The sequence below is a fragment of the Cetorhinus maximus genome, unplaced genomic scaffold, assembly GCF_964194155.1.
Source record: "Cetorhinus maximus unplaced genomic scaffold, sCetMax3.hap1.1 HAP1_SCAFFOLD_271, whole genome shotgun sequence".
NCBI classification, from domain to species: Eukaryota; Metazoa; Chordata; class Chondrichthyes; order Lamniformes; family Cetorhinidae; genus Cetorhinus; species Cetorhinus maximus.
This window is the reverse complement of record NW_027596231.1, coordinates 1-254,754: the sequence shown is the minus strand read 5'-3', so window position 1 is coordinate 254,754 and position 254,754 is coordinate 1. Positions and strand designations below refer to the sequence as shown.

General features: G+C 43.6%; 1 protein-coding gene and 1 long non-coding RNA gene across 2 annotated transcripts; both read left to right on the top strand.

The window, feature by feature from the left end:
• The first annotated feature begins 32,578 nt into the window (after positions 1-32,578).
• LOC144673104 (uncharacterized) lies at positions 32,579-191,553 on the top strand. Its single transcript, XM_078535093.1, has 119 exons — positions 32,579-32,627; positions 38,184-38,255; positions 39,743-39,968; positions 44,749-44,866; positions 45,612-45,690; positions 45,846-45,937; positions 50,210-50,411; positions 50,597-50,722; positions 52,460-52,580; positions 52,681-52,819; positions 52,946-53,038; positions 53,123-53,195; positions 53,572-53,709; positions 58,468-58,623; positions 59,508-59,602; positions 60,001-60,127; positions 63,556-63,802; positions 63,886-63,941; positions 64,052-64,137; positions 64,507-64,658; positions 65,608-65,746; positions 70,119-70,223; positions 70,352-70,543; positions 71,505-71,744; positions 71,841-71,997; positions 73,361-73,486; positions 73,903-74,044; positions 78,961-79,043; positions 79,104-79,151; positions 79,787-79,846; positions 80,223-80,279; positions 81,212-81,553; positions 85,990-86,049; positions 86,291-86,347; positions 87,027-87,086; positions 87,753-87,809; positions 88,940-89,281; positions 89,509-89,571; positions 89,857-89,904; positions 90,478-90,537; positions 91,211-91,267; positions 92,398-92,739; positions 92,970-93,029; positions 93,318-93,374; positions 93,936-93,995; positions 94,669-94,725; positions 95,856-96,197; positions 96,428-96,487; positions 96,776-96,832; positions 97,394-97,453; positions 98,127-98,183; positions 99,314-99,655; positions 99,883-99,945; positions 100,234-100,290; positions 100,852-100,911; positions 101,585-101,641; positions 103,341-103,403; positions 103,692-103,748; positions 104,310-104,369; positions 105,044-105,100; positions 106,231-106,572; positions 106,800-106,862; positions 107,151-107,207; positions 107,769-107,828; positions 108,503-108,559; positions 110,259-110,321; positions 110,610-110,666; positions 111,228-111,287; positions 111,961-112,017; positions 113,148-113,489; positions 113,717-113,779; positions 114,068-114,124; positions 114,686-114,745; positions 115,419-115,475; positions 117,175-117,237; positions 117,526-117,582; positions 118,144-118,203; positions 118,877-118,933; positions 120,633-120,695; positions 120,984-121,040; positions 121,602-121,661; positions 122,336-122,392; positions 123,523-123,864; positions 124,092-124,154; positions 124,443-124,499; positions 125,061-125,120; positions 125,794-125,850; positions 126,981-127,322; positions 127,550-127,612; positions 127,898-127,957; positions 128,519-128,578; positions 129,253-129,309; positions 131,357-131,416; positions 131,978-132,037; positions 132,712-132,768; positions 133,899-134,240; positions 134,471-134,530; positions 134,815-134,874; positions 136,355-136,414; positions 137,089-137,145; positions 138,152-138,211; positions 138,497-138,556; positions 140,038-140,097; positions 145,905-145,958; positions 149,806-149,838; positions 150,117-150,170; positions 157,544-157,600; positions 168,700-168,759; positions 169,435-169,491; positions 170,231-170,625; positions 173,028-173,202; positions 173,311-173,543; positions 182,218-182,401; positions 182,512-182,722; positions 186,333-186,508; positions 188,525-188,594; positions 188,720-188,826; positions 190,505-190,604; positions 191,114-191,553. Exons 1-119 carry the CDS (start codon positions 32,579-32,581, stop codon positions 191,292-191,294), a joined length of 13,023 nt encoding a protein of 4,340 aa, XP_078391219.1. The 3' UTR covers positions 191,295-191,553.
• On the top strand, positions 157,877-168,129 carry LOC144673107 (uncharacterized). Its single transcript, XR_013574259.1, has 4 exons — positions 157,877-157,939; positions 158,791-158,850; positions 167,734-167,796; positions 168,080-168,129. It is a non-coding gene; the product is annotated as an uncharacterized LOC144673107 (long non-coding RNA).
• Positions 191,554-254,754: the final 63,201 nt, after the last annotated feature.

The following is a 254,754-nucleotide window of genomic DNA, read 5'->3' as shown; positions in this document are numbered from 1 at the left end:
TTGGAATCCTGATATCTGCAGGCATGACTGCCAATGATAAGAATGAAGTAAGTGGGATTGGGCAAGAGAAGAGAGTTGGAGGAACACTGAGTTATTGAAAGGTTATAAGATTACAGGAGATGGAGAAGGATGAGATCATGAAAGGATTTGATCACAAGGATGAGAATTTTAAAATCAAGGTGTTTGAAGACCAGGATGAACTTAAGTCAGCGAGCACAGAAATGATGGGTGAATGGGTCTTGATGCGAGTCAGGATAATGGCAGCAGAGCTTCGGATGAGCTTAGGTTTCTGGAGACTGGAAGATGGGAGGCTGACCAGGAAAGGATTGAAAGAGTTGATTCAGCAGGTAGCAAAGGCAATATTTAGGTGAGGGTAAAGTTTTCTTATTGCCTTTGTCAGCTGGGTAGTGAAGCAGAAATTCAGTCATTAATTTAGCTATTAAATAAACATAAACTCTCTATGAAAAAAACTATTTAAAGAGTGTAACACAAACATTCTTGAACAAGAAACTCTTTAATATAAAAAACAAAAAATCCAATTTCACTTCTGTTATTTTATTAGATTTGTCTTTCATGATGCCTCTGGGTCATTTTTCTATTTAACATATGAATATATAAAAAATGAGTGGAAATGACCGAGTAACCCATCAAGTCTGCCCCAACATGGTTCAGTTTACACCGACCATTAAGCTCATCCAAAATCGCTCCTCACACAGTCACACAACTTCCTGGGAGAAGCAGAACAAAATGGCAAAATAATAACTAGATAAATGCAAGTCATTGTAACATAGTGAAAGAATCTATCTTAATCTTGATTAAATGGCACCAAATTATCAGGAATTTTTTCTTTTTGGTTATCAGGTTTGCTTTGTCTGGCGAACGCTTGGCTGTGCCCTTGATATTAACACATTATTTGGTGCTTGAAACAATATAAGCAGAGAGATCGATTAACTGGACACACACTGGTAGTTTATTGGAACTAAGAACAGAGCACTAAAACCATGTTGAGGCTTCTTCAATCATCTCCAGCTCTAGACTTACAGTTACCCAAGAAGACCACGTTGTGTAGCGATTGTTCAATGCAGTCACTTGGTCAACTAACTACATTCCCTTAAATGTACATAGCACTCCACTTAGCCACAAGGAATCTACCCGGTCTTGGAGCGGTCTGTAGCAATCCTTTAAAGGACTGCTGGTTAGGGCACTCAATGCCTGTACCAATTGGCAGGCCAAGCTCTGCCCATGGGTACCTCAACATTTCATCAGGGTTTTATCAATGCCATAGGACTTCAATTAGCATATTAAAATGAAAGCACAGTGGGAGCTCACAGGGAGGCTAGGAAATACCAGTAAAACATGGAAATGGCTGGTACTGGCCTGAAGTGGAGTTCCATTTAAGGCACTCAAGGCCAGTTTGGACCAGTACCAATCATTTCCAAGTTTTACTGTTTTTTGTTTCCACATTCATCTTTATTACTCTGTGCTGATAACTGGAGAATATACTCAGATTGAGAGGTTAAAAAGCTCAATTTAACAATTTAGTACTCCTGGCACAGAAATGAGGAAGAAGTGCCAGCAACATTACTCAGTATTTATTTATATATATATGGGCAAAGTGTACAGTGGTGCATGACCATCTCAACAAAATACAATCAGGCATGAAGCATGCAGAAACAGAGGCCTTCTCATTCCAATGAAAGAGTTCCTGGGTAAGAAATTGAGTTAGCTAGTGCCCATTGTTTGGGAGCAACAAGTGACCTTGGAATTCCAAAATGGTACCAATGATGCATGCACACACTTGTTGGTGCAGTTGTTAGCTTGTGCACAGTGAATGATCACCAGAAGTGTGTAGAGCAGGTAGATCATGAGGGCATCAGCATACAACATTGACTTGACACCAGGGGTGCCATTTTGGAGCTCAGTGCTCCTGCTATACCTCATGCAGATGAGCACGAGTTCAGCAACAGAAAGGAACCTCCACCAGCACCATTTAAAGAGAATTTTATGTCTTGGGTAAATTAGTTCATTGGCTAACCGAACTCTAACTGCATGACTTCCTATGCTGCTTGCAATTAATAACAGGGAGAGGCTGATGTAAGAATAAACAGTGATGAGACATAGGTTTATTGAGACATAGGGCAGAGCACCAGAGCATACGTGCTCACTCTGAAACCTCCCGACCTAGACTTACAGTTCCCATTTGTCCGCGCTGTACAGTAATTTGTCAGTGCTGTCACATGATCAGTACACTTGCATTCACTTAAAGGGACAGGTGCCTCAGGTTACCACATCCATTCCCCTCTACTTAAAAGTACAGCTAACAAGCCTAAAACACATTAACTATTTACACAATAACTATTTACATGTCAAGTCTCTCAGGAGGCCTCCTTCGATGGGTTGAGCGCACTAGCCCATCAACCTCGGTTGGGGTGTTTCCGAGGCCTCCTTTTCAGGGGCAGTTGCCCACGATGTCCCTCAGTGGATGATTTCACCATCTTCTGGGTGCAGTCACGTTCACTCCTGCTGCCCCTCCCCGCCAAGCTGAAACAGATAAAGAGCAACAAGCACAAAGTAATACAACGATGAGCTACATGACGTGTGAAAAGAGAGAGGAAAAGGAAAAATAATTATTTTTGTTTTTCTTTCCGAGGGCTGTCAATAATTTCTTGTTTTCTTCCTACGTGTCTGTTTCTTGGGAGCACTGACCCGTCTCCTCTTTAATTTCGCTGTTGGCTGGACTAGACTCAGGTGCGAGCTGAACGGGAATGAGTTCAGTAGTTGGGTTTTCCGGCAGCTCTTCTGATCCAGCTGTAGATCTTCAGAGCTTTTGTGCAGCTGCTGCTTCAGCTCCTCCAATTCTTTCCTATTCTCATTAATAGTTTCCTGGAGAATTGCATATCATTGCCCCTTCTCAGCTAATTCGTTCCTTAATTTGGCCAGAGACACGCTTAACTCTTACTGTTCTTCTTCATATCTTTTTCATGGCACAAATTGTGGGTTCATTGAATTTTGTAGCGCACGAAAGTCCTTTAATAGATTTGCCATTTCCTTTCAAAGGATGCTGACTTCAGTTTGAATTCTGTCCTGGTGTAAAGCTTCTACAGGTTTCTCCTGTTGGGTCTTTGAATATTCATTTTTCTTGCAGCAACTCTTTTGGTTTTCAATTGAGAACTTAGCGGGCCCTCAAGATTTATCTCTCCCAGCCAGTTCCTTCTGAGGAGGCTTGCTCCCCTACCTGACATTACAAATAGGGGTGATTTTTCACACTGTTCCTCATACTGCACCTTGACTTGACATACCCCTTTCACATTTATTTCTTCACCCGTGTATGTTCTCAGCTTTGTGTCCGAAACTTCTAACTTCAAAGGATGGGTTCCTTTACTCAGATATCTAAATGTGTGCTCTCCAATGACGGACATCGACGTTCCCATATCAACTTCCATCTTAATGGGTTGTCCGTTAACTGTAATGACTACTTGGTTAGGCTCGGTTCTACCCACTTTCAGGTTATGTAATGAATGGATGTCTGATTCTATTCCTTCAGGCTCTTCCATGAGGCATATTTCATGATTTTTCCTTCTGCCTTTATGGTGTTGTTTTAGCCTTTCTCTGCAATGCAGAGAAATTATTAACTCGTTGAATGTTTTTGAGTCTGGGGTGCTAGGTGATGTAAGGCTGCGGATCACCCGTACATTTTGCTCCTGCATGAGGACAAAAGAACCATCCTCTACTTCTCCTGCTCCACAATGTCGTTAGCGGTAAATAAGAACGCTAGGTGTTCGACACACTGAGGCCAGTCATCTGAAATGGGGTCGAATAGATTGACACGCCCAAACTGCACCATAGTTAATGACTGCAATAAGCTTTCCAGGTAATGAGGAATTTAGGTATTTGGCTTACCGCAGAGTCAGCCTCTCTGTGGGGACCCTTATAACTTTCTGTCCATTGCCATTTTTCATGTATTTACCATTTTAAATCTATTGTCACTTTAAGAGCGGTCACCTTTTTTTTACTCTGTCTCTGCAGCTGCTTTTCTCTGCTGGGTCTCGCGCTCCTTTCAAGTTTTAGCGGGATCCAAGCAATCGCGATTCTACAGGGTTTTTTTCTTTTCTGTCCCGATTGCCAGCTGTGGCCTATTTTATAAGCTAAGTACAGATGCTTTTTCCAATGCTTTGCTCACTCGTCTTGAAATTTATTTTCTTTTGTCTTTATCCTCATCGCCACTTTTATGTCTTGAGTAAATGAGTTTGTTAGCCAACCGAACTCTAACTGCGCACCTTCCTATGTTCTCATCAGTTGCTGCTTGCAATCAATAATGGGGAGAGACTGACATAAGAATAAATAGTGATGGTTTATTGAGACATAGGGCAGAGCACCAGATCATACGCGCTCACTCAGAAACCTCCAGAACTAGACTAACAGTTCCCAGTTGCCCACGCTGTATAGTGATTTGACAGGGCTGTCACATGATCAGTACACTTGCATTCTCTTAAAGGGACAGGGCACTTTACTTTACCACAGAGAACATCAACTGCATACATCTTAGTTGCTTGTTGATTTTTACAGGCTGTTGTTATGATTCTACACGTGTATGGTGATTTCCAGAGTTCTTTAAAACAGCTAAAATCTCCAGGGAGTGACGTGACAGGTGCTGAAGGACTATTTGCTGATTTCTACATAAATCAGTTGCTAAGCAAAATTTTTTCACCAGAAGGCACTCCCGTTGGAATCCAGAATGGCTAGGAGAATGAGCAGAGGGCACTTGGAACATGATAAGGGAGGAGGATGAGGGAAAGGCAGGCTCACAGCAGGAGACCATATCTTCCCACTATGTTCAAGGAACAATTTTCCTAATTCAAGCTCAGCAAAGTGCACTGTGTGAGATGCCTGCACTTCACTGAGGATGTTCGCACTGAAACCTGCCAAGGGCTGCAGCCATAACTATAACCTCAGAGCAAGGCAAAGATCACACTGCTAGTGGCTGTGAAGGTGATTGTAGTCATGAACTTTTATGTGTCTGGCTCCGTCTAGGCTAGAGTTTGGGATATTTGCAGTATCTTATAATTTGCCATCATATGTTGTGTAAGGAATCTCACTGAGGCTCTCTACTCAAAGGGAACTAATAACATTTCATTTTCTCTGAGACTGGCAGAAAGCAGGAAGCACACTATTGATTGTCATAATAGATTCAGATAATGGGCTGTCATGGTTGAATAGCACACAGTGTGAACCAGCTCTGAGACATGGGTGTGAGGCTGGCAGCAATGTGTGAGGTTGAGGTATGAATGTCCGATGTGTGTCCTGATTGATAGAGACTGTTGGTAAGTGAGTGATGGAGGTGAGATGAATCGGGTAGTGAGTGATTATAATCACCCAGTTTGTAGGGTTTACCATTTGAAGATACATTCACTGATGTTGACCATCAGGTAAAGTCATCAAATGTCTTGCTTCACTGCATTCAGGTCCTCAGGGCATTAACCTCCACAGCTATCTGCTCCTATTGATTCCAGAGCATGTGTCTAGAGGGCCTCCTGCCCCACCCCACCCCCACATTTCTCCTACTTTCCACCTCTTCCACCTAGGCCCCCAGTACAGAAAACTGCTTTCTCCCAGGTAGCACCATTCTTCACTGTTTTCTGGGTCAGGTTAACCTTCTGCATGACTGCCAGCACCTGCTCCCATCACAATGCACCTCCCCTTCAGGAAGTGTAGGCTAGATTTACGCAGCACAGGCTAGCTCTAACTGGTGCTGGTAATAATTATTATTTTTGGCCCCCTGATGATGCTGCCAATCAACAGTGCCATTAGTGTTGGCTGCAGACAGAAATCATTCGAATGAGAGGTGGCTCAGTCTTGGTGTGTTGCCTGCATGACAATTAATGGATGCAGGTTAATCACATATCGTGATTCCATGCATGTTTTTGGGCATATCCAATTTAACTCCCCCTATCCTTACTTAAAACTTGTTTTATGAATGAGCAGTCTGTCGCTATAAGGTGTTGGGCCTTGATAAAGAGTCTCTTGTCCAGTTTTAATAAGCTGGGGAATCAGATTGAGGGAACCTTGATACAGGGCTTCACGGGCCTCTTTGAAGGCTATGGTTTACTGCCACCCAGGAGCCTGGAAATGCAGACAGCATCTAGCAGGGATATGCCAGCACTAGCTATGGATGAGGGACCTTTCTATCACATTCATCCCATCAGCCATCACTCAAACAATGGAAGATACACCAGAACATGAGCAAACCAGGCATCCACCACAATATCAGGTGTAGTACAAGCAGTTGCAATGCCAATTCATAGCATCAGTAGGTATAAGGTCACCACCATCCTAAGAGACACATACTTTAACACTCAGAGGCCAGCCTCTACTCCTTTTACGAGGATTGTTAATGGAGTTATAGACTCATACAATAAACTGCTGGGGAACAACTGGGAAATAATGGTAAATTTACTGATCACTTATAGGGAAATAAATTCCCTATTTTTCATCTCAGCTCCATCCAGATTATTCCCATCCAGTGGAGCAGAATAAGTCTTCAAGGATTAGAGGCTGGGGTCTGAATTTTGCCGTTGGCGAGCAGGGGGCGGGGCCCACTCGCCAACACGCAAAATGACGTGGGATGACGTCGGGTGGAACCCCCGACATCATCCCGCCCCATTTAAATTTTCAGGAAGGCGGGGGCGCTGCCAAATCAGCTGTGCGCCCGTCGACCTGTCAATGGCCAATTGAGGCCATTGACAGGATAATTAAAACAATTAAAGGACCTGCCCGTCCAACCTTAAGGTTGGACGGGTCGGCCAGGAGCCCCTGCGGGCTTCTGATAATACATGAAACCTCATCCACCGGCGGGATGAGGTTTCATGCAGGGTTTAAAAAAATTTAATAAAGTTTTTGTGTAATTTATGAACATGTCCCATCTCGTGTGACATTGTCACATGAGGGGGACATGTTAAGGATTGTTTTATTTTTCTATTTTTAATGTTGGAACAACTGTCAGCGATCTCCCTGAGGCAGCACTTAGCCTCAGGGAGATGTGCGCTCTTTCGTGCGCATGTGCGAAAGAGCGCACACTTGCATTTGGGGAATCAACCCCCACCCCCCACCCCCCCCCCGCACAGGAAGCGCATAGCGCTTCCCGCCGGGCGTCACGCTGGGCGGGCCTTAATTGGCCCACCCACTTAAAATGGCGGCGAGGCCTACTTCTCCGGCGGGGCCTGTTTCTCCGCCGGGGATCGGCTACCCGCCCGCTGGAGATTGGGTCGGGCCTGTCTGCCCAGTAGGTAGAAAATTCACTGTACCTGTACCTATATGTTGCAAGGGAAGACCTCTTGATAGGATAAAATGTGTAATGGGGAATACTATGATCTTTGACATTCGGCAGGATCATACTGCAAAACATGTCCAAACACCTGAACCTCTGTTTCAATATGCTGCTGCTGTGTGTTTCATCATAATCCAGGGGAAAATTTTTGCTCAATTTTATTGCCATTGACCTTTTGTTCATAAATGTCTCAATCAGTTTATAGACCAATTCTGAAGTGGGTGTCCTTGTTACTTTGGGAATCACCCATTTAGTCTATGTGCTCCTTCAAATAATGCTGCTAAGTTGAATTCTTACAAAATTAAAAATATCATGCCTTGCATTTTGTGCACAGATGAATCTGCACATTGATCACCAGTATCTTTTACAGCTCATGAAGACGTGAGATATAAAAGACCATATGCGTGCTGTCTATAATATCCTGCACTTTGGAGAAACCTATCACATGGAAAATGAGCAGCACCCTCTCTTGTAGCTGGTCATTTTCGACAGGGAAAGAAATGAAAGAATTTACACTGGCAAACAGCTGATGCATTACTGATCGACTGATTGGGCATTCCTCTCCTAAGTCGGAAAATTTACAGTTGTGGTCAATTTTACAGCCACCAGCCAAGCTATCTCTGTCTTCAATTTGGTTTGATGATCAGCCTGGATTATAAGGAAGGAGTCATGAGCGCTGCCTTGCAAAGTGAAGCCAGCAAAGGGAGTTCTCCTCAGGCATAATCAGGTAGAAATATTTTGGTCTACAATTATGCTGATTCTAGTTACAGCAGCATTATCCTATATAACATGATGTCTATGAAAGATTATTTCATAAGTACTTTTCTTATGTTTCAATCAGCACTTAAATGCCAACCACCTTAAAACTCAAAAAAGTGCCAAAACAATAATGAGCGTATTTCATTCTTCAAACATAAGCTCAGCTATTGATGCAACGCACTAAAGTTATCTTATCTCAACCAAAAAATAAGAGCACATAGATGGAAGAAAATCAACCTCTGGGGCAGAATTTTCCCCTCCAGCTGATGGCTGGTTTCATTGTGGGCAGGGCCGGAAAACTCGGAGAGAGGCCAAAAATCGGATTTCTGCCGGTGGGAAAACAGTTTGGAATTTTCCCCTCACCACTTTCACGGCGGCTGATGGCAGGTCGGGTTTTCCGCTGATCCATGGCGGGAACCACGTTTGCATGCATTACCAAGTCATGAATGCTCATTAAAAACACTGCTCACCGGAATCACGTAGCCCCTCCCAATCTAGCGCCATGTCAGCTGGAAATTAGACCAGTCTAAAACACATTTGGAAATAAGTGACATGCAGCTATCAGCCCTCACTTCACTCCTGACTATGAGGTGAGTGCAACATTCAGAGCCCACCTGCAACACTGCCGCTCTGGGTTCTCACCAAAGCCAGTGAGAGGCTACACTGCGTGGGGTTCCCCTAGCTGGCTCCCTCTGTTGTCCGGGAGGGTGTTATCTGGGGAGTTCAGGTAGCGCTGCGATCCAGAGACCAGCATTGTGACCGTGGTGGAGGGGATGGGGAAGGAGGAAAGAGACATGGGGGACAATGGGCAAAGGTAGGGTTGGGTGGGGTGGGGTATGGGGGAGAAGGAGGAAAGAGACACAGGGGAATATGGGCACAGGTGGGATTGGGGGAAGGGGTGGGTAAACAATAGCGGACACTGAGATGCAAGCATGGCTGAAGGTTTATGCTTTGGTACTAACAACGAAGGCAGCCTTATCATTTGGAAAGACAATTACAGCTACCCCTTCAAGGCTAGTTAGGATACCTAACGCCTTGCTGTCTTACAAGGAGTATAAGGAGCACAGTTTGCAGACTCTTCACTAAAAGAGTTTGACACATCTCCCTGACGTAACACAAGGGTAGAGAAACTATCACGAGTCATCGACACATCACATGAATGTAAGGCTCACAAAGGGAGGCAAACACTGAGTGGAGCATGGATCACCTTTGCAATAAGAGGGGACATAGATGCATATGCATGTCACTTTCAAATGAATACACCATTCTAATTAACATCAAATGTATTTGCAATGGTGCATGGTATATACAGTGATTGAACACCCTTGACCCAGAAGTGAGGTCAAAGCTTCTTAATTGATCTAACCCTACCGTTCTATCTTGGTGCATCCTTGACACCCACAGCAGAGCTAAAGACAGCCTGTTGACTGCTATCTCGTGTGACTTTGGCGGCCATCCTCGAGAGGGTTGGGAGCCCGGGTATCCTGGCCTGCTTTGGGTATCCTGCTGTGAGGCAGGTGCACCCTCCTCAGCCTGTACAGCTGGAAGTGACGGGGTCACAGGCGGAGGGGATTGGGATCAGCTAGACTTTCTCACATTCACCTGGATGGTTGGCCCCGGGGTGTCCAGCTGCTGGTCTTCCTCGCTGTGAGGGCCTCTTCCTGACTCCCTGAGGAAAAGGAGCACCTGGAGGGAGGTCAAGTTGCCCCAGCCCCATCTCTTGCCTAGCCACTGATGGATCCTGCCAATGCCTATAGCGATGGAGTGCAGGTCTGAGCGCAATTCCGGCAGGATCTTTGGGACCAAGGTCTCCAAGGCAGCCATCGCCCTTCCCATGGAGACCTCAAGGTGCTTGCATGGTGGAGTCACAACATCAGATGGAATGCAGACGGACTCCTCAACCGTTTGCTCCAGTCTGCTGACAGCTTCTTACAACTCTATCTGATTTTCTGCTGCTTGCCGTTGCATGTCCATCATGTGAAGGTCAGCAGTTTCCAGAGGCTTATCACCTGACTCAGGCTCAGGTTCAGCAGGTGGCTGTTCGCCAGCAGTTCTCCGAGTGCCAGAGAGCTGGGCTGTCACTGCTTCCGACTGCTCCGGACACAATGAGGTGTTCCGCAGAAAGTGACCCTGAGCCTACTCTACAACTCAGACTCATCGAGGCGTGTGCCTCTGAGCTGGTGGAGGGTGCAGGTTAATGCAGTGATGGATCTCCCTTGAATGGATCCTCAGCTTCCATGTCTGAGGTGGCCTGGGGGCTGGGGCTTATGGGTTTTTTTTATTCATTCATGGGATGTGGGCTTCGCTGACTGGGCCAGCGTTTATTGCCCATCCCTAATTGCCCTTGAGAAGGTGGTGGTGAGCTGCTTCCTTGAATTGTGGCAGTTCATGTGATGTAGGTACATCCACAGTGCTGTTAGGAAGGGAGTTCCAGGATTTTGACAGTGAAGCAACGGCAATATATTTCCAAGTCAGGATGGTGAGTGACTTGGAGGGGAACTTCCAGGTGGTGGTTTTCCCATCTATCTGCTGCCCTTGTCCTTCTAGACGGTAGTGGTCGTGGGTTTGGAAGGTGCTGTCTAAGGAACCTTCGTAAATTCCTGCAGTGCACCTCATACATGGTACACACTGCTGCTACTGTGCGTTGGTGGTGGAGGAAGTGAATGTTTTTGGATGTGGTGCCAATTAAATGGGCTGCTTTGTCCTGGATGGTGTCACGTTTCTTGAGTGTTGTGGGAGCTGCACTCATCCAAGCAAGTGGTGGGTATTCCATCACACTGCTGACTTGTGCCTTGTAGATGGTGGACAGGCTTTGGGAAGTCAGGAGGCAAGTTACTCGACGCAGGATTCCTAGCCTCTGACTTGCTCTTGTAGCCACAGTATTTATATGACTGGTCCAGTTCAGTCTCTGGTCAATGGTAACCCCAAGGGTGTTGATAGTCAGGATTCAGTGATGGTAATGCCATTGAATGTCAAGGGGCGATGGTTGGATTCTCTCTTGTTGGAGATGGACATTGTCTGGCACTTGTGTGGCATGAATGTTACTTGCCACTTATCAGCCCAAGCCTGGATATCCAGGTCCTGCTGCATTTGGACATGGACTGCTTCAGTATCTGAGGGGTCGTGAGTGGTGCTAAATATTGTGTAATCATCAGCGAACATCCCCACTTCTGACCTTATGATGGAAGGAAGGTCATTGGTGAAGCAACTGAAGATGGTTGGGCCGAGGACACTGCCCTAAGGAACTCCTGCAGTGATGTCCAGGAGCTGAGATGACTGACCTCAACAATTACAACTACCTTCCTTTCTGCTAGGTACAATTAGAACCAGTGGAGAGGTTTCCCCCGATTCCCATTGACTCATTTTGCTAGGGTTTCTTAATGCCACACTCTGTTAGATGCAGCCTTGATGTCAAGGGCAGTCACTCTCACCTCACCGCAGGAGTTCAACTCTGTTGTCCATGTTTAAACCAAGGCTGTAATGAGGTCAGGGGCTGAGTGGCCCTGGCAGAACCCAAACTGGACATCAGTGAGCAGGTTATTGCTAAGCAAGTGTTTCTTGACAGCACTGTTGATGACCCCTTCCATTCCCTCATTGATAATCGAGAGTAGACTGATGGGGCGCGAATTGGCTGGGATGGATTTGTCCTAATACCTGGGCAATTTTCCACATAGCCGGGTAGATGCCAGAATTGTAGCTGCACTGGAACAGCTTGGCTAGGGGCGTGGCAAGTTCTGGAGCATAAGTCTTAAGTAATATTGCTGGAATATTGTCAGGGCCCATAGTCTTTGCAATATCCAGTGCCTTCAGCCGTTTCATGATATCACGTGGAGTGAATTGAATTGGCTGAAGACTGGCATATGTGATGCTGGGGACCTCTGGAGGAGGCTGAGATGGATCATCCACTCGGCACTTCTGGCTGAAGATTGTAGCAAATGTTTCAGCCTTGTCTTTTGCACTGAGGTGCTGGGCTCCCCCATCATTGAGGATGGGGATATTTCTGGAGCCTCCTCCTCCAGTGAGTTGTTTAATTGTCCACCACCATTCATGACTGGATGTGATAGGACTGCACAGCTTAGATCTGATCTGTTGGTTGTGGGATCGCTTAGCTCTCTCTATCGCTTGCTGCTTATGCTGTTTGGCAAGCAGTTAGTCCTATGTTATAGCTTCACCAGGTTGACACCTCATTTTTAGGTATACCTGGTGCTGCTCCTGGCATGCACTCCTGCACTCTTCATTGAACCAGGATTGATCCCCTGGCTTGGCTAGAGTGGGCGATATGCCAGGCCATGAGGTTATGTTCGAGTACATGTCTGCTGCTGATGGCCCGCAGCGTCTCATGGATGCCTAGTCTTAAGTTGCTAGATCTGTTCAAAATCTATCCCATTTAGCACGGTGATAGTGCCGCACAACACAATGGAGGGTATCCTCAATATGGAGGCAGGACTACGTCCCCACAACGACTGCGCAGTCGTCATTCCTAACAATACTGTCATGGACAGGTGCATCTGCAGCCGGCAGGTTGGGAAGGATGAGGTCAAGTATGTTTTTTCCTCTTGTTGGTTCCCTCACCACCTGCCACAGACCCAATGTAACAGCTACATCCTTTGGGACTTGGCCAGTAGTGGTGCTACTGAGCCACTCTTGGTGATGGACTTTGGAGCCCCCCACCCAGAGTATATTCTGTGCCCTTTCCACCCTCGATGCTTTCTCCAAGTGATGCTGAACATGGTGGGGCATTGATTCATCAGCTGAGGGAGGGCGGTATGTGGTAATCAGCAGGAGGTTTCCTTGCCCATGTTTGGCCTGACACCATGAGACTTCAAGGGGTCCAGAGTCGATGTTGAGGACTCCCAGGGCACCTCCCTCTCAACTGTGTACCGCTGTGCCACTACCTCTGCTGGGTCTGTCCTGCTATTGGGACAGGACATACACAGCGATGGTGATGGTGGTGTCTGGGACATTTCTGTAAGGTATGATTCCATAAGGATGACTATGTCAGGCTTGGCTAGCCTGTGAGACAGCCTTCCCAATTTTGGCACTAGCCCCCAGATGTTAGTAAGGAGGACTTTGCAGGGTAACCATTTCAGAGGGCATTAGGAGTCAACCACTTTGCTGTGGGTCTGGAATCACATGTAGGCCAGACCAGGTAAGGGCAGCAGATTATCTTCCCGCAAGGTCATTAGTGAACCAGATGGATTTTTACAACAATCGACAATAGTTTCATGGTCGTACAGATTTTTATTGAATTCAAATTTCACCATCTGCCATAGTGGGATTTGAACCCTCGTCCCCAGAGTATTACCCCGGGTCTCTGAGTTACCAGTCCAGTGTCGATACCACTACACCATCGCCTCCCCTTACGTTGGCTTTCGCAGTGTGTGTGAACTTGATGGCGCGTGTATGTGAGAGCAGATAGATTTGGATCAGGAGCAGACTGACTACAACATTGTAAGTCACTCCCTGAGAATGTCAGGATGTGATGGACTCGTGGAGGACCCATCCGTACTGGCTTACTGGGAGAAGCCAATCTCGCCTCCTACACAGGAGAGGTCACTGTCCTTCCCTGCCAACTCGGCGGCTTCCCCCTCAAGCTTAGTGAGGTCCACAATATCTGCCCTCCCTCTTCCAGTCTTATATCTCTACCTCTCATTGTAGGTGAGCATGGCCTGGATGAAGACAAATAGATGGAATATGATAAGAAGAGATGTGGGAGAGGTTGGGAAGCATACATGCTGCTGTGTGTGTGCTGAGCCCTCCCCAGTAAGGGCTGAGAATGGAGTATGTGCAGCACGATAGATGAGATGCTGGTGATGCTGAAATGTCCATGAGACAATCAGTGGTGATGTGTTCCCCACTAATATTGTGTGAGATCCCTGAGCAGTGTAACTCTTTGAGTGCATGATGCCGTTATGAGATTGTGAGTGAGTGAGGAGAAGGTTGATTCACCCCTGTGGAGCAAATGAGTTCATTCGTCCTCTTCCTGCACTGGATTGCACTGCAAAGTTGATTGCCTGATGCACTCACCGCCCTCACAATGGCCTCCCAGGCTGGCAAAGTGAGGCTGGTGGGCTTCCTGGAGCCATCCCTATGTTGCCACACACCATCTATGAGAGCCTCCAGGGAGCCATTGCAAAACCTAGGAACGGCTTTCTTCTTTGCAGCAGCCATTTCCACACATCTCCTTCTGAAAGCTGGGCTGGAGAGAGTGAGGGTGGCGTTTAAATATGGTGCCCGGACACCCAAGCTCATTCGATGATGGCGGGATGGATGAATCAGTTCCTGTCCCATCACATGATTTGGAGAGAAAATTGCCTATGCATAATTAATAAGCAAACGAGCAAGAAATCGGGCGTGTGTTAATGCCATGCCGCCCAGCAGGTAATACACCACAGGACCTGCCCGCCACCGCAATTGGTTTCAAAAATGGGAAATTCTGCCCTCAGTATTTTGTAAGATAATTGCACATTCTTAAAAGTATTTCCAAATGAACCATTAAATCCAATAACCAGCAAGTGGCGATTTTTTACTTTTAACTTAATGAAGATGCCAGTCAATTTTACAAGGCATACAAATCTAAATAGATTGCTTCAGATGCAATGATAAGAAGCCATTTGGAGTTTGTAACAAACTACTTCGCTCCACTTTTGGTTTTTCTATTATTTTATGCATCACCTGTTTTAAATCATTGGTTATGCATCACCACTTCATCACACAGTTTCAATCCACATTATTGACACATTGTATTAAAAAATAAGGTATTTAGTAAACAAGAACAAGGATACTTTCCAGGAAAGTAAATATTTCAAAAGTCTCTGCACAGTCATTTCTCATGGTAATCTTGCACCTTCAGTTGTGATCTGTGCGTATAGGCTTTCAGACTTTGTTTGAATGATAGAGCTGCATTGTTTTCTTAGTTCAGCTTTTATTTAGAATAACAGGTGTCTTGAATGTCATAAAGGTGACAAGGGAGAAACTGGAAATGAGCAAGCCTTGGGAAGATGCAGAACGTTTCATGACGGCAGGAAAGGCCTAATTTTGTACTCGTGGCGCAATATTCCTGTCAAAAGTAATATCCTGTGGAAGTTCCATCCACCTGGAATCACAAATACTACAGGTTGCAGGGTCAGCTAATTTTAACTGCTGACCACACGCGTCAAGCATTGGTAAAGCTTCACATTGGGAGGGTGCAGATTTTTATCATCAGTTTAGGAATTTGTACATGTTTGAAGGTTTTAAATATGTGCAGCAGCTTTAAGGTGTCAGGCGTCACAACGGGAATATTTTGCAGCAAGTTAGGGAGGTTTTGGCGGAATGTGTCAAACAGGTCACACCCGCAGCAACTCCAAAGAAGAATCATATTGGACTCGAAACATTAAATCTGTTTCTCTCTCCACAGACACTGCCAAAACTGCTGAGCTTTTCCAGCACTTTCTGTTTTTACATCTGCTGCAGCCCCCCCACTTCACAGGTACAAACATCAATTGCTTTAAGAGTTTGGGGAGAGGTGAGAGGCCCTGCTTAGCCTCAAGGAGCATTACTGATCACCAGTGGAGGGAGGTGCCCAAAGCAATTAATGCATTTTCCCAGCACACTGCCACTTACTGCAAGATATGCAGGTTAGAATATAATGATATCATCAGGTCAGGCAAGTTAAAACGACTCAGGGAAGGCAAGTTAAAAAGACTCAGGGATACATTACCAGATTAGGATCGTACCACCTGCCTCCCCCCCGCCACCTCAGCTGATGAGTCAGTGCTCCTCCATGTTGAGCATCACTTGGGGGAAGCACTGAGAGTAGCAATGGCGCAGAATGTACACTGGGTGAGGGATTTTAATGTCGATCGCCAAGGGTGGCTCAGTAGAACCAGTACAAACCGAACTGGCCGGGTCCTAAATTATATGGCTGCTAGACTGGGTCTGCAGCAGTTGGTGAGGGAACCAACAAGAGGGAAAAATGTCTCATTCTCACCAACCTGCCTACTGCAGATGCATCTGTCCATGCCTTATCGGTAGGAGTGACCACCACACAGACTTTGTGGAGACCAAGTCTTGTCTTCACATTGAGGATACCCTCCATCATGTTGTGTGGCACTACCATCATGCTAAATGGGATAGATTTCGAACTGATCTAGCAACTCAAGATTGGGCAACCAAAAAGCGCAATGGGCCATCAGCAGCAGCAGAGCAGTATACAACCACAATCTGTAACCTCATGGCCCGGCATATCCCCTACTCTACCATTACCACAGACCCAGGGGATCAACCCTGGTTCAATTCAGGAGGGCATGCCAGGAGCAGCACCAGGCATACCTAAAAATGAGGTGTCAACCTGGTGAAGCTACAACACAGGACTACTTGCAAACAGCATAAGTAGCATGTGATAGACAGAGCTAAACACTTCCATAACCAATGGATCAGATTTAAGCTCTGCAGTCCTGTCACATCCATTTGTGAATGGTGGTGGATAATTAAACAATTCACAGAAGGAGGAGGCTCCACAAATATCCCCATCCTTGATGATGGGGTAGTCCCGCACATCAGTGCAAAAGACAAGGCTGAAGCATTTGCAACAATCTTCAGCCAAAAGTGCCAAGTGGATGATCCAACTCTGCCTCCTTCTAATGATCAAGAAACAGCTGAAGGCACTGGATACTGCAAAGGTCATGGACCATGACAATATTCCAGCAATAGTACTGAAGACCTGTGCTCCAGAACTTGCCGTGCCCCTAGCCAAGCTGTTCCAATACAGCTACAACACTGGCATCTACCGGGTTATGTGGAAAATTGCCCAGGTATGTCCTGTACACAAAAAGCAGGACAAATCCAACATGCACAATTATCACCCCATCAGTCTACTCTTGATCATTAGTAAAGTGATGGAAGGGGTCATCAACAGTGCTATCAAGTGGCACTTGCTTAGCAATAATCTGCTTACTGATGCCCAGTTTGTGTTCCGCCAGGTTCACTCACTTGCTGACCCCATTACAGCCTTGATTCAAACATGGACAAAAGGCTCATAGCCTTTGCAGTATCCAGTGCCTTCAGCGTTTCATGATATCACATGGAGTGAATCAAATTGGCTGAAGATTGGCATCTGTGGTGCTGGGGACTTTAGGAGGAGGCTGAGATGGATCATCCACTTGGCACTTCTAGCTGAAGATTGTTGCAAATGCTTCAGCCTTACCTTTTGCACAGATATGCTGGATTCCCCCATCATTGAGGATGGGGATATTTGTGGAGCCTCCTCCTCCTGTGAATTGTTTAATTGCCCACCACCATTCACAACCGGATTTGGCAGGATTGCAGAGCTTAGATCTGATCTGTTGGCTGTGAGATCACTTAGCCCTGTCTATCACTTGCTGCTTCTGCTGTTTGGCATGCAAGTAGCCCTGTGCTGTAGCTTCACTAGGTTCAGGTGAGGTGAGAGTGACGCCCTTGACATTAAGGCTGAGTGTGGCATCAAGGAGCCCTAGCAAAACTGGAGTCAATGGGGATCGGGGGAAAACTCTCCATTGGTTGGAGTCATACCTAGCACAAAGGAAGATGGTTCTGGTTGTTGGAGGTCAATCATCTCAGCTGCTGGCTGTATTGTAAATAAACCTAATGTTTCCACTTTGAAAGTTGTCTGCAGATCAACTCTATTACAAATAGGTGACTCGGCCGCGCTACAACAGCTGCATTGCAATTGAAAACTGTAGATTTTGTTTTTTGACTCGCGAGCCAAAAATTCTGCCCCGAATGTGTCAACATTTATTGAACTGCGCAGCGAAATTTTATTGTAACTGTTCTACACTAATGCAGAAATCAACCATAATTTTAATGTTGCTGAGAAGAGATAAGCACCAAGTGCAAGCACAGATGCAAATGACTCTACCAGCCTTGGAAAGTCGTGCACAGGTTTCCTCTCCATTTTACAAAACACATTTGGAGGCACTGAAGAAAATGCAAAAACATATTACAAGTTTGATAACAGAACTGAGCAGTTGTAATCAACATTTCCTCTAAGCTACATTGGAGTGCAGCAATCAGAGATGTGTCATACAGCTCCACAGGTTTATGTACAATAATGTAAGAGACAGAACACAGATCAATGCCAAATTTGTGCACTAAGTTGGTTCACGATATCCATAGGTCTGCCATTTCTTTTTCCTGCTTTTGGAAACCTATATTTTGTTCACAATTCTTCCTTTTCACTGTGCTATTTACAATCCACAACCAAAGGGGGTTTAGAGCTGCCCCTAAAGCCATTTTGAAACCCAATGACCAAGAGGGGTATGAAGGTACTCAGGAGTAACTCTCCATTTGATGAACCCCAAAGTTCCTCCAAATGGCATCCAACCAATCCCTAATCAACTCCGAATTTTGACTCCACTACCCAAAATTTTCCAACACATTTTTGAGTGAAAGATAACTTACATTCTTTCAACACTTCCACAGTCTCCAAATTATTAGCCTGCTTCTGTGCCATTCAATGGCGTTCCCATCACTGAATGCCTCACTATCAACATCCTGGAGGTTATCATGACCAGAACCTGAACTGGACTAGCCATATAAATACAGTGGCTACAAGAGCAGGTCAGAGGCTGGGAATCCTGTGGCATTTAACTCACCTCCTGACTCCCAAAGTCTGTCCACTATCCAAAAGGCACAAGTCAGGAGTGTGATGGGATACCCTCCACTTGCCTGGATGAGTGCAGCTCCAACAACACTTAAGAAGCCCGACACCACCCAGGTCAAAGCAGTCCACTTGATTAGCACCACATCCACAAATATTCACTCCCCCCACCACCAATGCACAGTGGCAGTAGTGTGAATCATCAACAAGATGCACTGCAGGAACTCACCAAGCCTCCTTAGATAGCACCTTCCAAACTCACAGCCACTATCTAAAAGGACAAGGGCAACAGAAATATGGGAACACCACCACCTGGGTGTTCCCCTCCAAGTCACTCACCATCCTGACTTGCAAATATATCGCCGTTCCTTCACTGTCGCTGGGTCAAAATCCTGGAACTCCCTCCCTAACAGCACTGTGGGTGTACCCACACTATATGGACTGCAGCAGTTGAGGAAGACAGCTCATGAAGGGTAATTAGGGATGGGCAATAAATGCTGGCTTAGCCAGCGATGCCGACATCCAATGAAAGAATTTAAAAAAAACATCCAGCAATGTATGAATAGAAATTTCCCTCAGCTATATTTTGGGAAAGTCAAAGCCATTGCCTTCCATCCCCATCCCTCCATCCCTCTTCTGGGCAACACTTTGAGGCTGAATCAAGCAGTTTGCAACCTTGGTGTCATGTTTGACCTGAAATAAGCTTCTGACTACATATTCATGCCATCATTAAGACTGTCTATTTCCACCTCCATAACATAGCCCAACTTCACCCCATCTCAGCTCATCTTCTGCTGAAATCCTCATTTATGCTTTTGTTCCCTTTGGACTTGACTATTCCAATGCACTTCCGACCAGCCTCCAGCATTTCACTCTCTGTAAACTTGAGATCATCCAAAACGCCACAGCCCATTACCTAACTCACATCAAGTCCCTTTCACCCAACACCCTGGCCAGGATATTGCCGTCAGCGTGCGGAGGCAAGCCCGACATGCCAACGTGCTAAACTATGCATGATGACGTCGGGCGTGTGTCCCGATGTCATCGCGCGTCATTTAGATATTTTGTTCGGCGGGCGCATGCCAGAGGCAGCTGCACGCCCGCCAAACTGTCAACTGCCTATTAAGGCCATTAAAAAAGTTATTCAGCTAATTAACAGTGCTGCCTGTCCAACCTTAAGGTTGGCGGGCAGGCGAAGAGCCCAAGTGGCCATCACATTTTTCAGGAAACCTCATCCGCGGGCAGGATGAGGTTTCCTGAAGGTTTAATAAAATAAATAAATACATTTTGCTAAACTGACAAACATGTCCCAGCTCATGTGACACTGTCACATGAGGGGACGTGTGTAAATAATTTTCCTCTTTCTTTATTAAAAAATTACAATATGTACTTAATCTCCCTGAGGCAGCTCTGTGTCTCAGGGAGATTGCTACGCTCTCTCGCATGCATGCGAGTATGACTATGTCAGACTGTTGCTTGACTAGTCTGTGAGACAGTTTCCATACTTTCAACCAACTACCCATGCTCCAGAGGTTCGTCCCTAAATTCGTCTGCCTCATCACCTCTCTTCCTTTAATTTCCCCAACAAATCTCCCTATTTGATCAATTGCTATTGCTCACTCCTCCAAATTGTTCCTGCTTTGGCTTGGCATCTGTTTTATCCCCTTCTGTGAAGTTTTATGGAATGCTTTTCTATATTAAGGATAATGGCAAACTAAATATACAATGAGATGATAAAGAAGGGGAAAGAAATTGTAGAGAGAAGACGGGAGGAGGAGAGAATGTGAAAGGCAGGCAGGAGGCATGGGGAGGGAGGGCACAAGAGCATAATGACAGCAAAGGAAGACAACAGAATGTATGACAGGGCAGGGACAGGCAATAGTTGGGTTTTCGTTCAGGCTTCTTAATCCTCTGCTTCAAGTGAAGGGCTATTGTATCAACCCATCATTAATGGTACAAAGAAACTGTAACTATTTGTTTTCACATCTCCGGGACATTCTTGAGTTGGTCTTTTTGGGAACTTTTTGTTTGAAGCTGTCAGTCAACTTCGCCACAATGAGGAACTGTCGTTCCTGAAGTTTCAATCATTATTAGTCACCTATCCAACATCTCCCAGTCCACCCCAAAAACTAATCGGAACCTTTGTGCCTGAAGCTCTGTAGGTTCAAGTATACCTGATACTTGATTAACCTGATTATCCACTGTTAGATCTCAGTTTATCATCTTGAACAATGACATGTGTCTCTCCTCAAGGCCAAATCCTTCTAGTATGCTGGAAGCATTCGGACTAAAGAAAATTCCTTTCAAAGAATTATCATCTCCTCTGACCTGTTTCCTTGCTCCTGCCAACAAGACTTCTGATATTTTTTCATTTCAAAGATTGTGCCTATCTGTACATCCGCATCATGCACTGCCTCCTCCCTCATCCTGATTCCCAGAGCCCCCCCCTTTGTAGCTTCTCCCCATATTTTCTCTCACCAGGCTAATCTCTTCTGGGATCCACCTCCTCATTCCTCATTTTTGTCCCAACCAATTCCTGATCTATCAACTACCTTCCTTGCCCTTGTGCTTACTGGCATCATTAATAATTGGCACAGGAATATTTATCCCATCCATTAACATTGTTGTTACCAGCCCCTGTCCTTCAAGAAGATATCTATGCTTGACTCCTTTCACTTTTCTACCAATTGCCACTTCAAAACTATTTTTCCTCTCAAGGTTCATGCATGTGATATTTTCCTCCAGCTCATAGTCACCACTTTGATCACTTGAATGATTTCAGTTGAGTTACTGTCCTGCCCATGGGGACTAATGATATCCTATATGGTTGTGACCATGGTATATTACCCTTGCTTCTCTTCCTTGGGCTCCCTGTACTTTTGAAATAGCCAACCACCCCATCCTGTTTCATGCACCAAATCTGTCCTTGAGCGGTTACACTCTTGTCTGATTACAGTCACCCATGCCCAACAATGGCTTCTCCTCCCACCCCACCCTGGTCTTCTCCAGATTATCCCAAGCCAAATCCTTGACCTCTTCCTTTTCCTCAATTATCTGGTGTACTCAGTGACATGGATATAACTGCTGATAACTCCTAGTGCTCCCTCTCCACCATCGTTAGCAATTCTGTATCACCGTGCTGACATATGATATCAAGATGTGCATGAGCCAAAACTTCTTCCAATCGAACATTGGAGAAACCAAAGCCTATTCACCTGCAGTCTAAAACTTCAGACCAACCTTCACGGCTGCTCACTCAGGCTGAATTGGCCAGTGAACAATCTTGATGTCCTGTTTGATACTGAGGTAAGTGTTAAACCTTGGAATCTAGCCACCACCAAAACTGATTATACTTCCATCTCTGTAATATCATAGACATTTACCTAGCCTCAGCCCAACTATCGCTTGTCTTATCGAACCATCTATTATTTTGAAACATGATTGCGCCAATGCCTTCCCCACTGGTTTTGTGAACTCCAACTCTACCTGTATCCTGTCTCATATAGATCTCGCTCATCACTCCCACTCCCACCAGCCTTCACAGGAGCCCTGAGATGGAGTGAGTGAGGCCTGGCACCAGTAGGCTGTAGATCCAGCAACTGCTGCAGCACCTAAGATTCAAATGCCACATAGATTGTAACTGGAAATTGCTGTCTGAGGAAGGCTATCTTGGAAAATATGGATAGATTAAGGGAGAGATAAATTGAAGAATGGATGGGTAGACAGACAATCAACTGACTTTATTTTGGCGAACTATCCACTACGTGAAATATTTGAGTAACAAACCTAGGCTGACACTTAATGGCAATACTGAGGGAGTGCTGCACTATCAGATGTGCCATCTTTCAGTTGAGACATTAAACTGAGGGCCCATCAGTCATCTCAGGTTGACTATTCCATGGTAATGTTTCAAGAGCAGGGGAGTTCTTCCCAGTGTCCTACACAATATTTATCCCTCAATTAACAGCACTGAAACAAATGATCTGATAATATATTTCATTGCTTGTGGGACTTACAAATTGGTTGCCACTTCTCCTACATTGCAAAATTTCAAAAACACTTAATAGGCTTGACCTGAGGTGGTGAAAGACACTACTTCAATGCAAGTCTTTATTTTGTTTCTGCCAACACCAATACCAAATGTGAAGGAAGAGAAAGATTTTTAAGTAAAGCTAGCATGCTCATTTAATATGTAAGCACACATATTCACCATTCTTTTGTAAGACTGAATAAATTATCTGAAGTCCTGTAAATGAAAAGATTCTCAAAACTAATGACAAATCTTCTGAAAAACAATATTCTATGTGCTCAGGGTGTAATGAGGACTGTTTGGTTAAACAATCAATTCAAATAAGCAAATGAAGCACCCACCTTGTTAACAGGAAAATATAACTAGGTTTGAAACCTCCTATTTGTTTTATGCCCTTTGTATTACAAAACGTTTATTATAATGTTAATGACTTTCTTCTAAGAAATCTGACTCACTTGAATGACAGTCTGTCAACGTGCGAGCATAATTCCACACAGTTCATTAATCATTTGACTAGTGTTAAAATTGTCCTACTTGGAGATTTTATTCCATTGTTAGATTGCTTGTTTTAATTCCTTAACTCATTCACATGCTAATTAGTGGTAAATGCATTTTTGCATGAAACATCTATTCAGTCTGTGACTGACTTGTGCTTGCTGCACTTTGATATATCTAATGGGAACACAGGTGATGAGAAGCAGTGAGGGTAACACTGTCCTTCATTGCAGGCGATAACAGAATGAATCACCTGCCTGTGAAAGAACCCACCTGCTTTTTATTTGCCTTTTTTGAGAGATGCGCTGAATTCCAGAGCCTCAACATCTTTTTGGTGCTGAGAATTGGGCGCATTAGCTTGTGTACCTGCTTTTGATACCCAGGAAGACTTGCTGCTGCCAGCAGAACCTAGAAACATTAGGGCTTTAGTGCAATTTCTTCTTGTGTTGGAAATATTGAGGTAAATTTAACGCACCCCCAACTAGTTCCAGGACAGGTAGGGAGTTAATAGTAAAAGAGAAAGGAAAATCCAAGAGTCAACTTGCCCACTCCCATTTTGTAAAGGTGATGGGTCAGGTGAGCGATCCATTCTCCGGGTCTGTCTGACCTCCCAGCAATATGTCCAGTCCCCTCCTATGACCTGTCCAAGCTCCGCCCCAGAGTCTCTGACTCTCCCTGCTGCAATTTGCCAAACTCCACACCCAGCGACTGCTTCCCACCTGTTGACCTACCCGTATTGATGACAGGTCCCCGGCTGCAACCTGGAATCACACATGCTATAGCTAAAGGTCAGCCAGCATTCAATCTGACTGACTGCTGCTGGGAAGTAGTGTTATTTATAATCAGGCCCTGCTCTTAAAACTAGGCGGACCTCTGAGAAACCCATGTTTCCGGGTTCTGTTTCCCCCTTATCGTTTCCGCCTCCCCACTATCATCAGGATCATTGTTTGTTTAATTGAGTGTCTGTATTATAAAACAACCACTGTTCTTGCATCTAACAGAGGTTTTGGCTTGTGAGATTATAATCCTCCTCCTGCCCTGGGATGGCCATCTGATAATTCATAATTCATGCTTTGTCTTTTCTCTTGCTTACTTTTACTCTGTACTGACAGTAACCAACGCAATGCTCTGCACTTGGGTTAGCCCTGCAGTCTGAGCATTAGAGTAGGACTAGTAGGTTTGTTGGAGTGGCTGCAATTAACCAGCTGTGAAGGGAAAACAAGAAGGCAAAGAAAAGGGGGAATTCAGAAGGAAAATCCTATTCATGACACTTTTGAGCCACAATGAAGAATAGTGCACGAACTCAGTTTGTAGCTGGTGTAAGTGGGGAGCACATTTTCATCGCCTACATTCTTTTTTGCAGTACGTTTGTATGGTTCTCAGATACACGGGCAATGCTCAGCAGTTTCCCACCACCCACATGACCTTTCATTATTTAAAACACGATAACAATCATTGACAATCATACAAAGGCTCATTCAAATCTAGAACTCTCTTTCTCCAAAAGACTGTGGCTGATGGGCCAATTGAAACTTTCGAGACTGAGACGGATAGATTTTTGTTTGGGTAAAGGTATCAAGTGAAAAATCAAAGGCAGGTAAATGAGGTTGAGGTAGAGATCAGCCATGTTCTAACTGAATGGTGGAACAGGCTTAAAGGAATGTTCCTTTTTTTTTTATTTGTTTATGGGACGTGGGTGTCACTGGCTAGGCCAGCATTTATTGCCCATCCCTAATTGCCCTTAAGAAGTTGGTGGTGAGCTGCTTTCTTAAACCGCTGCAGTCCATATGTGCTCCCACAGTGCTGTTAGGGAGGGAGCTCCAGGATTTTGACCCAGCGACAGTGAAGGAACGGTGATATAGTTCCGAGTCAGGATGACTTGGAGGGAAACTTGCAAGTGGTGGTGTTCCCATTCCCTTTGTCTTACTAGGTGGAAGAGGTCACGGGTTTGGAAAGTGCTGGTGGAGAAGTTTTGGTGAGTTGCTGCAGTGCATCTTGTAGATGGTACACACTGCTGAAATGTGTGTCAGTGGTGGAGGGGCTGAATGTTTATTGTGGTGGATGGGGTGCCAATCAAGTGGGTTGCTTTGCCCTGGATGGTGTTGAGCTTCTTGATTATTGTTGGACTTGCACTCATCCAGGCAAGTGGAGAGCATTCCACCACACTCCTGACTTGTGCCTTTTAGATGATGGACAGACTTTGGGGAGTCAGGAGGTGAGTTACTCTCCACAGAATTCTCAGCTTCTGATCTGCTCTTGTAGCCACAGTATTTCTATGGTTGGTCCAGTTCAGTTTCTGGTCAATGCTACCTCCCAGGATGTTGAAAGTGGGGAATTCAGTGGTAATACCATTGAATGTCAAGGGGAGAAGGTTAAATTCTCTCTTGTGGAGATAGTTATTAACTGGTATTTGTGTGGCACAAATATTACTTGCCACTTATCAGCCCAGGCCTGGATATTGCTGCATATGGACACGGACTGCTTCGGTATCTGAGGAGTCACAAATGGTACTGAACATTGTGCAGCCATCAGTGAATATCCCCAATTCTGACCTTATGATGGAAGGAAGGTCATTAACGAAACAGCTGAAGATGGTTGGGCCTAGGATATTACCCTGAGAGACTCCTGCAGCGATGTCCCAGCATTGAGATGATTGATCTCCAACAACCATATCCCTCTTCTTTCTGCCAAGACTCCAACCAGCGGGGAGTTTTCCCCCTGATTCTCATTGACTCCAGTTTTGCTTGGGCTCCTTTGATGCCACACTCAAATGAATAGCTTTACAATGAGATACTAGAGGTAGCTGTAACTTTAGAAACTCATTTTTTTTACCTACAGTATAAGGCATCTGCAAGTTTCTCCATCTCTTACTGGTGACTTTTTATAGCTATATGACTGAAAGCCTTATTGATATAATTAACAGGATGTACAACTACTTGGTCAATGATAGCTAAAATCAATTGAAATGGTTCTATCAGTGATAAGAAGAAAACACGTTTGAACGAATGGGCTCCCCCACATAGTGAATGCAGGTTGTTGTTTCAACCTTGCTTTTCATTTAAGGGAATTTCTTGGATATGTTGTTTTCTAGTTAACTAATATCACAGAGTAACGATCTGACCAATGTTGATATTCTGAAACCTACCCTACTAATCACAAATTACTTCAACAACAGTAGAGTATTGGCCCTATAGATTGGGCACGAAAGGCACTTGGGTAGGAGAAAAAAAGCCAGATGTAACCACTGAGGGGAAGGCTGGGGTGATAGTGAAGAGTAGTTTGGCTCCTATTCAGTTTGGAGTTCTTTATATTAAAGAAACAGGTCACAGTTCATTAGTCATAAAGATTTTAGTCATTTGAAAAAGGGTTAAGATTTGCATAGTCATGTTGGAACAAAAAGATTTGATTTAATATGTTGCTCTAGAATGCATTTTAAAACTTTGTCCTATATTTGAAATATTGTGACAAAGGTACTGTATTAAACAGGTGAGAAAACTTCATTGATCAGTTCTGTGCAGATTCCCTTTGGAGTAGAAATTAAGGAGTTTCCTGAATGACAACTATCCTGATGCTCTCCTCCATGTAATTCTGCTGCTAAAGCAACTCAGACCATATCTACCTAGGAATCCCAAAGGGGGAATATATTACAGAAACTTCCAGCAAAACTCATATTAGAGTGAAGGCTTCTTAGGAACATTCATTGAGTGGCAACCATTTCGGTTGAAGAATTTGAAGGGGTTGGCCAGGGAGAAAAGAAACATTGATTATTTTCTATCACACCTTGAAACTTGGGCAAGCCAACTGTTAAAGAGTTGATTTTCCAGGCAACTTTTCTTGGTGGAAACATTGAACTTGATTTGCGAGACAGCAGCGGCAGCTACATGAGTGCATCTAATTCTATAGCTAAAGAAGAACTCTCCCCCCGAGGTTCCCTGCGTTGTTAACTCATTGGTTTCCACAGATCGTGTGATCTTACAACACAGGATTATTCTTAAAGCTACTGTCCTCCTTATCAAAACTATAATTACTACACCAAGAACGCCATCAAACTGGATCGGTCTTATCCATGATTCTCATGGAACCCACCCCCACCACCAGCTCCCACTCTGCAACAATTTACTATGGTTCTGATAACCATTTATTCCATCAGGCCCCTAATTGCAGCCTCCAGGCACCAGATGGTTCACTTCTACCCCATTCCCATGGGAAAAAGTCATCTTTATGCCATTTGAGTGAGGCCTGGGAGTTAAAGTGGTCCAGGCATCGCCCTAGCACTATCAGAGTTGCTTCCCTCCCAAAAAGCTCCTTGATTGTATTGTATCTTTATATCTACATTTTGTTCCCCTTTAGGGACGAGTAGGGAAGGCTTGGAATGATTAACAGGCTGATTATTATACGTGTCACAAAAGCTCCTTCAGTGGCTTTTATGTCTTGGGTAAATGAGCTCGTTGGCCAACCGAACTCCAACTGCACGCCTTCCTATGTTCTCATCAATTGCTGCTTATAATCAATAACGGGGAGAAACTGATATAAGAATAAACAGTGATGGTTTATTGAGACATAGGGCAGAGCACCAGATCATACGTGCTCACTCTGAAACCTCCAGAATTAGACTTACTATTACCAAGTTGCCCGCGCTGTACAGCGATTCGTCAGTGCTGTCACATGTACACTTGCATTCTCTGAAAGGGACAGGGTACCTCAGGTTAGCACATCCCTCCCCCTCTACTTAAAAGTACAGCTAACAAGCCTAAAACACATTAACTATTTACACAATAACTATTTACAGGTCAAGTCTCTCAGGAGGCCTCCTTTGACGGGTTGAGCGCCCTAGCCCAACAACCTCGGCTGGGGTGTTTCCGGGGCCTCCTTTTCAGGGGCAGTTGCCCACGATGTCCCTCAGTGGATGATTTCACCATCTTCCGGGTGCAGTCACGTTCACCCCTGCTGCCCCTCCCCGCCAAGCTGAAACAGATAAAGAGCAACAAGCACAAAGTAATACAATGATGAGCTACATGACGTGTGAGGAGAAAGAGGAAAAGGAAAAAAATATATTTTTGTTTTTCTTTCCGAGGACTGTGAATAATTTCTCATTTTCTTCCTGCGTGTCCTTTTCTTGGGAGCACTGACCCGTCTTTGCTTTAATTTCGCTGTTGGCTGGACTAGACTCAGGTGTGAGCTGAACGGGAATGAGTTCAGTAGTTGGGTTTTCCGGCAGCTCTTCTGATCCAGCTGTAGATCTTCAGAGCTTTTGTGCAACTGCTGCTTCAGCTCCTCCAATTCTTTCCTATTCTCATTAATAGTTTCCTGGAGAATTGCATATCATTGCCCCTTCTCAACTAATTCGTTCCTTAATTCGCCAGAGGTAGGCTTAACTCTTCCTTTTCTTCTTCATATCTTTATCGTGGTGCAAATTGGGAGCTGATTGAATTTTGTAGCGCATGAAAGTCCTTTAATAGATTTTCCATTTCCTTTCAAAGGATGCTGACTTCAGCTTGAACTCTGTCCTGGTGTAACGCTTCTACGGGCTTCTATCCTGCTGCCAGGGTTTACAGGCGGCGATGCAGCAACCTCAATATGTTTGAGGTGTAATGCCGAAGGAGGCTCCATCTCTCAAGGGAGACAGTGACCTCCATTTGTCAAAGGATCGGGCCTGAGATCAGCTCTGACTGTGTGGTGGACATCCCATGCCGGTGGCCCTCAACCTCTATGCCTCTGCTTCTTTCCAGGGCTCAGTGGGGGATCTGTGTGGAGCCTCCCAATCAGCTGTCCACGGTTGCATCAAGCTGGTGACAGAAGCTCTCTTTACGTGTGCATTGACTGTCATTCATTACCGGACGGATGAGGCCAGCCAGACACAGCGAAGCAGAGGCTTTGCAGAAATTGCTGGGTTCCCCTACACCCCAGGGTGCAATAGACTGTGCACATGTGGCCATCAAGGCGCCAGCGGGTGAGCCGGGCGCCTTCGTCAACAGGAAGGGATTCCACTCCATGAACGTGCAGATAGTGTGTGATCACAAGATGCAGGTTCTACAAGTCTGTGCAAGGTATCCAGGCAGTTCCCATGATGCTTATATCCTGAGGTGCCGAGGCTCTTCAGTGCTCCAGCCCGATTGGATGGATGGCTGCTGGGTGACAAGGGCAAATCCCTCAAAAGGTGGCTCATGACATGCCCCGCCACTCAAGAGCAGAAGCTGAGCAGCAGTGCAATAGGAGTCACACCTCTACAAGGGCCGTGGTAAAGAGAGCCATAGGCCTTCTGAAGATGCGTTTCCGATGCCTGGACCATTCGGGGGCGCACTGCAGTACCCCCCAGATCATGTGTCACTGATAGTGGTTGCATGCTGCGCTCTCCACGATCTGGCCCTGGAAAGTGGGGACGCAGTGGAGAAAGAAGATCTTGACATAGTTGCACAGGCAACAGATGATGAGCCCAGTCGTGAGTCCGAGGATGAGCACAGTGAGGAGAATGCTGAGGGCATGGATGCTGACCATGACGCTGGGTAACCTCCAAGGAGGCAGGGATACCCAGGATGCTTTGATCCAATGCTCCTTCAGCTAGCCTACCAAATAAGAACCACCATCACATGCCAGGGCTGTGGGCTCCATACTCGATTCCTGACAAGACCATTTCCTTAACAATATACACTCTGTACCTTTTCAATAAAATTTCAGGAGACACACGTCCGTCATTACATAATGGCCTTCCCTGCACCTACAGAACAAATGAAGCATTCAGAGGCCAATAGCACAAAATAACATCTCATTTAATTGTGAATGTGAAACATAGCTGAAATGAATGTTAACTGGTGTTTTTAAACACACCATGAAAAAATTTAAACCAAAATGGGGAAACAAAATATTTTGTGATAAGTCCGTCTTGTTCTTAAGGTGCTTTACATTTATGTTTGCGGGTGCTACGTCTCGGTGCTCCCCCATCGCTGGCACTGGCATTGGGGACAGCCTGCTGACTCTGCTGTCCTGTTGGCCTTGATGATCTTGGCGAGTGTCCTCTGGCCCGTGGAGCCTGCGCTGGCCCTGCCTGGGAGGGAGCGGCCAGTGGCACAGCTGGCAGCTCCCCAGTCGCCACAGCCTCATCAGATGCCACGGTCACTGGTGAAGGGGTGGAGGAGCTGCTGCTGTCATCCACAGCGCCCTGAGGGAAGCCCTCAGAGATGACAGGCAGCTCATGCGCCAACGTCAGGTCGCATTGAACCTCCCTGCTCACCATTGATGGATGGTCACCTAGCTGGGATACTAGGTGCCCAATCCATCTCCCACAATGACAATGACCAGTTGAGGTCATTGCCGGTATGTGGGCTTGCAGGTCCGAGCGCATCCCCAGGAATCCCTGACTGAGTCCCTGGAGCAGCCTCTCCATGAAGGTCACCACTCTCTCCATGGAGGAGACAGTGTGTTCAGCCATGAGGGTCAACGCAGTGATCATGCTCAGCAGGGACTCCGCCACAGCGGACACCATGGCTCGTATTCCCTCATGTATCTCCACCAGACCCTCCCGCACACCCCGCTGGACTTCCAGCATCTGCTGCCTAATGGCCAGAGGCCCATCATCAACCATTGACTGAGCATCGTCCTGATCCCTCGCAGTCCTCCGACTGCCGGCGCCCTGGCCCCTCTCTGCCTCCGCCTGCACCTAAGGTGAGTGTGAAGTGCCCTCAGCAATGAGATACTAGACGGCGATCTAATGCCCTCCGAGGTGCTGGTATCTGCTGCTGCCTGCTTGACAGAGAGGGTGTGACGCAGGCAAGTGCTGAGCATGATGGTCCTCTGCGGTCAGGGGTGGGCCTTCAGGCTCCTCATAGTGACCGCCTGCTGGTGAGCCTAAAACAGATAAGAAGGACATGTCATTAGTTTAAGTTATGACACTGTCACTGTGCATGCCTGGCACCCTGCTGAAACAGAGACACACATCACGGTGCCCTCGTCTTTCGATTATCAATAGGGACTCCAGTTTCGAGGCTCACATCAATATAGAGACTACACTAAATGGTTGCAACAGCTGACATTTTCACCTCAATGCCCTGCACTCCCACCTTCGTCTGGCACCCCAACCTCACCGCGGCCGCTTGGCCGGCCGAGGTGCATGGCGCCTCTTGAGCTCCAGGGCCTCCTGCTCGTACCACGTGAGGATTAGGAGGTGTGGGGGTCCTCCACCAGTCCGTGACCTCTCAGCATTATGGGATGTCTTCTCCTGAAAGGATAGAGGAGCATTGATTAGTCCACTCTCTACCTGCAGCGCCATTGCAGCTTGGCCAACCCCACCTGAGGAAAACCTCACAGGGCTCAGCCGATTCATGACCCTAGAGCCGCAAGACACCCAGTCCAAGCAGCCAGGGCTCACCCCCATGGCCAGCTCCTGCCCCATTGACATTTCCCACTCACATTCTAATACCCCTGAGGTCCACAAGGGGATGGGCAGCTCTTAATTGTTCTGCAAAGTGACCCATGCCAACACGGCACTCACCCTTCCCAATCGCAGCAGATCGTTGAAGCGTTTCCGGCACTGCACCCATGTGCGCCTCACCATGTCGTGGCTGCTGACCCTGGATGCCACCTCCTCCCAGGACTTTTTGGTGAGATGTGGGGGCCTCCTCTTTCTGTCTCTGGGGACAAGGGTTTCCCTCCAGGAGGGAAATCCTTGGCACTCATCCCAGAAACGCGGGGCTGACTGCCCCGCCGACCTGCCCTCCCGCCTGCCATGCCCAACCACAACGGGATCCACGGAGAGACTTCAGCGCCGTTCCGTGGCAGCCTTCCAGGGGCTGCCTGGGCCGGTTTCGAATCGGCCGCCGGGTCGCCATTGGACCCGGTGGACATCGTGCCCCTGCCCCCCTGCCTGCCCCTTCTCACTGATTCTCCAGCTGCCTTTCAGCTTTCAGGTGGGCTTTAGTTGGCCTGCCAGCATGAAATCGCGGTGCGCTGCCGTTCGCAGTCGGCAGTCAGCTTCCCAACCGCCGCCACCCGTCCCTGCCAAGCCCGCATGCCAAGGGTAAAATTCTGCCCCCGAACTCTGAACCTGTTGCAATAAAAACCTGTCACATAAAATGTGCTTAATTACATGTAAAGAAAATGAAACTTCATGACAAATGGGATGCTCGATGTAACATTGAATACCAAAATGTGTGCAGATCTAAGAGGCTGAAATGATGTTTCAGTACCCAAAGGGTTAAACACCTCAAAACGTTTAGCAAACAATTGCTTTCAACTTCCTTATTCTATTCAAATGAGAGTGAAGGGAAGAGCTATATAAGTGGATCCAATGAATAAACTCTCTACTGGAGAGAATAATTCACTGGAATGACAGTGTCTACTCCAGTCCCAAACTAATACAATGGGGAAGCTTGTATTAGTTGTTCTCTGGGCTCTGTCCCTCTGTGAAGGTAAGTAAAGTTCAAACATTTTAAAATTGTTGTGGTATATACATGGATAGGAGCATGCTGGTATTATATACAATGTTATTTTTGCCAAGATCAGCGCACATGAATTAATTTTCCATGCATTAAAATTTGGGTAAACATCTCAGGTAAAACAGCATAACAAGTGCATTATTGTAAAAAGCAATTTTGTCTATTTTCCAATGTTAATCACATGCTTACATCTAGGAATAGCATATTTTTGCCCAGAGTCTGATTGAAAATACAGAGTCTGCAAATGTTTCTTTTGTAACATTTTAAGTTTCATTTTGCTTAAATAGCAAAATCAGCAAAGAACGCAGCTACACTGCAAAGCAATCTCTGGTCATCCTTCTTCCACTCTCCTCTAAGAGAATTTGCACATGATCTCCTTCTCGATCTTTGTCAATACTGTCTGCAAATTAAACTGCAAAGGACTGGGCACAAGTATCTGGCAAGACTCAGCCTTTAAGTTTCTCCCTCTGAAGTGCAGGTGTGGACTTACACAGACCCAGTTGCTACCTCTGCCAGCATTTCCTTTAGCTCCGCGACACAACATACTGTAACACCAAGGTACTAAAGCAATGTTTTGCTCCATGCTTTCAGAAACTTCTTCATTAATGACACAATAGCTGACATTGAAATAACAGTGTGCAGAATAATTAAAACTTTGGAAGAATTTTACAAAATTAATGACATATTTAAGCATTTGTGTTTTAATATTAAATAACCATTGTTAATCAATTTCCAGGTGATGTCTCAGCCACACAATTTGCAGGAATATATTCCAATCATAATCATGGTAGGCTGACATTTAAACATAATATGATCATTTTGCAACTACTAATAAAGTAAAGCACAGTTACCCTGTTATTGTTACCCTGTTGATAGCGCAAAAGTTATGTTTAATTTCAAGCAAGATTTTCAGTTCTGAAAGGCCTTTTACTATGATGAAAATGTCTTGTTTATTTTCTAGGGTCAATTTTTAGCCATTTTACCACAGCATGTTGTCCAGATTTTTTTGAAACTTGTATTTATGACCCTGAAATATGTTGTAATTACATTCGGCCAACCTTAATCATATCCGTGTGACATCACTTGGTGGCTTATTCACACCACAAACCTTTCAAATCGCATTGCTGGTTTAGCCATTTGTTTGGTGTTTAACCCATTTCTTTAGGGGACTGGACATCTCTGCAAAATGCAAAAAGCCTGTTAGCTGCACACATTGCTGCCCATTTAAAATAGCTACTGACATTCAGCAGCACTTGCAGCTATTGGAAAAGGTCAGTCTTGAGGAGGAAAAGGAGAATACCATACATCAAAAGAAACAGGAACGCAAAAGACCAGATTTCAATAAATAATTTCATGTTGCATTGTGATTTGCTTAAGTCAGTGGTAGGCAGTAGTACTAGCTGAGATTCATCCAAGGAAGTCTCTGGCAACCCCTAACCACTCAGATCCCAAACTCAATAAATTCCCACATTGCATCCTGCTGGAGCTCTTTGGAGTTATATTAAAGGAACCTAGGAATGGAAGTTGGCAAATCAGCCCCTCGAGCTTGTTCTGTCATTTAATGAGATCATAGCTGATCGGCAACATAACTCCATATACCGACCTTTGCCCCATATCCCTTAATATCTTTGGTTAGCAAAAATCTATTAATCTCAGATTTAAAATTTATAATTAATCTAGCATAAATTGCCATTTGTGGAAGTGAGTTCCAAACTTCTACCACCCTTTGTATGTAGAAGTGTTTTCTAATTTCGCTGCAGTATTACCTCTTTCCCTAATTTTTAGACTATGCCCCAGTCCTAGATACCCCAACAGAAGCAGAAATAGCTTTTCTCTATCTACCCATCTGTTCCGCTTAATAACATTAAAACTAGTCAAATCGCCTCTTAACCTATTAAATTCTAGGGAATAGGACCCTAGTTTGAATAATCGTTCCTTTTTAAATAATTTAACCCTTGGACTTTTTCTGGTAAACCGATTCTGCACTCCCTCAGAGGCCAATATGTTCACCCTAAGGTTGGTGCTCAGTACAATCTATTATCAATGGTTTGGACGAAGGGACCAAAGGTACGGTAGCTAAATTTGCCAATGACACAAAGGTAGGTAGGAAAGTAATTTGTCAAGAGGAGGCAGAGAGTCCACAAAGGGATATGGATAGGTTAAGTGGGTTGACAAAAATTTGGCAGATGGAGTATAATGTGTGAAAATGTGAACTTGTCTACTTTGGCAGAAGGAATGCAAAAGCAGCATACTATTTAAATAGGGAGAGATTGTAGAGCTCTGTGGTACGGGGTGGGGTATGATGTCCTGGTACATGAATCACAAAAAGTTAGCATGCAGGTACAGCAAGTGGTTAGGAAGACAAATGGAATGTTGGCATGTATGGCGAGGGGAATGGAGTGTAAAAGTGGGACTGCAGCTGTACAGGGCCTTGGTGGAACCACATCTGTACAGTTTGGGTCTCCTTATTTGAAAAAAATGATTTAATTGCATTAGAAGCAGTTCAGAGAAAGTTCACTTGACTCATTCCTGGGATGAGGGGCTTATCTTATGAAGAAAGTTTGAACAAGTTGGGCCTAGATGGAGTTTAGAAGAAGAGGTAATCTTCGAATCCTAAAATGTTCGCGGCACAGAAAGAGGCCACTTATCCCATTGTGCCTGCGCCGGCCAAAAAATAACCCATCCAGCCTAAACTCGCTTTCCAGCATTTGATCTGTAGCCCTGCAGGTTACAGCACTTCAGGTGCTTCTAAATGAGTTGAGGGTTTCTGTTTTAACTACTCTTTCAGGCAGTCAGTTTCAGACCCCTGCAACTCTCTGGATGAAAAGATTTTTCCTCATCTCCCCTCTTATCATTCTACTAATCACTTTAAATCTATGCCCCCTAGTCACTGACTTCTCTGCTAAAGTAAATGTGCCCTTCCCACCCATTCTATCCAGGCCCCTCACAATTTTGTAGATCTCAATCAAATCTCTCCTCAGCCTACACTGTTCTAAGGAGAACAGTCCCAGCTTATCCAATCTTTCCTAATAGCTGCAATTTTCCAGTCCTGGCAACACCCTCGTAAATCTCCTCTGTACCCTCCCTAGTGCAATGACACCCTTTCTGTAATGAAGTGACCAAAACTGCACATAGTACTCAAGTTGCACCCTAACTAATGTTTAATATAGTTCCAACATAACCTCTCTTATATTCTTTGCTTCGGCCAATAAATGAAAGATGAATGAAACATAAGATCCTGAGGGCACTTGATAGGGTGGACAATGGGAGGATGTTTCCTCTTGTCGAGGACATCGTTTAAGAATAAGGGAAGAATTTTTTTTCCCTCAGGGGGTCATTAGTATGTGGAATCCTCTTCCCCAGGATGCAATGGCGGCCGGATCATTGAATTCATTCAAGGATGAGTTAGATTTTTGATAGACAAGGGAGTCAGGATTATGGGCCGGGAGAGACAGGAAGGTGGAGTTGCGAGCACAACCAGATCAGCTATGATCTTAACGGATGGTGAAGCAGGCTTGAAGGGACGAATGGCCTACTCCTGTTCCTAAGTTCTATGATCTTAATACTCCAGCTATGATCTAACCAGCACTTTGCAAAGCTGAAGTATAACTTCCACCGCAAACACCCCCTCCACCCCGGTAGTTTATCTCTTTAGATATAAAGGCCTGAATTCCATCAGTCTTCTTGATTATTTTCAGTACCTGATCACTACATTTTTGCCAATTCACTTAATCTATCAATATCGCTTTGTAATTTTATTCTTCAATTAAAAATAATCTCTGATTTAATTGTCATACTTTAGTGGCTGGGCATTGAAAATTAGAAACAGTAAGGAGGCAATTGTAATTGATTTTACATGGCCCGTCCCTTTTTACGGTTGAAGGTCCAATCGGCCAGCCGGCCTTCACATTTTCACTGAAACCGCAATCCAGGGTAGGATGAAATATCTGGGGTGAAATATAATTTAAAAAGATACCTGGAGACTGACATATTTTTGAGTTCTGTTATCAGGTGCTTAAATGCTCTGCAAAGACACAGTTCTCTGCACTTTTTTCTTGTCAGTTATCTGTCTAGGTCTGCAGCTCCGCAGCAGCTCTCTGCCTTCAGGGAGCTTGCTAGAAGCGCCCACCCGCACCCTCACTTTTCTCGGCGCCCGCCCTCTTCCCGACTTTCTCAGCACGCGTTTCACACTGGCTGACCTTTAGTTGGCTAGCCAATGTGAAATTGTGTTCAGGGGCCGATCGCAGCCAGAAGCACATTTCACATCTGCTTCCTGACCTGCTGATTACGCGCTTGCAAAGAACGTAAGATTCAGGCCAGTGGCTTTTATTGAATTAGAAGGCCAAAGTAGAAAGGTCAAACTGGAATAATAGTGCAACATGTGAGATTCTTAGATTAGTATAAAATATGCTGCGATGAGGAGAAACATTGAACGTTCTTCAATATTATTCATTCAAAAGGTCCCCCTCATGCCCTCCCCCCATGCCAAAGCATGTCCCCCACCCACCCCTATAACCCCTCATGTTCCCCATGCCAAGCAATAGCTCCTCCGTGCCCATTTACCCACAAACACGCTGTATAGAACTAATGAGCCCTATAGTGACAGTAGGATATGTGAAAAAAAATTTTAAATGTTCATTCATTGATAACTTGCCAATTTCTTTTTAAAAAAAGCCCTCCTTTTTAACTCCAGGCCAATGTAGTAATGAAATCCTTCAAAGTATCAATCGCATAACATTCAAGTACTTGAAACCTCTTTATTTTGTGTAAATAGACATTGTGCAGTTGACAGCATAGATCACAGAGCCAGGGCTGTCAATCATGCGGTCTTTTCCCTGGGCTCAGGTGCTTTAGTGCTCTAAGAGATGTATGGACTCTCAGCCAAGGATACAAAATGAGGCTTGGCTGAGAACCAAGAAATCGATTAACCTGAGGGGCATACCTTGGCATGGGGAGGCATGAAGGGCCATGGGAGGTGGTGAAGGGGCATAGGGTGGCATGGATAAGGCATGAGGAGTGTGTGAGGAGGTTGAGGGGGTGTGAGAGCTGAGGGCTAGAGGGCCTTACTTTTATCATTATAACAGGGGCAAAGTTTCACAGTACCAAGGCGGGCTTTTTCAACAGCCTGTGTTGGCACCTCGCAGCCCCTATGGTCCCCCCTGAACATTCTCTTACCCAGGTTGGCTGGCCCAACTGCAGCCTGCATCCGTGACCACCCCCATGCCCCCCCGCTGACCCCCCCCTGCCCCAACAATGAAAATCCCCTCTTTGCAGACACTTTCGCCTGAGGTGGGTGGACTGAGATAGAACATTTCCCAACTCCTGCTACCCACCTCAAGGATGAAACTCCAGCCCATAGTCTTGGTTTCTTCTTTAATTATTTGTATCTAACATAAGTATTGTAACCACTAGAACAAGACATTACATTTACTTTTTATAACCTACCAATGTAGATAATTGATCTAGAAAGTAAAAGTAAACAGTGTCTGAAAGAACTAACTTTGGTATAAATGTTTCATTCTAAACCAGGTATGGAGTATCACAGTCATTGGTTTGTGCCCAGATCTCTGCAAGAAATAACAAGAACAGTAAACGATGGCAGTAAGTTCCACATTATTTCCTTTGTTGAGATATTAGCCCAGATTTGAACTCCTGGTGGGTTTGGGTTGCATGAAATTGAGTTGGAACCTCACCACCTCCTGCAGAAATCAGGCCCAGGCTATTTTGATGGCCTCGGCCTCAAATAAATCGCAGGTTTCTGACTTCTCATTTATTCCACATGAAAACGAGTGGAAAATTTCATACTCCAATGTCCTATCCACTACCAAAAGGTAGACGTCAGGATCGGGTGCTGGGAATGTCTCATGAAGGTCCCGCGTTCTGGACATCACGGGATGCCGGGGGGAAGGGGTAGTTGGGTATGTGGCAGGGAGGGCCTAAGCACTCCTTGTGAGGCCAAGAGGAGCACTCCCACAAAAAAGAAGCAAAAGATTTCTCTGTCCCTTCTGGGGCTTGATCTTCTTCAGCCATGATTAAACCTGGCGGGAAAGTCATAGCAGGTTCCTTGTTCAGGCCTGAGCTGGGCCCTAACAACATCACTGGGTCCCTATATGCATATGTAAAGAAGGCTTTCACCAGGTTGGTGCCCTTGCGGATTAAAATCACAGGTAGTACAATAAGTAAATTGCCTGAGCGACTGTAATTCTCTATACACCCGGTTTTCCCAGGCAGATGAAGTTAAAATCAATCCCCGTTGTATTTGACATTATAAAGTACAATGATAAATGGGACTAAACAAAGCCACCCCATCTATCATACTGCAGTATTCATCTATTATGATAAAAGAGGATGACATTATAACTGTATTTCAGACCTTTGCAGCACTTGGGGCCATGGAGCATTCAGGACCTTTGATGACACGTTTTACCATTTTACATCAAATTGCAACTACATTCTGAGTCGCCATTGCACAAGTGGCTCAGAGGATTTCAACATCCAAATCCGCCGAGGGTCAAATGGTAATCTGGAACACATTTACATCAAGATAGAAGAGGCCATAATCCTGGTGGTGAATGGGACAATTTCAGTTCAAGATGTGATGTAAGTTTTATTTGTATTGGTTTCCTAAATACAAACTCATGAATTGCAAACTGTTATCTGTACGGGGAATAACCTTTTTACTGTTCGATCTAAGCACCTAACATTTTGGCATGACGAGCTTTTGCATTCAATATTAAAATGGCATTGGTAGGTTTTTCTTTACGTAGGAGGATATGCAAGAAACTTAATCATAAAATAACACCTTACTTCTATTGAATGGACATGACCAAGACACAAATCACATATGAGAAATTTAAAATAAAACCAGATAAGGCAAAGGTGTTATGGAATCAATGGAAAAGAAAATAGGCCAAATTCTATAGTGGGCTGCCAAGCCGTAATGCTAGTTTTATGCTCTGGCATCAGTTTGAAAATTTACCCAGTATCTTTCCAATAAGTGTACACTGTCTATTCTATTTCACAAAATATATGACCTGATCTTTATTCAAATCTTACATTGACCACCTGCATTATCTTTCCTGGCCCAGATTTTGCAATCAGAAGTGAAGAGGTGGCGTATGCCACTGACTCTACTGAGAAATCTGAACGTACCTGGTCCACGGGTTGCAGCAAGAATTTCAACTTCTTGCTGCAGCCTGGCCCAATGGCAAAACGATCTGCTCCACCTCGCAGTGAGGTGCAAAACCACGCGCTCCTAATGCCGTCACAAACTGAAGACACTCACCTTGAGGCCAGTCTTGAGCTCAAAGGCAGGTGAATGTTTTATTATGAATTTAAATACTTTTAAACCCTTTTCTGAATTTTTATCAATTTTTAAACACTTCAACAAACTTTGAACACCCAGTGATCGTGCCAAGGGAACATCTTGGACCAATTGCCTTTATTTAAACAGGAGATGCAAAGTCCATGGTGGACCTTAGAACTTGAAATACTTAAGGATATCAGAGAAAAGAGCAAACCGTGTTTCCATAAAATAAATTCAGACACCATCTCATGCTAGTAGCATACAAATTCCCCTCGCTCTCTCTTTGGAACTGCACTGAGTTTTTCTGGAATAATTCAGAAGAAGCTTCTTCTCTCACCCCATCCCCCATACTTCAAACATGTGTAGGGAAAAGATGAGCAAAAACTAGGACTTATAATCCTCATCACATCAGTAATACAAAGTGCTTTCAGAAAATACATATTAAATTTGTAATCCTTCGATTTGGAATTTCCTGAGACATCATTGTCCAAATCGGATGCCTTCTCAAATAAAAGTGAATCAAGTGACCATGCATTCTGACATAATGCAACCTCTACACACATTTACATAACTATTTGTACTTTTCATAGTTATTTGTTGAACTGAGCAAGGAGTTTCCATAGTTATAAATCCAGTGCAGCACTAACCAATAATCCTCTTTTCCTGACTGAAAATATAAAATAGTTTCTGACAAGGCAACTCTCCTGCCTTAGGATGAATACCATTTCCACATTCGTTATGATTGCTTTATCACTTGAATACCAAACATTTGAGGCTTTAATACTCATGCGTGTTTTAAAATACATTATTCTGTCAAAACTATTCAATTTTTATCTAATCTCTAATTAGGGATGAATAATATGCTGAATATTAATGCTTTATTTGCCTGTGATTTTAAGGTTCATATTTCATGCAATTATTTTCAGAATTCACCCTTAAAATCAACATAATTGAATAAGTGTAAAAACTAAGCTTATTTCAGTATTGTGGTAAAAGAAAGCAGTGGAAAAGCACCAATGTTTGTTTACTTATTGAAATGTCTTTAAGTACACAGAAAACAGCCTTTTTGGGCCACTTCTTGGTTTCAATTAAACTTGTTGCTATCAAGGAGGGTGAATGACCATAGTCCCATTCTCCATTTTTAATTCAAGCTTCAATGGCATAACACCAAATTAATGCTGTAATATTAACCTTGTTTCACCGTTTTAATAAAATGCAGCAATTTTTAAAGATTTTTAAATGTCAAGTTAGTAGTCCAGCAATTACAATATCAAAGAAAGTGTAAATGTTTATTTTCCTACAACAAAATACTATGTCCACATTTAAAAATGAACAAGTATCTTCAACACTTTATAGTTGCCAAGGGCCCCTGTCCATTGTCCTGTAAATACCCATTCCACTTGATGTTACTCTGTTATTTTTAAAACAATTTAAATCCCCTGTTGGATGAGCTGCTTATGATTTTTAAATGCTGCTGTCTCTCTGTACCTTTCTAGCCATGATTTTGATTAGTCTCACAGCAGTTACATGACACTGAGAGATCAGTGTAGGATTCTTTTTCACGATTCTGAATGCCCATGGGGTTGGGGGTGGGGGGGGGCGGTGTGGGGGTGGGGTTGGTGAGGGCTTTTTTGAAGCCCACAAGAGAGCAAAATATGGCGTGCGGTGACTTCATTAGGTGAGATGCGAAATCTCCATTGCCGAATAGCAGACTGAGATGCAGAGATAAATCAGTGGTGTGTCGAACCTTACACTGGCCTGGTGGTAGTTTCATACTTGTAATACATTTGTATGCCATGAATTTTCATATAGCAGTCTGACTAAGCTAATCTCAACAAATAAGGATGACATATATATGAATTAAGTGAGATCAATGCAATGTGAAATATTTACAAGCGAAATTTTAATTTCAAAAGCACCCATGCCACCTTTGTGCTCTCAAGTCTTATGTTAATGGAAATGGAGTTGAGCAGGAAAGCTATGGCCATGATGCAGAGCCTCCCTGTTTCACCAGGAGGCTCCTTTATAGCCCATCTGTAGCTGCAGTATCGTCAGCTGGCAGTGGGTTTCACCAACCAACAACATTATCGCTGCCTGATTGAGCATGTTTCCCCTGCATGCTACCAACACTTTAAATTTTCATTGAAATCATGTGGGAAACAGCAAAAAGAAAACAGAGTTGAAGTAGCGCATACTTAGGGTTAGGCCATCAGGAGTGACGCGCTGTTGACAAAATTTCCCTTCCCCCGTATCCCCCCACCACCGCCCCCCAGCTTAGTGACATTGACTGGGACAATTAATGACAACTCTTGTTTCCAATAATAAATGAAACAAATTACCACTGTACTTAGTTGTTGGAGCCATCAAACAGACGCCTGGAATTAGCATAGCTTACGACTGATAAATTCCTTAGGAGAGGTAGAGAAACTGGATCAGAGAAACAGAGACTCAGAAAACCTAAACACACAGAGACAGATGGAAGAGGGGAGAGAGACTGAGAGAGGAATGTAGGCATGCAGAGGGAGAGAGAGAGACAGACAGACAGAAGGAGAGACACAGAAGCTGAGAGAGAGGAGAGACACTGAGGCAGATAAACTGGGGCAGAGATGCTAGGCAGAGAGAAAGAAACAAAGAGAAGCTGACAGATAAAAACAAACTGAGAGGGAAACATAATAAGAGAGTAAATTGAGACTAACAGAGACACATGCACATTAAGGAGAGAGGGAAAGAGACTCAAACACCAGAGAGAGAGAGAGAGAAACCTTAGACACACACTGAGACAGAAGGAGGGTGAACCAGATCCTGAGAGACTGAGATGCAGGGAAAGACCCACAAAGACCATAGACATTGGGAGGGAGAGACCCAGAGACAGACAGGAGAGAGCAGCTGCTTTTTGTTAACATTTCTTTCTATGAAGTAGAGAAAGGAGAGTGATACATTTCTTCAGTCTCTTCCTCTCCTCCTCCGCCTTCAGCATGTATCTGTGTTTTACAGTAGAGAGTTTGCTCCATTTAAAAAGACCCCACTGTTTGCAAGTTGAGATATACTTGTGGAGAGATGCTTTAGGTTAAAGGGATTGTTAATTTATAGTGCAGAATCTCCCAAGCAGACTCTGCACCTACTATTATTAGCTGAAAAAATGTGAAAATCAGCATAATATATGGACAATCAGCATAAATTTCAAGTTACTGGTCCCTGTTATTCACCACTACTGGAACTACAAAATCCAAGCTCTTTTCTTAGGATTAGTAAAGTAACACAATATTATTGCCCAGAAGTTCTCACAGATATTGTTAAAATTATGAGGTTTTTAAGATTGTTATATTTTGGGACCCTGAACTGTTGTGCTTTAAACTATCCATTTACTTCCAAAATAAAAGAGAGCTGGATTCTCAAGGATAGCTAATCAGTATCGCCGCCTGGATACAAAGCCCATGTGATTCATATTGCCATGATGTTGGGCTTTGAGATGGGAAGGGTTTAGAGGAAGTGATTATTATATTGACTTATAGACTTTTCTAAAATGTCACTGAATACCACAGAGAGATTAGTCTGCCAGGGTGCGGGAAAGAGACAACAGCAAGAGGCCGTAAGTTTCTATGGTTCACTGCGTAGGAATGCGGGTGGGAGCTCTTGCTTGGATTGGAAAGACCAAATTAATGGGGAGTTAAAATGAGGCTAGAAGATTTGCTTAGCTTTAGCTAGAGGGTGAAGTCTCCAGGAAAAGTCGCACCATGATAAACAGTTCTAGAGTTAAAACCTTCCAGGCTGGGAAAGCAAAGAATCGGAAGTAAACCCTTGGGAGCTAAGAATCATTTTGGACTGATTCTGGGAAAATGTCTACATAAAGGACAGTGTAATGTATATTTGATAGTGGTTTTTTTTCAGTGTGTTAACAGTTCTGTTCTGTAGTTTAAACTGTAAACGGCCTACAAAAATAGTGCTCAATTATTTGTTACAGTAAATGTCATAAAACATGAAATCCTTTTGTGTCATCCATTCATCCACTTGGTTGACGGAGCCATCAAACAGGCTCCTGGAATTAGCATAGCTTACCACTGATAAATTCCTTAGGAGAGGTAGAGAAACTGGATCAGAGAGACAGAGACTCAGAAGACCTAAACATACAGAACCAGATGGAAGAGGGGAGAGAGACTGAGATAGGAATGTAGGCATGCAGAGGGAGAGAGAGAGAGACAAACAGACAGAAGGAATTTGAATGGAGTTTGAATTTCTTTCAAAAGTGACCAGTCTCTACAGATATCATAACATGTGTTTGTGCAGTTTGTACATCTGCCTCCCTATCTCATCTCCACTGTTTCTTGACCTGTAACACCCACCAAGAATTGTACCAATTCCCTACATATTTCTCCACTCTATCTTTCAGGTTTGTGTCTCACCACAATCTACTAAGGCATTCATGTGCCCTAACGGTATGGTAGAACCTTTCCCAAACACTCTAGAAGTAACTATTTTCCATTTTGTTCCTCATTCAGAATTTATCATGCATTGAAAATTTTTTTGGGATGCTTTTTCATCCTTATATCTATTCTCTTGGAAACTTGTAAAACTACCCAAGCATAGGAAAGAAATCAACCAGGGAGAAAATAAATGAGTATTCATAAATGTGAAAACAAAATCTTTGCAAATATTGGGTCTTATCAGTCCACGACAATCATTATCTATAATTTTTCAGTATCTCAGTTCCATTGGATCATATGGAAGCATTCATTATTGCATTAGTAATACTGTTCTCGCTACATTTTTCACTGAATATTTATCTTACAGAGTAACAGTGCCATTTGATGACAAGGTGATAAGTATTCATCCATATGGAATTTATACACGGATTTTAAACAGGAAACACACCATATCCTTGACCTGGAACCATCAAGATGCATTATTGGTAAATTTATTATGGAAGATATCTTCACATTGTTTTTTGTGAACAGCAGCTTGTACATACACTGCAAATGAAGTGGATAAATGGGAAACTGCACAATTTATTTACACGTATTTATCTTGAGGATAGAACACGTGCTTTGTTTGAAAAGCTTAGAGTCCAAGCAGGAAAATTGCTAATCATTGGAAGCTTGCCCACAGAGGGTATAAAAGGAAACTTGAAAGCTGCTGCAGGATTTAAATGCATGCAACAGATTAAAGAGGCAGCCATCCACCAAAGTGGCTGGGGAGCAGAGGATGAAGGGTTCTTCAATTAGAAATGTCTAGTAAGGTCTATACGTTCTCTGAGGCAAAGGAGGAAGTGTTGCTGGAGCAAATCTGCAGACAACCAATGGAGCCCCCGTTTGAGAGGGAGCAGCAAAGACCCCTTTGAATTCAGGAGCAGCAGAATGAAAAGGGAACAGTCGTCAGTGTGAACTGCAAAACCCTATGCATGACCGCTCAGAGTTTGAAACTTTAATGATGTTACTAGTTGGGCAAAGTAAAATATTTAAAATATACCTTCCAGGAATGTGCAATTTCATGCAAACTAGTTGCAGTAAGAGGGAAAAATGTTTTAAAAAAACACTTCCTTACATAATAATAACGAACTGCAATTCGTATTGTTCCCCATAAGAATTAGAACTGTCACTCTAGGTATCTTTTAGATATAGCTACTTCTAAAATGTTACATTTACTTTTGTTTGCAGCTAACTCTAGACAGTAGCTATAAAGGGCAACTCTGTGGCCTATGTGGAAAATTTGAAGACGGCACCAAAACCATTTATGGTAAGAAGAAGAAATGTTAAAAGAATAACTGGCCTTCCTCTTGCTAGAATGAGTCAAGCTTATTGTTTTGTAGTTGTAATGTGTCAGCTGAAATGTCATTGCTAACATGTTTTGTACCATTTGCTGAGCTTATTTGTCACACCTTTGTTTTACAGGTCAAGATTTTCTTGATGCAAATAAGCTGGATATTTTGGGAAACACTTGTTATAGCAAACCCACTAAAGAGTCATCATGTCCAATAAACCCTGTAAGTTTATAACAGAGACAAACTGCAAAAAGACAGCAGAGCAACTTTGATCTTTTGGTAGCACATTTAACAAGTTATCTTATTTTGTGTTCACTCTGCTTATTGAGGTGAGAGGATGTCAGTTATGAAAAAGACGCATGCCCTCATATCTAACTCAGACTCACAAATGTTGAAGAGGGTTGTGCTGCTTTCCTGTTGCAAACTCTATGGAAGACCAGTGGAGCCCCCATAGAAATGGGGAAGACCTGGTTAAGTCAACTGTCAGCCATTTCTGCCAACATTTGTATTGATTTGTAAGAGGCAGAAAGTTTGCCCAGTCCTTGCAAGGTAAATGATAGGCCAGTGCAAAGACTTCCTAGTTCAGCAGTTCCCAATACTGAGCTGACCATGTTACACTGTCGCCAATAATGCCTAGAGGATTGAGACAGACTGACCTTCACAAGGCTGAAGATGGGCTTCACAGTTGAGATCTAGGTCTGGAAAGCGGCCTGCTTGGTGGCTAACCAAAGCCAAATTAGGGTCAAGGGAGGATGAGGTGGGGTGAAGCCACAGAGGTATGTTAACACAACTATGAGAATTTCAAACTTGAGGCAATGGGATACTGGAAACCATTGTAGATCAGTTAACACAGAGATGATGGGCGAAAGTCAGTGAGTTTTTGTGTCAGATAGGATACAGGCTGCAGGGTTTTGGATGAGCAGAATGAGAGACTATCCAGGAAGGCATTGGGGAAGTTAAGTCTTACAATGACAAAGGCATAGATGAGGGTTTCAGCAGCAAATGTGTTTAGGTAGTGAAGAAAGGTTGGCAGTATTGCAGTGATGGAAGTAGACAATGCTAAGGATAGTTGGAATTTGTGCTCAGCTTTCAATCCATTTACATGTCAAAGTTGTGAACAGTCTTCATCAGTCTAACAGTAGTTGTTTAAGAGGATGAGAAGGTATGGGGGCTGAATTTTTCAGGGTGTGGGAGCAAACTCTTCAGCTCACTGGAAGAAAAGTCAGCTGGTTTGCGACTGACTTAAAAAATGTCACCCCGCAGCTATCATACAGTGAATGACCTTAACAAGCTGAGGGCCAGACTTCCACCCCTCAGTCAAAGGAAGTCCCACCCTCAAGAGCTGCCGGCCAAGCTGATTGGCTGGCAGCTCTTGTAATCCCAGCAATGCAGGAAGAGAATAGTGGGCAGTGCTGGGACTGCAGAGAGCCCCATGATGAAGAGTCATGGACACTGAACAAGGTGAGCCTGGGGTTTCTTGGACGGGAAGCAATTAGGCACCTTAGGGAGGGGGCAAAGCACAGGGGGGTTACGATTTTAGGGAGGGTGCGCTCGACGCACACAGGGTACCTGATGAAGAAGGTAACCCCATCCTTCTTCCTGCCCTTTCACCAACTTTGGTGAAATAATGGCCTTCCCATTCTCACCCACCTTCCACTGCCCTGTGTATTATGGCAGTGGAGGCGGATTGAGTCCCTTAATTGCCACCTAATTGAGCAGTTAATGGCTTCAATAGACCCATGGGCGTGAGGGCTAGTGGGAACCTTGCCCACCTCCCATATTATGGGGAATGGGTCAGGGTGGCTGGGAAGGTGGTAGGCTACCCATCCATTCATATTTTACATGCCCCTTCCTCCTCCAGCTCAGTATTAGGTGGGGTGGGCAGCTGTAAATTCCAGCCCATGGAATTTGTGGGAAAATATGATGGTTTTGGGCTTCAAATTTTTAGCTGGTGGAAATAATCACACATCCAAGACTAGATTTTGGACAAGTAGTTTGACATTGCAGAGGCATTGGAGTGGTCAATTGAACTGGTAGAGGTATAGAGATGGGTATCATAAGGGTACATGTGGAACTTGTCTCCAATGTTCAGATATTTTTGGCAAGGATGAACTTGTATATAAGGAAAAGGAGGGGGAGGCGAAAGATGGATTCATGTTCCACTGCTGGTAGCACAGGGATGAGAAGCGAAACAATCAGTAGAGATGCTGTAGTTACAACCAGATAGGTAAAATTAAAACAAGTGAGGGCAGCCCCAATGAGCAAGACAATGAAGGAGAGGCATTGGAGAAGGATGTTGTTATCAACCATTTCAAAGGCTACAGAGATGTCATGGATAACAAGAAGGAAAGTTAAACCAATGCCACAGACTTAAGGAATATTGTTGACGATCATGGTGCTACACGAGAGGCAGAATCCCAATTGGCAGAATTAAAACAGGAAGTAATGCAAAAGTGGGGCACAGATCTGGAAAGCAACATGTTAAAGAACCTTAAAAAAGATGGAAGGTTGGAAATGGGACAGTTCGTAGGGAGGACAAAGGTTTTTTTGAGGAGGTGGTTGATGATAAGTGGTTTTGTTGGGGGAATAGGTCCTGATGTGAGGAAACCCTTTACAACATGAGCTGAAATAAGAATCAGCAAGTTAGATGATCAAGATTTTAGTGGGAATGGAGTCAAGGGAGTAGGAGGTGTGTCTCATGGATGAGATGATCTTTGAGAAGCCAGAGGGATGTGGGAGAAACCTGGAGGCAGGGGCATATTCAGGACTAAGATGCCGATGGGACAGGGGGTAGATTTGGCTTACTGGTCAAGAGAGCAGAAGCAGAACCAATTGAATGAATGGTATCACTCTTAATGACAAAGAAATCCATGAACTCCTTGTTCTTGTAAGAAATGCAGATGAATTCTGCAGGGAGAGTATCGTTGAGAAGAAAGTTGGTAGTAGAGAGAAAGGAATTATCTTTTCTCTCTAAGATGATCGCAGAGTACTGGATGCTTTTGACAGAGTAGACTGAGGTGCAGTAGAGCTCGATATAGTGAAGCCAAATCCGGTGATGGCTCGCTAAGTCAGTTGAGCACAAGGCATACTCAAGTTTATGCATCTTGGACATGAGCGAAATGAACAGGATTGAAGTGGATAAAGGTTTTAACGGTGGAGGTCATAGTGTCACAGGGCAGAATATTGCGCTCGTCAGGCAGCCGTGCACCCAACCCAAGCGAGCATAAAATGACGCACGATGACGTCGGGCGAGCATCCCAAGGTCATCGTGCACTCGTGCGATATTTCGGTCGGCAGGCGCACGTGGGAGTCGTCAGCGCGCCCGCCGACAATTAACAAGCCTATTAAGACCATTAAAGCTCTAATTAAATGAAATTTTTCGCTGCCTGTCCAAACTTTTGGTTAGCAGGCAGGTGAAAAGGCCAAAGGGCCTTTGGGTTTTTTGCGAAACCTAATCCATGGGCGGGATGAGGCTTTGATCAGTGATTTAAAAAATCATTTAAAGCTTTCAAAGTAACTTGTAACATGTCCCCGCTCGGGGACATGTTATTAACATTTTGAAATCCTTTATTTTTTATGTTCAAAAAGCTTCAGCTCCCTGAGGCAGCTCTGTGCCTCAGGGAACTTTTACTGTGCGCACACCTGCGCGAATTTAATTGGCCAGCCAGTGTGAAATGGTGATCGCAGCCCGATCGCGGGCGGTGGTCCAATTCATGGCTGCTCCCACTCGCCCCCACCGAGCCCACCTGACGACCAGAAAATCCTGCCCATAGAGTCAGTAAGATACAGAAGGAAGCCATTTGGTCCATTGAGTCCATACCAGCCCTCTGTAAAGCAATCCAGTCAATCTCATTCCCCTGCTCTATCCCTATAGCCTTGGAAGTTTATTCCCCTCAAGTGCCTATCAAATCTCCTTTTAAAATCATTGATTGTCTCTGCTTCCACCACCTTCATTGACAGTGAGTTCAAGTCATTGCCATTTGATGCTTAAAAAAGCTCATTCTCAAATGAGGTGAGAGAGTGGCTGGGCAAATCAAAAGTGGCAGATGTATCATGCCAAAGAGAGCATAAAGGGTAGAGAGTTCAAAGTTCACCTGCAGTCATGAGAATTGGTAGTGAATTTTTCTCCAGAGGTGATTGAGAAGAAAATGGGTTTGAAGTAGGGTCGGGGGTGAGGAAGGTAATCAGAGGCATCCTTATTGGGGATTCACACCACAGGAGTGAGGAGGCCATATTTAGAACTCTGCAATATTATTTTAATCTCCACATAAATACTTTGATTATCAAACATGATGAGACAAAATTACAGAATATTTCGATATTGTCACGATTCTTTTTTCTCTATTCTGGATGGCCACCTTTCATAGCTAACCTCCTCTTTAGCCCTATCACCACAGAAATGTCTTTGTACTGTAAACAACACAGTTACTTGAGATTGGAGCAGTGGGATTTTTCTGTGCATAACTTTTATTGTGTTTCTATTTTCATTTTTAGAAATGTAAAGTGCCAATCTCTTACTCCTTCTCCTCCTGTTTTGAGAACCAAATTGCAGAAGAGTACGTGAAAATGTGTTCTGCAGACCTTTGCACTTGTAAAGAATTAAAGTGTGAATGTGCTACTCTTGAAGAGCTGGCACGGCAATGTAGTAAAGAACTTTTTCGATACTACAAGGATTGGAGGACACAAACTGAATGCGGTAAGTTATCTGTGGAAATCAGGGCAATTAAACACTCAGTTAAGACACATGCCTTGAAATTAATGCTCAATGAAAATTTTCACTCGGGTCAAGCAAACAAGATTATTTGTACCTGCGTTTCATCACATATTAGTATCATCAGTAATCAAAATGGGAAAAAAAACAAAAATGCTTTTCTGTTTCAGAAAAGCCCAAGTGTTCTGCAACTCAGATTTACAAGCAGTGTGGCCCAGTGTGTATTCCAACCTGCTCTAATCCAAAACCTCAGCTACAGTGCGATCTGTGTGTGGATACCTGCGATTGTCCAGAGGGTAATCATATTAATTGAAAACAATGTCATCTTTTACTTGCACCTTGACATTATTTTAACATAAAACATTTATGTGAGTGATCTACCATGTATTTTAAGCATTGCATCCTTCTCATTGACACACTCAATCTGGCTTTCATGCCGCAATATAATTTCCAAATAGATTTCTTTGAATGTTTGCTAAAATATAAGATCAAGCAAGAAGTTTAGTGATGCTATGGCAGGAGCGAGGAGGTGGAAATTCCTTGAGATGGAGAGGCATGGGGGATCCACTGGTCCCTTTCCCGTAAATTCATTGGAAAATAAGAAAGAACGCCTCCCTCCTTCCCTCATCCGCCAAATGGGCCAGGAGTCAGTTCCATGTTGTCTCAGTTTTTTCTCAGAGTTGCCAGCTTTCCTTCTGAATGTCGGGAGCCCCACCTCACATACAAGGCAAATATTGTCAGGGGAAGAAGCAAGAGTGGAGATCTCTAGTGCTGATTGCTCCTTCTCCATTGGCTCATTCTAGACTTGGTGTATATGTGAACATTGCACAAAGTGAGATGAGGGGTTTTCACCTTCAGAAACAGAGGAGGCTGAGGGGTGACCTCATTGAGGTGTACAAAATTACGAGGGGCCTAGATAGGGTAGCAGGATAGAGCTGTTTCCCCTAGCTGAGGGGTGAATTACCAGCGGGCATAGATTCAAGGTGATTGGTAGGAAGATGAGAGGGGACATGAAGAAAATATTTTTCACCCATAGGGTGGCGGGCATCTGGAATTCACTGCCTAAAATGGTGGTTGAGGCTGAAATGTTCAACTCATTTAAAAGGTGCTGGGATCTGTATCTGAAGTGCTGTAACCTGCAAGGCGACAGACCAGGTGCTGGAAAGTGGGATGAAAATGAGCGGCTAGTTTCTTTATTTTCTCTTTTTTATCCAGCGCAGACACAATGGGCTGAATAGCCTCTTTCTGTGCTGAACTTTTCTATGGTTCTATAGATCTAAAGGTGATTGTAGGTCCTATGGGTGGGCTCCAAGCCAGGGAAGTGCCCAGGCCCCCAAAGAAAAGAAAGGTTGGTATTTTTTTGAAATGCTATTGATCAGGCCCCTTACACAGAGGGTTAAAGAGGGTCATAGCCAGTGTTAATAAAAAAACATACTGCTGGCAGATATTTCACTCACATGGGCAAGTGGTGATGGATATTCCTCCACAGTGAGGAGTGACCTCTCTATGCTAATTAAGTACCCAGCAAACTCAAACAGCATGGATGATACTGGGGGGGCCCGATTGGGCATGAACCCGCATTCCAAGGGATTTTGACCACATAGACGTGTCCACATCTTTAACTCTGAACCCTTTGACAATCACCTTTATCTTATTAAATGTTGCATGAGGGAGCGTTGCAAAGGGATAAAACATTCTTCCAAAGGGAAGGAGAGAAAATCAGTGACTGAGTCAACTCTTAAGCATGTAACTCTCCTGCATGGATCAGCAATTGATTCCATAGCAGGGTGCCAGTACCTTCCCACTTTTACTCACAAGGTACAAATAACGAACAAATGATTTTAGAATGGTGATTTGAGAGAATTTCTTATTTTCCTGATTGACCCAACAGTGAAGAAAAACAACATTCAGTGAAATAATGCTAGGAATGTCACCAAAGAATAATTTACACTTACAAATCCCATTAAAGCAAAGTTGAGAGTTTTAGTGTGAATAGGAGAAAGTACTTAGACATGTATTTTAATGTATCTCAGGCACTGTCCTTGATAACATCAGAGGAAGAAACACATGCATCAAGAAAGCAGAATGCCCTTGTGAACATGACGGAGAGATTTATGAATCGGGACAAACAAAGACAACTTCCTGTCAGTCATGGTACGCTTTGCACTGTACATCATATATGTAGGATTTACACTCAAAAATTCAAATATTTTAGAACAAAATCTCAATTATTTCTTTTGTATTTTCATTTCAGCACTTGTGAATCTGGAACCTGGTCATGTTCCCATCTTAAATGCCGCGGGAGATGCAAAATTGAAGAAGCAACTTGCGTCACAACATTTGATAATAATTATTATTGCATGATAGGCGAATGCTCATATTATGCTGTTTCTGTATGTTTCCTACATTTTAATCTCATTTATAATCAATTTTTGAAACAAATGTATAATTAATGCCATTGGCATAATACCTGCTTGAGACATTTCTGAGTTCTCCATTTTGCAATGTTTTTTCAATAGACAGAGGACTGGACCATCATGGTAGAAATCCACCAATGTCAAGCAGCATTTAAACAGTCGTGTTTGCAGCGTGTTACCTTAACTAAGAATCAGGTAAGAATTTGTAAAACGATTAATTTTAGTTCTGCCAATATGTTCACTAAAATGATTAATGATTAATGCGTACTTTTTTTATAGACTTCCTTTGTATTCACCAACGATGGCAAAATACGTCTTGATCAAAATGTGGTCACAATGCCCCTGAGAACAGGTAAAAAATGTTTTGCCCTGTTCAAAGAAGTAAGAGAAACTTATGGCACAGGAGGTGATCATTTTACCCATTGTGTCTATGCAGGCTGAAAAACAACCACCCAATCCAATCCCATTTTCCAGTTCTTGGTCAGCAACCATGCTGGCTACAGGACATCAAGTACATGTTGAAATACTTTTCACATGTGATGAAGGTTTCTGCCTTTCCCACCCTTTCAGCATAGCATGCTATGGCTTGAACTCATTAACTCTTGGATAATTTCAACTGTTGGCGAGACAGCAAATCAGTCCCAGTATTCCTTACCATTTCAGTTGGATAAAGATAAGTAAATAAATGGTTTAATGTGAGTTGAAGCAGTATATTTTCTTTAAAACAGGAGGAATAACAATATTTCAGCAATCCTCAATGTACATTCAAGTCGGAACAACATTTGGACTGAAAATGCAAGTGCAGATATTTCCTATTATGCAGCTTTACATCTCACTGTCTGAGGATTTAAAAGAAAGCACGAAAGGTATGGCTAATATGATATATTCATTTAAATGCATACTTAATTTAGTGACAGGATTACATCTTTAACTACACCTTTGAGTAGAAGTGCTTCAGTAATAGTCCTGACTTCACATGCTGGGAATAGAATCTACCTATTTATAACGCAGGGTAGATTCCATAATACTGTGGGCAGCAGATGACTGAGCATGCTCAAAAGTAATTGATTTTCCATCTTTTCCCCTGGCCCACTAGCCCTTCCCCTATGGGTGGCGAGTATCTGTCTGGGCCACTTATGAGAGGCGGGCAGGCTGAGCAATGAATAACTGCAAGGCTAGTTGTCAGTGGATTTGACCTAAATCTGAAAGCGTGGCTCATTTTTTGAAAACTCACACATCCCTTTAAAACAGAATAGGGCACAATAGATGAATTGCATGCCTTTGAGTAAAGTTTCAACAGGAGCGAGTGGAATACAGTCTTTTTAGTATTTGAGCCAACTAAAGTGGATGAAATGGCTGTCATCAGCAAATGCTTCAAGCAGGAACTGCATTTTGAACTATATGACAAATAGATCTATTTATTGCTTACAGATAACAAGGGAGCATTAAAACGTCAGATAAATGATCATCTGATTAACATCCGATCTACTTAGGGAAATTACTGCATTCATTGCAGAAAAGTAGTAGACTAGTATGCCTGATGAGGCAGAATGATACCAATGTTCACCTTGATAATGCATCAACAAAAATATTACCTGCTGCCAAAATGCTAGCAAATTTTCTAATGTCATCCCAACATTAAATATTTGCAAATAGTTGAATATCATACATACCCTCATGACCACAGTGTGCTCCCAACTGCACTCTTTGCAGCACATATTGAGAGTTCGCTAAATGTTAATTAGTTTTGCTCCGGGTCAGTGTTAACTTGAGACCCACATATCTTGTCAAGCAGTGGTTCAGGTGCCAATACAATGGGACCATATCCTCAGCACAAAGGAAAAGGTAGGCAGAGAAACTGCAAAAGGGACTGTGAGAAAGAAACAGAGGTTAGAGGTGGGCCAAAGCAAAATGTGAAAGATACCCAATTGGGGAAGTAGAGAGAGAGAAAGTCAGAATGAGAAAAAGAGACACATAAGACAGTCAGACACATAGAATAATAGTGACTAGAATCTTTATATTTTCAACCATTCTAAATGATTACAGCATTGACATTTTTATTCATACTGAGAATTCCAAAGCATATTGTTCACCTATGCATATTTAGTCATCTAGCTCTGGTATCTTTACTTATCTACTTATAGTGGGTAAATAAAACACCATGCCCTACAATTCTACAGGGGCTCTCCAACCCCCCAAAACCTGCAGAGACTCAGCATAATCAGCAAAATCCTTCCAAATTTCAGGGTGCCCATCTATGTTCTAGGACCCACTGAAAATTCAGTCATATCACTCTTCATTATAAACTTCTTCCTAAATTCCCTCAGTGAATATGGCCACCATCCTCCTCTTCCTTGCAGCTCTAATTCACCAGGCAAAATGCTACATGCCATGTGCTATATATGAGTGAGTATATTTGCTCTAGCTGTCTCAGCTGGAGTTTGTGGGCACAGTGGGGTGACCATAAGACCATAAGACATAGGAGCAGAAATTAGGCCATTCGGCCCATTGAGTCTGCTCCGCCATTCAATCATGGCTGATAAGTTTTTCAACCCCATTCTCCCCGTAACCTTTGATCCCCTTACCAATCAAGAACCTATCTCTCTCGGTCTTAAGTACACTCAATGACCTGACCTCCACAGCCTTCTGTGGCAATGAATTCCATAGATTCATCACTCTCTGGCTAAAGAAGTTTCTCTTCATCTCTGTTCTAAAAGGTCTTCCCTTTACTCTGAGGCTATGCCCTCGGGTCCTAGTCTCTCCTACTAATTGAAACATCTTCCCCATGTCCAGTCTATCCAGGCCTTTCAGTATTCTGTAAGTTTCAATCAGATCCCCCCTCATCCTTCTAAACTCCATCGAGTATAGACCCAGAGTCCTCAAACGTTCCTCATATGTTAAGCCTTTCATTCCTGGGATCGTTCTCGTGAACCTCCTCTGGACCCGCTCCAGGGCCAGCACATCCTTCCTGAGACAGGGGCCCAAAATTGCTCACAATATTCTAAATGTGGTCTGACCAGAGCCTTATAAAGCCTCAGCAGAACATCCCTGCTTTTATATTCTAGTCCTCTCGAAATAAATGCCAACATTGCATTTGCCTTCCTAACTACCGACTCAACCTGCAAATTAAGAGAATCCTGGACTAGGACTCCCAAGTCCCTTTGCACTCCAGATTTCTGAATTCTCTCCCCATTTAGAAAATAGTCTATGCCTCTATTCTTCCTACCAAAGTGCATGACCTCACACTTCCCCACGTTATATTCCATCTGCCACTTCTTTGCCCATTCTCCTAACCTGTCCAAATCCTTCTGCAGCCTCCCCGCCTCCTCAATACTACCTGTCCCTCCACCTATCTTTGTATCATCTGAAAACTTAGCCAGGATGCCCTCGGTTCCTTCATCTAGATCATTAATGTATAAAGTGAAAAGTTGTGGTCCCAACACTGACCCCTGCGGAACTCCACTAGTCACCGGCCGCCATCCTAAGAAGGACCCCCTTATCCCCACTCTCTGCCTCCTGCCAGAGAGCCAATCTTCTATCCATGCTAGTACCTTGCCTCTAATACCATGGGCTCTTATCTTACTGAGCAGCCTCCTGTGCGGCACCTTGTCAAAGGCCTTCTGGAAGTCCAAGTAGATAACATCCATTGGCTCTCCTTTGTCTAACCTACTCGTTAGCTCCTCAAAGAATTCTAACAGATTTGTCAGGCATGACCTCCCCTTGATGAAACCATGCTGACTTTGCCCTATTTTATCATGCACTTCCAAGTATTTTGAAATCTCATCCTTAATAATGGACTCTAAAATCTTACCAACGACTGAGGTCAGGCTAATCGGCCTGTAATTTCCTGTCTTTTGCCTCACTCCCTTCTTAAACAGGGGTGTTACATTAGCGATTTTCCAGTCCTCTGGTACCCTCCCTGACTCCAGTGATTCCTGAAAGATCACCACTAACGCCTCCACTATCTCTTCAGCTATATCCTTCAGAACTCTGGGGTGTATATCCATCTGGCCCAGGTGATTTATCCACTTTCAGACCTTTCAGTTTTCCTAGCACCTTCTCCTTGGTAATGGCCACCATACTCACCTCTGCCCCCCGACTCTCCTGAACTTTGGGGATGTTACTCATGTCTTCCACCGTGAAGACTGACGCAAAATACCTATTCAGTTCCTCCACTATTTCTTTGTTCCCCACTACTACTTCTCCAGCGTCATTTTCCAGTGGCCCAATGTCCACTTTTGCCTCTCTCTTACCCTTCATATATCAAAAAAACTCTTGCAATCTTCTTTTATATTACTGGCTAGTTTACCCTCATATTTAATCTTCTCCCTCCTTATTTCTTTTTTAGTTGTCCTCTGTTGGTCTTTGTAGGCTTCCCAATCCCCTGGTTTCCCACTGCTCTTCACCGCATTGTATGCTTTCTCTTTAGCTTTTATGCTGTCCCTGACTTCCCTTGTCAGCCATGGTTGCCTCGTCCTTCCTTTAGCATGCTTCTTCTTCCTAGGGATGAATTTTTGCTGTGTCTCCCAAATTACTCCCAGAAACTCCTGCCATTGCTGTTCCACTGTCTTTCCTGCTAGGCTCATCTCCCAGTCAATTCTGGCCAGCTCCTCCCTCATGCCTCTGTAGTTGCCTTTATTCAACTGTAATACTGTTACATCTGATTCCAGCTTTTTCCTCTCAAATTGCAGGGTAAATTCTATCATATTATGGTCACTTCCTCCTAAGGGTTCCTTCACCTTAAACTCCCTTATCAAATCTGCCTCATTACACATCACTAAATCTAGAATTGCCTGTTCCATAGTGGACTCCATCACAAGCTGCTCCACAAAGCCATCTCGTAGACATTCTACAAATTCCTTTTCTTGGGATCCACTACCAACCTGATTTTCCCAGTCTACCTGCATATTGAAATCCCCCATGATCACTGTAACCTTGCCTTTCTTACACGCCTTTTCTATCTCCTGGTGTATCTTGTGCCCCACATCCTGACTACTGTTGGGAGGCCTGTACATAACTCCCATTATGGTTTTTTTACCTTTGCGGTTCCTCAACTCTACCCACGCAGATTCTACATCATCTGACCCTACGTCATTTCTTGCTTTCGATTTAATTTCATTTCTTACTAACAAAGCAACCCCACCCCCTCTGCCAACCTGCCTATCTTTTCGATAGGATGTATATCCTTGGATATTTAGCTCCCAGTCCTGATCTACTTGCAGCCATGTCTCCGTAATGCCCACCATATCATACCTGCCAATTTCAATCCGCACCACAAGCTCATTTACCTTATTTCATATACTGGGTGACTTTCAACTACTATATAATGGTGCAAATTGAACCAATTTGAAATAAAAGGTGCTGACAACAAATTGTTTTCACAGTCATTAAAGCCATGTTAAAGCTTAGAGTTCCATGATTGCAAAGTAGATCACTGTGAATAAAATTATGTAAATCATCCAAACTTTGCTTGAAATGAAATGGGCATCATTAGATCACAAACTGAAGAATGTATAGACACCTCTTACCAAAATATACTATTGGGTCAAAGTCATTCCCAAACCAGGAAGGAACATACCCAAGGTAACTACTCTCTTGTGATGACCTGCGTTCTTTTCCTTCAGGTTTATGTGGCGTCTTCAATGATAATGCAGAAGATGACTTTCTATCTCAAGGTGGCATTGTGGAAAGTACCCCCATTACTTTTGCTAATTCCTGGAAGTTTAAGGACAGTTGCCCCGATGCAATAATACCTCCTCCTTGTATCAGTTCAGAAAATGGTAATTATCTTTTCTGATGCCCTTCTGATTACAATATAGTTACAGTTGTTTTGCATTCCCTTTTATAAGATTATAGCAATTAATTTATACAGAGGCCTGCTCTAAAAACATAAACACTGTAGTATCTACTAGTCTGATCAGTGATGTCAGCCAAGCCAGCACAAATGATTGTGGAAATCCAAGTATTCGTTTCGTTAAGCAAGTTTCTGCTGGTTTATAAATAATTTCAACCGAAACTGTTCCAGCTCACAAACCTGACCACGGCCCAGAATGTAACAAGGAGGGCAACATGTTTCAGCTGATTGTGGCCATTTGATGATAGCCTTCAAATTGATCTGATTTTCTTAGGTACACAGGCTCATTTAAAGAAGTCTTTACATATTAAAATATTCTCAGTTTACGAAGAAGCTGAATAGTGTGTACAAATGAAACTAGTAAATGGTTCAGCATTTTTTAAAAATCGTTTGTTTCATTAGAAATTCCAGCTCTAATTGGACACCATCATAAAAAGACTCCCTCCCTGGCACAGTAGCAAGGGGTTTTCTGGCATGGCTTTTCCTGACCTGTCTTTTTGGCAGACAACCTATGCCTGACTCCTTACAGTTACTTGCCCCACCACACATCCACAAGTGCAGTGGGCCCACAGGCTGTCAGGACCCGATGAAATGACTGTTGCCAATATTAGCCTACAAATGCGTAACCTATTTCTTTGTCGTGTTTTAATGCTCTAGATACTTTAACAGAGGAACGGTGTTAATTCAGTTTTGTTGCATGCAGAAAATTCTAGATTGTGCATGGAAAAATTGTGAGCAAGTTGCAGGAATATCTTTAAATCAAGTATTTTTCCTTACAATAAAAGTTGTGTTTCTGAACTAATATTTCAGAAAAATATGCAAAAGATAACTGCCGCTCCATAAAAGATCCTAATGGTCCCTTTTCCAAATGTCATTCTGCCGTCGACTCTGTACATTATTATGAGGTAAGTACTGATTCAGAGTCAAAGTTTATGAAGTTTATTTCATATTCAACATAAAGTAAAAGTTGTCAAATAGTAATCCTGCATGCTTTCGCCTTGGCTGGTTGAGCTTATCCGTTGAGTGACTAATCCATAACGAACAGAAAGATCCCAGGTTTAGTGCACATTCTGTATAGAGTTATCTAATCTCAGACAGGGTGGCACTACAGGTGATATGATTTCCCCCAGAGTGTCAGTTTTAGGAAGAGGAAATTTAACCAGGTTTAGTTTTGTAGATTGTATAAGTTTGTGTTAAACAACACAATGGTGGATATGAATTTATGAGTTAATTACCCCACTTGATTTTTTTTTATTGTTATGAAATATTACTGCTTAAATTTTTAACTTCTTTACTTATTTAGATGTGTGTAGCTGCTACCTGTGCCTGTGAGAACATCAATGAGTGCCTGTGTGCAGGATTGGGACTGTATGTTCATGAATGTGCTGCTCATGGTATCATCGTGAAAAACTGGAGAAGAAACATTTGCAGTAAGTTGCAATGCTGCTTACCCTTTAAGAAAGTAGAACCTGAGGCCCCGATTTTCATCCCTGGCTCAGCAAACTTGACCTTTAAAAATGTCCGCCCGCAGGTCACATATTTGGTCTTCGGGGTGGGCTGGAATAGTAGTCGGGCAATCCCGGAACGAGTGCGGGGGCTGCTGGGTCTGGAGGCGGGCTGGGTGCAAGGCCTGCCTCTGTGCTCCAGCACTGTGCATAAATCAATAAAATATATTATTAAACAAATATCACCCTTCCAGCCTTCAACCTTCACCCCCACATGCTCCCTATGCCCCATCCATGCCAACCCATGCCCCCACCAACCTCCCCATGGCCCCTCATACCCCCATGCCAACCCATGCTCCTCTAACCGCTCCCTCCAGACCTTCATTGCCCCTATGTGAACTTAGTGCCAACTCATGCCAACCCATAGCCCCACCCACCACTCTTTGACCCTACCCACTTCATGCCAACTTACCTAGAATCCTTAGGCACTTCCTGGACAGCTTTGACACTTCCTGGACACATGGACACTTCCTTGACAGTTCCTTGACAGCTTGACAGTTTCAACAAGTTGGTATGTAAAAAATATATAATCGTATTTAATTCTAACAATCCTAAAGGCTGCTTTACTTTCCCAAAGGGTTCCTACATCCCCAAGAGGGTGCCTTACCTCTTCCAAAGGTGCCCCAGGACCCAAGCCAAAGGGGTACCTTATCTTTCCAAAGAGGTGCCCTGGCTATCTAAATTAACCCACCAGGTTCAGACCTCCATTACTTGGTCTGGTCTGTGCACTCCAGGGTTCTCGCAGCTAGTGTTCAAAAATCGTAAGTCAGTGGAGGCAGCCGGTGATTTAAATGGCCAGCTGCCTCCGTGGTTCATGCGATCCTGGCCCAACTCCAGTCCCGCCCCTGTGAAGATGGGAGATGCCGCATTCAGGGATGAGACTTAGAAATTTTGGGAATTTCAGTACTGTTTGCCATGACGGAGAGTCTTTCCATCGTGGCAAAAATCAGGGCCAGAGTTGGCGGAGTTGATTCTTCAATCTCACTGCACCGGTCACCTCCTTCATGATGTCATTGAAGGATGTAGGATTAATAAAGGCTTGACAAGTTTAAATAAATCAGTATCCAGTCAGAATAGGTGCAGTTTGACATCCTCTAGGAGTGGGAAGGATTCATTCAAGCTAAAACTCCTGATAGCCACTGGAGGCAGAAGTCAGCTCAAATCCAAAAGGCTGCAATCAGTCGCTTTCTGAGAGGGACTTTTGTGCTGCCTCAAGTCTTGGAGGGTGTTCCAGGCCCAGTGAGGCCTGCACATTCCCTCTTTGTACCCTTCCTCCTCCTATTGAGCTGGACACCAATACCTGTCAATTGCCCAAATCCCTGGGAGCTCAGGAGGTGTGAACTGCTCAAATTCCAGTGAGTGACATCCCACCATCCAAATCTCTTAGGGACAGGAGGGGCTAACATCTACCTCCCTCTGCACAAATCCACTCTTCAGGGCAGAGGCCTGATAATTCCATCTTCCGCCTGATTTCCTGTCCATTCACTGTTCCTATAGCCCTTTTCTGCTGTTTCTTTGTTGCCGACACTGAGCAAATTGTTCAAAAAAGGGTAAGGATAAACCCAGCAACATCAGACCAACCCGTTTAACTTCAGTGGTGGGGAAACTTCTAGAAACTATGATTCAGACAGAATTAATAGCCTCATGGACAAATGCAGGTTAATTAAGGAGAGCCAGCGTGGATTTCTTAAGGGAAAATCATGTTTAACTAACTTGCTGGAGTCTTTTTGAAGAGACCACAGAGAGGGCTGATGAAAAAGCTTTCTCACACAGCAAGTGACTAGGGTCTGGAAGGCACTGCCTGAGAGTGTGCTGGAGGCAGTTTCAATCGAGCCATTCAAGAGGGAATTAGATGATCATTTGAAAAGAAACAATGTGCAAGGTTATGGGGAGAAGGCAGGAGAATGGCACTCGGTGAAATGCTCATTCAGAGATCCAGTGCAGACACGATGGGCCACATGGCCTCCTTCTGCACTGTAATACTTCTGTGGTTTTGTGAAATTCATGGCCAGCTTATTTTCCACCATGGTATTATACAGAGGAAAGTAGAAGAGTTGTCCCTGATGTGCTGTCCAATATACTGCTGGGTGCAAATTGACCTACGTGACAACAGTGACTAGATTTCAAAAGTAATTCATTGACTGTAAAGCACAATGGGAAATCGAGAGGTCACAAAAAATGCTATGTAAATGCAATCTCTTTCTTCCTTACTGGAAAGCTAGGAGACAGGTATCATTGACCCAGCCAGTCTCTTAAATTTAACTAGAAAAAATATCTGAACAAGAATGAGCATAAATCGAAAGCAAAACCTCACACGAGCAGCGTCACACTAGTAGGTTTCTCTCACACCACCATATGGAAATGAGTTTCCTGAGAAATCCAACCTATATGAATGACTATGGGCCACCTCAATTTCTATTTATTTGGTTAAATTTCTTTTAAGACACCTGCACTTATTAGTTAATATAAATGGAGTTCAACGCAGGTTTTAAAATAAACTGTTATGAAATATTCAAATCTTCCATCGGTGCATAAGAATAGCCATTCAAGGACTGTGAGGTAATTAGCTCCTGTGCATCAAAGTAAAAGTATGTAAAGTCATAATTCCCTTACATTTTTATCACAAGAGCTCATCCATTTTCAAAATATATGATACCAAAATGTGTACACAACTCACACATGTGTGCACACACATGAAAAGTCTTTTTTTTAATTCATTCATGAGATGTGGGTATCGCTGGGAGAGCCAGCATTTATTGTCCATCCCTAATTTCCCTTGAGAAGGTGGTGGTGGTGAGCCACCGTCCTGAATACCACTGAGTGGTTTGTTAAGCCATTTCAGAGGGCAGTTCAGAGTCAACCACATTCATGCAGATCAGAAGTCACATATCGGTCAGGCTGGGTAAGGACGACAAATTCTCTCCCCTGAAGGACATTAGTGAACCTGATGGGTTTTCACGACAATCTGGCAGGTTCATGGTAACCATTACTGATGCTATATTTTTATTCCATATTTATTTTAAAAAAAATGAAAGCATGGATGCCTTTAAACAAAACACCTAGGCATGATTTAAAATAGTAGCTAATTGAAGCTGGGGTCATCCACATTTGCCACTTTATTTTCTTGTTGTAAACTCCTGCAAAAAAACTAGCCTTCATGACATCTAATTGAAAGATAAGTAAGCTTATGCCATGGAGATTAATTTTGGTATTGTGTAGATTGTGTGCTTCTTTTGCTGAGTTCAATTGTCCATCCGTTCTCTGCCAGTCAAAGGATATTAATGAGAAATATATTTATTGGGGTTTAAGTGCATTATATGCTTCATTAAAATCTATGTTGTTTCTCCATCTAGATACACCATGTGCCAACACTCAGGTCTTTGAGAATGACATGAGGGCCTGTAACCGCACCTGTCGATCACTATCCCAGTACGATTACACCTGCGAAGTTAGGGATGTTCCAGTTTATGGCTGTGGCTGTCCTGAGGGAAAGTACATGGACAATACTGGGGCTTGTATTGATAAATCAGACTGCTTGTGTTATATAGATGGGGTGGCTATCAAAAAAGGACAAAGCATTCCTCTGAATGGTCGAATCTGGTAAGTACCTTTGTTATTTCCTACAAATATTGAGTAAACAAGAAAACATGTGTAAAAATATAACTCCCTGCTATTTCGTTCAGCATGTGTGAAAATGGGAAACCTTACTGTTCGACAGTTCCTGCAACCACCATTCCAGGTGAGCAATTGCTTTTATCCTTCCAGTGCCATCAGTATAAATAGGCTTTAAACTTTGCATCAAAATGGATGTTTATTTCTAAGCCAACATTTAGAATCTTTCTTTTCTAGGATGCCTGAATGGGAAGGTATATTTTGACTGTAGAAATGTGGACAACTTTTGTGCAAAGACCTGCAAAGAATACAATAAGCCTTGTGTGAGTAATGTTTATACATTCAACATTTTAATGTTCTCTTGCAATTTGCAATGTGCAATTACTCTAAACTGTCGATATTAAATACAACAAATACTCAATTTTAGCTAAAACTATTATTACTTTATGTTTTGCTGTTCCATGAACTCCAATGCAATGTCACCTCACTATCTGGCTCACTCATACACCCAATAGAATGGAATATGTGCAATATTTAAAATATGCAGAATATTGTTCTTGTACTAGTATCATAATATTTCATCCCGGTTGTGTAAAACCTATCGTTATGGATTCATGTAAATCTGCATTGTTTGCTTCTCAATGGATTTAACACCAAGTTGAAAGGAAATTTATTTATTTCTTTGCTAAAAGTCTAATAGCAACTGTGTCCCTGGCTGTGTCTGCCCTGATAATCTTGTGGAAGATGACTCTGGAAGATGTGTTGCTCCTGAACAGTGTCCTTGTTCATTTGGAGGAGAAAGTTACGCTCCTGGAATCACAATTTTAAGGGATTGCAATAACTGGTGAGATTAAACAATTGGAAAAACCAACCAACATTACTGAACAAATGAAGTGTTTATTTTTGCATAATACTGTTGTTGCTACATAGAATTTACAGCACAGAAACAGGCCATTTCACCCAATGGCTATATGCATATGGTGTGCATGTTTTTCCCATCCTACTTCATCTTACCCTATCAGTATATCTTTATATTCCTTTCTCCCTTGTATAATTATCTAGATTCTCCTTATAGACTATTTGCATAATTTACTCCATGTGGTAGAAGATTTCATATTCTAACCACACTCTGAGTAAACTCGTTTCTCCTGCATTCCCTTCCCCCCTCCTTCTTCAGGTACCATGCCCTAAGAAAGCATTGGCAACCATGGACCTCTCTTGGATTGGTCCATGATTATGCTTGGCAAAGCACTGCAGTGGTTTGCTGTTGCCTTCTTTAGGATGGCTGACCAGGAAATGCCCCCACTCTTACTGCCTGCCATCAAGCATATTGAAAGGATTTACAGGCTGATATTAACCTGTTTGTCCACATTATGAATGCAACTTCCCTGGCCATCAGGTGCTGAAGTGGGACTCAAACCCAGGAGCTTTTGGCCCAGAAGTAGGGATGTCAACACTGGGCCGCAAAACCTGCCTGTATTCCCTACTGGAATTATTAATGACTATCTTCTGTTTATGGACCCCAGTTTTGGACTCCCCACAAATGGAAACATCTATTAGTCAACTCCTTCATCATTTTAAAGAGCTCTATGGGGCCACCCCTCACCTCAGCCTTCCTTTTTCTAGAGAAAAGAGCCCAGATTATTCAGTCTTTTCTGATAGTTATAACCTCTCAATTCCAATATCATCCTTGTAATTTCTTTTTTTGCATCTTCCCTAGTGCCTATATATCCCTCTTGTAGTTAGGAGACCAGAACTGTGAGCAGCACTCTTAAGTATTTTTTATATTGCAGCACATGCAAGGCTGGAACCTGGGAGTGCACCAAGAATTCATGTCCAAAGGACTGCCTAGTTTATGGAGATGGCCACTATGTAACCTTTGATGGAAAAAGATACAGCTTTGATGGAAACTGTGAATATACTTTGGTTGAGGTCAGTTACATTGGGAATGGGTTGTGTCACAACATATTGTCTTTGTATGGCTAAAAAACAAAGAGTTCTTGTATTTCTGCTGATCTGTGGTATGGAATTGTAAATATTATATATGTATGTTCATTAAAAATGAACTGCACCATAACAAATGCTAAAATATGACAAACTAGACAGAGCCCAAATTTGTAAATAATGTTCCACTATACATGATGGATCTCCTCATGTTTTATGGAGATGATTTGAGTTTCCGAGGGCAGTGACCCCTGATTTTGTCATACGCGCTGGCATTAGGCATATCACAATTGAATTAGCTACGTTTTATTTGAAAATGCTTTGAGGATAACATTCAGAGAAGGAAAGTTCTAAACTTTTATGACAGAACAGTGGACTTGCACTGCCCCTCACCCACCCCCACCTCAGCTGCATTGCAACACCTTTCTCAAATTAACAGCTTATTAAGTACTTCTGAAGTGTAGTCACTATTATAATATAAGAAACACAGAAACCAATTTGCACACAAGGTCTCACAAACAGCAATGAGATAATGACCTGATAATCTGTTTTTAGTTATGTTGATTATGGGATAAACATTGGCTAGGACACTGGAAAGAATTCCTCTGCTCTTCTTCAAAGTAGTACTATGTTATGTTGCATTCACAGTCTCAGTTTAATATTTCCTCTGAAAGACAACACCTCCAACAGTGAAGCATTGCCTAAAAACTGCTCTGGAGTGTCAGCATAGATTTTTGTGTCCAAGTTTTTGGAGTGGGACGTAAATGAACTAGCAACCAAGCTACGTCTTGGTGCTTGTTTGAAAGTTCTGGCGATGAGGCATTCTGCCAAGTGACCTTGACAGTCTGCTCAGGGAACCATCCAACAGGATCCACCATCTCCTTTTCCCGCAGTGCCTCTAGGGCATTACAAGCAGACCACTGCCAGATGGACTTGTGCTCAAAGGTGTTTCTCTGCATAAATTTTTCCACGAGGGACAGATGGTACAGCACAGTCCAACTACTTGGAGCGTTCCACGGCAGCGTGGCCAGACCCATCCTTCGCAACACTGGGGAGATGTAGAACCTCAGCACGTAGTGACACTTGGTGTTTGTGTACCGAGGGTCTACGCACAGCTTGATGCAGCCACACACACATCAGGATGAGGGCTACGTTGGACACTTTTTTCCCCTTTTATGTAGAGGTTTGTATATCGTATACCTGCGAACAAGGCCCATTTTTGACCTCCAGATAAAGTGGAAGATGGTTTGGGTGATTGCCACAGCACAGGAGTGAGGAATGGGCCAGACCTGCGCCATGTACAGCGACACAAAAAGTGCCTCACATCTGATGACCAGGTTCTTACCCGCAATGGAGAGAAAGTGTCGCTCCCAGATGGCTGTTTTTTTTATACCATAGCTACTCACTCCTCCCAGTTTCTAACGTGTGCCCTGGTTCCTCCGAACCATTTCCCCAGCACCTTCAGGCAGTCTGACCTGATGGTGAAGGGGATGAAGGATCGTTCAGCCCAGTTCCCAAAGAATATAGCCTCCTTCTTGCTGTGATTTACCTTGGCTCCCAAGGCCAGTTCAAACTGATCGCAGATGTTAATCAGTCTGCACACCATTGAGCCATAGCTGACACTTAAGTTTTGGCTAGCCTTTCTGTATGGTGCAACTAAATTTCTCCTTTTACTCAGCTCGCATCTACAAACACAGACCTTACAAAGGAAGTGACTGAATAATTAGTCCTGAATGCATTTCCTAAACCCCCCACCCCACCACACCAGCCCACCATACCACCCCTGCTGCTCACTGGTCCAGGGACATGAAAATTATTTTGTAGGATGCACTGCCACAAGATTGTCTACCTCGGAATAAATCAGCAAAATGAACTAGAAACTATTTGCTATGTATGGATTAGCATTACACCAGATGCATATACTAATACACATGGCCATCTGGGTGATTCCTTATTTGTTCTAGAATGTAAAACCTTAAAGGATTTATTTTCATTGGTTAGAACATTTTCACAAATCCCTTTGTGTGCAAGGTCATTGATACAGATAGCTCTCTTTTTGATTAATCAGTTGTTAATCAGTTTACCTTAAGTATGACAAGAATTTAATAGGTAGGTAGAGACATTGTTTATCATTCATTTATGGGATGTGAGCATCACTGGCAATTAAGGCCAGCATTTATTGCCCATCACTAACTGCCCTTGAGAAGGTGGTGGTGAGCCGCCTTCTTGAACCAGTGCAGCCCATGTGGTGTAGGTACAAGCACAGTGCTGTTAGGGAGGGAGTTCCAGGATTTTGACCCAATGACATTGAAGGACCAATGAAATAGTTCCAAGCTAGAATGGTTTGTGACTTGAAGGGGAACTTGTAGGTGATGATGTTCCCATGTACCTGCTGCCACTTGGGTGCCAATCAAATAGATTGCTTTGTTTTGGATGGTGTTGAGCTTCCTGAGCGTTGTTGGAGCTGCACTCACCCAGGCAAGTGGAGAATGTTCCATCATACTCTTGTCTTGTGCCTTAAATATGGTGGACAGGCTTTGAGATGTCAGGAGGTGAGTTACTCATGCAGAATTCCCAGCCCAGACCTGCTCTTGTAGTCATAGTATTTATATAGCTGATCCAATTACATTTCTGGTTAATATGATTGCTGGGATGTTGACTGAGGGGGCTTCAGCAATGGTAATGCCATTCAGTGTCAAAGAGCAATGGTTAGATTTGGTCTTTTGTTGAAGATAGTCATTGCCTGACACTTCTGTAGCGCAAATGTTAATTGCCACTCATCAACCCAAGCCTGCCCAGGTTGCTGCATGCAGGCACGGACTGCTTCAACATCTGAGGAGTTGCAAATGAAACTGAACACTATGCAGTCATAAGTGAACATTCCCACTTCTGACCTTATGATGGAGGGAAGGTAATTGATACAGATAACTCTCTATACATAGACTTGGTCATTTTTATTGAGGAGAATAACTCGCATTCAGCTTTGAAAGAACTCTGAATGAGAGGCCTGGATTTGGCAGTCAGCAGTGAAGTTTGCTGCTGAACTCATAGAAGGCTGCTCACAAATATCTAATGATGTCTGTGCTGTGAATTTCCCCTATGCTGGCCTTAGTTTGATCTTGGCAACAACTTAGGGGATCTCAAGGTGTCCAAAAGGCTATGCAGCCAATCACATTGAAGAATTTTCACATACAGCAAACCAGAATATATAAAATACACTGAATAGCATTTACTTTTTATAGATTTTACAGAGTGTGAAATAAAGCTTGGGACATACACATGGGAATAATGTAGAAACAGAAATATCAAAAACAAAATTTAAAAATTAAAAATTTTTATTATATGAAAAAACTATGGAACTCGTTTCACAATTTAGAAACGTATAATTCAACAAATAAAAAATTAGCTTTTCGGGGCCAAAGAGGTTGTAGTACACCATTTAAAATAAAATTACATCAGGCTTAGGCTGACAAGTGGCAAGTGACATTCACGCCACCCAAGTGCCAGGCAATGACCATCTCCAACAAGAGAGAATCTAACAATTGCCCTTGACATTCAATGCCATTACCATTGCTGAATCTCCCGCTATCAACATCCTGAGGGTTACCATTGACCAGAAACTGAACTGGACTGGCCATATACACACGGTGGCTACAAGAACAGGTCAGAGGCTAGGAATCCTGCAGCAAGTAACTCACCTCCTGACTCCCCAAGGCCTGTCCACCATTTACAAGGCATTAGTCTGAAGTGCGATGGAATACTCTCCACTTGCCTGGATGAGTGCAGCTCCAACAACACTCAAGAAGCTTGACACCATCCAGGACAAAGCAGCCCGCTTGATTGGCATCCCATCCACAAACATTCACTCCCTCCACCACTGACGCACAGTGGCAGCAGCGTGTACCATCTACAAGATGCACTGCAGGAACTCACCAAGCCTCCTTGGACAGCACCTTGCAAACCCATGACCACTACCATCAAGAAGGACAAGGGCAGCAGACAGATGGGAGCACTGCCACCTTGAAGTTCCCCTCCAAGCCACTTATTATCCTGACTTGGAAAAATATCATTGTTCCTTCACTGTCACTGGGTCAAAATCCTGGAAGTCCCTTCCTTACAGCACTGTGGGTGTAAATTACAGCGCAACATAGAGGAGAAGACAATTTGATTGTGTACAAATAGGTAATGGTATTTGTGTTTTATTTAGCCAGGGCCTTCATTTATTGTGAAGATTTAAGCATTATTGATGATGCAATATTCATTATAATGAAATGTTATAACCCACTAATTATAAAATTAGCTTAATTATTAAACAATGTTAGTGTACCATCACACAAATTCCCTTTGTTGTTCACTGCAGGATCGGTGCAATCAAGGAAAAGGCACAATCCAAATATTAATAGAGAGTGTTCCATGCTGTGAAAGAGGAGTGACGTGTTCAAGAATTATCAGAATTTTATTTGAGGTATGTGTTTCCAGTTCATCAATCTGCAGTCACTAAAATGCTGTAGCTGGCATTGTGTTACAATATTTGCCTTTATTTCTAACATGCCTATCGTGATCTCACATTCTAAATCATTGGGATTTCTTCAGGATAAAGAATTGAAACTAACTGATGGCAGAGTGATTAGAACTGCGAATTCTCATGGTCAAACCCAGTGCGCAGATGATTCCTATTCACTTCACACTGTTGGACTCTATCTAATCCTTACATTTTCCAATGGGATCACTGTGATATGGGACAAACGCACAAGAGTTTCAATCACACTGGATCCAAGATGGAAGGTAAGTGCATGGTTCAAAGTACTAATATTTCCTCATTTGGACTAATTTGTTAGTATAGAAAATATATTAGGAAAGAGCAACCATTTCAGGCACTAAGGACATGTTTGTTTGCAGAAACAAATGTGCTACTTCCCATATTATGTACAATATACTGTAGACCATTACAATGAAAAAGATTACAGAATGTTGAACTCAGCATGCCTGAGAAAAAAAACCAATTCATATAATTTGTTTTTCTTTGGAATGTGATGTAGAATTGTAATTTCCATCACCAAATGTGTTAAAGTAAAGCTATCCTACCAGTGAAAATGAATCGAGGCAGTTCATTGAATCTTGTGACACACAGGAGTTAGTGTCTTTTTGGACAGTTGAAGGGTGAACTGTTGAAAATGATATAATTGGTTATTCTGTGAATGTGAATTTCCTAGCTGAAACTTTAGTTCATCCACAAATGCATTTTTGAAGAACAGATCTAGCTGCCAACCATTCCAAATAGACAAATAATCTGGAAACGAAGTAAGGGAAAATTTTCTGCCTTCATACTTGAGCATCGCGCCCCAGGAGCTGATGGCAGAATGTTAAGTGTGGGGGCTAGTAGTGACGATCCCTTTGGGACCTAGCCTGGGATTAGCTTCCCTCCCAGGCCTATCCTGCCAGCCAACTGAGTGTCGGAGCTGGCCAATTTTCCACTTCCCCGAGAACCGATCAGCTGCAGCAGAGTTGTCCGTTTGATGCCCAAAATTTGTTGGTGGCAGGAAGCCCCGGCCTCAAAATGGCATCATGGTGGCACCAGCGGGTACGAGGAGCAGCAGATCTGCTGATTTCATATCCATTTGGGGAACTACTTTAAAGTTGCCCTGCCATTGAATGCTTAAAAGAAATGTCACTATTATGGCGATTATGATTTATTAAATTATTATATGTTAGAATATATTAAGATGTATGTACACATTTATTTCAGAACAAAATATGTGGTCTTTGTGGAAATTTCAATGGTGATGTTGTAGATGATGTAACAACAAAAGGAAACTCTGTAGTGGCAAACGTGTTGGAATTTGGAAACAGCTGGAAGTCAACAATGTCCTGTTCAAATGCAGTGAATCAAACTTATCCTTGTGACAGAAACCCATACTGTTTAGCATGGGCTCAAAGGAAGTGTAGCATAATGAAGGATACGGTGTTTCAAGCATGCCATAAAAAGGTAAGTTTATTATCAAATGTGTTACTAGTAACTGGAGTGTATCCTCTTTCAAGGTATCTTGTTGCTTCTGACACTGTGTCCTAACACTTCCATCAGGTTGACCCAACTCCATTCTATGAAGCCTGTGTCCAAGAAGCTTGTGCCTGTGACTTGGAAGGGAAACATCTGGGTTTCTGTACCGCTGTAGCAGTGTATGGAGAAGCTTGTAATAAAGCTGGCGTTTGTATTCGCTGGAGAACCCCAGACCTGTGCCGTAAGGATATGCGCTATTACGAATTGAGGAGCATTATTGCGATTATTTTATATACATAGTATATATGTATATTTATGTGGTATCACAGTAAAAATAATACATACAGGGCAAAGGGAAAGATATAGGCCAGAATTTTTGTCGGGTGGGCGCAGGGCGCGTGCCCGGGAGCGGTCACGAAGCTGACCACCGCCCGCAATCGGGCCCCGACATCGATTTCATGCCGGCTGTCCAATTAACGGCCAGCCAGCGTGAAACGCACGCTGCAGCGCTCAGTGCTGCCGGGGCTGAGCCGGGACGAGTGCAAGCGCGGAAGTTTGCGCATGCGCGAGTGCGCACAATGAAAGCTCCCTGTGGCACAGAGCTGCCTCAGGGAGCTGAAGGCTTAAAAATTAAAAACTTAGCAATGTTAAAAACATGTCCCATCATGTGACTCTGTCACATGAGCAAGCACATGTTATAAATGAAATTAAAAATTTTTAATTTTATTTTTAATTGCTGTTGGAAACCTCATCCCGCCCGTGGATGAAGTTTCATAAAAAATCCATAGGCCTTTTGGCCTGCCTGCCGTAAGGTTGGATGGGCAGTGAAAAATTTCATTTAATTATTACTTTATTGGCCTTAATAGGCCTGTTAATTGTCAGCAGGCGGGGTCAGGAATCTGCTTACCGACTCAAACAGCCCGCCAGTCTCGGTAGACAGATGCCCGACACTTTAGTACCCAACATACCTGAGCCAAACCCACCATTCTCTTCCAGTTAAATTTCAACTCTGGTGTTCAGATATGGCTTCCCACTTTAACAAGGATGTACTAGCCTTGGAAAGGGTATGGTGATAGCTTATCAGCATGTTCCCTGCAATAAAGGGACTTAGATGTGGTAAATGTGGCTTATGTTGTCCTGACAGATAGGTTGGCTAAAGGCTGATCCAACCATGGTGCTTAAAATAATGAAGGGAATTGGTTAGGGAATCCAGTACAAAGACAAGTCCAGTACAAAAATGTAACTTAGACAGGATAAGTGAATCCAGAAAAAGCTCTTCCCTCAAGTGTTTTGAGAATATGGAATGCACTGTCCCAGAAAAATGTGGTAATAACATCAATTAAGGGTTTTAAAAGGGAGAGAAACTTGGTTTCAAGGGATGTAGATAAACAACATGACCTTGAATTAAAAAGATAAAAGTACCTTTTCTAACAGAAACATATATCCAGATCTTTGGACCAAATAGCTTCTTCTGTTTTTATAATAAACAGGCTGAATGGCAATTTCTGTACCGTACATTCCTGTGAATCATTCATAGATTATGTAACTTGCTTTAGTTGACTAAACAGAATAAATGTGATTATATATTAACTTCTATTTTGCAGCTGTGTATTGTGACTATTATAACAATCCTGATGAATGCAGTTGGCATTATCATCCATGTGGAACGTTAACAACAAAAACATGTTTGGACCATTATGTTGGAAAGAAGTTCTCTGCCATACTTGAAGGTTTAAACTACATTATTATCCCTTTATATCATCAGATAATATTCCTGTTTAGATATTTTACATTTGGTTCATAATTGGTATTTCTTGGATTTAAAATCATTATGCTACCACTTTTGTCGTATATATTCTACAACTTGATAAAAATGCAAAAAGGTATTTCTGACAACTTCAATGAAACAAAATAACTTTAGTTTGTTCAGTATTCAGCAGATTTGATAATTTTGAGTTCTGATTTTCACTTAGAATAGCTATTTATCTGTGGAAGAATCCTGAATGGAGAACAAAGTTTGTAACTCCATGACTTACTGTGAACATGGATGTAATATAATGCAATAATAAGCAAAAATAGGTTTAACATTGACTATGTATTTCAAAAATTCTTATCATCACATGTTACTTTTTGTTAATGAATATAGGTTGTTATGCAAAGTGCCCAGTGAGTGCTCCTTATTTGGATGAAAATATCATGAAGTGCGTTAAGTTACCTGATTGCACATGTTACTATAATGGACAGATATTGCAACCAGGTGAAGTAACAAGGAATGACTGCGAAGAATGGTAAAGTATCTATAATGATGCATTTTCTTATTTCATCAATCTCTGCTTGTGACATAATCAAATTAGGTACACTGTTTTTCCTATGCCTACCCGTTAGTAGCTGAGGAGGGTGAGCATTGCTTGGGTTGGTGGCCTTTCCTGGCCGCAAAGTTTTGGTGCATCAATTTATCTGACTGATGTTTCTCCCCCATGCACACCAGGAACCATTGATTTTCCAACTATAGAAGAGAGGGAAAAGCGATACCAGTTCTGCATCTACTTCTTATTGCCCTGAAATTTCCAGGGTTTCCACGGGGATGTATAAAACGTTCACCGACATTAGTGCAGGAATTGTTTTGGAATGGATGTAAGGGGAGAAGGACCTAATGTCATTCTTGCCTCAATTCACTCTAGGAATGTTGCTAGGATGTCCATATGGATGAATACTAAAAGAGACCCTCATACCTACCCCATCACATTGGAGTGCCTGAGAGGACCAGCTGGAAGCCTGAAAACATGAGTCTTTCTTTCCCCACAAGGAGGCACTAAATTCTTAGGCTGGTGGCCTTCCATCTCCTGTCTTTGACAGAAGCCAGAGGGCCATGAGATACTGATCGGTAGTGCTGCCATAGGCTGTCTTTGTGTCCCAGATTCTGAGAATAGAAGCATGCCAGGAGCATGTCATCACTGTGCTAATAATGTGAATCCAAAGTTCCTAGTGGTTCAGGTCAGGGCAGATGCAGTGCACGTTGCATCTAGTGACCTAGATCAGGAGGGAATAACAGGTGAATCAGTAAAGCTTTTTGATTTGACTCCATCATCCTTGTCAACATTACAGAGAAAAATATCAGCAGCATCTATAAATATTCCAATGGGCTACAATTCAATTCAAAAAAGTGAATCTAATGAAAATAATTCATTTTGTTTTTGTTGATAAGAATTAGAGCAAAAATGTTCTTTTTTACCTTCAAGACACATTTATGCAATCATTCTACAAATGCATTATATGATTGCATATCTACTTTATGAAGTCACTCATCCATTTTGACTCCATGATGTTTGTGGGAGTGGAAGAATTTCTGTGTTTCTTGGTGTGACTGTACTTACACTGGGAGCAGGGTGGGCTAGGGGGTTGAGACACTGTTGTGAAATATTTTATTCTTTTGTTTACAGTAAATGCCAGAATGGAAATCTTACATGTAAGTGATTTATTTTTGCAAACAGTTAAAATGTGTGACATAGTAGATCAATGAATTGCTAGATGCTAGTATCCTTAAGAATAATTTGTTGTTTCATATCAGTAAAATAGTTAGCAAAGCATGCCCCCAACTTAATTTTCAAATCACACTTTAAAGCTTGACATTGCAAATAGGTATCTGAACTCTTCATAAACAAAAGAATTAATGATATCTTAAGAATGAGTGATGGTAATGGAACTTATGCAGCTCCAAGGTCAACTTGGAGGAAGCCACTAGAATGGGCATATGGTAAGAATCTGCAAGTGCCACCTTTGGCACTTTGAATGTCTTTCTTGTTATTCATGAATACCAGATGATACAACCACGAGCTTGACATCTGTTAGGTGATCAGCTCTTTTACATTTTTACACTAGGCTTTGGCCTGAATCCTACCCTCAGGGTGCGCCTGAAATTGGCGCGGTGGAAGTGGGTGTAAAACCCGCTCCCAGCCGAGGTCGCGCTGTGTACACGATCTTACACTAGGGTGGCCAATTAAGGCCCGCCCAGTGTTGAACACGACTGCCGGATGCGTTTTCCATGTGCGAGGGTGGGAATGCATCAGATGCTGGGCCCAATGGGGTATTCAAAAACGGAACAGGCAACTCCCTGAAGGCTGCCAGGTGTTGTGGGGGAGACTGAAGAAGCTGTTTTGAAGCTATCCAAGATAACTGGTGTGCGGTCGTGGCCTCAGAACCTGGACGTCATGGAAGACAGGAGGGCAAGTCAGGTGGGCACTCTGCCCCCGCCCCCCCCCCCGTTTCTTAGATGAGTGCCTGGGAGTGCTGTTCGAGGAGGTCAGTGCCAGGTGATATATACTAATGCCCAGAGATGGCAAGAGAAGGCTGTCCCACCTGACCAAGAAGACCTGGACAGAGGTCGCCGCCAGGTCAGTGTGGGCATGACATGGTGTGCCACACGTGGCTTCAGTAACACAAAAGGTTCAATGACCTTCTGCGGTCAGCAAGGGTAAATGCAGAGGTGGCATGGACCTGTGCAAGGAACTTTAGGCGGGTGCCCATTGCTCGGAACATTCAGGGGTCTAAGAGTATGCATGCCAACTGGCACTGAAGCCTGCCCTGCCAAGGCTGGGATGTCAGCACGACTGGCCTGAGTGCATTGCAGGGTGAGATGTGCCCCAGTGACACGGATCGCCTAATGCCTGGGTGGGCTGTGGGGAGGTTCCAGGAAAGGACCTTCAGGGAGGCAGAACAATAATGAGTCTCTCTATTTTCCCCTGTCAGGAGAAGAGCAGTCATAATACTGCGGAGCACCGCAGAACGGGTGGAGGAGTGCCAAATCCGTGCATCCACACGAAGCACGAAAGCGTTGCACGGAAGCTGGAATGCCACTGGCCAGCTCACTCCTCCGGTCGTGGTGAGGCAGAGCTCACTGCCAGTGTGAGAAATGCATGAGGCACCTCGTCTCTCTGCTGGGTGCCCTTCCATCAATGGTGAGCAGGGAGGTGCAAACGCAGCTCACGCTGGCGGACAAGCTGCCTGTCGTCTCTGTGGGCTCCTCTCAAGGGTGCTCCAGATGAGGGCACCAGTTCCTCCTCTGATGATGCCGTGGCAACTTGTGGGTGCCCAGCCAGGCGGAGCCTGCTCAGGCTCCAGCAGCCAGAGGACGACCGCCAAGGTCACCAGGGCCACCAGGACAGCAGAGTCAGCCGGCTGTCTCCAACGCCATTGTCAGCGAGGTGGGTGGGTGGGGGGAAACCAAGACGCAGCACCCGCAGACGTAAGTTAAAGACACCTTTAGCACAGCAGGGGCATGTCACGGAGTAGCATTATTTGCATTAATTATTTTGACGTTTGTGTTAGGGATGGACACTTTGTTTGTTCTTTGTTTGTTCATGTGATGTAACATAAACATTTATTTTACTTATATGGACTGAGTTGGCCGGATGGCATGAATTGGTGCCAGATGCAGCACAGGCTTGTAAAAGTATGGCAGTGTGTGGTGCTGGCGCATTGGGTTAGGTTCTCATTTATTGATTGTTAGCAAAGGAGACAATGCCATTGACTTGATGAGGCATCGATGCCTTGGACGCCTAGCAGAAGGCTCACTGGATCAAAGCGTCCCTGATCAAAGCATCCCTGTCCCCAAGTAGGTTCCTGTCCTCTGCCTCGAGGTCCTCTCCCCGCGCCTCCCCAGGCTTTTCCTCTGAGCCATCACTTTCCTCAGCCTCCACTAGGTCCCACCTTGCCAAAGCCAGGTTGTGCAGGGCGCAGCATGCAACGACTATGAGGGAGACATGCTCTGGCGAATACTGCAATGCTCCCCCTTGACCGATCCAGTCACCTGAAGCGCATCTTCATGCCCGATGATCCTCTCTACCACCGCCCTTGTGGAGGCATGACTCCTGTTGTATCTCTCCTCAGCCTCAGTTTTTGGGTAATGGAGTGGGGTCATCAGCCACCTCTTCACGGGGTAGCCTGTGTCACCCAGGAGCCATCCATCGACTCGTGCAGGAGCCATGAACAACTTTGGTACCTGTGTGTGCTGCAAGATGTAAGCATCGTGTGAGCTCCCAGGGTAACGGGCACAAACTTGGAGAATCCGTGTCCTGTGGTCACATACGATCTGAACATTCATTGTGTGGAACCCCTTTCTGTTGGTGAAAGCTCCAGGCTCACCTGACATTACGCCAATTGCATCTCCATTGTTGCATCTGAACACCTCAAAGCCATTCCGGAGCATTTTCTCCTGCACATAACTTCTTCCATTTATCATTTTAATTTGGCCAAATAAAAATTCACCTTCTCTTTCACTGGCTACGGGACTTCAAGAACTTGCAGCAATGACAAATGTCTTGCATAAACAGAGTTGACAAAGAAAAGGCAACAGCTTCCAGATCTATTACACAACCGGGTCTACTGCCAGTTCTACAATTGCTGGCTGATGTCTATGTTCCATGTACGTAAGCAAGACCCTTGGTACAAGTGCCATTTATTGAATTTTGGCCCCAGACAATACCAGCCCAGTAGATAACAATTGTGAACCATATGCCCATTCCAACCAGCGAGAATGGTTGAAAACTTAAAGGAATCAGAATCTGCAAATCGTCTTTTCAACATGGCATTTGCAGCAGGACCAACTAGTCTTATGGTGTAACTCTACAGAAACAGTGCAGGAATTTAGCTTCTAGCCTAGTAGTTTTAACTATCTTTCTTCTGCCCGAGAAGGTATCAAGGAGACAACCACAACTAGGCCCACTACTGGCTCCACACCAGGTGAGTGATGGTTTCTTTCAAGATACTGTAGAGGACCATTGAGAACAGTCAGTCACTTTGTTTCAAAAGCTCCCAGATAATAAAATCCATTACTTTACACATTTATATATTTAGGCCATAACTTCCAGAGTGAATAGGTTGAAATGTAATTATTTGAATGAAACTAGATCAGAGTGTGCGCCAGAGGACGAATGGTATATCTATACTTGTGTTCTCTTAGAACTTGTTCACTTCCCAACTTCTACTGAACATTTTTGAAATAATGCCCTGACATTTGAATGAAATGTAAAAAGACAGAAAATAAATACTGGCATTTATATAACTCCTTTCATGATCACTGGCCATCTCAAAGCACTTTACACTTCAAAAAGTATTTCATTGGCTGTAGTCATTGTTGGAATATAGAAAATTTAGGATGCAAGATGGTAAGGACTGGAAACGAAATATATCATGTTATAACGTCTAGGGGAAAGATCGAGAAAGGGGGAGGAATAGTTGGAGTGCTTAAAGATAAAATGACTTCAATGCTAACAGAAGATACAATGAGAGGTAAACAATCAGATGTTGAGATTGTAGTGTAGTTGTTTGATTGTTTTTCTTGTTTTTCAGAAGGGGTCACTACAACAATAACGCTGACTACAACCAAGTTCACACCAGGTCAGTGATGGCTGTTTTGAAATGCAATAGCAAGATTAGTGGCTCAAGTTATCATATTCTAACAACTTCCACACAGTGAAACTCCACTGCTTTAACCCTTGTAGATATTTACAGACGTAACTGGTTGATAGGTTAACTACTTGAAAGAAGCTAGATCAGAGTCTGTTCCTGCAGTGTCCATGTTTCTGTATACCACTACCTCTCTTTAACACCTAATTTCAACTCACTCAAAACCCATTCATATATACAGAGTCAAAATTGAGCCCCGTGGTCGCTATTTGCTTAACAACTTTTATTCATTTTTTTTAACCAGCAATAACAAGCTCGACATATTTGACTTTCCTTCAAGTGTAAAGAAACAAAACTAAGCATGTGCTGATTTCTTCATTTGTCCTGTACTTTGAAATCGTTCCTTTGAAATGTAATCAATGATAAAATGTTGTCTTGTCACTTTCATATTGATGTTTGCTTTTGTTAATTGACACACGAGAAAATTCTTCATCCAGTTATTGCTGTGGTAAAAATATTTCTCCTCGTTCTTTGTACATTAATATCAAGAAAGAGCCAGCTGTTGAGGTTTTTAATACTGCAGAATTTGAAATTGGAGTTCAGTTTCTTTTCTTTCTGTTCAAAAGTGACAACTGCACCAAAAGGAACAACCACCTCAACTGCTATTGAGAGAACTACAACAACCAGTAAGTGATGTCTTTGTTCAATATTCATCACTGGCCTGTCACATCAGTTCATTGTTTTGCTCTAATACAGCTTTCAGGCAATGCCAGTCCATTTATTCCGTCTTCCACAGGCATCTATTTGGATGGAAGTGCTTGAAAATTTACGAAAATCTGAATCTGCAATTAATTTTGTATGCATTACTTTTGCATCAACATCACTCCAGTTGTTTTATGGGCAAACTATATTGGAAAATTATGGGGCTTATGTGGTGGTGAAATAGTTTGCTCATTCTTTATGCCTTATTGTCAATTAAATAACCGAATGCTGGAACTCTATTAATACTGCTGGATTTGCAGTCAGAGTACAGCGGTTTTCAATGTTTTCCTTTTCTTGCAGAAGTGACATCTACATCAACAGTACCAACAACTGTGTCTACAGCCAGCTCTACAGCTGGTAAGTGATGCTTTCTTTCAATATCTTCCTCTCCCCTGTTATACAGTCCCGTGGGTTCGAGGATGTCTTGCTTCCAGGCTTTTGAATTGGAATTAGGTGGTTTTGAATGTTATTTTCTTGTCAGCAGTGTCAACAACAACACAGGAAAGAACTACCACACCTGTGACTGAGAAAACTACTACAGCAGGTAAGTGATGTCTCCTTTCAATATTCACCAGCAAGTCTGTTCACATTGAGATGCTTTTCCCTTTTGCAGCTTTCAAGAAATCTCCATCCATTCATTCAGTCTTGTACACGCTGCCTTTTCGATATAAATGGTTGAAAATTTACTTAAATCTGAATCATCAACTACATCACTTACATTGTAAACATCACTTTTGTAGCAAGATCAATGTGATAGTTTTATGGTCAAACTCTATAGGAAAGCTATGGTATTTACATTGTGGTGAAGGGGATTTCATTATTTCTCCTGTTCCTCAGAAGGGGTCACTTCGCAATTAGAAAAACGCTGTTGTGACAAGTTCTCCCGGAGGAGTTTTTCCCATCGGAAGAATAAAATAATTGATGTTTCAACAGTTTTAACTGTGAATTTGCTGACTTCTTCACACATTTGTCTCCTTTAGTTGCTACTTATTCTCACACACGTTTTCATTACGATTTTCCACTCTGTTACTAAACTGTATAATTTCCACTTCAAGCTGCTCGCAGGCTGAATACTTTTCAATTCTATTACAATCATTGCCAAATATTGTGAAAAGATTGGCCCTTGCTTACAGAGCTCTTTATATTATTAATGTTTCAGAGCGATATCATGAAAAAATTCATTTGAAGCATTCTCAAATGCTGACTTGCTGCTGTCACATTTATGGTCCCCATTGGTTAGTTCATGAGTGTCTCATATGTTCTCCTACATTTCTCCTTTTCTCTTACAGAGCTCGTCTGCCATGGCAAATGGTCACCCTGGATTAATGAACATACACCTTCTGAGGACAGCCCAGGCGATTTTGAATTGCTTGATCCCAAAGATAATGAATACTGTTCCTTCCCTACTGAAGTAATCACTAACATTCAGTGTCGATTTGTTGATCAGCCTGAGAGACCAATAAGCGAGTCACCAGACAATGTGACATGCGACAAAGACAAAGGGCTCACCTGTGTAGTCTCTAAAAGTGCTTTCGAAGAGAAAAGATTTTGTTTTGACTACCAAGTTCGCATTTGCTGTGAGCCAGTGTCACCAGTGAGCACAACGAGCACCAGTACAACCTCCACTTCGGGTAAGTGAGAAACTTATTTACAAGTTAATAATATATTCAGGTTAAATCAAACTTGCTTAATAACATAAAGCAGATAAAGAAATCATAATACCTAGTGAGTAGCTGTACTTACCAATTTCCCCAATATTTGTGCCTTAATATCAATAATGTATCTCAGTTGTAAAATTCTCAATACTGTAGGATTTCGTTCACACTGGGATGCTTTTCTCATTTGCAACTTTCAAGAAATCTCCATCCATTCATTCAGTCTTGTACACGCTTTCTTTTCGATGTAAATAGTTGAAAATTTACTCAGATCTGAATCATCATTCAGTTTTGTAAACTTCACTTTTGTAACAAGATCAGTGTGTTGGTTTTATGCCCACAATATATAGGAAAGCTATGGTATTTACATTGTGGTGCAGTGGCTTTCATTATTCTTCTTGTTCCTCAGAAGGGTTGACTACAATAGTGAAACCAACTAAAACTGGGTCCACTATTGGCTCCAGACTGGGTAAATAACGGCCTCTTTTGATAAACAGCAGCAAGACCAGGAAAGAAGTGAAATAAAAAGTTAGTGCTGGAAAAATTGAGCAGGCCCGGCAACACCTGCTGGGTGTTTCCAGCACTTTCTGATTTTGTCTCAGGTTTCCAGATCCACAATATTTTGCTTTTACTCAAGTGAAAGAGTTGATCTTCTTTCAGCACACACTAGAAGTTCATCACTTCACCATGGGTAGATACTGTGGCCTTACTTTCCAAAGGGAAATGGATGAAATTTTTATTCCATGAATGAAGGTAGATCAGGGGCCATGGCTGAGGGGAACTGAAGTGCGCAGCATCTTTCACACCAGTGCGCCAATCTCAAATTCACCTTTTAGGCCATGTCAGTCCATTCAATCATGTGGACCTTATGTGGGTGGAAGTGATTGAATATTTGTAGACATCTGAATCCAGATGTAGATTTTAAACATCATATTTGCAACAAAGCCAATAAAATAAATCTTACAGTGCCTTTATGTTTATGCTATGGGTTTGAATATGGGCATAATTTTACTGCCCCATTTCGGTCGGGGTGATGATGTGGGGGCATAAAACGGGGCAAGCCGTTCAAAGCTCCATTGACTTTGTCAGGAGTGCAAAATCCCTCCAGCATAAAATTCTGGCCTATGTTTGTTGTACTCCAGAAGTAATCACTACAGCAGTGAATCCAACTACAACCAGGTCCACTACCGGCTCCCATCCTCTGAGTGATGGCTCCTTTTGATATACAGGAGCATACGCCAGCTGTCTTGTTTCAACATCTTCCAGATATTTAGCCTATATCTGCCAGAGTGAATTGGTTGTCAACTGAACTACCTGAATGAAGCTCAATAAGAGTCTGCACAGGAGGAGAAATGTTGTAACTATTTTTGTATATACATCAATCTCTCCTAGTATCAATTGATCACCAACTTTTACTGAACTTTATCTTTAAAAAGCACCCTGACATTTTAATGAAATGGAAAATCTGCATTGCAAGTTGATTCTGATCCCCTGGATTTTTTTTATCAATTGCAGTAGATTCAGTAACATATCTTGTCAAAGGATGCTTCCTTTGTCATGATGTGATTGTTAAAATTCTTCATAAAAGTATACACTGGACCCTTTTGCCAAATTCCACTTTCAGCCAATGCCAGTATATTTTGTGCAATCTTGTAGGCACTTAATTTTATTTAGTTTAAAAATTTAAAAGCTTCTGAATCTGCAGATAGATTTTTCAACATCAGGTTTGGGAAGAAAAACACATTAGAAGAGTCTAATAGCGGGAATAAATAGGTATTTAGGTTCTATTGTAGTGTTCTAACATTCTATTCATCGTTCTTCAAAAGGGATTACTAGCACAGTGAAACCAACCACAACCAGATCCACTACACAGACTTACAACAAAGATATATCCCAGTGAAAAAGAAGGATTCTAGGAAGGGGATAAAGCAACCATGGTTAACCAAGGAAGTTAAGGATAGTATCAAATTGAAAGGAAAATCAAACAATGTGGCAAAGATTAGTGCTAAGCCAGAAGATTAAGGAACTTTTCAAACTAACAAAAGATGAAAAAAAAATGGAGAAAATAAACTTTGAAGGAAAACTAGCAAGTAATATAAAGAACAGACAATAAGAGTTTTTTTTAATGTATAAAAATGAAGAGAGAGGCCAAAGTGAAAACAGGCCCCTTAGAGAATGAGGCTGAAGAAATAATAATGGGGAACCAGGAAATGGCAGAGGAGTTGAATAAATACTTTGCATCAGTCTTCACGGTAGAAGACACTAATAGCATTTCAAAAATACTAAATAATCAAGGGCAAAACGGGAGGAGGGAATGAATAGAATAACTATCACTAGAGAAAAATTACTAGGGAAACTAAAGGGTCTAAAGGCCGATAAGTCCCCTGGACCTGAAGGGTTACATTTAAGGATATTAAAGGACGTAGCTACACAAATAGTGGATGTACTGGTAGTAACCTTCCAAGAATCTTTACATTCTGAAAACGCCCCAGAAGACTGGGAAACTGCAAATGTAAAGCTCTTATTGAAAAAGGGAGGGAGACAAAAACAGGTAACTCTAGGCCAGTTAGCTTAATATTCATAATTGGGAGAATGTTAGAGTCTATTATAAAGGATGTAATAGTAGAGCATTTATAAATGCATAATATAATCGAGTAGAGTCAGCAAGGCTTCATGAAGAAGAAATCATGCCTGACAAATTTATTAGAATTCTTTGAGGAGGTAACAAGCAGGATAGTTAAAGGGGAACCAGTAGATGTAATATGTTTGGATTTCCAAAAGGCGATCGATAAGGTACCGCACATAAGGCTACTTAATAAGATAAGAGCCCATGGTGTTGAGGGTAGTATAATAGCATGGTTAGAGGACTTGCTAACTAATTGAAGACAGACAGTTGAGATAAGCAGGGCATTTTCAGGATGGCAGCCTGTAACTAGTGGAGTGCCACAGGGATCAGTGCTGGGGCCGCAAGTATTTACAAGATATGTTAATGACTTAGATGAGGGAAGTGAATATACTATCGCCGAGTTTGCGGATGAGACAAAAATATGTGGGAAGGTGAGTGATGAGGATGACACAAAGAGCCTACAGAGGTATATAGACAGGTTAAGTGAGTGGGCAAAACCTTGGCAGATGGAATATAATGTGGGAAAATGTCAGGTTATGAATTTTGGCAGGAAAAGTAGAAGAGCTGAATATTATTTAAATGAAGAAAGACTTCAGAAAGCTACAGCACAGAGGGATTTGGGGATCCTCGTGCATGAATCCCAAAAACTAACATACAAGTTCAGCAGGTAATAGGGAAGGCAAATGGAATGTTGACATTTATTTCAAAGGGAATGGAGCTTAAAAATAAGGAAGCCTTGCTAAAGCTATACAAGGCACTAGTTAAACCACACCTAGAATACTGTGAACAATTTTGATCCCCTTATCTAAGGAAAGATAGACTGGCATTGGAGGCAGTCCAAGAAGTTTCACGAGGTTGATTGCGGGTATGGAGGGATTTTCTTATGAGGAGAGGTTGAGTAGGTTCGGCCTGTACTCATTGGCGTTTAGAAGAATGAGAGGCGACCTTATTGAAACCTATCCTAGAGGGCTTGACAGGGTAGATGCTGAGAGGTTGTTTCCCCTTGTGGGAGAGTCTAGCACCAGAGGGCATAATCTCAGATTAGGGGTTGCCCATTTATGACAGAGATGAGGAGGAATTTATTCTCTCAGAGGGGAGTGAGCCTGTGGAATTATTTACTGCAGAGGGCTATAGAGGCTGGGTTGTTAAGTATATTCAAGGCTGAGACAGATTTTTAATCAGTAAGGGAATCAGGGGTTACAGGGGAAAGGCAGGAAAATGGAATTGAGGACTATCAGATCAGCCATGATCTCATTGAATGGCGGAGCAGACTCGATGGGCTGAATGTACTACTTCTGCTCCTATGTCTTATGTTCTTGTGGTCTACTGGTCCCACACCAGGTGAGCGATGGCTTTGTTCAGTGGTAGCAAGAGAAATAAATAAGTCAACCAGTTTCAACAACTCCCACAGACAAGAAGCCCATTATTTCACCACTTCTCGATAATGGGCCCTTTCTTTTCAAAGGGAAATGATTGAAATATTTCTGATTGAAACTTGAAAGAGTGTTTATGTTAGTTTTTGTTTTACTTGTCAATGTGTGAAGAAAAGGAATCTAGTTATTATGGAAAAGGTGCTTGATGGCCAGCATGGACAGGATGGGCCGAAGGGCCTGCTCCTGTGCTGTATAACTCTATGACTCTATGACTACTGTGGTAGTTAAAAGTAATGTTTCACCATTCGTTATTCTCTAGAAATAATAATATAACCTAATGGTAAAACTATCTTCATTCTGCAAAATTTGGAGTTTTCTCTATTGATCATGAATGTTTCACTTTTGTTCAGCAGAGACAACTACACCAAGAGCAACAACCACCACTTCTGTTAGTGGGAAAACTACTACAATAGGTAAGTGAAGTTTTCTTTCAATATTTACCAGCAAGTCTGCTCACACTTTTCTCAAATTCACCTTTCAGACAATGCCAATCCAGTCCAGTCTAGTGAGCAAAAATTGTGGAAAATTTAAAGACAATCGCCCTTCAGACAATTTTGTGAATGTAACATTTGAAGTAAAACCAATGATAAAACTCCATAGGAATAATTAATTATTCAGGTTCTAGTTCAGATTATTGTTCTGGTCCTTCAGAAGGGGTCACTACAACAGTGAAGGCAACTACAACTGGATCCACTACTGGCTCCACACAAGGTGAGTGATGGCTCCTATTGATATAGAGTAACAAAACCAGAAACAAAAGCCATCTTGCTTCAACAACTCCCAGGCAGTGGGAGGACATTATTTCATTCCCTGTAGCAATTTAGCCCATTCCTTCAAGAGGAAACTGGTTGAAAATCAACTGCTTGAATGATCCTCAATCAGAGTGTGAGCATTGAAGAGAAATGTTGTGTCCATGTCTATGTACGCCTCTGTTCCTCTTAGGCTCAACTTGCTTCCCAACATTTACTGAACATTTTAGAAATAATCCACTGACATTTAATGAAATGTAAAGTATGCACTGGTCGATGAGGATACTGTACACAATTTACATTTCCTAGAGAATCATTATCAAATCTTGTCAAAGGATGATCCTCTTGACATTGTATTATTAATATATTTCCCTTTTCTTCTTTTGTCCAGAAGTTTGAAATAGTTCTTTTGAAACACAACTGATTATGCAAATGTTGTCTTTCCCATGCTTTTGCTGATATTTTGTTTAATGGAAAGAAAGAGAAACAAGCTCATTTTTATTATTGCTGTGGTTTAGAAAAAAACCTTTTCCTCATATTTTGTACACTAGTATTAATATGATAACCTCCTGGTGGAACTTGAATACTGTGGGATTTGAAATTGAACTTCAATGGTTTTGATTGTTCTTCTTGCTCTTCAGAAGTGACCACGACAACAGTGAAATCAACTCCAACCAGGCTCACTCCCGGCTCCACACCTGGTGAGTGATGGCTTCTTTCGATATACAGTAGCAAAACCAGTGACACGAGCCGTCTTGTTTCAACAACTTCCAGACAGTGGAAGTCCATTACTTCACACTTGTCGATATTTAGTCCAGAACTTCCAGAGTGAACTGGGTGATAACTGACACGTTCAGACGAAGCTTCATCAGAATGTGCACATGAGGAAAAATGTTTTATACATCTTTCTACATGCAACGTTCTCTCATAGAATCTAATTGCTTACCAATGTTTACGGAGCTTTTGTTAAATAGTGGCCCCTCATTCAAATAATCTGGAAAATGTGCATTAAACACATTGATGGTTATGTGCAGCATCTTTTTCAAAATCCAGTAGTTTCAATAACATATCTTATGAAACATAGCATGGCAGGATTGTTGATATCCTTCCATTTTCTTCCCTCGCCCTGTAACTAAAAAGAAAATTTTGAAAGAAAATCAAATATGCAAATATTGATTTGTCTTTCTCCTGTTTAAGTTTGGTCCCTTGTACGTGAAGTTAGTTGAGGTAGTCAGTCGCTGTTGTCAATACTTTCCTCATTCTTTATGCCTTATTGTCAATTAAATAACCGAATGCTGGAAGTCTATTAATGCTACTGAATTTGCAGTCAGAGTGCAGCGGTTTTCAATGTTTTCCTTTTCCTTCAGAAGTGACAACTCCATCAACCGTGACAACAACAGTGTCTAGAGCCAGTTCGACAACTGGTAAGTGATGCTTTCTTTCAATATCTCCCTCTTGCCTGTTAGACAATCCCTTGGGTTCGAGGATAACTTGCTTCCATTCCGGTTTGAGGAATTCTATCATAGCAGTTAAGTCCAATGCAGGATCTGCAGGTTCTGGCACATGCAGAGCAGATGGTGTTTGGAGGGTCGTGTAGATGACTTGTTTGGAGGTGTGTGTGCTCATTCCGCTGACTCGAGTTTGTCTCTGCGACAAATCTCTTGATGTCTTCCCAAATGCAACGTCTCCATTTTGGTCAGTCAGAGGCCAGGGCCTCCCATGGATCGACAGGGAGGTCTGAACTCAAGGGTAAGCTTTGAGGACATCCCGGAAGAGTTTCCACTGCCCTCCTGGGAGTCTCCTGCTGTGACCTAGTTCCAGGTAGAGTAGTTGCTATTGGAGTCTGGTGTCAGGGATACAAATGACATCTCCTGCCCAGCAGAGCTTGTTTTGAGTAATTGTCACCTTCCTGCTGAACATGTTGTCTTGGGAGAGGATGACCTTTTTCTCAGGTTTGTGATGCTGGATCCCAATTCTCATTTCAATTACTCTTACAACTGCGCCTTGATCAACCTTCATACAGTTCATGCAGGTCCATCAGTTCAGTTCTTTAGACCCAAAACCAATTCCTTGGGAAGGGATTATTTGAAAAGTTCAGTATTCTCAATCTGCAGACAATGGCATTTTCACAATTACAAAAACGCTGTTGTGATTAGTTCTCCCAGAAGAGTTTTTCCCCATCGGAGGAATTACAGAATGAATGTTTTAAGAGTTTTAACTGCAAATTTGGACACTCCTCCCCACATCTGTCTCCTTTAGTTGCTAAATATTCTCACACACATTTTCATTAAGATTTTCCACCCTGATACTAAACTGTATAATTTCCACTTCAAGCTGCTCGCAGGCTGAATAATTTTCAATTCTATTGGAATCATTGCCAAACGTTGTGAAAAGATTTGCCTTTGCTCTGGTGTTGATATCATTAATGTTTCAGAGCATTATCACGAAATAATGCATTTGAAGCATTTTCAGATGCTGACTTACTGCTTTGACATTTATGATCCCCATTTTTGAGTGTCTCATCTTCTCCTACATTTCTCCTTTTCTCTTACAGAGGTCGTCTGCCATGGCAAATGGACACCCTGGATTAATGAACATACACCTTCTGAGGACAGCCCAGGCGATTTTGAATTGCTTAACCCCAAAGATAATGAATACTGTTCTTTCCCTTCTGAAGTAATCACTAACATTCAGTGTCAATTTGTTGATCAGCCTGAGAGACCAATAAGCGAGTCACCAGACAATGTGACATGCGACAAAGACAAAGGGCTCAACTGTGAGGTCTCTAAAAGTGCTATGGAGGAGAAAAGATTTTGTTTTGACTACCAAGTTCGCATTTGCTGTGAGCCAGTGTCACCAGTGAGCACAACAAGCACCAGTGCAACCTCCACTTCGGGTAAGTGAGAAAGATATTTGGCAGTTCATAATATCTTCATGTTAAATCATACTTGTTTAATAACATAAAGCAGATAAAGCAATCATGATACCTAGTGAGTAGCTGTACTTAGCAATTTCCTCAAGATTTGTGCCTTAATATCAATAATGTATCCCAGTCGTAACATTCTCAATACTGTAGGATTTGGAATTGGAATTCGGTGATTTTGAAAGTTATTTTCTTGTCAGCAGTGTCAACAACAAAACAGGAAACAACTACCACACCTGTGACTGAGAAAACTACTACAGCAGGTAAGCGATGTCTCCTTTCACTATTCACCAGCAAGTCTGTTCACACTGGGATGCTTTTCCCTTTTGCAGCTTTCAAAGAATCTCCATCCATTCATTCAGTCTTGTACACGCTGCCTTTTGGATGTAAATGGTTGAAAATGTACTCAGATCTGAATCATCATTTAGTTTTGTTAACTTCACTTTTGTAGCAAGATCAGTGTGTTGGTTTTATGCCCACAATATATAGGAAAGCTATGGTATTTACATTGCGGTGCAGTGGCTTTCATTATTCTTCTTGTTCCTCAGAAGGGTTGACTTCAACAGTGACACCAACTACAACTGGGTCCACCACTGGCTCCAGACAGGGTAAGTAAAGGCTTCTTTTGATAAACAGCAGCAAGACCAGGAAAGAAGTGAAATAAAAAGATAGTGCTGGAAAAATTGAGCAGGTCTGGCAGCACCTGCTGAATATTTCCAGCACTTTCTGCTTTAGTCTCAGATTTCGAGCATTCACAATATTTTGCTTTTACTCGAGTGAAAGTGGTGATCTTCTTCAGGCACACACTAGAAGTTCATCACTTCACCATGGGTAGATACTGTGGCCTTACTTTCCAAAGGGAAATGGATGATATTTTTACTCCTCGAAAGAAGGTAGATTAGGGGCCATGGCTGAGGGGAACTCTTGTGTGCATGAGTGTTCACACCAGTGCACTGTTCACAAATTCACCTTTTAGGCAATGTCAGTCCATTCAGTCATGTGGACCTGATGTGGGTGGAAGTGATTGAATATATGGAGACATCGGAATCCAGATGTACTATTTTACACATCATGTTTGCAGCAAAGCCAATAAAATAAATCTTACAGTGGAACACGATTAGCCTTTATGTTGTATTGCAGTGGGTTTGATTATGTTTCTTGTCCCTCAGAAGTGACCACGACAAGAGTGATATCAACTGCAACCAGCTCCACTCCCGGCTCCACACCGGGTGAGTGATAGTTTCTTTCGATATACAGTAGCAAAACCAGTGACACGAGCCGTCTTGTTTCAACAACTTCCAGACAGTGGAAGTCCATTACTTCACACTTGTCAATATTTAGTCCAGAACTTCCAGAGTGAACTGGGTGATAACTGACACGTTCAGACGAAGCTCGATCAGAATGTGCACATGAGGAAATATGTTTTATCCATGTTTCTGTATGCACCGTTCTCTCATGGAATTAACTTGCTCACCAATGTTTACAGAACCTTTTCTTAACTAACGGCCTGAAATTTACATAATATGGAAAATGTCCATTGCACGTTGATGGTGATAGGCAGCATCTTTTTCAATGTCCAGTAGTTTCAAATTCATATCTTGTCAATGATGTTCCGCTTAGAATGCTGAGATTGTTCATATTCTTCCATTTTATTCTTTCACCTGTAACTTTAAAGAATATTTTTGAAACAGAACCAAATATGCAAATATTGATTTGTCTTTCTCCTGTTTAATTTGGTCTTTTGTACTTGAAGTTTGTTGAGGTAGTCAGTCGCTGTTGTCAATACTTTCCTCATTCTTTATGCCTTATTGTCAATTAAATAACCGAATGCTGGAAGTCTATTAATGCTGCTGAATTTGCAGTCAGAGTGCAGCGGTTTTCAATGTTTTCCTTTTCCTTCAGAAGTGACAACTCCATCAACTGTAACAACAACAGTGTCTAGAGCCAGTTCTACAACTGGTAAGTGATGATTTCTTTCAATATCTCCCTCTTGCCTGTTAGACAATCCCTTGGGTTCGAGGATAACTTGCTTCCATTCCGGTTTGAGGAACTCTACCATAGCAGTTAAGTCCAATGCAGGATCTGCAGGTTCTGGCACATGCAGAGCAGATGGTGTTTGGAGGGTCGTGTAGATGACTTGTTTGGAGGTGTGTGTGCTCATTCCGCTGACTCGAGTTTGTCTCTGCGAGGAATCTCTTGATGTCTTCCCAAATGCAATGTCACCATTTTGGACAGTCAGAGGCCAGGGCCTCCCATGGATCGAGAGGGAGGTCTGAACTCAAGGGTAAGCGTTGAGGACATCCCGGAAGTGTTTTCACTGCCCTCCTGGGAGTCTCCTGCTGTGACCTAGTTCCAGGTAGAGTAGTTGCTATTGGAGTCTGGTGTCAGGGATACAAATGACATCTCCTGCCCAGCAGAGCTTGTTTTGAGTAATTGTCACCTTCCTTCTCAACATGTTGTCTTGGGAGAGGATGACCTTTTTCTCAGGTTTGTGATACTGGATCCCAATTCTCATTTCAATTACTCTTACAACTGCGCCTTGATCAACATTCGTACAGGCCATGCAGGTCCATCAGTTCAGTCCTTTAGACCCAAAACCACTTCATTGGGAAGGGATTATTTGAAAAGTTCAGTATTCTCAATCTGCAGACAATGGCATTTTCACAATTACAAAAACGCTGTTGTGATTAGTTCTCCCAGAAGAGTTTTTCCCCATCGGAGGAATTACAGAATGAATGTTTTAAGAGTTTTAACTGCAAATTTGGACACTCCTCCCCACATCTGTCTCCTTTAGTTGCTAAATATTCTCACACACATTTTCATTAAGATTTTCCACCCTGATACTAAACTGTATAATTTCCACTTCAAGCTGCTCGCAGGCTGAATAATTTTCAATTCTATTGGAATCATTGCCAAACGTTGTGAAAAGATTTGCCTTTGCTCTGGTGTTGATATCATTAATGTTTCAGAGCATTATCACGAAATAATGCATTTGAAGCATTTTCAGATGCTGACTTACTGCTTTGACATTTATGATCCCCATTTTTGAGTGTCTCATCTTCTCCTACATTTCTCCTTTTCTCTTACAGAGGTCGTCTGCCATGGCAAATGGACACCCTGGATTAATGAACATACACCTTCTGAGGACAGCCCAGGCGATTTTGAATTGCTTAACCCCAAAGATAATGAATACTGTTCTTTCCCTTCTGAAGTAATCACTAACATTCAGTGTCAATTTGTTGATCAGCCTGAGAGACCAATAAGCGAGTCACCAGACAATGTGACATGCGACAAAGACAAAGGGCTCAACTGTGAGGTCTCTAAAAGTGCTATGGAGGAGAAAAGATTTTGTTTTGACTACCAAGTTCGCATTTGCTGTGAGCCAGTGTCACCAGTGAGCACAACAAGCACCAGTGCAACCTCCACTTCGGGTAAGTGAGAAAGATATTTGGCAGTTCATAATATCTTCATGTTAAATCATACTTGTTTAATAACATAAAGCAGATAAAGCAATCATGATACCTAGTGAGTAGCTGTACTTAGCAATTTCCTCAAGATTTGTGCCTTAATATCAATAATGTATCCCAGTCGTAACATTCTCAATACTGTAGGATTTGGAATTGGAATTCGGTGATTTTGAAAGTTATTTTCTTGTCAGCAGTGTCAACAACAAAACAGGAAACAACTACCACACCTGTGACTGAGAAAACTACTACAGCAGGTAAGCGATGTCTCCTTTCACTATTCACCAGCAAGTCTGTTCACACTGGGATGCTTTTCCCTTTTGCAGCTTTCAAAGAATCTCCATCCATTCATTCAGTCTTGTACACGCTGCCTTTTGGATGTAAATGGTTGAAAATGTACTCAGATCTGAATCATCATTTAGTTTTGTTAACTTCACTTTTGTAGCAAGATCAGTGTGTTGGTTTTATGCCCACAATATATAGGAAAGCTATGGTATTTACATTGCGGTGCAGTGGCTTTCATTATTCTTCTTGTTCCTCAGAAGGGTTGACTTCAACAGTGACACCAACTACAACTGGGTCCACCACTGGCTCCAGACAGGGTAAGTAAAGGCTTCTTTTGATAAACAGCAGCAAGACCAGGAAAGAAGTGAAATAAAAAGATAGTGCTGGAAAAATTGAGCAGGTCTGGCAGCACCTGCTGAATATTTCCAGCACTTTCTGCTTTAGTCTCAGATTTCGAGCATTCACAATATTTTGCTTTTACTCGAGTGAAAGTGGTGATCTTCTTCAGGCACACACTAGAAGTTCATCACTTCACCATGGGTAGATACTGTGGCCTTACTTTCCAAAGGGAAATGGATGATATTTTTACTCCTCGAAAGAAGGTAGATTAGGGGCCATGGCTGAGGGGAACTCTTGTGTGCATGAGTGTTCACACCAGTGCACTGTTCACAAATTCACCTTTTAGGCAATGTCAGTCCATTCAGTCATGTGGACCTGATGTGGGTGGAAGTGATTGAATATATGGAGACATCGGAATCCAGATGTACTATTTTACACATCATGTTTGCAGCAAAGCCAATAAAATAAATCTTACAGTGGAACACGATTAGCCTTTATGTTGTATTGCAGTGGGTTTGATTATGTTTCTTGTCCCTCAGAAGTGACCACGACAAGAGTGATATCAACTGCAACCAGCTCCACTCCCGGCTCCACACCGGGTGAGTGATAGTTTCTTTCGATATACAGTAGCAAAACCAGTGACACGAGCCGTCTTGTTTCAACAACTTCCAGACAGTGGAAGTCCATTACTTCACACTTGTCAATATTTAGTCCAGAACTTCCAGAGTGAACTGGGTGATAACTGACACGTTCAGACGAAGCTCGATCAGAATGTGCACATGAGGAAATATGTTTTATCCATGTTTCTGTATGCACCGTTCTCTCATGGAATTAACTTGCTCACCAATGTTTACAGAACCTTTTCTTAACTAACGGCCTGAAATTTACATAATATGGAAAATGTCCATTGCACGTTGATGGTGATAGGCAGCATCTTTTTCAATGTCCAGTAGTTTCAAATTCATATCTTGTCAATGATGTTCCGCTTAGAATGCTGAGATTGTTCATATTCTTCCATTTTATTCTTTCACCTGTAACTTTAAAGAATATTTTTGAAACAGAACCAAATATGCAAATATTGATTTGTCTTTCTCCTGTTTAATTTGGTCTTTTGTACTTGAAGTTTGTTGAGGTAGTCAGTCGCTGTTGTCAATACTTTCCTCATTCTTTATGCCTTATTGTCAATTAAATAACCGAATGCTGGAAGTCTATTAATGCTGCTGAATTTGCAGTCAGAGTGCAGCGGTTTTCAATGTTTTCCTTTTCCTTCAGAAGTGACAACTCCATCAACTGTAACAACAACAGTGTCTAGAGCCAGTTCTACAACTGGTAAGTGATGATTTCTTTCAATATCTCCCTCTTGCCTGTTAGACAATCCCTTGGGTTCGAGGATAACTTGCTTCCATTCCGGTTTGAGGAACTCTACCATAGCAGTTAAGTCCAATGCAGGATCTGCAGGTTCTGGCACATGCAGAGCAGATGGTGTTTGGAGGGTCGTGTAGATGACTTGTTTGGAGGTGTGTGTGCTCATTCCGCTGACTCGAGTTTGTCTCTGCGAGGAATCTCTTGATGTCTTCCCAAATGCAATGTCACCATTTTGGACAGTCAGAGGCCAGGGCCTCCCATGGATCGAGAGGGAGGTCTGAACTCAAGGGTAAGCGTTGAGGACATCCCGGAAGTGTTTTCACTGCCCTCCTGGGAGTCTCCTGCTGTGACCTAGTTCCAGGTAGAGTAGTTGCTATTGGAGTCTGGTGTCAGGGATACAAATGACATCTCCTGCCCAGCAGAGCTTGTTTTGAGTAATTGTCACCTTCCTTCTCAACATGTTGTCTTGGGAGAGGATGACCTTTTTCTCAGGTTTGTGATACTGGATCCCAATTCTCATTTCAATTACTCTTACAACTGCGCCTTGATCAACATTCGTACAGGCCATGCAGGTCCATCAGTTCAGTCCTTTAGACCCAAAACCACTTCATTGGGAAGGGATTATTTGAAAAGTTCAGTATTCTCAATCTGCAGACAATGGCATTTTCACAATTACAAAAACGCTGTTGTGATTAGTTCTCCCAGAAGAGTTTTTCCCCATCGGAGGAATTACAGAATGAATGTTTTAAGAGTTTTAACTGCAAATTTGGACACTCCTCCCCACATCTGTCTCCTTTAGTTGCTAAATATTCTCACACACATTTTCATTAAGATTTTCCACCCTGATACTAAACTGTATAATTTCCACTTCAAGCTGCTCGCAGGCTGAATAATTTTCAATTCTATTGGAATCATTGCCAAACGTTGTGAAAAGATTTGCCTTTGCTCTGGTGTTGATATCATTAATGTTTCAGAGCATTATCACGAAATAATGCATTTGAAGCATTTTCAGATGCTGACTTACTGCTTTGACATTTATGATCCCCATTTTTGAGTGTCTCATCTTCTCCTACATTTCTCCTTTTCTCTTACAGAGGTCGTCTGCCATGGCAAATGGACACCCTGGATTAATGAACATACACCTTCTGAGGACAGCCCAGGCGATTTTGAATTGCTTAACCCCAAAGATAATGAATACTGTTCTTTCCCTTCTGAAGTAATCACTAACATTCAGTGTCAATTTGTTGATCAGCCTGAGAGACCAATAAGCGAGTCACCAGACAATGTGACATGCGACAAAGACAAAGGGCTCAACTGTGAGGTCTCTAAAAGTGCTATGGAGGAGAAAAGATTTTGTTTTGACTACCAAGTTCGCATTTGCTGTGAGCCAGTGTCACCAGTGAGCACAACAAGCACCAGTGCAACCTCCACTTCGGGTAAGTGAGAAAGATATTTGGCAGTTCATAATATCTTCATGTTAAATCATACTTGTTTAATAACATAAAGCAGATAAAGCAATCATGATACCTAGTGAGTAGCTGTACTTAGCAATTTCCTCAAGATTTGTGCCTTAATATCAATAATGTATCCCAGTCGTAACATTCTCAATACTGTAGGATTTGGAATTGGAATTCGGTGATTTTGAAAGTTATTTTCTTGTCAGCAGTGTCAACAACAAAACAGGAAACAACTACCACACCTGTGACTGAGAAAACTACTACAGCAGGTAAGCGATGTCTCCTTTCACTATTCACCAGCAAGTCTGTTCACACTGGGATGCTTTTCCCTTTTGCAGCTTTCAAAGAATCTCCATCCATTCATTCAGTCTTGTACACGCTGCCTTTTGGATGTAAATGGTTGAAAATGTACTCAGATCTGAATCATCATTTAGTTTTGTTAACTTCACTTTTGTAGCAAGATCAGTGTGTTGGTTTTATGCCCACAATATATAGGAAAGCTATGGTATTTACATTGCGGTGCAGTGGCTTTCATTATTCTTCTTGTTCCTCAGAAGGGTTGACTTCAACAGTGACACCAACTACAACTGGGTCCACCACTGGCTCCAGACAGGGTAAGTAAAGGCTTCTTTTGATAAACAGCAGCAAGACCAGGAAAGAAGTGAAATAAAAAGATAGTGCTGGAAAAATTGAGCAGGTCTGGCAGCACCTGCTGAATATTTCCAGCACTTTCTGCTTTAGTCTCAGATTTCGAGCATTCACAATATTTTGCTTTTACTGGAGTGAAAGTGGTGATCTTCTTTCAGCACACACTAGAAGTTCATCACTTCACCATGGGTAGATACTGTGGCCTTACTTTCCAAAGGGAAATGGATGATATTTTTACTCCTCGAAAGAAGGTAGATTAGGGGCCATGGCTGAGGGGAACTCTTGTGTGCATGAGTGTTCACACCAGTGCACTGTTCACAAATTCACCTTTTAGGCAATGTCAGTCCATTCAGTCATGTGGACCTGATGTGGGTGGAAGTGATTGAATATATGGAGACATCGGAATCCAGATGTACTATTTTACACATCATGTTTGCAGCAAAGCCAATAAAATAAATCTTACAGTGGAACACGATTAGCCTTTATGTTGTATTGCAGTGGGTTTGATTATGTTTCTTGTCCCTCAGAAGTGACCACGACAAGAGTGATATCAACTGCAACCAGCTCCACTCCCGGCTCCACACCGGGTGAGTGATAGTTTCTTTCGATATACAGTAGCAAAACCAGTGACACGAGCCGTCTTGTTTCAACAACTTCCAGACAGTGGAAGTCCATTACTTCACACTTGTCAATATTTAGTCCAGAACTTCCAGAGTGAACTGGGTGATAACTGACACGTTCAGACGAAGCTCGATCAGAATGTGCACATGAGGAAATATGTTTTATCCATGTTTCTGTATGCACCGTTCTCTCATGGAATTAACTTGCTCACCAATGTTTACAGAACCTTTTCTTAACTAACGGCCTGAAATTTACATAATATGGAAAATGTCCATTGCACGTTGATGGTGATAGGCAGCATCTTTTTCAATGTCCAGTAGTTTCAAATTCATATCTTATCAATGATGTTCCGCTTAGAATGCTGAGATTGTTCATATTCTTCCATTTTATTCTTTCACCTGTAACTTTAAAGAATATTTTTGAAACAGAACCAAATATGCAAATATTGATTTGTCTTTCTCCTGTTTAATTTGGTCTTTTGTACTTGAAGTTTGTTGAGGTAGTCAGTCGCTGTTGTCAATACTTTCCTCATTCTTTATGCCTTATTGTCAATTAAATAACCGAATGCTGGAAGTCTATTAATGCTGCTGAATTTGCAGTCAGAGTGCAGCGGTTTTCAATGTTTTCCTTTTCCTTCAGAAGTGACAACTCCATCAACTGTAACAACAACAGTGTCTAGAGCCAGTTCTACAACTGGTAAGTGATGATTTCTTTCAATATCTCCCTCTTGCCTGTTAGACAATCCCTTGGGTTCGAGGATAACTTGCTTCCATTCCGGTTTGAGGAACTCTACCATAGCAGTTAAGTCCAATGCAGGATCTGCAGGTTCTGGCACATGCAGAGCAGATGGTGTTTGGAGGGTCGTGTAGATGACTTGTTTGGAGGTGTGTGTGCTCATTCCGCTGACTCGAGTTTGTCTCTGCGAGGAATCTCTTGATGTCTTCCCAAATGCAATGTCTCCATTTTGGACAGTCAGAGGCCAGGGCCTCCCATGGATCGAGAGGGAGGTCTGAACTCAAGGGTAAGCGTTGAGGACATCCCGGAAGTGTTTCCACTGCCCTCCTGGGAGTCTCCTGCTGTGACCTAGTTCCAGGTAGAGTAGTTGCTATTGGAGTCTGGTGTCAGGGATACAAATGACATCTCCTGCCCAGCAGAGTTTGTTTTGAGTAATTGTCACCTTCCTTCTCAACATGTTGTCTTGGGAGAGGATGACCTTTTTCTCAGGTTTGTGATACTGGATCCCAATTCTCATTTCAATTACTCTTACAACTGCGCCTTGATCAACATTCGTACAGGCCATGCAGGTCCATCAGTTCAGTCCTTTAGACCCAAAACCACTTCATTGGGAAGGGATTATTTGAAAAGTTCAGTATTCTCAATCCGCAGACAATGGCATTTTCACAATTACAAAAACGCTGTTGTGATTAGTTCTCCCAGAAGAGTTTTTCCCCATCGGAGGAATTACAGAATGAATGTTTTAAGAGTTTTAACTGCAAATTTGGACACTCCTCCCCACATCTGTCTCCTTTAGTTGCTAAATATTCTCACACACATTTTCATTAAGATTTTCCACCCTGATACTAAACTGTATAATTTCCACTTCAAGCTGCTCGCAGGCTGAATAATTTTCAATTCTATTGGAATCATTGCCAAACGTTGTGAAAAGATTTGCCTTTGCTCTGGTGTTGATATCATTAATGTTTCAGAGCATTATCACGAAATAATGCATTTGAAGCATTTTCAGATGCTGACTTACTGCTTTGACATTTATGCTCCCCATTTTTGAGTGTCTCATCTTCTCCTACATTTCTCCTTTTCTCTTACAGAGGTCGTCTGCCATGGCAAATGGACACCCTGGATTAATGAACATACACCTTCTGAGGACAGCCCAGGCGATTTTGAATTGCTTAACCCCAAAGATAATGAATACTGTTCTTTCCCTTCTGAAGTAATCACTAACATTCAGTGTCAATTTGTTGATCAGCCTGAGAGACCAATAAGCGAGTCACCAGACAATGTGACATGCGACAAAGACAAAGGGCTCAACTGTGAGGTCTCTAAAAGTGCTATGGAGGAGAAAAGATTTTGTTTTGACTACCAAGTTCGCATTTGCTGTGAGCCAGTGTCACCAGTGAGCACAACAAGCACCAGTGCAACCTCCACTTCGGGTAAGTGAGAAAGATATTTGGCAGTTCATAATATCTTCATGTTAAATCATACTTGTTTAATAACATAAAGCAGATAAAGCAATCATGATACCTAGTGAGTAGCTGTACTTAGCAATTTCCTCAAGATTTGTGCCTTAATATCAATAATGTATCCCAGTCGTAACATTCTCAATACTGTAGGATTTGGAATTGGAATTCGGTGATTTTGAAAGTTATTTTCTTGTCAGCAGTGTCAACAACAAAACAGGAAACAACTACCACACCTGTGACTGAGAAAACTACTACAGCAGGTAAGCGATGTCTCCTTTCACTATTCACCAGCAAGTCTGTTCACACTGGGATGCTTTTCCCTTTTGCAGCTTTCAAAGAATCTCCATCCATTCATTCAGTCTTGTACACGCTGCCTTTTGGATGTAAATGGTTGAAAATGTACTCAGATCTGAATCATCATTTAGTTTTGTTAACTTCACTTTTGTAGCAAGATCAGTGTGTTGGTTTTATGCCCACAATATATAGGAAAGCTATGGTATTTACATTGCGGTGCAGTGGCTTTCATTATTCTTCTTGTTCCTCAGAAGGGTTGACTTCAACAGTGACACCAACTACAACTGGGTCCACCACTGGCTCCAGACAGGGTAAGTAAAGGCTTCTTTTGATAAACAGCAGCAAGACCAGGAAAGAAGTGAAATAAAAAGATAGTGCTGGAAAAATTGAGCAGGTCTGGCAGCACCTGCTGAATATTTCCAGCACTTTCTGCTTTAGTCTCAGATTTCGAGCATTCACAATATTTTGCTTTTACTGGAGTGAAAGTGGTGATCTTCTTTCAGCACACACTAGAAGTTCATCACTTCACCATGGGTAGATACTGTGGCCTTACTTTCCAAAGGGAAATGGATGATATTTTTACTCCTCGAAAGAAGGTAGATTAGGGGCCATGGCTGAGGGGAACTCTTGTGTGCATGAGTGTTCACACCAGTGCACTGTTCACAAATTCACCTTTTAGGCAATGTCAGTCCATTCAGTCATGTGGACCTGATGTGGGTGGAAGTGATTGAATATATGGAGACATCGGAATCCAGATGTACTATTTTACACATCATGTTTGCAGCAAAGCCAATAAAATAAATCTTACAGTGGAACACGATTAGCCTTTATGTTGTATTGCAGTGGGTTTGATTATGTTTCTTGTCCCTCAGAAGTGACCACGACAAGAGTGATATCAACTGCAACCAGCTCCACTCCCGGCTCCACACCGGGTGAGTGATAGTTTCTTTCGATATACAGTAGCAAAACCAGTGACACGAGCCGTCTTGTTTCAACAACTTCCAGACAGTGGAAGTCCATTACTTCACACTTGTCAATATTTAGTCCAGAACTTCCAGAGTGAACTGGGTGATAACTGACACGTTCAGACGAAGCTCGATCAGAATGTGCACATGAGGAAATATGTTTTATCCATGTTTCTGTATGCACCGTTCTCTCATGGAATTAACTTGCTCACCAATGTTTACAGAACCTTTTCTTAACTAACGGCCTGAAATTTACATAATATGGAAAATGTCCATTGCACGTTGATGGTGATAGGCAGCATCTTTTTCAATGTCCAGTAGTTTCAAATTCATATCTTATCAATGATGTTCCGCTTAGAATGCTGAGATTGTTCATATTCTTCCATTTTATTCTTTCACCTGTAACTTTAAAGAATATTTTTGAAACAGAACCAAATATGCAAATATTGATTTGTCTTTCTCCTGTTTAATTTGGTCTTTTGTACTTGAAGTTTGTTGAGGTAGTCAGTCGCTGTTGTCAATACTTTCCTCATTCTTTATGCCTTATTGTCAATTAAATAACCGAATGCTGGAAGTCTATTAATGCTGCTGAATTTGCAGTCAGAGTGCAGCGGTTTTCAATGTTTTCCTTTTCCTTCAGAAGTGACAACTCCATCAACTGTAACAACAACAGTGTCTAGAGCCAGTTCTACAACTGGTAAGTGATGCTTTCTTTCAATATCTCCCTCTTGCCTGTTAGACAATCCCTTGGGTTCGAGGATAACTTGCTTCCATTCCGGTTTGAGGAACTCTACCATAGCAGTTAAGTCCAATGCAGGATCTGCAGGTTCTGGCACATGCAGAGCAGATGGTGTTTGGAGGGTCGTGTAGATGACTTGTTTGGAGGTGTGTGTGCTCATTCCGCTGACTCGAGTTTGTCTCTGCGAGGAATCTCTTGATGTCTTCCCAAATGCAATGTCTCCATTTTGGACAGTCAGAGGCCAGGGCCTCCCATGGATCGAGAGGGAGGTCTGAACTCAAGGGTAAGCGTTGAGGACATCCCGGAAGTGTTTCCACTGCCCTCCTGGGAGTCTCCTGCTGTGACCTAGTTCCAGGTAGAGTAGTTGCTATTGGAGTCTGGTGTCAGGGATACAAATGACATCTCCTGCCCAGCAGAGCTTGTTTTGAGTAATTGTCACCTTCCTTCTCAACATGTTGTCTTGGGAGAGGATGACCTTTTTCTCAGGTTTGTGATACTGGATCCCAATTCTCATTTCAATTACTCTTACAACTGCGCCTTGATCAACATTCGTACAGGCCATGCAGGTCCATCAGTTCAGTCCTTTAGACCCAAAACCACTTCATTGGGAAGGGATTATTTGAAAAGTTCAGTATTCTCAATCTGCAGACAATGGCATTTTCACAATTACAAAAACGCTGTTGTGATTAGTTCTCCCAGAAGAGTTTTTCCCCATCGGAGGAATTACAGAATGAATGTTTTAAGAGTTTTAACTGCAAATTTGGACACTCCTCCCCACATCTGTCTCCTTTAGTTGCTAAATATTCTCACACACATTTTCATTAAGATTTTCCACCCTGATACGAAACTGTATAATTTCCACTTCAAGCTGCTCGCAGGCTGAATAATTTTCAATTCTATTGGAATCATTGCCAAACGTTGTGAAAAGATTTGCCTTTGCTCTGGTGTTGATATCATTAATGTTTCAGAGCATTATCACGAAATAATGCATTTGAAGCATTTTCAGATGCTGACTTACTGCTTTGACATTTATGATCCCCATTTTTGAGTGTCTCATCTTCTCCTACATTTCTCCTTTTCTCTTACAGAGGTCGTCTGCCATGGCAAATGGACACCCTGGATTAATGAACATACACCTTCTGAGGACAGCCCAGGCGATTTTGAATTGCTTAACCCCAAAGATAATGAATACTGTTCTTTCCCTTCTGAAGTAATCACTAACATTCAGTGTCAATTTGTTGATCAGCCTGAGAGACCAATAAGCGAGTCACCAGACAATGTGACATGCGACAAAGACAAAGGGCTCAACTGTGAGGTCTCTAAAAGTGCTATGGAGGAGAAAAGATTTTGTTTTGACTACCAAGTTCGCATTTGCTGTGAGCCAGTGTCACCAGTGAGCACAACAAGCACCAGTGCAACCTCCACTTCGGGTAAGTGAGAAAGATATTTGGCAGTTCATAATATCTTCATGTTAAATCATACTTGTTTAATAACATAAAGCAGATAAAGCAATCATGATACCTAGTGAGTAGCTGTACTTAGCAATTTCCTCAAGATTTGTGTCTTAATATCAATAATGTATCCCAGTCGTAACATTCTCAATACTGTAGGATTTGGAATTGGAATTCGGTGATTTTGAAAGTTATTTTCTTGTCAGCAGTGTCAACAACAAAACAGGAAACAACTACCACACCTGTGACTGAGAAAACTACTACAGCAGGTAAGCGATGTCTCCTTTCACTATTCACCAGCAAGTCTGTTCACACTGGGATGCTTTTCCCTTTTGCAGCTTTCAAAGAATCTCCATCCATTCATTCAGTCTTGTACACGCTGCCTTTTGGATGTAAATGGTTGAAAATGTACTCAGATCTGAATCATCATTTAGTTTTGTTAACTTCACTTTTGTAGCAAGATCAGTGTGTTGGTTTTATGCCCACAATATATAGGAAAGCTATGGTATTTACATTGTGGTGCAGTGGCTTTCATTATTCTTCTTGTTCCTCAGAAGGGTTGACTACAACAGTGACACCAACTACAACTGGGTCCACCACTGGCTCCAGACCGGGTAAGTAAAGGCTTCTTTTGATAAACAGCAGCAAGACCAGGAAAGAAGTGAAATAAAAAGATAGTGCTGGAAAAATTGAGCAGGTCTGGCAGCACCTGCTGAATATTTCCAGCACTTTCTGCTTTAGTCTCAGATTTCGAGCATTCACAATATTTTGCTTTTACTCGAGTGAAAGTGGTGATCTTCTTCAGGCACACACTAGAAGTTCATCACTTCACCATGGGTAGGTACTGTGGCCTTACTTTCCAAAGGGAAATGGATGATATTTTTACTCCTTGAAAGAAGGTAGATTAGGGGCCATGGCTGAGGGGAACTCTTGTGTGCATGAGTGTTCACACCAGTGCACTGTTCACATATTCACCTTTTAGGCAATGTCAGTCCATTCAGTCATGTGGACCTGATGTGGGTGGAAGTGATTGAATATTTGGAGACATCTGAATCCAGATGTACTATTTTAAACATCATGTTTGCAGCAAAGCCAATAAAATAAATCTTACAGTGGAACACGATTAGCCTTTATGTTGTATTGCAGTGGGTTTGATTATGTTTCTTGTCCTTCAGAAGTGACCACGACAAGAGTGATATCAACTGCAACCAGCTCCACTCCCGGCTCCACACCGGGTGAGTGATAGTTTCTTTCGATATACAGTAGCAAAACCAGTGACACGAGCCGTCTTGTTTCAACAACTTCCAGACAGTGGAAGTCCATTACTTCACACTTGTCAATATTTAGTCCAGAACTTCCAGAGTGAACTGGGTGATAACTGACACGTTCAGACGAAGCTCGATCAGAATGTGCACATGAGGAAATATGTTTTATCCATGTTTCTGTATGCACCGTTCTCTCATGGAATTAACTTGCTCACCAATGTTTACAGAACCTTTTCTTAACTAACGGCCTGAAATTTACATAATATGGAAAATGTCCATTGCACGTTGATGGTGATAGGCAGCATCTTTTTCAATGTCCAGTAGTTTCAAATTCATATCTTATCAAATGATGTTCCGCTTAGAATGCTGAGATTGTTCATATTCTTCCATTTTATTCTTTCACCTGTAACTTTAAAGAATATTTTTGAAACAGAACCAAATATGCAAATATTGATTTGTCTTTCTCCTGTTTAATTTGGTCTTTTGTACTTGAAGTTTGTTGAGGTAGTCAGTCGCTGTTGTCAATACTTTCCTCATTCTTTATGCCTTATTGTCAATTAAATAACCGAATGCTGGAAGTCTATTAATGCTACTGAATTTGCAGTCAGAGTGCAGCGGTTTTCAATGTTTTCCTTTTCCTTCAGAAGTGACAACTCCATCAACCGTAACAACAACAGTGCCTAGAGCCAGTTCTACAACTGGTAAGTGATGCTTTCTTTCAATATCTCCCTCTTGCCTGTTAGACAATCCCTTGGGTTCGAGGATAACTTGCTTCCATTCCGGTTTGAGGATTTCTACTATAGCAGTTAAGTCCAATGCAGGATCTGCAGGTTCTGGCACATGCAGAGCAGATGGTGTTTGGAGGGTCGTGTAGATGACTTGTTTGGAGGTGTGTGTGCTCATTCCGCTGACTCGAGTTTGTCTCTGCGAGGAATCTCTTGATGTCTTCCCAAATGCAATGTCTCCATTTTGGACAGTCAGAAGCCAGGGCCTCCCATGGATCGAGAGGGAGGTCTGAACTCAAGGGTAAGCTTTGAGGACATCCCGGATGTGTTTCCACTGCCCTCCTGGGAGTCTCCTGCTGTGACCTAGTTCCAGGTAGAGTAGTTGCTATTGGAGTCTGGTGTCAGGGATACAAATGACATCTCCTGCCCAGCAGAGCTTGTTTTGAGTAATTGTCACCTTCCTTCTCAACATGTTGTCTTGGGAGAGGATGACCTTTTTCTCAGGTTTGTGATACTGGATCCCAATTCTCATTTCAATTACTCTTACAACTGCGCCTTGATCAACATTCGTACAGGCCATGCAGGTCCATCAGTTCAGTCCTTTAGACCCAAAACCAATTCCTTGGGAAGGGATTATTTGAAAAGTTCAGTATTCTCAATCTGCAGACAATGGCATTTTCACAATTACAAAAACGCTGTTGTGATTAGTTCTCCCAGAAGAGTTTTTCCCCATCGGAGGAATTACAGAATGAATGTTTTAAGAGTTGTAACTGCAAATTTGGACACTCCTCCCCACATCTGTCTCCTTTAGTTGCTAAATATTCTCACACACATTTTCATTAAGATTTTCCACCCTGATACGAAACTGTATAATTTCCACTTCAAGCTGCTCGCAGGCTGAATAATTTTCAATTCTATTGGAATCATTGCCAAACATTGTGAAAAGATTTGCCTTTGCTCTGGTGTTGATATCATTAATGTTTCAGAGCATTATCACGAAATAATGCATTTGAAGCATTTTCAGATGCTGACTTACTGCTTTGACATTTATGCTCCCCATTTTTGAGTGTCTCATCTTCTCCTACATTTCTCCTTTTCTCTTACAGAGGTCGTCTGCCATGGCAAATGGACACCCTGGATTAATGAACATACACCTTCTGAGGACAGCCCAGGCGATTTTGAATTGCTTAACCCCAAAGATAATGAATACTGTTCTTTCCCTTCTGAAGTAATCACTAACATTCAGTGTCAATTTGTTGATCAGCCTGAGAGACCAATAAGCGAGTCACCAGACAATGTGACATGCGACAAAGACAAAGGGCTCAACTGTGAGGTCTCTAAAAGTGCTATGGAGGAGAAAAGATTTTGTTTTGACTACCAAGTTCGCATTTGCTGTGAGCCAGTGTCACCAGTGAGCACAACAAGCACCAGTGCAACCTCCACTTCGGGTAAGTGAGAAAGATATTTGGCAGTTCATAATATCTTCATGTTAAATCATACTTGTTTAATAACATAAAGCAGATAAAGCAATCATGATACCTAGTGAGTAGCTGTACTTAGCAATTTCCTCAAGATTTGTGTCTTAATATCAATAATGTATCCCAGTCGTAACATTCTCAATACTGTAGGATTTGGAATTGGAATTCGGTGATTTTGAAAGTTATTTTCTTGTCAGCAGTGTCAACAACAAAACAGGAAACAACTACCACACCTGTGACTGAGAAAACTACTACAGCAGGTAAGCGATGTCTCCTTTCACTATTCACCAGCAAGTCTGTTCACACTGGGATGCTTTTCCCTTTTGCAGCTTTCAAAGAATCTCCATCCATTCATTCAGTCTTGTACACGCTGCCTTTTGGATGTAAATGGTTGAAAATGTACTCAGATCTGAATCATCATTTAGTTTTGTTAACTTCACTTTTGTAGCAAGATCAGTGTGTTGGTTTTATGCCCACAATATATAGGAAAGCTATGGTATTTACATTGTGGTGCAGTGGCTTTCATTATTCTTCTTGTTCCTCAGAAGGGTTGACTACAACAGTGACACCAACTACAACTGGGTCCACCACTGGCTCCAGACAGGGTAAGTAAAGGCTTCTTTTGATAAACAGCAGCAAGACCAGGAAAGAAGTGAAATAAAAAGATAGTGCTGGAAAAATTGAGCAGGTCTGGCAGCACCTGCTGAATATTTCCAGCACTTTCTGCTTTAGTCTCAGATTTCGAGCATTCACAATATTTTGCTTTTACTCGAGTGAAAGTGGTGATCTTCTTCAGGCACACACTAGAAGTTCATCACTTCACCATGGGTAGATACTGTGGCCTTACTTTCCAAAGGGAAATGGATGATATTTTTACTCCTTGAAAGAAGGTAGATTAGGGGCCATGGCTGAGGGGAACTCTTGTGTGCATGAGTGTTCACACCAGTGCACTGTTCACATATTCACCTTTTAGGCAATGTCAGTCCATTCAGTCATGTGGACCTGATGTGGGTGGAAGTGATTGAATATTTGGAGACATCTGAATCCAGATGTACTATTTTAAACATCATGTTTGCAGCAAAGCCAATAAAATAAATCTTACAGTGGAACACGATTAGCCTTTATGTTGTATTGCAGTGGGTTTGATTATGTTTCTTGTCCTTCAGAAGTGACCACGACAAGAGTGATATCAACTGCAACCAGCTCCACTCCCGGCTCCACACCGGGTGAGTGATAGTTTCTTTCGATATACAGTAGCAAAACCAGTGACACGAGCCGTCTTGTTTCAACAACTTCCAGACAGTGGAAGTCCATTACTTCACACTTGTCAATATTTAGTCCAGAACTTCCAGAGTGAACTGGGTGATAACTGACACGTTCAGACGAAGCTCGATCAGAATGTGCACATGAGGAAATATGTTTTATCCATGTTTCTGTATGCACCGTTCTCTCATGGAATTAACTTGCTCACCAATGTTTACAGAACCTTTTCTTAACTAACGGCCTGAAATTTACATAATATGGAAAATGTCCATTGCACGTTGATGGTGATAGGCAGCATCTTTTTCAATGTCCAGTAGTTTCAAATTCATATCTTATCAAATGATGTTCCGCTTAGAATGCTGAGATTGTTCATATTCTTCCATTTTATTCTTTCACCTGTAACTTTAAAGAATATTTTTGAAACAGAACCAAATATGCAAATATTGATTTGTCTTTCTCCTGTTTAATTTGGTCTTTTGTACTTGAAGTTTGTTGAGGTAGTCAGTCGCTGTTGTCAATACTTTCCTCATTCTTTATGCCTTATTGTCAATTAAATAACCGAATGCTGGAAGTCTATTAATGCTACTGAATTTGCAGTCAGAGTGCAGCGGTTTTCAATGTTTTCCTTTTCCTTCAGAAGTGACAACTCCATCAACCGTAACAACAACAGTGCCTAGAGCCAGTTCTACAACTGGTAAGTGATGCTTTCTTTCAATATCTCCCTCTTGCCTGTTAGACAATCCCTTGGGTTCGAGGATAACTTGCTTCCATTCCGGTTTGAGGATTTCTACTATAGCAGTTAAGTCCAATGCAGGATCTGCAGGTTCTGGCACATGCAGAGCAGATGGTGTTTGGAGGGTCGTGTAGATGACTTGTTTGGAGGTGTGTGTGCTCATTCCGCTGACTCGAGTTTGTCTCTGCGAGGAATCTCTTGATGTCTTCCCAAATGCAATGTCTCCATTTTGGACAGTCAGAAGCCAGGGCCTCCCATGGATCGAGAGGGAGGTCTGAACTCAAGGGTAAGCTTTGAGGACATCCCGGATGTGTTTCCACTGCCCTCCTGGGAGTCTCCTGCTGTGACCTAGTTCCAGGTAGAGTAGTTGCTATTGGAGTCTGGTGTCAGGGATACAAATGACATCTCCTGCCCAGCAGAGCTTGTTTTGAGTAATTGTCACCTTCCTTCTCAACATGTTGTTTTGGGAGAGGATGACCTTTTTCTCAGGTTTGTGATACTGGATCCCAATTCTCATTTCAATTACTCTTACAACTGCGCCTTGATCAACATTCGTACAGGCCATGCAGGTCCATCAGTTCAGTCCTTTAGACCCAAAACCAATTCCTTGGGAAGGGATTATTTGAAAAGTTCAGTATTCTCAATCTGCAGACAATGGCATTTTCACAATTACAAAAACGCTGTTGTGATTAGTTCTCCCAGAAGAGTTTTTCCCCATCGGAGGAATTACAGAATGAATGTTTTAAGAGTTGTAACTGCAAATTTGGACACTCCTCCCCACATCTGTCTCCTTTAGTTGCTAAATATTCTCACACACATTTTCATTAAGATTTTCCACCCTGATACGAAACTGTATAATTTCCACTTCAAGCTGCTCGCAGGCTGAATAATTTTCAATTCTATTGGAATCATTGCCAAACATTGTGAAAAGATTTGCCTTTGCTCTGGTGTTGATATCATTAATGTTTCAGAGCATTATCACGAAATAATGCATTTGAAGCATTTTCAGATGCTGACTTACTGCTTTGACATTTATGATCCCCATTTTTGAGTGTCTCATCTTCTCCTACATTTCTCCTTTTCTCTTACAGAGGTCGTCTGCCATGGCAAATGGACACCCTGGATTAATGAACATACACCTTCTGAGGACAGCCCAGGCGATTTTGAATTGCTTAACCCCAAAGAAAATGAATACTGTTCTTTCCCTTCTGAAGTAATCACTAACATTCAGTGTCAATTTGTTGATCAGCCTGAGAGACCAATAAGCGAGTCACCAGACAATGTGACATGCGACAAAGACAAAGGGCTCAACTGTGAGGTCTCTAAAAGTGCTATGGAGGAGAAAAGATTTTGTTTTGACTACCAAGTTCGCATTTGCTGTGAGCCAGTGTCACCAGTGAGCACAACAAGCACCAGTGCAACCTCCACTTCGGGTAAGTGAGAAAGATATTTGGCAGTTCATAATATCTTCATGTTAAATCATACTTGTTTAATAACATAAAGCAGATAAAGCAATCATGATACCTAGTGAGTAGCTGTACTTAGCAATTTCCTCAAGATTTGTGCCTTAATATCAATAATGTATCCCAGTCGTAACATTCTCAATACTGTAGGATTTGGAATTGGAATTCGGTGATTTTGAAAGTTATTTTCTTGTCAGCAGTGTCAACAACAAAACAGGAAACAACTACCACACCTGTGACTGAGAAAACTACTACAGCAGGTAAGCGATGTCTCCTTTCACTATTCACCAGCAAGTCTGTTCACACTGGGATGCTTTTCCCTTTTGCAGCTTTCAAAGAATCTCCATCCATTCATTCAGTCTTGTACACGCTGCCTTTTGGATGTAAATGGTTGAAAATGTACTCAGATCTGAATCATCATTTAGTTTTGTTAACTTCACTTTTGTAGCAAGATCAGTGTGTTGGTTTTATGCCCACAATATATAGGAAAGCTATGGTATTTACATTGCGGTGCAGTGGCTTTCATTATTCTTCTTGTTCCTCAGAAGGGTTGACTTCAACAGTGACACCAACTACAACTGGGTCCACCACTGGCTCCAGACAGGGTAAGTAAAGGCTTCTTTTGATAAACAGCAGCAAGACCAGGAAAGAAGTGAAATAAAAAGATAGTGCTGGAAAAATTGAGCAGGTCTGGCAGCACCTGCTGAATATTTCCAGCACTTTCTGCTTTAGTCTCAGATTTCGAGCATTCACAATATTTTGCTTTTACTGGAGTGAAAGTGGTGATCTTCTTTCAGCACACACTAGAAGTTCATCACTTCACCATGGGTAGATACTGTGGCCTTACTTTCCAAAGGGAAATGGATGATATTTTTACTCCTCGAAAGAAGGTAGATTAGGGGCCATGGCTGAGGGGAACTCTTGTGTGCATGAGTGTTCACACCAGTGCACTGTTCACAAATTCACCTTTTAGGCAATGTCAGTCCATTCAGTCATGTGGACCTGATGTGGGTGGAAGTGATTGAATATATGGAGACATCGGAATCCAGATGTACTATTTTACACATCATGTTTGCAGCAAAGCCAATAAAATAAATCTTACAGTGGAACACGATTAGCCTTTATGTTGTATTGCAGTGGGTTTGATTATGTTTCTTGTCCCTCAGAAGTGACCACGACAAGAGTGATATCAACTGCAACCAGCTCCACTCCCGGCTCCACACCGGGTGAGTGATAGTTTCTTTCGATATACAGTAGCAAAACCAGTGACACGAGCCGTCTTGTTTCAACAACTTCCAGACAGTGGAAGTCCATTACTTCACACTTGTCAATATTTAGTCCAGAACTTCCAGAGTGAACTGGGTGATAACTGACACGTTCAGACGAAGCTCGATCAGAATGTGCACATGAGGAAATATGTTTTATCCATGTTTCTGTATGCACCGTTCTCTCATGGAATTAACTTGCTCACCAATGTTTACAGAACCTTTTCTTAACTAACGGCCTGAAATTTACATAATATGGAAAATGTCCATTGCACGTTGATGGTGATAGGCAGCATCTTTTTCAATGTCCAGTAGTTTCAAATTCATATCTTATCAATGATGTTCCGCTTAGAATGCTGAGATTGTTCATATTCTTCCATTTTATTCTTTCACCTGTAACTTTAAAGAATATTTTTGAAACAGAACCAAATATGCAAATATTGATTTGTCTTTCTCCTGTTTAATTTGGTCTTTTGTACTTGAAGTTTGTTGAGGTAGTCAGTCGCTGTTGTCAATACTTTCCTCATTCTTTATGCCTTATTGTCAATTAAATAACCGAATGCTGGAAGTCTATTAATGCTGCTGAATTTGCAGTCAGAGTGCAGCGGTTTTCAATGTTTTCCTTTTCCTTCAGAAGTGACAACTCCATCAACCGTAACAACAACAGTGCCTAGAGCCAGTTCTACAACTGGTAAGTGATGCTTTCTTTCAATATCTCCCTCTTGCCTGTTAGACAATCCCTTGGGTTCGAGGATAACTTGCTTCCATTCCGGTTTGAGGATTTCTACTATAGCAGTTAAGTCCAATGCAGGATCTGCAGGTTCTGGCACATGCAGAGCAGATGGTGTTTGGAGGGTCGTGTAGATGACTTGTTTGGAGGTGTGTGTGCTCATTCCGCTGACTCGAGTTTGTCTCTGCGAGGAATCTCTTGATGTCTTCCCAAATGCAATGTCTCCATTTTGGACAGTCAGAAGCCAGGGCCTCCCATGGATCGAGAGGGAGGTCTGAACTCAAGGGTAAGCTTTGAGGACATCCCGGATGTGTTTCCACTGCCCTCCTGGGAGTCTCCTGCTGTGACCTAGTTCCAGGTAGAGTAGTTGCTATTGGAGTCTGGTGTCAGGGATACAAATGACATCTCCTGCCCAGCAGAGCTTGTTTTGAGTAATTGTCACCTTCCTTCTCAACATGTTGTCTTGGGAGAGGATGACCTTTTTCTCAGGTTTGTGATACTGGATCCCAATTCTCATTTCAATTACTCTTACAACTGCGCCTTGATCAACATTCGTACAGGCCATGCAGGTCCATCAGTTCAGTCCTTTAGACCCAAAACCAATTCCTTGGGAAGGGATTATTTGAAAAGTTCAGTATTCTCAATCTGCAGACAATGGCATTTTCACAATTACAAAAACGCTGTTGTGATTAGTTCTCCCAGAAGAGTTTTTCCCCATCGGAGGAATTACAGAATGAATGTTTTAAGAGTTTTAACTGCAAATTTGGACACTCCTCCCCACATCTGTCTCCTTTAGTTGCTAAATATTCTCACACACATTTTCATTAAGATTTTCCACCCTGATACGAAACTGTATAATTTCCACTTCAAGCTGCTCGCAGGCTGAATAATTTTCAATTCTATTGGAATCATTGCCAAACGTTGTGAAAAGATTTGCCTTTGCTCTGGTGTTGATATCATTAATGTTTCAGAGCATTATCACGAAATAATGCATTTGAAGCATTTTCAGATGCTGACTTACTGCTTTGACATTTATGATCCCCATTTTTGAGTGTCTCATCTTCTCCTACATTTCTCCTTTTCTCTTACAGAGGTCGTCTGCCATGGCAAATGGACACCCTGGATTAATGAACATACACCTTCTGAGGACAGCCCAGGCGATTTTGAATTGCTTAACCCCAAAGATAATGAATACTGTTCTTTCCCTTCTGAAGTAATCACTAACATTCAGTGTCAATTTGTTGATCAGCCTGAGAGACCAATAAGCGAGTCACCAGACAATGTGACATGCGACAAAGACAAAGGGCTCAACTGTGAGGTCTCTAAAAGTGCTATGGAGGAGAAAAGATTTTGTTTTGACTACCAAGTTCGCATTTGCTGTGAGCCAGTGTCACCAGTGAGCACAACAAGCACCAGTGCAACCTCCACTTCGGGTAAGTGAGAAAGATATTTGGCAGTTCATAATATCTTCATGTTAAATCATACTTGTTTAATAACATAAAGCAGATAAAGCAATCATGATACCTAGTGAGTAGCTGTACTTAGCAATTTCCTCAAGATTTGTGCCTTAATATCAATAATGTATCCCAGTCGTAACATTCTCAATACTGTAGGATTTGGAATTGGAATTCGGTGATTTTGAAAGTTATTTTCTTGTCAGCAGTGTCAACAACAAAACAGGAAACAACTACCACACCTGTGACTGAGAAAACTACTACAGCAGGTAAGCGATGTCTCCTTTCACTATTCACCAGCAAGTCTGTTCACACTGGGATGCTTTTCCCTTTTGCAGCTTTCAAAGAATCTCCATCCATTCATTCAGTCTTGTACACGCTGCCTTTTGGATGTAAATGGTTGAAAATGTACTCAGATCTGAATCATCATTTAGTTTTGTTAACTTCACTTTTGTAGCAAGATCAGTGTGTTGGTTTTATGCCCACAATATATAGGAAAGCTATGGTATTTACATTGCGGTGCAGTGGCTTTCATTATTCTTCTTGTTCCTCAGAAGGGTTGACTTCAACAGTGACACCAACTACAACTGGGTCCACCACTGGCTCCAGACAGGGTAAGTAAAGGCTTCTTTTGATAAACAGCAGCAAGACCAGGAAAGAAGTGAAATAAAAAGATAGTGCTGGAAAAATTGAGCAGGTCTGGCAGCACCTGCTGAATATTTCCAGCACTTTCTGCTTTAGTCTCAGATTTCGAGCATTCACAATATTTTGCTTTTACTGGAGTGAAAGTGGTGATCTTCTTTCAGCACACACTAGAAGTTCATCACTTCACCATGGGTAGATACTGTGGCCTTACTTTCCAAAGGGAAATGGATGATATTTTTACTCCTCGAAAGAAGGTAGATTAGGGGCCATGGCTGAGGGGAACTCTTGTGTGCATGAGTGTTCACACCAGTGCACTGTTCACAAATTCACCTTTTAGGCAATGTCAGTCCATTCAGTCATGTGGACCTGATGTGGGTGGAAGTGATTGAATATATGGAGACATCGGAATCCAGATGTACTATTTTACACATCATGTTTGCAGCAAAGCCAATAAAATAAATCTTACAGTGGAACACGATTAGCCTTTATGTTGTATTGCAGTGGGTTTGATTATGTTTCTTGTCCCTCAGAAGTGACCACGACAAGAGTGATATCAACTGCAACCAGCTCCACTCCCGGCTCCACACCGGGTGAGTGATAGTTTCTTTCGATATACAGTAGCAAAACCAGTGACACGAGCCGTCTTGTTTCAACAACTTCCAGACAGTGGAAGTCCATTACTTCACACTTGTCAATATTTAGTCCAGAACTTCCAGAGTGAACTGGGTGATAACTGACACGTTCAGACGAAGCTCGATCAGAATGTGCACATGAGGAAATATGTTTTATCCATGTTTCTGTATGCACCGTTCTCTCATGGAATTAACTTGCTCACCAATGTTTACAGAACCTTTTCTTAACTAACGGCCTGAAATTTACATAATATGGAAAATGTCCATTGCACGTTGATGGTGATAGGCAGCATCTTTTTCAATGTCCAGTAGTTTCAAATTCATATCTTATCAATGATGTTCCGCTTAGAATGCTGAGATTGTTCATATTCTTCCATTTTATTCTTTCACCTGTAACTTTAAAGAATATTTTTGAAACAGAACCAAATATGCAAATATTGATTTGTCTTTCTCCTGTTTAATTTGGTCTTTTGTACTTGAAGTTTGTTGAGGTAGTCAGTCGCTGTTGTCAATACTTTCCTCATTCTTTATGCCTTATTGTCAATTAAATAACCGAATGCTGGAAGTCTATTAATGCTGCTGAATTTGCAGTCAGAGTGCAGCGGTTTTCAATGTTTTCCTTTTCCTTCAGAAGTGACAACTCCATCAACTGTAACAACAACAGTGTCTAGAGCCAGTTCTACAACTGGTAAGTGATGCTTTCTTTCAATATCTCCCTCTTGCCTGTTAGACAATCCCTTGGGTTCGAGGATAACTTGCTTCCATTCCGGTTTGAGGAACTCTACCATAGCAGTTAAGTCCAATGCAGGATCTGCAGGTTCTGGCACATGCAGAGCAGATGGTGTTTGGAGGGTCATGTAGATGACTTGTTTGGAGGTGTGTGTGCTCATTCCGCTGACTCGAGTTTGTCTCTGCGAGGAATCTCTTGATGTCTTCCCAAATGCAATGTCTCCATTTTGGACAGTCAGAGGCCAGGGCCTCCCATGGATCGAGAGGGAGGTCTGAACTCAAGGGTAAGCGTTGAGGACATCCCGGAAGTGTTTCCACTGCCCTCCTGGGAGTCTCCTGCTGTGACCTAGTTCCAGGTAGAGTAGTTGCTATTGGAGTCTGGTGTCAGGGATACAAATGACATCTCCTGCCCAGCAGAGCTTGTTTTGAGTAATTGTCACCTTCCTTCTCAACATGTTGTCTTGGGAGAGGATGACCTTTTTCTCAGGTTTGTGATACTGGATCCCAATTCTCATTTCAATTACTCTTACAACTGCGCCTTGATCAACATTCGTACAGGCCATGCAGGTCCATCAGTTCAGTCCTTTAGACCCAAAACCACTTCATTGGGAAGGGATTATTTGAAAAGTTCAGTATTCTCAATCTGCAGACAATGGCATTTTCACAATTACAAAAACGCTGTTGTGATTAGTTCTCCCAGAAGAGTTTTTCCCCATCGGAGGAATTACAGAATGAATGTTTTAAGAGTTTTAACTGCAAATTTGGACACTCCTCCCCACATCTGTCTCCTTTAGTTGCTAAATATTCTCACACACATTTTCATTAAGATTTTCCACCCTGATACGAAACTGTATAATTTCCACTTCAAGCTGCTCGCAGGCTGAATAATTTTCAATTCTATTGGAATCATTGCCAAATATTGTGAAAAGATTTGCCTTTGCTCTGGTGTTGATATCATTAATGTTTCAGAGCATTATCATGAAATAATGCATTTGATGCATTTTCACATTCTGACTTACTGCTTTGACATTTATGATCCCCATTTTTGAGTGTCTCATCTTCTCCTACATTTCTCCTTTTCTCTTACAGAGGTCGTCTGCCATGGCAAATGGACACCCTGGATTAATGAACATACACCTTCTGAGGACAGCCCAGACGATTTTGAATTGCTTAACCCCAAAGATAATGAATACTGTTCTTTCCCTTCTGAAGTAATCACTAACATTCAGTGTCAATTTGTTGATCAGCCTGAGAGACCAATAAGCGAGTCACCAGACAATGTGACATGCGACAAAGACAAAGGGCTCAACTGTGAGGTCTCTGAAAGTGCTATGGAGGAGAAAAGATTTTGTTTTGACTACCAAGTTCGCATTTGCTGTGAGCCAGTGTCACCAGTGAGCACAACAAGCACCAGTGCAACCTCCACTTCGGGTAAGTGAGAAAGATATTTGGCAGTTCATAATATCTTCATGTTAAATCATACTTGTTTAATAACATAAAGCAGATAAAGCAATCATGATACCTAGTGAGTAGCTGTACTTAGCAATTTCCTCAAGATTTGTGCCTTAATATCAATAATGTATCCCAGTCGTAACATTCTCAATACTGTAGGGTTTGGAATTGGAATTCGGTGATTTTGAAAGTTATTTTCTTGTCAGCAGTGTCAACAACAAAACAGGAAACAACTACCACACCTGTGACTGAGAAAACTACTACAGCAGGTAAGCGATGTCTCCTTTCACTATTCACCATCAAGTCTGTTCACACTGGGATGCTTTTCCCTTTTGCAGCTTTCAAAGAATCTCCATCCATTCATTCAGTCTTGTACACGCTGCCTTTTGGATGTAAATGGTTGAAAATGTACTCAGATCTGAATCATCATTTAGTTTTGTTAACTTCACTTTTGTAGCAAGATCAGTGTGTTGGTTTTATGCCCACAATATATAGGAAAGCTATGGTATTTACATTGCGGTGCAGTGGCTTTCATTATTCTTCTTGTTCCTCAGAAGGGTTGACATCAACAGTGACACCAACTACAACTGGGTCCACCACTGGCTCCAGACAGGGTAAGTAAAGGCTTCTTTTGATAAACAGCAGCAAGACCAGGAAAGAAGTGAAATAAAAAGATAGTGCTGGAAAAATTGAGCAGGTCTGGCAGCACCTGCTGAATATTTCCAGCACTTTCTGCTTTAGTCTCAGATTTCGAGCATTCACAATATTTTGCTTTTACTGGAGTGAAAGTGGTGATCTTCTTTCAGCACACACTAGAAGTTCATCACTTCACCATGGGTAGATACTGTGGCCTTACTTTCCAAAGGGAAATGGAGGATATTTTTACTCCTTGAAAGAAGGTAGATTAGAGGCCATGGCTGAGGGGAACTCTTGTGTGCATGAGTGTTCACACCAGTGCACTGTTCACAAATTCACCTTTTAGGCAATGTCAGTCCATTCAGTCATGTGGACCTGATGTGGGTGGAAGTGATTGAATATATGGAGACATCGGAATCCAGATGTACTATTTTACACATCATGTTTGCAGCAAAGCCAATAAAATAAATCTTACAGTGGAACACGATTAGCCTTTATGTTGTATTGCAGTGGGTTTGATTATGTTTCTTGTCCCTCAGAAGTGACCACGACAAGAGTGATATCAACTGCAACCAGCTCCACTCCCGGCTCCACACCGGGTGAGTGATAGTTTCTTTCGATATACAGTAGCAAAACCAGTGACACGAGCCGTCTTGTTTCAACAACTTCCAGACAGTGGAAGTCCATTACTTCACACTTGTCAATATTTAGTCCAGAACTTCCAGAGTGAACTGGGTGATAACTGACACGTTCAGACGAAGCTCGATCAGAATGTGCACATGAGGAAATATGTTTTATCCATGTTTCTGTATGCACCGTTCTCTCATGGAATTAACTTGCTCACCAATGTTTACAGAACCTTTTCTTAACTAACGGCCTGAAATTTACATAATATGGAAAATGTCCATTGCACGTTGATGGTGATAGGCAGCATCTTTTTCAATGTCCAGTAGTTTCAAATTCATATCTTATCAATGATGTTCCGCTTAGAATGCTGAGATTGTTCATATTCTTCCATTTTATTCTTTCACCTGTAACTTTAAAGAATATTTTTGAAACAGAACCAAATATGCAAATATTGATTTGTCTTTCTCCTGTTTAATTTGGTCTTTTGTACTTGAAGTTTGTTGAGGTAGTCAGTCGCTGTTGTCAATACTTTCCTCATTCTTTATGCCTTATTGTCAATTAAATAACCGAATGCTGGAAGTCTATTAATGCTGCTGAATTTGCAGTCAGAGTGCAGCGGTTTTCAATGTTTTCCTTTTCCTTCAGAAGTGACAACTCCATCAACTGTAACAACAACAGTGTCTAGAGCCAGTTCTACAACTGGTAAGTGATGCTTTCTTTCAATATCTCCCTCTTGCCTGTTAGACAATCCCTTGGGTTCGAGGATAACTTGCTTCCATTCCGGTTTGAGGAACTCTACCATAGCAGTTAAGTCCAATGCAGGATCTGCAGGTTCTGGCACATGCAGAGCAGATGGTGTTTGGAGGGTCGTGTAGATGACTTGTTTGGAGGTGTGTGTGCTCATTCCGCTGACTCGAGTTTGTCTCTGCGAGGAATCTCTTGATGTCTTCCCAAATGCAATGTCTCCATTTTGGACAGTCAGAGGCCAGGGCCTCCCATGGATCGAGAGGGAGGTCTGAACTCAAGGGTAAGCGTTGAGGACATCCCGGAAGTGTTTCCACTGCCCTCCTGGGAGTCTCCTGCTGTGACCTAGTTCCAGGTAGAGTAGTTGCTATTGGAGTCTGGTGTCAGGGATACAAATGACATCTCCTGCCCAGCAGAGCTTGTTTTGAGTAATTGTCACCTTCCTTCTCAACATGTTGTCTTGGGAGAGGATGACCTTTTTCTCAGGTTTGTGATACTGGATCCCAATTCTCATTTCAATTACTCTTACAACTGCGCCTTGATCAACATTCGTACAGGCCATGCAGGTCCATCAGTTCAGTCCTTTAGACCCAAAACCACTTCATTGGGAAGGGATTATTTGAAAAGTTCAGTATTCTCAATCTGCAGACAATGGCATTTTCACAATTACAAAAACGCTGTTGTGATTAGTTCTCCCAGAAGAGTTTTTCCCCATCGGAGGAATTACAGAATGAATGTTTTAAGAGTTTTAACTGCAAATTTGGACACTCCTCCCCACATCTGTCTCCTTTAGTTGCTAAATATTCTCACACACATTTTCATTAAGATTTTCCACCCTGATACGAAACTGTATAATTTCCACTTCAAGCTGCTCGCAGGCTGAATAATTTTCAATTCTATTGGAATCATTGCCAAATATTGTGAAAAGATTTGCCTTTGCTCTGGTGTTGATATCATTAATGTTTCAGAGCATTATCATGAAATAATGCATTTGATGCATTTTCACATTCTGACTTACTGCTTTGACATTTATGATCCCCATTTTTGAGTGTCTCATCTTCTCCTACATTTCTCCTTTTCTCTTACAGAGGTCGTCTGCCATGGCAAATGGACACCCTGGATTAATGAACATACACCTTCTGAGGACAGCCCAGGCGATTTTGAATTGCTTAACCCCAAAGATAATGAATACTGTTCTTTCCCTTCTGAAGTAATCACTAACATTCAGTGTCAATTTGTTGATCAGCCTGAGAGACCAATAAGCGAGTCACCAGACAATGTGACATGCGACAAAGACAAAGGGCTCAACTGTGAGGTCTCTAAAAGTGCTATGGAGGAGAAAAGATTTTGTTTTGACTACCAAGTTCGCATTTGCTGTGAGCCAGTGTCACCAGTGAGCACAACAAGCACCAGTGCAACCTCCACTTCGGGTAAGTGAGAAAGATATTTGGCAGTTCATAATATCTTCATGTTAAATCATACTTTTTTAATAACATAAAGCAGATAAAGCAATCATGATACCTAGTGAGTAGCTGTACTTAGCAATTTCCTCAAGATTTGTGTCTTAATATCAATAATGTATCCCAGTCGTAACATTCTCAATACTGTAGGATTTGGAATTGGAATTCGGTGATTTTGAAAGTTATTTTCTTGTCAGCAGTGTCAACAACAAAACAGGAAACAACTACCACACCTGTGACTGAGAAAACTACTACAGCAGGTAAGCGATGTCTCCTTTCACTATTCACCAGCAAGTCTGTTCACACTGGGATGCTTTTCCCTTTTGCAGCTTTCAAAGAATCTCCATCCATTCATTCAGTCTTGTACACGCTGCCTTTTGGATGTAAATGGTTGAAAATGTACTCAGATCTGAATCATCATTTAGTTTTGTTAACTTCACTTTTGTAGCAAGATCAGTGTGTTGGTTTTATGCCCACAATATATAGGAAAGCTATGGTATTTACATTGTGGTGCAGTGGCTTTCATTATTCTTCTTGTTCCTCAGAAGGGTTGACTACAACAGTGACACCAACTACAACTGGGTCCACCACTGGCTCCAGACCGGGTAAGTAAAGGCTTCTTTTGATAAACAGCAGCAAGACCAGGAAAGAAGTGAAATAAAAAGATAGTGCTGGAAAAATTGAGCAGGTCTGGCAGCACCTGCTGAATATTTCCAACACTATCTGCTTTAGTCTCAGATTTCGAGCATTCACAATATTTTGCTTTTACTCGAGTGAAAGTGGTGATCTTCTTCAGGCACACACTAGAAGTTCATCACTTCACCATGGGTAGATACTGTGGCCTTACTTTCCAAAGGGAAATGGATGATATTTTTACTCCTTGAAAGAAGGTAGATTAGGGGCCATGGCTGAGGGGAGCTCTTGTGTGCATGAGTGTTCACACCAGTGCACTGTTCACATATTCACCTTTTAGGCAATGTCAGTCCATTCAGTCATGTGGACCTGATGTGGGTGGAAGTGATTGAATATTTGGAGACATCTGAATCCAGATGTACTATTTTAAACATCATGTTTGCAGCAAAGCCAATAAAATAAATCTTACAGTGGAACACGATTAGCCTTTATGTTGTATTGCAGTGGGTTTGATTATGTTTCTTGTCCTTCAGAAGTGACCACGACAAGAGTGATATCAACTGCAACCAGCTCCACTCCCGGCTCCACACCGGGTGAGTGATAGTTTCTTTCGATATACAGTAGCAAAACCAGTGACACGAGCCGTCTTGTTTCAACAACTTCCAGACAGTGGAAGTCCATTACTTCACACTTGTCAATATTTAGTCCAGAACTTCCAGAGTGAACTGGGTGATAACTGACACATTCAGACGAAGCTCGATCAGAATGTGCACATGAGGAAATATGTTTTATCCATGTTTCTGTATGCACCGTTCTCTCATGGAATTAACTTGCTCACCAATGTTTACAGAACCTTTTCTTAACTAACGGCCTGAAATTTACATAATATGGAAAATGTCCATTGCACGTTGATGGTGATAGGCAGCATCTTTTTCAATGTCCAGTAGTTTCAAATTCATATCTTATCAAATGATGTTCCGCTTAGAATGCTGAGATTGTTCATATTCTTCCATTTTATTCTTTCACCTGTAACTTTAAAGAATATTTTTGAAACAGAACCAAATATGCAAATATTGATTTGTCTTTCTCCTGTTTAATTTGGTCTTTTGTACTTGAAGTTTGTTGAGGTAGTCAGTCGCTGTTGTCAATACTTTCCTCATTCTTTATGCCTTATTGTCAATTAAATAACCGAATGCTGGAAGTCTATTAATGCTACTGAATTTGCAGTCAGAGTGCAGCGGTTTTCAATGTTTTCCTTTTCCTTCAGAAGTGACAACTCCATCAACCGTAACAACAACAGTGCCTAGAGCCAGTTCTACAACTGGTAAGTGATGCTTTCTTTCAATATCTCCCTCTTGCCTGTTAGACAATCCCTTGGGTTCGAGGATAACTTGCTTCCATTCCGGTTTGAGGATTTCTACTATAGCAGTTAAGTCCAATGCAGGATCTGCAGGTTCTGGCACATGCAGAGCAGATGGTGTTTGGAGGGTCGTGTAGATGACTTGTTTGGAGGTGTGTGTGCTCATTCCGCTGACTCGAGTTTGTCTCTGCGAGGAATCTCTTGATGTCTTCCCAAATGCAATGTCTCCATTTTGGACAGTCAGAAGCCAGGGCCTCCCATGGATCGAGAGGGAGGTCTGAACTCAAGGGTAAGCTTTGAGGACATCCCGGATGTGTTTCCACTGCCCTCCTGGGAGTCTCCTGCTGTGACCTAGTTCCAGGTAGAGTAGTTGCTATTGGAGTCTGGTGTCAGGGATACAAATGACATCTCCTGCCCAGCAGAGCTTGTTTTGAGTAATTGTCACCTTCCTTCTCAACATGTTGTCTTGGGAGAGGATGACCTTTTTCTCAGGTTTGTGATACTGGATCCCAATTCTCATTTCAATTACTCTTACAACTGCGCCTTGATCAACATTCGTACAGGCCATGCAGGTCCATCAGTTCAGTCCTTTAGACCCAAAACCAATTCCTTGGGAAGGGATTATTTGAAAAGTTCAGTATTCTCAATCTGCAGACAATGGCATTTTCACAATTACAAAAACGCTGTTGTGATTAGTTCTCCCAGAAGAGTTTTTCCCCATCGGAGGAATTACAGAATGAATGTTTTAAGAGTTTTAACTGCAAATTTGGACACTCCTCCCCACATCTGTCTCCTTTAGTTGCTAAATATTCTCACACACATTTTCATTAAGATTTTCCACCCTGATACGAAACTGTATAATTTCCACTTCAAGCTGCTCGCAGGCTGAATAATTTTCAATTCTATTGGAATCATTGCCAAACGTTGTGAAAAGATTTGCCTTTGCTCTGGTGTTGATATCATTAATGTTTCAGAGCATTATCATGAAATAATGCATTTGAAGCATTTTCAGATGCTGACTTACTGCTTTGACATTTATGATCCCCATTTTTGAGTGTCTCATCTTCTCCTACATTTCTCCTTTTCTCTTACAGAGGTCGTCTGCCATGGCAAATGGACACCCTGGATTAATGAACATACACCTTCTGAGGACAGCCCAGGCGATTTTGAATTGCTTAACCCCAAAGATAATGAATACTGTTCTTTCCCTTCTGAAGTAATCACTAACATTCAGTGTCAATTTGTTGATCAGCCTGAGAGACCAATAAGCGAGTCACCAGACAATGTGACATGCGACAAAGACAAAGGGCTCAACTGTGAGGTCTCTAAAAGTGCTATGGAGGAGAAAAGATTTTGTTTTGACTACCAAGTTCGCATTTGCTGTGAGCCAGTGTCACCAGTGAGCACAACAAGCACCAGTGCAACCTCCACTTCGGGTAAGTGAGAAAGATATTTGGCAGTTCATAATATCTTCATGTTAAATCATACTTGTTTAATAACATAAAGCAGATAAAGCAATCATGATACCTAGTGAGTAGCTGTACTTAGCAATTTCCTCAAGATTTGTGCCTTAATACCAATAATGTATCCCAGTCGTAACATTCTCAATACTGTAGGATTTGGAATTGGAATTCGGTGATTTTGAAAGTTATTTTCTTGTCAGCAGTGTCAACAACAAAACAGGAAACAACTACCACACCTGTGACTGAGAAAACTACTACAGCAGGTAAGCGATGTCTCCTTTCATTATTCACCAGCAAGTCTGTTCACACTGGGATGCTTTTCCCTTTTGCAGCTTTCAAAGAATCTCCATCCATTCATTCAGTCTTGTACACGCTGCCTTTTGGATGTAAATGGTTGAAAATGTACTCAGATCTGAATCATCATTTAGTTTTGTTAACTTCACTTTTGTAGCAAGATCAGTGTGTTGGTTTTATGCCCACAATATATAGGAAAGCTATGGTATTTACATTGCGGTGCAGTGGCTTTCATTATTCTTCTTGTTCCTCAGAAGGGTTGACATCAACAGTGACACCAACTACAACTGGGTCCACCACTGGCTCCAGACAGGGTAAGTAAAGGCTTCTTTTGATAAACAGCAGCAAGACCAGGAAAGAAGTGAAATAAAAAGATAGTGCTGGAAAAATTGAGCAGGTCTGGCAGCACCTGCTGAATATTTCCAGCACTTTCTGCTTTAGTCTCAGATTTCGAGCATTCACAATATTTTGCTTTTACTGGAGTGAAAGTGGTGATCTTCTTTCAGCACACACTAGAAGTTCATCACTTCACCATGGGTAGATACTGTGGCCTTACTTTCCAAAGGGAAATGGATGATATTTTTACTCCTCGAAAGAAGGTAGATTAGAGGCCATGGCTGAGGGGAACTCTTGTGTGCATGAGTGTTCACACCAGTGCACTGTTCACAAATTCACCTTTTAGGCAATGTCAGTCCATTCAGTCATGTGGACCTGATGTGGGTGGAAGTGATTGAATATATGGAGACATCGGAATCCAGAAGTACTATTTTACACATCATGTTTGCAGCAAAGCCAATAAAATAAATCTTACAGTGGAACACGATTAGCCTTTATGTTGTATTGCAGTGGGTTTGATTATGTTTCTTGTCCCTCAGAAGTGACCACGACAAGAGTGATATCAACTGCAACCAGCTCCACTCCCGGCTCCACACCGGGTGAGTGATAGTTTCTTTCGATATACAGTAGCAAAACCAGTGACACGAGCCGTCTTGTTTCAACAACTTCCAGACAGTGGAAGTCCATTACTTCACACTTGTCAATATTTAGTCCAGAACTTCCAGAGTGAACTGGGTGATAACTGACACGTTCAGACGAAGCTCGATCAGAATGTGCACATGAGGAAATATGTTTTATCCATGTTTCTGTATGCACCGTTCTCTCATGGAATTAACTTGCTCACCAATGTTTACAGAACCTTTTCTTAACTAACGGCCTGAAATTTACATAATATGGAAAATGTCCATTGCACGTTGATGGTGATAGGCAGCATCTTTTTCAATGTCCAGTAGTTTCAAATTCATATCTTATCAATGATGTTCCGCTTAGAATGCTGAGATTGTTCATATTCTTCCATTTTATTCTTTCACCTGTAACTTTAAAGAATATTTTTGAAACAGAACCAAATATGCAAATATTGATTTGTCTTTCTCCTGTTTAATTTGGTCTTTTGTACTTGAAGTTTGTTGAGGTAGTCAGTCGCTGTTGTCAATACTTTCCTCATTCTTTATGCCTTATTGTCAATTAAATAACCGAATGCTGGAAGTCTATTAATGCTGCTGAATTTGCAGTCAGAGTGCAGCGGTTTTCAATGTTTTCCTTTTCCTTCAGAAGTGACAACTCCATCAACTGTAACAACAACAGTGTCTAGAGCCAGTTCTACAACTGGTAAGTGATGCTTTCTTTCAATATCTCCCTCTTGCCTGTTAGACAATCCCTTGGGTTCGAGGATAACTTGCTTCCATTCCGGTTTGAGGAACTCTACCATAGCAGTTAAGTCCAATGCAGGATCTGCAGGTTCTGGCACATGCAGAGCAGATGGTGTTTGGAGGGTCGTGTAGATGACTTGTTTGGAGGTGTGTGTGCTCATTCCGCTGACTCGAGTTTGTCTCTGCGAGGAATCTCTTGATGTCTTCCCAAATGCAATGTCTCCATTTTGGACAGTCAGAGGCCAGGGCCTCCCATGGATCGAGAGGGAGGTCTGAACTCAAGGGTAAGCGTTGAGGACATCCCGGAAGTGTTTCCACTGCCCTCCTGGGAGTCTCCTGCTGTGACCTAGTTCCAGGTAGAGTAGTTGCTATTGGAGTCTGGTGTCAGGGATACAAATGACATCTCCTGCCCAGCAGAGCTTGTTTTGAGTAATTGTCACCTTCCTTCTCAACATGTTGTCTTGGGAGAGGATGACCTTTTTCTCAGGTTTGTGATACTGGATCCCAATTCTCATTTCAATTACTCTTACAACTGCGCCTTGATCAACATTCGTACAGGCCATGCAGGTCCATCAGTTCAGTCCTTTAGACCCAAAACCACTTCATTGGGAAGGGATTATTTGAAAAGTTCAGTATTCTCAATCTGCAGACAATGGCATTTTCACAATTACAAAAACGCTGTTGTGATTAGTTCTCCCAGAAGAGTTTTTCCCCATCGGAGGAATTACAGAATGAATGTTTTAAGAGTTTTAACTGCAAATTTGGACACTCCTCCCCACATCTGTCTCCTTTAGTTGCTAAATATTCTCACACACATTTTCATTAAGATTTTCCCCCCTGATACGAAACTGTATAATTTCCACTTCAAGCTGCTCGCAGGCTGAATAATTTTCAATTCTATTGGAATCATTGCCAAACGTTGTGAAAAGATTTGCCTTTGCTCTGGTGTTGATATCATTAATGTTTCAGAGCATTATCACGAAATAATGCATTTGAAGCATTTTCAGATGCTGACTTACTGCTTTGACATTTATGATCCCCATTTTTGAGTGTCTCATCTTCTCCTACATTTCTCCTTTTCTCTTACAGAGGTCGTCTGCCATGGCAAATGGACACCCTGGATTAATGAACATACACCTTCTGAGGACAGCCCAGGCGATTTTGAATTGCTTAACCCCAAAGATAATGAATACTGTTCTTTCCCTTCTGAAGTAATCACTAACATTCAGTGTCAATTTGTTGATCAGCCTGAGAGACCAATAAGCGAGTCACCAGACAATGTGACATGCGACAAAGACAAAGGGCTCAACTGTGAGGTCTCTAAAAGTGCTATGGAGGAGAAAAGATTTTGTTTTGACTACCAAGTTCGCATTTGCTGTGAGCCAGTGTCACCAGTGAGCACAACAAGCACCAGTGCAACCTCCACTTCGGGTAAGTGAGAAAGATATTTGGCAGTTCATAATATCTTCATGTTAAATCATACTTGTTTAATAACATAAAGCAGATAAAGCAATCATGATACCTAGTGAGTAGCTGTACTTAGCAATTTCCTCAAGATTTGTGTCTTAATATCAATAATGTATCCCAGTCGTAACATTCTCAATACTGTAGGATTTGGAATTGGAATTCGGTGATTTTGAAAGTTATTTTCTTGTCAGCAGTGTCAACAACAAAACAGGAAACAACTACCACACCTGTGACTGAGAAAACTACTACAGCAGGTAAGCGATGTCTCCTTTCACTATTCACCAGCAAGTCTGTTCACACTGGGATGCTTTTCCCTTTTGCAGCTTTCAAAGAATCTCCATCCATTCATTCAGTCTTGTACACGCTGCCTTTTGGATGTAAATGGTTGAAAATGTACTCAGATCTGAATCATCATTTAGTTTTGTTAACTTCACTTTTGTAGCAAGATCAGTGTGTTGGTTTTATGCCCACAATATATAGGAAAGCTATGGTATTTACATTGTGGTGCAGTGGCTTTCATTATTCTTCTTGTTCCTCAGAAGGGTTGACTACAACAGTGACACCAACTACAACTGGGTCCACCACTGGCTCCAGACCGGGTAAGTAAAGGCTTCTTTTGATAAACAGCAGCAAGACCAGGAAAGAAGTGAAATAAAAAGATAGTGCTGGAAAAATTGAGCAGGTCTGGCAGCACCTGCTGAATATTTCCAGCACTTTCTGCTTTAGTCTCAGATTTCGAGCATTCACAATATTTTGCTTTTACTCGAGTGAAAGTGGTGATCTTCTTTCAGCACACACTAGAAGTTCATCACTTCACCATGGGTAGATACTGTGGCCTTACTTTCCAAAGGGAAATGGATGATATTTTTACTCCTTGAAAGAAGGTAGATTAGGGGCCATGGCTGAGGGGAACTCTTGTGTGCATGAGTGTTCACACCAGTGCACTGTTCACATATTCACCTTTTAGGCAATGTCAGTCCATTCAGTCATGTGGACCTGATGTGGGTGGAAGTGATTGAATATTTGGAGACATCTGAATCCAGATGTACTATTTTAAACATCATGTTTGCAGCAAAGCCAATAAAATAAATCTTACAGTGGAACACGATTAGCCTTTATGTTGTATTGCAGTGGGTTTGATTATGTTTCTTGTCCTTCAGAAGTGACCACGACAAGAGTGATATCAACTGCAACCAGCTCCACTCCCGGCTCCACACCGGGTGAGTGATAGTTTCTTTCGATATACAGTAGCAAAACCAGTGACACGAGCCGTCTTGTTTCAACAACTTCCAGACAGTGGAAGTCCATTACTTCACACTTGTCAATATTTAGTCCAGAACTTCCAGAGTGAACTGGGTGATAACTGACACGTTCAGACGAAGCTCGATCAGAATGTGCACATGAGGAAATATGTTTTATCCATGTTTCTGTATGCACCGTTCTCTCATGGAATTAACTTGCTCACCAATGTTTACAGAACCTTTTCTTAACTAACGGCCTGAAATTTACATAATATGGAAAATGTCCATTGCACGTTGATGGTGATAGGCAGCATCTTTTTCAATGTCCAGTAGTTTCAAATTCATATCTTATCAAATGATGTTCCGCTTAGAATGCTGAGATTGTTCATATTCTTCCATTTTATTCTTTCACCTGTAACTTTAAAGAATATTTTTGAAACAGAACCAAATATGCAAATATTGATTTGTCTTTCTCCTGTTTAATTTGGTCTTTTGTACTTGAAGTTTGTTGAGGTAGTCAGTCGCTGTTGTCAATACTTTCCTCATTCTTTATGCCTTATTGTCAATTAAATAACCGAATGCTGGAAGTCTATTAATGCTACTGAATTTGCAGTCAGAGTGCAGCGGTTTTCAATGTTTTCCTTTTCCTTCAGAAGTGACAACTCCATCAACCGTAACAACAACAGTGCCTAGAGCCAGTTCTACAACTGGTAAGTGATGCTTTCTTTCAATATCTCCCTCTTGCCTGTTAGACAATCCCTTGGGTTCGAGGATAACTTGCTTCCATTCCGGTTTGAGGAACTCTACCATAGCAGTTAAGTCCAATGCAGGATCTGCAGGTTCTGGCACATGCAGAGCAGATGGTGTTTGGAGGGTCGTGTAGATGACTTGTTTGGAGGTGTGTGTGCTCATTCCGCTGACTCGAGTTTGTCTCTGCGAGGAATCTCTTGATGTCTTCCCAAATGCAATGTCTCCATTTTGGACAGTCAGAGGCCAGGGCCTCCCATGGATCGAGAGGGAGGTCTGAACTCAAGGGTAAGCGTTGAGGACATCCCGGAAGTGTTTCCACTGCCCTCCTGGGAGTCTCCTGCTGTGACCTAGTTCCAGGTAGAGTAGTTGCTATTGGAGTCTGGTGTCAGGGATACAAATGACATCTCCTGCCCAGCAGAGCTTGTTTTGAGTAATTGTCACCTTCCTTCTCAACATGTTGTCTTGGGAGAGGATGACCTTTTTCTCAGGTTTGTGATACTGGATCCCAATTCTCATTTCAATTACTCTTACAACTGCGCCTTGATCAACATTCGTACAGGCCATGCAGGTCCATCAGTTCAGTCCTTTAGACCCAAAACCACTTCATTGGGAAGGGATTATTTGAAAAGTTCAGTATTCTCAATCTGCAGACAATGGCATTTTCACAATTACAAAAACGCTGTTGTGATTAGTTCTCCCAGAAGAGTTTTTCCCCATCGGAGGAATTACAGAATGAATGTTTTAAGAGTTTTAACTGCAAATTTGGACACTCCTCCCCACATCTGTCTCCTTTAGTTGCTAAATATTCTCACACACATTTTCATTAAGATTTTCCCCCCTGATACGAAACTGTATAATTTCCACTTCAAGCTGCTCGCAGGCTGAATAATTTTCAATTCTATTGGAATCATTGCCAAACGTTGTGAAAAGATTTGCCTTTGCTCTGGTGTTGATATCATTAATGTTTCAGAGCATTATCACGAAATAATGCATTTGAAGCATTTTCAGATGCTGACTTACTGCTTTGACATTTATGATCCCCATTTTTGAGTGTCTCATCTTCTCCTACATTTCTCCTTTTCTCTTACAGAGGTCGTCTGCCATGGCAAATGGACACCCTGGATTAATGAACATACACCTTCTGAGGACAGCCCAGGCGATTTTGAATTGCTTAACCCCAAAGATAATGAATACTGTTCTTTCCCTTCTGAAGTAATCACTAACATTCAGTGTCAATTTGTTGATCAGCCTGAGAGACCAATAAGCGAGTCACCAGACAATGTGACATGCGACAAAGACAAAGGGCTCAACTGTGAGGTCTCTAAAAGTGCTATGGAGGAGAAAAGATTTTGTTTTGACTACCAAGTTCGCATTTGCTGTGAGCCAGTGTCACCAGTGAGCACAACAAGCACCAGTGCAACCTCCACTTCGGGTAAGTGAGAAAGATATTTGGCAGTTCATAATATCTTCATGTTAAATCATACTTGTTTAATAACATAAAGCAGATAAAGCAATCATGATACCTAGTGAGTAGCTGTACTTAGCAATTTCCTCAAGATTTGTGTCTTAATATCAATAATGTATCCCAGTCGTAACATTCTCAATACTGTAGGATTTGGAATTGGAATTCGGTGATTTTGAAAGTTATTTTCTTGTCAGCAGTGTCAACAACAAAACAGGAAACAACTACCACACCTGTGACTGAGAAAACTACTACAGCAGGTAAGCGATGTCTCCTTTCACTATTCACCAGCAAGTCTGTTCACACTGGGATGCTTTTCCCTTTTGCAGCTTTCAAAGAATCTCCATCCATTCATTCAGTCTTGTACACGCTGCCTTTTGGATGTAAATGGTTGAAAATGTACTCAGATCTGAATCATCATTTAGTTTTGTTAACTTCACTTTTGTAGCAAGATCAGTGTGTTGGTTTTATGCCCACAATATATAGGAAAGCTATGGTATTTACATTGTGGTGCAGTGGCTTTCATTATTCTTCTTGTTCCTCAGAAGGGTTGACTACAACAGTGACACCAACTACAACTGGGTCCACCACTGGCTCCAGACTGGGTAAGTAAAGGCTTCTTTTGATAAACAGCAGCAAGACCAGGAAAGAAGTGAAATAAAAAGATAGTGCTGGAAAAATTGAGCAGGTCTGGCAGCACCTGCTGAATATTTCCAGCACTTTCTGCTTTAGTCTCAGATTTCGAGCATTCACAATATTTTGCTTTTACTCGAGTGAAAGTGGTGATCTTCTTTCAGCACACACTAGAAGTTCATCACTTCACCATGGGTAGATACTGTGGCCTTACTTTCCAAAGGGAAATGGATGATATTTTTACTCCTTGAAAGAAGGTAGATTAGGGGCCATGGCTGAGGGGAACTCTTGTGTGCATGAGTGTTCACACCAGTGCACTGTTCACATATTCACCTTTTAGGCAATGTCAGTCCATTCAGTCATGTGGACCTGATGTGGGTGGAAGTGATTGAATATTTGGAGACATCTGAATCCAGATGTACTATTTTAAACATCATGTTTGCAGCAAAGCCAATAAAATAAATCTTACAGTGGAACACGATTAGCCTTTATGTTGTATTGCAGTGGGTTTGATTATGTTTCTTGTCCTTCAGAAGTGACCACGACAAGAGTGATATCAACTGCAACCAGCTCCACTCCCGGCTCCACACCGGGTGAGTGATAGTTTCTTTCGATATACAGTAGCAAAACCAGTGACACGAGCCGTCTTGTTTCAACAACTTCCAGACAGTGGAAGTCCATTACTTCACACTTGTCAATATTTAGTCCAGAACTTCCAGAGTGAACTGGGTGATAACTGACACGTTCAGACGAAGCTCGATCAGAATGTGCACATGAGGAAATATGTTTTATCCATGTTTCTGTATGCACCGTTCTCTCATGGAATTAACTTGCTCACCAATGTTTACAGAACCTTTTCTTAACTAACGGCCTGAAATTTACATAATATGGAAAATGTCCATTGCACGTTGATGGTGATAGGCAGCATCTTTTTCAATGTCCAGTAGTTTCAAATTCATATCTTATCAAATGATGTTCCGCTTAGAATGCTGAGATTGTTCATATTCTTCCATTTTATTCTTTCACCTGTAACTTTAAAGAATATTTTTGAAACAGAACCAAATATGCAAATATTGATTTGTCTTTCTCCTGTTTAATTTGGTCTTTTGTACTTGAAGTTTGTTGAGGTAGTCAGTCGCTGTTGTCAATACTTTCCTCATTCTTTATGCCTTATTGTCAATTAAATAACCGAATGCTGGAAGTCTATTAATGCTACTGAATTTGCAGTCAGAGTGCAGCGGTTTTCAATGTTTTCCTTTTCCTTCAGAAGTGACAACTCCATCAACCGTAACAACAACAGTGCCTAGAGCCAGTTCTACAACTGGTAAGTGATGCTTTCTTTCAATATCTCCCTCTTGCCTGTTAGACAATCCCTTGGGTTCGAGGATAACTTGCTTCCATTCCGGTTTGAGGATTTCTACTATAGCAGTTAAGTCCAATGCAGGATCTGCAGGTTCTGGCACATGCAGAGCAGATGGTGTTTGGAGGGTCGTGTAGATGACTTGTTTGGAGGTGTGTGTGCTCATTCCGCTGACTCGAGTTTGTCTCTGCGAGGAATCTCTTGATGTCTTCCCAAATGCAATGTCTCCATTTTGGACAGTCAGAAGCCAGGGCCTCCCATGGATCGAGAGGGAGGTCTGAACTCAAGGGTAAGCTTTGAGGACATCCCGGATGTGTTTCCACTGCCCTCCTGGGAGTCTCCTGCTGTGACCTAGTTCCAGGTAGAGTAGTTGCTATTGGAGTCTGGTGTCAGGGATACAAATGACATCTCCTGCCCAGCAGAGCTTGTTTTGAGTAATTGTCACCTTCCTTCTCAACATGTTGTCTTGGGAGAGGATGACCTTTTTCTCAGGTTTGTGATACTGGATCCCAATTCTCATTTCAATTACTCTTACAACTGCGCCTTGATCAACATTCGTACAGGCCATGCAGGTCCATCAGTTCAGTCCTTTAGACCCAAAACCAATTCCTTGGGAAGGGATTATTTGAAAAGTTCAGTATTCTCAATCTGCAGACAATGGCATTTTCACAATTACAAAAACGCTGTTGTGATTAGTTCTCCCAGAAGAGTTTTTCCCCATCGGAGGAATTACAGAATGAATGTTTTAAGAGTTTTAACTGCAAATTTGGACACTCCTCCCCACATCTGTCTCCTTTAGTTGCTAAATATTCTCACACACATTTTCATTAAGATTTTCCACCCTGATACTAAACTGTATAATTTCCACTTCAAGCTGCTCGCAGGCTGAATAATTTTCAATTCTATTGGAATCATTGCCAAACATTGTGAAAAGATTTGCCTTTGCTCTGGTGTTGATATCATTAATGTTTCAGAGCATTATCACGAAATAATGCATTTGAAGCATTTTCAGATGCTGACTTACTGCTTTGACATTTATGATCCCCATTTTTGAGTGTCTCATCTTCTCCTACATTTCTCCTTTTCTCTTACAGAGGTCGTCTGCCATGGCAAATGGACACCCTGGATTAATGAACATACACCTTCTGAGGACAGCCCAGGCGATTTTGAATTGCTTAACCCCAAAGATAATGAATACTGTTCTTTCCCTTCTGAAGTAATCACTAACATTCAGTGTCAATTTGTTGATCAGCCTGAGAGACCAATAAGCGAGTCACCAGACAATGTGACATGCGACAAAGACAAAGGGCTCAACTGTGAGGTCTCTAAAAGTGCTATGGAGGAGAAAAGATTTTGTTTTGACTACCAAGTTCGCATTTGCTGTGAGCCAGTGTCACCAGTGAGCACAACAAGCACCAGTGCAACCTCCACTTCGGGTAAGTGAGAAAGATATTTGCCAGTTCATAATACCTTCATGTTAAATCATTCTTGTTTAATAACATAAAGCAGATAAAGCAATCATGATACCTAATGAGTAGCTGTACTTACCAATTTCTTCAAGATTTGTGCCTTAATATCAATAATGTATCCCAGTAGTAAAATTCTCAATACTGTAGGATTTGGAATTGGAATTTGGTGATTTTGAAAGTTATTTTCTTGTCAGCAGTGTCAACAACAAAACAGGAAACAACTACCACACCTGTGATTGAGAAAACTACTACAGCAGGTAAGCGATGTCTCCTTTCAATATTCACCAGCAAGTCTGTTCACACAGGGATGCTTTTCTCTTTTGCAGCTTTCAAGGAATCTCCATCCATTCATTCAGTCTTGTACGCGCTGCCTTTTCGATGTAAACGGTTAAAAATTTACTCAGATCTGAATCATCATTTAGTTTTGTTAACTTCACTTTTGTAGCAAGATCAGTGTGTTGGTTTTATGCCCACAATATATTGGAAGCTTTGTTATTTACATTGTGGTGCAGTGGCTTTCATTATTCTTCTTGTTCCTCAGAAGGGTTGACTACAATAGTGACACCAACTACAACTGGGTCCACTACTGGCTCCAGACCGGGTAAGTAAAGGCTTCTTGTGATAAACAGCAGCAAGACCATGAATGAAGTGAAATAAAACGCTAGAACTCGAAAAATTGAGCAGGTCTGGCAACACCTGCTGTGTATTTCCCACAGAAGGTACAACACCTGACCTTTGCTTTCCACCTTCTCGCCGTCCAAGGGCCCAATCACTCCTTTCAAGTGAAGCAGCGTTTCACTTACACTTCCCTCAATTTACTCTACTGCATTCGTTGCTCCCAATGCGGTTTCCTCTACATTGGAGAGACCAAACGCAGACTAGATGACTGCTTTGCGGAATACCTTTGGTCTGTCCCCAAGCATGACCCAGACCTCCCTGTCGCTTGCCATTTCAACACATCACCAGGCTCTCATGCCTACGTGTCTGTACTTGGCCTGCTGCAATGTTCCATTGAAGCTCAACGCAAACTGGAGGACAGCACCTTATCTTCCGACTAGGCACTTTACATCCTTCTGGACTTAATATTGATTTCAACAACTTTAGATCATGAACTCTCTCCTCCATCCCCACCCCCTTTCTGATTCCCCTTTTTCCAATAATTTATAATTTTTTATATATATATATTTCTTTGTAATATATTTTTCTTTTCACACCTATTTCCTTTCTTTTTAAATGTATTTCCATCCATTTTTTATCTCTACCTTTTAGCCAATTTCGATCCCTTCCCCCCCACCCCACCCTCTCTAGGACTATGTGTCACTGGCTCATCCTGTTTTCTACCGTTAATGTCATCATTAGCACATTCCTCAGCTAATATCACTTCCGTCAACACCCCTTTATCCTTTTGTCTATGACATCTTTGGCAATCTCTTCATTGCCTCCACCTATCACTGGCCCTCTGTCCAGCTCTACCTGTCCCACCCCCCTCAACCAGCTTATATTCCACCTCATTTCTATATTTCTTAGTTCTGATGAAGAGTCATACGGACTCGAAACGTTAACTGTGTTCCTCTCCGCAGATGCTGTCAGACCTGCTTAGTTTTTCCAGCTATTTTTGTATTTTTTTTCCAGCACTTTCTGCTTTAGTCACAGATTTCGAGCATTCACAATATTTTACTTTTACTCGAGTGAAAGTGGTGATCTTCTTTCAGCACACACTAGAAGTTCATCACTTCACCATGGGTAGATACTGTGGCCTTACTTTCCAAAGGGAAATGGATGATATTTTTACTCGTTGAAAGAAGGTAGATCAGGGGCCATGGCTGAGGGGAACTCTTGTGTGCATGAGCGTTCACACCAGTGCACCGTTCTCAAATTCACCTTTTAGGCAATGTCAGTCCATTCAGTTATGTGGACCTGATGTGGGTGGAAGTGATTGAATATTTGGAGACATCTGAATCCAGATGTACTATTTTAAACAACATATTTGCAGCAAAGCCAATAAAATAAATCTTACAGTGGAACACGAATTGCCTTTATGTTGTATTGCAGTGGGTTTGATTATGTTTCTTGTCCTTCAGAAGTGACCACGACAAGAGTGATTTCAACTGCAACCAGCTCCACTCCCGGCTCCACACCGGGTGAGTGATAGTTTCTTTCGATATACAGTAGCAAAACCAGTGACACGAGCCGTCTTGTTTCAACATTTTCCAGACAGTGGAAGTCCATTACTTCACACTTGTCAATATTTAGTCCAGAACTTCCAGAGTGAACTGGGTGATAACTGACACGTTCAGACGAAGCTCGATCAGAATGTGCACATGAGGAAATATGTTTTATCCATGTTTCTGTATGCACCGTTCTCTCATGGAATTAACTTGCTCACCAACGTTTACAGAACCTTTTCTTAACTAACGGCCTGAAATTTACATAATATGGAAAATGTCCATTGCACGTTGATGGTGATAGGCAGCATCTTTTTCAATGTCCAGTAGTTTCAAATTCATATCTTATCAAATGATGTTCTGCTTAGAATGCTGAGATTGTTCATATTCTTCCATTTTATTCTTTCACCTGTAACTTTAAAGAATATTTTTGAAACAGAACCAAATATGCAAATATTGATTTGTCTTTCTCCTGTTTAATTTGGTCTTTTGTACTTGAAATTAGTTGAGGTAGTCAGTCGCTGTTGTCAATACTTTCCTCATTCTTTATGCCTTATTGTCAATTAAATAACCGAATGCTGGAAGTCTATTAATGCTGCTGAATTTGCAGTCAAAGTGCAGTGGTTTTCAATGTTTTCCTTTTCCTTCAGAAGTGACAACTCCATCAACCGTAACAACAACAGTGTCTAGAGCCAGTTCTCCAACTGGTAAGTGATGCTTTCTTTCAATATCTCCCTCTTGCCTGTTAGACAATCCCTTGGGTTCGAGGACAACTTGCTTCCATTCCGGTTTGAGGAATTCTACCATAGCAGTTAATCCAATGCAGGATCTGCAGGTTCTGCCACATGCAGAGCAGATGGTGTTTGGAGGGTCGTGTAGATGACTTGTTTGGAGGTGTGTGTGCTCATTCCGCTGACTCGAGTTTGTCTCTGCGAGGAATCTCTTGATGTCTTCCCAAATGCAATGTCTCCATTTTGTTCAGTCAGAAGCCAGGGCCTCCCATGGATCAACAGGGAGGTCTGAACTCTAGAGTAAGCTTTGAGGACATCCTGGAAGTGTTTCCACTGCCCTCCTGGGAGTCTCCTGCTGTGACCTAGTTCCAGGTAGAGTAGTTGCTATTGGAGTCTGGTGTCAGGGATACAAATGACATCTCCTGCCCAGCAGAGCTTGTTTTGAGTAATTGTCACCTTCCTGCTCAACATGTTGTCTTGGGAGAGGATGACCTTTTTCTCAGGTTTGTGATACTGGATCCCAGTTCTCATTTCAATTACTCTTACAACTGCGCCTTGATCAACCTTCGTACAGGCCATGCAGGTCCATCAGTTCAGTCCTTTAGACCCAAAACCAATTCCTTGGGAAGGGATTATTTGAAAAGTTCAGTATTCTCAATCTGCAGACAATGGCATTTTCACAATTACAAAAACGTTGTTGTGACAACTTCTCCCAGTGAGCACAACAACCACTAGTACAACCTCCACTTCGGGTAAGTGAGAAAGATATTTTCCAGTTCATAATACCTTCATGTTAAATCATTCTTGTTTAATAACATAAAGCAGATAAAGCAATCATGATACCTAATGAGTAGCTGTACTTACCAATTTCCTCAAGATTTGTGCCATAATATCAATAATGTATCCCAGTTGTAACATTCTCAATACTGTAGGATTTGGAATTGGAATTCGGTGATTTTGAAAGTTATTTTCTTGTCAGCAGTGTCAACAACAAAACAGGAAACAACTACCACACCTGTGATTGAGAAAACTACTACAGCAGGTAAGTGACGTCTCCTTTCACTATTCACCAGCAAGTCTATTCACACTGGGATGCTTTTCCCTTTTGCAGCTTTCAAGGAATCTCCGTCCATTCATTCAGTCTTGTACACGCTGCCTTTTCGATGTAAATGGTTGAAAATGTACTCAGATCTGAATCATCATTTAGTTTTGTTAACTTCACTTTTGTAGCAAGATCAGTGTGTTGGTTTTATGCCCACAATATATAGGAAAGCTATGGTATTTACATTGTGGTGCAGTTGCTTTCATTATTCTTCTTGTTCCTCAGAAGGGTTGACTACAATAGTGACACCAGTTACAACTGGGTCCACTACAGGCTCCACACCGGGTAAGTAAAGGCTTCTTTTGATAAACAGCAGCAAGAACATGAATGAAGTGAAATAAAACGCTAGAACTCGAAAAATTGAGCAGGTCTGGCAACACCTGCTGTGTATTTCCCACAGAAGGTGCAACACCTGACCCTTTGCTTTCCCCCTTCTCGCCGTCCAAGGGCCCAAACACTCCTTTCAAGTGAAGCAGCGTTTCACTTACACTTCCCTCAATTTACTCTACTGCATTCGTTGCTCCCAATGCGGTTTTCTCTACATTGGAGAGACCAAACGCAGACTAGATGACTGCTTTGCGGAATACCTTTGGTCTGTCCCCAAGCATGACCCAGACCTCCCTGTCACTTGCCATTTCAACACATCACCAGGCTCTCATGCCTACGTGTCTGTACTTGGCCTGCTGCAATGTTCCATTGAAGCTCAACGCAAACTGGAGGACAGCACCTTATCTTCCGACTAGGCACTTTACATCCTTCTGGACTTAATATTGATTTCAACAACTTTAGATCATGAACTCTCTCCTCCATCCCCACCCCCTTTCTGATTCCCCTTTTTCCAATACTTTATAATTTTTTATATATATATATTTTTTTGTTATATATTTTTCTTTTCACACCTATTTCCTTTCTTTTTAAATGTATTTCCATCCATTTTTTTATCTCTACCTTTTAGCCAATTTCGATCCCTTCCCCCCACCGCACCCCCTCTAGGACTATGTGTCACTGGCTCATCCTGCTTTCTACCGTTAATGTCATCATTAGCACATTCCTCAGCTAATATCACCACCGTCAACACCCCTTTATCCTTTTGTCTATGACATCTTTGGCAATCTCTTCTTTGCCTCCACCTATCACTGGCCCTCTGTCCAGCTCTACCTGTCCCACCCCCCTCAACCAGCTTATATTCCACCTCATTTCTATATTTCTTAGTTCTGATGAAGAGTCATACGGACTCGAAACGTTAACTGTGTTCCTCTCCGCAGATGCTGTCAGACCTGCTTAGTTTTTCCAGCTATTTTTGTATTTTTTTTCCAGCACTTTCTGCTTTAGTCTCAGATTTCGAGCATTCACAGTATTTTGCTTTTACTCGAGTGAAAGTGGTGATCTTCTTTCAGCACACACTAGAAGTTCATCACTTCACCATGCGTAGATACTGTGGCCTTATTTTCCAAAGGGAAATGGATGGTATTTTTACTCCTTGAAAGAAGGTAGATCAGGGGCCATGGCTGAGGGGAACTCTTGCGTGCATGAGTGTTCACACCAGTGCACTGTTCTCAAATTCACCTTTTAGGCAATGTCAGACAATTCAGTCATGTGGACCTTATGTGGGTGGAAGTGATTGAATATTTGGAGACATCTGAATCCAGATGTACTATTTTAAACAACATATTTCCTGTAAAGCCAATAAAATAAATCTTACAGTGGAACACGATTAGCCTTTATGTTGTATTGCGGTGGGTTTGATTATGTTTCTTGTTCTTCAGAAGTGACCACGACATCAGTGAAATCAGCTACAACCAGCTCCACTCCTGGCTCCACACCGGGTGAGTGATGGCTTCTTTCGATATACAGTAGCAATACCAGTGACACGATCTGTGTTTTTTCAACAACTTCCAGACAGTGGAAGCCCATTACCTCACCATTGTGGATATTTAGTCCATTTGTTCTGGAGCAGACAGGTGTAAAACATGACCATCTGAATGAAACTAAATCAGATCCACTAACTGAGAAGCAATCCTATGTCCATATTCATTCATGATCCTCTTTGTGTGGTATTTAACCCCTTGCAATAGTTATTGAAAATCTGACCTCTGACCCCAGCTCGCATACAATCTGCCCACTTCTTATTGAAACTGTGTTGAGACATGGAGTGGGTAGCTAATTTGTTTGCTGGAGGTGTGTTGGCCATTTAAATATTACAGTGATGCCATGTGCCTCATATTTAACCACAATTTTAAGTTGATTTCTGGCTGGCCAAGTTTTCCAGGCACCCAGAAAGCGACTTGCTAAAGGGTGATTAGCAGTGCTGGATTTGGGGTAACTACATTGCCACCAACCTGTTGGACACAGTTTGTCCGAGCAGAATTTTCCCAGAATTGCACTAAGTGTGGTCGCAAGAGGGTAAAATGGAGTCCTACCTGCCGACCAATATGGCCGGTATTCACACTGTATCTTCCTGAGCCTGCCTTATTATTTATTCATCCCTGGGAAATATGAGTTTCCATGGCGGGTGGGCTCTCATTCCCCCGGTCGCAATCACCCCACTGTCACATCACACCATCCTCCATCATTAAAAGGCAGCCGCCAAAAAGCACTCGTCGCCACTATCTCACCACCGCTGCCCGGGAGACAAGGCCAGCAAAGGTAAAAAGACTGCAGCCCCCCGCTTCAACGACGGGTCTCTCAAGAGACTGCTGGATGACGTGGAGGCCCACCGGGATGTGCTCTACCCCCGCTCTGGCCACAGGATGGGAGCAATGTCACCAACCCGGCATGGGAGGCGGTGGCAACAGTGGTCAGTGCAAACGCCCTTCAGAGGAGGACAGCCACCCAGTGCCATAAAAGGATGAATGGCCTCCTCCGTTCCACCAGGGTAAGTCACTCTTCTCATCACTCCCAACTCACTCACTCACAAACCCATCACAAATCCACAGGGCCCTCACTCACTGCAGTGCAAGGGACATCACCATTCACTCTTTCACACACACCGTCATTGTCCTCATCCCGTCCATGGGACCACTCACCACCCATACAGGCCAGGCATACTTATCATCTGGCCCGGCAGGAGTCCTGATACATTCTCCCCATCTCTATCCGTGCAGGACAAACTGGCTCACTACAGGAGTGAAAGGTCGCAGACAGGTGGAGGGATGCCGGAGATCAAAGTTCTGACAGAATTCGAAAACAGAGCCTTCCAGCTGGCCGGCGATGACCGGGACCGGTCCTGTGCTGACGGTGAGGTCGGCGCTGCTCTACCAAGTGAGGATCCAGCAGTGCAACATCCATCAGACAACCATGCCATGAGTGATGTGTCCTCTTTCACAGGCCACTGCCATGCACTAATTATCTCCCCTTGCTTTCGCAGGCACATCTGCCAAACAGCCGATGGAGTCCATGACCCAGGCCTCCAATCAAGCCCAAAGAAACCTCTGAAGAGGAAGCTGGAGGCACCCTCCCTGAAGTCCCATTACAGCTCTCATCCCCCATCAACGCAGAGACACACACCTCGATGGGATCTAGCTTTAGAATAACCTTAAGATCATAATCTGGTGAGCACATTGCACTTTCTGATCCACAGCAGGTGGAGGCAGGGACTTCCCAGGTCCCCGGCACTCAGAGGACTATTAGATGCCAGAACATTGTTGAGTCCGAGTCAGTTGACGGACCTCAGGGCTTGGTCATGTCACAGTTGCTGACGCTGCTAAGGCAAACTCGGGAACAACAGGAAGGGATGTCCACTGCACTCCTCAGATTACAAGGCACAATGGAGGAGTCCGTCCGTCTTCAGGCCGAGGTGATAGTATCGGCATTGCAATGCACCAAGGTTAACACTGGTAGGCTGGCGGCTGCCATGGAGACTTTGGTCCAGGACGTCACTTCTGCACTGGGCTTAACTGCATCACTGATGCCATAGCCAGCCTCCAACACGAGAGGGGTGCTGGGCAGCTCGATCTCACTCCAGCTGCCCCCTCCGCTCACGGAGTCAGCCAGGGGCCCTCGGGCACCCATAGGGAGGAGGATCAGCAGGTGCACACTCCGGGCCCATCCACCCAGGTGACTCTGGGAGTGACCAGCCATTCCGACTCTCATACAGTGACCCCCGCAGCTCCACCTTCACAGGCCGAGGAGGGTGCTACTGCCACACAGCAAGACCCTGAAAGCAGGTCAGGACCCACCAAGTCTCGGCCCCCCCCCAGAGGACACTCGCCAAAATCATCACAGACAGGGCGTCACAGTCAGCAGGCTGCCTCCACCTCTGCTGTGGATATCCAGGGAGTACCAAGGTGTAGCGGCAAGGTTAGGAAATTTAGGTAAAAGTAGTTGCACAGCCTGGGCACGGGTGTTGGTCACTTGTACATACTGTTCACTATTGCTAATAAACACTTAAGAATGTCTCCCTGCCTGTGGCTCCTTGTTCCGATGAGCCTTTCTGCACAAGCTAAAAGGAAGTTGTCTCAGTCCAGGGCTTCTTCCCTGTGCTCTGTGCGGCCTTCAGACCACAGTGATGGTCCAGCCTCTCACTCCCTGGAAACATTACTGATACCTGCACCTCGGTGGTGCTGGCCATTGCTGCCAGAATGTAGTGGGCAGGTGCCACAGAGTTCTCTCATTCTCTGTGTGCTCTAAGCACCTTTAAGGTGGGGCTGACCCCCAACACACCAGCATCTGCAACCAGCAACGCTGTGCACCAGCTGCTGAAGGATTGAGGTGCTGAAGGCGGACACAGCATCAGATGTGTCTAAAGTTTCCTGAGATGGCCTTGATCGTGGAGAGCAAGTGAGCTGCCCTCGGCCAGACAGAAGTCAGACATTCTCAGAGGCCATGTGAAGACCTATGGAGTGTCCTCACTGCATGTTGTCATCATCCTCCTGCGATCGAGCGACTATTAGGGCCTCCATTCCATCTCCATGGCAGAAGCATTCTCACAGAGGTTATTGGTGCTGCCATAAGCCAGACTAGAGTCAAACGTTCACAACTGCATTGTGAGGATCTATGGAGATACCTCACTGCATGTCGTCATCATCCTCCACAAATCTAGCAGCTATGAGGACCTCCCAAGTGCCTGCCTCATCTAGCCACTGCAAGAGCCTCATCCCCGTCATCTTCACCACAGACCCCTCACCCTCATCCCCTTTGGCGTCCACTTCATCGGAGGAGACCTCCAGCTCCTCCATCTCCTCTTCAGCCAGCTCTTCACTCCGTTGCAGTGCCGGGTTGTAAAGGGCGCAGCAGACAGCGACGATACGTGACACCCTCTGTGGACAGTATTGCAGGGCTCCACCAGACCGGTCCAAGCACCAGAACCTCATCTTCAGCATCCCGATGGTCTGCTCAGCCAAGTTGCGAGCTGCTGCATGAGCATCATTATAGCGTTGTTCTGCTGCAGTCTGAGGCTGCCGCATGGGTGTCATCAGTCACCGTATCTGCAGGTAACCCTTGTTCCCAAGGAGCCAACCCTGCAGCCTCTGTGGACCCTGGAAGACTCCAGGGACCTTTGACTGACTGAGGATGTAGGCATCACGCACACTCTCTGGAAACCGTGCACACACCTGCAGGATGTGTTTCTGGTGGTCGCTTACCAGCTGCACGTTCAGTGCGTGGCAGCTCTTGCAGATGGTGTAGTCCACCTTGTGTAGCAACAGAGACATGAGCACCACATGAGTGCAGTCAATCACACCCTGCAGCTGTGGGAATCCAGAGATTAGGGTGAATCCAATAGCCCTTGAATCCTGGCTTCCCAGTCCCAGGCGAAATGCTCAAAGTTGTGTGCCATGGAGAAGATGGCATCTGTGACCTCATGGATGCATTTGTGGGTGGGGGGTTGTGAAATCCCACAGAGGTCACCTGTGGAACCCTGAGAGGAGCCACTGGAATAGATATTGAGCGCTGCGGTCACTCTCACAGCCACTGGCAGTTCATGTCCCCTTGGCGCTAAGTCCTGCAGTAAGTGGCAGATGTGAGCCACCAGGTCCCTAAACATGTGCAGTTGTCGACGAGACTGGTTGTCCGTCATCTGCAGGAATGGCAGGTGGCATCGCTAGGCACCAACCAGCCACGGCTCGCAGTCGCTCCTGGGCAGCGTGTGCTGGAGCCCCTTCTTCATGAAGTTGCTGCTCCTGCCTTTGCACAGCCAGGAGCCTCAGTCTCTCCTCCATCTTCTCCACTCTCTGTAGGCCATCAGGCATAGAGCTAGGTCACCAGGATCCAAGATCGTGATGTGATCCCCCTGCAGCATGAAAGAGAGAGAGACGTGGTTATCATGGCTGTACATAGCATCTTTCCTGGCCCTGTGTGACTGCTTCTTAATGCTTCCCGGAGAGTGCTGGTCACCCCTCGGATGGCCAAAAATGAGTGCGCTGCATGGCTGCCCTGCCAACCTGCCACATGGGGGATACTGGTCCAAACCAGGTCCAATCCAAACTGAAATGCTGAGATTGCAAGGGGCTGTGAGCGCCGCCAGCAGTGACTGCTCCATGGCCAGCATTGGCGAGGAGATTGTACAACGTGTGCGGTCCAACTGCTCCGTGGCCCAATAACAAGGTGGCAGATTCGAAGTCTGTGCCAGCGAGGATGGGGGGGCGGGTAAGGTATAGAGCGCTTGGTGGCCTTTTGGTACCCCTGCGTTGCTTGCATGGGCGGGCAGGCTAGGAGCCTGACCCCAATCATATCACTGGGGCTGCGCCTGATCTGTCTCAGTTGCAGAGACATGGTCAGTTTATACAGGTCCCTAATGTGTGGCCACTTCCCTCGCTTACCCTGCCCCCGACCTGTGCTGTGCCATGGCAGCACTTGACCCCCCCCCCCCCTCCCCTCCCCCCCCCCCCCCGCCCCCCCACTGACAACGGTCGCCTCCGAGTCTGGCCAGCACTTGCCCCCTGACACCCTCCGCACCCCCCTCAACAGTCGCCTCCAGGGCCAGGCATCAGTTGCCCCCGCCCCTCACCACCCCTGAGGCCTGTAAACAACAGGCGAGCTGTGGGGAACGCTGCTGCTCACTCACCTCCGTTCCCCCAAAGTGAATGATCTTCCTTTACAATCCACTCCCACTAGCATCCTCCAACTTCCCTGGCTCCAGACTTCGATCTTCCTCCCACTGCGGTCCCCCCTCCCTCCCCCTCCCCACACCACAGCTCTCCCCCTCTCCCTGCCTTCCTGATTTTTCCTGGCTCACCTGGCTCTGCTGCCTGCAAGCTTAAAGCTTTAAAGGTTTAAAGCTTAACAGCAGCTAGCCTCTCAAACTGGCTGACTGGTTGTCTGTGGTTGGAGACAGAGACAAACAATGGTAGTCTGGTCCTGTCATTACATTCAACAGGATCTGTGGAAAACCCACTCTACCTCTTCACCAGCTGGCAATATTTTCCTGACATTTGAGTGAATCATATGATTTCCATTTTTTTCCTTCATCCAGTATGTTGAATGAGTTCTTTTGAATCAGCCATTTACACAAATGCTGTCTTGTCACTTTCATGTTTGTTTACTTGAAAGAATCTGTTAATCCTGTTATTGAAAAAATTGTTTCCTCATTCTTTGTACTATAGAATCAATAAAATAGCCCCCTGGTGAAATTATCAATACTGCAGGATTATGAAATTTGTCAGTAATCATTGTGAATGATTTTCTTTCTGTTCAGGAGGGACGACTTCAAATGCAACAACAGTTTTTATTCAGCTCATTACTAAAACAAGTGAGTGATGTCTTCTTTCAATATACTCCAGCAAGTCTCATCACACTTTTCTTGAATTTACATTTCAGGCAATGTCAGTCCATTAGTTTAGTCTTGTAGACACTTGCTTTTGAGTGTAAATGGTTGGAAATTTCTCAACACTTGAACCTGCAGATGTTTTCTTCAACAATGCATTTGCAACAAAGCCAATAAAATAGTCTGATGGTGGAACTGTACTGGGAGACCATAGGAGTTTACACTGAATGGAAGTGGTTTTGATTAATTTTCTTGTTCTTCAGAAGGAGTCACTACAGACATGCCAATCCTATCGTCATAAATCAAGAGACAAACTCTTAAACGTCAAATGTTGCAATTTTATACAGCATAAACAAATATAGATTAACAGTCACTTCATAAAATGGATTAGCAGTTTATTTAATCTCTAACGGGCAGAATTTCTTGACAAAAACTGTACCCAATTTTAACTCTGACTGGTTTGTTTTTAAATGAGTTAAAATCTTGCTGTTATGTATTCGGTTGCTTTTCTGTATTTCTTAGATGTTTGATTTATTGCAGAGCAATGTAGAGATGACAGTAGTTCCAACTTTATGACAGGTTAATTTACATTACTTTCAAATATCTCAGGATTTACAGGATATTTTATATACACATGGGCCAGAATTTATCCCTCGTCAGGTGGCTGCGCGCCCGACCCAAACGAGCATAAACGGTGCGCGATGACACTGGGCGAGCGCCTTGACGTCATCGTGCACTCGTGCGATATTTTGGTCAGCGGGCGCGCACAGAAGTTGGCAGCACGCCCGCCGACATTTAAAAGGCCTAGTAAGGCCATTTAAGCCATAATTAAGTTCAATTTGTCGCTGCCAATCCAATCTTACTGTATAGGCAGGCAGGTGAAAAGGCCAAGCAGCCTTTAGAATTTTTAGGAAACTTCATCTGTGGGCAGAATGAGGTTTCCGATAGCAAATAAAAATTAAATAAAAATATTTAAATTTCATTCATAACATGACATAACGGAATCACATGAGGGGACATGTTTTCTTTATTTTAAATTTTTTAAATTGTCAGCTCCCTGAGGCAGCTCTGTGCCTCAGGGAGTTTTTCCCGTGCGCATGCGCAAAGTCCCCCGTTTGCCCTCCTCCCCCCAACACACAGGCAACGCTGAGCACTGCGTCACGCGTTTCACACTTGTGAAATCATGGTTGCGGTCCAATCGCGGCCGGCGGCCGACTCCCCGGCTGCTCCTGCTCGCCTCCCGCCGAGCCCGCTCCGGCGAGGGCAAAATCCTGGAAATGGTCTCAGCTCAGAGCCTCAGATCCTTCTGGAGCTTTCTCAGTTTTCTTAGTTTTGAGAGGGTAAATAAAGAGAAATTGTTTCCAGTGGCCAAAGGATTAATAATCAGAGGAGACAGATTTAAGGCGATTTGCAGAAGAATCAGATGCGATGTGATTGAAATCTTTTTTTCAACAAGAGTGGTTAGGATTTGTTACACATTGCCTAATAGTGCTATCCTAGCATAGCCATGTGTGCTTTCAGCCTGTTTTTCTTTCCTGAGGAAGCAGAGAATGAAGTTCCATCGCTTAATGTATATAGCCCCTGCCACCTCACCCATGCAGCAACATACTCCACATATTGTGAGATATTGCCTATGTCTCCTGCTGATGACTGGACAAACCCAGGGCTGTCAAAAGTGAGGGTGACGGTGACCTTCACAGCCACTGGTGTGAGGCTCCAGATTTGTCTGAAGGAGGTGACACAGCTCCATGAAGAACTCCTTGGTAAATTAGAGCTTCCTCAGCACTGCTCCTGGATCGTGCAAATGTAGATGTATTACTCCCAGAAGAGTCATAGTATGTAGGGCCTTTGATGGAGTGACATTCTTCTACTCCATCCTCGCAGAGCTCCCCCCCTTCTTCTCCGTTTCATCTGCTGGTCATAATAGAGACTAAGAGGAACAACTATCCCCATACCAAGGTCCAATATTCCTCTCTCCTCCCTGACTGTAATCAGCAACTGCCAAAAAAACACTTCTACAAACGCTTACCAGTGTTTCCACCAACTCTGCCTGAGCACACATAAGTGAACAACACCTGATATGCAACTTGTTGAGTGACTCTTTAAACAGCTCCTGTTCAGGGGGTATATTGCCTATTTTTGCTTTAGTGAGAAACACATACATAGACAAGATCTGCCTGGTCCAAGTTTGCAATTCTTGTGTCACATCAGCTGGTTAGACCATGAGAGAACAGGATATCATCCAATCATAGCTGCCCAGCGCACACAACTGGCGCACCTGTGCACGTCCTTCCTTCTACATCACGCTGACCACATAGGAAGCAGCTGGCAGTGCAGCCTATACTAGATAAGCAGTACCAAGTCTTCCTAGTACTGCTACAAATGACACTACGCAAACCAAATTTGCTCCCAAAAAGATCAGCCATGATCTTATTGAATGGCGGAGCAGTCTTGAGGGGCAGTACGGCCATATGACCTACTCCTGCTGCTTAAGTACATGGTTATTCTCACTGTAATGATGTGAATACCGACAGCTGATCTTTGCTGCTAAGTAGCATCTTCATTTACAGCATGGGAGCCATTGACCGAAACATACCGTATAAGCTCCAGTACATGAATTGAAACTGCTGTTTCACCTTGTGTCTTCCATTTCTCTACAGAGATTTAGCAATTACAGCTTTGTTGCAAAAGGCAGCATGGGACCAATCAGATGATGGTGCACCACTAATGCACTGAAATGGTGTGCCATTAGTGATACAGCCCGAGCCTCCAGCTCTCCTGAGTCTAGGTCCAAGCAAGAGGCCAATGGATCAGGTGCACAAGGACTTTTAAAAAAATTCATTCACAGTATGTGGGCTTCGCTGATTAGGCCAGCATTTATTGCCTTTGAGAAGGTGGTTGCGAGCTGCCTTCTTGAACCGCTGCAGTCCATGTGGTGTCGGTGCACCCACAGTGCTGTTAGGGAGGGAGTTCCAGCATTTTGACCCAGCGACAGTGAAGGGACTGAAGGAGTAATAAAAATCCCACGTTTTGAGCACCCTCACAAAATTGTGAGTGAGCCTGAATTTCTTTGACAAAGCACATCTTTCACAAAAATTCTTGACAGTTGGCATTTATACACAGAGATAGCAACTGGAACCATTTCCAATAATGCCTCCTCCCTGAGTGACTGATGGCTTCTTGAGATATACAGTAGCAAGACCAGTGTTGCTGTTGCACAAGATCCCAGACAGTGAAAGGACATTATTTCACGCTTTTAGATATTTAGCCCATTCCTTCCAGAGGGAATTAGTTTCAATCTTAACTATTTGAATCAAACTAGATCAAAGTCTGTGCCTGAGGAGCAATGCTATGTCAATGATTGTGAATACCTCTGTCTCTCTTAGACTCTACATGCTCACCAACATTTACTTAACATTTTTGAAATTATGGTCTGGTAATTGCATGAAATGTAGAGGTTGCATTTCATGTTGACAGTGAAACTCTGCATATTTTCAAATTTCAATAGAATCATTATCATATAAGGTCAAAGGCTGACCTGTTGACATGTAATTGTTAATATTTTTCCTGTTTCTTCTTGTGTCCAGTAGCTTGAAATAGTTCTTTCAAAACACAACCAATTATGTAAATATTGTCTTGTTCATTCCATGTTTGTGTTTACTTTTATTACTTGAAAGAAAGAGAATAAGTTACCTTGTTATCATAGGGAAAACTTTTCCTCTTTCTCTGTACTTCAGTATCAATAAAGTGTTTTCAATAATTGTGAATTTTTCAATCCTGCAGGATTTGAAATTGGTGTTCAGTGGTTTGATATTTTTTTCTCTTGTTGTAGCTGTCAATGCTCCCCAGTATAGAACCAGAACAGGTAAGTGACGTCTTCTTTCAATACTCACCAGCAAGCCTGTTCACACCAGTGCGTTATCTCAAATTCAAGTGTCAGGCAATGTTGGTCCATTAGTTCAGTCGAGTAGACACTTCCCTTTTGGGTGGAAATGGCTCAATATTTAAAGGAATTTGAATCTGTAGATATTTTTTTCAACATCACATTTGTAGCAAAATGAACAAAATGGTCTTATGCTGGAACTCTACAGGAATTTACATTGTAGTGTCGTGGTTTTGATTTATTTTCTTCTTCTTTAAAAGGTTCCACTACAAGGGAAACAACTACAGCTGAGTTAACTTCTGGCTCCAAACCTGGTGAGTGATGTCTTCTTTTGAGATGTAGTAGCAAAACCAAGCGACACAAGTCACCTTGTTTTCATCAGCCCTAGATAGTGGAAGGACATTACTTCACACTTGTGGACATTTAGCCCTGAACTTCCGGGGAGACGCAGTTTCAATCATAACTATTTGAATGAAGCTAGATCAGAGACTGTGCTTGAGGAGGAATGCTGTGTCCATGTTTGTGTACATCTCTGTCTCTCTTAGTCTCTGCTTGGTTCCCAACTTTTAGTCAACAGTTTTGAAATAATGCCCGATCGTTTAAAAGAAATATAACATTTCAGTTGTATGTTGATGGTAACTCTGCATGTTGTCAAATTTGGCAGAATTTTAGTAGCTAAGGCGGGCTGGTGTGGCCAGGGGAGTTGGCAATGACACAGCATGATGCTGTCCACTTCTGTGTTTATTCCCTTTGCATTTGCAGACAAGCAGGAAACCCATGTGGCGCTATTGGCTACAATATCGAAATAGACAATTAATTGTGAATTTATCCCAGAATTCTGGTTTTAAGAGCTAGCACATAGGTCTTCTGATCTAGCCAGGATCAGCTAAGTGAGAGTACAACATGGAGCTAAATGAAGCTAACAGGCTGGAAAGCCTTTAAACAGTGAGCCTAGGTGGATGCTGTGCTGCTTATCTGAAAGGCTTGAGCTGACAACACTTGTTCAGAGAACCATTCTTCGCTGCTTCCCAAGTGATTTGTAACTTGCTCAAAGCTATTGTTCTCACTTGAGCTTTACTCACCTCGATCTTATCTTTCCTGCTGTTGGCATTCACTATGGCATGGGAGCAACCTACGCAGTTCTACCTTGAATCTCTGACGATGAACAAGAGGATCAGTGACTCCAACAGAACCAGGAGCAGCAGGAGCAACACCAGGAGCACCGCCAACTGCCTTTTTCCTCAGCCCTATGCCCATCACTCCACAGGGCAGAGGGGATGGCACAGAGATGCAACTCAAAGGAGGCACTTCCCTCAACACAGGGTCCACAGGCAGAGGATCAGCCCTGTTGACATGTCAGAGCACCAGGCCTCACACGGCAGGTCATTGCTGATATCTGAAACAAGAGCTCCTTCACTGTGGGACCCGGTGGGAAAGCATTGCCAGTGGCCATCCAGGTGGCTATTACTGAAGTGCCTATCCCAGTTCTCTGCCTCTCCCTAGAGTTGTGCGCTTTCTTCTACAAAGAGAGAAAGCAAAGAAGTAAAGAAATGGATTATGCAGAGAGGATGCTACGATAATATTTGTGGAGGTGACCGTGAGCATGGGTGCGAGATTTCAATAAGAAGAGGGTGACAAAGCTCCTGGAGAGAGACGAATGAGTAGAGCTGCAAAGGTGTGTTGGTCTGAAGAGTGCTGTGCAGGGGAAAGCTGGGGAAGTCAGAGTGTAGGGTTTGGCACCTGAAAATAAGATGCCACTCGTCATCTTCAGTCTTCTAAGGTCACTGAATCTTTTGGATTATGGAATCCAGGTTTTGAGAGGCCAGTTTGCTTCTGCTCACTTCCTCGGCTGTCTTTATCCATGCCTGTTTTTGTTGAGAATATGGCTTCACCCTCCTGTCAGCAAGAAGCAGCACACAGCAGGACATTATTTTTTATTTCATGGGATTTGGGTGTTGCTGGCAAGGCCAGCATTTATTACCGACCCCTAATTGCCCTTGAACTGAGTGACTTGCTAGGCCCTTTCAGAGGGCAGTTAAGAGACAACCACATTGCTGTGGGTCTGGAGTATATGTAGGCCAGACTAACTAAGGACAGTAGATTCCCTTCCCTAAAGGACTTAAGAGAACCAGATGGTTTTTTTTTTAAAACAACAATCAATTATAGTTTGACAGTCAGCATTACTGTGACTAGCTTTCAATTCTAAATTTATTAATTAATTGAATTTTCATTTCACCAGCTGCATGATGGGATTTGAACCCATGCGCCCAAAGCATTAGCCCGGGTCTCTTGATTACGAATCCAGTGACATTACCACTATGCCACTGTCTTCTTTTGGGACTGCTCCAGAATCTAAGGATTTTTGGAAGATTACTACCAGTGCATCCACTATTTGTGTAGCTACTTCTTTTAATATCCTCGGATGAGACCCATCAGGTCCAGGGGACTTATCGGCCTTCAGCCCCATTAGTTTCTCTAGTAATTTTTCCCTAGCGATAGTTATTGTATTTATTTCCTCCCCCCAACCCCCCTACTTTTGCCTCTTGATTATTTAGTATTTTTGGTATGCTATTAGTGTTTTCTACCGTGAAGACTGATGCAAAGTATTTATTCAACTCCTCTGCCATTTCCTGGCTCGCCATTATTATTTTTCAGCCTCATTCTCGAAGGTGCCTATGTTCACTTTAGCCTTTCTATTCTTTTTTATATCTTTAAAGAAGCTCTTACTGTCTATTTTTATATTACTTGCTAGTTTACCCTCAAAGTTTATTTTCTCCCTCTATTATTTTTTGATCATCTCTTGTTGGTTTTTAAAACTTTCCCAATCTTCTGGCTTAGCACTAATCTTTGCTACATTGTATGTTTTTCCTTTCAATTTGATACTATCCTTAACTTCCTTGGTTAACCATGGTTGGTTTATCCCCTTCCTAGAATCTTTCTTCCTCACTTTGTTGCGAATCATGAACTATTTTTTTAAATGTCTGCCATTGTTCATCAACCGTCTTTTCTGCTAAACCCCTTTCCCAGTCCACTTCAGACAACTCTGCCCTCATTCCTTTAGTAATTACCCTTTTTTAAGTTTAGCACAGTTGTTTTCGAACCAAGTTTCTCACTGTCAAACTGAATGCTAAATTCTGTCATATTATGGTCACTGTTTCCTAGGGGATCTTTTACTCTGTGATCATTTATTAAATCTGCCTCATTACACATTACCAGATCCAAAATGGCCTGATCCCTGGTTGGAGCCACAACATATTGTTCTAGGAAACTGTCCTGAACACACTCTACGAATTTTTGCTCGTGGCTACCTCTGCCAATATGATTTTCCCAATCTACATGAAGATAAAAATCACCCAAGATTAATGTACTGCCTTTTTTACACGCCCTTATTATGTCCTGATTTATTCTCTGTCCTACAGTATAGCTACTGTCACGGGGCCTATAGATTACTCCCACCAGTGTCTTCTTCCCCTTGTTATTTCTTACCTCCATCCATATAGATTCTGCATCTTCCGATCCAAGATCATTTCTTGCTATCATACTTATTCTATCTCGTACTAACAAAGCTACCCCACCACACTTTCCTTCCTGCCCGTCCTTTCGAAAAGTCATGTACCCCTTAATACTTAGTACCCAGCTTTGATCACCTTGTAACCATGTCTCCATAATGGCTATAAGGTCATATCCAGTAACCTCTGTTTATGCCGTTAATTCATTTATTTTGTTCTGAATATTATGTGCATTTAAGTAAAGAGCCATTAATTTTGCCTTTTTACCATTTCCCTCCCTTTGATCGTATTTGCTGTTTCTTTTTAATGTTTGTACACTCTGCCCCTTGCCGTCACACTCTGGATATCATTACCCTGAATAGTTGCCCTGCAATGCTGCCATATCTTTTTGCTTTGTAAGCCTACATATCTCTTCTCCAGAACCTTCCCCCCTCTATTTAGTTTAAAGCCCTCTCTACAGCCCCAATTAACTGATTCATCAGGACACTGGTCCCAGCATAGAAACATAGAAAATAGGAGCAGGAGTAGGCCATTCGGCCCTTCGAGCCTGCTCCGCCATTCATTATGATCATGACTGATCATCCAACTCAATAGCCTGCTCCCGCTTTCTCCTCAAATCTTTTGATCCTTTTTGCCCCAAGAGCTTTATCTAACTCCTTCTTGAAAACATACAATGTTTTGGCCTCAACTACTTTCTGTGGTAGCAAATTCCACAGGCTCACCACTCTCTGGATGAAGAAATTTCTCCTCATCTCTGTCCTAAATGGTCTACCCGTATCCTCAGACTGCGACCCCTGGTTCTGGACTCCCCCACCATCGAGAACATCCTTCCTTCGGTGCATCCTTCAGGGATCACCCGCCCTGCCATCGCTATTGTATTTAATTTAATTTATTAATTAATTACTCTAGTATCCGTGCTCTTTGCATGGTGAAGCCCAGAACAGCTCCGTCCTACCCCAATACTGGTGCCAGTGCCCCATGAACTGAAAACTATCACTCACGCACCAATCTTTGAGCCACGCATTTAACTTGACTTTATTTACCCTATGCCAGTTTGCCCGTTGCTCAGATAGTAATCCCAAGATTATTACCTTGGAGGTTCTGCTTTTTAATTTAGCTCCTAACTGTTCAAATTCTTTCAGCAGAACCTCCTTTCAAGTCCTATCAATGTCGTTGGTACCAACATGGATGACGACAACTGGATCCCTCCCCTCCCACTCCAAGTTCCTCTTCAGCCCTGAGGAGATGTCCTTAACCCTGGCAATGAGTAGGCAACACAGCCTTCGGGACTCACGCTCACAGCTGCAGAGAACAGTATCTAACCCCTACCATTACTACGTTCCTATTTCCTCCCACCACTTGAATGGCTCCCGTACCATGGTGCCATGGTCAGTTCACTCATCCTCCCTGCAGTCTCCGCTCTCACCCACACAGCTTGCAAGAACCTCGTAACTGTTGGTAGCGGGCGTGAAAAATGGCGTCTTAGCTGCCAGCCACAATGGCAGGATTTCACGCCACATCGTCCCCTTCCCGGCACGTCCTGCCTCATTAATAATGCATTCATGGGAAACATGCTGAATCACTGGTAGACAAGCTTGGATTAGCCTGCCACGCCATGACCTCACCGCTTCACTCACTCCAGGCGCCATATTTAAAATGCAGCCTACTTTGTGCCTTCAGACCAGGACTGCTCCTGGCGACAGATGGCCCCGAAAGCAAAGGTGACAGCAGCCCTCAGATTTAGTGACGCCTCTCTGGGGTGCCTGCTGGGCACAGCGGAAGGCCGCTATGATGTCTTCTACCCCTGCTTTGGCCGCAGGAGGCCCGCCAGAGTCAGCAGTCCGGTCTGGGAGGTGGTGGCAGCAGCAGTCAGCACCACCAGAGCACAAAGGAGGTCAGTCGCCCAATGCAAGGAGAGGATGAATGCTCTCATCCATTCCACCAGGGTAAGTCAACCACCTCATTACTCTCAACTCACACACTCACAAACCCATCACACATCCACAGAGACCTCACACCACAAGAGACAACACCACTAACTCTCACACATGCTCGCACATCTCCATCAGGCTGATATCCTCTGGAGCTCGGGCCCTCATGGTTCCATCACCACACACACATTCCATGCAGTGCCACATGTGCGGCTCACACTCTCTCCATCTGTTTTCATGTAGGAGAAGCTGGTTCACAACAGCAGGGAGAAGCCCCAGACTGGGGATGGAGTGGCCCATATTAAACCCCTCACTCAATTTGAGGAGCGTGCCATTGTGCTGACTGGTGAGGACGTGGACCCTGCCTATGGCGACAGTGAGGTCGGCGGCAAACACCCACATGAGGAACCTGCACCACATCATCCTCTCTTAGCAAAACTGTCAATGCTCGGTCTCCTGTTTTTGACTCTGCTGTCATGCACTCATTACCTCCACTTTGGTTCACAGAGAGCTCTGCCAAGTGACCGACACTCTCAGCCAGCCAGCCCCTCAGCTCCATCCAGGACCTCACGTCCAGCCATGAGAACACCTCCTCCATGGAAGAGCTGGAAATAAGCAGCCTGGAAGACCTGTCACAACCACACCCTCCACCAGCGCAGAGACACACACCTCAGTGGGACTTAGATCTAGAGCAGGCTCAGGTTCACAATCTGGTGGTTACCGCACAGACACGTGTCCACAGCAGGAGGAGGCAGGTTCAGCCGGGGAAGACTGCTGGGGAAGAGGTATCTGTGAGATCTGAGTCAGATGACGGGCCGCTGGATTCGGCCTTCCAACTCATCGTGGAGAGTAAGCAGAAGGCAGGGGAACATCAAGCAGAGCTGTTGGAGGCCCTCAACAGAGTGGCATGTGAGTCGGAGAAGTGCATCCGCCTGCTCTCTGATGAAGAGGTGCCCACATGTGAGCTTATGGAGGTCTCCATGAGAAGGATGGCAGATGCCATGGAGACCTGGGTCCAGCTGAACGTGGAGATGCACACAGACCTGCACTCCATCGCGGTAGCCATGGGTGAGTTCCTGCAGTGGCAACACAAGAGGGAAACAGGGCACCTCAATGTCCCTCCAAGTGCTCCTCCCCCTCAAGGAGTTAGGCTGTGGCCCTGGGGCACCCGAAGGGAGGAGGATCAGGAGCTGGACACCCTTAGGTCATCCACTCAGGAATCTCAGAGGGTGTTCGCTCCCTCTGAGTCCCCTTTGCATGTGACCCCCTCAACCTCATCTCTGTTACTGCAGAGGGAGCAGATGGTCCACAGGAGGACAGCCAAAGCAAGCCGGGGCCCCCAAGGCCTTGGCTCTCCGGAGGACACACGCTGAAGTCATCAGTGGCAACAGGGCCAACCATTACACAGGCCATCTCCAGCCCTGCTGTGGATGTCAGGGCAGCAATTAGAAGAAGTGGTATGCCTAGAAAAGTTAAGAAATTCTGATCGCAAGTGGTTGCTTTATAATCTGAAACATATACAGTTTCACTGAATAATGTGTAATGTTGCCTTTCAGCTTCAATGACAGGCTTCGCGACTCCTCACCCTATATCTCCGCCACCCCCCAACTAACAGTTCACCTGCACCCAGTCGGATGACGAGTGATTCTGGAGGGAGAAGTGCGTGTGTGTGGCAGAGCCTTTCGGAGCCTCGTGCAAGCACTCTCCCACGCACGCGGAGCCTACATCCATCACACTCATCTCAATATTCCGAGCATTGTCAATTTTGCCTGCTAGGGTTCTCTTTCAATTGTCCATCTGAGCTGACCTGCATCTGTGCCCACCCACTGACACCACTACCAAGCAGCACCAGTGCCCTCCAACATAAGGCTCCGCCCAGTTTCTATTTCGGCGAAATGGTAGTTATCAAGTTTCAGTTAAGCTCCCCCATCTTTCCCCTCCCCCAGTTGCCCATGCCCTTTCTCCTATCACTGTCAACCCTGCTGGCATCAAGTTCCAGCTCCCCACTGTCATCTACCAACATGAACCCATGTCAAACCAGGATGTCCAGGTGAACGTGCACGTTCTCTACCTTCCTGAAAATCCCACCCCAATCCACACTCAACAGCCCAACCTCCTCCTTCCTACTCCCAGGGTCCGTGGCGGCCTCCCTTAATGTTAATAATGTATCCCAGTTGTAAAATTCTCAGTACTGTAGGATTTGGAATTGGAATTCGGTGGTTTTGAATGTTATTTTCTTGTCAGCAGTGTCAACAACACAGGAAACAACTACCACACCTGTGACTGAGAAAACTACTACAGCAGGTAAGTGATGTCTCCTTTCAATATTCACCGGCAAGTCTGTTCACACTGGGATGCTTTTCTCTTTGCAGCTTTCAAGAAATCTCCGTCATTCATTCAGTCTTGTACATTTCCTTTTTGACGGGATGTTGAAAATGTACTTAAATCTGAATCATCAAATAGTTTTGAAAATTTCACTTTTGTAGCAAGATCAGTGTGTTGGTTTTATGCCAACAATATATAGGAAAGCTATGGTATTTACATTGTGGTGCAGTGGCTTTCATTATTCTTCTTGTTCCTCAGAAGGGTTGACTACAACAGTGAAACCAACTACAACTGGGTCCACTACTGGCTCCAGACCGGGTAAGTAAAGGCTTCTTTTGATAAACAGCAGCAAGAGCAGGAAAGAAGTGAAATAAAAAGATAATGCTGGAAAAGTTCAGCAAGTCTGCCAACACCTGCTGAGTATTTCCTGTACTTTATGGCTTTGTCTCAGATTTCCAAATCCACAGTATTTTGCTTTTACTCGAGTGAAAGAGGTGATCTTCTTTCGGCACACACTAGAAGTTCATCACTTCATCATGGGTAGATACTGTGACCTTACTTTACAAAGGGAAATGGATGAAATTTTTATTCCTTGAAAGAAGGTAGATCAGGGGCCATGGCTGAGGGGAACTCTTGTGTGCATGAGTGTTCACACCAGTGCACTGTTCTCAAATTCACCTTTTAGGCAATGTCAGTCCATTCTGTCATGTGGACCTGATGTGGGTGGAAGTGATTGAATATTTGGAGATATCTGAACCCAGCTGTACTATTTTAAACATCATATTTGCAGCAAATCCAATAAAATAAATCTTACAGTGGAACACGATTAGCCTTTATGTTAGAACGAAAGAACCAAGAAAAGTTACAACACAGAAGGAGGCCACGCGGCCCATCTTGTCCACGCCAGCAGAAGCCACCCAGATGCCCATTCTAATCCCACCTTCCTGCACCCGGCCCATAGCCCTGCAGTTTAGAGCACTTTAGCTGCAGATCCAGGTACTTTGTAAAAGAGTTTAAACTTTCTGCCTCAACCAGCAACTTGGGCAGCGAATTCCAGACACCCACTACCTTCTGCGTAAAAAAGTTCTTCATCACGTCCCCCTACACCTTCTTCCACATATCTTGAATGTTGTATTGCAGTGAGTTTGATTATGTTTCTTGTTCTTCAGAAGTGACCACGACAACAGTGAAATCAGCTACAACCAGGTCCACTCCCGGCTCCACACCGGGTGAGTGATAGTTTCTTTCGATATACAGTAGCAAAACCAGGGACACGAGCCGTCTTGTTTCAACAACTTCCAGACAGTGGAAGTCCATTACTTCACACTTGTCGATGTTTAGTCCAGAACTTCCAGAGTGAACTGGGTGATAACTGACAGATTCAGACGAAACTCGAACAGAATATACACCTGAGGAAATATGTTTTATCCATGTTTCTGTATGCACCGTTCTCTCATGGAATCTACTTGCTCACCAATATTTACCGAATCTTTTCCTAAATAATGGCCTGACATTTACATAATATGGAAAATGTTCATTGCACGTTGATGGTGATATGCAGCGGCATTTTCAAACTCCAGTAGTTTCAAAAATATATCTTATCAAAGGATGTTCCCCGTAGAATACTGTAATTGTTCGTATTCTTCCATTTTCTTCTTTCACCTGTAACTTTAAAGAATATTTTTGAAACAAAACCAAATATGCAAATACTGATTTGTCTTTTTCCTGTTTAAGTTTGGTCCTTTGTACTCGAAGTTAGTTGAGGTTGTCAGTAGCTGTTGTCAATACTTTCCTCATTCTTTATTCCTTATTGTCAATTAAATAACCAAATGCTGGAACTGTATTAATGCTGCTGAATTTGCAGTCAGAATGCAGCGGTTTTCAATGTTTTCCTTTTCCTTCAGAAGTGCCAACTCCATCAACCGTAACAACAACTGTGTCTACAGCCGGTTCTACAACTGGTAAGTGATGCTTTCTTTCAATATCTCCCTCTTGCCTGTTAGACTGTCCCTTGGGTTCGAGGATGACTTGCTTCCATTCCAGTTCGAGGAGCTCTACCATGGCAGATAAGTCCAATGCACAATCTGCAGGTTCTGCCACATGCAGGGCAAATGGTGATTTGAGGGTCATGTAGATGACTTGTTTGGCGGTGTGTGTGCTCTTTCCGACGACTAGATCTTGTCTCTGCGACGAATCTCTCGATATGTCCGGTGTCTTCCCAAATGAAACCTCTCCATTTTAGTCAGTCAAAGGCCAGGAACTCCCATGGATCCAGCGGGATATTTGAGCTCTTCAGGGATGCTTTGAGGACATCCTTGAAGTGTTTCTGCTGCCCTCCTGGGAGTCTCCTGCTGCGACCGAGTTCCAGGTGAAGCTTTTGGAGCTGGTATCAGGCATTTATATGACACCTGTTGCCCAGCAGAGCTGGTTTTGAGTAATTGTCACCTCCCTGCTCGACATGTTGGCTAGGGAGAGGATGACCCTTGTCTCAGGTTTGTAATACTGGATTCAAATACTCTTTTCAATTACTCTTGCAACTCCGCCTAGATCAACTTTGGCACAGACAATGCAGGTCCATCAGTTCAGTCCTTTAGACCCAAAGCCAATTCCTTCTGAAGGAATTATTTGAAAAGTTCATTATTCTCAATCTGCAAACAATGGCATTTAAAACAATTACAAAAGCGTTGTTGTGTCAAGTTCTCCCGGAGGAGTTTTTCCCCATCGGAAGAATTAAATAATGAATGTTTTAAGAGATTTAACTGCAAATTTGGACACTTCTTCCCAAATCTGTCTCCTTTAGTTGCCACTTATTCTCACACACATTTTCATGACGATTTTCCACCCTGTAAAATTTCCACTTCAAGCTTCTCGCAGGCTGAACACTTGTCAATTCTATTGGAATCATTGCCAAATACTGTGAAAAGAATTTCCCTTTTCTATGCTCTTGACATTATTAATGTTTTAGAGCATGATCATGAAATAATGCATTTGAAGCATTTACAAATGCTAACTTGCTCCTGTCACATTTATGTTTCTTATTTTTGGTTAGTTCATGAGTGTCTCATGTGTTCTCCTACATTTCTCCTTTTCTCTTACAGAGCTCGTCTGCCATGGCAAATGGTCACCCTGGATTAACGAACATACACCTTCTGAGGGCAGCCCAGGCGATTTTGAATTGCTTGATCCCAAACATAATGAATACTGTTCCTTCCCTACTGAAGTAATCACTAACATTCAGTGTCAATTTGTTGATCAGCCTGAGAGACCAATCAGCGAGTCACCAGACAATGTGACATGCGACAAAGACAAAGGGCTCAACTGTGAGGTCTCTCAAAGTGCTTTGGAGGAGAAAAGATTTTGTTCTGACTACCAAGTTCGCATTTGCTGTGAGCCAGTGTCACCAGTGAGCACAACGACCACCAGTACAACCTCCACTTCGGGTAAGTGATACTTGTTTAATAACATAAAGCAGATAAAGAAGTCATGATACCTAGTGAGTAGCTGTACTTACCAATTTCCTCAAGATTTGTGCCTTAATATCAAGAATGTATCCCAGTTGTAAAATTCTCAATACTGTAGGATTTGGAATTGGAATTCGGTGATTTTGAATGTTATTTTCTTGTCAGCAGTGTCAACAACAGCACAGGAAACAACTACCACACCTGTGATTGAGAAAACTACTACAGCAGGTAAGTGATGTCTCCTTTCACTATTCACCGGCAAGTCTGTTCAGACTGGGATGCTTTTCTCTTTTGCAGCTTTCAAGAAATCTCCGTCATTCATTCAGTCTTGTACACGCTTTCTTTTCGATGTAAATGGTTGAAAATGTACTTAAATCTGAATCATCAATTAGTTTTGTAACCATCACTTTTGTAGCAAGATCAATGTGATAGTTTTATGGTCAAACTACACGAAAACTGTGGTATTTATATCGTGGTGAAGTGGTTTTCATTATTTTTCTTGTTCCCCAGAAGGGGTCACTACAACAGTGAAACCAACAACAACTGGGTACACGACTGGTTCCACACCGGGTAAGTAAAGCCCTCTTTTGATGAGCATCAGCAAGACCAGGAAACAAGTGCAATAATAAGATAATGCTGGAAAAGTTCAACAAGTCTGCCAACACCTGCTGAGTATTTCCTGTACTTTATGGCTTTGTCTCAGATTTCCAAATACACAGTATTTTGCTTTTACACTAGCGAAACAAGTGATCTTCTTCCAGCACACACTAGAAGTTCATGACTTCACCACTGGTAGATACTGTGACCTTACTTTACAAAGGGAAATGGATGAAATTTTTATTCCTTGAAAGAAGGTCGATGAGAGGCCGGGGCTGAGGGGAACTCTTGTGTGCATGAGTGTTCACACCAGTGCACTGTTCTCAAATTCGCCTTTTAGGCAACGTCAGTCCATTCAGTCATGTGGACCTGATGTGGGTGGAAGTGATTGAATATATGGAGACATCGGGATCCAGATGTGCTATTTTACACATCCTTTTTACAGCAAAGCCAATAAAATAAATCTTACAGTGGAATACAATTAGCCTTTATGTTGTATTGCAGTGGGTTTGATTATGTCTCTTGTTCTTCAGAAGTGACCACGACAACAATGAAATCAGCTACAACCAGGTCCACTCCCGGCTCCACACCGGGTGAGTGATGGCTTCTTTCGATATACAGTAGCAATACCAGTGACACGAGCTACCTTAATTCCACAACTTCCAGACAGTGGAAGTCCATTACTTCACACTTGTCAATTTTTAGTCCAGAGCTTCCAGAGTGAACTGGGTGATAACTGACACGTTCAGACGAAGCTCGATCAGAATGTGCACATGAGGAAATATGTTTTATCCATGTTTCTGTATGCACCGATCTCTCATGGAATCTAATTGCTCACCAATGTTTACAGAATCTTTTCCTAAATAACGGCCTGACATTTACATAATATGGAAGATGTTCATTGCACGTTGATGGTGATAGGCAGCATCTTTTTTGAAGTCCAGTGGGTTCAAAAATATATCTTATCAAAGGATGTTCCCCTTAGAATGTTTCGATTGTTCATATTCTTCCATTTTCTTCTTTCACCTGTAACTTTAAAGGATATTTTTGAAACAAAACCAAATATGCAAATATTGAATTGTCTTTTTCCTGTTTAAGTTTGGTCCTTTGTACTCGAAGTTAGTTGAGGTTGTCAGTAGCTGTTGTCAATACTTTCCTCATTCTTTATTCCTAATTGTCAATTAAATAACCAAATGCTGGAACTGTATTAATGCTGCTGAATTTGCAGTCAGAATGCAGCGGTTTTCAATGTTTTCCTTTTCCTTCAGAAGTGCCAACTCCATCAACCGTAACAACAACTGTGTCTACAGCCGGTTCTACAACTGGTAAGTGATGCGTTCTTTCAATATCTCCCTCTTGCCTGTTAGACTGTCCCTTGGGTTCGAGGATGACTTGCTTCCATTCCAGTTCGAGGAGCTCTACCATGGCAGATAAGTCCAATGCACAATCTGCAGGTTCTGCCACATGCAGGGCAAATGGTGATTTGAGGGTCATGTAGATGACTTGTTTGGCGGTGTGTGTGCTCTTTCCGACGACTCGATCTTGTCTTTGCGACGAATCTCTCGATATGTCCGGTGTCTTCCCAAATGAAACCTCTCCATTTTTGTCAGTCAAAGGCCAGGGACTCCCATGGATCCAGCGGGATATTTGAGCTCTTCAGGGATGCTTTGAGGACATCCTTGAAGTGTTTCTGCTGCCCTCCTGGGAGTCTCCTGCTGCGACCGAGTTCCAGGTGAAGCTTTTGGAGCTGGTATCAGGCATTTATATGACACCTGTTGCCCAGCAGAGCTGGTTTTGAGTAATTGTCACCTCCCTGCTCGACATGTTGGCTAGGGAGAGGATGACCCTTGTCTCAGGTTTGTAATACTGGATTCAAATACTCTTTTCAATTACTCTTGCAACTCCGCCTAGATCAACTTTGGCACAGACAATGCAGGTCCATCAGTTCAGTCCTTTAGACCCAAAGCCAATTCCTTCTGAAGGAATTATTTGAAAAGTTCACTATTCTCAATCTGCAAACAATGGCATTTAAAACAATTACAAAAGCGTTGTTGTGTCAAGTTCTCCCGGAGGAGTTTTTCCCCATCGGAAGAATTAAATAATGAATGTTTTAAGAGTTTTAACTGCAAATTTGGACACTTCTTCCCAAATCTGTCTCCTTTAGTTGCCACTTATTCTCACACACATTTTCATGACGATTTTCCACCCTGTAAAATTTCCACTTCAAGCTTCTCGCAGGCTGAACACTTGTCAATTCTATTGGAATCATTGCCAAATACTGTGAAAAGAATTTCCCTTTTCTATGCTCTTGACATTATTAATGTTTTAGAGCATGATCATGAAATAATGCATTTGAAGCATTTACAAATGCTAACTTGCTCCTGTCACATTTATGTTTCTTATTTTTGGTTAGTTCATGAGTGTCTCATGTGTTCTCCTACATTTCTCCTTTTCTCTTACAGAGCTCGTCTGCCATGGCAAATGGTCACCCTGGATTAACGAACATACACCTTCTGAGGGCAGCCCAGGCGATTTTGAATTGCTTGATCCCAAACATAATGAATACTGTTCCTTCCCTACTGAAGTAATCACTAACATTCAGTGTCAATTTGTTGATCAGCCTGAGAGACCAATCAGCGAGTCACCAGACAATGTGACATGCGACAAAGACAAAGGGCTCAACTGTGAGGTCTCTCAAAGTGCTTTGGAGGAGAAAAGATTTTGTTCTGACTACCAAGTTCGCATTTGCTGTGAGCCAGTGTCACCAGTGAGCACAACGACCACCAGTACAACCTCCACTTCGGGTAAGTGATACTTGTTTAATAACATAAAGCAGATAAAGAAGTCATGATACCTAGTGAGTAGCTGTACTTACCAATTTCCTCAAGATTTGTGCCTTAATATCAAGAATGTATCCCAGTTGTAAAATTCTCAATACTGTAGGATTTGGAATTGGAATTCGGTGATTTTGAATGTTATTTTCTTGTCAGCAGTGTCAACAACAGCACAGGAAACAACTACCACACCTGTGATTGAGAAAACTACTACAGCAGGTAAGTGATGTCTCCTTTCACTATTCACCGGCAAGTCTGTTCAGACTGGGATGCTTTTCTCTTTTGCAGCTTTCAAGAAATCTCCGTCATTCATTCAGTCTTGTACACGCTTTCTTTTCGATGTAAATGGTTGAAAATGTACTTAAATCTGAATCATCAATTAGTTTTGTAACCATCACTTTTGTAGCAAGATCAATGTGATAGTTTTATGGTCAAACTACACGAAAACTGTGGTATTTATATCGTGGTGAAGTGGTTTTCATTATTTTTCTTGTTCCCCAGAAGGGGTCACTACAACAGTGAAACCAACAACAACTGGGTACACGACTGGTTCCACACCGGGTAAGTAAAGCCCTCTTTTGATGAGCATCAGCAAGACCAGGAAACAAGTGCAATAATAAGATAATGCTGGAAAAGTTCAACAAGTCTGCCAACACCTGCTGAGTATTTCCTGTACTTTATGGCTTTGTCTCAGATTTCCAAATACACAGTATTTTGCTTTTACACTAGCGAAACAAGTGATCTTCTTCCAGCACACACTAGAAGTTCATGACTTCACCACTGGTAGATACTGTGACCTTACTTTACAAAGGGAAATGGATGAAATTTTTATTCCTTGAAAGAAGGTCGATGAGAGGCCGGGGCTGAGGGGAACTCTTGTGTGCATGAGTGTTCACACCAGTGCACTGTTCTCAAATTCGCCTTTTAGGCAACGTCAGTCCATTCAGTCATGTGGACCTGATGTGGGTGGAAGTGATTGAATATATGGAGACATCGGGATCCAGATGTGCTATTTTACACATCCTTTTTACAGCAAAGCCAATAAAATAAATCTTACAGTGGAATACAATTAGCCTTTATGTTGTATTGCAGTGGGTTTGATTATGTCTCTTGTTCTTCAGAAGTGACCACGACAACAATGAAATCAGCTACAACCAGGTCCACTCCCGGCTCCACACCGGGTGAGTGATGGCTTCTTTCGATATACAGTAGCAATACCAGTGACACGAGCTACCTTAATTCCACAACTTCCAGACAGTGGAAGTCCATTACTTCACACTTGTCAATTTTTAGTCCAGAGCTTCCAGAGTGAACTGGGTGATAACTGACACGTTCAGACGAAGCTCGATCAGAATGTGCACATGAGGAAATATGTTTTATCCATGTTTCTGTATGCACCGATCTCTCATGGAATCTAATTGCTCACCAATGTTTACAGAATCTTTTCCTAAATAACGGCCTGACATTTACATAATATGGAAGATGTTCATTGCACGTTGATGGTGATAGGCAGCATCTTTTTTGAAGTCCAGTGGGTTCAAAAATATATCTTATCAAAGGATGTTCCCCTTAGAATGTTTCGATTGTTCATATTCTTCCATTTTCTTCTTTCACCTGTAACTTTAAAGGATATTTTTGAAACAAAACCAAATATGCAAATATTGAATTGTCTTTTTCCTGTTTAAGTTTGGTCCTTTGTACTCGAAGTTAGTTGAGGTTGTCAGTAGCTGTTGTCAATACTTTCCTCATTCTTTATTCCTTATTGTCAATTAAATAACCAAATGCTGGAACTGTATTAATGCTGCTGAATTTGCAGTCAGAATGCAGCGGTTTTCAATGTTTTCCTTTTCCTTCAGAAGTGCCAACTCCATCAACCGTAACAACAACTGTGTCTACAGCCGGTTCTACAACTGGTAAGTGATGTGTTCTTTCAATATCTCCCTCTTGCCTGTTAGACTGTCCCTTGGGTTCGAGGATGACTTGCTTCCATTCCGGTTCGAGGAGCTCTACCATGGCAGATAAGTCCAATGCACAATCTGCAGGTTCTGCCACATGCAGGGCAAATGGTGATTTGAGGGTCATGTAGATGACTTGTTTGGCGGTGTGTGTGCTCTTTCCGATGACTCGATCTTGTCTCTGCGACGAATCTCTCGATATGTCCGGTGTCTTCCCAAATGAAACCTCTTCATTTTTGACAGTCAAAGGCCAGGGACTCCCATGGATCCAGCGGGATATTTGAGCTCTTCAGGGATGCTTTGAGGACATCCTTGAAGTGTTTCTGCTGCCCTCCTGGGAGTCTCCTGCTGCGGCCGAGTTCCAGATGAAACTTTTGGAGCTGGTATCAGGCATTTATATGACACCTGTTGCCCAGCAGAGCTGGTTTTGAGTAATTGTCACCTCCCTGCTCGACATGTTAGCTAGGGAGAGGATGACCCTTGTCTCAGGTTTGTAATACTGGATTCAAATACTCTTTTCAATTACTCTTGCAACTCCGCCTAGATCAACTTTGGCACAGACAATGCAGGTCCATCAGTTCAGTCCTTTAGACCCAAAGCCAATTCCTTCTGAAGGAATTATTTGAAAAGTTCACTATTCTCAATCTGCAAACAATGGCATTTAAAACAATTACAAAAGCGCTGTTGTGTCAAGTTCTCCCGGAGGAGTTTTACCCCATCGGAGGAATTAAATAATGAATGTTTTAAGAGTTTTAACTGCATATTTGGACACTTCTTCCCAAATCTATCTCCTTTAGTTGCCAATTATTCTCACACACATTTTCATTACGATTTTCCACCCTGTTACTAAACTGTAAAATTTCCACTTCAAGCTTCTCGCAGGCTGAACACTTTTCAATTCCATTGGAATTTTTGCCAAATATTGTGAAAAGAATTTCCCTTTTCTATGCTCTTGACATTATTAATGTTTTAGAGCATGATCATGAAATAATGCATTTGAAGCATTTACAAATGCTAACTTGCTCCTCTCACATTTATGGTTCTTATTTACATATTTACCATTTCATAATATCTTCATGTTAAATGATACTTGTTTAATAACATAAAGCAGATAAAGACGTCATGATACCTAGTGAGTAGCTGTACTTACCAATGTCCTCAAGATTTGCGCCTTAATATCAAGAATGTATCCCAGTTGTAAAATTCACAATACTGTAGGATTTAGAATTGGAATTCGGTGATTTTGAATGTTATTTTCTTGTCAGCAGTGTCAACAACAACACAGGAAACAACTACCACACCTGTGACTGAGAAAACTACTACAGCAGGTAAGTGATGTCTCCTTTCAATATTCACCAGCAAGTCTGTTCACACTGGGATGCTTTTCCCTTTTGCAGCTTTCAAGAAATCTCCATCCATTCATTCAGTCTTGTACACGCTGCCTGTTCGATGTAAATGGTTGAAAATTTACTTAAATCTGAATCATCAATTGGTTTTGTAATCATCACTTTTGTAACACGATCAATGTGATAGTTTTATGGTCAAACTACATGAAAACTGTGGTGTTTATATCGTGGTGAAGTGGTGTTCATTATTTTTCTTGTTCCCCAGAAGGGGTCACTACAACAGTGAAACCAACATCAACTGGGTACACGACTGGTTCCACACCGGGTAAGTAAAGCCCTCTTTTGATGAGCATCAGCAAGACCAGGAAACAAGTGCAATAAAAAGATAATGCTGGAAAAGTTCAGCAAGTCTGCCAACACCTGCTGAGTATTTCCTGTACTTTATGGCTTTGTCTCAGATTTCCAAATACACATTATTTTGCTTTTACACTAGTGAAACAAGTGATCTTCTTCCAGCACACACTAGAAGTTCATGACTTCACCACTGGTAGATACTGTGACCTTACTTTACAAAGGGAAATGGATGAAATTTTTATTCCTTGAAAGAAGGTCGATGAGAGGCCGGGGCTGAGGGGAACTCTTGTGTGCATGAGTGTTCACACCAGTGCACTGTTCTCAAATTCGCCTTTTAGGCAATGTCAGTCCATTCAGTCATGTGGACCTGATGTGGGTGGAAGTGATTGAATATATGGAGACATCGGAATCCAGATGTACTATTTTACTCATCATATTTGCAGCAAAGCCAATAAAATAAATCTTACAGTGGAACACGATTAGCCTTTATGTTGTATTGCAGTGGGTTTGATTATGTTTCTTGTCCTTCAGAAGTGACCACGACATCAGTGAAATCAACTACATCCAGGTCCACTACCAGCTCCACACCAGGTGAGTGATGGCTTCTTTCGATATACAGTAGGAAAACCAGTGACACGAGCTACCTTAATTCCACAACTTCCAGACAGTGGAAGTCCATTACTTCACACTTGTCGATATTTAGTCCAGAGCTTCCAGAGTGAACTGGGTGATAACTGACACGTTCAGACAAAGCTCGGTCGGAATGTGCACATGAGGAAATATGTTTTATCCATGTTTCTGTATGCACCGTTCTCCCATGGAATCTAATTGCTCACCAATGTTTATCAAATCTTTTCCTAAATAACGGCCTGACATTTACATAATATGGAAAATGTTAATTGCATGTTGATGGTGATAGGCAGCATCTTTTTCAAAGTCCAGTGGGTTCGAAAATATATCTTATCAATGGATGTTCCCCTTAGAATGCTGCGTTTGTTCATATTCTTCCATTTTCTTCTTTCACATGTAACTTTAAAGAATATTTTTGAAACAAAACCAAATATGCAAATATTGATTTGTCTTTTCCCTGTTTAAGTTTGGTCCTTTGTACTTGAAGTTAGTTGAGGTAGTCAGTCACTGTTGTCAATACTTTCCTCATTCTTTATTCCTTATTGTCAATTAAATAACCGAATGCTGGAACTGTATTAATGCTGCTGAATTTGCAGTCAGAGTGCAGCAGTTTTCAATGTTTTCCTTTTCCTTCAGAAGTGCCAACTCCATCAACCGTAACAACAACTGTGTCTACAGCCAGTTCTCCAACTGGTAAGTGATGCTTTCTTTCAATATCTCCCTCTTGCCTGTCAGACAGTCCCTCGGGTTTGAGGATGACTTGCTTCCATTCTGATTAGAGGAGCTCTAAAATGGCAGATAAGCCCAATGCAGCATCTGCAGATTCTGCCACATGCGGGGCAGATGTTGTTTGGATGGGCCTGTGATGACTTTTTTGGAGGTATATTTGAGCTCTCCAGGGATGCTTTGAGGACATCCTTGAAGTGTTTCTGCTGCCCTCCTGGGAGCCTCCTGCTGCGACCGAGTTCCAGGTGAAGCTTTTGGAGCTGGTATCAGGCATTTATATGACACCTCCTGCTCAGCAGAGCTGGATTTGAATAATTGTCACCTCCCTGCTCGACATGGTGACTTGGGAGAGGTGACTTTAGTCTCAAGTCTGTGATACTGGATCCCAATTCTCTTTTCAAATACTTTTCCAATGCCTTAAATTTGCAGTGTTGTGGTTTTGATTGCTTTTCTTGTTCTTCAGTAGGAATTACTATAACAGTGATAGCAACAACCACTGGGTTTACTGTCAGGCACTACTCATAAGTGCTTTAAAAGTTGTTAATGTTGTACTGTAACCAGATTAACAGGAAAGTTTTCTTTTTTCTCTCCTACTTTCATCTTTGTTCCACCTGACAGTCTGTTCATCTCAGTCAACATTTGGAAATGATTTTGTCAGCTGCCTATTTATATTCCATATTAAGTATGTCATTATCTTTTCCTACAGAAGTGATTTGCAATGGTGCATGGTCTGACTGGTTTAATGGAAAAACGCCATCTATTTTTGACAAAAATGATTCCGAATTACTGGAGCCAATACGCGACAAATTGTGCCCTGTTTTCACTAATAAAATAAGCCACATTGAATGTGAAGCTGTCAAATTCCCACAGCGTCCAATCAGTGAAACAAAGGACAATGTCACTTGCGATGTAGAGAAGGGACTGATTTGCAGTTTCAATGAAGAGACTTCTCTGAATGCCATGATGTGTTTGGACTATAGAATTCGAGTCTGCTGTGAGTCTGTAACGCCTTCGACCCCGAGCACAGTTTATCCAACGTCAATAATTAGCTCAACGAAAGTTATACCTGCATGTTATTGTAATCGACTGCCTCATAGAAAAGTAAGCTTCTTATTGCAGGAGTTCTGATAGTCAATATAAATGACATTGGAAGCAATAATTTTTTCAATTCAACTTTAATGTGTTTTGATGATTGTTCTGGGGAAAGTCTAGGTTCGTGACTCGCGGTGAAGACTTATAATACTGTTATCACAGAAGCAGAAGACTTTGTTGAAATAAATGGAAAGAAAACATTATTACAAAGGGAAAGAAGGAAGTTATGAAATGATGATAGAGAAAAAAAAAAACACTGTTAGAAGAAGGAATGCTGATGAAAGAACTAAGGCAGAAAACCAAGAAAGAGAATAAGGACCAACATTCCAAATAAATTGGAATCGGGATTGATTAGTATGCATAAATACACATAACCTTAAACATAAAATTAGGGTATTGTAAACATTAATAACAATAGAGGAATATGATTTATTAGCTAAAGCAGGGACATGGCTTATATTTGAACAGAACTGCGAACTTCGTATTCCTGGATACACCACTTTCAGGAGAACAAGCAGGGCAAAAAGCTGGATAGAGTGGAAATGTTAATGAAGGGCTGTAGCATAGCACTTGAACATAAAGCTTTCCTAGGGGATTGTTGGAAGACAGACTCCACATGGATAGAGTGAGAATTATGGAGAAAATTGGTGCAATTTGCAATGGAGATTGCAAGCCACCCTATAGTGGAAATGAGATGGAGGTTGAGATCCACAAAGAGTTTACAGTTGTATGTAAGAATGACAGGGCAATAACAAAAATATAACAGAAGTAACTGCTTTAACAAGGCACCAGAAGACTTGCAGCACCTGTAAAATCAACCCCAGCAGGGGCCACCATTTCTTAAGAGAAATGGGAGGTAAATTGAAAAATTAAATGTACTGATCCCTGAAATGATCCCCAAAACTGCAGTCAGACACCTGCTAGCTAAGTAAGCTATTTGAACTTCTAAACTGTGCAACACTCTGGCTACATTGCTCAGTGGAAGCCAGCTCACCTTGGGAGTAGGTGATGGTGTAGTGGTATTGTTGCTGGGCTTGTAATCCAAAGATCCAGGACAATGCTCTGGGGACCTGGGTTTAAATCCCACCATGGTAGATAGTGGAAAAATCTGGAATTAAAAGTCAAATGATGATGAACCCATCTGGTTCACTAATGGTTTAGGAAATCTGCTCTCCTTACCTTGTCTGGCCTATATGGGACTCCAGACGCACAGCAATGCTTTCTGATGAACAAGGACAATTAGGGATGGACAATAAATGTTGGCCTAGCCAGTAATGCCCACATTCCAAGAATGAATTAAAAAAAAAACTGTGGCATGCCAACTAGAAGATCAGCTGGAGTCAGGGCTGCATCTTTGGGCTCAAATTCACTGAAGTGGAAAATCCCTGTTTATTTCTTTACCTGTTCAGCATTGACTGGGTTTCTAAGAGCCAGTCATTTCAACAACATCGTTAAGGTAGACACCATTTTTGTGCCTTTAGCACACATCAGGAAATTGCACATTGTCTGCCCCTGATTTTCCAACCTTTACAATCAATGGATGGAGAGCACGATTTACCAGTTTGCGCTCCTACTGTGTGAAAGGATGGAGGGAGGAACAGTCGGCACTGCAAAATAGAACATCTCCCCAACAATTTTCCAAAAGGATCATTGTCCCAGTTTTCCTCTCGGGGGGTTTGGCGGTAATATTAACTGGAGTATATTCTGCCAAGAAGTTCCATTTAACACTTCATCATTTGTCATTGGCATGCTTCAGTTGCACCTGATGGTGATCTATTGGGTGCCAGGCTAGACAGAGGAGGAAGTTTGGGGCACCTGCAGTTATTAAGGGGGCATTAAAGGGACAGCCTCATGAGAAGGAATTCTTGCAGATACTGGGGTAATATTTTTATCCAGACTCCTTCAGATGAAGAGTGGTGTAGTTTTTAATGAATGTACCTGTGCCAGATGATTTGTATGCCTTCATGTTTAAGGTTATATTCCCGTGAATGTAGTGCTGCTGTGTAATAGCAGGTATGGCAGCAGTAGCCAAGTCTGCCATAAGAGGACAGTATTGTGGTGCCCAGTAGTAGATGGAGGAGCAGAGAAAACAAGAATTGATTATGATGAATGAAGGTGCAGGAAAAAGCACAACGAAACAATTTATTCCAAGCAGAAAAAATTGTTTAAAAACGGACAAAATAAACAGAAACCACATCAGATAATGGCAATGATTATTCAGTTATTTTCAGGCATTCTGAAAATACTAATAAGCAAAGATAGCATTGAATTTGATAGGCAACTTTTTACTCTTGTGTACAAACTGCTAATGTTGCTAGTTAGAGTACAAGTAGGGATAAGTATAGTTTCCATGTTTAATAATTAAACCAACTCAAAATTTTCTATGAACTTTTTGCTCCTTTTCTTTCTAGTGCAATGAAACTTGGGAGGAAGGTTGCTCCAAAATTACTTGTTTGGGAAAAGATATCTATTCGATAGTAGACGTGACATGTCCATCACTACAGAATAAACCAACATGCAGCAATGGCATAGAGCCTGTGAAAGTCCGAACTAAAAATGGCTGTTGTGAGAAATGGGAATGTGATTGTTAGTATCCTTTCTCTGTTCAGCAATTTAAGTTAAATGCCCATTTGGAAAATTGTAGCGTTCTTGCTTTACTGCCATATTGAAATTCTATCTTTTTCTGACTTTTAGGTGAATGTGAAGTATGGGGAGACCCACATTATCGTACATTTAATGGCCTGCAATACGACTTCTTTGAGAATTGCACATATATTCTTGTTGAAGAGCAAGTTCCAAAATACAATTTCAAAATTCTATTGGACAATTATTTTTGCTGGCCCAGTGTGCCTAAATCTTGTCCAAAAGGGCTAATTATATTTTACAATGGAAATACTGTAGCTATTTCAACTGGGGATCAGTATGTGGTAAGTGCTTTAGAGTATTGTGGATTATTATGAACAGATACTATCAATTAAATCTATAATCTAAGCCTAACACATTTAGGAAGCCAATAATAAAATAGATTTAAAAGCAAAATACTGCAGATGCTGTAAAGCAGAAATAAGAGCAGACAGTTCTGGAGAAACTCAACAAATCAGACAGTATCTGTGGAGAGAGAAATACAGTTAAAGTTTCGAGCCCAATATGACTATTCTTCGGAAACCCAAAAATGAAATAAATTTGTTGGTGCCCTTTCAACTGTCTCTGTAGAAATGGATGGACCAGCAAATTGCCTGGAGTCACACAAAGCAGAAGTTCATAAAACTAGTCGCCTAGTTAGTCAGATGGTGGTAATAGGGACTACAGAAAGGGAATGGGTAGCCAGTGTCCTGCTCCAGATTGCTATCAGTGATTCTTGTTTGACAGTTTACAGTGTGAACTTTTAGAACACAAATGGGCTTAACTGTGGTGCACTCACATTTAAGTAGCTTTCAAACGCGCACTGACAGAATCACAAATTTGAATGGTCACTTAGACAAGGCAGCAGAGACTTTGGAACCATACTCAAGTATCATTTAATGCTTTTAGGAGTAGAGACAAAAGCATTATCCAGTGCCAGAAAATACCTCCTGATAACTGGAAAGGCTCAGTCAGCATCCAGAAATTAATAGTTGTTGACATTTGCATAGCTACAGGTAGAACAAATGGAATCACTGAGGATATCTATGAACTCACAAATCTCGGATAGCACCTTCCAAGAAAGCCTAAACCACTATGAACTAGTTTTTTGAAAGGCCCACGTATGTCAGACCAATAAACCCTCTCCTTTCTCCAGCAATCCTTTACCCTGTTCCTTAAGAAAAAAACTTGTGTTTATATATTACTCAGAAACATATGGGAGCACCTTTCTTACACTCACTCATGAAGTGTAGTAGTTCGTATTATGCAGGCAAACATGCATCATAGAAAGATTAATTTACTATTGGCTAAGAGAAGTATGCTGAACAAGACATTGGAGAACACACTGCCCTTCTTTAAACAGTAGCATGGGATCTTTAGTATTCACCAGAACGAATGGAGCAGGCAGATGGGACCTTAGTTCAAAACCTCATTCAAAAGAATGCAACCCTGACAATGCAACATTCATTCAGCACTGCACTGTTGTGACAGCTTAGAGCAAACAGACAACAGACAAACTTGCATTAATATAACACCTTTCACAACCTCAGGGCATCCAAAAAGCAGTTTGCAACCAATGAAGTACTTTTGAAGTGCAGTCACAATTTTAATATAGATTATGTACTAAAGTCACTCCTGTTTCCTCATGTTAAAGAGTACTTTTTGAAATTGTTTATCATTATCAAATACTAGACTAATGTAGATTAGTGTTAGTGTCGGGCCCTATTTTAAAATTTAGAATATAAATTATGCAACATGATTTCAGTTAATTTCATCCATCCTCCATATCATTAGTCCACTGAGATGAGGCCGGGGTTTTCTGTGCCCACTGGCGTTGGGCACGCTCAGTGGTGTGAGCGGACAATGTGGTGCAATCAGTTTGATGGTGGTGTGAAACCAGCTCGCGACCGCCCGCTCAGCCTGCCGATGACGGGCCACATTTCCCATCATTGGACGCCGGGAACCTCATTATAATACATCTGCATATATATATATTAGGTCAGCCCACCGGAACCGCTCCCCCCTCCCACCGCTGGATCGTCTGTCCACGTCAGCCGGAAAACACGGCTATGCATTTCACAACAGCATACAAAAGGCGTGCACTTGGTGGCCTGCACTTTGAGGGGAACTCGGAGGTGAGTACACAGTAACGTTGTGCAGTGCTCGCCAGGGTCGCCTGTTGGGCTGCAAGGTTGAGGCCAGTTTGGGGGGGGGCAGGGCTTCCCTGAGATTGAGGCAACTTGAAGTGGGGAGGGGTCAAGAGTTGCCCCAGGGTTGAGCAACTTTGGGGGTTGGGGGGGCAAATGCTGCCATGCAGTTGAATGTAGTGCATAAGCATTCGTGGGGGGTCGTGGGGGGTGGTGGGGGGAGTGGTGTGGTGAGCAAGGGATGCGGCAACACATTAGGAACATCCTTGTATAAAGTGACCATTCCTCTACAGCTGAGACAGTTCAGGCGCAGCCACATTGATATGATCGGAGTTGGGCTTCTAGCTTATCTGCCCACTCAAGCAACACAGAGGCATCAAAGTGCCACCAACTGTTCCAGAGCTTTTCAACCCCCCTGGCACAGACTGCATAGTTATGAGCATTTTAGTGGACTGCAGAACTTTTGGACGACTGCACACGTTGTACAATCTCCTTGCTGAAACTGGCCATGGAGCAGTCACTGCTGGAGGTGCTCACAGCCCCTTGTAATGTCAGCATCCGGTTTGGACCAGTCTCCCCATGGCTCAACCTAACAGGGAAGCCTTACAGTGCAGGTTAGGAGAATGCCTGCATCTGAGCTGAGAGCACAGCATGCAGCCCATGGGCAAATGCCGCCAATCGGTTGGAGTGGGGGCGGAGGTGGGCGTGGTTTCAGGCAGCCATGCAGCGCACTAATCTCTGGCCATCCAAGTGGTGGCCAGAACTCTCTGGGAATCGTTAAGGGACTTCAGGCTTAACCAAGGCAGGTTCTTAGTACACCCAAGCTAACCCACGCGTCTCTCTCTTTCATTCTACAGGAGGAGCACATCAGGAGCATGGAGCCTGGTCATCTAGCTATATGCCTTGTGGCTTACAGAGAGCGAAAATGACTGAGAAGAGAGCAGCTGAGGCGCCTGGTTCTGCAGATGCAGGAGCAGCACCCTCAGGAAGAAGGGGTGGCTAGGGCTCCCACACATGCTGCTGAAGAGCCACAGTGAACCATCGCTAGTCGGTACCTAGCTAGACCCAGGGCCTATAGACACTGCTTTTCATTCCTGCAGATGACCGAGAACCAGTGTCGCCAAAGACTGCGCAGTCTAGGGAACTGGTCGGTCACATCTGCCACCTGCTGCAGGATTAGGCGCCACAGGGACATGGAGGGCATCCACTGCCAATGGCTGTGAAAGTGACTGCGGTGCTCAATTTCTATGCCAGTGATTCCTTTCAGGGCTCAACAGGTGACCTCTGTGGGATCTCACAAGCCTCCGCCCACAAATGCAGGAGGTTGCGGATGCCATCTTCACGAGGGCACACAAATTTGTACATTTCGCCCAGGACCAGGACAGCCAGGATGCAAAAACGATTAGATTTGCCCAGATCTTGGGTTTCCCAAGATTCCCAAGAATCGACTGCACTCATGTGGTGCTCAGGTCTCCGTCACAACAAGCAGTCAACTATGTCAACTGCAAGGGATTCCATTCGCTGAATGTGCAGCTGGTGTGCAACCATGTGAAATGCATCCTGCAGGTGTGCACACGGTTTACAGGAAGTGTGCATGATTCCTACATTCTCAGTTGGTCACAGATCCCAGGAGTCTTCCAGGGTCCACAGCAGGGATGGCTCTTCGGAGCCAAGGCCTACCCGCAGAAGACATGGCTAATGACACCCGTTTGGCAGCCTCAGACTGCAGAAGAGCAAAGGTATAATGAAGCTCATGCTCGAGTAGACCTTCAGGATGCGAAGATGAGGTTCCAGTGCCTGGACTGGTCTGGTGGAGCCCTGCAACACAGAGGGCATCACGCATCATTGTCACCTGCTGCACCCTTTACAACCTGGTGCTACAACAGGGAGACGAGCTGGCTGAGGAGGAGATGGAGGATTTGGAGGTCTCCTCTGATGAGGAGGACACCGATGGGGATGAGGGTGAGGAGGTCCTTGATGCGATGATGACAGAGATGAGGCCCTCGTGCGGGCTAGATGAGACAGGAGCACTCGGGAGGCCCTCACAGCTGCTAGATTTGTGGAGGATGATGACAACATGCAGTGAGGTGACACCATGGATCCTCACATTGCATCTGTGAATGTTTGACTCCAGTCTGGCTTATGGCAGTGCGAATAGCCTCTGTGAGAATGCTCCTGTCATGGAGAAGCAGTGGAGACCCTAATAGTTGCTCGATTGCAGGAGGACGATGACAACATGCAGTGAGGACACTCCGTAGATCTTCACATGGCCTCTGAGAATGTCTGATTCCTGTCCGGCCAAGGGCAGTTTGCTTGCGTTCTGTGATCAGGGTCACATCAAAGAGATGCAGCCATGAAACTTTAAAAGCATCTGATGCTTTGTCCGCCTTCAGCACTTGAGCCCTTCAGGAGCACAGCATCACTGGTCACAGATGCTGAAGAGATGGGGGCCAGCCCTACCTTAAAGGTGCTGAGAGCACACAGAGACAATGAGAGAACTCTGTGATGCCTGCCCACTACTTTCTGGCAGCAATGACAAGCGCCATCGAGGTGCAGGCATCAATAATGTGTCCAGGGAGTGTGAGGCTGGACCATCACTGTGGTCTGAAGACTGCACAAAGCACAGGGAAGAGGCCCTGGACCGGGGCAAACTGGCCTTATCTTGTGCAGAAAGGTTTCACATCTGAGTGACAAGAACACTGCTCATCAGAACAAGGAGCCACAGGCAGGGAGACATTCTTGGGAGTTTATTGACAATAGTGAACATTATGTACAAGTGATTAACACCAGTGCCCAGACTGTGCAACTAATTCTCCTTAACTGTCCTAACCTTGCCGCTACATCTTGGTGCTCCCTGGACATCCACAGCAGAGGTGGAGGCAGCCTGCTGACTGATATTGTCTGTGATGACCTTGGCGGGCATCCTCTGGAGGGCCCAGATTTGGAGGGCCCCGGCCTGCTTTCCAGGTCCTGCTGTGTGGCAGTGGCACCCTCCTCGGCCTGTGGGGTTGGAGCTGCGGAGGTCACAGGAAGATTAGATGTGGATGGGCCGGACACTCCACAAGTCACCTGGATGGATGGCCCCGGGGTTGGTGGGGGGGTGGGGGGGGGGCGGTACACTTGCTGATCCTCCTCCCTATGGGTGCCCAAGGGCATTTGACTGACTCCTTGAGGAGAAGGTGTAGCTGGAGTGAGATTGCGTTGCCCAGCACCCCTCTCGCATACACACTGTTGGAGACAAATATGGCTTCAGCGATGGAGTTAAGACCGTGTAGCAGTGCAGGAGTGACATCCTGGACCAAGGTCTCCATGGCGGCCGCCATCCTACCAGTGTTGACCTTGGTGCATTGGCACGTTGGTGCTATCACCTCAGTCTGAAGGTGGATGGATTCCTCCATCATGTCTTGCAATCTGAGGAGTGCAGCGGACATCCCTTCCTGATGTTCCCGAGCTTGCCTTTGCAGCTCCAGCAACTTTGACATGACCGAGTCCAGAGGCTCATCACCTGACTCGGCCTCAGCAGATTTCTAGCCTCTGGCAGTCCTCCAGACCTGGAAAGTCCCTGCCAATACTTGCAGTGGATCAGACAGTGCATTGTGATCCTGAGGCTTCTGTAAAGCTAGGTCCCACCGAGGTGTGTACCTCTGCATGGTGCAGGGTGTGGGTGAGTGTTGTGACGGGACTTCAGGGGGAGTGCCTTCTGATTCATCTTCAGAAGTTTCTTTGGGGCTTGATTGGAGGCCCTGGGCCATGGACTCTGTCGGCTGTTTCCCAGAAGTGCCTGTGAAAGCAAGGGGAGATAATTAGTGCATGGCAGTGGCCTGTGAAACAGGACACATCACTCACAGAATGGTTATCTGATGGATGTTACACTGCTGGATCCTCACTTGGTAGAGCAGCACCGACCTCACTGTCAGCACCGTCCAGCTCCTCGCCGGCCAGCTGGAAGGCTCGGTTTTCAAAGTCTGTGAGGGCCTCGATTTCAGACATTCCTCCATTGGTCTGCGACCTCTCCCTTTTGTTGTGTGCCAGCTTGTCCTGCATGAATAGAGATGGAGAGAGTGTAAGCAGGATGCCTGCCACGCCTGAAGATAAGTAAGCCTGGCATGTGTGGTTGGTGAGTGATCCCATGGACTGGATGAGGATGATGAAGGTGTGTGTGAGAGAGTGAATGGCGATGTCCCTTGAATTGGCAGTGAGTGAGATCCCTGTGAATGTATGATGGGTTTGTGAATGTGTGAGTTGAGTATGATGAGGAGATTGAGTTGCCCTGGTGGAACGGAGAAGATCATTCATCCTTTTGTGGCACTGGGCGGCTGTCCTCTTTTGAAGGGTGTTGGCCCTGATCACAGCTGTCACCGCCTCCCAAGCCTGGTCGGTCACACCCCTGCCCATCCTGCGGCCAGAGCAGGAATAGAGGACATCACGGTGGCCTCCTCGGCATCCAAATGTTGTTCCAGTGATGCGTCACTAAACCCGGGGGCTGCAGTCTTTTTGCCTTTTGTGCAGGATTCCTGGGCTGGAAGCACGGAGATGTGTGCTTGCGGCTGGACTTTAAATACGGAGCTCGGTGTGATGAAGCGGTGAGGTGATGGCCTGGCAGGCGAATGAGTGCCCGGAATGAGTCCATGTCCAGGAATGCATAACTAATGCAATGGGCTTGGGGCAATATGGCCCATAGTGGAAACCTGGGATGATTCCGCCCAAAGTGTTTACCACCATATTAAATCTATCATGAAACAAGTACTGATCAAAATAACCTTAATTTCTGGATTCCCGTCTGCTGTTAGAACAATAGATCCTGGTATTTAAAAACAGTACTATCACTATGTTAAACTAATGACCAATATAGCAAAGCATTAAGAGTGTTAAACATCACGACAGCCCCCTGTCATTACTCATCTGGTGTATCTCATTTCTATCTCTCACTTTATTTGATTCATAAGCTCCAGTTAATGAAGTTTGCAGGGGTTCCCGTAGCCCCCCTTAAACAGTTCTTAGATTTTAGGATTTATAAAGAACATAATTACAGAGGCACAATGTTCGGCTCAATCAAGATTTTGATGTTTTATTGAACACACTAATGTCCCTAGTACAGGTACTCCTAACATTAGTTAAAAGCAACACAGGAAAACCCCAAAATTAAAACAATCTGCCCTCGGTACAAAACTTCCTGCGGCTGGCTGAAATTGGCAACCCAATTCCCAGCTAATCCAAACACAAAGTCACCACAATTCGGTTTGAAACTTACAAAATACAGGCAAAACACTACGTCTTGTCCCAAAACCCTCAGGCCAATCTCACTATGATATGGCTGGAGAAAAAACACTTGCAGATTACCGGCAAAAACACCACACTTTTGCCCAAACCTTTACAAAAGCCCCAGACCAATATTGCTACGATTTGGCTGAAATCACTTACAACCCCCACCATGGCTGGTCTGTCCGATGTTGATTGTAGGTCCTGAGTCAAGGTAACCAGCCCTGACCTTTCTTGCAACTGTAGCAAAAACACTCTCGATATGCTCTTCTTTTTATAATAATTAAGCTCAGACATATCAAATATATTTCCTATTGTTAGTGCTGTTCCAATGTCTGGCAGTCAGCACTCTTACACGCAGAGTCCAGATGAATGTGATTAGATCACGCTGGTTGAAACATATAGGTTTTTCCCTTGGGAGATATATCCCAGACGAATATTATCAATTCCCATTGTATGAACAATTCTCCTGCTGCTTGAGGTAACACAAGAACAGCACCTGGCTCCAAGGTTAATTCTCCTCTTCTCGGGAGGAACCAATCGTAGTTGCAATGCCAGATTCCAGTCCTATTGTTTGTGGTGCAGACCTTAGTGGCAGTACCATCCTTTGAGTGTATTGTAATGATGACGTGTTCTTTGTGCCACTGTATTGGATAATCAGACTCTTAATTGCATGAGTCAATGGCATTTCCCTGGTACCATTGTTCCACGATACAATCAGTCAACGTCCAAACCCGTTTAATGAGCCACTGGGCAGAATCCCGGAGCAATGGCAGGTTTTCACGCCGTATCATCCCAAACCCAACGTATTACTTATGCATTCCTGGGAAACATGCCATTTCCATGGCTGGTGTGCTGTCATTCGCCTGCCACGCCAACACCTCACCGTTTTAGCATGCCAGGCGCCATATTTAAAGTCCAGCTGCATGTACACATCTCAGTGCTTCCAGACCATGACTACTGTGGGGAAGATGTCCATGAAAGGCAAAATGACTGTAGTCCCCAGGTTTAATGACACGTCACTGGAATGCCTTTTGGATGCCGTGGAGGCCCGCCGTGATGTCCTCTACCCTCTCTCTGGCCACAAGGTGGGCAGCGGTACTACCAATCCAGCATGGCAGGTGGCGGCAGTGGTGATCATTGCCAATGCTGCACAGAAAAGGTTGGCCATCCAGTGCAGACAGAGAATTAATTATCTCATCCATACTGCCAGAGTAAGTCAACCATCTCATCGCTCTAAACTCGCGCCATATTGTCCGCTCACGCCACCGAACATGTGCAATGGCAGCGGGCACAGAAAATCCCAGCCATTGTCCGAATTAACCCCTTGCTGCCCAGCCCTGTGCTGTTGGCTGCAGATGAACTTTTGTGTTTTATAGTTCCAAACATGAGGTCAAAACATGTCCGTGTGTTTGGATTTTTTTTATTCCATAAATTTCCCAGTTGGAGGAGATTCCAATCCTACTAATTGCATTGAAACATAGGCTATACTGCATTAATAAGATATGTTGATTTGGCTTTCTTTCTTGTAGCTTACAAAGTTCTCCTAAATTTGTATTATTTACTTTCACAGTTAACTGTCAACAAAAAAGAAGTGAGTCTTCCCTACAAGGCAAAGGGATTTGAGATTACTGATCTGGGCAGAATCACAAATATTTTTATTCCTGATATTCGAACAAGTATCACTGCTCTCCGCAATAACTTTCGGATCAGAGTGCCGGAACAATACTTCTTTAATAACACCCAAGGCCAATGCGGTATGTGCTCTGTGACTACATAGACTTATATAAAATTATATATTGGGTAATTTTGTTGGTAATATGAACTTTGCTACATAATACGTTGCATCATCTTTTTCTGGTCTTAGGATCCTGCTCACACTCCCAATCCAACTGCACTAGAAAGGATGGGACAGTCGAACCACCTGACTGCTGCTCCAGCACTGCATATGACTGGAGAGTTGATGATCCCAATAAACCTTATTGTTCAGTACCTCCTCCTAATGTTCCTTGTATCCCAACTACTCCTGCACCAACATGTAGACCTGAGAAAACAGTCTGTGATATCATTGGAGGAAAGTAAGCAAACTCATTCTTCCAATTTTTCTTTTCAAAAAAGCTACCTGAAAGACAACCTACAAATGCATTAAATTATGTCAAATTGCATCGAGTCTGAAGTACAGAAACAGGTCATTCACCCTACTGATCTCTACCGGTTTATGTTTATGTTCCACATAAGGCTCCCCTACCCCTCTACATTTAACCATTTGCATAACCTCATTCCTTCCTCCCTCATGCGCTTACTTAGCTACCCTGGATTTCCTTAAATTAATGATACATATTTAAAAGATATCTACTGTCTTTTGCAGCTTGAATTCTTCATGCAATTTGACTTTATTTAAATAAATAAATATTGCTGGTGCAATTGGTTCCCAACAAATAACATTTATAATCAAATATTTGCAACAGGAGAATGAAACTAATATTCAATCATTAATAAACTTAGTGAACCACAAAGATGGATAGCAATTTTACACAGGACCTATCAAAAAGTGTAGGACTGGGATCATTGTAGGCTAGCTAAAGTCATGGTCAATGTTTCTACTTTCTTGAAAGCTATCAAGTCTTCGCTGTTGGAAAGACAATAAAGTTCTCACATCAATACATTCTCACTTCTGTAAAGGTAATAGGTGCAGAATTGTCTCATGCTCAGTATACCTTTTAGTGAACCATGCCTGCATAATAGGGATTTACTTTGGGCCACCTATGTCATGTCATTAAGCTATGTCATTAAGTGGATTAATTAAGGAATGGCAGACCATGTTTGTTAAAAGTAAAAGTTTCTGCTTAAAACCCAAAGGGTAAGAAGTATCATAAGGCCCTGCTTTCATGATCTCTGTTCATACTGAAAATCAAGATTAAGCGAGCTTTTGCCTTTCTGATGATGACAATGTGGTATGTATAGACTCTGGAAAAGCATTTGATAAAATGCTACATAATATCTTTGACAACAACATTGTTGCTTATGAAATAAAAGGGGCAGAAGGGATACAAAATTGGCTAAGCGACAGAAAGCAAGAAGCAGTAGTAAATGGCTGTTTCTCAGACTGGAGGAAAGTATACATTAGTGCCCCCCGGGTGTCAGAATGAGGACCACTGCTTTTAGTGTTATATATTAATGGCTTGAGTGATCAGGGCACAATTTCAAAACCTGCAGATGACACAAATCTTGGAAAGATAATGAACAGTGAGGAGAATAGTGATAGACTTCAAGAGCACATGCGCAGGCTGATGGAATGAGTGGACACATGTCAGATAAAATTTAACACAGAAACATACAAAGTTATGCATTTTGCAAGGACAGACAATATAAACTGAATAGTACAATTCTAATGGGGGTGCAGGAAGAGGGATACTTAGGGGTATATGTGCACAAATTGTCAAAGATGACAGATCGGGTTGAGAAAGTGATTATAAAAGCATATGAGATCCTGGGCTTGCTAAATAGAAGCATAGAATGCAGAAGCAAAGAAGTTATGATGAACCTTTATTGAATGCAGGCTCAGCCACAACTGGAGTATTGTGTCCAATTCTGGACATTGCATTCTAGGAAGGATGTGAAGGTCTTGGAGATGGTGAAGAAGAGATTTATTAGAATGGTCCCAGTGATAAGGTGCTTCAGTTATGTGGATAGATTGGAAGAATTGGGGTTGTACTTCTTAGAGAAGAGAAGGTTGAGAGGAGATTTGTTTAAAATCATGAGGGAATAGACAAGAGTATATAGAGATTCTGATTCCATTGACAGAATGGTAAAGAACCAAAAGGCACAAATTTAAGGTGATTGGCAGGAGAACCAATGGAAATAAGGGAAAATTTTTAAGACAGCAAGTGGTTAGGATCTGGAATGCACGGCCTGAGAGTGCGGTGGAGACAGGTTCAATTGAGGTTTTCAAAAGAAACTTGGAGAAGAATATTCAGGGAAAGAAATTGCAGAGCTGTGGAACTAGTTGGATTACTGTAGCAGTGAAAAATATAGGCTGGATGGGCTGACTGGCCACCTGTGCAGAAACCATTCTATGATTCTAATTAAGGGTTGAGAATAAAACTAGTCCTCACTTCAGCAGCAAAATTATTCTTTGTGTGTAATTATAAATGAAATATTGGTGAGCACATATGGCCTGCAGTTAACAAATAAGCTTCCTATGGACAGGTTCAGTGAAATATATTTAATCAGTGCTTAATTCTCAGATATTTAGGTTTCAGACTATCACATTACAGAATCATGAAGCATAGGAGGAGGTCATTCAGACTATCATGCCTGTGCTAGCAATTTGAAAGAGCTATCCAACATCTCGTTCCTTCCCAACAGGCCTGCAGAAGTTTCCTTTTCAAGTGTATATCCAATACACTTTTGAAAAATACTATTGTATCGCCTTCCAGCAACCTTTCAGGAAGTGCATTCCAGATCATAACAAATCATAGCGTAAAAATAACTCTTCTCATAACTCCTGGTTCTTTTGCCAATTGTCATTATCTGTGTCCCTGATCGCCAGCCCTCCTGGCAGTAGAAACAATCTATCCCTATCTAATCTATCAAAAGCTCCCATAATGTTGAACACCTCTATTAAATTCTCCCTTGGGCTTTCTCTGCTCTAAGGGAGAATAATCCCAGCTTCTCTAGCCAGCCCCTATAACTGATGTTCTCTTCCATGGTATCATTCTAGTAAAACACCTCTATGTTCGCCAAGCACTTGACATCCTAGTGTGTGTTTTAGACTATTAATTCATTATTGATTTAACATCAATACCAATTTACATAAATTCCTCCTTCTCTCAATGCTCATGCAGAAATTTAGACATTTCGGGCTTAATTTTGAATGGGGTTGGGGGGGTGGTATGGTAGCCCTGCCCCCAGTATAAAATCCAAACACGGGCCTGCCCCTGCTTGGCCAGTCTGACCCACAGCCATTTAATGGCCATCGAGCTGTTAATTGACTTGAGGTGTGACTTCTGCCCCCATTGCAAAGGGAGTCCCACCTCCAAGATCTTCCGGCCAAACAAGTGGTAAAATGCAGTGGAGGGAGTGGGAGGCCTTTCAGGGAGGGCCTCCAAAGCACGTTGACCCAACTGGCAAGAAGGCCACCAGATTTTACCTCCCAATCTAGACAATTGGCATGGGCCTCCCCACCACAGGAAAAATCCCAGTGGTGGCAGGAGGAGGCCCTTAAAGTGGCCATTAATTGGACACTAATTGGCCTCAATGCGCCCAAGAGTGAGTGGGCCACCTGATTTCTCCCCCACCATGGGTAAATACCCGTAGGGGTGGGTGGGCAAGAGGCATGACATGCTGCCATGGTGCCCAATTTTACACACTCACTGCCTGCCAACCTGCTCCTGGAGTCAGCTGAATATTCCAGAATCCCTGAAAAGTAGTTGTAGCCTTAAAAAGGCTACATTGGTGTATGTATGTAGGTGCACTTAAAGTCACTGAAATGTGTTATATTATATAACCAGTAAATGGCGGTTTACATTCGAGCAAAGCTGTGAAGAAAATAGCTTTCCAATTAAATATTGACTGGTTGCAACAAGCATCAGAAACTTAAACATTTAGTTAAACATATTTTATAGGAATTAGAAGAAAATGGACTGTTCACAATTTTTAAGCATGTTTCTCTTTCTTACTATTCAGGCCATTTGAACAATGCAGAAAGAAGATCAACCTTGATAAGTACACCAAGACTTGTCACTTTGACCATTGCCAGACAAACTCCACTGTTGACTGTACTAGCCTGGAAACTGCTGCTATGGCTTGTGCAAGTATAGGCATATGTGTTAATTGGAGACCTTTCACAAATAAACGATGTGGTAAGTATTTCAAATCTGGAAAATGACTAAATACCTATTCTAGAAAATAACAAGGAAGTACTTGTAAATCCAGGAGAATTATTTTCTTCACAATGGATGGCTGTAGACAAATCCTACTCCAAATCAGATCCCCATAAAATAAAAATGATAGTTTGTATGATAGTGACATGTGGACCATAAATCTCCTTGCAAGTTCTACCAAATTCACATCATTATGCCAATGGGAGATGGGCAGAACACATTGGAAATTGGCAGATGCCAAGGTGAGATAACAGCTTCCAGCTGGGTGTCAGTGGAATCCACAGGGGAGTCCTCCAAATAAATATTATTTGTTTAAACGCTTGATCAGTGGAGGATCAGGACAGAGTAGCAGAGAACTGAGAAAAAAGCTAAAAATAAATTAAGGGGTGAACTTATTAGATTTAATATAAGTAAAAAAAAAAAGGCAATGGAGAGAATAATGAGATAAACAAATCTCCAGGACCTGACAATGAATATGCCAGAGACTTGCTCAGAAATTGTCAATGTTCTAGTCGTGATTTTCCTAAACTCTGATTCAGGAGTTGTTCCTTTTGGATTGGTAAATTGCCAATCACTTTGTTATTTAAGAAGAGTAGAAATGTTAACCTAGGAGATTATAGACGTTTTAGCCTAATGTTTATTGTGGGGAAGTTACTGGAATCTATTATAAGGTCTGAGTGACTGAGCCAAGGAACACAAAGTTGTGTTCATGGGCAGATACATGAGTATTCACTGCATGTCCATAATGGCAATTGCCAGATTTTCTGCTTTCATGGGCAGGTGGACACTGGAGATATTGTGCCACTTGTGCCCTCTCCACCCCATGCAAATTAGGTGCCCTTCCATTGACTCTACAAGCTCAGCTTTTCAGGAACTGTGGGAACCCTGATTAATAACTTTTAATGGAAAATCTTTCTAACAGCACTGTGAGTGTACCTACACCACATGGACTGCATGGTTCAAGAAGGTGGCTCACCACTACCTTCCCAAGGGCAATTAGGGATGGGCTATCAAAATGCTGGCTCAGCCAGCGACACCCACATCCTGTAAAAGAATGAAAATAAAACTCCATTATAATTACAAACACTGACATACATGAGAAATGAATAGAATACTGAGAAAAAAAATTCCGTTACCTGATGTTCTCATAATCAGAGTCTAACTAGGTGGCCTGTACCACATTCAGGTGTAATCCCATGTGTGCGCCGCATATTTAGAATTCTACTGCAATGTCACTTGCTTACCATACACTGCTACTTTGACATCACTACCCATTCCCACATGAAACATGACAACAAAGGACACAGCTCCAGACCAGTCAGTATAATTTGTAATGTCAAGTGACATCTTTAATCATGAATGAGTTAAAAGTAAAATTATGTAACTGCACACTTGTTTCTGACTTTATTGCTAGATACAGCATAGAGACCTTAGTCTTTGAGATAATGCAATGGGGACCTTAGTCTTTCTGATAACATATTAAAACACCAGCTTATCTCACAACCCAAATGTCAAAAAATTAGAAACTCTTGCCTCTAAGTATCCAACATTTCTATAAATCACAAGAAAAAAAGAGCACTGTGAAAAAAATTGAAGGCTTTGATTGATGCTGGACTAATATTCTAGACATGATAGACTAATAGCTTCTTCATCATAGATGTTGAGTGTGTGTATGTGTATGCACATGTGTATGTAGTGTATGGCTTTCTATCACCTGGTTTCTGATTTACACTACCAAGTGCAGTCATCTGTATGATTGCTGCTTTGTAACTTTACCCAGGAGTTATTTGTCTGCCATTCTTCAAGAAACCTGATTCAAAACACACAATTTAATATAAACCAAAGAGGAAGCTTATTACTATGTAATTTTATTATGCATATAAAACATAAGACATTGTGATTCTTTTAGCTGTTAATTGAATGCTTTATGCAATGGCTTTAATGCAATCATTCACATTATTAATTTCTACACTGAATGCTTTTTTTAAATTCAAGATTACACCTGTCGCCGAGATTTAGTTTATAAGCCATGTCAGGGAAGGAGAGACGATCGTTGTGTGAACAAGTAAGTATATTCCCAACTGTAAATAGCCTGTGTTTTAACAATTCTTTTTAAAGTTAGAACTTTAAAAAATACTTTTTTTTATAATGCTACTGATAATCTTTAAAAAATACCACATCACTTTTCAGCACGGTTCAGCCTGGGACAAAATTTTCCCCTGCTCAAGAAGGATGCTTTTGTCCAGATGGAAAGAAGTTGTCAGAAGATAGTACTCACTGTGTTGCCTCATGTAAAGGTGTGTTGGTTTGTTTTCAATGAGGATGAGATAATTTATTAATAATGTCTTTCACCACAACAACAACCTGCAGCAACAAAAACATCCCAGGGCGCTTCACAGGAGCATTATCAAATAAATTTTGACACAAAGCAACATAAGGGGATCTAAAAGCATGGCCAAAGTATTAATGAGTGCCTAAAGGAGAAGTATTGAGGTGGAGAGGTTGAGGGAGGGAACCCCAGAATTCAGTGAATAGATCACAGCCAAATACTGTTTTAAAGAATTATATTTTGTATTTATGAATAACGCAGTTTACATAAGTCAGCCTTTATACAGTTTATCTTTAAACAGTTTCAAGATAGTTGAGGTGACAATGTATTTTGTAGACCATTCCACACTTGCGTACTCCATATTGCCTCCAGCTTCCAGACAACTAATACCTGATAATTGGTGAATGAACATAACTAATAGGGAAAGTTTAATTGGTTTCTAACCATACTCTTCAATAAGGAAGGCATTACAAAAATTAAACACATTTCACTGCCTCTATGTTGCAGAAATTTTCAAAGAGCTAAATGAATGTGGACATCCTTACTGCTCTCCGACATCTCTGAAACTGGGTTCAATGTGGAACAAGCTAAACATGAAAGCAATAATATATAAAATGTGAAAAGATTCAGCGTTTTTTTAGTTTTAAGATTAGGGGTCAAGAGCATCATCTCTCCTGATGAAAATCAGCAATCCCCATTCCTTTCCCTGTCGGAGCATTTTTCAGCCAGACTTCGCTGATAGAAGTGACATAGGGGTATCACAGGAATGGAGGTGGCATGGGTTATGGGGGCCATGGAAGTGACATGAGGATATGTAGGCAGCTGGGTTGTGTGAGAGGGTTTAGGGGTGAGGATTTTTGGGCCTGACCTTCATCATTAAAGCTGGGCCAATGTCCCAGTGAACACAGGGTGGCATTCCAGCATGCTGGCCTGGCCATCTGCCTACCTCCATTATTGCCTCAGACCTAACCTCCAGAGGTGGCAGGCCTGATTTCATCCCAACCTCGCATCCCCAGAATTAAAATGCATCCCCAGAATTAAAATCTGGTGGGCGGTGGCTCCTTTAAATGAGATGGTCTACCAGGTGTGGAAGTTTCACGACACAAGCTTCCAGCTTCCTCCATGAAAATCCGGCCCAATGCATCAGTTTCACAGTTGACACTTATCTTATCAAAGTCCTGGTTGCACTAAATTCTACTTATGGCATTTTTATTCAGGTTGACTTCTCTTCTTAATTAATGCCTCTCCATTAATTATATTTCATTTTTGTCATACACCATCTCCCCTTCAACTGAGGGAGTACAGGTATGTCCATCTGATTTTCTTGTCTCCCCACCACCCCCTCTCCCATTGAGTGGTGGTCTTGAGGTTAAAATTGTGCATTGACGAAAACCCAATGGTGCAATTTTATTAAGTATTTCCCTCATTTTCACGCAGAAAGTGGTGTTCATCATTCAGTCAGAAAAGCAGGGTATTTGATGAGGCAATATAACTGGCTGGGGGAAGAAAGAATTCTAACGCAAGAGCAGATGTATACTAACATTGTATTGAAAAGACCTAAGATCTCTATTTCTGGTGTGATAAAGTTATTTGATCACTGGCTAGTGTTTTGTGAATGAGTTGCTAACTTTTTTTTTCCTTTGCAGGTTGCAAGGCCAGGCCATATACTAAAAAAATTGTCAAGGATGATTGTGAAGCAAATGTCAATGTAAACCAATGTGAAGGGGAATGCTTTTCAACCACTAAGTAAGTTGATTGTTAAGTTACTTATACTTACTGATATAAGGCAGTGTAAAAATGTCTCTGATCCCCCCCTTTCAAACTCCATAGTATTTATAGCAGAGAAATAGGCCATTCAGCCCAACTGACCTGTGCTGGTATTTATGCTCCACTCAAGCTTCCTCATACCTTACTTCATCTCACTGTAACAACATATTCTTCTATTCGTTTCTCCCTCATGTATTTCCAAGTTTCTTCTTAAATGCATCTCTGCAATTCACTTCAGCTACTCCATGTGGTAGCAAGTTGCACATTCTAAGAGTAAAACTGGTCACACTTGTGTCTTCCTGGTACTTCCATTCACATCCTGTGTATGCATGGCTAGATGTTTCCGTCTGTCCTTTTTTTCCCCTGTGTCTCTATAAGTCCTATTGAAAGCTGTCATGTCAATAAATGTATTGTTTATCAGCTAATATGGTTATCCCCATTTGTGTTCGTTGGAAATGTTTACAACACAATGTAATTTTGTTTTCCAGATTTAACTTTGATACAAATGCCTTGACACATAATTGTCAGTGCTGCCATGAAAGGGAGACAGAAGAGAAGTCAGTGAAACTACAGTGTAGGAATGGAGCTACCAGGACATATAAGTATATCGACATCAAGTCATGCATGTGTCAAGGTGAAGAAAATGAGAAAGGCCAGCAGTTGCAATGATATTTGTTATGAACTAAAGGTTATAATTTCAATAACTTATCTAGAAAGCTGTCTTAGTCTAAATTGCTCTGTATTACCATATTACCGGTAAATCAGATCCATTACCAAAAAGTATCCTAAAATTCTCATTAGCGTCACATGGTACTAGTGCTATTTTCAGCAATAGTTGGTAGCATCTTTGCATTTTTACTTTCTGAAATCTGTCAGTGACTGTACTATTAGAAATGTGAATCAATAAACATCCTTTCAAATAACCAAACTGTCTCTTTTTATTCTGAGTTATAATTTAGTTTGAAGCAAAAATTGAATGTGTAAAGCTAATTCACGATTAAACTAAGCAAGAGGTGTGTGGGCATGATGCATGGAACAGTGAGAAATTTCTGTGTCTACTAAGACTGCTTTTTAGTCCAAGCTCCCACACTTGCTTTCAAGTGGATTTTCTACCTTTACTTTTGCTTCAATACTTTATACAATGACCCTAAAGCCATCTCTGGTGTTATTTAGAGCATGATTAACAATATGCAGATTTAGGGCCACATGCCACCCGTAAACCCTGGCAATGAGACTTTTGAAGACCAAGCGACGTTGTCCTTGTAGTAATTATAGTTTGGCTAAACATAGGACTATAGCTTTAAGAATAATCCTGTGTTGTGAGATCACATGATCTGTGTAACCCAATGAGTTAGCAGCACAGGGAAGCTGGAGGGGAGAGTTCTTCTTTAGTTATAGAGTTAGATGCACACATGTAGTTGCTGCTGCTGTCTTGTAAATAAAGTTAAATGTGTCCACCTAAAAAAGTTGCCTGGAAAATCAACTCTATAACAAACTGGCAATGAGCATAAATCAGATCTGGTACTATCCCTCGCCCAGCGATTGTGAGTATCTAAGATAATTAAAAAGAAAGGAAGATATACTCATCCGAGCTGCCACAGTTTGGCAGAATTGATCCCTATGAACCAACCACAGATGACTGGTCTCAGTATATCGAACGTCTTGCATTCTACTTTCAAGCCAACAAAATCACAGTGAAGGAATAGAGGAGAGGACACAAAATTATTGATGAGGCACCACCTTTGAACAAAACTAAGCCTGATACTTAACAATTTGTTTTAATCTCCTGAGTCTTTGTGGGAGCAAAACCTACCATTTAATTCAAAGCTTGACAGACCCCAGTGCCCCAGATTCGAAGACTTTCAGTGAATTAGTCGATCTCATGAAGGGACATTTCCAATTCAAGCCCTCAGTTACAATGCAAAGGTTCAGGTTCAATTCACGGAATAGAGCTCCGGGAGAGACCATTGCTACCCATGTGGCGAAATTAAAACAACTACTGGAATATTCTGATTTCGGTGAAACCCTGAATGATATGCTCAGGGACCATATGGTATGTGGTGTGAAGGGGGATGGTATTCAGCAAAGATTACTGGCTGAAGTGAACCTTGATTTTAATGAAACGTTAGAAATAGCGCTAGCGATGGAAAGTGCTGTAAGAAATTCATGGTGCACTATTCTCCTAGCTGGGTGGGAACGGTCAGCCGAAAGTGGCACGAAAAGCAGGGACTCCATCGCGAAGTGGGAAACAGCCCCCACTAACCGAAAAATTAGAGGAAACAGCTTAGCAGCAAAGCCAAAAACTGGCTTTTATCGACATGGAAACAATCACACTCCTAACAATTGGCAATTTAAAAAGATAGAGTGTTATTTTTGTCACAGAAGTGGACACATATTGAAACATTGCAAAGTGAGATTAAAACAGGCTTCCAAGCAACAAATGAAATCTAAGGAAGTATATAATGTAGAAGAGCCAGGAACAACCAATTCTGACATTTATTCCTTATTAATATGAAAGTTGGGAAGACAGAGCCAATTATTGTCACAGTGCAAGTGAATGGTAAACCCTAAAAAATGGAAGTCCACACGGGTGCTTCTACCTCTGTAATAGGAGAACACTCAGATATTTAAATAAAGGTGATCAACAATTAAATTTGGAACAAACATCTGCGAAGTTGAAAATGTACACAGGTGAAGAAATCCAGGTAAAAGGTATCACCCTGTACTGTTCATTATAGACACCAAACAACACAACTAGCCGTGATGGTATTAGAAGGCAGAGGGCCAAGCCTTCTAAGTCCAAATTGGTTGAGGGAAATTAACCTTGATTGGCCAGTGAGATTTCAAAAGGAAGCAGGAAGAGTTCTTGTCTTGAAAAAGGAACAAGGCACTTCAGAAAGAGCTTGGAGAGCCCAAGGACCGCAACTGGATGATAAAGGAGTTCTAAGCATTCAGCAACGTGAAGAAATGTCTGTCTTAATCACCAACATGGAAGAACAGCAGAAGAAACTCAAGAGGACTCGGCTGAATTACAGAATTCAAGGTGAAGTCAGTGGGCTTTGCAAAGAAAAGGAAAACCTGTTAAAAGATATTCACACACGACAAAGACCCCTCAGGTCAAAGTTTGTACCTCTGAAAAATTATGAAGAGAAACAGGAAGAATTTAATGTCACTCTGAACAAACTGAAGAACCAGTTGGCAGAGAAGACGCAGCAATGTTCAAGGTTCCAGGAGGAAGCCAACAGATACAAGAAGGAGACAGAAGAGTTGAAGAATCAGCTGAATGAAGCTAAAGAGGCCTTGAAAGCAAAAGTTGTAGAACTTTCCTAGATAATTAAGTCATGGGTACCTCAACTACTGAACTAAGAAAGTTGGGATTGCATCTGAGAGAAGTCTGGCCAACAGTGAAGTCAAAGAGAAGGCTGAGGCTAAATTCTGTGGTAAAAAGAAGACAACACGTAGGAAGAGAATGCAGAATTATTGATGAGGCACCGCCTTTGAACAAAACTAAGCCTGATACTTAGCAATTTGGAAGAGAAAGTGGAGAAAAGTAAAGTGAATCAAAAAGTGACTCATGAGTTGCATAGTCATGGGTGACAATTTGCTATTGGAGAAGCAGTATATGTAAAGAATTTTGGTGGAGGACCGAAGTGGTTACCTGGTAAAGTAAGTTCTGTGACCGGACCATTGTCATACCACGTGGAAGTGGAGGGCCGGATCACCGGTAAGCACGTGGATCATTTAAGAAGAATGGAGATTACCCAACAAAATGATGTTCCACCTGTAACCATTGCTAAACCTGTTGCTGTTGAAGTTGCTCAGTCAAAGATAGACATACCCAACGTCTCTGTCAAAGTGGAAGACACTGAGCTGCATATGCCTAATGAGGTACCTGATGTTAATGCAGTTCCAGAGAATGTGGTTCCTGCAAAAGAATCGGAAATTGTGGAGCTACGACATTCCACACGGATCAGGAAAGCACCTGAAAGGCTGAACTTGTAAGTTCATGACCTGTGTAAATATTGTAATGTCATGAGATAAATATCCTTGTAAATACAAAATGTGCAGAAAAGGTAAGGGGGGAGGAACGTAGTAATTATAGTTTGGATAAACGTAGGGCTGTAGCTTTAAGAATAATCCTGTGTTGTGAGATCACATGGTCTGTGTAAACCAATGAATTAGCAGCGCAGGGAACCTCTAGGTGAGAGTTCTTTAGTTATAGAGTTTGATGCATGCATGTAGTTGCTGCTGCTGTCAGGTAAATAAAGTTAAATGTGCCCACCAAAAAAGGTTGCCTGGAAAGTCAACTCTATAACAGTTATACTTGCTATATTATTGATTTATTGGTTTGTCTAGTTTGAATTTTGTGGACCTGGGGCCTGATTTCCCCCTTGGAGACTGAAAACAAGAGCCGGGACTGTTATTGTGTCAGAAACCGATGGCGGTGCTTTTCAAGTCACTGTATCTTGATCTGCATATGTGCACTTACTCGAGGCTTCTTCTTAATTAATCTAGTTGCTAACATTTATCTTAAAATGTATCTGTGGTGCCAACATTTCTAAACTACAAGGGCTTTCTATGTTTACGTCATTTTATTACAGATTCCTGGAGCACTAATGGGAACATTAAAACATTACACGCAAAACCTATTAATAGGAACATAGGAATACGCAGGGTGACACACCCTGAGTGCAGCCCACCTGAGTGATTCCATAATACTGAAACATGCTAAAATTGGGTTGCAAAAATTTTATCTGAAATGATATGAGTTGGCTACTGGTGTAATTGCCATATTTGTCCTTTAAAACAAGTTTTAAAATAAATACTATTAACTACATATTTTGAATCGCTGACCAATTTTTTGAAATCATGTGCACTACCTTGGATACAAAGTACAACTTCTTTGTTGGCAGTAAAGTACTTAATATTCTGATCACAAGCTACCTCTCCACAAAAAGCAATTGCAACAAGTAAATCATTCACGAATGCCTCCAAAGAGCCATGTCAGGTTAAGCTAGTCCAGCAAAAGACATTTCCCTTGGGATTTGGGGATTTTAATAGTTTCTATCTTAAATATTTGACAACATTTCTTTGAACGAAGAATGTTTTATTGAACACCAATGTTTGTCATTTTAGAAGAATAATTGTACATTGTATAAAGACACACAGATGTTTATATTAAAGTTGCAAACATTAAATATTGCAGGCACCTTAAAGGCATGTATTTAAAAAAGAAAGACATGCATTTATATAACACATTACATGACCACCAGGAGCCTCAATGCACTTCGAATCCCACCATGGCAGATGGTAAAAGTTGAATCCAATAAAAATCTGGGATTAAAACTCTGATGATGACCACAAAACCATTGCTGATTGTTGTAAATGCCCATCTGGTTCATTAATGTCCTTTAGGGAAGGGAATCTGCTGTCCTTACCTTGGCTGGCCTACTGACCCCAGACCACAGCAATGCGATTGACCTTTAAATGCCCTCTGAACAAGGGAAATTAGGGATGGGCAATAAATGCTGGCCTAGCCAGCGCTGCCCACATCCCATGAACGAATATAAAAAATTGCATAATTCGTGAGAGCAGCTCCGTCTTTGGCTGTGTGAGCTTAACCATTGAATTACTGAGCAACGAAAACTAGGAGAGACCAGGATTAACCAAGTCTATGTAGAGTTAGCTGAATCTCAGACAAGGTGACCTTAATTAGCTTCAACACCCTTGCTTAGAGAATGGAGAAAAGCAAAAGGAAAACAGCGTTCATATTCCTGATTGCTACCTAATGATCCCTGCTTGCAACACATGTGGGCAGCTCACTCAACTCACTGAGCTCACCACAGCTAAACCAGCTTCCATTGCAAAGGAGTGCAGTATCCAACACTCATTGTCACTCACAATGTGACTCACAAGTGAATGATGGCTGTGCAGGAGGTTAAATGGTGCCCCTGCAAGGATCCAACACCTTCAGGAGAGGTAAGGTACATAAAGTATTAGCAACAAAAACATAAATCTAATAATTGTAATAGTAATAAAGCAAGGTGTTGTGGAAGATGGAAATATGAAATCAAAGCAAATTGTTAGAAATAGTCAGGTCAGGCAGCATCTATAGAGAGAGAAGCAGTTAACATTTTAAGCCAATGACTTTTCATCAGAAGTTTGAGCTGAAATGTTAACTCTGTTTCTTTCTCCACAGATACCATGACCTGCTAAGAATTTCCAGCATATTAAAAGTGCTGATATAAAAGTCAACCCTCAATATGGGGAAAAAACAAACTGAAGCATTCAGTTGGAAATAATTCAGATTCTTTATGCTTTTTACATCCCAGCTTTATTATCTTGTTATATTCATGATTCTGATCTTATGATGATTCTTTATAAAATGTAATTCTATAATTGCATTGACCCAATTAAAAGTACAGCTATGATAGACTGGTATATGCCACTTGATCTCAAATAAACAACATCCAAGAAGCTCATATTGCACAAGGAAATAGTTTGTTGATATCTTCACACACATGTTTTTGCCCTTTGGGCAACAGTAGAGAAATAAACCTGATCAGCAAACTGATTATTAATCTGTTGACCCACATCAGGAACATTCTTTTTGTGGGCAACAAGCCCTGGAGTGGGATTTGAAACCAGACCTGTGGCTCAAGAGTCAAGGGTGCTACCTACTGAGACACAAGACTTCTGCTATCAGATACTAGTTTACTTGAATTCACTAACACTTAACTAGGCTCGGCAAAAAGTCATTTCTGGCAATCTCTCTCCTCAAAGTGTGTGAACTTTTACATTGATGACTCTAAGCACTGACTATCTTTCATCCTGTCAAATCCGCTCATAGTTTCAAAAGACCGGTATTAAATCTCTACTTAGGCTTCTCTGTTGCCAGGGAAACAGCCTGAATATGTCCAGTCACTCCTTATGACTATAATTCCCATCCCTGGCAACATCCTGATGAATCCATGTCTTTAATGTTAATTCCCTGATGGAGTGCCCAAAATTCCACACAGCACTCTAACTAGGACCTCAATATTGCCATTTACAAATTTATGATTACCACTTTGCTTTCGTACTCTATAGCCTCATTTATAAAATGTCAAATGCTATTGACCTTTTTTGTAGCTTTACATACCTGCATTTACATTTTCAAGGAACTATGTGCATCTTTCCATTAAGTGGATTTTGTTCCCAATCCTTGTTTTGCCTTTTAAAACAAAGTATAACTTAGACTTCTCCATACTGAATTTATCTGCCACCACTGTGCCCATTCTTCTAAACTGTTTATATCCTCTCTCAAAGTATTTCGGTCCCACTTACCTCATTCCTTCTGTCAGCAAAAAGCTTCAATATTGTGTGCCTTATGCCCAAGTCCAAATCATTCGCAGCATATTTTCCACAACAAGATTTCCATGTGCATTTCTAAACATCCCTATTCTTTATAATCTTTATACACATAGAGGCCCTCACTATTTCCTCATATTATTTGCTAGCATTTTTTACATTTTCCTTAGCTCTCATCTCCCTTGTTACCTCCGCACTAGCTCCAGTTTCACTGTACGCCTGCTCTTTAAGTTTTAGTTTAATTTTCATCTTTGAATTCATGAAAAAAAAGGGACTAGTGAAAGTTTGAAGCTGAAGAATGAAAGTGGGCCTCCATCAAGGGGATTCAGCCCAGAGCCTAAACCGCTGAAGACAAGGTCAGTTTAAATATTTTTAAATTAATTCTAATCCAGCCTCAATTCAAAATCATCTTTCAGGAAAAGATAGGGGAAGGGTTATGTGAGGTGGGAGAGGGGTGCGTTGGGGACTAAGCACTGCAACACATGGCAGTAGTCATCAAACCTCCTGGTGGTGACTAAAATGCAATCCAAAGTCTGTCAACCACATTTCAGTGAGATAATCGACCACTTCTGGGATTTGAGAATAGGCAGAATTGTACATTGAGGATTCTTTCCCTACATATGGGACATCAGTAGGTTTTCTATCATTGCCCCATGATACAAGACAAGGAACTCAGCCAGGTTTCTCAACCTCTATTGCCCAGCATGTAGCCAAGGAACAGCCAATCACCATCCCCGCTGAGGGAAGGGGAGGATAACCCATGTTATTGCCAGAAGGGATGGGATGCAGCTGTTGGCCTTCCTGCCCAAGGCCTCTTGCTTTTCTGCAGCTACAGATCTCAGGTTATATATTACAAGATAATACAGCATCACAAGTAGCCTCCTGGCTTGAACTACCTCCAGGCCATGGATGATTCTCTTGTGTTTTGTTAGCCAGAATCGAACGCTTTAACTGGAGGACTGGCGAGGAGCCAGTAGCCTGTGAGTGCCAGAATGGTTGCCTTTGTTGAGCCAGATAAAGTTGTTTCCTGTGGAATCGTATCATTTCAATCCACCTCTGTCCCTGTGACCCACGATACTACTCACAACTAGATATTTAAACAGTCTCTTTTTAAATTGAACCAACGTTAATCGATTTTACTGATAGACTCTTTCACATATCAGTGACTGTGTCGAGGAGGAGTAAATTTTCTTGGACCTAATTTCCGTTTATGTCTCTCAGATCTCTGCTCACAGTTCAAGTCAAGAAAATCAATAACCATTTTTACAATAAGGAAGGAAGTTTATTTAATTTGTTCTAGGTGTGTGGGCGATGCTGGTAATTGGCCATCCCAGTTAACCTGAGATTGTGCTGGGTGATCCTTTCCTTGAGTCCTTGAGCTGATATGATATTTCGATAGGTTGGGAATTTCAGGAATGAAATTTTCCAGCTTCATGGAGATAGGGTTGGAGGTGGAAGGGCTGTGAAAATAGGGGAGACTTATCAAGGTGACTCCCTGAAGCATTCTCACCTCCAGGGACTTTCCCAGGGGCAGGCTTGGACCTACTCCCAGAGATGTGCAGCCAATTAGGGCAATTCAGATCCCTCTTAGGGGCCATTTTGCAACAGCTCCAGTATTTTCCCATAGTTGGAGTGGCCCCTACCAGATGCCAACTCACTGGGGGTGGCTTCCCAGTGGCAGTCCAGGTGGTCATCGGAGCCATAGGATCCATCCCCCAATAACATGACTGTTGAGATCAAAGGCCACAACCTAATTTGTCACTACTCCTGCAGAAGGGTTTCCTCTCTACCCTGGTGGCCCTAACAGCTTCAGGCCTCTATTTGTTGACTCCTCTGCAGGCAACCGAGGGCACCCCCATGTTGAGACGCTCTCCGCCGCCCGCCTGCTTCAACAATGCCTATCTCTACCAGTGAGGTTGCAGGCCTCCACATCCTCTGACCACCTGCTGTCCTTAGTTGGGTGGGGCTCCCAGAGGCAGCTTCTTAATTGATCACTTCTAGGAAGTTGACAACCTAAGTCCTGCATGGCCATCTCTGAGCTCCTGACCCAGTATTAAGGTTGACCTCAGGGTCGAGACCCAACCGGAAAAATCCAGCCCCAGGATACTGACCCAATGATGATTATGAAATTATTATGTATGTATCTGTCTAAGTCAGCATGGTGTGTGACTTGGAGGGGAGCTTACAAGTCACACTGTTCCAATGATCTTGCTGCTTGTGTCCTTTGTGGTGATAGAGGTCAAAAAGCTGTAAGATGCTCTCAAGGTAAGCTCAGTGAATTGTTATTGCACATCCTGTTTCAGTTCATACTGCAACCACGGTATGTGCCCCTAATGGAGGTTGTGGATATTGAGTTCAAAGAGAAGCCAGCTGTTTCCTCAGGATGATGTCAATTAAACGTCTTCATTACAATTCCCAAAGTGATCAATAACTTTTGAATAGAGATGAATTTCCCAAACGATCAACAGGAAATAACTGTCAGACAAGATTCCAGATTTTAAGACTTATACTGTAACAAACTAAAAGCACCATAAATCAGACATTACTTAACATGCAACCAATACATTAAGCCAAAGGAAAGATACTTGTGCATTAACTTACTAATGCAATGAAGGTACGTCTTATGACCTCTTTTGCTGTGCATCACACTTCTAGCAGATACGTAACATTAAACAACAAGTCCAAAGTTACTCGTGGCACTCCAGCAGGCTCACTTCTCCCTGCCAGACTAGGTCAAAACTTCCAGTATCCTTCAAAAGTCATTCCACTCAGCCTGAGTTTTCTGGGGCCAACTTCCACCAGAGCAAGGCCCACCTCGGCAGCTCATTGTTCCTTAAATCTCCGAAGGTTCTGTTAATTCTGTTCTCTTCCTTTCAAACAAGAAACCAACACTTACAAGTATCCTGCTTGTTTACTAACACAAAACAGTCCTTCTCTGCTCTTCACAGTAGAAGCTGCATTGCCTCTCTCTCTCAAAAACTGTTACTTGATTCCAAAAGGTTTCTGTTTGAGTTTCACCCCCCTGGGAACCAGAAAACATACTCTATGAGCTGGGGTACTTTGGGAATTACAAGTTTTATCTTAAGTTAAAGGAGGCATTTTAAAACATAACCTTCTTGCAAAGTCCAGCGTCATAACAATTCACCAGAGGAGTGGTATGTGTCCCATCATACTCCTGACTTGAGTCTTATACAGAAGCTTTGAAGATTCAGTAGGTGAGATGCTCATCACAGAGTACCCAGCCTCTCCCCTGGTCTTTTACCCATCATGTTATGTGACCTTTCCAGTTAACCATCCCAAGGACATTAATGGTGGGGACTTGGCAATGGTGGTAGCATAGAAGCAGATCGGAATTCAAAAGTGGAAAAGTTGTAAAGCAGTTGAAGTCAAATCATGTGGAACCAGAACTCAGCAGAAGTATGCGTACTTGATGCACTGCTGATAATTACTTCTAGCATTTTGCTAGTGATGTGCGGAGGCTGATCAAACAATAATTTGCCAAGTCAAATTAGTCTTGTTTTTTTGTGGATAGGTCATACCTGAGTAAGCTTCCACATTTCCAGGTAGGTGCAAGGATCATAGCCAAGCTAAATGGTACAATATATAGTACACTTGCATCTACCTGACAATGTAGACACTTGCCCAGGTATGGCCAAGTGCTTCCAGAACCAGTTGTTCCCTAATCAAGCTATCACCGTACAATTCAGGAGACTGCTGGTTCTGATGTGCTTGCCTCCAGCACTGCAATTGAGAATCTAAAGCACTTGCTGTATCTAGTGCACTCAGGGGCTTCTTAATGTTATATGAAGTGAAGCAAATTGACCAGGCATTAGTATTGATATCAAAGATGGGTTGTGGGGTGGTGAGGGGGTGTCTTTGGGAAGAGATGGAAAAAGATCATCCACTCAGTGTTTCAGCCTGAAGAGATATGCAAAAATTGCAGCTTTCATTCTTGCCCTCAGTTGCTGCATCCGTTTCATGGCTGAAGACAGAGAATTTCATCCTACCATCATTTGTTGATTTCTCACTACCATTCTTAACTGGATGTCAAGGGCAAGAGAGCATTGCTCTGACCCATTCCTTGTGGCACTATTTAACTCAATCCATGGTGAGATACTTCTAATGTTTAGCCCTCTGTAGCAGTTTAAATTAATAGGCAAAATTGTCAAATTATGCCAACTGTGTTAATCACAGAATCACAGAATCACACAGTGCAGAAGAGGCCCTTCAGCCCATCGAGTCCACACCGACACATGAGAAACACCTGACCCACCTACCTAATCCCATTTACCAGCACTTGGCCCATAGTCTTGAATGTTATGATGTGCCAAGTGCTCATCCAGGTACTTTTTAAAAGATGTGAGGCAACCCACCTCCACCACCCTCCCAAGCAACGCATTCCAGACCGTCACCACCCTCTGGGTAAAAAAGTTTTTGCTCACATCCCCCCTAAACCTCCTGCCCCTCACCTTGAATTTATGCCCCCTTGTAACTGACCCTTCAACTAAGGGGAACAGCTGCTCCCTAACCACCCTGTCCATGCCCCTCATAATCTTGTACACCTCGATCAGGTCACCCCTCAGTCTTCTCTGCTCCAACGAAAACAACCCAAGTCTATCCAACCTCTCTTCATAACTTAAGTGTTTCATTCCAGGCAACATCCTGGTGAATCTCCTCTGCACCCCCTCCAGTGCAATCACACCCTTCCTATAATGTGGCGACCAGAACTGCACACAGTACTCCAGCTGTGGCCTCACCAAGGTTCTATACAACTCCAACATGACCTCCCTACTTTTGTAATCTATGCCTCGATTGATAAAGATAAGTGTCCCATATGCCTTTTTCACCAACCCACTAACATGCCCCTCTGCCTTCAGAGATCAATGGACACACACGCCAAGGTCCCTTTGTTCCTCAGAACTTCCTAATGATTTTCATTGCAGCAAGTGAATTGCTTTACTTTAAAGGAATGCACTTAAGCAAGATTCTGATACTCTGGCATATATTTGTCACTTGTCAGACAGAACAATGGCATAGAAAAGAAAAGAAACAAAGCCAAATTCCTCTATTGAATTAGTTGGCAGTACTGGGATATCATTATCAGAAAGATATTAATCTAGAAACAGATGCAAGGAAATGATTTTGTCCAAAAATTTAAGCTGGCAACCCTTCCTTATGATGAAATCATTGATTACACTTATTGTTAAGAACAAAGCTAACATTTCTCTCTGATGTGGTAACATTGATGGGCAAATCATATAATTAAAATCAAACGTTTATAGCAAAATTGAAAATGCCAGGAGGAAGAGTCTTTATCCAATTATGATATTTAATTTCCTGCATCTTAAACAAGTTCAATAAACCTTTTGCGAAAATATGGAAAACTCTGGGAATATTTTCCGAGTTCCCCTGACTTTCAGACATTAAGGTCTGTCTCAGGGAGGAATTTGCCATGCCCGCTGGCATTGGGCGTATTTGCCGGCGAGAGCAGACAATATGGCAAGAAGGACAAAAATTGGTTTCACAACGTTGTGAAGCTAGTTTGCAATCGCCCACTCTGCTCGTGAATGGTGGGCCGCATTTCCTGCCATCAGACGTTGGACCTTCATTATAACACATCTACATGTCATTATCAACCCGGCTCACCGGAACAGCCCCCCCACACTGGATCATCACAACATAAGCGACGTGCACCTGCCGAGCTGCACTTCGCTCAGGACTTTGAGGTTTGTTTGCCTATCTTGCTTCAGGCAGCACTCGCGGTCATCAGTGCCAGGCTTTGCAGACAGCACCACATCACTTTTAGGGGGCTTACGGGCAGCTCTCTACCTCCCAGACCAGCTTTTCAACAGCTGAAGGGCTAGGGGTTTCTTGGGGAAGGCGGAGAAGTGGCCTCAAGCAAGGGAAGAGGCTGCAGGGCAAGGGCTGTACTAGAGAAGGGGGATATCCAAGAGTGGGGTGGGGGGAAGAGAGAGAGAGAGGGAATGGGGGTGGGGGGGGGCATAGGGGGGCACATGTTGATCTGTGCCAGTAGTCTCAAGATGGTGAGGGCAGAGGAGGCAGTCTCCAGAGGAGATGAGGCTAGATGGAGATGTGAGGATGTGTGTGTGAGAGTGAGTGGTGATGTTCCTTGAGCTGGCAGTGAGATGCCAGTGAATGTGTGATGGCCTTGAGAGTGTGTGAGTTTAGAGTGATGATGTGGTTGCTTTACCCTGGAGACACAGATGAGATCATTCACCCTCTTTCTGCGTTGGGTGGCCAACATCTTCTGTGCAGCATTGGCACTGATCACCACTACCACCACCCACCAAGCTGGAGTGGTAATGTTGCTGCCTCTCTTGCGACCAGAGCCGGGGTAGAGGGCATCACGGTGGGCCTCCATGACATCCAAAAGGCACTCGAGGGACGCTTCACTAAACTGAGCGCTCTTGCCTTTCGGGGCCATGCCTTCTTTATAGCAGTCGTGGGATGGAAGCACTGAGAGGTGAGCGCGCAGCTGCACTTTAAATGTGGTGCCCAGTGTGATGAAGCAGAGACATGATGGCGTGGAAGTATTTAAGAAGTGTTTAAATGAGCACTTTATACGCCATAGCATACAGGGCTAAGAGCCAAGTGCTCGAAAATGGGATTAGAATTGATAGGTGGTTGATGGCCAGCACAGACACGATGGGCTGAAGGGTCTGTTTCTTTGCTGTATAACTGTATGACTCGATGACTCTATGACATGGCATGAAAAGCTGCCATTGTGGCCGGCAGGTAAAACGTCCTTTTTCCCGTCCACTTCTGCACTTAATGCAAACCTGGGATGATTCTGCCCTCAGTCTCACTGAGGTAAATTCCTTTATAAGACCTAAGAAATAGGATCAGGAGTAGATCATGTGGCCCCCTCAAGCCTCCTGTGTCATTCACTATGACCATGGAGGATCTTCTGCCTCAACTCCGCTTTTCTGCCCACTCCCTATATCCCTTAATTCTCTGAGACATCAAAAATGTGCTCGATAATGGAGCATCCACAACACTTATTGCAGCTTCAGCATCAATCTTGCAAAAATCCAGATTATTTTGCCGTAGTGTCAAATTAGCACACTCAATTAACCAGCGGGCAAACCTCCTGCCGCGATGAAGTATTATACTAATAAGAAAACCTGCCAACAAATGGAGATACAGGCAAATAAATGTGGCAGCTTCTTGGTATAGGGGCAGTAAAAATATAAAAGATAATTGAAAAGAAGATGGGGCTAACTGTCTTCCACAAATCCTGAACTGGAAGCTAATGCAGAGGAAACTGTAAAGCGGTTGAAGTTAATTCAGATCGAGAAAATCTCATCACTAAAGACCTAAAAATATGATAATTGCAACATTTATTTTTTTCTAAACAATCCTCAGAACATTGAAAGAAATTGTAAAGAAGTGTGCATAGCCACTGCCCATTGCAGTCTGTAATTCTTTTATTATAAAAATGCAGAAAGCCCCTTGCAAATACTCTACTGATAGCATATTGTCTCTCAATATGGTGTCTGCAGTAGAAAATTGTTCGTTGATATGATGGTTATTTAAGAGATGTGGATATTAAATGTGTAGGCTAAGAATTCTTTTCACAGAGAATCAACCCCCAGGAACAAATGAACCACACGTGCAGTGATTCTCCAAAGTCCATCAAAAGGACTGGACAAGTTCCTGAGACAGAAAAACGCTCTCCAAGGTGCCCATGGCGACATCAAGAAACTTCACACCAACCAAAGCTGATGGATCCTGTAAGAAATGCAAGCAAAATTGCAAATCACATTTGTCCTTGCCTTTCTTCTGAAACCAGCATATTTTTCTTAACTGAGAATGCTCCAAATACTCAACAGTTCTGACAGCGTTAGAGAATCAGAAATAATGGAGGGTCATCAACCTGAAATGTTGGGTGGAATCACCCCAGGTTTGCACTAAGTGCGGTAGCGGGCAGGTAAAACGACATTTTATCCACCGGCTGCAATGGGGGCTACTCACACTACACCGTCCCAATCCCGCCACATTAATTATGCATTCCTGGGAAACACGCCGTTTCAATGGTGGGCGGGCTCTCATTCGCCTGCCAGGTCATCAGCTCACCACCTCATCACGCCAGGCGCCATATTTAAAGTGCAGCCACGCGCACAGCTTTCAATGCTTCCAGCCCATTGCTGCTGCAAAGAAGACATGGCCCCGAAAGGCAATAAGACTGCAGCCCCCCTCCCCGGTTTAATGTCGCGTCCCTCGAGCACCTTTTCAACACAGTGGAGGCCTGCCGTGATGTCCTCTACCCCCACTCTGGCTGCAAGTTGGACAGCAGCAGTAGCAGTGGTGTTAATCGCCAATGCCCTGAAAAAGAGGACAGCCACCAGTGCCACTACGGGATGAATGGTCCCTTCATATTCCACCAGGGTAAGTCACTCTTCTTATCACTCTCAACTCACACACTCACAAACCCAAGGCTCCTTCGACAGCACCTTCCAAACCCAAGACCACTACCATCTGGAAGGACAAGGGCAGCAGATAGGTGGGAACACCACCACCTGGAAGCTCCCCTCCAAGTCACTCACCATCCTGACTTGGAATTATATCACCGTTCCTTTACTGTCACTGGGTCAACATTCTGGTAACTCCCTCCCTAACAGCACTGTGAGTGCACCTACACCACATGGACTGCAGCAGTTCAAGGCAGCTCACCACCAACTTCTCAAGGGCAATTAGGAATGGCAATAAATGCTGGCTCAGCCAGAAAAGCCCGCATCCCATGAATGAATTAAAAAAAACACCCACAGGGATCTCACACCTCAAGGGACAACACCACTAACTCTCAAACACATCCTCACATCTTTATCAGGCTCATATCCTGTGGAACCCATGTCCTCATTCCGTCCATGTCTCCACTCACCACACAAACATTCTACGCAGTGCCATGTGTCCTGCTCACACTCTCCCCATCTGTTTTCATTCAGGAGAAGCTGGCTGACAACAGCAGGGAGAGGTCCAAGATCGGGCGTGGAGTAGCCCACATTAGGCCCCTTACTCACTTTGAGGAGCATACTATCGTGCTGACTGGTGAGGAATGTGGACCATGCCTGTGGCAATGGTGAGATCGGTGGTGAACACCCTCGTGAGGATCCTGCACCACAACATCCCTCTCTCAACGGAAATGTGAATGCTCTTTCTTCTGTTTTTGACTCTGCTGCCATGCACTAATTATCTCTACTTTGGTTCACAGGGAGCTCTGACAAGCAACCAACACCTTCAGAAGCCTATCCCTCAGCTCCATCCGTGTCCTCACCTTCAGCTAAGAGGACACCTCCTCCATTGAAGAACTGGAAATAAGCAGCCTGGAAGACCAGTCACACCCTGCACCAGCACAGAGACACACATCTCGGTGGGACCTAGATCTAGAGCAGGCTTGGGTTCACAATCTGCTGGTCACCGCATGGACACGTGCCTGCAGGAGGGGGAGGCAGGTTCAGCCAAGCTCCCTGGCACTTGGAGGAATGCTGAGGAAGAGGCGTCTGTGAGGCCTGAGTCAGATGACGAGCCTCTGGATTTGGCCTTCCAACTCATCCTGGAGACTGAGCATAAGATGGGTGAACATCATGTAGAGCTGTTGGGAGCCCTCAACAGAGTGGCAAGTGAGTCAGAGGAGTGCGTCCGCCTGCTCTCTGATGAAGAGGTGCCCACATGTGCATGTATGGAGGTCTCCATGGGGAGGATGGCAAACGCCATGGAGACCCTGGTCCAGCAGAGCATGGAGATGTGTGGAGACCAGCACTCCACTGTGAAAGACTTGGGGGAGTTCCTGCAGTGGCGATGTGATAGGGAAGCTGGGTACCTCAATGTCCCCCTGGGTGCTCCTTCCCATCAATGAGTCAGGCCAGGGCCCCAGGCATCTGAAGGGAGGAGGAGCAGCAGCTGGATGTCCTTGGGTCATCCTCTCAGGAATTGCAGAGGCCGTACACTCCGTCCAAGTCCCTTTTGTCTATAAGCCCTTCAACCTCATCCTCTGCCCCCTCCGAGGGAGCAGCTGACCCACAGGAGGACAGCCAAAGCAAGCCGGGGCTCCTCAAGGCCTTGGCTATCCAGAGGACTCACACCAAAGGCATCAGAGGCAACAGGGCCAACCATTGCACAGGCTGTCTCTACTCCTGCTGCGGGTGTCAGGGCAGCACCTAAAAGTCTAAGGTGTTCAAAAGTTAAGAAATTCTGATCACAGTTGGTTGCATGGGTGAACACATTTTGTCAATTTACAATCTGGAAAATTATTCACTTTCACTTAATAATGTGTAATGTTGTCTTTCAGCTTCATTGACAGGCTTCATGAGTCCTCCCCCTGCATCCCCACCCCAGCCCCCCACTCCCCACAAGATGCAGTTCAGCTGCACGCAGCTGGCCCACGAGTGATTCTGGAGGAAAGAGTGTGTGTGTATGCGACAAGCACTCTCCCACACACGCAGATCCTTCTCATGTCACACTCACCGCACTGTCCTGCACATTTTCAATGCTGCCTGCTGGGGTTCTCATTCAGTTGTCCATCTGAGCCAACCTGCATCTCCACCCACCCACTGACCACACCCCCATGCAGCACCTGATCTCGCCCACCACGACTCTCGGTTCACTGTTGATTTAGCCAGCATGGTAGTACTACAGTTTTTCTTTTGCTTCCCCCATCCTTTCCCCTCCTCCAGTCACCCATTTCCTTTCGCCCATCACTGTCGCCCTGACCCCACTGGCAACCCCTTCCACCTCCTCTCCATTACCTACCAGCCACAACCCTTTTCTTTCGCGGACGTCCAGGTGAATGCACACATTCCCTTGCTTTCCGAAAATCCCACCATCATCCACATTAACCTGCCCGACCTCCTCCTTCCCAACCTCCAGGGGCTGTGTCTGCCTCTAAGTCCCCACCAACCACCCTTACTGTCCCTTTAACCAATACCATCAAACTGTCACCCTCTTATTCTACCGCCTTACTATGCCCTTGGACATTCTCACCATTCCCTCGTACCACGCCCACCCTCAGTTCGCTCCCCATGAGGCAGTCATGGACTCATCAGAGCCCTCCCTTGCACATTCACCTGGATATTCTTCTCCACTCCGGATTCCTTCCCCTCTCCAGACTCCTTCCCCCTTTGGACCTCCTTCCCCTGCAAAACTCCTTACCCCAAAAAACTCCTTCCCCCCTTGGAACCCCTTCCCCCCAACTTAGTCCTTCCCCCCAACCCCTTCCCCCCCCCCCTCCCCCCCCCGTATCAGGCTTCCCCACAGTACATTGCTTTTGCAAATTTCTTTCTTACTTAGAGCCAGGGTAAAGGGCTTGGGTGACTGCATTGACTGAGTGGGCAACATCCCTCAATACCTGCCCTTTGACAACACCATGGCCTGCAGCCCTCACATAGCCCCATCTTCTTTTGGAGCACCTGACCGTCCATTCTTTCAGCATCAAATGTCACGCTGCCCATATGTATCTGCTGGAGCAGTGCCTGCAATTAAAAACTTCTCTGGATTTATGCTGCTTCCACCAAATATCCTCTTATTTTATTTGCCTGTAGTCTGTTCAAATTAGGAGGTGGGCCACCAGTCAGAAAATTAGATGTAAACACCCTCCAGACTGCCAGCATAGGCCAGATATTGGCGCTCCACACTCGATTGGATTTTTTTTTTGTGTGTCCTGTATTTTTATTATTCTAAAGCTGCTGAGGAGCATATCAATTGTACAACAACAACTTAGCATATTTACTCTTTGGTCTAAGAGGGCAAAGTGGGGGCATCTTTGTCCAATGTATCTTTTTAACTTCTCTTGAAGTTTGATAATAGAAGTTAATCATTGTCATCCTAAAGGACAATGAGTCCTGGTGTAAAACCACAGTTTGGAAGAACCACTTTTCAGACTGGAAAACACCATAATCCATACTGGGCCATTGGGTTTTCAGTGGGTGAAAGTCTGGCACACAGTTGATATAAGATCATTTGTCGTTTTGGTCATGGACCATAAGTCTTGGATGATGTTCAGTTTTCCAGATGCATCAAGAGAAAACAGGAACTAGTATGTCAGTCATTGGTCTGTGGAATTCTCTTCCCCAGAAAGCAGTGGAGGCTGGGTCAGTGAATTTATTCAAGGCAGAGTTAGACAGGTCTTTGATAGACAAGGGAGTCAAGGGTTATGGGGGGGTCGACAGCCAAATGGAGTTGAGACCACAGCCAGATCAGACAAGATCTCATTGAATGGTGGGGCAGGTGAGAAGGGCCGAATGGCCTACTACTGTTCCTAAGTCATATGCTCCTATGAATATAGACAGTAAATAAAATAACAAATAGTGGACTGGATCTCAGTTCTACGCCCTAGGGTATCATTAACAGGACTTAATGTGAAAAGAGATGTAGAGATGGATTGTGTGGGATTTAAACCAAGGCTTGTTCCATCATCCCCAAATTTATAATCAAAGAACCAGGAAATGCAGGAGGGACAGTATTTCTGAGCCTGGATGGGATTCTAATTCAGAACAGGTAATTGTTAACAATGACAGATTGTGGATTCAAACCAGATACAGGCACAAAATGATCCAAGGAGGGATTTAATTACAAATAGGATAACAAGATGCATATAACTTACTGAACCACCCAAAGTAGTTGGCACATCTAATATGTTGTCATTGTCTCCTATACTAATGGCAAATGGTTAGGGCTAGTTGCCTGATATATGTAATTGCTCATAAGCATGAATGGTTGTAATAATTGTAAGTTAAACCATTTCTTACTACTATGGGGAGCATCTGACTATATAGACCAATCAGCCCTAAGCACGGGGAATCTTAGGGGCGGAGTTTTTTTAGCCTTGGTCTTGGAACAAACATGTTGTCGCCTCTGAAATCTGTTAACGTTTACTGTTTCCTACAAGAAACCCGTCCTGCACTCCAAGTTTATTACAGCTGGTGACAACGATAAATAGCACCGACGCAGCACTTCACCTCGTGACTCTGAGCATTCTGATATTTTAAGGAAAGAAAAGAAGTATACTCTCCAGCAATGCCTCACTTTGGCAGAATTGACCCGTACGACTCATCTGTCGAGGACTAGAGTTGAGTTATTAGGGTTCTACTTTGTAGCCAACGAAATAACGGCGGAGGAGAAACAGAGGCAATTCTCCTGAGAGTCTGCGGGAGCAAAATCTATAACTTAATCTGTAGCTTGATAGCTCAGAACGTGCCAAATTCCAGATTCTTCGCAGAGCTAGTCGACCTAGTGAAAGGACATTTTCAGCCTAAACCCTCTGTGATCATGTAAAGATTCAAGTTTAATTTTCAAGTAAGGGCCCATGGTGAGTTTATTGCAATGTACATTGCAAAGTTAATGGAGCACTGTGACTTCAGTAATACTTTAAACAACATGTTGTGAGATTGTTTAGTTTGCGGCATAAATGACAATGTCATTCAGCGCCGTTTGCTTGCAGAAGTTGAGATAGACCTGAAGCGCACCATGGAGATAGCGCCAGCAATGGAGAGTGCTGAGATGGACTCGCAGGCTCTGCAGAGTGTGCAACATGGCGACGTTTTGTACCTAGGGTGGGAACCTGCCGCCGAAGATCAGGGAGGCTTCAGTGAAGTGGGACACAGTCCCTACCGCTAGAAAAACAAAAAGAAATGCTGGAAGCAGCTCACTAGTAACCCAGTAGTTAAAGTGTTACCATTGTGGGGGAAATCATGCACCTGGTGTCTGTAGATTTAAAGAGGCAGAATGCTCTACTGCCACAAAAAATGGCATGTTGTTAAACAATGCAGGACATGATCAAGCCAGCCATTCAGACATCATGTTAAGTTAAATGAAGTGCACAATATAAATGAGCCTGAAGTTACTGAGGCTGATGTTTATTCCCTACACAATCTGAAGGCCAAGAAAACTGAACCTTTCACTGTTACACTTCAAGTAAATGGAAAGCCTCTGCTCATGGACGTGGACACAGGAGCATCGACCTCAGTGGCAGGAGATCACACCTTCAAATACCTCAGAGAAGACTCCCAGCCATTGGGGAAAACTGCTGCTCAGTTAAAAACATTTCCAGGAGAAGCAATACCTCTGCAGGAAAGGCATCACCTCTGTACCTGTCACACAAGTTGGAGGATGGATCTGAAGGACTGATGGGATATGTATCCAGGATCCTTCCTGCAGCCGAAAAAGAATACTAACAAATTGAAAAAAGAGGGATTATATATTGTATTTGGAGTAAAGAAGCTCCATCAATATTTTCACAATCGACACTTCACCATAGTGTCAGATCACAAACCACTGTTGGGTTTGTTTCGTGAAGATAAGGCAATCCCATCAATAGCTTCAGCTAGAATTCAAAGATGGGCTTTAATTTTGTCGGCATACGAGTACACTTTTATGCACTAACCGAGTGTTCATATAGAAAATGATGACATCCTCAGTCATCTCCCTTTGCCAGGTAGCATTACACATGTTCCAATATCTCAAGAGGTAGTACTTGCATTAAATTTCCTGGACTCCTCACCAGTCTGCATGAGACAGATAAAGAATTGGACAAATTGGGATCCAATTTAAGCAAGAGTCCTTGAGCAAGTATTACAAGGATGGTGAAATGCACAAGCTCCTAAAGAATGAAAACCATTCGTTGTACGTAGATCCGAACTGAGTTGTCAAGATGGTATCTTGTTATGGGGAGCAAGAGCCATTATCCTGTCCAAGGAAGAAAACCATTATTAGAAAAACATCATAGTGCACATCTTGGCATTTTGAAAATGAAAATGCTCGCACGAAGTTATACATAGTGGCTAGGTGTAGACAGTGATATAGAAAAAATGGTGAAAAAATGTCAGTGTCAGCAACAGCAGAAGTTGCCCATTTCAGCTCCACTGCATCTGTGGGAGTCACCTGGTCAATCCTGGGTTAGACTACATATAGGCTATGCCGGTCCATTTCTAGGTACCATGTTCCTTGTGGTTATTGACACACATTCCAAACGGATGGACGTGTTTGAAGTGAGACCACTTACTTTGCCTGCAACCATTGAAAAACTGCGCCAGAGTTTCTGTGTTCATGGTTTACCTGAAGTTATTGTGTCAGACAATGGTATAGCTTTCACTAGCCCTGAATTCCAAAGCTTCGTAAACCTAAATGCGATTGAACATGCCAGAACAGCACCGTACTATCCCTTGTCTAATGGCTTGGCAGAATGAGCAGTACAAACCTTTAAAACAGACATGAAGAAACTATCAGAGGGAATATTGGAAACACGAATTTCAAGATTCCTATTCAGTTATTGCACAACTCTTCATGAGACCACCAGTTTAACACCTTCAGAGTTGTTGATGAAGCACCAACTTCACATAAGATTGAGACTAATATTCCCTAATTTAGAGAGGAAGGTGCAGAGAAACCAGGGTAGTCAGAAAGTGAATCATGACATTCACAGTAAACATCGAGAGTTTACTGTGGAAGAGACAGTTTTTGTATGAAATTTTGCAACTGGACCAAGATGGGTCCCTGCTACAATCGTCTCTGAAATAGGACCATTATCTTATCAGATAGAAGTGGAAAACAGGATTGTTTGGAAACACATGGATGATCTCAGAAGTGGAGAAACCTTCCAACAACTAGTTAATCCACCTGAAATCGAAGTCGAAACTTCAACCCCTGAGGTACCAGATCAACAAAGAATAGACATACCAGATGTCTCTGTTAAAGTAAATAATTCTGAACTGCCATTGTTTAGGAATGTCCCTGAAGCTGCAGTTCCTGTGCAAGTCGATCCAATGCAAGAACCTCCAGCTGTAGAGTTGTGATGCTCTACACGAATCTGATAACCTCCTCAAAGATAAATTTATAATGGCATGAATTGTATATAATATGGGTTAAGATTTTGTAAGTATGAGGGTAAAACAAAAGTAAAAGGAGAGGAATATAATGATTGTAAGTTAAAACATTTCTTGCTATTATGGGGATCATGTGACTGTATAGACCAATCAGCCCTAAGCATGGGGAAGCTTAGGGCTTCAACCTTTTAGCCTTGGTCTTGGAACAAGCATGTAGTCTCCCCTGCTGTCCGTTAATAAAGTTCACTGTTTCTTTCAAGAAACCCGTCCTGCATTCTCCATGTTTATTAGAATGGTATAGGTATAGGTATAGTTATATCCCTAACTTTCTTACAGCAGTTTATATTTCTATAGCATTCCTTGTACAGAGAGATGTCTCAGAGAAGTTACAGTGTGTTGGAAAACAAGTGCAGGAGGAAGAAAGGGAAGAGAGGAATTGGCGGAGGGCAAAAGCATGATCAAAGGAGCCTTCTAAAAGCAGGGAGGGCATAATAAATCAGAAGTACTGAGAGTCAGAGGTTGAAGCTGAAAGATGGATCACCAATGTTGGAGAGGAGGGAGCAGGGGACAAGTGATGCGTTAGTGCCGGAGAGTGGGGACTATGAAAGTACATATTGTGTAGCAAAAATAACAGGAGAGAAGATGCAGAGGGTGGGAGAGGTGAGGCCCAAACCATGTCAATGTTAATTCAGGTTCATTATCGATAGTTTCAGTCACTGTATTACAACATTGATAAAAACAACAGATAATCAATCCCATGATATTAATGAAGTTTTTGTGAAAAATAAGAGAAACACTTTGTTGACCATCATATTTCAAAACAGTACAATGGATTAATGTTCTTCTAAATTAGATCATTTTAAAAGTGCTTAGAAATGCATCTTTGTACCTATATTTAGTTCAAGTTAAACACAGTTTACTGAAGCTTTAGAAAGATACGTGAATTGGGTTTATATTTAACAAAGTTTTAATGGGTTTTACAGGTTACTATTTCATAATCAAGTCTTTGTTTACGAAAAAGGAATTAAATGGAAAAGGACAATCAATAAAACTTGTAGTTATAAAATGTTGTAATCTTTCCTTCATCATGACCTCAGTTTCACATTGACAAAAAAGTCTTATTCCTTCATATTCCTTCATTGTAATGGTAAACTTGGTAACTTAATTCTATTCAGTCACCATTAGTTTAAGAAAAGTAGCACAGTTTTCATTTTAGCATAATCGTCTCTTGAAAGAAGTCAAGTGAGGAATAATTAAAACAAGAATACGGTAACATATGTCGAAATAGGTATTTAAACATTCGTGCACTAAATAGATTATTTCCGCATTAAACCCAAGCGATTAAAGTAGTGAAAATTAGTTCTAGATCAAGAAACTGAATTCAGTTTCATAGTTAATGATCACTGGCAATCGAATTTACTTGAACTCTCTCTGAATGCATGACCAGTTACAGCATAAATCTCTTTGATATCATTCTGTGCCATCATCTGTAACACTCAAGGTCACCTTTTGATACTGTGAATTATGGCTGGAAAGAATATTTATAATAAAAAGCTAACAAACTATGAAATGAATGAAAAATAAGATCTGTTTACAGATCAATATATTCTTAAAGCCCCTTTACATTCTTTTGTCAGTGTTTTATATCATCTACCTGCTACCACCACCACCCCCCCAACCCCTCCCCCAACTGGGAGCAGACTGTGGTGTGTGGAGGCATAAAACTGGGTGAGATGGCAGGGAGTGCCATGGTTATCACCCACCATCTCCACTGGTATGTTACCACCGCTGGGTACATGGTGGGTGGCCCTTAAAATTTCATTTATATGATGTGGGTGTCACTGACTAGGCCAGCATTTATTGCCCATCCCTCATTGCCCTTGAGAAGGTGGTGGTGAGTTGCCTTCTTGAGCCGCTGTAGTTTATGTAGTGTAGGTACACCCAGAGTGTTGTTAGGGAGTGGGTTCCAGGATTTTGACCCAGCGACAGTGAAGGAACGACAATATATTTCCAAGTCAGGATGGCGAGTGGCTTGGAAGGGAACTTCCAGGTGGTGATGTTCCCATGTATGTGCTGCCCTTAACCTTCCAGATGGTAGAGGTCCTTAAGGAGAAAGGACACCAGGTATACCTGGCAGCCTGACTGCGAGGTCAGGAATACCTCCTGTTCGATACTCTGTGCACCATGGAAGGGAGCCCCCTTTGCGGCAAGGGCTGCTTGACGAACACCCACCACCCACTCTACTACCCCGGCCTCTCAATCAACCCTCCACCTCTCTCATCAAGGTCTGCCTGACTGGCTCCAGAAAGCCTGCCGCACTCACTTTAACTGTGGTCTTCCAGCTCTGCCTCTGGTCTTGGGCCTACTGCAGGCCACCACTCCCCATGGTGCTGCTGGGACTGAAGAGCTGCCGGCCCTCTGACTGGCTGACCGCTCTTGGAGTTGGGACATCCTACCTCAAGGAGGAGGAAGCCACAACCTCAGGCAACTAATTACCTGACGATTGCAAAATCTAGTTATGGCTTCCAGGGACAGTGGAAGCAGACTCACTCCTGAATTTCCAGTGGTTGAGCGGGGCTAATGCTTTCACATTAAATTCCAGACTTTGGCCAGGACTTTCCGCTCCCGCCCATGGCAGGCGTCATCGCGGATGAGGCGGAAAATATCACGAGGACAGAAATTGGTTTCACATGGTTGTGAAACCAGTTTGCAATTATGTGCAGCGGCCTTCAACGGCGGGCAGCATTTCCCGCTGTGGCATGTCAGGAATGTCATTTCAATGTATTTGCATCTCACTATAAGGATTGCTCGCCAGAATCATCCCCCACGCTGCTCCATCAGGGAACGTCGGCATGCAGTTAGAACGACGTGTTTCACAACGGCACCTGGCAACCTGACTTCACGGTTTGTTCGCCAACATTGCATCGCCCAGCGCTCATGGTATTCAGCGCCAGGCTTCGCAGGCAGCACCACATTGCATTCAGAGGGTTATCATAGCAGGTGTCTACCTACCAGACCAGAGTTAAGGTGGGGGTAACTTTTAGTGGGCCACAGGGCAAGGGCTCCACTGGGGAAGGGGGTAAACAGGCCTGAGGCATGAGAAGGGGCTGCAGGGCAAGGGCTCCACTGGGAGGTAAGAGTGGGGAAGGTGGCACTCAGACACATGACTTGGTGAGGGGGCGGGTGGTTGTGGTGCTTAGCATCTTCAGTACCAGGGTGGGGAAAAGGTATGTTACATAACAACATAAGCCACTGGGGGCCAGAATGGGAGGATTGCTGAGTGAATAAGCACTTCAGTTTACATTGTTAAGCATTCAAGGGTGTGGGGAGGAGTATATGTTTAACTGTGTAAGTAGCCTCAAGATGGGGAGGGGTGAGGTCCACACAGGGCGTAGGCACATCCACCTCAAAATGTTTAGGAGCTAACAAACGGATATCCACCACAATCACGATGGGAACAAGGAATACAGGGGGAGGATTGAGAGGTTCTTGGAGGGAGGGAAACCTGAACATTAAGCTCCTCCGGGACGATGGGAGGGGTTTGCGCACTCACACAGGAAGGATCCAAGCTGGTCTGGCAGTGAGAGCTCAGCACCACCATCTCCCAACCTGCAGCAATGATGCAGTGCTGCAAAATTAAAACAAGGAGAAGCTCTGCTGGTGAGGGCTCTGTGGGTGGATTGGAGGCAGATGCATGCATTTGGGGAGAGGGTTGATTAAAGGGGCACTCAAGTAAATGTGCATTCCCAAATGAGGAGAGATGCACAGCTGAAATATAATAGGGACAATGCAGGGAATCAGGGAAGTAAACCGCCATGCAAATTTATGCGAGACTAACCCCGCAAAGTGGCACTAATCGGCCTCCTTGTTTTAACCCCTTGCTCGCAGTGTGGAAATTCCCCAGAGCAATAACAAACTCCAGAGCTATTGGGCGACAGGACAAGCTTCAGGATGCAGTGTTACAATTGTGGCTCTGGCGCGTTCACAGAAGAGAAGCCTCAGGCCCCCTTCGAATAATCTCATTTCCTGACTAAACATTTTGCCTCATGTTTATTCCAAAGATTGTGATTTTTGAGTGCAGTGAATCAGGATCTCAGCACCTGGGCTGAAAGCAGCACATCCAAGTGTCTGGCCAGAGCAATCTCATAGCAGTCAGTCATGTAAAGAGGGTGGGGGAGCACCTTGAAATGCACCCCGCACTGGCCAGCATTTCAGAGGCGAGTAGTTGCTGACACTGGAACAAGGCCCTTGAACCCAAACTTACTGATGAGTCATTGACAGAAAGAGGACCTTGGAAGTCTACTGTTGACTCTTGTCTGTCTCTCATTGATCCTGCAGAGAGACCATCATGAAGACGGATCCTGGAGTTATTGCTGCCTGCATAGTCACATACTGGCAAGGGAGAAGAAGGAGAATATTCCAATGGAGGAGGTTGGCTTGTCAAAGGCCGGTGCAAAACCCTCAAGGCCAAGGGACAGCAAGGCCCCCTCCAGACACAGGGGTTGAGGCCCACAGAAACATCGCGAGCAGGATTTTTCCGTCAGTGTGCGGGGGTAGGCCTGACATGCCAACGCGTAAAATAACACGTGATAATGTTGGATGTGCGTCCCGATGTCATTGCGCAGTCCTGCGATATTTCGTTTGGCGTGCGCGTGCCGGAGTCAGCTGCGCACCCACTGAAATGCAAACAGCCTATTAAGACCATTAACAAAGTAACCATTGTCATTGTTAACGCTGCCCGTCCTAGACCAAGCGGCCTTCACGTTTTTAAGGAAACCTGATCCACGAGTGGGAGGAGGTTTCTTAAAGCTTTTATTAAATAAATTTTTAAAATTTCATACATATAAAAACATACACCATCTCATGTGATACAGTCACATGAGGGGACCTGTTTAAATAAATGTTTAATCCTTTTATTTAATATTTTGAACATCGGTTCAATCTCCCTGAGGCACGGAGTTGCAGGGAGGCAGGGAGATTGAAGCACTCTTTCGCATGTGCGAAAGAGCACTGGCCCCGACTCTCCCTCCTCCCCCAGCTCGCACAGGTAGCATCTTATACTGGGCGGGCCTTAATTGGCCTGCCTGCGCAAAATGGCAGCGCTGAGCCAATCGCGGGCAGCGCTGAGCCGATCGCGGGCAGCGCTGAGCCGTTCACGGGCAGCGATCGGCTCCGTGACTGCCCCCACCCGCTCCTGCCGAGCCCGCCCACCGCCTGAAAGGTTCAGGCCCAAGAATCTCGCAAGAATGAGGATGTATAGAACTCGTATGTTTTATCTGCAGATGAGCGAGAGACATCGTTGCTGACACCTCCACATGTCCAGGGATGTGGTGACTCACATTTGCCACATTCTCCAGAAATTGCACCACAGGGGCTGGGGGGGCACCCATTTCCAGTGGCTCTAAAAGTAACGGCCAACACGTCAATGGCTCCTTCCAGGGCTCCACTGGGGACCTCTGCAGGATCTCTTGAGCATCCATGCAGGAATGCATACATGAGGTCACCGAAGTCCTGTCTTTTTTGCCAAGGCCCACAATTACGTTAACTTTGACAGAGATCAAGCAAGCCAGGACACCAGAGCACTGAGCTTTGCTGAGATTTCCAGATTCCCACAAGTGCAGGGTGCCATCAACTGCACTCATGTGGCTATAAATGCTCCCTGGCAACAGGCACTGCAATACATAACATGAAAGGCTACCACTCGCTCAATGTACAGCTGGTCTGCGACCATAAGAAACTTATCGTACACATTTGTGCCAGATACCCAGGAAGCATCCACGACTTGTATACCTTGATTAGATCGCAGACCCTGGACATCTTTGCGGGCAATACAGGGTCTGGGGCTGGCTCCTCAAGCCCACCCACGAAGGATGTGGCTCATGGCGCCCATGTGGTGGCCACAGAATCCTGCAGAGGGATGGTACAACGAAGCTCATGCCACTACCCGAACATTGGTGGAGCACACCATAGGCATCTTAAAGATGTGATTCCAATGCCTGGGCAGATCTGGCGGAGCACTCCAGTATGCTACCTAGAGGGTCTCACATATCATCTTGGCTTGATGCGCACTGCACAACCTGGCGCTGCAAAGTGGGGAGGGCTTGCCTGATGCCGACATGGAGGAGCTGCACGTCTCCTCTGATGAGGTGGACATCAAAGGTGATGAGGGTGTTGAGTTTGAGGAAGCTGAGGCTGCAGGGGAAGAGGCCATAGCTCGGGCCAGACAAGGCAGGCGTACTAGTGGGACCCTCATAACCACCAGATTCCATGAGGAGGATGATAAGTTGCAATGAGTACCCTCCTGGACAAGCGCCCTCCATCATGGGCCAACATGAGCACCAGCATTGCTATTCTTCTCATTTCAACCTAGCACTTCAATATGAAAGTATATAGTTACACATCAGGCTCATCTTGTCCTGATCTTTTGAAGGATGATGAAGCCTTGGGAGCACATGTCCTTGCTGAGATGAGATACTAACTGGAGGAGGGCATCCCTGCATCAGACATCAGAAGGTGATGCCTTTTCAAGCTGATCTTCACCATCCCAGTCGCAATGGCAGCCTACAAGAGCCAGGAGCTGTTCCACTATCCTCAGTGGCCTCATAGCTATATGCCTTCAATCTGACAAAGCTCCTCTAGGAGATCCATCTCCATCAATGGGGCAACACATTCTGTGTGACCTCGATGGTGAAACTGATAGTTGACACTTGGGCCAAGGTAGCCGAGGGCTTTCTGCAGGTGAGCATCTATTCAGAGATAGCTTAATCCTCTGTGTCACCTTCTCTATCACATTAACATCCAACACTCTCAGTTACGGATGCTGGCCTGCTTTTATCCTCACCTTACCGTGCATGTGGACCACCTGAGGATGGCGACGTTCAACCACCTGTGTGCCAGTCATTAAAATGCCACCTCTTTAAGACACACATTGTGCTCTAATGGCCAGCCCTGGCCCTTGCGAACTCCAAAATGCTCAGACACCACAAAGCCCTCAAGATGACAAGTCGTTGCTAATAAGGAGCACATTTTAGTTTCAGTACATCCTTGCTCCTATCCAATTGGTCCCCTCAATATTGACTAAAGCTACGGTGTGCGCTTCCAGAGCATGCTCAAAGGTTCTATTGACCAACAAATACCACTATTTGCAATTAGCATCATTGATCTCAGCGAGTGTTTAGGTGATGGGGCACACAGTGATGCATCCCAACATTGCGACCAGAGCCTTTTGGCCATAGCACAGACAAATACAGCTTGAGAAACACTCAAGGTTGTAGGGTCGAGCATTATAGCAATAAAATGGTTGAGAGGGACAGAGCTTCGGCACCTTGAGGTGGCAAGGTGCCCCCACTTATTGGTGAGCTGGGCAGATGTACACTCAGAAAGTTGGGAATGCGGTTGGCAAACAGGAGCACGCTTGAGCCCTGAGTAAGGGCTCATAGCATGAAAATCCTGCCGGATAACAGAGCACATGAAGTTGTATGATATATGACCCTTCTCCATGCGTAAATGCATCTCTCCTTGTACACTACACCTTCACCTTCCAGGAATGCAGGTGAGATAGGAGAGCACCTCTGCCTCAATCTAACACAGCGAAGAACAAATATGACATGACCTTGCAAAGCATGTGAACGAGGTCCCTTCCACAAGCACACTTACATTAAGGTCGAGGCACCACTGATGTTGGGAATGATCTGAAACAGGGGCACACACTGTGGTGAAGCAGACTACACAGACGAGAGGCCCATGGTAGCGACATCTGCGATAAGTGGGGGGAGGGTTCATGTTATCACACCTGATTGACTGCAACACAGTTCACCATAAAAAGGAGGCACACGAGGAGATGTGAAAAGGGTGCGATTCTATTTATATTTGTGAACATGATATACATGTTGGGAACACTCATGCCATCGTTGTGCTCCAAGCTTTTTTAAACTTTCCTAACCCTAACGCCACCTCTGGCTGCATCCCCGACATCCACAGCTGAGGTAGAGGAAGGCTGCTGACTGCTACGCCCTGTTGTCTGTGATGACTTTGGCAGACGTCCTCTGGAGGGCTGAGACCTGGAGGGCCTCAGCCTGCCTTGGGAGCCCTGCTGTGGGGCAGGTGCACCCTCCTCAGCCTGTGGAGCTGGAGGTGACGGGGTCACAGGAGCAGGGGATTGGGATCAGCTGGACAGTTCCAGAGTAACCTGGGTGGATGGCCCTGGGGTGTCCAGCTGCTGGTCCTCCTCCCAATGAGTGCCCAAGGGCCCCTAGCTGACTCCTTGATGAGAAGGGGCAGCTAGAGTGAGAGCTTGCATAGCTCTTGCATAGCCGCTGATGGATACCACCAATGGCTACAGTGATGGAGTGCTACTCCTGCAGCAGTGCAGGAGCGATGTCCTGGACCAAGGTCTCCATGGTGGCCACCATCCTACCAGTGTTGACCTCGATGCGTTGGTATGCTGGCGCTATCATCTCAGAGCGAAGGTGGATGGACTCCTCCATTGTCCATTGTAATCTGAGGAATGCAGCTGACAGTCCTGATGTTCCCGTGGTTGTCTCTGCAGCTCCGGCAACTGATTTATGACAGAGTCCGGAGACAGACTCAGACTCTGCAGATCCCTGGCCTCCAAAATCCACCGAGTGCTGCTGATCTTGTACATCCCTGTCTCCGTCTGCTTTGTCCAGATTCTATGCTGTGCTCACCAGACTGTGACCCTGAAGCTGCTCTAGGACTAGGTCCCACCGAGATTTGTGCCTGTGCGATGTGGGAGGGTGGGAGTGAACATTGTGACAGGTCTTCAAGGGTGCTGTCCTGAGGTTCCTCACCTGAGGTGTTACTGGGGCTGGAGCTGAGAGCCTGGCTTGTGGATACCCTTGGGCATTTTCCAGAGGTGCCTATAAAAGAAAGGAGAGATAATTAGTGCATGGCAGGCAACTGTAAAACAGGACAATGCACTGACAGTATAATTGTCTGAGGGATGAGATGGCGCAGGATCCTCAGTTGGGTGTGCACCGCCCGCCTCTCCGCCACCACAGGTATGGCCCACGTCCTCTCCGGCCAGCTCAATGGCTCAATTCTCATAGGCAGTAAGGACCATGATTTCGGTCACTCCACCACCACCTCTTCCCTCCCCGGTTTGAGGCCTCTCCCTCTGATTATGCAGGACAAGCTCGCACACAAAGACAGCTGGAGAGTTTGAGCAGGCACATGCCAGGGCGAACGGTAAGGATGCCTGCCATGCGAGGGTGGCGAGTGCAGCCATGGACAGGATGAGGACGCAAGTGCAGAGGATATGAGACCAGATGGAGATGTGAGGGTATGTGTGAGACAGTGAGTGGTGATGGCCCTTGAACTGGCAGCATGTGAGATGCCAGTGAATGTCTAGTGGGCTTGTGAGTGTGTGAGTTCAGAATGATGAAATGATTGACTTACCCTGTCGGCACGGATGAGATCATTCATCCTCTTTCTGCACTGGGTGGCTGACCTGTGTGCTGCGTTGGCACTGACCACTGCTTTCACTGCCTCCTGATAAGATTGTTGGACCCCCTCCAGCCATCACAGGGGTAGAGGACTTTGAGGCAGGACTAGGCTGTGTCCAGAAGGTGCCACTGAATTTGGACGCAGCTGTTTTCTTCCCTTTTGGGGCCGTCTCTGTCATATGTGGCAGTCCTGGGATTCAAACATTGTAAAAACAGTTGTTCTCTGTAAGCCATGAGGCATACCTCTAAATCACCAGGCTCCATGATCCTGATGTTCTCCTCCTGCAGGCTCAAAGGGAGAGACGCGTGGGTTAGCATAAGCATCCTCAGAATTTCTCTCAGGCACGTCTGAAGGCCCCTTCACGCATGTAGGAGAGTGCTGGCCACCGCTTGTATGGTCACTGTGTAGTGCGCTCATTGGCTGTCCGAAACCCTACCCACCTCCGCCCCACTCCGCTTTACTGATTGGTGGCAGCTTTGGCCACTGGACTGCATGCTGTGCTCTCAGCTCAGGCACAGGCATTCTCCTAACCTGCACTGCAAGGCTGCATTGTTAGCTTGAACCATAATGGATACTGATCCAAACCTTAGTAAAGACATTGCAAGGGGCTGTGAGCGCCTCCACCAGTGACTGCGCAATGGCTACCTTTCGTAAGAGGATTCTACAACCTGCCCAGTCGGCCAATTGCCCTGCAGCCCCCTAAAATGAACATTAATTTGCAGTCTGTGACTGAGGGGTGAAAGGTTCTGGAGCTTTTGGTGACACATTCATGCTTTTGCATTGCTTAAGTGGGCAGAAAAGCTTCAGAGGCCCGACTCCAAGCATGTCAATGGAGCTGCAGCTGAACAGTCTCAGCTGCAGAGGAATGCTCATCTTTGACAAGCTTTTCCAAGTGCGTGGCCGCTTTGCTCACCCCCTCCCACCAACCCCCTGTTTATGTACTTCCTTCAGTCTGTGCTGCCTTACCCACACATCCCCCTGGCCTGGCCTGCACTCGAGCCCTTGGCCTGCACTGAAAGCCAGCCAGGAAAAGCGACTTGCCTGTGCCCCCCACAAATGGGCGGCGCCTCTTCCTTGCTGACCTACAGGCGATGCTCACGAGCACTGCACAAGGTTGTGTGCACTCACCCCCGAGTTATCCTCAAAGTTCAGCTCGCCAGGTGTACGCCTTTTAAAGGCTGTCGTGAAGCACGCCATTCTGAAATCACGTGGACATGGGCGGTAACTTTGGCATGGGGGGATGATCCCGGCGAGCAGGGTTTATAATGAGATGCTAAAGTATTGAAATCAGGTTCCCCATGTGCAGGGGTGGGAAATACGGCCTGCCAGTGACTGGTGGAGTGGATGATTGCAAGCTGGTTTCACTATGGCGTGTAACTGATTTTTAGTCTTCTTGCCATATTGTTCCCCCCGCCCCCTCCCTCCACCATGACACTGAGGCCAACGTGACCAGATAATTCCACCCATTATCTTTTAGAGGTTAGGACAAGAATGTGCCAACATTTGCAGGTGTGCCCTTCACAAAATTGCTTGAAAGCCACCTGGACCTTCCCTATTAGCATTTCTTTGCTGAGTGGAAAGCGAACAGTGGTAAAATGACAACAGTGTATGTACCAATGGAATTGGAATCCCTAATGGATCTTCACAGCACATTGAACTCCATTTCAATCAAACAAATTTCCAAAGCAATATAAGTCAGGGTTCATTACTAGATGCCCACTTCCACTGACTTTACTGTGTCCTTTTAGTTTGTGGGATTTTGGGTGAAATGAAAAACCTTGCTATTGGAATGCGACATGAGTCAAGTCATTCTGTTAGTGTCAGAAGTTAGGAGAAACAGGCATCCACCTGGAAAGCCAATGCAAAGATTTATAGCTGTTTGTGAAACAGTCCACAGTATAAGAGAAATACATTGCTAGCCCACCCCCCCACTCCACTCCACTCACCCCACTCCACTCCCCCCACTCAATTCCACTCCACTCCACTCCACTCACCCATACACCCACACCCCCAACACTAAACAATAGATTGCAGCATCATCACCACAAAAGCCGACAACATTACCAATGTAGGTTAAATACCTGAATATTTTCAAAATCATATGATAAAGGGAGATGGTGGCATACTGGTAATATCACTGGACTAATAACCCAGAGACCTAGTCTAATGCTCTGGGAACATGTGTTCAAACCCCACCACTGCAGTCGGTGAAAATTGAATTCAGCTAATAAATCTGGAATGTAAAGCTAGTCTCAGTAATGGTGACCATGAAACTATCATCGATATTGTAAAAACCCACCTGGTTCACTAATGACCTTTAAGGAAGGAAATATGCCATTCTTACCTGGCTTGGCCTACATATGACTCCACAGCAACACCCACATTGACTCTTAACTGCTCTCTGAAATGACCTAGCAAGGTCAGTTCAAGGGCAATTAGGGGCAGGCAACAAATGCCTTGCCAATGATGCCCACATCCCAATAAAGAAAAATATTGTAGCCTTTGGCCTAAATTAGGCTGCTGGCAGGTTCAGGGATCTACAAGCTCCCAGACAGATTTTTAAAAATATTTTCAGCTCATACTTAAAATGTTAAAAGACACACTGAAGTTACATTAATGGTCATATGTAAAGGAATAACTATATTAACATAATATTAACTCCTACTACAAATACCTATAAATTTGAAAAATTTAGTTAGATATTCTGTTGTCTCTGCACTGCTAATGGAAGTGCAGGACTTCTGGACGTTGACAGTTATGACCCCTGCAACCTGAAATCCCAACCCCACTGATAAGGCTTTGAACTATGTTATGGCACAGGTGATGGTAAATGTTAAGCTACTCAGAGGGAAACTTGAAACAACTGCCACAACTGTTTTGCAATTTTTATTTTTATTTTGAGATGCGTGCCTTGAATTCAGTCCACTGAGTCTTAGAGGATTTGTAAAAAACTAAATTAACATTTATTAATAAAATAAATAATTTTAAGCACATGCATAGGTCTACAAATTACTACTATGATAACTCCTAGCTCCCCTAATTAATCTGACTCCCAGTTACATCTCCTTTAAGGCAACAGTAAAATAAAATAGATTTTAACAGGCCCAGGCAAAGCACACAATACTCTGGACAGGGATATTCACAATGAATTCCCTTAGCTTCGGTTCCTGTAGGCAGCAGCTTGGTACATGGAGGCTGGAGGCTTTTCACACTTGTTAGATCTTAGAATGCCTTCCTCTTACACATAGCCTTCTCTCCTTTATACATACTTTCCCCTTTGAATGCAAATTTCATTGCTTCAATATGTCTTTGGACTTTACCTTACTAACAATAAAAATCTTCCATAGTACCAATTTTATCGGTAAGCGTCGGGAAAAATAAACACACTGTTTGGCTTCTTATAGCTAATTGTAACATTTCACACTCTCCTTTGAAATTCAAACTACTCTGGTTTCTCTAAAAGTACAAATTTTCCTTTACACCTCACATTCTAAAACTTCAGTCATGTTTATTTATTTAGCATTTCAAACCTAGCTTCTCTTCTAATACATCAAAGCCTTCAGACCAGCTGCCTTTAATTAAATTAAGTCACACATACACACACAAACACACATATAGGGCAGGCTTTTGCCCACGGTTGGCGTGTGGGCCCCACCAACTCGGCGGCGGGCGGACAGCCAACCCCCGCCACCGAAACGGGGCCCGCCGCCATTTTGAGTGGGCGGGCCAATTAAGGTCCGCCCAGCGACCTGCCCGACAGGAAGCGTTATAGGGGGGTGGGAGGGGGGGGGTAGGGATTCCCCATCTGTCAAAGTGCGCTCTTTCGCGCATGCGCACTGCTCACTGAGACAAAGTCCTGTCTCAGGGAGATTCGTGACAGGTAAGTAAAGTCTAAAAATAGATAAATATTGAAATTATTAACATGTCACCCTCATGTGACAATGTCACACGAGATGGGACATGTTAATAATAAACACATAAAGTTTATTAAATGTTTAAAAAACGGACATGTAACTTCATCCCGCCAGTGGATGAAGTTTCATGAATAATCAGAAGCCCGCTGGGGCTCCTGGCCTGCCCGCCAGCCTTAAGGTTGGACGGGCAGGTCTTTAATTATCTTAATTAGCCTGTCAATGGCCTCAATTGGCCATTGACAGGTCGGCAGGTGGACAGCTGATTTCGCTGTCCACCCGTCTTCCTAAATATTTAAAGGGACCAGGATGATGTCGGGGATTCCTCCCAACGTCATCCCGCGTCATTTTCCTCTCGGCAAATGGGCCATGCCCCCAAATCGCCGAGGGGAAAATCCTGCCCATAGGGCTGAATCTTCTGGCTGAGGTGCGGGTGGCAGAGCCTACATGTCAGCGTTTAAAATGTCATGCGCTGATGTCACGCGAGCGTCCCGACGTCAGCGCACGGCATCATGATGTTTCAGTCGGTGGGCACGCTATGCAGTGCGACGCGTGCCCGCCATTAATTAAATGCCTTGTTAAGGCCATTAAGTAACCAATCAACCAGGATTTTGAGGGGCCTGTGCAAACTTCAGGTCGGCGCACAGGCCCAACGTGCAGGCGGGTAAGTGATTCATTTTTACAAACCTCATCCAGTGGCGGGATGAGGTTTGACATCGGAATTAAAAATGTGTAACAAATTTTTTGTCTATTTCATTAACATGTCCCATCTCGTGTGACATTTTCACATGAGGAGGACATGATAATGATTTTTAAATTTTTTTATTTTTCATGTTTCACTGCCTTTTAGCGATCTCCCTGAGGCAGCACTTTGCCCCAGGGAGATGTACGTTCTTTTGCGCGCATCCAAGTCGGTCGGGCCCGCCCGCCCATCAAGGACAAAATTCTGACCATCGACTATTCAAGGGCAGCATATCTAAATTACTAATGGCACAACAGAGATTAATGGGTTTGATCTCATCACCATTAGTGAGATCAGGTTACAAGGTGAGCAAGGTTGAGAGGTAAATATTCCAAGGTATTGAAAAATTGGTTTGGAAAAGATAGGGAAAATGAAAAGGAAATGAGGCAGCCCTGACAACAAAAAATGAGATAAAGAAAATAATGAGAAAGGGTCTGTCCTGAAAATCAGGATGGAGAATTAGTAAGGGTGGAGCTAAGAAATGATAAAGGGCAGAAAAGTCTATTGAAAGTAGTTTATAGGCTCCACTAACAGTGGCTATAGTGTTGGAGAGAGTGCAAATCAGGCAATTAGAGCTGTATATATGTAACATGGGTAATGCAATAATCATGGCAGTGGGGGAGGTCTTAGCCTTCACACAGACCGGGCAAAATAAATTGGTCAAAGTAGCTGGGGGGACAAGTTCATGGAAAGTATTTGAGACAGTTTTCTGGAACAATGGGCTGAATTTTCCCAGCCCTTTGGAGTCTGGCTACGCAACAGGAAGGTATCAGGCAGTGGGAGAGTGATCGGGAGATAGCCCACTGGCCGGCCAATTGGGGCAATTAATTTCCCAATTAAGGGCCACCTCCTGTCCCTGCCCACATTTTGCCAGCCGCAGAGGGCCTGCTGCTGCATGGGGAGACTGCCGGTGAATCCTGGCAGCCTCCGAGCTGGTTCCAGGAGGGGGGCTTCCTTGATGGGCGTGCCATGGCCCATAGAGGGGCTTCAGTGGCTTTGGCTGTGTCCACATCGAAGGCACCACTGCCAGAAAAACCCTACCTCCCTGATCACCAGGGCTTGTCTGCATGGCCCGGCTTCCTCTAAAGAACTTACCTTTCTTCGAGGGCACCTCAGCGTTGGGGTGACACTGCCAAGTCTGCTAAACTGCCCGATTGGGCTGACAGCTCTGGGAGGTGGGGTGGTATCCTCAATTGGATGGTGGCCTTGATGGCACCTGTTATTTGGTTACTGCCAGCAAAATTTCATCCCTGGGTCCCACTGCCTGCCAGTGCAAGGTTGGCTGAAATTTCAGACCCAGCAGCAGGATTTAGTCCTCTCCCAAAGTATTCAGCCCAATATGTCAAGGAATCAACTGGAAAACTGGTTGTTTTAGATCTAGTATCATGCAATGAATGTTAATTCATCTTAATAATACAGTAAAGGATCTGCTGGGAAAGAGTGATCATAACATGATGGAATTTCATGATAAGTTTGACAGTGATCTTGTTAAATCTGAAACTCAGATCGTAAATTTAAGCAAAGCCAATTACAGAGTTATGAGGGGCAAGGTGGCTAAGGTGAGGTGGGAAATTAAATAAAAACATATGATGGTAGATAAGAAATATTTAAAGAAAGAATTCATAATTCTCAATCAATAAACACTTCCTTGAGGAATAAAAACTCCAGTGCTGAAGTGGTACAACCATGATTAACTAACAAACTTAAGCAAAGCATTATATTAAAAGAAGAAACTTACAATGTTGCAAAAAAACATTATTAATGTTGAGGATTTAGGTTTTAAAAATCAGCAAAGGATGTCCAAGAAATTGATAACAAGGAAAAAAATAAAATATGAGACTGAACTAGCATGAAATACAAAAGCAGATTGTAAGAGCTTTTGCAAGTATATAAAAATGATGAGAATAGTGAGAGTAAACATGGGTCCTTCAGAGGCAGAGACAGGGGAAATTCTACTGGGGAATAGCAAATGACTGAGATGTTAAACAAATATTTTGTATCTGTCTTCACAGCAGAATGCACAAAGATCCTACACAATGGAGAACCAAGGATCTAATGAGAATAAGGAACATAAAGCAGTTAATGTTTGCAAAAGAAAAGTATTGGAGAAATTGGGAATAAAAGCTAAAAAATCCACTGGGCCTGATGGCCTGCCTCTTGGGGCCTTAAAAGCAGTGGCTGCAGAGACAGAGAATACGTTGCTTTTGAACTTCCAGAATTCTCTAGATTCTAGAATGGTCCCAGTGGATTGAAAAGTAGCTAACATAATGCCACTATTCAAGAAAAGAGGGAGACTGAAACAGGGAACTATAGACTTTTTAATGTGCCATCAATAGTAGAGAAAATATTAGTATTTATTATTAAGGATGTGGTAACAGAGCATATGAAAAATCAAAAAATGATTAGGCAGAGTCAACACTGTTTTATGAAGGGGAAGTTATCTTTGACAAATTTATTAGGGTTGTTTGAAGATGTAACAGCAGGATAGTTAAGGGGGAAACAGTGAATGCAGTATATTTAGATTTTCAGACAAGGTGCCACACAAGGGATTGTTACTTAAGATATAGGCCTCATGGGATTGGGGGTAATAATATCTATCAGCATCTATTGAGGACAGAAAGGACAGAAAACAGAGATAGGAATAAAGTTCTCATTTTTGGCAGGGTGTAACCAGTGAAGGGCTGCTGGAATCCTTGCATGGGTTTCAACTATTTACAATCTATATCTTGGATGAGAGAACTGAGGAGTGCAATGTATTCAGGTTTTCTCATGATATAAAACTAGATAGGAGAGTAAGCTGTGAGGGAGATGTAAAGCTTTGCAAAGGGATATAGACCAGTTAAGTGATTGGACAAAAGTGCGGCAGATGGAGTATAATGTGGTGAAGTGTGAAATTATCCACTTTGATAGGAAGAGTGGAAAAGCAGAGCCTTTGTAAATGGTAAGAGACTAGCAAATGTTGGTACTCAGAAGAATTATGTAACCTTGTATCGAAAACATTGAAAGTTAACATACAAGTACATCAGTAAATTAGGAAGTCAAATGGCAATTAGCTTTTATGGTCAGGGGTTTGGAGTGTAAGGGTAAGGAAATCTTGCTGCAATTATATAGGGCTTTGGTGATAGCACACTTGGAGTATTATTTACAATTGTGTTCTCCTTACCTAAAGAAGGATATATTTGCCTCAGAGGGGATGCAGTGAAGATTCACTAGATTGATTCCTGGCATATGGGAAAAGGGCAGGAAAGTGGAGTTAACGTAGAATTTCAGTCATGATGCTATTGAACAGTGGAACAGGCTTGGGAGACAATTAAGGCCTACTCCTACTCCTATTTCTTATGTTGTTGTGTTCTAATCCAAATTGTGAGGATGAGTTCACTTACATGCAGTAAGATTGCTTCAGTTGTGCTCCCCTATTGGAGATCTGAAACGTTGGAGTAGAGCCATGTCATTCTGATTGTCGAGAGATAGTCCAGGAAAATCCCAATGGAATGTAAGGGTGGAATTTTACGCTGGCAGGATTTTACGGTCCTGCCAAAGTCAATGGGCAGCATTTTCCCCGTCAGGGAGGATGTGCGGGAGCAAGCGTGAGCGGGCGGGTTCCCAATCAACGCCCCCAATTGGGGGTGCACCGCCATTTTACGTGAGTGGGCCAATTTAGCTGTGCGCTCCCCGTGCAAGCAGCTGGGGGTGGGATTCCCAGAGCCGGGAGTGCACTCTTTCGCGCATGTGCGCAAAAGTGCGCACTGATCTCCCTGAGGCAAAGTGCTGCCTCAGGGAGATCAGTGTTATTTTTAAAAACCTAATTAAAGACGGAAAAAAGTTTGAGGACATGTCCCCTCATGTGAAACTGTCACATGAGATGGGACATGTCCATTATTTTTATTTAAAAATTTTCCTGAAACGTTAAATCTTACATGAAACCTCACCCCGTCTGTGGATGAGGTTTCATGCATTACCCGAAGGCCACCTGGCCTCCTCGCCTGCCCACCAACCTTAAGGTTGGACAGGCAGGCCCATTAACTTCATTAATTAGTTTTTTAATGGCCATAATAGGCTGTTGACAGTTCGGCGGGCGTGCAGCCAAGTCAGCTGCGCACCCGCCGAACGGAAAATCTAAATGACGCGGGGTGACGTCGGGACACCATCCCGGAGTCGTCCCGCATCATTTTACGCGTCGGCGAGTGGGCCCCGCCCCCACTTGCCGACCGGAAAATGCTGCCCAATGGATTTTTGAACGGCTCACCGTATTTTACCGCCCCGCAGTGACAGGGTCGTAAATTTCCACCTTTTTTTCAATTTTAAGCTCCTCAGTGAGTTTTAGGCACATTGGACAGAATTTACCAGCTGACGTCGCAGGAGCCATCGCGATATTTCGGTGGCGGGCGCGATCAGTTCGCTCACCATTAATTGAAGGGCTCGTTAAGCCCCTTAACTTGTCAGTTGTGTATGATTTTGAGGGGCCCGTACAAACTTCAGGTCGGCACACGGGCCCAACGGGAAGGCGGGTAGGAGATTACTTAAGAAAACTTTTGCAATGTCGGGATATGTGGACTCAGAGGGGTTGTTCATGTTTTTCACGATGTTTTAATTGATGAAAGTGTTTAAAGCATACCTGTGTGATTGTCAGTAGTTCTCATCGATGTCCAAGAGGTTTTTGTGTAAAGTGAAAGCATTCTGCAGACAGCATTCTTTTTCAGCCTTGCAGCTTTCCAGAGGCCTCCGTTTAGTCTGGGGCTATGGGTTCTGACCTCTCCAGTGGAGGCAACTCCCCTGAGGATGGGAGGGATAGAATCCGGAGGAGGCCAGGACTGGACAATCAAAGGAGGCACCTTTGGGTGTCCAGGCGCAGGCACAAGGGGCGCAGGGCCAAGAGGTTGCCCAAGGAGGAAGGGGCCACAGACGACACCACTATCCTGCTGTCAGGGTATACAGGCGGCGAAGCAGCTACCTCAATATGACTGAGGTGCAGTGCTGAAGGAGGCTCCAACTCTCAAGGGAGACAGTCAACTATATCTGTCAGATGATTGGCCCTGAGATCTCCCCTAATTGAGTGGATGGACACCCCATGCCAGCAGCTCTGAAGGTCACAGTTGCCCTCTGCTTCTATGCCTCTGGCTCCTTCCAGGGCTCGGTGGGTGATCTTTGCGGTGTCTCCCAATCAGCTGTCCACACTTGTGTCTAGCAGGTTACAGATGCTCTGTTCAGATGGGTATCCACCTTTATCTATTTCTGCTGCAACCAGGCAAGTCAGGCACAGCAAACCAGAGGATTTGTGGCCATTGCTGGCTTCCCCCGCATCCAGGGTGCAATAGACTGCACACATGTAGCCATCAAGGTGCCAGCAGGTGAGCCCGGTGCCTTTGTCAACAGGAAGGGATTTCATTCCATGAACGTGCAGATAGTGTGTGATCACAGGATGCAGATTTTACAAGCCTGTGCAAGATACCCAGGCAGCTCCCACAATGCCTACATCCTCAGACACTCCCAGGTGCCGGGGCTCTGCAGTGCTCCGGCTGGGCTGGATGGTTGGCTGCTGGGTGACAAGGGCTATCCCCTCAGAAGGTGGCTCATGACGCCTCTCCGCCATCCAAGAACAGAAGCTGAGCAGCGCTACAATAGGAGACATGCCTCCACAAGGGCTGTGGTGGAGATGGCCATCGGTCTTCTCAAGATGCGCTTCCGTTGCATGGACCACTCAGGGGGCACACTCCAGTACCCCACAGATTGTGTCTCTGTGATAGTGGTAGCATGCTGCGCTCTGCACAATCTTACGCTGGAAAAGGGGGATGCAATTGACGATGAAGGCCTTGACGCAGTGGGTGAGGCTGCACATGATGTATCCAGCAGTGCCTCAGAGGATGAGGAAGCACAGGGCAATGATGAGGGCCACAACAATGACCTGTGTTTACACCAAGGAGGCAGGGACACCTGGGACAATTTAATCCAAAGAACCTTCAGCTAGCTCCACACAAATGGATCAGCAGGAGCAGCATTGCCTGGAACTTCCACATGTGACACTTAGGTGATACTTCTTCCATCCGATCAGCTGCAAATAAGGCCTTAGTACAGAAACATCAGTCTCCACTCTAACACTCATGATAATTATGTGAAAATGAAAAAAACACCACAATGAAAAGACGCTCAGCCACGGTAACAAAGGTGGAATTTATTCTGTCCACAATTAAAACCCACATGATTATTTGACAATGTTACAAAAAGCGGTCCCTATTCTAAGGCCAACACAAAATCACCAGTGACATAACTGGGGAGTGCCTAACGTGCCTTATGTTTTCGTTTTCGGGTGCTACGTCTAGGTGCCGCCCCATCGCTCGGAGTGGCTTGGGAGACAGCCTGCTGACTCTGCCGTCCTATTGGCCTCGATGACCTTGGTGGGCGTCCTCTGGCCCGAGGAGCCTGTGATGGCCCCGCCTGGGAGGGAGTGGCCAGCTCCTGAACTGGCACCTCCACAGTTGTCGCAGCCTCAATGGAAGCAACGTTAACTGGCAGAGGGGCGGAGGAGTTGCTGCCCTCATCCGGAGCACCCTGAGAGGAGCTCACAGTGACGACAGGCAGCTGCTGCGCCGATGTGAGGTCCAAATCTACCTCCCTGCTCACCGCAGATGCATGGGCACTAAGTGCCGGCGCTTGGTGTCCACAACATCTCCCACAATGGAAAACACCACCTGTGGCCAGAACCGCTGTGAGGGCTTGCAGGTCAGAGTGTAACCCAATCACTTTGGTGGAAGTCCCTCTCTATGAGAGTCACCAATCTCTCATTGAAGGAATCCTAATGCTCTGCCCTGAGGGCGGATTCTTCGAGTGCACTCTGCCTAGACTCCTCCGTCGCAGAGAGCAACCGAAGCATTCCCTCATGCAACCCCGCCAGCTGCAAACACACTTCTTGCTGCCTTTCCTGCAGCTGCTGCATTGGGGACAACTCCAGAGGCACGTCATCAGTGCTAGACTCAGCATGTGCCTCGTCCCCTGCAGCCCTCCAGCTGCTGGCGCCATCGGCACTCTCTGCCCCTACCATCTCCTCCAGCGACTGTGATGTGCCCTCTCCGCTGTGACCCGGGACACTAGCCGACAGTAAAGTCCTCACCAAGGTGTATGTGTCTGCGCTGGTGCCTGGCTGGCTGAAATGATGTGCCGCAAGTTGCGCATGTTGGCCTTCAGGTGTGGAGGGGAGCGCTGCGGGGTCGAGGTGCGGGTCGCTCTGGTGATGATGCTGAAATTAACAAGGACAGTGCATCAGTTAGCGTATATTCAGTTCAACCTTTCATCCCTTTTCCCCACACCCTCATAAGTAGCTCACCTTAAAGGCCCTTAAAAGAACATTGGTGAGGTCCAAATGAGTCAAGACGGGCCCCAAGCATTAAACGCACATGCAAACAGGCTGGTTAGATGGCCTCATGAATGGCACATGGCTTGTAAAGAACCAGAGGAGCGGGGAGAGTGCAGAGGTATCTGATGTGGATGCATTGTTGCCTGGATAGTTACGGGGCTGAGGAAACATTTCAAACAGTTGTGTCATTTTCCGCTGAACTTAGGAGATTGAGAGGTCATAGTATTGCACTTCATTCTGTAAGGAGGGGCATAGACCGGGTGGCCAGAAGGCAACATTTCCCCTTGGCGCAGGGATGAGTAACGTGGTGGCATTCATCTAAGTTGAGTGCCATGAGGTTCACAGCTGAGGTGCTGAGGACCTTCTGGACAAAGTAATGCAGGGCGCACTGGCTGAAAGGGTGCAGGAGGTCCCAAACCCCCAAAAATGGAATAAGTCTTTGGGTGTGCAGGGGCAGTCCAATGGCATGTGAGACCATGGTGATCGTGGTCACAAATGGGATAAGGTGACTTTGGAAGGTGGTGGAGAGACTATTCCTCAAGGGGACGGTGGTCCTTCCTGTATGACCCAGGCGTCAGAATGCCTCAGTCAGTGAATGAGCATTGTCGCAGCATTAACAATTGCAGCAACCAACAGTGGTTTGGATGGTGGACACATAGAGCGGATGGGACTGTGGACCTCAAATACCTGCCCGCTGGACCCCAGCCTCACCGCTCCCGGCCGCCCTGGCCTCCTGCCTCCTGGCCAGCTCCATGGCCTGCTCCTCGAATGGGGTGAGGAGTTGGAGGAGGGCGCGCCCACCAACAGTCCTCTGGCGCTCCCGGGCATTGTGGTTACTTTTTGCCTGCAAAACACATATGAGGATTTATTGGGGCAGGTCGCTCATGTACTCTGTACGCACACGCTGCACCCCAACCACAGTGGGCCATCTGAGGCCTCCAGCGGCTCCTGTCCACACTACTGGTGATCAGTCCCCAGAAGATAGTACGGCTGGTCCCAAACCCTTCCCCCAACACATTCGGCGTCCATCACTTTGAATAGCACACGGGTCCTTGCGCCCATGGAAAGGAGGATCAAATAGGTGCGGCGCCGATGCCAGCAGATGGGACTTGCCCAAAAGACCTTGAGGCACCCCGTGGACCATTTCATTACCATCAATATGACACGTGTTGGAGTTCTGAGTATGTGTCTACTGGCCTCCCCTGCAGCTTGCCCCCAAACTACTCAAATGCCACAGAAACCAACATGTGCTGTGCAGGAAAGCCCTTCTTCTCCTCAACCACTAAGGCTGATGTAAGCATTATCAGTACCCATTTGCCCACCCAGCATGCGACAGATGCCCTATGCAGTAACGGCAGCAAGACATGGGGGTGGGGGGTGGGGGTGGTGGGCAAAGGCTAAGGCTGCCTTCTGCCTCAAATAGCCCAGACAGACATGGTACTCACCCGTCCGGAGCGCAGCAAATCATTGGAGCGTTTGTGTGCCAGTGCGTCTGACGTCATCATGGGCACTTACAGCCTCGCCCACCTCCTCCCACCCCTGGCTGGTAACATGGGGGACCCTCCTCCTCCCATCCTCAGGATACACAACATCACGTCGCTGGCCCACCTCTTCCAGGAGGACAATAAGGCATGCGTCCGAGAATCTGGGTGCACTGTGGTCCCCCCGCTGGCCTCTCCTGCAGCCTGCCCCCCCTCCTCCTGCTCTTTCTCCTCCTCTGCCCTCCTTGGAGCATTTCTACCTCTCTGAGTGGCCGTGGTGCACTGCCTCGAGCAGGCTGCCTGGCCACTCTTTAAACCGGCTGCCAGCTCCTCATTGGAACCAGCAGTCTGAGGCCACCCGCCCCCGCGACTATTTTCCCATTCTCCACGGGAGTCGCAAAGCCGCAGTGTGGGCCTTAATTGGCCCGCCCGTGAAAATGGCAGCGCGGCCCGTTACGCCAGCGGCAATCGGCCACCCACCCACCGCCGAGTAGGTCGGGCCCGTCTGACCGATGAACGTAAAATTCTGCCCATTATTTCAGAATTGATCACCTTCAGCAAGTCAAAGTTTTGAGGACCTTCCTAGGGCATCAGCAGGTCTCATGAAAGCCTAGTTAGCTCTCCACCTTACACCCTCTGTAAGCTTAAACTGATCCAAAACGCTGCTGCCTGCACCTTAACTCGCACGACGTTCCTTGACCCATCACCCCTTGCTGGCTCGCAGACTGGCAAAAACCTTGAGTTTAAAATTCTCATGCTTGTTTTCAAATCCCTCCAATCCTCACCTCCCCCTCAATTTTTGTAACCTCCTCCAGCCTTACAACCCCTTGAAATCTCTGTACTCCTCCATTCTGGCCTCTTGTGCAGACCCAGTTTTCGTTGGTGGCCCTGCTTTTAGCTGCATCAGGCCAAATCTCTGAAAGTCCCTCAATAAGGCTCTCTGTCTCTCTCTCTCTCCTCCTTTACGACATTCCTTAACACCTACCTCTTTGACCAAGCTTTTGATCACCTATTTCTATTTCTACTCATATGGGTCAACGTCAAAAATATTTTTGATTATGCTCCTTTTGAAGCTCTTTCGGTTGTTTTCCATGTTAACGGTACTAAATAAATACAAGTTGTTGTTGTTGTGAATTTCATTGAGACTATTAAAGGTGAAAATGACAGAATTCCCAGAGTAGTCCAATAAGTTTTCCAGACACCAGAAAAGGTTTTAACTTTCCCAATCCTCTAGATTAATTTATAGTCAATGGTGAGCATGTTTCACTTTGAATATACTTATCATTCCAAAGGTTGATCTGCTTTCAATCTCTACAACCTCAGCCATTGTAGCTGATTTTCAGCCAAGGGCAAGTCTTAACATCGCTCCCAACTCCAAAATGGATGGTAAGAGTAGGGAGATAGGAGAATAAAGATGAACAAAAAATACGCTTAAATGGCTGGAGTAAATACAAAAAAGCAACATTGAAGTTAAAATAAAATAAATGACTGAAGATGAAAGACAAGAGAATAAGAGTGGTGAGAAACAAATACAGGCAAAGAGTGCCATCACAGAGTTAATGTTACAGTAATATTTGAGTTACTCTATTGCAGTAATAAAAATGTTCAATTTAGTATGAAAGCACATGAGGTAGGCTCAAAAAAGTGTTCTGCTCAGGGAGAGAGGAGGTTTCAGGAGCATTTTTGCCACTTGTTTGTACATTTTGAAACCAGGAGCTAACTTGCAAAAATAAGCCTTTGTTTGGCTGAAAATCTACTTCACAAGTTTTTTTCTACACTCGGTTAATATCCTGATCTATAAAGATTGACATGGAGGGGGAGTGATTTAACTCATGCCTTATGCTGGTGGCAAGCTAACAGAGCAATTGGTCCATGCACCAGTCTGTGTCCTTCTCAGAACAAGACAAACTTAGCAGTGGGACTTGTAGCACGTCTGTCAATATTAACTGAATGTCATCTTGAATGATGGACTGAAAGACCTTTGCTTCATAGAGTGATCCAGTGGAAGCATCTCCAAAGCATTTGCTCTAATGACCCTTGGATAATAATGTGAGGAATCTGTAAAATATATAAAATTTACATAATGTTTTGCAATATGGCTTACACAATGTTACCATTTAGCTATCTCACTGTTCTTGCTGCATTCTACCATTTAGCATTGATATCTTATCAATTCACATGTTGCACTGTGTCACTTTAGCACCTAAAAGTATTAATGCATTTGGTACATCGTTAATTTTAAAGCCACCAGTAATGTCGTCAATCTATTTTCACTTTCAAAGATTTTTTTCTGCCTATCACAGAAGGTTTTCCCTTTCGTTTAAGTTAGTGGTGACCACTTCTCTATTCTGTCTTCCCTTTGGCCATTAACTGTTTTTGTTTCCACAAAACTAAAAAAATCATACAAGACTCAGCTTGGCAATACAATATGAGGTCTGTTCTTGATGAATTGGATGTACATGTGTCCCATGTGGCCCTTTTGTGTATCATCAATATACTGTCCAGATTTGTCCAGTTGAAAACTATTCATCCTGTACTCCTTTCCACATAGTAAGTCATTTGAATTGAATCTTTAACAAATACAGATGCATTTTGGACACAATCACATCACATTTGGAAACAAATTTTTGGATGTGTTCTTCCACATATTGTACTTAAACCATTATAAGATTTGAGCAATCAAGAATATTATCAGGGTGATGAGAAGATAACTGTGTGTTATTGTGAATGTCATTTATTATGGAGATCAAATGCTGCTCCAACCTGCGTTGACAGTTTTGCAGTTTTTAAACTTATTGTAAATTAAAAGCTGCACATGATGAAGGTTCTTTTGGAACATTTAGGTGCCCTGAATGTGCAGAAACACATCATTGTCCTTAGTTTTCCTTTATCTACTCTATTAATTTATTTAGTCATCTTAAACATCTCCTTAAATCTTCTATTCTCAAGGAATGCGTCAAGTGAGTCTAGTTAGGCAAATAGCTTCCTCTGCACACATTTTCACATTCCCAATCCTTGACTCTTACCAACTTGTACTTGAGTTCTCAGGGCTTAAGTTGCTTTGTCTGTATCAGCAGTTGATATGCATTGACAATCTGACAAATGGAAATGATTCTCAGCAAAGATCATCAACCTGAAATGTTGAGCAGAATTTAATCTTGGCAATGGGGGTCATGCCCAGCACTTGGAGAACTGGCAGGAGCCCCATGTTGCCTCTGTTGGAGAATGCCTGCCAGAATTAAGTGCCCAAGAGGCGCTTAATTGGCCATTGGTGGGCTTTCCCTAAAATTTAGAACACTGGGCATGGAAATCCCAACCCATTAAGAGGTGTTGGCCAATTAGAAGCTAGCGGCTGAATATGAAACTTAAACAATTATGTAAGCCATGTCACCTGTACTCTGTGTATAGTTGAACACTGTGGATCTATGGAAATATTTGCAAACTTGAATTAACTGAGAGGAAAATATAATTTCCCCCAATAAATATTATCAGTGGCTGGACTAGAAATATATCAGCTATCTCCAGGTCATTCACTAAATTTTACATTGGTGATAGGAGTTCATGTAGTTATCCATAATCCCACCAAAGGGAAATCAGCCCCTGCATCTTTAGTGGTTAAGCAATGTACCTGGCTTTTTTTATAATTTAAAAAACTGTTTATTTTAGGTAGATGATTAATTGACCACATTAAAATACCTATAGAGTGGGAATATTCCCTAAAGTTAAAAAGTTTTATTTCTTTAACTTCCTCATTCTATTCAAATAGGACTTACCTGCAAGAATATAAATGGCTTCAATAAGGAAACTCTGTTAATGGAAGCAAGTCACTGGAATGGTCATTTCTCTCTCAGTCTTCAACTGTTGCAATGAAACACTCTTTACTACTTGTTATTGTGGTTCTGAGCCCATTCAAAGGTAAGAAATATTTTCCATGAGTATTCCACACAATTCATTTTTGGATTGCAGCGAAGGAAAAAACACTGCCTGGTGGATGTTTGCTGATATTGTAAGTGTAGATTTGTGATTATATGTATGATATTGTAAACAATTTTAACATTGCATAGTATCTTGTTAATGCATGCATTGTTTTGTGTTTTGTTTGTTTTGTTTTAAGCATCAATTTATATAAGGAATTTTGAACTTGACTAGGTAGTCTTTCAGAAGTCACTGAGCTGAAACCAACTGCTTAACTGTTTTAATAGGAATTTGTTTCTGTTTATGCATTTGCTTAAGGTTCTGTGATTCCTTATCTGGAATATTGAGAAACATGCATTAACAATGCTGCAGAAATTGTTTCTGTACATTCTGAGATTTCCATACCTGGTCCTAATGCAATACTCCTGCAGTAAAATTGGAATGTATTTTAAAATGTTACAAATTAAATGCTAAAATTACTTAAAATGAACCTTACACTATAATATTGCAGATCAATTGCATAGTTTAATTAAATCTATGCTTATATTGTATATAAAGCATTTCTGATGCATTTCAGATGCTCTTGGTGCTAACATATCTGTGTGTTTCTATACTGTACTTGATGGAGAAAAAGGTTTGATAAAACTTTACGAAATGATGTGTTCTGTGGTTTTGGTGTGAACTTGTGTAAAAAAAAGGAAAGAATGTGAAATTTTAAATTGAAAGGAATCTCAGCCTCATCCATTGAATGAATTACTATTTTATTTGGTCATGGAGGCTACTGTAGCTTGAGTTTTAAGAGTCTATCCTTTCACGCATTCAAGTGGAAAAGGAAATAATTAAAATGATAAATTCAGGTTGACATTAAAATGTTAGAAGTAGGATTGTAGATAGCAAAATCCTTTTTTCAATTATAAACATATTATAGTTCAAAACTGGAATTTCCATTGGTCTTAGCTAGAAGTGAGGTATACTTTGTTTAAAAGTTGTATACGTTTAAGTATCTATTTGCTGGAATTTAGCTTGGTTTTTCACTAGGCTGAGATCCAGCTCCACCTGTCCCACCCCCCTTAAACAGCTTATATTTCACCTCATTTCTATTTCTCTTTAGTTCTGATGAAGAGTCATACGGACTCAAAACGTTAACTCTGTCTTCCTCTCCACAGATGCTGTCAGACCTGCTGAGTTTTTCCAGGTATTTTTGTTTTTGGTCCCATATGATGTAATGTAGGTTCTGGATATCCACTCCAGCAAACTCCTATCATAACCTCAGCTGAAGCCTGCCAGAACAGAGAGAAACAAGGCTGAAGTCTGAGCCTGCACTAAAACTTCGGCAATGGGTTTGAAGTGAGGAGCAGCAGTCTACCCCTTTCAAGATCCATAGCATAAGAGGTGGGGCAGGGATTCCAATTATCAGACCTCATGTGCCCCAAACCTTCTTCTGGACCTCCCATACAGTTGATATCGGCATACCTGCAGAGGTCAGCAGGCCAGCTGTCAAGGAGTGGGTTTTAGATTCTGGGAGTCCTGGACCCCGATTCTGGGCTGAACCCCTGAAGATCTGTTTGGGCAATGTCAGGTCCTGCAAAGGCCACAAAACAAAATATTAAATTTAAATTTTGGGGAAAGCTTTGGTGAGGCTTTGATGTATAGCATCCAGATGGGTAGCTAGAAGCTATTTTGTTCAGCTAATGTGCGGAAACATAGCATGTTCACTATTTGCATTATTATAGGCAAAGGCGTATAACCATGATTAAACTAAACCACTATGAATACAACTGCTATTCTATATGTTAACTCATTGTTAAATAAAGCAGCTTACTAATGTATGATTGAGCTTGTCTCAAAAAGTATTTTCTCAGTTTATCTTCAAGAAAAGAAGTGTATGTAAGAAAGATATAAATGTCCATTTGAGAACACAATGGTGTATTATTATTACATCCTGAGATTATGCCATAGTTAGATAACTGGCAGTTCTGGCTCTGAATGGAGAAAATTGAAATTGCACAAATAAGAAGTTAGTTTTTTAAGGGCCAGATATGTTGTTCAGCAGTAATTATGAAGTTAACATGCAGTTAAAAACCCAGTTACACCTCATTCAACAAGACACAGCCTCTTCAAGGGTTTTTACACCGAGCTAATTTTGTAAAAAGTGGAAATCAAAACGAGGAACTTTGAAACTTTCCTTCTGTGAGGACTTCAACAGCACAACCTGTGGAGTGGGGAGACACAGTAAACAATTTCTGGATTTCTGTTTTTAATTGTGCATGGTGGGCATCAGAAGTTGCTGCCAGTTTCACAGAGTAATTGCAATGAATGCTGACAGATTCACCATCATTATAACACAAAATCCGGGCCAATTAACTCTACATAGAGATGAGGAACATTTCCCTGGTTCCACCTGAGTCTCCTAATGTGGAGATGAGCTGATGCAGTTTTGAAATGCTTCCCATCCCTGGGTCAAACAATATTCTGTACCTGCTGTTGTTTCTCAAGAATGTAAGCTCATAGTGAGCCCCATTAACAATATTCCATTATACAGGGAAATCTATTTTGTGTTAGGACTTGTTTCCTTCTCCAACACACTGAGATCAATACAATGTAAACATGGTAGGCTCTATAATGGGCTGACAATCCATTGAGTGCCATTTTCCAATCAGCCTTACCTTATCATTACTTCTGAAATCATGAGATTCCTTTTCTACCTATGGAGGTGATTAACAGAATTTATTGCTGGTCTTCACTCACTTGATGGTTTCATCTGCCACTACATGCACATCTATCTACAAAATTCATAAAATTGGATGGACAGCTGCAAAGAAGTTAACATGGCCCCAGATAAAGGTAAACTCAAAGAAACAGCATTACACATAGCCCAAAACAAAGGCTTGAAACCCCCAGATCATAGACTGAATAGAGTATATCAGCCCATCGTTTCAGAGTTTTTTTTTCTGGAGCAACCCAAAAATAATCTCATAATCTTGCTCTCTCCACAAAGCTCTGTATCTCTTGCTCAAGCAGTCATCCAAATTTTCCTTTTAAGATAGAATGATTTCTGTCCCGAGCATTCTTGTAGCAGTGCATTGCTGGATCAAACAATGGTCTATTTTAAAGATATTTCCCAAATCCTCTTTCCTCATTCTTGTAGTGGAAATTCTCAATTGGACACACTTTGGCAATCAGTCCCCAAGCAGAGGAATAGGACTTTTCCCATAAACTCTATCAAAAGCCTTCTACAATTCAAAAAAACAGCCTTTATTAAAACTTCTGTTAGCTTCCTCCTGTCCAGTTAAAAAAGCCTCTCCCCATGACTATAATTCTTCAATCCTGACATCACCCAGGTGAATCTATCTCCTACATTGTCCATGGCTTTAATGTCTGTTCTATAATGGTGGCATCCAAAAATGTGTGTGGATATTGTCATGATGGGGGGAAACTATGACTGTGTGAGGTATACCTACAACTTCATCAGCTAACTACAGATATATTAAACTGTTTAAAGAAGACCAGTTTAAAAAAAACAAGAGGCACTGATCAAAAAATGGCTGCCATGAGTCACCTGATATCTGATACTGTAAGTTGGCCACTTCTCTGGAAAGTTTCCATATGAATTGCGTTGCAGACCTGCTGCATGGAATTTCAAACCTGGGGGTGTCAAGGTCCACTTCAAACAGGAAGTCTCTTGAAAGGAAGGCATTAAAAATGCAAAGTACTAGATCTTGATCAGTTGTAGTTCTATCAAGACAATTGGAACTGCTAGCCAGCCAGACACTCGTCAGACATTCAAAACCCCCTGTGGAAGGCAAAATAACCCCAACTTCTGTTGATTTCTATCTTGAAATGTGTCAAAAGTTTCAGAGAAAATCAAAAAATAGGATTACTTGGTCTGCAACAATGGCTGTTGCAGGCTGTCATTACCCAATCCTTGTATTGAGACAAGAGTCACATTGTCCCAAGAAGCTCATTTTCATACAGATCTCAGACCCCAGGCTCTCAAGAGCTACTTAAAAGAGGAAAAATTGAAAAGGCACAAATTTGAGTGTGTTGGTGAGTTGCATTGATACTCATGTAGAAATTTCCATATAACCTATATGACTGCTGTTATCATAAATATTATTCTGATGTTCACTACTTTCTGTTCTAAACACTAAGCTGGAACTGGTAATGATTGTGGATGTGAGGCTTCTGATCAGGCTTTTGATTTCAAGATGAATGCAGTGTTCTGAAGGGTTGCACACTGACAATATGTGAAGCATGATGATTATTGTTTTGTATGTATAATATGATCAGATCTAACTACAAGTATTTACATTCTGGAAGAGGCCATTCAGCCCATCAGGTCTATGGGCAGAATTTTACAGCCCCGTTTCAGCGGGGACGGGGCCGTAAAATGCAGTGGGCCATTATAAATGCCACTGACGACAGCGGGAAGGTAAAATCCCACTGTTGTAAAATTCTGCCCTATGCCAGTGAACAGGAGGATGTGACCATAAATGAGGAAGGCAAAGGGACCGAGCCGACAGGAGTGGAGGAGCCTCAGATTTTGTAATTGTCAAACAGGTTTGAGCTACTCAAAACCTGTGTGGGTGAAGGTGAGATCTGCAGGGTGGATGAGCAGGCTGGCCATGGCACTGTGGTACAGGAAACTTTTCAAGCAGAGGGAGCAAATAGGATTGTAACGCTGGTAGGTGACAATATAGTGAGGGGGATTGACAATGTTCCCGGCAGCAAAGAGCGAGAGTCCAGACAGTTATGTTGCCTGCCCGGTGCCAGGGTTCAGGACATCTGTTCAGGGCTGGAGAGGAACTTGGAGTGGGAGGGGGAGGATCCAGTTGTCATGCTCAGTGTAGGTACCAATAACAAAGGTAGAACTAGGAAAGAGGTTCTGCATTGTCAGTGTGAGGAGCTAGGTACCAAATTAAGAAGCAGTCCTCAAAGGTAATATTCTCTGGATTATTACCAGATCCACGTGCACATTGGCATAGGGCAAACAAGATTAGAGAGATGAATGCATGGCTTAAAGACTTGTGTGGGAGAAGTGGGTTCTAGTTGTGGGGCACTGACATCTGTACTGGGGAAAGTGAGCTCTGTACCATTGGAACGGTCTGCACCTGAACCGCACTGGGATGAGTGATCTAGCGAGCTGCATAACTAGGGAAGTAGAGAGGACTTTAAACTAAACAAGGTGCATGAGAGATCAAGCTTGGCTAGATGTTGCAAATCATGGGGTAGAGTCCATGCAGGAGAGCAAAATAGTAATATGGGAAATGAGGGTCAGAGAATGGCAGGAAGGGACAGAAAGAAAAAAATCTAAGGATGCACCAACAGTCAAGACTAGATGTTACAAAGATAACAAAAAGGCAAAACTAAACACTTTGTATCTAAATGCGTGTAGCATTCATAACAAAGTAAACTAATTGATAGTGCATATTGAAGTAAATAAATATGATCTGATAGCCACTACAGAGACATGCTTGCAGGGTGACAAGGATTGGGTCCTAAACATTGAGGGGTATACAACATTCAAGAAGAATAGGAAGCTAGGTAAAGGAGGATTGGTAGCACTGTTAATCAAAGATGACACTGGTGCAGCAGTTATTCTGTCATTCTCAATTTCAAACTAGATGTAAAATTCAACCATGTTGTGGTTGCTGCTACCTAGGCCTTTACTCTGATGTCATTAACTAATCCTGACACATTACACAATACCAATATTTAATATTTTAAACTTCAATAAGGGCAACTATGTGGGCATGAAAGCTGAGCTAGCTGAAGTGAACTGGGAAACTAGGCTAGAGGATAGATCGATAGAGGAGCAGTGGTGGACATTTATGGGGATATTTCAGAATATTCAGAATAAGTATAATCCTACTATAAAGAAATATTCTAAGGGGAGGACTCATCATCCGTGGTTAACTAAAGAAGGTAAGGAAAGCATCAACTTAAGGAAAAAGCACATAACTTGCGCAAAGATGAGTGGCAGGTCAGATGACTGGTCAGAATGTAAAGAATGGCAGAGAATGACTAAAAGATTAATCAGGAGAAAGAAATTAGAGTATGAGAGGAAGCGAGTTTAAAAAGTAAGAATGGATAGCAAGAGTTTCTACAGGTATTTAAAAAGGAAAAGGGTAAGTAAAGCGAGTGTTGGTTCTTTAGAGAGTTAGACTGGGAAGTTAATACTAGGTAATAAGGAAATGGCAGGTGAAATTAACAAATATTTTGCTTCTTTCTTCACTTTAGAGGATGCAACAAATATTTCAGTAATTGCTGTAAATCAAGAGGTGGAAGGGAGCGGGGAAATTGATGGAATTACAATCACCAGGGAAGCGGTACTGAGCAAACTGATGGAGCTGCGGGCTGACATTTCTCCAGGTCCTGTTGGACTTCATCCTAGGGTCTTAAAAGAGGTGGCCAATGAGGTTGTAGATGTGTTGGTGTTAATTTTCCAAAATTGGCTAGGTTCTGGAAAGGTTTCATCAGACTGGATAGTAGCAAATATAACTCCTCTATTCAAGAAAGGAGGGAGGCAAAAAACAGGAAGCTATAGTCCAGTTAGATTGATGTCTGTTCTGTGGAAGGTGTTAGAATCAATCATTAAGGAGGTTATAGCTGGGCGCTTACAGAAATTCAAGGTAATCCGGAAGAGTCAGCATGGCTTTGTGAAAGGTAGATCATGTGTAACCAATTCATTGGAGTACTTTGAAGGAGTAATTTGTGCCATGAATAAAAGGGAGCCTGTAGATGTACTGTGTGAAATTCCAGAAGAAATTTGATAAGCTCCAAGATTAAAGGTTACTACGGAAAATAAAAGCTCATGGTGTAGGGGGTAATGTATTAGCAAGGATAGAAGATTGGCTGGCTAGCAGAAAAGAGAGAGTATGCATAAATGGGTCTTTTTCTGATTGGCATCATGTAACAAGTGAAATCCTGCAAGCGTCTATGCTGGAGCATTGAATTTTTACATTTTATATCACTGATTTAGATGAGAGGAGTGAAGGCATCATAGCTAAATTTGCAGATGATACAAAGCTGGGTAGGAAAATATGTTGTGAAGAGGCCATCAGAAGGTTGCAGGCAGATATAGATAGGTTGAGTAATGGGGAAAAATCTGGCAGATGGAGTATAATGTGGGAAAATGTGAAGTTGTTCACTTTGACAGGAAGAGCAGAGTATGACTTAAACGGAGAAAGACTCCAGAATTCCGAGGTGCAGCGGGATACAGTTGTTCTAATGCATGAGTCACAAAAAGTTAGTATGCAGGTTCAACAAGTAATTAAGAAGGCTAATGGATGCCATCCCTTATTATGAGAGGAATTGAACATAAAAGTAAGGATGTTATGCTTCAGCTATACATGGCATTCGTGAGACCAAGGGCAGAATTTTCCCCGAATTTCACTAAGTGCTTTAGCGGGCGGGTAAAATGGAGTCCTCCCGCCAATGAAAATGGTGGGTTTTCACGCCTTATTGCCCTGAGCCCGCCTCATTATTTATTCATTCCCGCGAAACACACCATTTCCATGGTGGGTGGACTCTCATATGCCCGCCCACCCACCACCTGGTGCATCATGCTGGCTGCCATCTTTAAAAGGCAGCAACCAGCAGAGCATTCATCACCACCAGCTCATCACTGCTACCCGGGAGACACGGCCAGCAAAGGAAAAAAGAATGCAGCACTCCCCTCTACAATGGTCGGTCCCTCGAGCGACTGCTGGATGACGTGGAGGCCCGATGGGATATGCTCTAACCCCGCTCTGGCCGCAGGGTGGGCAGCAAAGTCACCAACCTGGTTTGGGAGGCGGTGGTCAGCACAAATGCCCTGCAGGGGAGGACAGCCACCCAGTGCCGCAAAAGGATCATTGATCTCCTCCGTTCTACCCAGGGTAAGTTACTCTTCTCATCACCCCCAACTCACACACTCACAAACCCATCACACATCCACAGGGCCCTCGCTCACTGCCAGTGCAAGGGACATCACCATTCACTCTCTCACACACACCGCCATTGTCCTCATCCCGTCCATGGGACCACTCACCAACCACACAGGCCAGGCATACTTATCATCTGGCCCGGCAGGCGTCCTGATACACTCTGTCCATCTCTATCCATGCAGGACAAACTGGCTCACAACAGGAGGGAAAGGTCGCAGACAGGTGGAGGGATGCCGGAGATCAAAATCCTGACAGAATTCGAAAACAGAGCCTTCCAGCTGGCCAGCGATGATCAGGATCGGTCCTGTGCTGACGGTGAGGTCAGCGCTGCTCGATCAAGTGAGGATCCAGCAGTGCAACATCCATCAGACAACCATGCTGTGAGTGATGTGTCCTGTTTCACAGGCCACTGCCAAGCACTAATTATCTCCCCTTGCTTTCACAGGCACATCTGCCAAACAGCCGACAGAGTCCATGACCCAGGGCCTCCAATCAAGCCCCGAAGAAACCTCTGAAAGGAATCTGAAGGCACCCACCCTGAAGACCCGTCACAGCGCTCACCCACACCCTACACCAGTGCCGAGAAACACACCTCGGTGGGATCTGGCTTTAGAGTGGCCTCGGGATCACAATCTGGTGAGCACATCGCACTTTCTGATCCACAGCAGGCGGAGGCAGGGACTCCCCGGTTCTCAGCACTGGGAGGACTGCTGGAGGCCAGAATGTTGCTGAGTCTAAGTCAGATGACGAGCCTCTGGACTCAGTCATGTCACAGTTGCTGGAGCTACAAAGGCAAGCTCGGGAACATCAGGAAGAGACGTCCACTGCACTCCTCAGATTCCAAGGCATGATGGAAGAGTTCGTCTGTCTTCAGGCTGAGGTGATAGTGCCAGCACTGCAACGCATCCAAGTCAACACTGGCAGGATAGCGGCAGCCATGGAGACTGTGGTCCATGACGTAACTCCTGCACTGCTGTGCGGGCTTAACCCCATTGCTAATGCCATAGTTGGCCTCCAACAGTGTGCACGGAAGAGGGGTGCTGGGTGCTCCAGCTACATCTTCAGCTCACGGAATCAGCAAGGGGTCCTTGGGCACCCACAGGGAGGAGGATCAGCAGATGCACACTCCAGGGTCATCCACCCAGGTGACTCCGGGAGTGTCCAACCCATCTGAATCCCTTCTTTCTGTGACCTCCGCAGCTCCAGCTACACAGGCCGAGGAGGGTGCCACTGCCACACAGCAGGACCCTGAAAGCAGGCCGGGGCCCTCCAAGTCTCGGCCCTCCAGAGGACGCCCGCCAAAGTCATCACAGACAGGGCGTCACAGTCAGCAGGCTGTCTCTGCCTCTGCTGTAGATGCCCAGGGAGCACCAAGATGTAGCAGCAGGGTTAGGAGGTAAAAGTAACTCTTTTGGAGTTAAACAATTAAACTAAATTAACAAAATAAGGGATAAAATAAACACAGCCCCTAAGTCAGGTCAGCTGTAAAACTAAGGACAAAGATTAAAGGAAACTTACAAACATTAAACCAAAATGTGATTAAAGGGGTCGATAAAGCACCCCAGTCCCCGCGGTGCCCACCGGGCACGGAAGGCCTCAAGGGTGCCGGCAGACACCGCGTGCTCCCTCTCCGGGGACACCCGGCTGCGAACGTAGCCGCGGAACAGGGACAAACAATCGGGCGGGACGACACCCTCGATCGCCCGCTGCCTGGACCTGTTAATGGCCAACTTGGCCAGGGCCAGGAGCAGGTTCACGAGGAGGTCCTCCTCCTTCCCGGCCCCCCTCCGCACCGGGTGTCTGTAGATCAGGAGCGTGGGACTGAAGTGCAAACAAAACAGTAATAAAAGGTTTTTTAAATAACTGAAAAGGGAGTGCAGCCTACCACACCCTATACAAGCATGGTCCACGGACTCCACAAGACCACAAAAAGGGCAGGTGTCCTGGGAGTCCGTGAACCTATACATTCTTCGATTGTAGGGGACTGCTGTGTGCAACACCCTCCAACCCAGGTCCCTGATGGAAAGCGGGAGGACACCTCCGTAGAGGGCCTTCCATCGGGGGTCTCCGCTGCCGGACGGCAACAAGGCACGCCAGGGCGTGTCCGGGCGGCGGACGAGGGCGAGAAAATGGAAGGTGTGCAGCAGCAGTCCGTACAGAAATCTCCTCCGCGCCGTGCCAAATGGCACAGAGAGCATGTCCCCGAGGCGGCTCATATTGTGGGGCACCAGCACCCGAGGGAGGGTTCGGGCCTTGGAGCCAATGTGGAATTCCGTCCGAACAGGGGAACGTTCAGGCGGAAGACCACCGCGCACCTGGGCCACCTCGAGACCTAAAATTACGTTGGGTCCGAGCACGACCGTCCTTAGGTCTCGGATGGCATCGGCCACAAACCGGACACTCACAGACACACGACGCACCAACTCTTGCGGGAGCATCCAGCCCACTCCTCCACCACCCAGCACGTCCCCGATCCTGGTCACCCCGGCAGCCACAGCCCTTCTCTCTGCCAGCCACTGAAAAGGACGGAGGGGCGGATTCCTGAGCAGCGGCTCTCTGACAATAGCCACTACTCCTGAAGGGGGAGAGCTACGTCGCGAGGCGACCACGTTGTAGACCTTGATCAGGTCCTGGTAAAAGACGGGCAAAGCCTGCAAGGAGCCACCAAAGCCCCTCTGCTCTATAAACAGGAACTGCAGGTCATAATTCAGGCCGTGCACCTGACGGAAGAAATACGTCGCCAGGGCACACCATCTCGGAGGGGGCTCGATGTAAAGGTATCGCTGCAGGGTCTGAAGGCGGAAGGTCGCCACCTGTGTGTAAAGGCACACCAGCGCTTGACCGCCCTCCCTAAGCGGGAGACTCAGAACCTCAGCAGCGACCCAGTGCAGTCTTTTGTCCCAGAAGAAGTCGACTAGAATTCTCTGGATTTTTGTGACAAAGTCCGGGGGAGGGGTCAAAGTGACCAGCCAGTACCACAACATGGCGGGAATCAGCTGGTTTATGACCAGAACTCGACCCAAGTAAGACAGCACTCGGAGCAGTCCTGTCCAGCGCCGTAGGCGCGCGGTGACTTTCGTCTCCAGTTCCTTAGGAGGTAAAAGTAACTCTTTTGAGTCAAAACAATAAACTAAATGAGCAAAAAAAGAACAAGGGAGAAAACAAGCACAGCCCCTAAGTCAGGTCAGCTGTAAAATCAAGGAAAAACTTTAAAGGAACCTTACAAACATCAAACTAAGATGTGATTAAAGGGGTCAACAAAACACCCCAGACCCCGCGGTGCCCACCGAGCACGGAAGGCCTCGATGGTGCCGGCAGACACCGCGTGCTCCCTTTCCAGGGACATCCGGCCGCGAACGTAGCCGCGGAAGAGGGACAAACAATCGGGCGGGACTCCCCCGTCGATCGCCCGCTGCCTGGACCTGTTGATGGCCAACTTGGCCAGGCCCAGGAGCAGGTTCACGAGGAGGTCCTCCTCCTTCCCGACCCCCTTCCGCACCGGGTGCCCGTAGATCAGGAGCGTGGGACTGAAGTGCAACCAAAACAGTAACAAAAGATTTTTTAAATAACTAAAAAGGGAGTGCAGCCTAAGACACCCTATATACACGTGGTCCACGGACTCCACAAGACCGCAAAAAGGGCAGGTGTCTTGGGAGTCCGTGAACCTACACATTTTACGATTATAGGGGACTGCTGCATGCAACACCCTCCAACCCAGGTCCCCGATAGAAAGAGGGAGAACACCTCCGTAGAGGGCCTCCCATCGGGGGCCTCTGCCGCCGGACGGCAACAAGGCATGCCAGGGCGTGTCCGGGCGGCGGACCAGGGCGAGAAAATGGAAGGTGTGCAGCAGCAGTCCGTACAGAAAACCCCTCCGCGCCGTGCCAAATGGCACGGAGGGCATGTCCCCGAGGCGGCTCATATTATTGCGGGGCACCGGCACCCGAGGGAGGGTTCGGGGCTTGGGGCCAATGTGGAATTCCGTCCGAACAGGGGAACGTTCAGCCGGAAGATCACCGCGCACCTGGGCCACCTCCAGACCTAAAATGACTTCGGGTCCGAGCACGACCGTTTTTAGGTCTTGGATGGCATCGGCTGCGACCTGGACACTCACTGACGCGCGACGCGCCAACTCCTGCGGGAGCATCCAGCCCAGTCCTCCGCCACCCAGCACGTCCCCGACCCTGGTCACCCCGGCAGCCACAGCCCTCCTCTCCGCCAGCCACTGAAAGGGACGGAGGGGCGGATTCCTGAGCAGCGGCTCTCTGACGATAGCCGCTACTCCTGACGGGGGAGAGCTGCGTCGCGTGGCGACCACGTTCCAGACTTTGATCAGGTCCTGGTAAAAGACGGGCAACACCTGGAAGGAGCCGAGGCCCCTCTGATCTACAAACAGGAGCTGCACGTCATAATTCAGGCCGTGCACCTGACGGAAGAAATACGTCGCCAGGGCACACCATCTCGGAGGAGGCTCGACGTAAAGGTATCGCTGCAGGGTCTGAAGGCGGAAGGTCGCCACCTGTGTGTAAAGGCACACCAGCGCTTGACCGCCCTCCCTAAGCGGGAGACTCAGAACCTCAGCAGCGACCCAGTGCAGTCTTTTGTCCCAGAAGAAGTCGACTAGAATTCTCTGGATTTTTGTGACAAAGTCCGGGGGAGGGGTCAAAGTGACCAGCCAGTACCACAACATGGCGGGAATCAGCTGGTTTATGACCAGAACTCGACCCAAGTAAGACAGCACTCGGAGCAGTCCTGTCCAGCGCCGTAGGCGCGCGGTGACTTTCGTCTCCAGTTCCTTAGGAGGTAAAAGTAACTCTTTTGAGTCAAAACAATAAACTAAATGAGCAAAAAGAACAAGGGAGAAAACAAGCACAGCCCCTAAGTCAGGTCAGCTGTAAAATCAAGGAAGAACTGTAAAGGAACCTTACAAAGATCAAACTAAGATGTGATTAAAGGGGTCAACAAAACACCCCAGACCCCGCGGTGCCCACCGAGCACGGAAGGCCTCGATGGTGCCGGCAGACACCGCGTGCTCCCTTTCCAGGGACATCCGGCCGCGAACGTAGCCGCGGAAGAGGGACAAACAATCGGGCGGGACTCCCCCGTCGATCGCCCGCTGCCTGGACCTGTTGATGGCCAACTTGGCCAGGCCCAGGAGCAGGTTCACGAGGAGGTCCTCCTCCTTCCCGACCCCCTTCCGCACCGGGTGTCCGTAGATCAGGAGCGTGGGACTGAAGTGCAACCAAAACAGTAACAAAAGATTTTTTAAATAACTAAAAAGGGAGTGCAGCCTACCACACCCTATATACACGTGGTCCACGGACTCCACAAGACCGCAAAAAGGGCAGGTGTCTCGGGAGTCCGTGAACCTACACATTTTACGATTATAGGGGACTGCTGCATGCAACACCCTCCAACCCAGGTCCCCGATAGAAAGAGGGAGAACACCTCCGTAGAGGGCCTCCCATCGGGGGCCTCCGCCGCCGGACGGCAACAAGGCACGCCAGGGCGTGTCCGGGCGGCGGACCAGGGCGAGAAAATGGAAGGTGTGCAGCAGCAGTCCGTACAGAAAACCCCTCCGCGCCGTGCCAAATGGCACGGAGGGCATGTCCCCGAGGCGGCTCATATTATTGCGGGGCACCGGCACCCGAGGGAGGGTTCGGGGCTTGGGGCCAATGTGGAATTCCGTCCGAACAGGGGAACGTTCAGCCGGAAGATCACCGCGCACCTGAGCCACCTCCAGACCTAAAATGACTTCGGGTCCGAGCACGACCGTTTTTAGGTCTTGGATGGCATCGGCTGCGACCTGGACACTCACTGACGCGCGACGCGCCAACTCCTGCGGGAGCATCCAGCCCAGTCCTCCGCCACCCAGCACGTCCCCGACCCTGGTCACCCCGGCAGCCACAGCCCTCCTCTCCGCCAGCCACTGAAAGGGACGGAGGGGCGGATTCCTGAGCAGCGGCTCTCTGACGATAGCCGCTACTCCTGACGGGGGAGAGCTGCGTCGCGTGGCGACCACGTTCCAGACTTTGATCAGGTCCTGGTAAAAGACGGGCAACACCTGGAAGGAGCCGAGGCCCCTCTGATCTACAAACAGGAGCTGCACGTCATAATTCAGGCCGTGCACCTGACGGAAGAAATACGTCGCCA

Bases quoted from the DNA above. Each gene is read 5' to 3' on its own strand.
- LOC144673104 (XM_078535093.1), top strand. From the start codon at position 32,579: ATGGGGAAGCTTGTATTAGTTGTTCTCTGGGCTCTGTCCCTCTGTGAA. The intron at 65,747-70,118 runs GTCAGTTACATT...TGTTCACTGCAG, and splicing joins GTGAATATACTTTGGTTGAG to GATCGGTGCAATCAAGGAAA. The intron at 131,417-131,977 runs GTAAGTAAAGGC...CTTGTCCTTCAG, and splicing joins CACCACTGGCTCCAGACTGG to AAGTGACCACGACAAGAGTG.